This window comes from Podarcis raffonei, chromosome 7 (genome assembly GCF_027172205.1).
Source record: "Podarcis raffonei isolate rPodRaf1 chromosome 7, rPodRaf1.pri, whole genome shotgun sequence".
NCBI classification, from domain to species: Eukaryota; Metazoa; Chordata; class Lepidosauria; order Squamata; family Lacertidae; genus Podarcis; species Podarcis raffonei.
This window is the reverse complement of record NC_070608.1, coordinates 49047120-49335477: the sequence shown is the minus strand read 5'-3', so window position 1 is coordinate 49335477 and position 288358 is coordinate 49047120. Positions and strand designations below refer to the sequence as shown.

General features: G+C 39.9%; 7 protein-coding genes and 2 long non-coding RNA genes across 31 annotated transcripts; 3 read left to right on the top strand and 6 right to left on the bottom strand.

Moving 5' to 3' along the window:
* The first annotated feature begins 4406 nt into the window (after positions 1-4406).
* On the top strand, positions 4407-41194 carry APCDD1 (APC down-regulated 1). The gene is made up of 5 exons (XM_053396549.1): positions 4407-5223; positions 13720-13903; positions 16306-16837; positions 31939-32260; positions 36545-41194. The coding sequence occupies exons 1-5, from the start codon at positions 5166-5168 to the stop codon at positions 36994-36996; spliced, it is 1548 nt and encodes a 515-aa protein (XP_053252524.1). The 5' UTR covers positions 4407-5165; the 3' UTR covers positions 36997-41194.
* Positions 41195-47217: 6023 nt separating this feature from the next.
* Positions 47218-74953, bottom strand: VAPA (VAMP associated protein A). Of its 2 annotated transcripts, XM_053396547.1 has the most exons (7): positions 74630-74953; positions 60125-60277; positions 58611-58714; positions 57209-57289; positions 54421-54660; positions 51991-52167; positions 47218-48839 (listed from the first exon to the last, which is right to left on the bottom strand). In XM_053396547.1, exons 1-7 carry the CDS (start codon positions 74703-74705, stop codon positions 48684-48686), a joined length of 987 nt encoding a protein of 328 aa, XP_053252522.1. In that variant the 5' UTR covers positions 74706-74953; the 3' UTR covers positions 47218-48683. The 2 variants fall into 2 exon arrangements, with proteins under 2 accessions (XP_053252522.1, XP_053252523.1); XM_053396548.1 differs by lacking the exon at positions 54421-54660 and having other exon boundaries at positions 74630-74948.
* Positions 74954-85799: 10846 nt separating this feature from the next.
* RAB31 (RAB31, member RAS oncogene family) lies at positions 85800-122629 on the bottom strand. Of its 2 annotated transcripts, none has more exons than XM_053396546.1 (7): positions 122475-122629; positions 107871-107950; positions 106881-106962; positions 98473-98544; positions 93485-93591; positions 92011-92120; positions 85800-86103 (listed from the first exon to the last, which is right to left on the bottom strand). In XM_053396546.1, the coding sequence occupies exons 1-7, from the start codon at positions 122493-122495 to the stop codon at positions 86006-86008; spliced, it is 570 nt and encodes a 189-aa protein (XP_053252521.1). In that variant the 5' UTR covers positions 122496-122629; the 3' UTR covers positions 85800-86005. The 2 variants fall into 2 exon arrangements, with proteins under 2 accessions (XP_053252521.1, XP_053252520.1); XM_053396545.1 differs by having other exon boundaries at positions 122232-122593.
* Positions 122630-133295: 10666 nt separating this feature from the next.
* On the top strand, positions 133296-173553 carry PPP4R1 (protein phosphatase 4 regulatory subunit 1). Of its 14 annotated transcripts, none has more exons than XM_053396531.1 (21): positions 133296-133365; positions 136650-136702; positions 139325-139369; positions 147477-147612; positions 149461-149567; positions 150255-150397; positions 151487-151633; positions 152952-153059; positions 154828-154893; positions 155368-155526; positions 156669-156799; positions 157429-157940; positions 163534-163709; positions 163882-163980; positions 164807-164992; positions 166847-167008; positions 167330-167430; positions 168309-168429; positions 168524-168658; positions 169122-169263; positions 170644-171726. In XM_053396531.1, the coding sequence occupies exons 2-21, from the start codon at positions 136693-136695 to the stop codon at positions 170805-170807; spliced, it is 2850 nt and encodes a 949-aa protein (XP_053252506.1). In that variant the 5' UTR covers positions 133296-133365; positions 136650-136692; the 3' UTR covers positions 170808-171726. The 14 variants fall into 14 exon arrangements, with proteins under 14 accessions (XP_053252506.1, XP_053252510.1, XP_053252503.1 ...); XM_053396535.1 differs by lacking the exons at positions 133296-133365; positions 170644-171726 and adding exons at positions 135084-135157; positions 172981-173553; XM_053396528.1 differs by lacking the exon at positions 133296-133365 and adding an exon at positions 135084-135157 and having other exon boundaries at positions 147528-147612.
* On the bottom strand, positions 136233-138470 carry LOC128417617 (uncharacterized). 2 transcript variants are annotated; one of them, XR_008331506.1, is made up of 3 exons: positions 138381-138470; positions 137445-137584; positions 136233-136444 (listed from the first exon to the last, which is right to left on the bottom strand). It is a non-coding gene; the product is annotated as an uncharacterized LOC128417617 (long non-coding RNA). The 2 variants fall into 2 exon arrangements; XR_008331505.1 differs by having other exon boundaries at positions 138330-138444.
* RALBP1 (ralA binding protein 1) lies at positions 173537-201054 on the bottom strand. 2 transcript variants are annotated; one of them, XM_053396542.1, is made up of 10 exons: positions 200758-201054; positions 195112-195408; positions 189402-189860; positions 186321-186670; positions 182449-182610; positions 181704-181835; positions 180567-180674; positions 178956-179077; positions 178397-178517; positions 173537-176341 (listed from the first exon to the last, which is right to left on the bottom strand). In XM_053396542.1, exons 2-10 carry the CDS (start codon positions 195353-195355, stop codon positions 176048-176050), a joined length of 1992 nt encoding a protein of 663 aa, XP_053252517.1. In that variant the 5' UTR covers positions 195356-195408; positions 200758-201054; the 3' UTR covers positions 173537-176047. The 2 variants fall into 2 exon arrangements, with proteins under 2 accessions (XP_053252517.1, XP_053252518.1); XM_053396543.1 differs by having other exon boundaries at positions 200762-200774.
* A 9883-nt stretch (positions 201055-210937) lies between these two features.
* Positions 210938-261055, bottom strand: ANKRD12 (ankyrin repeat domain 12). Of its 5 annotated transcripts, none has more exons than XM_053396520.1 (14): positions 260956-261055; positions 242495-242589; positions 238922-239058; positions 234210-234357; positions 231801-231869; positions 228491-228637; positions 227601-227801; positions 226404-226546; positions 222671-222818; positions 217082-221679; positions 215950-216048; positions 215262-215405; positions 213715-213810; positions 210938-212373 (listed from the first exon to the last, which is right to left on the bottom strand). In XM_053396520.1, the coding sequence occupies exons 3-14, from the start codon at positions 239006-239008 to the stop codon at positions 212188-212190; spliced, it is 6066 nt and encodes a 2021-aa protein (XP_053252495.1). In that variant the 5' UTR covers positions 239009-239058; positions 242495-242589; positions 260956-261055; the 3' UTR covers positions 210938-212187. The 5 variants fall into 5 exon arrangements, with proteins under 5 accessions (XP_053252495.1, XP_053252494.1, XP_053252496.1 ...); XM_053396519.1 differs by lacking the exon at positions 260956-261055 and adding an exon at positions 260540-260683; XM_053396521.1 differs by lacking the exon at positions 260956-261055 and adding an exon at positions 260227-260463.
* Positions 261056-264943: 3888 nt separating this feature from the next.
* Positions 264944-279965, bottom strand: NDUFV2 (NADH:ubiquinone oxidoreductase core subunit V2). Of its 2 annotated transcripts, XM_053396525.1 has the most exons (8): positions 279800-279965; positions 276708-276773; positions 274159-274221; positions 273957-274073; positions 269830-269998; positions 268710-268819; positions 266273-266349; positions 264944-265179 (listed from the first exon to the last, which is right to left on the bottom strand). In XM_053396525.1, the coding sequence occupies exons 1-8, from the start codon at positions 279839-279841 to the stop codon at positions 265086-265088; spliced, it is 738 nt and encodes a 245-aa protein (XP_053252500.1). In that variant the 5' UTR covers positions 279842-279965; the 3' UTR covers positions 264944-265085. The 2 variants fall into 2 exon arrangements, with proteins under 2 accessions (XP_053252500.1, XP_053252501.1); XM_053396526.1 differs by lacking the exon at positions 276708-276773.
* LOC128417612 (uncharacterized) lies at positions 268397-270167 on the top strand. Its single transcript, XR_008331504.1, has 2 exons — positions 268397-268522; positions 269704-270167. It is a non-coding gene; the product is annotated as an uncharacterized LOC128417612 (long non-coding RNA).
* Positions 279966-288358: the final 8393 nt, after the last annotated feature.

Below are 288358 nucleotides of genomic sequence, written 5' to 3'. Positions count from 1 at the left end.
TTTAAACTAGAAATTATAGCTGTGATTTTCTCTTCCCAATCCTTATGACCATTGGTGGAAAAGCTAACAGTTAATATCTAGGGAGGTTTGTTGCACTCCCTGCCTCCCCAATTTCTCATAAGAAAGTAGTAAGCATATGGGACTATCATGTGAAGATTTCAAATCTACTATATATCAGTCAGCAAAGTTATATATCCTTAAGATTAAAAAACACACCAAATAATATAAAAAGCAAGGCATAGTCTGTGTTGGTTTTGGAATGTTATACAAAGTTTAAGCTCATTTATTGGGTTGTGATTGCATTACCACATTTGAAATGGCACTGATAGGAAATCATAAACAGAGCCTCATTTACGCAGCTGGCCACAGCAGTAATAAAGTCATTGTTTTCCTTTCTACACATGACAATACAGTGAGATATTGGTAATTCCAATTTTGCAGGACATAGTCCCCCAAGAATGAATGACAGGGATCCATGAAGCAGTACTGTAAAGTGAACTACTCAGATTTAAGACAAGAGTCACATTAAAGTTCAGAATATCTGGATTTAAATTAAAGGTAAAGGGACCCCTGACCATTAGGTCCAGTCGCGGACTCTGGGGTTGTGGTGCTCATCTCGCTTTATTGGCCAAGGGAGCCGGCATACAGCTTCCAGGTCATATGGCCAGCATGACTAAGCCGCTTCTGGCAAACCAAAGCACTGCACAGAAACACCATTTACCTTCCCGCCAGAGTGGTACCTATTTATCTACTTGCATTTTGATGTGCTTTCAAACTGCTAGGTTGGCAGAAGCAGGGACCAAGCAAACGGGAGCTCACCCCCTCGCAAGGATTCGAACTGCCGACCTTCTGATCGCCAAGCACCAGTTTAGTTCAACTAAATCCAAGTAGTCCAACTTGCTTGTGGACCAGGCTGCTTGTGTCTTTGTGGGATGAAACAGATTTAGGCTGTTGATTTATCTGCTCAGTCTTGTTTTGCACAGTTATGTCATTTGGTTTTAATTAAAAAGATTCCTTAGTGAGACTTTTATTAAATTTAATGGTTATTTGTTCCCAAGTCTATACATTAAGTTTCCAGACTGAATGCGCTCTTGAACTCTAAGATACAATTCTATGCTGGGTGAAACAAAGAATGCAATGCTGAACTTCAAAGTGGTCAGCAGTTTGGACTATTGGTGGCAGAGGCTTTCACTCACGTTGTGTTCCACTGCTTCCTATTTCTGTGGGAATTTTTCTCTAGACTGTGTAACCTGTTTGTTATCTATTATACATGGCTAAGTACCTAGGAGATAGATTCAGGTAGGTAGCTATGTTGATCTGATGCAGTCTAAAGAAATAAAAAAATAATAAAAATAGTCCAGTAGCACCTTAGAGACCAACTAAGTTTGTTCTAGTTATAAGCTTTCATGTGCATGCACACTTCTTCAGATACACTGAAAAAGAAGTCACTAGATCCTTATATATAGTGGGAGGGTGGGGTGGGGTTTTTCTCAGAAGGGTAGTAAGAGATGGGTGATTGACTCAATGGGTATGATAACCTGTTGATGAATGTTAACGACTGCAATTACTCCTACAGGAAAAAGCAAGGAATAGTATGCAGATGACCAAAAATAGCTTTAGCATATGTATCTCCCACAACCCTTATCTTTTTCCTGCTGCTGCATCACACTGTTGACTCATGTTAAGCTTATAGTATACCCTCAATCCTTTTCACATGTACTATTGAGAAACCAGGTGTCCCCCATCTTATAATTGGTTCTTCTTGCTTAACTTTAGAACCTTACTTTTGTTCCTATTGAAATTCAGTTTTGTTTAGTTTGGCCCCAATTCTCCCATCTGTTAAGGGCATCTTGAATTCCAATTTTGTCTTCTGCAGATTAGCTACCTCTCCCAGTTTGGTGTCATCTGAAAATTTGATGGAAACCCCATCAATTCCTTCATCCAAATCATTTATAAAGACACTGAACAACAATGCGCCCAGCATCCCACTTGTCACTTTTTTCTAGCATGAACCCTTTGAGTTCAGTCAGTCAACCAGCTATCCACCTAAGAGTTACCTTCTCCAGCCCAATTTTACCAGCTTCTCTGTAAGAATATCATGGTGGAGTTTGTCAAAAGCCTCACTAAAATCAAGATACATTATGTCTGCAGCATTTACATGTATAAATATTACTTGGGGGGATTTAAAATTGTCAGATGATAATATTATCCTACACCACATACCAACTATATGTGGTTTGATAGCGGGTCAACATAAATGGACAGTTCGCGCGCTTACTCCTGCAAAAAGACTGATATTGATACATCAATACCCTGGTACCCTTTGAACAATGGATAGAAGATATGACTACTCTTGCAACATACCAATGGATTGCTTTAAGTTGTAGGTTGTGTATGGACAAATATGATATTTAGAGTGCATTTATAAAAAGCATAATGACCTGTTGATAATTTTATACTCATTAGAATAATCATGCTACTTATATACCCACATATTGTACTGTACCAGTTTCAAGCACTTTTGTTTTGAATTCTACCTTTTCCAGTTTATTTTTCTACTGAAAACTTTCATATATATATATATAAAATATACAGTGGTACCTCAGGTTACATACTCTTCAGGTTATAGACTCCGCTAACCCAGAAATAATACCTTGAGTTAAGAACTTTGCTTCAGGATGAGAACAGAAATCGTGCGGCAGTGGCGCAGCAGCAGCGGGAGGCTCCATTAGCTAAAGTGGTGCTTCAGGTTAAGAACGGACCTCCGGAACAAATTAAGTACGTAACCAGAGGTACCACTGTATATGAATTCTCTAAGATTATAGTCAGAAGCTCTGAGATTACACCCGCAAGCTTCTTTACTACCCTTGGGCACAGGCCTTGGAGATTAGAATTAATTTAAAATAGCTAGGTGTTCCCTTACTATCTCTTTTCCTACCTTGGGTTGTAGCTCCCACCTTGCATCACTTATTCTGCTATCACCAGGTTGGGCACTGCTTCCTTTTGGGTGAAGACAGAGGCAAAGTAGGTGTTGAGCAGTTCCTCCTTCTGTCACCCAATAGCATTTCTGTCTTCTCCACACAGAGGACTTACTACTTGCTTGTCCTCTTCTTGCTTCAAACATTGCAGAAGAAACCTTTTCCTATTATTACCTCCGCACACTGCTATCTCTGTTCCGCTCAGTAGAGAGTCACCTACGACAAACACGTCTCTTCCTTCTCTGGGGAGTGGCAGAAATTGTTCTGTACACTGTGCCATCCACTGCCAAATCAGACTGTTTTGAGGTTTAGTTTACAACTACTGTCCTTACTCCTCTTGCTCCACCACCCTTCCCCACCACTGTTCCAGCACAGCCCACTGCTCTAGCAAGAAATTCCTCATCTTGTGGAGATACGCTGAGGGGAACGGGTGGCGCTGTGGTCTAAACCACTGACCCTCTTGGGCTTGCTGATCAGAAGGTTGGCGGTTCAAATCCCCTCGACGGGGTGAGCTCCCGTTGCTCTGTCCCAGCTTCTGCCAACCTAGCAGTTTGAAAGCAACACCAGTGCAAGCAGATAAATAGTTACCACTGCGGCTGGAAGGTAAACAGTGTTTCCATGCGCTCTGGCTTCCGTCACGGTGTTCAGTTGTGCCAGAAGCAGTTTAGTCATGCTGGCCACATGACCCAGAAAGCTGCCTGTGGACAAACGCTGGCTCCCTCGGCCTGAAGTAAGATGAGGGCAGCAACCCCATAGTCACCTTTGACTGGACTTAACCATCCAGGGGTCCGTCACTCTCTTTTTAACCTCTACTCACCCATGGGCTGCCCTGTCCTTCCCTAATGAGCAGGCCGGCCCTTGCTGCCAGAAACAGATTTTCAGAAATAACCAACAGTTTGTATTCTGAAGCATATCCAACGTAGCAGGTGGGGATAGCTGGTGTCTTATAGAGTCAACCCTGTGCTGGAATGAACACTGCTTGTATTATACAAATAAAAGCAAATAACTCCTTAATTGGTTGTGGTTACCTGTGGTAGGTACTGCATGCATCATTATGAGGGGAGCACACATGCACACACACACACGAGTTTTCCTTGGGTGAAGAGGCCTTAAGGATGCCCCGCCTTTTAAGGAACAGCCCCTTAAACCACAAATCATCTGTGCAACCCGACTGAGTGGGAAATCTCTAGAACCCAGGGATTGCTGTGCGTGGAGCACGGCAGGCTTCTCCACACTTCGGAGCAGCTCCTTCCCTGCCAAAAGAAGCCGACAACAGCGACTGACACAACCGCCGCTCTTTGGGATTTCCCGCTCTTTGATCTGCCCGGGCCGCCTCTGCTGAGGCGCCTGATAAACGAAGCTCTTTGATGAGTCCCGACATTTCCCCCCTCAGCCCGGGCCATCTGACTCGCTTGGTACCCATGACTGAGGGGAAGGGCAGAGGCGGGGACCGCGCCCTGGGCGGGAACGGCGCAATCCTCCCCCTCCGCATATCTCCCAGCCCTTTGTAGTCTCCTTTCAAGTCGAGGGTGTCCGATTTCGGGATCTGGAGGCGAGCAGCGCCCCTCCCCGACCCCTCCTCCTCCTCCTCTGCCCGCTGGAAGGGGAAATATGAAGGGGAGTTTCTGCAGCAGCAGCAGCTCAGTGAGGAGGAGAAAAAGCCGCGGAGGAGAAGCCGGCAGGGAAACAGGGACGGCCAGAGAGGTTGCAGAGGGCAAGGAAGGCGCCTGAGGAGCCCCAGACGCCTCTCTGCGCGCGCCCAGAGTCCTTCGGGGCGCCCGGCATGGGGCGCGCCGCCTTGTATTGAAAGCCCTCCGCGCAGGAGGGGGAGCGCGTGGAGTTCAGCCTCGGGCAGAAGCCGCCGCCGCCGCCGCGCGAGGAGCTGGAACTTGGCTGCCTCCTCCTGCTCGTGCCGCTGGCCCCGAAGAGAGAGCGGGGATTCTGATTCCGCCAGGTGGGTGCCCAGAAGAGGCTCTCCAGCCCGCCCCTTCATCTTCTTCCCGCACAAGGATTTTGTGTGCGTGTGTGGCGGGGGTTGGGGGATTATTGGCATTGCAAGGGAGGCACAAAGCTTCCCGGAGAAGAAAGTGTTGAGGGAGAGGAAGAAAGCGCCGGAGGATAAAAGGAAGAAAGAGGCGGAAGGAAAAGTGAGAGGCTTGGACGGGGGAAGCCGCTGGAGAGCTGGAAATGTCCTGTCTCTGCTGCAGCCTGGTGAGATACCTGTTCCTAGCCCTGCTCTTGCAAGGTGAGTACTGCAGATAAACGCATTTGCAGTGTTTCTGTTATACTATCGTTATATCTGCGAGAAATTTTTATTGCTTTTCCTCTTAGGCAACTTTAAAAACTTGGGAAGTTTTTGACGTTTGACGTTTTATTTTGTTTTTATATTTTGCTGGAAGCTGCCCAGAGTGGCTGGGGGAAACCTAGTCAGATGGGTGGGATATAAATAATAAATTTATTAGTAGTTATTGTTATTTAGGCGGATCTTTCTTCGAAGTGGCAACCTGAATATTTTATCGTAGTAATGAGCAGCCTCACACGTTGGTAGTGCTGCACTTGTGGATAATAATAATTATTCTTTATGTATAGTTTCCCCTTTCTCGTGTCACTTTAGGCTAAGGGCTATCCGCAGTGAAAAGCTGTATTTTACCTGTTTTAGTTTTAGATATAAACGTTGCCACAAACATCAGTGCCTGGAAGCAAGAGCTTTCGGTTCTCCAGAAAAGCTAACTAGTTTGAATAGGCAAAAATTGTGTGGTGTGTTTTCTAGAGTCAGAAAGTACCCCTTCCACATGCAGAAATGTCTTGTATATTACTTGTGGTCGGCTGGGTGATTTTTGATGGTTCTGAAAGACACAATATAAAAGCAGTCTGTAGTGAAAAAGTAGGTTTTTGCCTATAAAGCTTTGAACAGGATACATTTGATCTTTATTAGCTTGTCCCCATTTGGGGGCTATATGGAGTGATTTTTCCTCTGTCTCTGTTTTCTTAATTGTATCCATGGGCATAACTTGGATTCTGCATGCTTGATCACGTGGAAGGAGTTTCAGGCCACAGGCCCAAACTCTTTATTTCATTGATTTCAGTTACACTACTCGGACACAAGCGGATTCAGACCAAGGGACCATCTGATCTAGCATCTTGTTTCCAACAGTAGTCAGCTGGAAAGTCCACAAGAAGGGTAGAGAGCAATAACCTCTGCCCAGCAACCGCTTTTCAAGAGTTATTTCTTAACATGCAAGGTCCCCTTAGTCATTTATAGACATACCCTCCCTTAATCTGTTTCATTCTTTTTTAAAGCAGGCTAAGCCAACTGGTTATCATCACATCTTATGGCAATGAGTTCCTTAAGTTTATTATGAGGAAGTATTTTCCTTGGTGTGTCCTGAATTTGCTGTGAATTAATTTCATCAGCTGACCCTGCATTCTAGTATTGTGAGAGGAAGAAGAAGAAGAAAAAACTCTTTCTGCTTTCCTCACAGGGTCCATTATCTTAAAACGCTGTTGTGCTCATTTTTAGTTGCCTTGTTACCTAAACCAAAAAGCCCCAGCTCCTCATACAGAAGGTGTTTCAACACCCTTGATCATTTGCTTACCCTTTTATGCACCTGGCACACTTCTGCGTAAATCTGTATATTTTTTATCATATACAAGACTAAAGTTGTATAATAGATTCTAAATGCAACATCATCATACAATTATATAAAGTTATTATGACACTGGCAGTCTTGCTTTCTGTCCTAATAATTCTGCCTTTTTTCCGCTGATGCGGAATTTGTTAATGCTTTCATTGAACTATCTACCACAACCACATCATATCTTGCATAATCACAATGTTTCAAATCATATAAGGGTATATATAGTTGGGTTAAGGTTAAGTGTGCACCACTCTACACTTACTCTGTTGAAACCTGTTTGCCATTTTGCTGCCCTAATCCAATATGTGGAGAGCTCTCTGAATAATCCTTAGTAATCTGCCTTTGCATTTCCACAGTCTGAATAATTTGACATCATTTGCAAACTTAGAAAACTTGAAGCATATTCCTCCCTGATCATAATGAAATAGCCCCAATATAGATCTTTGGCAGGGGGGACTTCTTAGTTCCCTCCATTTTGAAAATTGCTCATTTATTGCTACCCTCTGCTTTCTGTTCTTCAGCCAGCTACTGATCTGTAAGAGGATAGCCCCCCCTTATCCCAGGACTTCTAAGTTTACTCAAGAGATTCTGGTAAAGATTTTGTTGAAAGCTCAACTATATAATATCTTCCAGATTACCCTGATCCATGTTTGTTGACAGCCCCCACATCCAATGAATTATAAAACACTGATGAGGCAAGACTTCCTTTTGTAGGAACCATGCTCTTTCCTAGAAAAACGTGTTCTTCCATAGACACAGTATTCAAGTTTTAATAATACCTAGTCCAGAGCTACTATAAAGTATGTAGCATTTCCTTCTAAGTGGTCTTTGAACACTTCAAAAATGTTTATTGGGATACTTACTCTTCACTGCTGGATAAACATCCAGTAGGAGATGAAGTGACAGTTAGGCAGATATGACCCCAGCACTGAACTCCATTGCTGAATTTTCAAACATGCTAAGCAATCATCAGTGGCAGCTGTGGAGAGTAAGCATATCTGAAAAGCAAACTCTGCATTATTTAGATACCTTACTAAGTTACATGCCTAATTTTATGCACTATTGATATCTAAAATCCCAAATGGTCATTGCTATAGTTTTTGGAACACAGGAATCACATCTTCCCCTTTATTCGGACAACACAAAGTACATAAATGCCACATAGTAAATAATAAAGATCATGAGCATTCTGTGTATCTTTTGCCTTTTATAGACAGAAGACTTGCTCATCAAAGGGTTTTTTATTCCTCCCCTTCAACTCAAACTACAAAATATATAGACTGTATAAATATGTCTGGTTGAGACAGACCTGCATGGACGCCAAGGTGCACTTTAAAATTCTGTGATCTGGGCGTCTAGAAGTCAAAACGGAAGGTTTGAAGTTAGAGGCTAAGTAAGGAGAGAAGGTATAATTATAGGGTTAGACTCTCAGGCTCATCTGCTTGGAATTACCCAGCTGTTTTAAACTTTGGCTGAAATGTGAAACAAATCAAGGCCAATAGTCAGATCAAACAAGCCGCTGCCAAGAGAAGTTGAAATGGGGAGCCTTGTCTGCATGCGCGCGCACACACACACACACACACACACACACTATAGTGTCATCAGATGGGAACATTAAAAAGAAAAAGGAGAGGAGAGAAAATTAACTTGTTCAGGCCATAGTCACTGATTAACAACACAGGGATGGAGAGCTGATGTGGAAAACCATATGGATAGACAGTTGGATGCAATACTTGGACTTGTAGCTTTTTTCAGTGCATCTTAACTCCTAAACATGCTTAATGAAAATGTTCTGTTCCTTTCAGGAACTTGTTCATGAATAAGAATCTGTAGGATTCAGCAACGATTATGATTGTGGTGCAGATTTGTGTAATACTTTATACTGGGGTTGTTGTTGTTTTGACATTATGACTACTACAGACTTTGTTGGATAGATGGGCTATAAATTAAACAAGCACAAGCACAACTTATTTAATTCTAGAACTCGTGGCTACCCAGTAAAATTTATTCAGGATAGTGAAGAGAAAGTACTTCACATGATGTATAAATTAACTTTTGGACTTCACTGCCATGGGATGTAGTGATGGCCACTGGCTTAAATGGCTTTCAAGACGATTAGATGAATTCAAGGAAGGTAGGTCTATCAATGGGCGTTAGCCACCTTGCTACATGGAACGTTTGTGCCCAAAGGCAATTCATCTTTGAATAACAGCTGCTTGCCAGCAAAAACACCAGGAAGAGTTATTGCTCTTCTACTCTGCATGTGAGATTTTTGATAGCATTAAGCTGGCTGCTATTAAAAATAAGTTAGTGGGCTAGATAGACCTATCTAGATAGTCTTATCTCAGTTCTAAGCATGTACCCCATTGCCCTTTCCTTTTATGACTTCTTTTGCATATTTCTTCCTCTGTTCTCTTCTGAATCATTGATGGCAGGGTAGGGAACCTGAAGCCCTCCAGGTGTTGCTGGAGCACATATCCCACCATACCTGTTTGTTGACCATGCTGGCTGGAGCTTGTGGGATTTGATGTCCAGTAACATCTGGAAGGCCACAGGTTTCCCACCCCTTTACATTTCATCAGCATCCATGAAAACCAGTGCTCAAAAACTGAATTGAATGTCCCAGACAGATTTAATATATCACTGATGCATAACGCTAATATTATTTTCCACTATTTGATATATTGCTTCCGAAATGGAATTGGCCTTTTGGGCCACACTGTTGTGTATTGACTCTTACTCAGTTTAACCACACTAACCCCTTAACCACCCCTTAACATTCATCAGCAGCTAGCCAAACAATAACTGAAAAGAAATGCTGCCAAAATATCACATAGCTGTGTCTCAGCCAGCTGGACAGCATCTGGCAATCCAGAGGTATATTAAATGTGTTTACATAAATAGGCAATAAAATTCTAACACACCTTTTTGAAGTCAAGTTTGGTTGCTTATCAAATGGAAATATAAAAGTAAAATGCAATTCAAGATTCAGATCCATGCTAATATTGCTTCATAAATGTATCTCAACAACACAGGAATAGCCTTTTTAAAAAATCCTTGTGTTCATTAATCAAAATAAAACCTGTTGAATGTCAAAAGAGGTTTGCAGCTGGAACTTGTCCATTATCGTGGTTTGCTCTGCTTATACAAAAAGCCACAAATGTTTCAGATGTCAAATGCTAAAATCATTCTGCTCCAGCAACTCTGATTAACAAGATGGGCAGTAAAGGTGGATTCAAAACAATTTAGCTAATTCAGTTTTAAAATGTTATTTTCCCACCTCAAATATCACAAATTATGTGAAGAGACATACCAGCCTTGCAGTATTTATATTTTTGTTGTTGTTGTTCGGTAAATTCACATTTGCTTACCTTTGGTTTAATTCTTCAAGGTAGTACTTGTTGCAGCCATATTGAGCTTTTCAAATACATAATGTAGAAAATGTGTACATAAAAATATATTACCCCTTATAATTTCTTGGAATGTGTTTGTGTGATAGTGTTCCTGTTTTACAATATGATTTTTTTAATATTTAGTTTACAGCATTTATAGGTTGCTCTATCACAAAAAGTTCTCTATGTGATTTAATTAGCAACAGGACTCCACTCCTTTCCCCAGTAGGTGAAAAATGTAGCCAATATTAAGAATTAGTACGTGGACCAATACTGTTCTACATTTATCACATGCATTTATTAAACTAGGGATCCCACTTGAACCGTGGTTTGATATTTTTTCTTTCCATCTGTTAATTTTGAAAATGGAAATCTGTGGTAGATTAAATTAAAAGGTAAATCAAAAACTATTCCCTTTGATGAGTTAAAATTCATTTTCTTTTCTTACATTTATCTGTTATGAAATATTCTAATTTCTCCTTGGCAATATGATACTTGAGTTATTATAAACCTGCCTCCTTATTAACTAAACAAATTTAACCCCCTCTTTCAGAATGTATGTTCTCATTAATTAAGTGCTGGGAGTGTGGGTCTTGAAAAAGTTTTGATACATACATTTATTTAAAACATTTCCATACACACTGTTTAAACCTTGGGAGGATATTTTTATTCCATTAAATATTTATGCCTAAGAATTTTTAGGATCTACTTCTGATTGCAAATTGTTTTAACTGATTTTAATATTATATTTTTATATTATAACTTGCCCTGGGGCCTTTTGGTTAAGGACAGGTAAGAAATCCAATAAATAAAGTTGATTAAATTCCCCCCATAAATTCTGTCAATTACTTTTGTAGCCTAGGTAGATCTAAATATAATTCTCACATTAATATTGCATGTGTGTATGCAGTACTGAATGCTGTTGACCAGCATGGGTCAAATCCAAAGTTGAGCACATCGCGATGCTGCATATCATTGGCAATGGATTTGTGGGTAATAAAAATTGCTTGCAGTGCTTCAAATAATGGGTATGTTCTCACCAGTATAAAAAGAATCAGTGATTTACAGCACCTTTGGGGAATCACATGCAAAAAGCACACATCTGGATGTGCATTTGTACCTGATCTTTGCCAACAATGAAGTACATGCTGTGTGCCTGGCTGCCAGTCCACCATCAAGAACCAGAAGTGCAGACTTGAATGGGAGCCATCTTTCTTTCATAAAAGTGAATGGCTCCTGCTGAAAGACACAGAAAAGTCAGAGACACAGTTAAAGGGACAAATCCTGCCATCTGATTCCTGGAGACCCCATTGTTAGGGGAAATGGCAAACTGTGCCCCAAGCTTAATTATCTTCTCTGTCACACTGAGTTTGCAGCAGTGTGCTACAGCACCCCAATGTGATCTATAGACACTGGTTGTACAAGCATATATAATCATTACCTTTTACAGTGCTGCCAGTATTCTGCTGAGGCCTAGACTTTCCTGCTTAATGAATTTGGCGATTTTTCAAGACCTTAATCCTTTTGATGTCCAGAGTGACTAAAGCAGAGCTACTAACAGAAACATCTGCTTGGCAGTGTTAGAAATAATAATCTCCAATGTAATCCTTTTTCTTTTTTTTTGCAGTGTATTAGGATCGGTAGTGGTGAGCTTATCTAGCTGTTTCCCACATCAATATATATCTATATATTTGTTTAGGGGAATTGATTAGATAAACAAAGGCTTCTCCTTTAAATAAATTGTGTTTTATTTGCTGGAAACTTTCAAAAGCTGATAAGTTTCACTTGAAACATTTGCTACACAAAATGAATTGTATTTATATTTTAATAACAGAGTTAATGTTTACAGGTTTCACAAGAACTCAGTTTATTGAGCCATTGTACCAAATGGAGCAAGTCTTAATTCACCCTGGTGGAAATATTAACTAACAGCCTTACAGAGGCACCCTATGCATGGTTACTCAGAAGTAAAGTCTAGAGCCCAGTGCAGATGTTATAGTTTAGTGTGATGTAAACAAGCCACAGCAATCATTGTGCTCATGTGCTCTCTGCAATCCTTCTCTGACACAGCTGGAAGGAGAAGTAAGGAAGTATTTGCTCCTGGCTTTGAACTGATAAGCTGGTTAACATTAACATTGTTTTGAACAAATCATGGTTAATGTTTATTAATGCTAATTTGGACAAAACAGCATATGGTTCTTTGGTGGTGCAGGAGAGGAAAGAAGCACGTGAACCCATGGCTCACTGATGTTATGCTAAGCTACGGTTTAGTGCAGTGTCTGAACATGACCAGTGTGTTCAGTGAGACCTATTCACTAGTGGGTGCATTCAGGATTGCAGCCTCAGTATATTTAATGCAGAAATTCACCTATATGCAAATACCATGTCTTTCTCTGATTCTTTCATGTATTAAAAACCATATGTATACATTAAATCTTGCATAATAAATTAGATTTCCAACAATTTTAAGATGGCAGTTCTGCAGCTTTAAAAATGACAGTTCAGATCTGGAAGTTGTTTTAATCATTACAGTACACTGGTGACTGAGCTGGAATTGGAATCCAAGTCTCAATCCTAATCTTTATTCACTGAATCACAGTGGCAAACTAGTTGTCCAACGCAACATCAGAATAAAGGAACTGGTGCATGCCAAGAATTATGTTTCTGCATGACTGCTATATGCATACAGCATCTAAGGAAAGTTTCAAGAACTGATGGATTCAATATTATTTTCACTTTTTAACATATCTTTCCATTCCACATAGCAGTCAACATATTGTACAGTTTGTCCAAATATACAAGTTATGATGTTGGTAAATAGCTTTTCTACTGCACAATTAAGAGTAGAATCCTAAATATATTTTGTTGTAAGCATCGTTAAGCTTAGTGGGACATACTTCTGAGTAAACTTACTTAGAAATGCACTACATGTATGTGTATATTTTCCAAATTTATTTATTTTCTAAAGTGAGCATTGTGTACATGCGCACATACACATGTGCACGACTGGTTGATGTTACCTCAGTCCTCATTTAACAGACTTAGCAGGTCTGTGGGGCACCAGAATAGCAGCTCATGACATGCAAATCTATGGGGCCATGTTAACTATTAGAACATGAAACAAATTCTGAAACTAAAGAAATGGTATAGAAAGATGTAGGGCCTGGCTGTTTCAGTAAATTTCTGGTCAATTGTGGTCAGTTGGGGACTTTGTTTAGTAAAGAAGTTTGAAGAGAAAGGGCAGGGGGAGTTTGACGCCTTCTGAAATGATAAACAGAATGCTGTTATTGATAATCCTAGAGTGTGTTTGTTGTTGTTGTTGTTTTAAAAAAATACAACTGTTAAAAAAATAAAGTAAGTATCTGTGGCAACAAATAAAGCATTTTCCCTTGCATGAAGTTGTCTCTTGGATATATGGTTGTATATATTCCACTGTGAGGAGGAAGCTATTCTACATGCTTTCAATTTCTATGCCCATTTTTATATAATAAAATACACTGATCCTCCTACTTGAGTGCTTATGCACAGGAACATAATGTGGGACTCTACCCTAAATACATCAAATGTACAAAGCCCATTCATGAAAGGAGTCTTTCACATCTGAAGATTACTAGCAAGCAAAGCTATTTATTATAGTCATTATATGCAAACAGTTTTAGTTCTCCAAATTCACCAGAATTTATTTCATTTGCCATCTCTGATTTCTCACAGGGCTGGGAGAAGGTTCTGCACTTCTTCATCCAGACAGCAGGTCACACCCTCGATCATTAGAGAAGAGCGCGTGGAGAACTTTCAAGGAGTCACAGTGTCCTCACATGTTGAAACATCTTCATAATGGAGCCCGAATTACTGTGCAAATGCCTCCTACTATCGAGGGACACTGGGTCTCCACCGGGTAAGACTGCCGACAAACATGATGATGATAATACTATATAGAAAACATGCTACAATGCTTTGGTAGACATTAATGTCAGGAGGCAAGTACTTTAGATACATAGAAAAGTAGGACACCATACTGTACAGATTTGTTACTAACTATATTTTGGTAGGCTATAATCCACTTAAACTCACAGCTAGTTTAATGTACACAGTGAGCTTTTGTCTTTTCTTTCTCTTTCAATATAGCAGCCTCCCTAAACTAAAAAATGCTTCTAAAGCAGTTTACATTGTGGGGGCGGGGTGGGGTGGGGTCTGCTATTGAGAGGAAAGCTGAAAACTTCTCCTATGGACACAGAAGCTTTTCTGGCCACAAAAGTGAGCCTTCAGAATTTTGTGGCTATTGTCCGTATATTAAACAGTAAGGCGTTTCAGTCTTCCTTACTTTGGAAACCACAGTGTTGTTGAAAATTGCCAGCCTATTCATAGGAAGTTCATATGTCATCTGCTTATTCAGACCGCTTGCAAGGGCGAGTGAATAAATCCTTGCCTTTATTGCTGTATCATGTGACATGTGTATAAAACAAAGTTCATTAACAAAATGAAATTATGAAGCTTTAGCTGACGAGCCCAAGCATGCACAAGTGCTTATCTGAGATCACAAACATTCAGTTAGGCAGAGGTATTTATTTTGTAGTCTCAGCTTGCAAATATACAGCTGTGTACTCGCAATTATTTTCTTAGGAAGGCTCCTTGGGATATAAGATTCCCTTCAAGCCGAGTCCTGCAGTCCTTACTCAGGCAAAGCCATCACTGAAGTTAATAAAAATAGTGTTTGAGTAAGCAGTAATCCTCACTCAAATCCACCACAGATATCACTGGAAAGTCAGGGAGAAGATGTTGGGCTCCCATCACTTAGGAGGGATCTGTTGTACTTGCAGAAAGCAAGCAGACTAGGAAGAGCTCAGCTTAAAAACCTTTTTTTTTTTTTTTTTTTTTGCAACTATAAGCCTTACACAAATATTTCAGATGTTCTAGTTTGGTTTTATTTTATAAACACATTAAAGCATGTTTATTACTTTGCTTGCCTGAAGCCAGGCAGGTGTGGTCATTCCTTTTCCTTGTTGATTTTATCACCATGGAAGTAGAAATATATTAAAAGTGTTGCCTATCTCTTAAGAAACATAACCACATTGTCACACAGAAATAAAACAGGAAGGGGCTCATTGAAAAGCTATTGAGCTTATGAGAATATTTATCTTCAGGGCTAGAGGCTTTGACAGAAGCTTATTCATGTTAGATATACATATTTAAGAAAAACTGAAGAAGGAAAAAAAGACGTTAAGTTGGATCCAGACATGTTCACGCTTAGGGTAGAGTCACTGAAGTCACCTGAAGTTCCATTGATTTGAATGGGTTTACTCTAAGCATGATAGGCAAAGCAATTCTAAACCCTGGCCAGGAGCATCAAAACAGCTGTCATATCTGAAGCACTGCCAGCTCATGCCAGCCATTATTTTCTGTTGTGGCAGCTCCAGGCTGGTGCATGTGGGGCGCCTGGAACAGCCTGGGGCTCAGCAGCTCCATGGCTAACCCTTCACTGCCTCACACCCATAATGCTCTATTTCAGGGCCTTACTCTGGCCACTGCCAGCAGTAGCATTTGATCCACCACTGCCTGCCTGGTGGCAAAAGTGAACAGATAATGGTATTGTAGGGGGAAATCTTTGTCTTCCTTGACAGCACTTGGAATAGAGTTGCCACAATTCTAAGTAGGGATGCAGGTAGCGCTGTGGTCTAAACCACAGAGCCTAGGGCTTGCCGATCAGTAGGTTGGCGGTTCGAATCCACAGCTGTTGCTCGATCCCTGCTCCTGCCAACCTAGCAGTTCAAAAGCACGTCAAAGTGCAAGTAGATAAATAGTTACCACTCCGGTGGGAAGGTAAGCGGCGTTTCCATGCGCTGCTCTGGTTCGCCAGAAGTGGCTTAGTCATGCTGGCCACATGACCCGGAAGCTGTACGCCGGCTCCCTCGGCCAGTAAAGCAAGATGAGCGCCACAACCCCAGAGTCGTCCGTGACTGGACCTAATGGTCAGGGGTCACTTTACCTTTACCTTTGCAATTCTAAGTACTTGGTGCACTAAATGTGGAGAAAAGAGGAAGTCAGCAATAAAATGAAAATAAAAGTATCAAATGCAGCATAGAACTAATATACCTTTTAAAACATCTTTTAAAAAATGAAACCAGAAACTTAGTGTTAAATAAAGGAAGATGAGAAAAATTACTATTTTGGTTCACTATTGCGAATATTGTGGTGTTAATTAAATGTGTTATTAGTGCTGTCATCTTCTCAGTGACTACTTTATATACTTCATGTCACACCTCACTAAGCTTATGCTTTTAATTTGCAATTTGGTTACAGTTGTGAAGTAAGGTCGGGCCCAGAATTCATCACTAGATCCTACAGATTCTACCACAATAATACATTCAAGGCCTATCAGTTTTACTACAGAGGTAACCGATGCACAAACCCAATCTATACCTTAGTTATCCGTGGCAAAATTCGCCTTCGCCAAGCATCCTGGATCATTCGAGGAGGGACTGAAGCAGATTACCAGCTGCACAACATACAGATAATCTGCCATAGTGAGGCAGTGGCTGAGAGACTAAGCCAGTTGGTGAACCGCACATGCCCTGGATTTGTACCAGAAGATAAAGCCTGGGAGCAGAATGTGAGCTACGATTTGTGGAGAGAAGAGAATGGCTACGAATGCACCAGAGCACTGAATTTTGCTATGCATGAGCTTCAACTAATCCGTGTAGAGAAACAGTACCTTCACCATAATTTAGATCACCTGGTTGAGGAGCTATTTCTTGGAGACATACACACTGATCCTGCTCAGAGGATGTATTATCGTCCATCTAGTTACCAACCCCCTCTTCAAAATGCTAAGGTATGTGAACATTTCGGTTTTCAGTTCCAAGGCACTTGCAAAGAGTATCCCTTTATTGCAGGAAATGCCCCAAATACCTAAGCCAAAAACTCTCATGCAAAGATCTTCATATGCCACAAGCATGAGTCTTATTTCCTCCACAGCTTTTGCCCAGTGCCCTCTCACATCCCTTATTACTGCTTCTTCTTTATGACTTGCATCCCAATTTTCTTTGAAAGCCGCAGCTTTACGTGACCTGCACCTGACATCATAAAATGTCATGTGAGTGACAGGTGGGCATGGCAAAACTGCCCAACAGGCTACATTAGCTTGCCTAGGGCTCAAGGGCCAGAGCTTCCCAACCCCTGTATTACGTCTTTTGTCTTTCTAAGCTGTACTTCCTCCTTTAACCAAACTATAGTTTTTTGTTGTTAACACTTCAATATGTTTCTAAGTAATGTTGTAATAAAGTTCCCATCTTTTCCCTTAGCCTGTGCCCTTCCAAGCTTCCATGCACTTTGAAATGTTCCTGATAATAATAGAATATATTCAATTTTTCTTGAATGTCTGGAAACTATTCCAGCCGACCAGCCAACCATCTCAGAGGCTATTTTGCTTTGCTTTTATGTTTTACTAGAAATCTTGTATATCTGCAGGTCAGGTAAAAGTAGCTTAAGGTCACAACACAGTTGTGTGGTCTACAGACGCTCATTAAAATCCTGATAAAAAGAAGCAAATAAAACTTTACCTAATTCATTGCTTTTGAGCACTTGCAGATTCAGTGTACACCCACTAAGATTTTTACTAATTTATATTCTTCATATTTTATGCTACCAAATTCATAGTGTATTATTTACCTGTTCATTTAAAATCCAGTAAACTGCTTCATTCAGAACTCTGGCAGCTTGTGGACCATCTTTAAGGATAGCCCCACCTGGAATGCATTACAATAATCTAATCAAGAGGTTACCAGGGCATGGATTATTGTGGCCAGTTTATTCCAATCTGCAAACAAGGGGGAACTGGAAGAAGGCACTCCATGCTACCTGAGCCTCAAATGACAAAACAGTATCCCTATGCTACATACCTTTCCTTCAGAGAGAGTGCAACCCTATCTAGAACACAATTCCTGGACACAATCACCCACCAACAGAATGTCCATCTTGCTGGGATTCATTCACCCCATTACAACTTTCAGGCATCTGTTAAACACCTGCGCAGTTTTACCTGATTCAGATGGTAAGGAGAAATAGACCTGGGAATCATCTGCATAGTGATGGCACCATGCCCCAAATTCCCCCAATGACCTCACTCATCAGCCTCATATGTTAAAAAGTATGAACCCTGTGAGACCCCGCAGCACAGACACATTGATAAGGGCCTGAGTAGGAATCCCCCAAATGCATATCTCTCAGAATAACCCTGCAGGTAAGCATGGAACCACCATACTGTTCAACTCCCAACCCATAGAGCTGTTCCACGATCAGTGGTATTTGAAGCTTCCAAGCGATCAAGGAGAAGCAACAGGTTCACGTTCCCCTATTTCCCAATAAAGATCAGCAACCAGGGCAACTAAAGGTGTTTTGGTGCCAAGGTGGGCCTGAAGCCAGAATGCATTGGGTCCAGATAATAAGATGAACTAGTGAGCAGTAGCTCTTTTTTTCATGGTTTTTGAGGTTGCAGCCATTGAGTGCATAATGGTTCACACTCTGATAAGCCTAACACTAGCACCTGGAACTTCCTTTTGTCATAAAGATGAAACTGGGTATAACAGAAGGACGTAAGAATTGTCTTTGGAATTGCTGATATGATAGTGGTCCTGGAGTGCCACTAAGGTCTAGCCTCCAATGTCCTGATCAAGATTGGAGGGAATAAAAATCAAGGAACGCAGACTCTGGATAATATTTCTATCTGTCCAAGTTTGCAAATGACTGTTTCATACTTCATGGTTTACATACATCACCTCTCTGCTAGTTGAATTCAAATAAGTCATTCCCTTTTGTCTTCCTTTTGTTGTTTGTTGCCTGAAGTACCTCTGTACCTCTAGAAGTAAGTTTTGATATGTGCCATGATATCTCTTGAAAACTGAAGCCAGAACAAAAGATTAATCACAATAACAATAATAATGTATTTATTTATTTATACCCCGCCCATCTGGCTGGGTTTCATCAGCCACTCTGGGTAGCTTCCAACAGAATATAAAAAACACAATAAAACTTCAAACATTAAAAACTTCCCTAAACAGAGTTGCCTTCAGATGCCTTCTAAAAGTCAGATACAGTAGTTGTTTATTTCCTTGACATCTGATGGGAGGGCATTCCACAGGGTGGGTACCACTACCGAGAAGGCCCTCTGCTTTGTTCCCTGTAACGTTGCAGTGAGGGAACTGCCAGAAGGCCCTCGGCGCTGGACCTCAGTGTCCGGGCTGAACAATGGGAGTGGAGAATTCTACTGAAGAAAGCAAATGTTGCTGAGAAGGTAGGCAAAGAAAGCATTGCTGGGAAATAGAATGGGGGTGATATAGCCACAATGAAAGAGCAGGGGTTATAGTTTAGAGCATTAGGAGAGAAACAAGTCATTAGCAAATCATGTGTAAATCCGAGGAATGGAGAGAGAGAAAGAGGGATTGAAGCAGAGTGCTGCAGTTTTGCAGTGGGGCTGTCTGCACATCTTTTCTGATGGCATCTCAAAGGAATGCCTATAGCAATTGGAACCACATTTGAGACTTTATAGCTGTCATCAATTAGTTCCAGAAGAAAAGTTTTGGGTCAATTCTAGCTTAAGAATTCTTCTTTATTTTTCAATTATTTTTTGCAGTAGTGACCGTGCTTGTAACCAGTTTCACATAATTACTTAATAAAGCGCCATTGAATGGACATGCAAAATATTTACGTATCTGTGGTGAAATAGATTTCTTCCGTCAGTTAGGAAAGAATGTCAGCAAGAGAAATGCAATCTATTTTTCAACAGAATACTTTTAAATACTGTTTTACATTTTGTATTCTTCTATTCAAAGTCACAATGGCTATGTTTTCATGAGAAACAAGCAGAAGAACCTCCTGGCTGGTCAGACCAGGTCCATCTTGACAAGTATTCTGTTTCCAGTAGGGCCTGATGCAGATACTGATTTTAATGCAGACATGAATATACATGACTATAATATTTTGGGTCAAAACTACATGTTTCCCCTGTGGGTTTTTTTGTGGGAGGAGCTTTCTTTAACCCAAAACCAAGTGGGGAGCATATTACTTCCACAGCAGTCTAATCTTCTCAAGCTTCAGCTGGTCCATTATGTAGCACCCAGATTACTGGCTGGAGTTCTGTTTAGAACTGATATCATGTTTAAACTCATATATGTTTAAAACAGCTGCATTAGTCACCAGTTAGTTTGGGGGCCTAAATACACTAGTATTTAGAGTGTTAAATGATGTAGGTTCTAAATATTTGAAAGACTGCTTCATTCCCTACAGAACATTTTGTATGTTCAGATCTGTGGGCGTGGGCCACCCTCATTTGGGGTGGGGGTGACCCAGCAGAGGGCATTCTCTGTGGCAGGTCCTAAATTTCAGAATTTCCTCCCTACAGAAGTGTGTCTGACACCTTCATTATATAGTTTCTGTTTTATGCTGAAGACATTAGTCTTTGCTGCCTGTGACATCTTTCTATTACCCACCCTAGTCATGTTACTGTAATTTATTTTTAAATTGTTGTAATAATAATAATTTGCCCCCAAGTGGTTTTTTTTTGGGGGGGGATGCAATGGATGAGAAGATATTTGCATTTGTATATTCCCCTCTTGGGTGTCAAAGAGCTTGCAGAGAACAATTTGGAAAGGAAAAATATCTACTATGGAAAGAGATGTCCTCCAATGCAAACTTCCACATCAGTTTACAGCTTCTCACAACTGCGTTGGGTAAAGCAACAACAACTCTCAAAGAAACATTTACACATCTGAACATCATGTGCAGTTTGACCCCTTGTGTAACTTAGCTATAGGTCGTAATGGCTTTCCTAAATATATGAAGGATGAAAGCATAGGATGCATTTTGAGACCACACAAAATATAGAGCTATGAGGTTATAACCTTTCTCCTTTGAACTTCTTTCCTTTTCTAATTGTCAGTCCACGGGGACTCAGCTGAAAATGAGCTTAAATGCTTAATTGAGTTCAAAACCACTAGTCTCAGACTCTTCTGGAAACTGGACACCGTGCATAAACAGAAACATTAAATCAACTTGTTTTTTTTAAGGCTTTTATGGTCACATAGTGTGCTGGGTGAGGAAATCACCTCTGAAGTGAATCAGGTGTATTGTACAGAATCTGTCTGGCAAGGCTTGTTTCATTTCCTCTTTATTATTATTTTAAAATATAAAAACACAGCTAAAATAATTAAGGCATCTATGAAAAATAAGAGAACCTTGAAGATTTTTAAGTTGATAAAGCTGCAGAATTGGATGTGGAAGCCACATTTATACTACTAATATGGTTGAACTGAGTGGTAATTAAAAGCAAATGATTCCTGGATATGTTAGGAATGCTAAAGCTGAACAGAATTGATCTTATTCCAAATTCTTTACAGCAGTTTAGCGGCAGGATGATAAATCAAAGACCCAAAGTGAAAACCAGACAGATCTAAGCCAAGCTGCTAATTTGAGCACGTTTCCAAAGACTCAAGAGTTTGTTCAAGCACACAGAATATAGCATACTTTCCCTGCTAAAATGTCTTCTTTGTGGTCCTTAAGTAAATAGCATTTATTCACAATTAAATATAAAGACTGTCTTTATTCATAAATTCATATAAACTTCATACCCTTCAACAATATGATCCCAAATGCATGTGTGGCAGGGGAAACTCAGCCAGATGGGTGGGGTATAAATTATTATTATTACTGTTATTAGTGTAGCTGCATTAGTTAAAGCAGCACTTCCTAGTGGGGTAATAGCAGCATTTTGATTGCTCTCATGCAAAACATTTATTTCCAAGTATCAGGTGGTTTTGTGAAGAAAAGAAATGAGTAAAGGTAAAGGGACCCTTCCCTGACCATTAGGTCCAGTCGTGGCCGACTCGGGGGTTGCAGTGCTCATCTCGCTTTATTGGCCGAGGGAGCTGGTGTACAGCTTCCGGGTCATGTGGTCAGCATGACTAAGCCGCTTCTGGCAAACCAGAGCAGCGCATGGAAACACCGTTTATCTTCCTGCCTGAGTGGTACCTATTTATCTACTTGCACTTTGAAGTGCTTTCGAACTGCTATGTTGGCAGGAGCAGGGACCGAGCAACGGGAGCTCAACCAGTCACAGGGATTCAAACCGCTGACCTTATGATTGGCAAGTCCTAGGCTCTGTGGTTTAACCCACAGCGCCACACGCTCTCATGCAAAACATTTACAGTGGTAATTAAGTTCTTAACCTGAGGTACCACTGTATTTCCAAATATCAGGTGGTTTTGTGAAGAAAAGATATTTGTACGGTAGGGTAAATGAGTATGCAGTATAGGCCACATGCAGTTGTAGCCTAGATAATTTATTTACTTTGGGCATGCCAGGGGTGGGTGGAAACGCCCCACAAACAGATCAGTTGGCAGTGCCTTCTGGTTGTTGCAGTCAGGCCCCTTCAGAAGTCTCTAGGGAGATCCAGGCCAATTCTAGCTGTTAAAGAAACACAAAAGACAAAATGAGCCAAAAAATAGTGGTATGTTTATATAATCAATTGATTTGAGGACACATTCCTCATGTTCTGCTCTTGTGCCACCAGAACCAATATATTTTATTAATATTTATGAATATGTTAAGCTATTTAATATGACAATCTACAGCAAATAACAAACAAATTATGCCTTTACCAAATCATATATCTTATTTGCTTCAATTTGCATTCTTTGTTGGAATTCACACAAATAACGGTAAATTAGATAGATCCTGGAGTGATTCAATAACAGGACACTTTGTTATTTGTGATTCGTTAACAGGACAGTTATTAAGAATATGCACTCTTAACACAGTTTAATTGTGAAGAGGTTCTGCGTGTGGTCTGTCTTTTTCTAGATTTCCAATAGCCAAGGCTACAATTACAAAGCATTATTTTACACACACTGGGGAATGCTGCACAATATTCAGTGACTCACAGCTGGCACATAGTTTTAGGGATCAAGGAGACTGATTTAGACAAATATAATTCAGAGTTCGGCTAGGGACGCCGGTGGCGCTGTGGGTAAAAGCCTCAGCGCCTAGGGCTTGCCGATCGAAAGGTCGGCGGTTCGAATCCCCGCGGCAGGGTGCGCTCCCGTTGCTCGGTCCCAGTGCCTGCCAACCTAGCAGTTCAAAAGCACCCCCGGGTGCAAGTAGATAAATAGGGACCGCTTACTGGCGGGAAGGTAAACGGCGTTTCCGTGTGCTGCGCTGGCTCGCCAGATGCAGCTTTGTCACGCTGGCCACGTGACCCGGAAGTGTCTCCGGACAGTGCTGGCCCCCAGCCTCTTGAGTGAGATGGGCGCACAACCCTAGAGTCTGTCAAGACTGGCCCGTATGGGCAGGGGTACCTTTACCTTTACCTTAATTCAGAGTAGATATTACAAACTTGACCGTGTTGACCAGGAAACTCCTAGATGTATGAGAAACAGCTATGTCTTACCATTTTTGGATCACTGTGTGTGTGTGTGTGAGAGAGAGAACTCTGCTTTTGCATACTGAAATAGTGTTTTCAAAATCAATTTATCCAGATAGAAATGACAAAAGAAAGTAGAATTACACATTATGACAGATGGAGCTGCTGTGTTGAATTCTCCCCTTATGTAACACACACGTTGCAGCTTGTGGCCAGCTACCTCCTGCAGTGACATCAGCCCTCTAATTCCACCCATCAAATGATAGGGAAAGAAATGGATCCTTACGCCCTGGAATATGATGGCTTCAGGCCCAATCATTCCAGATCCAGGCTGTTGCTGCAGCAGCAGCCTGTCTGCGCCTCACTTTGCACCCTACATGTGTGGCAGGAGCTGCAGAAGCAGTAATGACCCAGCCAAGTTCTGCAGGGCTGGAGTCTTGATTGCTTCTTCTGTTTCTGATCATTTAGAATAGTTCAAAGCAAGTTAAATGGTTGACTTGGAAAAGTGATCAATTAAATAAGGCCTTTCAGAAGCATAGGAGTAGGTAGGATGCAGTTGTTATCCTTCTCAGTAGTTGCTCCCAGACTTTGGAATTGCCTCCCTAGAGAAGTTAGACTGGCTTCCTCATTGTGGTCCTCCTGCCAGCAGGTGGAGACATTATGGCTCCAGCAGGCTTTTCGGAACTGGCTGCTTTAAATGAAAGGGCTGGTGCCGTGCTGTTTTTATTGTAATTATTTGTATGGTCTTAATATAATTTATGTATATAGTTTTAATTCTATCATTTTTTAATTGTTTTTAATCCCCCTCCCCGTTTTTAGCTGGTTTTTATGTATTTTTTAATATCTCTAAGCAGCCTTTTCAGGGGAAAAGTTTGGGGTGGGTGGGAAATAAATAAATAAATATAAACCTTTCTCGGAAATGTTTGCTGAAAGTATGAGAATGTATTCTTTTTACAGGCAAATTAGAATATGTTTTTTAAATACTGGCCTGAACGTTTTTTTAAAAAAACAACTCCCTTAAACTTGTAAAATGTACTCATGAATAAAACTGGCAAATACTATATTGATGCATATATGCAGACACTAAATATAAATATTTCCCTTTCTTTTTTGCTACCTGGCACTTGTGCTTAACAGAAATTCAGTGCCAGGATCTTGGAAATGTCTGCAGTCTGGGCCAGGAATTTCAAGCAGAGCTGATATGGAAGCTAGTGAAGACCAGGAAGTGTGAAATAGACTGAGGTTGAAACATGAATTCTATATCATTTCTGGGTTATAACATCAGCTCATTCTTTATGTTCAAATAATTTTTGTCCTACACAATTTGACAAATCAGAATGGTAATTTGATCCAAAGAAGGAAGGAAAATATGGAAATAGAAGATTAAAAATAAAAGATTAAAGAAGAGAGAACCTGCTTTAACTATTTAAGGCTTAAGAGAGAGATGAGGGAGAACAGCCTCTTAAGAACTGATTTCAGAGAATGAAAGGGAAGCATTCAGTCTAGATAAATAAGATGCCACAGATAGCACCAGAAACAGTTGATGAATCCTCTATCCACAGAAATGTGCGTTATATCCCACACACACATTCAAAGCCACTGCCAGTGGATGTTCTCAGATTATTTTAGTGTGATTTTATTTTTATTTTTGAAATAATGCTCCAATTTTGCCACATCCAGGCTCAATCCTCATGTCAGTATTTTCTATGGGATGTCAAGTTGCTTTCTTAAAATATGTCAGAACATCCAGAAAATGAATGTCTCGCTCCTGTAACTTTACAGCTGACTTCAGCCATTGGAAAATAAATTACAATCAAATGATAGCAAATGCACTACATTTAAAAAAAAATTCATAGAGTGCAAAAAATTGTAGACTTGAGGTACAGATGAGCAGGAAACAAAGCATTTAAGAAAGTCAAATCCAGTTGACACAACTATTTCAGAGAAGACCTAGAAGGCAATGGCAGGCAACCCAGGGACAATTAGCACTTTTATAGCATTTAGATCTGCTCCTTAAACAAAATATTTAAAGACCAAGTACAAGTTTGGATCATTTATGAAAGTCTTTCAACTGCACAAAGCAGTCATTCAGAACATGAGAAGGAGACAGGCTTTATCAGAGTCGGAGAGGATTGCAGCTATCTTTGATGTTAATGCTATTTCCTGAAACTGGCGTTTTCAGTTTCTATACAGTGACCAGAGAGAAATAGAGGAACAGTACACAATTTCACATAACACCTCCCCAGTTTCTCTCACTCTGTGTCTGTCTTATTATGCCTCCCCCCCCCCACAAAATACTCAGGGATGCAAATGTGTGTTCAGGGGCCTGGGGCTCTTAGAAATAAGAATGCTAATTAGATAGGGCATGTTTATTTTATAGTTCCTTGCTTACAGTTATGCAGACCAGTGTTCTTCCGTCCAGAATTCCCTTTGCCCCATTTCCTAAGGTGGACTATCTCATGCTTAGCTCAGAGCATTCTGAAATCCTGGTCTTGATCAAGGAATGGATTGGTCACAAACATTACATCTCTCCTTTCCCCCTAACTATCAAACCACAAATATAATTGAAAACACAGAACACTTGAAAACACTTCTACAACTGTGTTACAAAAACTACAGCTATAACAATATTATACAGCTAAAGCCACAGAACAAAACCAAATAATTGCTGTATGGTTCACAATGGAACACAATGGTTGGCCCTCGCTGGGTACCTTTGACCACACGGAAAGGAGTTGCTGGACTTGGTACAGCAGGAGTACGCTTTTTATGAAGTTGCCATCATGCCTATGAGTTCTGAGCGGTGCTGTGAAGTAGGTTAATGATAGAAACATTTCTTGTTAATTTTGGGGGACCCCTTGTGCCGTGACCATTGTGCCACGTGCTGTGATTTGATATGGCACAGAATAGAAGAGCACTGAGAGTATATCGCGTGGCTTGAGATTGTATTGAGAGTATATCGCGTGGCTTGAGATTGTATTGAGAGTATATTGTGTGGACACAAAGGGCATCCCACTTTGAATGGCGTTTCTGTAGCTCTCTTACTCTGCTTCGTTGCAATATATGCCGTATCTCATTGGTGCAAATTCTTGTTTTATATTGCTTCCATCTGCGGTAGCAATATATAGAACTTCTGAATGTCCCTATAAACCTCTCAACCTGCCCATTTGCTTGTGGCCAATAAAGTGCAATGTTTCAGTGTTTGAATCCAGTATAGTCTGAAAATTAAGCAAAATGATGGTCCGTTTTTTACTTTGAGGATATGTTAGCTGCTTCTTGTTGGAATGTTTCTGGAGCACATGCACAGTTTCAGTTTCTTTAGTGGGGCTCCCTTTCTCAATTTTCTGGAAATGTACAGTATTTCTGGCATTTCATTTGCCTGAGCAGTGTCTATAGTGTTTTAGCAAGAGTCATCTGGGATTCTCATAAAATTTGCCTGAACATTATGTTGGCAGTGCATATTCTAAAACAGCTGAATAGCAGAATAAATATGAGTTGTTATATTGAATTAGTAAATGAATTAATTAAATGAGGTAGCTTTCAAAAATTGGCTCTTACAGTTTTTGCATTTTGTGTTTTGGGGGCAAAATAGACTAGTGCTGTTCAACAGTATGTATGTATGTATGTATGTATGTATGTATGTATGTATGTATGTATGACTTCACATTTGTTAACTTGGCAAAGATACACTTACTTTGGTATTGTGTTCCACATACCCCTCAACTAATTAAGGCCTCTTCAGCATCTTGGATAAGCATTGTCTGAAGAGAACTTATCAGTCAATCACTTTGATATTAAAATGTGGTGGGGGGTTGTTGTGATGGCCTTTCCTTCACATTCTATCCCCTGCATCTTCTAAGAATTTGCAAAACTCTTTTCAAAAATATATACATTTGTCATTGCAAATTAGTATTGCTTCGGTAGAATAGGTGACAGATGCAAGACACTGTTTGCCTCGTTTCTCATATTTCACAAAAATGCTAATGTTTAAATTCAAAGGAAAATGAGCTAATTTTTTGCCTTCAAAGAGTTCTAAAATTGTATGGAAGCAGACAAGCCAGACAACTTCGGCATTTTACATTTATTGGTACAGAATGGTTTCAAAGGGTCACAAAGTGAGATGTAGTTGATTTCTTCCTAGTCTAGATACCTGAATTCTTGAGTGCTTTAAAAAAATGACTTTCCAGTATCATTCCCATATAATTATTTTGCAGTCTTAATAAACTCTGTGGACCATTTGTAAGCTTGAGTTATAATTGCATTTTTTCAGGCCCCCCCCCAATGAGTTGCCTTATCCGTGTTAGCCTCATCTGTGAGGTCATGGAAAGCCTGCTACTTATCACTTTGTGGGGGAGAGATGCTAGCCATTCAGAAATGTGTTCTCTTGGGACTGAGATAGCAGAGTTGTGGAACACTAGTGGGAAATTGTGCTAAATATCTATGAAAGTATTTTTACATGGCATAAGCTCCACGGCAACAGAGGGCAAAAAATCCCAGACTTTCCCATTTGTTTTAAGTTATTCTCAGATCCATTTTGGAATCAAACACCTCAAGAGTTTTCCCTTGGGCTCTTCATGGGAAATCTTACCCAGAAGACCTAGACACCGATTCAAGAGCCTTTAAAATACTGAGTATAATAATCCTGACCTAACATGCCCTTCTCTGCCATTAGTTGGCTGTGCCTGCAACTCAACAATTTTATGGGCTTAATGGCTTGCTGCTAAGTACATCTTTTAAGGCTAACCAAAGTCAGCTGAATGAAACGGTTCTCTTAGTCGACATGTCTAATAGGCTAAAACTGGTTGTTCTTAACTCTTTCCAATACTCTCAACTTTTAAAACAGTTCTTGGTCTACAAACATAGTATAAACATCTGGTATAAATCAACACAGTTCCTTTAAAGTTTTTGGATCGAAGGTTATTTACACCTGATGAGAATCTGGACGTTTTAGTTTGAATTGTGCCAGGCTGAAAAGAAAAAGAGGCAACAGGAAGAGAAATCCTGAAATAATTTTTACTTTAAACTTACAAAGTTCGTATTAAAAAATTATGGTGCATTAACCAGAGAAAAAAGAATGGTCTCAGATAAGTTAAGGAAGAGAACAGAAATGTGTGTGGTGTTTATATAATACATCCAAAGCATGCTAAAATGAAAGCTAGAAGTAATTGGTTCCCAGGCGCCAAGTGAGATATCACCCAAAAATGCAATCGTTCTGCATACCATTTGTGGGTTGATTTCTTTTTCTCTGTGGCATCACTAAAAGAGGAAGAAGTAGGATAAGGAAAGCTTCAAGGCCAGGATAAGAACAATCATTTGCTTTCCTTTTGCTCCCATTATGAAAAGCTCAATTGTTTCATCTTACTGCTTTTATCATTTGGGAAAGGATACATTTAGCACATTGCAGCTCCAGATAAAGGAGGCATCAAAGGTACATGCAACATATAAGGAAGAGAGAGGAACGTTTTTCCAAACTGTTCTCTATTTCCACTCATTAAGATTCAGGTTTTTAATGCTTGTTTTCACCTAAGGATTAATATGTCACTTTGAAATCTGTATACCTCATACATTTTTTGTATTTTTTATATTAAGTTATATTGAATTTGGGCAGGAGATTCTGGGAGTTAACATGGTATTTCATTAAAATGCATAGAAGGAAAAAGAATGTTTGAGCTTTGGGGTTGATTAAACACAAAGAAAAGAAGATCAGTCACCTGAAGTGAGTGTAGCATGAAGAATTTTATTATTTTCATCTGTGGGATGAGAACATGAAAGTGATTAATAAATATGAGGTTCAGTGACTGGAAAGTAATGTAGAGTATTCCAAGACATTCAAGATAGTTTGTTGGCTTTCATCCAAGGAAATATATTGCATGTCTATTTTGCTTAATAGGACTTTATAGCAAGGCAAATTGTCTCATGCATTCCTGGATTCCATCTCTCCTTGCCTGAAGCAAGCCAGTTATATTCACCTTAAAACTCAGGGTCTGGAACACACTGGCACTGGCTCTTACTGCCACAAGCTATATTGACTGGGCCACAAACTTCTGCCACTGTTTTAGAGATGGGTTTCCCTTGGGCATGCAATGAATTTGCAAGTCTTCTCCTGTCTTACAGCTGTACTGAGGCAGATTGGAGCGTGGTAACCAGTCAAAAAACAGTTCAATTTTACATGCTCTATCTCAATCAGATTTTATTGCAGCATTGCATAGTAAGGACAATTAACATTATCTTGCAAAAAAAGGTACCGGGGGCCAATTCATCTGTTGTTCTTTAAAAGGGCACTATATCTAGGACAAATATCTCTTGAGGAGTGGTGTCATTTTTCCTTGGTGGAAGTATGCATGTCTCATACAGTTGTCTATTTCCTGTGTTTATTCTGGAGGTAGGGCTGTTTCACGTTTTTTTCTACATGCACAGTGTCCATTCTGGGCATAGGAACCATTATTAATATATGGCCACCATGTATGGCTTGCCTAAGATTTTTTGCTACTCTTAACAACTCCACTTTAAAATCTGAAATTCCACTACAGAGAATGCTGAGGTACAACTCTTGGGTCATGTGGTGCTTCAGCCAAACTCCACAAAACTTGCCACCTCAAGCAACTGCTAGGTTTGGTTATGCTGTATTTCCAACCCTCTATAAGCCTTCTTAAACCACATATTCTGGAGGCAAGCCCATTCCCATAGAGTGATTGGAACTAGAATGGTCTTAACTCCCTCCAATAAAAGGAAGCTTTCGCATCTACCATCACGCTCCAGGATTAACCTGCAGTCTGGATTACAGCACTTGATAGAAGATGCAGCCTGCATTAACTCAGGAAAGAACAAGAAAAGCCGGACTTGCAAGGGAAGTTTCAGCAAAACTAAAACTGACCGGAGTTACACAGGGGCTTCTCGTCATCGTTTTTTTGTTTAGTCTTCAATGTTTTCATTGTTGCAGAGCCACAGTGGAGATCCCCACGAGGGGCTGAAGATTTTAATCAATAGTGTTGCTTAAATGCTTTGTGCTAAGATACAGTTTTAGGCACACTTCAGTACTTCAAATTCTTCTATTCCCTTTTAAGAAAGTTACTTATATTCTTCTAAAAATATAAATATTATGCAGATAGTGTGCATAATGATCCACATTCTCAACTACTCAGTCTTGCATTTCCCTCTTTTGTTCATTTCGCAATTAACATTTGGTATCTGGGAGGTGGAGACAACACATGGCAACTGCTTCCTGTTAAAATACCCAGAGCTCTTCTAAAGACTAAAAAAAATACATCAAAGGTATACTGAAATAGGCAGCTGCTTGCCTGGGACTGAACAGCAAGGCTTGGGTCACAAAAGAACAAGTGTGTGTTCAAATAGAAATGGCACGACATATTATACGGTTTGTTTTTCCAAGAACGCTGTAGGATAGTAAATCATTCACTGGAATAAATGAATATGGTTATACTGAAAAGCATTATTAGTGCAAAAGGTGAAAAAAGGTATGGAAATACATTACAAATCTGGCCATGTATCAAATGTGGTTGCAACTGTGTAGAACCTGCAACGAGAAGGAAAAGACTTCCATTTTGCACAGCACAGAAGCCCCAGAGTCTGCCTTGGTTGCCTTAGCAAACCTTGGAAGTAAATATTACAGCACAAGTCAGGGATGAGAACCTGTTGTGGGGGCTGATGAAATTTGGAATCCAACAGCCTCTGGAGGATCACAGACTCCTCATCAGTGGCATAAGGTCACACTTGCATCCCAAGGGCTATTACAATGGCTAAGGTTGCTTGCCAAATTTTGGTTCTGTAAAAGAATCTGCCTGTTAAACTTTTATGCAGTGTAAGTGGAACACACAGAAATTCTGCCATTATTGTTTTCCCGCATGCTATAGAACCAGTAAGAGAACATGCCTCTAGGAGCTTCTAGACTGGGGACTTTTTAGCACTACAGTGGTACCTCTGGATGCGAACGGGATCCGAATTTTAGAATTCTACAAATGTTAGCATGCATAAAAGCAGAAGCTAAAAAAAATTGTTAATTTATGAAATGGCATGAAAGAGCCCAAGATAACAAAAAGGGGGAACTTTAAATTCCGTGGCCATGATCAGTCAAGGGAAGGTGGTAACTCTTGCTGTTGACACATAAGGAAAAAAGTGTTTCACTTTCACCTACTCTTAAGTACTATCTGTAGGCTGGAATTCACCAAATTACTTATTTATTTACAAATTGCTTCCCATAAAACATCCCAAAGTGATGTAAATATGCTCAAGTGTTTGAATATGCCCAGTGCAATTAAGTGGGGGGGAGGGGGAGCTTCCCCTTCCATTTCATATTCCAAAATGATTATTTTTATTTATTTGTACCCTGCCCTTTCCCCTGCTTTTGAAAGTTTCCAGTTTCAAAAATATGCGTCTGATGGCCCACTCATCTCTTAGGCACTATAAGTACTGAACCTATAAGGAAATTTGATTTGCTAGCAATTGACTATGTGTCTTACAAAGTTTCTATCAGTTTTACAAGGTTTCTGTTGGTTTTGTTTCAGAACCATGACCATTCATGTATAGCATGCAGGATCATCTATCGGTCAGATGAACACCACCCACCAATTTTACCTCCGAAGGCTGATTTGACTATTGGATTACATGGGGAATGGGCGAGCCAGCGCTGCGAAGTGCGTCCTGAAGTGCTCTTTCTCACCAGGCACTTCATCTTCCATGACAACAACAATACCTGGGAAGGTCATTACTATCATTATTCTGACCCAATCTGCAAGCACCCCACTTTCACCATCTATGCCAAGGGTCGTTACAGCCGGGGAGTACATTCATCCAGAGTGATGGGCGGAACAGAATTCGTGTTTAAAGGTAAGATCATTAGTTTTCAACCAAAGCTCTTTCCAAAGTACAGCATAATTTTTATAGCACGTAGCAAAACAAATATGTGGAGGGATTAATATCATATCAAATTGCCCCACATGTTCTTGGATATCCATCTCACAGTAGACCAGCTCAGTTTCTTGTAGCCATGCAATGCTTTATTTAAGCTTCCTGCTGCCTTCAAGTAGGACTATATTCCCGTAGTTCTCATGATTCCTGCCTTGTGCTGCTGCACTAAGTTGAATGGCCCAGACTGGCCAGGGAAGGGGAATCAGTAAGCATTATCAGGTATTTTGACAGATAGGAGCCAGACTCTCAGATTTCTGTAATAGACCACCTCTTTCTGTGACGCTTGTATGATGCTTTTGGGTGGTCTTTGGAAGAGGGGTTGGGCAGTTTCTAAAGCCTTTAAAAGCTGTTACACGTCTTTGTTCTGGGTCCTCACCACCTTGCAGGGGTGGAAGCTCTGTTGCAAACGAAAATAAAGATCTCCCTTCCTTCTAAAGAAAGAAAGAAACTTGCTGCAAAGCAGCAAGGTCAAATAGTGTCAAATAAAGGGCAAGTACTTAAAGCTTGGAAGTAGTGTAAGACAGACTTGAACTAATTACCAAAAAATCAAGTTAAGATACCTGTTATGAAACAATGGAATTAAATTCAAAAGTGTTGTAATCACAGCCAACTGTGTTAAATAAATATAAAACGTGGATCAGTCACCTTAAAGAGACCTTAAAGTTCTCCTTGGCTTTTAAATAGAACCCCAGGGATAACTGAGCTACAAACAGTTCTTAAAAGAATCAAATGAAAAAGGCACATGGCAACTATAAAATGAAAGGTGGTTGTGCCTAAAGAGTAAGCCTGCGAGTTCTTTTTCCGAAATGGTGAGAGAACACACCAAACTCCTGCAGAGTTGAGAAACAAAAAGCCTTCACTCCTAACATCCATGACAAACTTGGAGACCTTGCCCATCACTTTTATAAAGGCATTCCTGGGTTTGTGATCAATTGGTGGGCATTCCAGTCTTAAGCATAGACCATAAAAGCTAACCTATGAAGTCAAAGGATGAAGTCAAACATAACAAATCTAAACAGGGCTGCTTCTGTGTTGAAATGACATGCAAGGGGGCCTGGATTTTTGTTAGGATTTGTTGAATTGTTCATATAAATTTATTAAAATATGCCACCCAAACTTGAAACTGGACCAACTTAAGTTTGTTTGGAATTCCCTTTCTTGAGGCCCTTTCAGTTCAGCTGGAACTCAAAACAAAATTGTTTAAATTACTTTTAAATTAAATCTAGTCAGTCTTTTCAGGATTAGGAGAACTTGGCTGATATAAATCAAGGTTGTTTTTTTAAAGCTCTGAAGTTTATAGATTATCCATTCCTCAAGATGTTGCACACATGAAGCTTTAAAAGTGTGGATAATATATGATGGTAATGGAGCTGACATTTTCTGAGGTTTTTGGTTTCCATTTGGAACTGGTTACTTCATTAGCTTTCTGACCAAGTATATGTTAAAAGACATAGCTTTATATCCTGGCTACAGAACAATTTTTAAATGAAATTTGAGTGCAGTTTTATAGCGTCCTCTCTCATGAAAACCAACTTGGTTTTATTTGTAGGCTTGCCTGGGGCAGCAGGGTTGTGAAATAGAAACTGTTTAATCTCTTGCCTTTCCTATCTAGACATCAGTCTTTTTTTTCTTTTCTTTTTTGGTGGAACTTGCTTTCCCCTCTCCTTGAAGACTTAATTATGTGAACCAATGTTAGTTCATTTGCTTAGCATGCCCACAACACAGAAGCTAAAAATGTTTGTGAAAATTGAACAAGTAACTGACCCAATTTATTGTCCCCAGCTCATTATATAAATACATTTGAGTTTTACACTTTGAAAAATAGGCGTATTAAAATGTTTGATGACATTTAGAGGCTTAAAAAGAAATCAAGAGCATCAAACTGGAAAAATGATTTATAATTAATTTCAAATAAATTTGCACCTTATTTTAAAAAGTGTATTAATTTTTGTGCTTACTTTAATGAAGCTTTATTGAGCAACTGGATAGCTGGGGGTATATGTGTATGGAAACAAATTTCTATGAATGTATGTTTAAAGCTTGGATTGAGAGCAAAGTACTGGATCAGCACCCTGTGGCTGTTTTCCCTGTAAAATAACTGTCAGAATTAAGCGTGCTTTTTTTTTTTAAAGAATGTTAAATGTAGCTTTATGTTATATTTAGATCAGAGATCAGAACCACTCTAGTAATCACATGATCTAATCTAATGAGTAAAGGTATAAAGTAATTGTTATTGTTCCTAAATCAAAGATTGCAACATGTCCTCACCTTTGATGCTAGCATGTGCATAAGGAAGTTAGGGCAATAATAGACAACCCCCCAATCCAGAGGCGGCTTACGGGTACAGGAACTCCATTTTAGCTCAGAACTCTCTTGCTTATAAACATGTGAGTGCATAAGCTTTGATTCAAGTCCTCCGTTGAAATGAATGTCAAAGAGATGTAAACACTGCTAACAAAATTAAATGCTTGCATTGGTCATGCTCATTAAAACAAGAAAAAATGAGGATATGTTCATGCCTTGCTGAAATATTTGTTCATGGCCAAGGGTCAGTAAATCAATCAAGATTGGCGGTTTGCCGTCTTCCTTGGTGTAGCCTTTCCACGCACATACGTGTTACACAGCAGTTGCATGATTTCATATTTTAAGGAAATTTAAACCTTAACATTGTCCAATAGCTGTAAAGCAGTCATGTGATAGTCCAGTGACAATGAGAAGTGAAGCATGCCAAGGAGGAATACATATACCATACAGACCAGCAATGGTTACTATAGAAGAGGAGGTGATGCAACCTGTTTTGTATATCATAAGGTAGAGTAGCATATTAAATCTAGGTCATGCCCAAGGACTAATTCCTTTGAACACTGTCAAGGCTGAGCTACAAGAAATGGCACTTTTTGCAAGTCTCCAAACAGCAACAGAAAGCAAACCAGCACCGCACTAGACAATTTTGTTACTCAGGGAGTGAGCAAAAAAGTGTTTGCTCATTGCGGGGCAGGGAGCATGGTTCTCTTGGCTGAGGTCACCTATCTCAACAGTTCAGGAAGCCCTGTCCTCACTCTCAGATCAGCTTTGTTTCCCATGATGTCACCACATTCACTACATTATCCCTGATTCAATAGGAAGAGAGGAGAAATGAACGGCAATGTACAGGCATACAAAGTGACCATAAAGATAAAATGGGTGATTTGCAAAAGCAAAATGGCTACCTTGAGAGCTTGTTTTCTGGCACCGCTCAAATTATTGAGCATTGTTACCACACTGAGAATTCAGCAGTGTCATTAAATCTATGTAGAGTCATATCTCGAAAGTCAAACGCCTTGCGAGTCTAACGTTTTGGCTCCCGAATGTCACAAACCTGGAAGTGAGTGTTCAGGTTTGCAAATGTTCTTTGGAACCCAAATGTCCGACGTGGGTTTCTGATTGGCTGCGGGAGTTTCTTGCATCCAACTGGAAGCTGCACCTTGGTTTCTGAACATTTTGGAAGTCAAACAGACTTCCGGAACGGATTCCGTTCAACTTCTGAGGTACAACTGTGTCTGATTTACATTTTGCTCACCCTTAAAATTGACTTATGATTATTTTCATCTAGTCAAAACAGAGAGCACTGCTGCAAGAAATTCCCACAATAAGCCAACCATGTACCTTACTAGTGTTCCACTACTAAATACTAGATCTGAGAGCATATTTATTCAACTCACTAACTTGTGGACATTGTTCTAAGAGCCACTAGCTTAGATAAATTGGGGATTGAGACACATTCAGAAGAGGATAGATCTGTTAATAGTGATTAGTTATGATTTACAGGAAGCTTACCTGTGAAAAAGCAGTTGCTGTGGGCAAATAACGGGAATGGTTGTTGCTTGTACTTTTCTTAAAAGTATCTGGCTGGGCACTGCTGGAACAGGATGCTGAACTAGAAGGGCCCAGGAACTAATGAGCAGGGCTCTTCTTATGACTTCACTTGCAACTCTTACTGGTTTTGGTTTTTAACCACTTTTTTTCTTTCTTTCCATACACTTGAGTTACTCTTCACATTTATAAAGGCTCAGTTCAGAAGCAAATGCTGTGTCTTTCAAGGTCAACGGGTTTAGAAACTTCTACAGAAGAGAATCAAGCTCTTCCTGAAATAGAAATCTGGCTGTTGACAAAATCATATTACCTCAAGGCACAATTAACAGTCCCTTCTTTGTTTTTTTGCAGTGAATCATATGAAGGTTACACCCATGGACATAGCTACTGCCTCTCTACTGAATGTCTTCAATGGAAATGAGTGTGGGGCAGAAGGATCATGGCAAGTTGGGGTGCAGCAAGATGTTACTCACACCAACGGCTGCATTGCTTTGGGAATTCGCCTGCCGCATACAGAGTACGAGATCTTCAAAATGGAGCAGGATGCCAGAGGGAGATACTTGTTGTATAATGGCCAGAGACCTAGTGATGGATCCAGTCCAGACAGACCAGAAAAGAGAGCCACCTCATACCAAATGCCCTTAATTCAATGTACTTCATCCGCACCAAGAGTAGATGAAACTTTAGAAGAAAACAAACTAGGATGGTACAGCAGTGGAGCACCAGCAAAAAATCCCTGTGCTTTTGTTTTGGTTATGATGCTGGCTGTTAGTACTGTGCCAACGTTGGGCATTTACAGCTAGAACTGCATTTTCAAATGACTCCTATCAGGGCAAGTGTAGGACTTAGGCTACATGGGGAGATGATGTCATAAAGCATCTTAACAGACAAAAAAAGAACATTTTCTTGATGCCTGAAGAACTGTTGTTCCTTTTATCCTCCTTGAAGAATCATGAATAGCACCAGTTTGCTTCTGCTTTGAACTCCATCCAATCTGATCCATGGCCTGAAATGACTGCACAACAGTAATTGCACTTTAAAACTGCAGTTCTTCACCCTTCACCCTGTCTTCAGTTTGTTCTTTGGAAGAAAAACTTATTGGGCTGAACTATCCTACACAACTTTTCATCTACCAACTGTGCTGTTGCAGTTGCTCCTACTCCCCAAATCAGTTTCATCTTTGAATTTGATTATCTAGAATTATGCTTTTATCGTATTGTGTCAATACTGATAAACTGCATTGTTCTTATGTTACAGTGTATATAATGTATATATGAAAAATCCAACTAAGGATGTATCTTAAATACACTTTTATAGAGTTTACATAAAATATTAAATGATCTTTAGGATCAAGAATGCTGATTGGAAAATCTCAAATTAAACCTGCACAGATAATTTAAATGATTGTATATATAGGTGGTGAATTTAAGAATAATCAGAGATTTAGAGTGACATATGGCGCCAATGTTCTTTAATAAGTTGCCCAACTTATCACAGTTCAAAGCAATTTCAGGGGTCCACCAACCACTTTCCATCAACTTTGAAAAAGCAAAGACAAAGGGAAGAAAGCAACAAGATCTCTCAAATATAGAAACCAAGGTGAATTGCACCATATCTTCATAAGAAATTCAGGATAGTGGACTGTTTGCCAAATGCAATGCACTTGACATTCATTTTATTAAACTGGGCAATTCAATAAAGCAAGCAAGGCTTAATCTTTATCTTTATATATTTATTTTTGCAAGACTTTTTTTTAAAGAATTCATAATAAGATGTGGCAAAAATGGAGTTTAACTAGGAGCGGGATGCTAGCCAAGTCTGTTTCCTTTTATTGGTGAAGTAGACAAACTGAATATTAAATGATTCCTTTTTTCACTGGGAATGGGACTTGTAAACTCCATTGCTTTAAATCAGGGACAGGGAAACCTATCGCTTTCACATTGTTGGACAGAACCCCAACCAGCATGGTCATTGATGATGGGAGTTTAGTCCAGCTACACCTGGAGGGACAATTTCCCCACCCCTGCTTTAAATTCTCAGGAGCCTCTTTACATAATGCCACAATGACAAGGCCAGGAAAACATCAAAAGATACTCTCCCTAAATACCATCTTATTTAAAACCAGCAGTTTGAAGAACAAATTATCTCTTCTCTTTCATGCATGTGTATTCACATATAATTTATTGACATGTACAAGGGGGACAAGTTTCAAATCCACTGGTGAAAAATAGCAATGGGTAAACCAAGCCACGGTGTTGGGTCCCTTAGTATAATAGGAAGTGTTCTGTCATAAAATGCAAACTTACAAATTGGGACGTATGATAAGAAGGAAAGGAGCAATAAGAAGCTGCAGAGGGAAGGTGGCATAAAGAAACTTTTCTCCCTTCTGTACATAGAAGCATAAGATCAGAGTCTTCTATCAACAAAGGGACACAACTATATACAACCTGTGGTAAGGCACAACAAACAGAAAGTGAAGGATGCAACTGAGTCTACAAAATATTGGAAAAGGGACCATTCTTACCAGCAGAATTATAGTTCTAATGTATAAACATTCACTGGAAGCTGCTGCCATGGGCTTCCTTTCTCCACTTATTTTTTATCATCTGCAGAAGTGAAAGGGGAACTCATTTATGCTGAAGTAAGCAGAGATACAATTCAGAGAGAGATCTTGTACTTTTGACAATGACAGTGAAAAGCACCATGTGCAACACCTGTATTTCCACATCTGCCATAACTAGATGTGAGAAACCTCTGCATATATTTGGTTCTGGGCTGCAGATTCTTTGACTGTTCTGCCACAGGGTAGATTATGATTCCTGAATTGGGAATCTGCTACAAAGCTTCACCTGTCCATCAGCCCTCCCTGCCACCTAGAATAATAGAATCTCAGAATTGTAGAATTCGAAGGGACCCCAAGGGTCATCTAGTTCAGGAATATCAACTAAATCATACATGGCATATGGCTGCCCAACATCTACTTTAAAACCTCCAATATCCTCCTTAAATTGTGGTCCTCAGAACGGGGCACAATACTCCAGGTGTGGCCTGACCAAGGCAGAATAGAGCAGTACTTACTTCCCTTGATTTGCTCCTGCATAGCACTGATGAGTCATGTTAAGCTTGGGGGTCCTTTCCACATGTACTATTGACAAACCAGATGTCCCCCATCTTATAATTGTGCAGTTGTTCATGCCTAAGTATAGAACCTTACAATTGTCCTTACTGAAATCCATTTTGGCCGTTTTCCAATCTTGTTAAGGTCATCTTGAATCCCGATTCCGATGCCCCTGAATACTTTCATCCAAGTCATTTATAAAGATGTTGAACAACAACAGGCCCAGGACAGAACCCTGTGGCATCCCATTTGTCACGTCTTTTCCAGGATGACAAGAAACCATTAGTGAGTACTCTTTTGGTTTGGGCAGTCAACAAGCTGCAAATACACCTAACAGTTACCTCTTCCAGTCCACATTTTGCCAGCTTCTCTGCAAGAATATGAGGGACTTTGTCAAAAGCCTTACTGAAATCAAGATACACTATGTCCACAGCATTCCCCTGATCTACCATGCTTGCAACTATTTTTTTAAAAAATGACTCTTCTGGCATGACTTGCTTTTGAGATACACATGCTGGGTCTTTGTAATCAAAGCATCTTTTAATTATCTGTTCTAGGGCATTTCCTGGTAAATGTTAAGCTGATTGGTCAATAGTAACCTGGGTCTTCTCACCACCCTTTTGAAGATGGGGACATTTGCCTGCCTGGAGAACAGGTGAAATATTTCTGCCTTCTGCAAAGACTTCATCTGTTCTCCAAGAATTCTCAAAGATTATAGACGCAGGCTCTGATATCAAATGTGCAAGCTCCTTTACTACTCTTGGGTGCAGCTCATCAGGCCCTGGAGATTTGAATTCCTTACCACCTGGTTTACTATGTTGAGCTGCAGCTCCCTCCCCTCCTTGCATTGTTTGTTATGCTTTCATCAGGTTAGGCACTGGCTTTCCTTTTGGGTGAAGGCAGAGGAAAATAGGTGTTGATCAGTTCCGCCTTCTGTCACCCAATAGCATTTATCTTCTCCACGCAAGAGATCTACTACTTGCTTGTTCTTCCTCTTGCTTCAAACACAACCAAAGAAACTTATTATTATTTTAAACCTCTCTTGCAAGCCTGAGTTCATTCTGAGCTTTGGCCTGCCTGACCTTCTCCCTGCAACTGTATACTCTTCCTTCCTGATTTCTCCTTCCTTCCATTTCTTATACATTCCCTTCTTACACCTCAGCTCATCTGTAAGCTCCTTATGCAGCCACACCCGTTTAGGTGCCTCCCACTTTTCTTGTTGCAAATTGTCTGCATTTGTGCCTTCAATATTTCACCTTTAAGAATCACATACTGGGCTCCCTTCTCTTCTGAGTATTTCTGACCACAGTAGTTCCTTAAGATTTTTGAAATCAGCCATCTTAAAGTCCAGAATGCATGTTGGACTACACTCGGTTTTCTCTTGCCTCTGAGGACATGATCAGTTTTTCCCAAGGTTCCCTGTACTTTCACTTTGTTGAACAGTTCCTCCCTATTGGTGAGTACCAGGTCCCCTTGCTGCTGCTTCCACTTTCTGGGAAGTGAGGGAATTGAGGAATTTGTTGGATGTTACCTTATTGGCAGAGTTTGAGTTCCAACAGATACTGAAATGGCTGGAAGTCTCCCGTGACTATACCACTTCTTTTCAATAGTTTGGTAAAGTGCTTTAGGAAGGCACCGTCCAGGTTTGAAGGCATGTTTGACTGGGAAGTTGGAACAGAGTAGAGCTGGGGGCAAGTTTGAGATTTTAAGGTGGTTGTATATTTGCATAAAACCAAGGGTGTGTTTTTTAAAAAAGATATTTTATTTTTGTAACATTAAAAAACTATATTTTCTTCCCAGTTTTCTTCTCTAGTTTAAAGTGCCAGGGAAGTTTCAGTACTTGTTGAAAATGTTGATTAAATAAAGAGTAAATGAAACCAAAATTCTTGGAAGTCTTCTCAGTAGTTTTTTCTGTATTCAATAGTTGTATCCACCAAGCTGAAGAATTTTAACTATAAGCTCTTCCTGTGTCCATGTGCACAAAGTTTATATTTTATATTGAGTAACTATTATCTACGGCTGCATATCAGGCCATATAAAGTTAAATATAAATCTTGTTTGATAGCAAGTAGCAATTTAATATGAGTTAAATGGTTCATACACCATTAAGCTTATATATTATAAACATATAGCTGGGGGGTAAGCATTCATTCTTTTTCTGAGAGATTTCCCCCCCCCCCCAAATCTCCAAACTGATCTTTAATTTCCCTTGGCATCAACAATCAAAGACAACAACACAATCCTGCCATGTAAGCTTTCATCCCTAACTAAATGGAGCCCAATACTTTTAAAAAAGCTTCCCTTCAACATCAGTAATCACAAGTATTCCACTTGGCTTCTGAAAATCTGAAGCCACATTAGTTATGGGTCACACAGTGCAGCAAGTTGTAGGCACACAAAGAAAAAGTTTTCCCGCATTTACTCCATTCAGCAACTACTGCGCAAACCCCTAAACTGTCCATAGTACAGACATACCTTGGGTAACAGACATTTCAGGTTGTGTTTTTTTGGAAGTACCTAAATCATGCTTTGCGCAGAAGCGCCAAATCGCAACCCGCACATGCGCAGACGCTTTGCGAACGCTGTGGGTTGCGAACGTGCATCCCGCACGGATCACGTTCACAACCCGAGCGCCCACTGTAATGAACATACTTACCCATTACTTAATGCTTACACATTTATTTGCATTTTTAAGTTAACCCTTCTCAAGTCATCAGGGCAGATAATAGAAGCAAATTTTAGAAATGCAAATATAGTATGCATTTGCCTAAAATAGTTGGGATGTGGGAGACAAGCATAAGTCCCTGTTAAGAATCCAAAACCGCTCACAAAAATTAATTCAGATTGGAGGTTGCTGAAAGGCCTGCAATAAACATGATGTATAATAAAACATTGCCACCTAGTGGTAACATCTTGTCTCAACTCTGAATAAGACTTCAAAAGTTAAGAGCTCTTTGCCCGCAAACACAAATGGAGAATTGTTATTTTTGGGGGATGGGGTATGAAACCCTGCTCCATGGAAAAAGTCAAGCAGGTTTTATGAGACTAAGGAACTACTATTTCAATATTAGTCTCTCAAACATTGTTATAAGCTAGCTAGTTCTGAGATGTTCTGTTTAAAACTGATTGCAAATAGAAAACTCTGCTGCTGTGGGGGGATCACATTTTGAAGAAATCAAGTGAATTAGGTATTCTCATGTTCTTTTCAAAACCTCATAATAAAAGTACATCTATTGTTTACCTTTGTACATGTTCTCTTTCTCATAAAAACTTTTAATTCAGGAATGCAATGCAACGCAAAGTGGGTTAAGATAAGAATGCTATGAACAATTAAATTACATCTGAAAATGTGGGATATACTTTAACGTTTCATGTAATCTACATCCTAGTCAAGCAGTATTAACTTTTAAAACTAGCCATTCTGGTACAGTGTAAAAGAGAATTAAAGTAACTTCTATCAACTCTTTCAAGCTGGCATACATATATACAAACTTCAGCAATTAGGAAAATTTCCAGATTTCGGAAAGAATAGCTAATCAACAGCACTTTTCAACTTTCAATTAAGGGAACCCAAAACAGTTCTTGGCAGTGTAGATGACTAACACAGACATTCTGACGTCTTCTCATCTGCACTGAAACTACTTTCAAAGCCAACACTTTCAGTGATTTAAACCAAAACAGAACACGCAATAAAAAGTTAAAAGTAATTCAATTGCCTAGCATTAAAATGTAATTCAGCTCTTCAGTGTATCAACAAGTCTTGAAAGCCAGAATACAGTTTCGTAATTGCTCCGTTGACTCCCATAAATGCTTTTCATAAGCCACTTTGCTACCAACACTTGAAAGGTTTGGAGCTTAATGTCAAGGCCAGCATGTTGGTGGTGCCCTGAACTATCAGACAAATGGTCTGCAAACCAATAGAATGCTTAAATAAAGTACTTTTTTCCATTACAGAGTAGAAACAGTCGGTTATATTCAGAACTTAATTACGGTGATGGAAAGCCAAGTCAAGAAGCAGTTGATAATTTTATTGATAATTTCACTGCTTCGGGTCGGGTGATTCACACAGCCAAATTTATCATATAATCCAGCTAATGAAGCTTTTTATGTATCACAAATAAAACTTATATTATGAAAAGAACTATTGTTGATAAGGATCCTTCCAACAGGGCCTCAATACCATGCAGAACTGCCTATATTTGTTCATTTCATTTAATCCAGTGATCCTAAGACAGTACAGTAGAAAGAAGAGCCAATTTCAGCAGCTGTCAGATCAAATATCAAATATAAAAAGCACTTTTCAGTGGAATGTAGTGTTGGCATATTCGTGGCTCTACCACCAAGCTTCTGCATTATCTTGTACAATTTTCTAAGTCGAAGCCTTAAATTTCAATACCTTTCCTCCTGTTTTCCCTATGTTCAAGGTGCGTTACAACACTTAGAAGAGTACGAGCCCATACTTTAAGAAAATGCTTAGTCTCAAGAGTGAGACTAGCAGATAGATTGTGTGGTCAAGGGAATGCGTGCACACAATTTGCAGTGCTGAAGTACCCAGCAGATAGCATTCCAGGGCAACTAGCAAACAGCAGGCAAAAGGAGCTGAATCTGGGATAACCACATTACGCTGGCTGTTGAAGACCACTTTTATTTGAAGTATAACAATTTCCTCCCTCAGCAATTTCATGGGTCAACTTCAAACAACCTACTTAGATACGCTGCAGTAAAAATCAAAACTATTATGAACAAGGGGCCTAAGAATATATAGAGCCATGAAAGGATCCAAAGTATATTTTAGTTTACAAATTGAAAGTTTAAAAATATGCAAATGAATATGAACCGAAAGTAAGCATTCTTCAGTTTACATTATTTGTCCTTATGGCAAGATTTCAATTTCCAAGCCTAACAAACAGCAGGTGGCAGCAAAGCAGACTAATAAGGTGGTAGAAGTGCAAGAGAGAAAATCCCAACTCAGGTCTCATCCCAAACTGAAAATCCAAAATATCTATCAAGGCATTTGTGCCTATTAACCTGGTTATCCTAACCTCTCCCTTTCCCCCTCCTTTGTTCCCTCAACTGTAGCAGCTGTGACAAAATATTAATATTCTCATTAATAACTACCTGGATTCGGTCTACAGAACCAAATCCACCATGAATATAGATTTTTCATATTACCGGTACCCAAGACACCTGATATATGTAACAATACTTGATGCATCTGAATTCCACCAAGTACAAAGAAATTACTTCCATTGTTTATGAACAAGTAGACATCCATATCTCAGGTAAGCAAACTGTTCAGTGTCCCAGTTTGACACTTAAGACAAACATCAACCACTAACGTCCATTTTCTCTCCATGGCTAAGATTTCTGAAGTTCAGCGTTTATGCTAACATAACCTTAAAGGTGAAATATTTTAAGAGAATGTTTACTAGTAAAAATACTTTTATGTGAGCATGTTGAATTTGTAATCATTATGTCCCTTCTAGAAAAAGTTTCACTGATTTAGGGATATTAACTCAATTGTCTGAAAACATTTTGTGATAACCATAAACTAAAATATAGTGATCAGGTTTTTCTCCTTGGAGGGGGGCGCAATCTATACACTATGATGGACGGCAACTTCCATCAAAGCCTTTCTTGTGTAAGAAATAAAGCTATTAGAAAACAAACATTCTTAAAAGACACCACCTATTCATCTTACACACTTACAATATTAAGTACCAGCCCAGAATTTTTGCAGCAAGGTATCATTTGATAACCACCTGAGAAATTAATTAATAATAATAATAATAAAATTTATTATTTATAGCCCGCCCACCTGGCTTGGTTTCCTCAGCCACTCTGGGCAGCTTCCAACAGAATATTAAACAGAATAAAACTTCAAACATTAAAAACTTCCCTAAACAGAGCTGCCTTCAGATGTCTTTGAAAAGTCAGATTGTTGTTTATTTCCTTGACATCTGATGGGAGGGCGTTCCACAGGGTGGGTGCTACTACCAAGAAGGCTCTCTGCTTAGTTCCCTGTAACTTGGCTTCTCGCAGCAAGGGAACTGCCAGAAGGCTCTCGGCGCTGGACCTCAGTGTCCAGGCTGAGCAATGGAGGTAGAGACACTCCTTCAGGTATATTGGGCTGAGGCCGTTTAGGGCTTTAAAGGTCAGTAATTCACCCTACAGGCAACGTTGTAGGAACAGTATGCATGCACATCCTCAACCACCCATTCCAAAATTACTTGAAACTTCCAGCCTTCTCCCAGCATGCTTAGAAACAAAAAAAAAACACCAAAAGAAAATGTGCAATGATTTCTCCATGCACAAATATAAAAACATTTCTCCAAACTAGATGTATTTGCTGAACATGCTAACAGATTTTAAAGAGTTGGCCTGATTCTTCAGACCATGTATTAATAGTCCAAAACAGCAACTATGAAGCTTTATCATAATCCTATTGTGCACAATAGCACCAGTCTTAAGGCTTAGTTGGAAAGACTTCAACACCTTTACAAATTTTCAAAATAATTCATTTTTTACAATTAAACTAATAGCACCCACTTAAAGTATTGAGCTGTGGTAGTATATCAGTCTACATGTAGACAGCAAAGATATGTGCATTGGGATGTACACCTCAGAACTTCATTTAATATTATGTTATCAGAGGCTTCCTTTTTAAACTGATTAAACAGCTTCAACAATGCTTCTCTGCCACATTATACTTATTGAGCAAAAGAAGGAATACATATTTTATTCTCTGTTCATTCATCTGCTTCTTTTAGGCGGTCTATATAATTTGAAATACACAATGTTTTCTATCATAATTTGTATTCGGCTGTAATGTACACTAAGACATGTTACAAAGGCATATGACTATCCAGGCTGCAGGATCAAGTAATTCACAACATACATGAAACTAATGTTAAGGGGACAGAAGGTTCTCACACACACAGTTTTCAGGCGCTTATTAGTAACAGGGACAGATTTTCCTCACATTTATGTACATAAGCAAGCAGGCAAAGTTCTAACCATTTCAGGAACAGACAATTTAATCCGTGTTACATAATTTCACTGAATACAGTTGATATCATCCAAAATCACTCCTGAGAGCAAAAAAATAGTTTAGCATTACATTTTATATACAATTATGAAAGGATTATTAGAAACCAGAAGCGCATCCATTTAAGGAGCACCGCACTTTACGTATACTGGACATGACGCCCAAATGCACCTTGACTTTTTCAATAATAGTTCTCTTTAAAACGTATAATTCAACTACATGGCCCAACAGGCTCTCACTACTTAATTTATCACTTATTCAATATTTATGATAATCAGATGGTAGTCTCTGTATCGTCATTATTTTCTGACATCAGGATACTTCTCAATATCAAGCTTCTAAGTTCAGTTTGTCTTTGATGAATTATTCTCTAATCTCTAACCCTAAAATGTATAGCTATTACTACAAACCTTTGTATGCACTCCTTTAACAGTAAATGTAACTTTTAAATTTTCTCCTTCCATATAGAAATATCCAAATGCATCCAGAAGTTACAGCCTGTACATTAGCGCCCCCCCCCCAGTAATCTTCCAATGGTCAAGTTCCTTTAAGGAATAAATGATTTCTTCTGACGTACCATTTATACACCACAGTATGGAGAGTCTTATGGTTTCAGAACTGATGAAATGAGAATCAGACTTGAGCATACTTTTTCCAGTCACCATGGTCAGAGAAGACTTGAATGCAGATACCAGAACACATAAAAAGGAAACGTCTGTATTTGCATGCTTTTAAAGTGAAACATCATGCAATGGTTTGTTCATCTTCTTCTTTGCAAATTGCATGTGTTATAAAAGTTTGCCAGAGACAGCAGTGACAGTACATGATGTATATTTTCCAATAAAAAAGCACTAGAAATCAAAGGCAACCAATAAGTATATTTTTGCTAGAACATTTCTCAGCTACATAAGATCGAACAGTTAGCTGCATCCATATCCAAGAATATACAAAATTCTGCCTACAGGAATAAGCCTTTCAAGAATGTCAGTTCCGAAATAACTCCCTATGGTGGCTAACAGTTAAAAATAGCTAAGTATTGTGCTTTCAAAATTATCTACTTAATGACATAGAGATCAGAAATGAAACAAGCCACGAGGTTAAGTGAGGAGAAGCAGTTCAGACCCAACAAAATAAACTTTCTAGAACATAGAAGGTATGCATAGCTAATGGGAAGTGTGCCAAGACATATTTGCTGGACAAAACTTTATTTTCCTTTCATAAAACTAAACGATAAAAGATTGCTCAGCTGGAATCATCCTAAGGTACTTAAGGAAAAATTATTTGGAAAGGTCATACAGAATGTATTTCCAGAAAACATCTGGACTAGTCAGCCTGAATGTAAAATTATGGATCATTAAAGGACTACTGGGGACTCCAGATAAGGGAGCATCAATGAATCAACAGAAATATACCTATTTGATACCTGCAAAGTCCACCACTATTTTAAAAGACAAGTTTAAAATACCTGGCTCTCGTAATTAGTCCCATGTCCCAAAACAGAACTAATTCTAACCTTTCATTTTGCTTAAAAAGCCAGAAACCTTTTCTGCCGCTGTTAAATAGTATGGAAACAGCTATGTTTCTTCCAAAGCTTCGCTGGCACCAGTTCAAGCAACAGCTAGTGAACTGAACATTCATCTGTGACAAGGTTATGTGTAAAACTTGAAGGAAAACTTTTCTCAAAGTGGAACTCACAGAAACAAGCTACCCAGCATAAAGTATGTTAACAGTTTTATTTTTTTTTATGTTAAATACCATGGGACAGGGCTGTAAGGATGAAAACTTTAACAACTGCCTCACAAGGGGTAAGAAATTCTGCCATAATATTAGCAAAGTAAGGTAAAGGATAAAATTTACACACTAAGAGGAATCATTTCCCCGCAGAATGCCTCGTCATATTCCTGAACAAGTGGGATTAACATTCTAATAATCATTTTCCAAGAGGCAAGAGCAACAGATAATTTTTTAAAGGATTATTAAAATAACATTTACAAGACTCTGAACAATTTTTGAACTCTTATTAAAACCACAGAAAGAAAGAACAATTCTTTATTTATGTATGACTTTTCATAAAGGACTGAATGTGCAACTGACACCTGCTATTGATGAATTAATATACAATTTGTCCAGCAGCCGACCAGTTTGTCTTTTTATTGTGTTGTCTAACCGTGCAAGATCATTAGAGGCAAAGCCTGTATGATGCTGTACACAATAATGGTCACTTGGGGCCATACTACCAATGAAGTGGTAGGTAAATACATTTTTTTCTGGCCAAGAAAAAAAGGAAGCTGCATTCTGCATGCTTCTCTCTCTTTTTCCCCTCTCTACAAGATGAATTTCCCTAAAAAGAATCCAATGAAAATGGCTGCAATTACAACAAGAAGTGAGGGAAGAGGATTGGAGACATTATCTCGGAGAGCCAAGCCTGATGTTCCAGGTTTATCCAAGTGTGCCACCTTTCTCAGCCTCAAACCTTCATCCTGAAAACACATGGGGGGAAATAATCAATCAAAAATTATCAAAGAGATTGTTTCAGATCTGAATTTAACCAAAACATTTTAAAACTTAAGACAGGTTTAGATGAGATACAAATTTATTTGTGTGTGTGCACACTATCTGACTTTAAAAGATGTCAAAATGTAGCACAAAATAAAGTGTAGCATGTTGTGTATAAATTAGTAACAAGAGCAAAATATATTAATCCTTCTACTGTTATTTACTATCAATAATAGCCTGTTTACAAAACCGGGGAAACAAAAGACCCAACTATTTAAACTGTTCCACTGATGATGGCAATTTATCCCAGAACACCACTATTAGCTCAGGATTGCAAATTGATTAAACAGCATAACACTGCACCTTCTAGATTTTCAGTGGCCACAAGATTTGTACGGCTTTGTGTAATGCTCAGAAATGAAACGTAAAGACAAGCAAAAACAAACAAACAAACAAACAAAAAACACCAAGGGAAAGCTTACACTGCCTTGGATGTAAGGAAGTGTAAAAGCTGAAAACTGGGGCAAATCCTATCTCTCCTTTACCCTCAACCCCCTGTTCAACAACTGACTTTATTTAGAACAGTCCCCTGATTCTCGGGAGAGGCCAAACCCCTTCTGTCAGTGGAAGCCACTGTCTATGATTATTAGTCAGGCTGTTATAGTATTATTTCAAGGGTGGGTTGGTTTTAAATCAAGGAGATTTTAAAATTACCAAGAAAAAAGGATCAATTTAAGTAACTGAAAACTGATCCCCTTTAGGAATATTAAGAATACACTCAAATATCTTATAACAAATAAAATACATGTTCACAACTAATTATTATTACAATGTACTTGTATCATGCCATCAGTACATGGTACTTTGCAGAATAGAATAAATCAGATAGGTCCCTGATCCCAAGGGGCTTCCCATTTAAGATGGGCAGTGGGTGGGGGAAGCTACAGGGACAGGCGGAAAATGCCAAGGGTAGGGAAGAAAGAATGTGGGCAAATATTTTATAGGCCATGTTGGAAGTGATGCATAAGGAGCAGCAAGGGAAAATAGTCAGTCATGTAACAGAGGAAGGGACCTTCAGTCAACTGTGATAAAAGCCAAGAGAACTGATGTCACGGGCAAGGACATAATGAGAAACAAGGACTAAAAGAGTGAGACAAGGCTGCAGACAAAGAGCTAGGAGCATAATCCAAAATTTTAAATCATGCATACCACATACATTTTACACTGTGCTTAATTATATATGCCTAAAGATAAGGGACAGGTTTCTGTTTGGCTGTTTGGCTCTCTGTACAGCTGCACTACTACATATATTTATCTAGAAATTAAGCACTACTGAATTTGGACTTACTTCTGATTAAAACGTCATATAAAAGGTAAAGGTAAAGGTACCCCTGCCCGTACGGGCCAGTCTTGACAGACTCTGGCGCCCATCTCACTTAAGAGGCCAGGGGCCAGCGCTGTCCGGAGACACTTCCGGGTCATGTGGCCAGCGTGACAAAGCTGCATCTGGCGAGCCAGCGCAGCACACGGAAACGCCATTTACCTTCCCGCCAGTAAGCGGTCCCTATTTATCTACTTGCACCTGGGGGTGCTTTCGAACTGCTAGGTTGGCAGGCGCGGCAGGCACCCCGCCGCGGGGATTCGAACTGCCGACCTTTCGATCGGCAAGCCCTAGGCGCTGAGGCTTTTACCCACAGTGCCACCCGCGTCCCACAAAACGCGCCACCCGCGTCCCACAAAACATCATATATCAGGCTGCAAATAAACTGAAACTTTCTAGGAGCAAATCTAATAGTTACTAGGCAAAGAAGACTGGAATCCCAGAGCTTTGTGCATGAGCAGAAAGAACTTCTACTTGCACATGGTATATAAGAGATTGGTGATTCCAGCTGCAGAACTGCAACTCTTGGATGGAAATCATACACTTTCAGGTACTTGGACCCTCTACAGTACCTTGGGGTGGGAGTGACTCTTTTGGGAAGGGGGAGTGAGAAATTTTCTACATGCACATGGAATACTGCAAATTGGATCCAAGTCAGTGTTGGTCCATGAGATGCAGAGTGTTATGTTCTTTTGTTTGTAGTCATAAATCTTCATGATTTAAAAGTGGGTGATCCTGCACTCCTGTTTTATACCCTCCATCTACCTCATCTCTGCAAAGTGTGTAGTTTTCACAAGCACTAGAATACAGGACATACTCTTGATGACAATTACAGGGTGACATCTCTTGGATTCGAACCAAGAGAACCTCACAGTAAACTCACATATAAAAGAAAATACTTTCATAGAAAAGAAAGTACTTCTTCACATAGCACAGTTAAACTATGGAACTTGCTCCCACACGATGGAATGCCAGTGATAGTCACAAACCTGGGTGGCTTTAAAAGAAGATTGAACAAATGCATGGGGCTATCAGTGGCTGCTAGCTAAGATACCTATATTCTGCCTCAGCAGTTGGAAGCAGTATGTTTTTGAATAAGAAGCTAGAAACTACAGGAGGGGAGAGTGCTCTTGTCCTTGAGTCCTGCTTGTCGGTTTCCCACAGGCATCTAGGTGACCCAGGCAGGATGTTAATTGAGTCGAAATCCTAGTTTAAAATGAACTAAGTTTTAAAAATAATTTTATTTTCATCAACAAATTTTAGCTATCCTGATTAGTCAGATTCTGGTTTGGAGGTAATGCTTAACAACAGGCACATGAATAAAGGAGGCTTGGTGCTAAGAGGACTATCAGTTAAGAAAAGTCGCTTAAGTTGAAACCAGCGTCAAATTATTTTACTGTGTGTTATTAAAAAATTAAATGTTATCTCTGACATCAAAAATTTGAAGAATTAAACATACTCTGGCAGGGAAATTTGCTGTAGGTTTGCTAAATCCTGTGGGTGACATCCTTTCCTCCCCCCTGCAGTTCCTTACGCTCCTCCAAAATCTGCTCAGGTGTGAGGTGGGTGGGGAGGAGAGCCCTGTGAAATCCCATCATGTCTGCTACTGTGATGTTGCCTATTGCCTACCAATTCTTTGTTCTTGGAAGAAAATTATATGGGATGTATAATAAGGGTACTACGATAAATACTTCCGTTTAAACAGGGTGGTTTTTTTAAAAACAACTTTCATGAATCTGCTCTTATGAACTTACTCTCAGATGTCTGTTTTCCTCTGATAGTTTCACCACATCCGCCTGAAGTCTTTTGCATTCTTCCACTAGCTTCCTTGTTTCGGTGTCATTAAGCGAAACACTGTGTGGTTTTGGCATTGGACCATCCTGCTTAGCTGTATTCAGTATTGGAGCAGATTTGCTTGCATCTATGTCATTCTGCAAATATTAAAAATGGTTTCAGAACAGGATTTTCTTTAATCAAAGCATTTTTTTATTTTAGTACCACTGGGGGGGGGGATACCAAGTTAGTTACAAAGATGACAAAGCTGAAAAAACAACCAGAGAATAAACATTGTGAAAGATGATTGATAAAGATATGTTTCAGGACCATTTCCCCATTTTATTTCATCTCTGAAATCATTTTGCTCACTTAGAGCTTTGCAGTCTGAAATCTGCGTATGAGCTTTATTAAATCTTTCCCAAAGAACAAATTGTTTTAAAATAGAAGTATACACAAGCCTGTGTTCTCTTACAGTTCCTAGCACAACTGAAAGGAACAAAATGTAAACAGATGAGGCATGAACAAAACACTAGGAGATAGTATAGTTATTACACTAAATCCTGGGTCAAGAAGAGACCCAGCATAGATACCTGAAAGCAGACACTGGCAGACATCTAATACAAAGAGCAATTAATCAGAAGACAATGAAGAAAGATGGTTATTATTTATAAAATTCATATACTGCCCCTTATCCAAAGATCACAGGACAGTTTACAGTATAAAAACAGAAAATAAGTAACATAATAACCAATAAGTGGGGGGGGGGGAATACACAGGCACACACCCTGTGGCTATGTGTATGAACATGAGAAAGTTGGGGTGGGCTAGTCAGAAGAGCCAAAGGATCTCCAGTGGTTTAAGAATAATGACAGTGTGCTGTAAGTGTGATTCTGTAATTGCTGTAATTGTCTGAAGTGGTAATTGCCTGTGTAGCTGAACGTGTATAAAAGATAATGCCCGAGAGGATCAAAGTTCAGCCAGCCTGATTTGCTGACTCTACATACATTTGTATTAATAAAGGCCTAATTTTTCACTTAAAGCTGTTGTCCACTAGCATATCTTGGGAAAACCCTTTACAAAAATTTCCAACATCAAATTTTTTTTTTAAATTCAAGTGGATTAAAAATAGAGAAACAATTCGTACCCACCTGATTCTAAAATGAGAACAACTCAACAGAAATAAACATCTTAGCCCTGGGTGTAAGACAGAGAGTAACTGAGTCCACACAATGTTCCTGATGACCCAATCATGGTTGGGAGATTAGGCATGTCCCTGGGCTTGCACATTCTCTATGCTCCCCTTTCTTAATGTGTTTGCCAACTGTGATTTTGAGCTAACCAGGATTAGCTTTAACATCACTGCAAAAGGTAATGCTGCCTTGCAATTAGTTGTTATAATGGAGAGGAATAAATTAGAGTATGGCAGAGAAAGAAGTTAGGACATCAAGAACTGAAAAACCATGTATTTCATGTGGCAGTCACTAAGCACAGTGGCCAATCTGCAATACGACTCAAGAAACTTCAAATATTTAGGAAACATTTTTACTGTATTTGATTATAATACAAACAGTATAGGCTTGAATAAATGATATGGCAATAGTCACAGACTTGCAAAGTACAGTAAGACGTCATTGTGTATGCTGTATGCATTTGACACATACAAGGCTGAATCAAGCACAAAATTTGGCTTCCTAAAATTATCATTTTTTCAAAGTTTTAATAGGAAACATTTATTATGCATAGTACCTAGGCCAGTACAATTAAAATAACTGTAACATTTCAGATAAGTATATTTTGGAAACTAATAACCCCCTTAATATCAACTGTTATCTCTGTCAAATATTACTGACACATATTTTTTTCAGCTACGGCAAAAAAATTCTACCCTATGCACATTCCTTTTTTGCAGGAAAAGTGCAAACCACGGTTTGCTGGTTCAGAAATAGTGACAAACTATGATTTGTGAAAACCAGAAAATAACCACATGTACAAGGGGAGGACAGAGTGAATGGGCTCTTTTGAGGCAGTTCTCAGAACCAAACCACGGCTTGGTGTAATATCAGAACAAATCCAAAGATTTGTTTCCAGTTGCCAAGAAGAATTTAGGCTCCTGCCCTAAGACTGTTTCAACTGCCTTACTGATCTTTTTTGGTCCCTTCCAGCTGAGACCTTTCACTTCTTCCTCTTGCCATATATCTCAATCATAGCAACAAAAATTAATAAAGCAAAATTTGAGAGCAGGATACACTACAAAAGTATATTTTAACCATTTCATTGTTGAGGTCTTTCTCAAATAATGCTCTCTTCCAATTTAAGCCTATTGATATTTTATTAGCTAACTACAATAAATTTAATTAACCACTGAGGCACTAGAAGAGTTTGAGTACTTTCAGCTCCCTAAAACAAACCTGATTCATCTTGTGTTTGACCTCACTGCCTTGCTCCATCATGTCAATCTTCTGGCTATAACTTGCAGGTATCTGAAGATTCTTGCTGTTGGATGGAGTTATGTGTACGGATCCTGATGAAGATAAAGTCTGAGGTGGAAGCTGAGACATGCCCTCAGCACTCAGCAGATCTCTCATTGCAAGACTTAGGGGAGTGACTAAACCAACAGCTAAAGGATTAGGCTCTGCAACCCCTCTCTGCTACTTAGAAAAACATAAATGTTATGCACAAGCAGTCAAGTAACAGCTTACAAGACAGGAATAGGCAAAAAAGCTAGCATCTTTTTTATTTTATTGACTAAGGGTGCTAATCTAATCACACTTAGTAGAGAGTAAGCCTCACTGAAAACAGCAGGACCTACTTCTGGCTAAATATGTATATGATTGTGCTATACACAATACAGTGGTACCTTGGTTCTCAAACTTAATCCATTCTGAGAGCCCATAAGACTCCCGAAACCATTCAAAAATCAAGGCGTGGCTTCCGATTGGCTGCAGGAGCTTCCTGCAGTCAAGCGGAAGCTGCGCCAGACATTCGGCTTCTGAAAAATGTTCACAAACCAGAACACTTACTTCTGGGTTTGCGGCGTTCGGGAGCCAATTTGTTCAGAAACTATGCTGTTCGGGAACCAAGGTTCCACTGTATACTGTAAACTATATACAGAACCATGTATAGAAGCTAAGGCTACTTTTGTTGGGGTTTCCACAGCACTTTCAACTGCTGACAAGAAATTTTAAAAGCAGTGTGGAAGCAGAACTTCAACGGCGAAACAGATTTTGGGCTGGATTATAGTATATCCTCCAGCTCAGTTAAGTTCACTGTTTCTTCTCTCCTATTTTCTGTAAAGCAGCACTTTCTATAAAAAAAAATAGCAGCACTACATAACTAGTTGTATCAAGGAAACATGCTTGAAATACAAAAACATCTGCAAATAATCTTCTGGTTTAATAAATGGAAAACTAAGCTAGCAAATATCAAACATCAGTGCATGGTGGACAAAGTGAATAATACTTCTGAAAAGCTTAAAATTGTCTTTCTTCTTAAGGTGGATGATATAGTATATAACTTTCTACCCCAACCCTAGAGATTAAAGCATGGTCTTCCCTGTCTCTATCAATTATGGACTGGTAAATTACCCCAACCTACTAGATTTAAAAGTTCTTACATCCTTGTCTGGATATAGGTTTTACTTTTCCCCACAACCCAACCATGTATAATCATGTGAGAGCTGGCCCTCAACTTTCCCACAGCAACCTCTTCCTTAGGTACACTGTTCAAAATGTTGCAAATGGAATTCAAGGCCATACATTTATTTACCTTTGTGACAATGACCACAATAACTAAGTGGCAATAGCTTGGGCTATTGATGCAGGGCAGGGGAAGAAGAGGAAAGCATAAAGGATATTGGAGGGCAACAGATTTGTAGAGGCAAAAGAACAAGGATTTAAGAACCACAGGCAGGAATTCTTAAGTTGTACCAAGGTTATCATCATGCCATTACTGTGGCTATCTGAAGTTTTTAAATATTTTGCAAAACAATGGCCCATTTAAGTCTCTCAATAACGAAAATTAGAAGACAGTTTTAAGAACATTACAGATCTCAGGGCCTTAGGATTTAGCAGCTTTTTCATTAAATCTAAGAGTTCTGTGCTTCATCTTGGCCATATCAATTTCTAGATACCCTGACTACAGTTACACCAGTGGCAAGGCTAGCCCTGCTTTAGGAAACACTATGAGATGGCATGCGGTAAGGGCAGGAATTGCTGTCTGAATGCTGCAGCAAGCGTTTTGAAAACTGTTGTCCCTGAACGGGAGAGGGCCCTGGAGCTCTATTTTAGGCAGCAAATGTCTTGGGTCAACACTGAGCAATGGTGCATCTTCATGCAGGAATCAACAAAAAGCACATCCTTGCAAATAGTATGACAACCATGTTCTGCTGCCCAGGACAATTTCCTACGTGCCTATACAGCATGTGCAACTTAACAACAGGTACCGGATAAGATGGTGCAGCCTAAATTGGCAAAGAAGGAATTGGATGCATACTGTCAGCTTCCTCTTCTCAGATCTCACACTTGTAGCTTTTAGCTACAGCACTGAAATAAAAAATATAGAAGTTCCTATGCTAATAACCCCTTTCGCTCATGCTTCCAACTTCTTTCATCCTCCTTAACAGGAGAGTATTATAGGATTGCCCGTAGCTCATTGTGTCATAAAAACATAGAGCTCTTAGAATATACTACCATACTGCTTTATCTTTCGAACTGCTACCCTTCTTCAAAGATTTTTATGTGATCATACATGGGAGTCTTGAAGTTTTGTTGCTCAGTTCCCAGTGACAAGGTCACTGCACCTCTTTGAAACACACCCCATCTTCCCAACTGACTAGCTTGCACTCACTGTGTAAGCAACACAGTTTTCAAGAGGTGGAACCAAGGCAGCTTTCACTTTGACAAAATGAGCTAGGGATATGCATGCACCATTTCATATGGCACACACTGATGGAGAATAGACTGATAGGGAGGTTACAGAAAATAATGCACTTATACTGTATGCTAAAAAGAAATGTAAAAATACAAAGCTTTTTGTGTGCTACTGAATCACTGGTTACACTGCCCCATATTTTAATTTATTTAATACAATTACATAAACTGTTCAGATACAAAACAACTACGAAGCACATTCTTAGCTTAAGATAGGTTGTTATAAAATCGATACTTGAAGTTGTTTTGTTTTTGTTTGTTTACTTACCAGCTTATCATTTTCATTAGGCATTTCAAATACACATCTCAATTTGGAGTCCATTAAGTCATCAGACTTTGCATCCTTCCACTAGGATAATGAAAATAAATTAAATTTTAGCTGCTTTTTAGTAAGTCATAATATGCAAACTTTGTCAAATACACAGTATTTTAAGACTGAATAGGCTTAGAAGTGGGAAATCATGGTTCAAATAATTACTTAGACATGAAGCTCTTAGGCAAACCAAGTCTGGGAAGATATTAAGCAAAAATATGTACAAGTCTTGTGTCTGAGCACACTGGGGTATGCCACTATAAGTTTTCCTGGTTTAATTAGCCATACACTCCCACTACACTCCCCAAATTGGGAGGCTATGGTTACCAGGATCTGAAACCATGGTTTGTTCCATTTCTGGCAAGCATAGGCTTCCAGTTTAGATGTACCGTAACAGAAAATATAACTTACACAGGTATGGGGCTTGTGCACCTCTCTGCTTAATAAACAAAGAAATGATACTATCTCTCAGCCTAATCTTCAGTGCTTTGGTAGATATCAAATGGGGGGGGGGACTAAAACATGTCATGTTCAAAGATAGTGGAAAAAAATATTTTATTTTATTTTTTGTTTGGATCAGGCTATCAGGAAGGAAATTTGATTGGCATATTCCCTGAAAGAAGAGATTCCCCCTACTTTCTAGAATTAGAAACTCCAAAGTTGTATTTGCCACAAAATTGATAAACACAAGACTCTTCAGATTATAGATCTTATCAGGGGAAGTGAAACAGCAATTCAATAAATTACCAGTAACAAGGAAAGATGTGCACCACTTTGCAACAGCATTTATGAAATTTAAAGGCAGAAAACAAAGATAATCCTTGTAGATACTACTTCCTGCGCTTAGTACTGTACAACCATCTTATATTCTACTGAAATTTTGTCAGAAAAGAAGCACACAGAACGTCCTTGTTACTTAAAACAGTATCATCTTTGAGATCCTGACTGAGAGTACAAGGCCATTTTTTCTTCAAAATAGAAGTGGTAACATTAAGCACACTTAAAAAAAAAAGTGTGACCAACATTAATGTCTAATGCATTAAAATGGCTAGTTTATGCAAGTAGTTCCAAGTAAGTATTGGTGTAACAACAACTGATGGCAAATACACTTTTTCCCCTGAAGATGAAGAAAGCAGCTCAAGGCTTAGTTCCTAAGTGGAATGTACATTTTGAGGTCTCTCGCAACAGTATTCTTCCAGCTTGTGCCAGCAAAGCAACAGAGGAGGAGAAGTTGGACAGACTCAAAATATATGTTGAACATAATACAAGAACCCTAATGGATAAAATATGGCAAAAGGCAAAAAGTAAGAATTCATCTTGTTAGCTTACAATACTGAAATTAAATCTATTTACTTACCACTGCTTCCATATCTGTAATGTTTGAGGGGGCAAAGATTGTCTGTACCATAAACTTATGTTTACTCTTCTCATTTGGATCATAGTCAAAAGGCTGTAACATCACTGTATAATAGACAAAGTATGAATTACTAGAGGCATGCAACCTACTTTTCCTGTCAATTTCAAAATTTTAAACTCAGCATGAAAGAACTGTGCAATCATTTGGAACAGATAATAAACAAGATCTCTTGCAAGAATCAAGTTCTATCATTTATTGCAAATTTGCCTTTTATAGTTATCTGTTCATGTCCCGATATTATGAAAAAAAGTTCACTTGCAAAATCAGGATTTTTATGTCCACATAACAACCTGAGCTTCCAAATTTGATGTAAGTATGTAATTAAGTTAAAGCAGGCAGAAGTTTGAAACATCTGAAAATGGTGGGAAGAATTTATTAAAGGGCCACCCATTACCATTGTGATGTATACAAAGAGTGGGTAAGAGATGCCCAGGACCTTGAATGTTAGCAAAGGAGGACAGAGGAGATCTGCCACACTCCTTCAAACAGGAATGATATGATCACCAGAGAGAGTTTGCAGAGAATCTTTCTTGCCCTAATATTCTGCATATATAATTTTGATCCAAAGATACACTCCTTGGATCCAAGCTCTAAAAGAGAAGAGAGTTGAGAGAGTTGACTTCTTCCAGTCTCATCGTCAGAGAGAAGGATAAGGATGGGAGAGAGACTGGAGGAAGTCAAGCATGGGAGCTTGGGAAGCCTACCACGGATGGCACTTTGATCATTTATAGATGATCAATAAATGATCTAGCTCAGTGCTCTTTTTCATATGTGTGTCTGCCTCCCAGACAGTATCTCTGTCACTCACAGGAGACAGAGGGATGCTGACCAAGAAACCGAGGTGCTTAATGGAAGACAGGCAGGCACACATACAGTCAAGGAGCCCTGCTGCAAAGCTGTTCATGGAGTAAGAGATTGTTCTCTGCATGGACATTTTGCTGTGTTTCCATGGTGCATGATGAGAAAGGGAGCTCCTTTCTTAGTATACAAAATGGAAGTCAAGAAAACTTTATGTATTAGTGTGGATGTGTGACTGGAGTCAGTGTATGCGTGCTTTGACCCTGTCCATTTTGGAATTTGCCCTGCTCACTGCTCATATGTGGACCCAGACAACTTCCATTAATAATAATAATAATAATTATTATTATTATTATTATTATTTTATTGTATCCTGCCCTCCCCGGCCAAGACCGGGCTCAGAGCAGCTAACATCAAATATAAACATTGATATAAAATCAAACAGTAATTAAATCACCTTTTAAAAAGAAGTCAGGATAAAATGAAAATCTGAATTAGATGGCTTTCTGCAGGATTTGGGTTGGGAACAGTAAATGCTCATCAGGCCCAACAGTGTACGCTGATCTTATATGGGCCCTCAAAGAAATGTGGCCCTTAGAGAGGAAAAAGGTTCCACACTGCTAATAAAAGAAAGAAAAACAACCAAACATTTTTACCTGATACAGTTACAGAAGAACCTGGGTCAATAATTCCACTGTTTGGCCTCACACAGTATCGACGAGGTGCTGTAGTCTTCACTTTAAAACATACTTTTCTGTCCGATGGATTTCGTAATTTAAGATTTGTAGTGACTACATCTGTGAAGGGACCTGAAATTGTTAAAGGTTTATGTTTAGTAATTAGTCTATTTGTTAGATGTGATCTCCAAAAACAGGCATCACAAGCAAACCAATGGTCTAAATCAAGACATATCCACAGACCATGTTTAAGAGTTTAAGTAGTCAATGGTGACCAGCAAGTTATTATTGTCTTCCATCCTTTCTCCCAATATCTTGCAGTTTAGAAAAGCCTACCAGCAAGTCCCTGCCTCAATTAATACTCTTTTTGTGCTCTGCTCTGCTCAGGCAATGTTTCTCTGGCTGGTTTTTGACAATTCCCTTTTCCTCCTATAGTCCCCATGACACAGCCCATACTATTCAAACCCTCTGGAAATACCTTTCAGAGGGCAGAGCGGAAAATAACTTGTAAGAGCAGCCTTCCATTCACGTAGCCATTGGTGCTATGGCAGTGAAAACACCAAAATAAAAATGGGAAATAATTAGAAAAAGGATCCTCTGTGCAATACTGTCCAAAACCTCTCCTGCCTTTGCCTAAACTACTCTGCTATCACAGGAATATGATGTCCAAGCTGATAGGGAAGGAAAAATATTGTTTAGGGAATCTGCAACATTTATTCTGGAAAACAACCTCATGGAAGAGAAAGACTGGAAAAGGAACATGCATCACACACACATACCAGAACGGTAGTGGTTTCTGTTCTTCAGAGACCTACTTCTGAACTGCTGAGAATGGTCTCTGAAAAGACAGCATAATTTTCCCCCACTGCAACACTGGGCTGTGAGGTTCATCTACTTCTAGCTCAGAACTCCAATGTGGAGGAAGAAGCCTTGTAAACCAATTTACAGAGATTGGTGGGCCTCATCTGGCCCATGGCTTAGCACCCTGCACTACGCCAACCTATTTTCATGACTGTCAATAAAAACCAGCAAGGATCCATGCATTTGAATGATTTTATTATTATTATTTTATTTTTTTGAGGATGGCATCTCACTAACAGCCACAAGGATAAGCCACAGCTGAAAAAGAATGAAAAAGAGAAGGCACGTAAACAGCCAGAGGCAAGCATGCCAATGAGGCAGCAGATAGAGGCAGAGGTCTCAAAGGACAAAAAGAAGGGAACAGTGGCCAAGAAAAGAAACAGTGGAGAAAAATCAGCTGTAAAAAGATGTGCCCTGCTATGACCATATTGCTACAAAAATTCCCATCATTTGGTGGGTATCCTATTAGCTGAAAACAGAACTATACATTTGTGTCTAAATCATTTGTGTCATTATGTCATTACATAGATCTATGGTGCACGTGCATTTGAATACTCTCTGCAGCTGGACGATCACTGAGTAGCTAATTACCAAAATAAGCCAAGCATCTTGCATACAGAGAAAGGTGGAAGAAATTAGAATATTTTAGTTCAGAAAATGGAAGCCAAGATGGAACATAATAAAGCTTGTAAAATCATGATGTGCAAGGAATGAAGAAAAGTATTTCCTCTCTCTGAGCTCTTAGGTTCTTGGGTAGTACAGTGAAATTAACAACTGGTCCAGGACCAATAAAATGAGATATGTATTCAACATATAAATGCCAGGAAATCTGGCCAGGAAATCTAAAAAAATGAATGACCTGGCAATAGGTTTAACCGTAAAAGCCAAAAATGGATCTTTCAACATGGAAGATCATGTTACCCTTGCACAAGCGTGTTGGAATTTCTCCTATGCAGCCCATTTGGAAAGAAATTATCATTTGACTTTAACCATTTTATCCCAAGAGCTCTCTAAATCCTCTTCAACTTAAAACAAATTAAAAAAACTGGATCCTCCATACTCAGAGACAACATCTATCTGATTACCAAATTCTAGGGAAAAATAGGCCCTCTCTTCTATCACTACCTGTGTGTTTTCCAGGATCATCTTACTGGCTGCTGTTGGTGACAGAGCGCTGGACTACACTGAACCCAAGTCTGATGTAGAAAAACAATTATGATGGAGAACAACTGTCAGATCAGGTGGCATCTTAGTAGCCCTTATGCTACATGCAACCATTATTCTTCTGTAAACAAAATATGAAAAGTAGAAAACAGCTCATGTTTATAACACATACATGCTAGACTGTCAACATGGTATCAAATTAATAGTATCAGTGTATTCCTGAACATATGTCAACTTATGCAAGAGAAATTCTTAGCACAGAATGCTTTCTAAAAGATGTTTTGCTCTTAAATGACAGTGAGAGATATTACTTCTATGGAGAAATTAAACAGTGTGAGTGCCTGCAGAATTTTATGGGAGCAACTTATATTTGGGTATTGTTCCCCCCCCCTTGAATATGGTATATAAATAAAACACGTCTTACAGGTGCCACCTGACTAAAAGAAGCTGCATCTGACTATACAACCAAAAATGATTGTTAACACCACTAGCCAAGATGGGTTTACATACAATCCCTTTCTAATGTTATTCATCTAGGAACCATTCAAAGCAATTAACAGGATTAGCACTGAACTTCCAGGGGTATCCCCCAGAAGTGAATAAAAGCAAATCACATGCTGAAAAGGCTCTGCTCCAAAAACAGAATTTGACTGTTATTAACTGTAGAACAAAAAAGAACTTAACGAAAACTGACAGATCTTTCCATGATGCAGTTATTTTCAAAGTAATTTTCTAAATTTCTATCATAGGGTAAAGTACAAAGAATTATTGTTAGCTGGCCATTGTTAATAATATAAACATTATGAAACTGAAGAAAATTATGCATGCAGCTAAATAATTAGGATACTTTTAAAAATAAAAGACTTTAGCTTCAATATAGCCAGAAACTGGTCAACGGACTTATTTCTGAATTCAACAAAATCTCATTACCACCAAGGGCCTTGGTGTGAATGCTTTTTAGAGCACTGCTTGTTGGGCTATGTTTGACTATACTGTAGAGAAACTAGCCTTCACCAGACTGGCTAGAAAATGCATTCAGTATGCTACACTTTTAAAATTAAAGAAGGGTCCTCCTGGTATCGTGCTACATATTGCCAGAGCTAAGGATGAAAGTACAGCACTACAATTTTCCTCTTAACATTTTCTCATAAAGAAATGAATATGTCACATTGCACTTAGTATTGAGACTGAGATCTGAAATTTTAGCTACTTTTTAAGCAGGTGTTCTTATGCAGCCCTAAACTCTGCTTATCGACTTTACATTTATGTATTACCTAACATTCATTGATCAGCTTTAAATTGAACCAGTATATGGATTTTGTACATTCTTTTCTTTCTTCTGTGCTTTTAATTGGTTTTAGTGTTGTTTTTAATAGGGTTACTTATTTAATTGTTAGTATTTATACCGATACTATGTTTCTAGTTGCGTTTGTTGAAATTCAAGCTCTGAGCCGCCTTGGATCCTGTCCCAAAAGAAAGGCAGGATATAACTTATATCAATCCAAAAAATATGAGGGATTGATGTTTTCTTAAACAAAACAAAACAAACAAACAAAAAAACCCACCTCATTGGCTTCCCAAACTACATGATTATTTGAGACTAACAACACAAGACTATGCATGTTTATTCAGAAGTAAATATCTCAGGTACATATGTACAGGATTCCACCCTGAGACTGCAATCAGAGTAAGTCTGAGTGAACCTTACTTCTAAGTAAACATGTACAAATTGGGTTGCAACTCAATTCTCCCGACCCCGTATTTAATGGCCACAGTGCTTTACAACGTGTAAGATTCTCATACCAAGGGCTTCCTTAAACCACCCCAGTTCACCCACCCATAGCAAAGCAAACTATGTCAGCTGTACAGCCTGTTTCCTGTTCTTGGCACAAATGTCTTCTAGGTAACTGAACTTTTCAATCATACTGTCTATGTTTCCGGTTGTACACTACAGTGCCAAACCAGGAGTGCCAGCAGCTGTTTATGAGGCTATTAATGCAACATGTGCCAATGATGTTCACTATGCTAGTATAAATGTTACACATATTTCTCCATTAAATGTAACAAAAAAGCACAGAATATATTCCATTACCAACAGGGGCTGCATATTACACCATTTTAAATGGCTTCTAAATTTTACGATATTGGCTTGGATAAAAAATGCCTTTCTGCTACCAGAAATTGGTTGTTTCTGACCTACTGGGAGAGCACTGCATTAGAAAAGTGATTCCCTATCCAAAAAAGTTATTCTACTTGTGCAAGCTCCAGCCCAAGATTTGGCACATGCTCTTTCAAAGACTTTATGACCCATAAATGTAGTTCATGCACTACTTATTCAACATGCTTCTCAAACTGCAATGCAAACCCTGATATACCTTAGTACTGTGCGGCAAGTAACCTTCCGCTAGTACTTGCACAAGAGTATAATGAATAGCATGTAAACATTTTCTTCTTTAGATAAATCCTAATAAAGTGATTTGGCATTCAGAACAACCCAAGCAATTTTTGCCCTACCTATAACTAAAGATTTTCTGTGTGGAGCTCCATGTGGGGCTGCCCTTCGGCCTGGTCCAAAAGATCCAGCTAGTGTATAATACAGTGGGCCTACTGCTTGTGGGAGGAGGGCTGACTGTATGTGACATCTCTGCTAAAGCATCTGCACTGGCTGCCCAAATGCTACTAGGCAGGTTCAAGGTTCATACAAAGCCCTGAACAACTAGGGCCCCGGATACCTTAAAGGCCACCTGAGTCCTTATACCCCAGTGAGAATATCCAGAGGAACACTGTTATTTGTTCCTGATGAGAAAACCTTTTCTCTGGCCTTCCCCTTTGAACACTTAGATCCTCTCACCTCTGTCCAGAACTATCCTGTCAAAATCATGCAGCTCTTCCTTCCTTCATGCGATATCATTTCCTCCATAAATACCTCCATTGTCCATGACCTTTAGTCATTCAACTACTATCATCCTCAGCCTGTCCAAAAGTCTTATACTCTTAGAGCAGGGGTATCCAACATAGTGCCCTCCAAATGCTGTTGACTACAGCTTCCAATAGCCTTAACCAGCATTGCCAATGGGCAAGAATGGTTGAGCAGTAATCTTAACCAATGTTAGAAACTGAAATATGAAAGCTAGGAGCTAAATGGCACCTTAAACCTAGCTTATGGGTGCAACAACGGAATGTCCAGGCACACTTTTTAATAACAAGAATACAAAGCTGTAAGTGAATGAATTGCTGCTAAAATCTAGTCTAGTCCTCATCTGAAGACTGCAAAAAAACAAAGCCATGCTTCCCCTGCTCACCTCCCTAATACAGTGGTACCTCGGGATAAGAACTTAATTTGTTCTGGAGGTCCATTCTTAACCTGAACCTGTTCTTAACCTGAGGTACCACTTCAGCTAATGGGGCCTCCCGCTGCCGCGGCGGCACAATTTCTGTTCTTATCCTAAAGCAAAGTTCTTAACCCAAGTTACTATTTCTGGGTTAGCGGAGTCTGTAACCTGAAGCGTCTGTAACCTGAAGCGTCTGTAACCCGAGGTACCACTGTATTCTTAAGCGAATCTCTTCTCCGGTCTTCAGAGAATGGTTGGAAGCGGGGAAGCAGAAAAAGGTCCTTCTTTCCTTCCGCTCTGCAGACAAGCCCTGGATTCTCCCTACACACCCTTTCCTTCAGATAAATGTATCTTTTTTGGGACCACAACTGACACATGTTAAAGGCCTATACAACTGATGGCAGAGACACCCACCTTGAGTGTCCAGTTCCCAAACCTAAGACTTGCCATATTTTTCCATGTATAAAATGACCCCTAGATCTATTGGAAGTCTAGTTGGGAGGAATTTCTCCTCCCACACCCTCAGCGACAGCAGTGCCAGTTTTAATCTGAAATCTTAGGAGTAGTACTGTACCCAGAGCTCAGAAACTGCTCACTTTTATGAAATTCCCTGTCGCTAAATGTGCCTAGAACAATGGTAGTTTCGAACGCTGATCTTAACATCTGGAAGGGCCCATGTTGGCCACCTCATCTAAGAATGATCCCACTTGCTCTCCCTTGCTGCCCCATTTAAGCCCAGAATACCCAAGTGGTGGCACCATTTTCCTTCAAGTTCCTCATTAACGATCACCTATTCCATGAAGCATCTGGCTTAACCCTTTTGTTTGTCTCCCATCCCTTGGTAAGTACCCAAATTTAAAGTTCTTCGGGATTTATCTTGATTATATTACTTAGTAAAGAATCACATGCATTATACATAATAATAATCTGCCAACATATTACCTCATACAAATGGAAACTGGATAACTAAATTTATTTTTGTTGTTGGTTTGCATGTTACATAGAACAGTAGCTCATATATTTAAAAGTCATACTTTCAAATAATAATACTACTACTTGTCCAGCTTTAAATCACTTTGTAAGCAAGGAAAAGATAAGAAGAGATAATAAACAGGTACAATAAAATGTTTTCTCCTATGTGAAGTTATTTAATCGCACTGTTCACAGACTCTTTAAAATTAAAATAATTTTTTTCCAAGGAATCTACAACATTCCTTTAAAGTCAACTTACCTTGTCTTCATTTTCAACACACTAAAAATCACATTAATAATTTAGAGCAGTATACCAACTGAGATAAGCAACTACAGGAAATGCAACATACTGATACTCTAGGATATGATGAACTAAGCAAATAATATTATGTAAGCCCCAGTGAATACACACCCAGCCAAGATCAAACCCATTATACACCTAATGTTTGCAACAAATATGTCAGGCCTTACTTCAACAACTAGCTTATCATTTTAGAAGACCAACAAAAATGAAGGTTCCAAAGCAAACACAGCACAAAAAAGTCAGCAGATGGATACTGCAATAAGTTGACTGACAGAAAAAGAACCACATGCATTGTAAGCCAAAATTATTCCTTCATCAGGAGAAGTTACTGATGAGCACATTATTCTTTGTTGTTATATAGTTAAAATATGGTATGCTGCTTCTAGATACACAGAATTCTCCTCATGAAAGGCTACCTTTGGTCTGAGAGAGGTTGGGCTCTTGTCTGCGTCCTATGGAGATTTTTTTATGCTGCATTCATTCATATTATCAAGGCTTTTGTGCAACAATATAATGCTATGATGTGCTGAGGCGCATTAGACAAATTATTCTGAAATAAAGTACCACCTAAGGTAGTAGAGTATCATGAATCCTTTTATTAGCCTAGATGGACTAAAATTTCACAATATGATCTAGTTGTTCATTAAAGGTAAAGGTAAAGGGACCCCTGACCATTAGGTCCAGTTGTGGCCGACTCTGGGGTTGTGGCGCTCATCTCGCTTTATTGGCCAAGGGAGCCAGCGTACAGCTTCCAGGTCATGTGGCCAGCATGACTAAGCCGCTTCTGGCGAACCAGAGCAGCACACGGAAACGCCGTTTACCTTACCGCTGGAGCGGTACCTATTTATCTACTTGCACTTTGACGTGCTTTCGAACTGCTAGGTTGGCAGGAGCAGGGACTGAGCAACGGGAGCTCACCCCATAGCGGGGATTCGAACCGCCGACCTTCTGATCGGCAAGTCCTAGGCTCTGTGGTTTAACCCACAGCGTTGTTCATTACAGCTCCTTAATTATCAATACATGACATACATGACCCTATATAGTTCATCCAAAAGAATTTCATCCAGTAGAAATCCTAATGACATTGCATTTATTAAACTGCAGTCTGGTGGACAAATATGAGCAACCATTATACAAAAACGAAGAGCATTAATTCCCACCTACCATTCCTTAACTATTCTAGACATTTACTACTTTCTGGTTAGAAGTTACACACAATACTGGAGTGATATCATGCTCAACTGATTCAAATCTACTAAAGACATTTCTGACAAACTCCTCTGCTCCCCAGCTTTAAGTAGCCCAAACAATTTGCTTTAACTTTGTATTCAACCACTGCCGCACAGGTGGCCACAGAGCTATAACAGGCAGAATTTTTATTCCCAGTTTTATACTTCTGTAACCATACTTCATACTACAACCTCCCTAGAACTTTCTAGCAGTGTTATTAACTGTATTGTCTATACTGTTGTGCTCTATATTGATTTGCAAAGATAAAATATAAATAAAGACTTCCAACTGCTATACAGGAAGCCATAAATTTGGTACAAAATTGTTTTAGTGCTATGATCATTCCATGAGCAGAAGAGTCCTTCCATGGGCAATATGATTCTGTCTGATATAATCCAGTACATTTTATGTGAAATACTGGTAAGATTTAAGCAATAATTTCTGGAAATATTAGACAATCATCTTAGATTACTAAAACAGTAATTACAGGAATGATGCCATGCATCTTTATTGAGAAGTCTCAGCAATTTCAATGGGACTTGTTTCCTATTAAGAGTGCATAGTATTACAGCCTAAATATCAGTAGCTTTGTTTATGCAAGAAGGCAACCTGCGAAATTAAAGGTGAAATCAATACCCACCTGCGCAACCGCAACTTTAAGAACTGAGTAGAATTTATGCCCAAGTAAACATGCATTAAGATTGCAGAACTAAAAAGCGTTTTGGACTTAGAATGAATGAAACCAAGTTTGTTTTGGCCAGTGATGTGGGACAGAACATTTTCCAGCACTTTATTTTTCCACTTCATAACTTAATTCACAACAATGCACAGATATAAATGGAAAATATATTAGGCGAACTTGGCAGTTTCAATGTTTTTAGCATTGCTTACTAAATACAAGTAAAATAAAGATGCTAAATTAGATCATTCTCTAGCACATAAAAAAAACTTCTCGTGCAAATTTCCATATGCAAACTAACCTGCATTGGATTTTTTTCTAAAAGACTCCCATCACTGTTTTCAGTCCTATAATTCTATTTCTGACCTAATATATTTTGCAGTATATTTCCACCTTAGAATAAGGTTGGTGCCATTCATCACAGCACCCCCCACAATTTGATGTTGCAAATACGTAATTAAAATGTACCAACACAGAAGTTTTTGCACCCAAGAAGCCAGTTTACTATCTCACTTAATGGACTTCTGAAACAGCAATGCAAATGTCTAATCAATATGAGGGCTGTTTCATATTACATGTATGCAGATCTATTTTAATACTCCACATTAGACATGCAGAAGCCAAATACCAATTTGCCCCTAACAGGTATCTTAAAAATTAATTGAAAGACGTGTGTATATGAAACTGTGACGCAAGAAACAGCTATTACATTAGCCAGATCATGAAAATTCTCACTTCTTTTCCTTCAGTGTCTTAAGTTTGAGAAAAACATAAACTAAGTTAAAAAAGACATACCAACATATGACAGATACATATTTAAAATGTTCCAACCCTGCCTACATGAAAGGCATACCAATGACCAATTTTGGCAACTGATCTTAAAGGCAGAGGGATGGGTTTAATGGTGAGCTATTTTTACTCTTAAGTGCAACCGTCTCAATTTGCAGTAAGTGTATATCCTTTGCAATACCAGCAGCTATGCAATGGTGAACTATACTTCTGTTATCAGATCAGTTTTAACAATTATCCACCAAGTCTCCAACATTCTGCAGTTTATAGTTAAGCCTAAAGTATTCTTCAGCCTCTGTGCTCTATTTGCAGAGATTTCAAAAAATGCTTAAACCTTTGGATGCACCAATACAATATTACAAAATATGTCATCATGACTTCACCATGGTGAAATTCCATCAGTAACTAAACTACCTGTACTTGAAATGTAATAACTAAGCATGAAATGTTGTTCTTTAATATGGGCAGTGTTAACAATGGCTAGTGTAAACTTGTAGCCAACAGAGAATAGTTATGTGTGGCACCTTAAATCCACTGGGTGAAATACAATTATTTAACCTGCTTGTGTAATGGAACTTCTGGTTTCTCTTTTCCAGTGTGAGAAACTCACAATATATAAGCTAATCGCCAAATGGCACCTTAAACCAAGGTTGTGGTCACCACAACGGAATGTCTAGACACCATTTTTTAACAATGAAATTTATTTTTATTATTATGATTTTTCATTTCATTTCTATACTGCTTTATGTTTTAAAGATATAATGTGTTTACAACACATTAAAACATCAAATAAAACAATCCAGAATGAAAACAAATGCAAGCTTAAAGGAAAATATTTCAGATTCTTCCGTAAGTGACATTTTGCTTTCCCCTGTTTATTTATTTGCCTATTTAATTTATATAGCTGCCCCACAGCTGAAGTAATCTAGGAAGCCAGTGTGGTGTAGTGGTTAGAGTATTAGACTAGGACCTGGGAGGCCAGGGTTCAAATCTCCACTCAGTCATGAAGTTCACTGGGTGACCTTGGGCCTGTCACCGCCTCTTAACCTACCTCACAGGGTCGCGCTGAGGTAGGGAGGGAGGAGGAAGGAAGTGAACCATGTACTCCTTGGAGAAAAAGATGGGATATAAATGCAGTAAACAAGCTCTTCTGCTTACCTGCTTAAGAAAGCTGGAGAAGCCAGCCAGATGGAGATCTGCATGTGGTCACAACCGGACTCAGGCCAGTAGCAAAACACAACTAATTTCTAACACTGCTCTTCTCTAACCTCCATCTGCCCCCCAAATTTGTTTCAAGGGGTCCCCTGGAAGGGGAAGCCCCATTACACGAGTGGACACCCATTCAACTACAATGGATCTCACCCTTAAGGATATAGCACATAGTTACAATAAGGTGTCTTCTATTGGGTCAAGCTATTGGCCACCTAGCCAAGTATTTCAGCTGGCAATTCCTTTCCAAGGCAGACATCTCTTTCAGCCCTACTATATGATAAAATTTAAATCGGATATCTGAGGGATTTAACATTGCTATTCATGATTGAGGCCCATCTATTTCAACTTTAACTTAATCACATGCAGTATGCACTAAACATCATTCATTGTTAGAATGGATGTAAGAATGTTTCATCATTACTGGATTTAAGAGACTTTTTATTAAGAAACACTTTTTTTTGCAAAGGAAACATTTTAAAATAAATTTTATGGCAATGCAATAAGCTATTAACTCGAAAGACAGCCTGGCACTGACTGCTCAACTGTAACTTTTAAGAACGTAAAATAGTAATTTTGAACTTATATTTGAAATACTTTTGTCTTGTTTACCACTTAAACACACTTGCATTATCAGCAACATACAAAGGCAATGAAAGTGACCCATTTGTTTGTACTACTCAAATGGTGAACTGCAGCAAAATCTTTTATTTTGAATTATGATGTAAAGAGTTCTAGCCCGTTTCTGCGTACTATTACAATTTTTAAAAAGTATTTATATTATAAGCTTTTCTGGGGTTTAAATATGGACCCAGTGTAACTACTACCCTTATTCTAAATATGTTAATGCCAGTGCATTGTCAGCAATGTCAAAACATTGTTGGAACTGTGTCATAAACTTTCAGTTATTTTGTATTATCACAATTCTTGATGTAACTTTAAACAATTGTTTACAAGCTGCAAGGTTATCATGTTGATTCCTGTAGCACTTACATCCTGATCTGAAACATTTGCACTGAATTGTCTGCCTGCAATATCAGCATAAGGTCACATTTGTGATATTGCACTGGCACAGCACTCCATATATTCTGTCCTAAGCCTTTATTTGCTAGGGAAACCTGTTTTAAGATTGTGGCAGAAATCCAGTTTATCAGAGCTCTGGATGAGAATGTGTCCAGATCCTTCTGTATTCTGAAACAAACTGAAATCCCATTACTTAATTGTTTCAATACATTTGGCAATGACAACCATTTTACTTATAAGGTAAAGGTAAAGGATCCCTGGATGGTTAAATCCAGTCAAAGGCGACTATGGGTTGCGGTGCTCATCTCACTTTCAGGCCAAGTTTTACAAATTTCAGGCATTTGTAAATATTTGTATATTTACTTATACAAATGTCTATATATGCCAGTGAGACTCAAGGGCAAGACTCAATAGGCCTACACTTGGTTTACATGCACTGTACATTACCACATTGTGGTTGCTACTCTAAGCAAACTTGCTTACAAGTTTTATTAGAGTAAACAGGCTTACAAGTATATTCATTTCAGATTTAAATTTAACTGAGGCAACAGTACTAAACACACTAACTTGAATTCAGGACAACTTACTTTTGAATAAACAGACTTAGGATAGTCCAGCATACCAAGGGTAAGGTGCCTCTATGTATTCTATCTAACTAAGGACTGTACACCTTCAGCTTTGCCATCCAAGTTGTTGTTTTTTAAGCTGAAAATGCCATTGACTGGGCTTTATACAAACAAAGCAAATGTTCTTATTTTAAGTTACTTTTGAGTTGTGTTCAGGTACTATAATGAAACCACTATCTGGTTTTATGCTATAGATTATTCTAAAAATGCAAACATGATATCAGGAATTTTAAAAAATTGATTTAAAAAGTAGCATGCCTCCCGACAGGTAGATGCTTCAAAAATTCCTCTGAAGTAAACCTTAACTGATTCAACTAGATGACTTCCCTAGGTAATGCAAGAACCAAAGCTGAAGGCCTGCTGCAGACCCATGTATACTTACCTGGGATTAAATCTAAAAAAGCTTACTGGGAATTACTTGTGAGTAAACGCACAAACTTTCAATGGCCAGAGTCTATAAGAATTCCACAGATGTTTCCACAACATTCTATCTTACCCTTCATCCCATCTCCACCACAAAAAAACCTCATAATGAGTAACTTTTATCAGTTAAGTCTAATTTTTTACATTTTCATATCTTCCTCCTGAACACATTATCTGTAAATTTCACAAAAAATTAGTGAGATTCCCAAGCAATGAGTTTAGCTTGAGGTTTTAAACTAAAACTGATTTATGATTGTCAAGTTGCAACAGAGCTTGAAGATTCTGAAATGCTATTTAAAATATAAAAAATAAAATAAAGAAATGAAATTATAAAATGCTACCTGAATTCACAACTTCCTTCTTTGAGCAACAAGATTACTTTAACACCCCAAGTGTCCAAAAAACTAACACCAATATGTCATTTTAACTGCCTGCTCCCCTAAACTCCCATTAATCAACCTTTGAATATTACAAACTTGCTCAAAATGATATATTTTTCAGTTAGAGTTACAATCTAGCTCAAGGTAGGTTATAGTATTACTATAGTCCTCCCTATACCTAACTCAGTAACTTAAGTAATATTAATTCCTCTAATAAGCAGACAACTGAGACCTAGATTGTGATGTTTCTAAAGGCATCCATTCAACCTAGTGCTAATCAGAGACAGAGTACAATTTTACGATTAACAGAGTATGTTTACTGTGTTTTGGCAATTACCCTCCAAGAATCTTGGCTCTTTTCCAAATGGCATTACAATTTCATCACCATCTATATCACTGCTATAATGGGGGATAACTAAAAAAAAATTAACATTCTGTATATATTGCATTAGAAACATTCTGCAAATAAGAACACACCGAATACCGAAGCAACAAATACTCAAAGCACAGAAACTTATCCTGTACTTTGTACACGATTCTTATATTCGATGCACGGTCTCAGGAAACACACCTGCGGGGCGGGGGGAGGAGAAGCTTTTATTTCTGCCAACAACAACAACAAAAACGTGTCGTTCACTAAAGCCAAGGTGTCCAATATCAAAAGTGTCGTTGCTATGGAAAACGCCCATTACCGAGCTCCTTACATGACACGTCAGAGGGCGTTGGTGCAAGATACCACCACTCGACTACAGGTATATCAGAATGGAAGAATCGAGGTGGCAACGAAATCGGGGGAAGGGAAGGCGCCGCCTGGAAATGTAGGAAACGTGCAGTTTCCCCCTCCCCCATCTTATACAAGGGCTGCCCAGCCGCATCTTGAGCCTCTCCTGGAAACACGGGTGGCGCGAAAGCCGTCCCCGCACTCCTCTGACAGCGGCGAGCGGGTGGCCGGCCAAGAGGAGATTTGGCCCAAGCAGGGCCTGGCCCGGGCTGCGCTGCGGAAGAGGAGCCCGGGGAGGGGCGGAGGAGCTGGCAGCGCCTAAGGCCGGCTCCGCAGACTCGCCAGGCCGGCTACTCTCTCTCGCCCTCCGCCGGCGAACGGAGCCGTAGCTGGGGCCGGCCAAGCCGGCTGCTCAGGATGACGCGGGGAGGTCGGGGAAGCGGGGGAGGGAAGAGAGGCTCCCGCCTCAGCACCGCACACCGACGGCGAACCGGGGCGGGAGAAGACAGGAGGAGAGAGCAAGATGGCGACGGCGACGCCTCGTCCCGTCCCTCCCGATTCAAACCTCCCACCCGAATCTCCGCGGAAGGAGGGCGGCTGGGCCAGGCCTTCTTGCCGCCCGCCCCACATCTCTCAGCCCCACCGCTAAACACGGCGCCGGGCGGGGGAGGAAAGAGTTGCCTTTGCCCGTCCACCCTTTTGGGTATCGCCGCCGCCGCCCTCCCCCACCCATTGGGAAGGATTCCTGCTCCTCCGCCCGCTCTCTCGCACCTTTGAATTTGAGGTCGGTGGGCGGATCGAGGACCAGGATCTGTTCGTGCTTGGAGAGAGCCCCGGCGGCCGCCATCGCTGCTCCCTCGCTCGCTCAGTCCGGGAGGAGGAGGCGGAGAGGGTGGGTGGGTAGGTAAAGGGAGGACACTCTGGTCGGGGAGGGAGGGAGGGAGGAAGGAGAGAAGGGAAGGGACGCCGACCGAGTAGTAGCAGTCGTAGCAGCAGCAGCGCCCGCCGCCTCCTCCTCCTTGCTCCCTCTAGAGGCGCGCGCGGACAGAGAGACGCGCGCGCCGCCTTCCTTCCTCCTCTCTCTCTCTCCGCCGCCGCCTCAGCTTTCTTCTTGCCCGCTTTCCTTCCCCCGTTAAGGACTTGGCTCGCTCTGTGAGGAACCCCCCGCGCGGCTGTCCAGCGCACTGCGTTCGACGCCGACGACGGCACGGGCGCGAGGGCAGCGGCCGCCTCAAGCTCTGGCACCCGCACGTCAGCCTATGGGGAGAAAGGCAGGCAGGCAGGCCCGTGCGCGCGCGCACGGCCACGCGCGAAGACACATAACACCAACGCCGCTTCGAGTCTCCGCCTGCTCGTCCCTCTCCCCCCGCCCCCTGGTCGCTTGACAGGTCTGGTCGCTAGACACGGGCCGCCTCCTCCTCTCACGTGGGCCGGGATGGGGGGGAGAGCTGTCACGCGAGCCCTGAAGGCGCCACAAGTTTGGGTTTTTAGCAGTCAAAAAGGAATTCTCCCCTCCGGAGGAGGTGGGTGGGGGGATACAGTGTGGTACTCGAGGCAAACCGGAAGGAGAAAATGACACCAAAGGGTTAAAGCATCGGGAGTCTCCAACAGCGGAAAAGGAGGCGGGCTGGGAACTGTTGGTTCCCAGCATGCATCGCTCTCTAGTTCTCTGGACGTTGCATGCTGGGAGTTGTAGTCGCCAAACAAAGGAGAAACGGAGTTGACTTGGGTTAGAAAGGTAGCCCGTCCGGGTCTCTGTTCCCTCCGTACATTGAGTGCTGGGGACATTTAATTGCCCCCGTGTGGCAGGAGTGGCCGGGTTAAATGCTTAATGTTAAATTCGAAACAGATAACATGTTTTGCGCTGAGGATCAGAAAGAAAGGAAAACTGGATTTATTTATTTTTCACTTGAGTTCTTTCAATAACGCTTGCTTTGTTATTTTTACCACCGTAAATATTGCTGGGCTGGCTATAAATTTACAAAGATCGCACAATCTGTTTAGCACAATAAGCCTGCTCACTATCTTTGCCCAGTTTCCCATGGCAAAGTGTGTTTTTTGCACCTTGAGACCTTGATCCTCTAATTGAGGTTGGCACAAGGGTGTGGGTGTGGAAATACTGATAACAGAATTATCTGAAAATATATAAAATTCCAAGCAATTCCACGTATTTTTATTGATAAGCAGCTATCACTTGGAATATATGGTGGGGAGCACATCAGAATTAAACTGCAGTGGTAATAAAAATATACTGTATGAGGAATAATAAAAGCATTGGCACACCCATTGCAGACATAGTAGAATTACAATCAATGTATCACATTTAAAATGAATATATGTTGTCACAATGAGAACAAAATATAGATGTTGACGTACCCAATTGTACAGGGAACCCTGGAAAAGAAGAGAGAAAAGAACAGATCTTAGGGCAGCCACTAAAATGTAGTAACTGACTAGAAATTGTTCAGTTGCAAGCATCTGAACTCAAAAGACAATTGTGCCAATATTTGTTTAGGTACAGGAATTATGAGTCTTGCTCAGGATGCATGACATGTTAACCACAGTCCTATGCTTGTTTACTTAAAAGAAAGTCTTGCTGTAGTGCTCAGTGGAAAGCTCCACTAGAATGTATACAGCAGAACAGGAAACATATCACCAAATCATAGAGAATGCTGGTGTGGTTAAGTGCAAACACAAGGCAGCTACCAGAGGCAAGGGTGTTTTCTTCAGGGGAAAAAATAGAGCAAAAAGGAACACAAATTTGCCTTTAAAGTGCAAACAGGCAATAAGGGATGCAGAAAAGGCCTTGCAGTGGGATTGAGTGAGATTTGGTTGCCCTGATGGATATTTATCAAGAACAGGAGAGGAATCCAGCAGGGCTCTTACTTTATTGATTTGAAGGTAAGGCATTGGCTTGCAGCCCAAATCTCCAACATAGCTCCCCTGAGTTAAAAAATAATAATAATAGGACTTTTGTTAGGGTTATTTTTTCTGAAATGTCAGTATGACTTTCATTGTTTTCATAATCCAAAAATTGGGAGGATACAAATTTTTAAAATACTACTGAATTTTTAATGTAATTAACCTACTTCTGTTCTTACTTTTAGTCAGCATTCAGTTTATTGCAAATATCTTATGTAATTACATGCAACTAGTTCCGTATCATGAAGTACTATTCTTGCATTTTTATCTGAGGTGATTTATAAAACATTTATTCCTTTTCAGTCAGCTTGTATAGTTTTATAGACGGAATCTTTGACAGCCTCCTGTTGAATTATTCATAGGGCCACGGTATGGGTGATACTAATGAGAACTTGCTAGATTGGAGCTTGCAACCGATACAATGTACATGTCTCTGTATTTTGTGTGTGAGAGGGAGAAAGAGGGGGAGAACCTTTTCCTACTCCTCCAGATCTTGTGTGACTTGTAATCATAGAATCATGATAAAGTAATATTAAGCTTTAATAGTAGACAAAGCTTACGAGTAGCTGTTTCTGCTGCTTTATGCATCTTGCCATGGTTAAATCCTTTGGGTTGCCATGTCCAGACACTGGTACCTTTAAGAGCTGCATAACATGAAACTTTCTGCCAATTGCAGCGCTTTTCCATTACAGTACTAATATTGTAATGAGGACAGCAGTATTAGGCCATATTATGGAATTCTTAAAGCTACAGAACCTCTCTCAGAGCCTTGACTCAGTACATCCGTTTTCTCATCTTCTGCAATCTGCACTGGTGTTCTTTCCTGAAAGTGCTCAATGATTTGTGCTGCTTCCCTTCCCCCAACACACCCCAAAGTTATAATTCATTGATGCATAGTAATAGATGTACAGCTAACTTGAAAATATAAATGGCAGGTAAGTGGTTTATCTTTGGAACAGTCTAGTTTTTACATGCAGTGGGCACCATGCAACTACCTCAAGCCTACCCATAATTACATAGATAGAGTGACTGAGCTGATATGTGAATAAGGAAGAAAAAGCTCTTGAAGCTGAGCTTGCTGCTTAATTTCAGGGAATCTATTTCACAACTCTGGTAGGTAACCTAAGTGCTTTAACAGACTTGAATGAGCAAGTGGAGGTTTGAAGTACATACAGTATTTTATCAGATATATTACCAGGAGTCGTAACAGGTCTTTGAGAAATCACAGGTGTATTTAAAGTGACACTCCTTGATAAAGCTCCACTTCGCTTTGGTATTTATTTTTTGAAGTATGAAATATCTGTTTACATACATACACACACACACCTCTAAGACCTTTTGAACTGAGAAAGAAAATTGTACCTTTTAATATAAAGAAACAAAAATAAGTTATTCTGCACTACCTTATTTGGCAGTGATCTTGCATTGATAGCAAAGTGGTTAACTTTTCAATGGGCAGTTCTGTTTCTGTCGCTCCATAGGAGAGAGATCCACACATGATGTGTCGCCATAGTATTTTGCAATCATATTTAGTCTCTTTTACAAGCTTGTGTCTACTAACTGATCTGAGATCAAACTACTGTTATTACATATCTGTTTCAAACTATATAATAGCACAAGCCAACTCATTCAGGAAAAACATATCTGTGTACCAGCCCCAAAAGGGTGGAGACTGCTTTTACAGATGAAAGCATTGGTTCAATATGATATAAAATTATCTGTCCTTATCTTTTACATCTATCAAGCTTCCCTTATACTTCCTACCAGACCAAAAAGCCCCGAGCACTACAACACTCCCATTGTTGGTCATTCAGTTTTAGCATTAATATTTCAGTTGTAAGACGGACTGTTAAACATTTGATATTTAATGCATGTAAATAATTTTGTGTTTTCTTTCTATACGCAGCCACGAGCCTACCATAGTATCTTTCTTTCTTCTATCTTTCTTGTATTATTTCTACTTATTGAGGCATTTTAATCAATAATCAAAGTATCTGAGATCCATTCCTGCCTTACAGCTGGGTTGGGAGTTATTATTCAGATTTGAAGATTCTGCATTCTTCAACTGTTATTGGGTACCAAGAACAGTGGAGGGAGCGCTCTTGGTAGTTCCTGCACCTTCAGAAGTTTAGAGGTGGCAACCCGGGAGAGAGGCCCACCTTATTTCTGTGACTTACGTTGTTGTAAACTGGTATTGATATTGTGTTGTGATGTAGCCCATCCAGGGAGTGTATGGTGAAGGGCAGTTAAGTGGTGGTGGTGGTGATGATGATGCCATAAACAACTTGAGACCCAGGACCCATACAAGAGCCTCATCTTCCCTACTGCCTGATGTGAGCCTTTCATTCATCTGATAAGGACTTCCTGGGGATGCTACAACTACTGGAGATTTGACTGGCAGTCACTGAGGGTAAGCCTTTTCTGTAGTGGCACTCCTTTTTTGCAGACCCACATCTTCTAAACTTAGGCAAGCACCATCCATGATGGTATCCCTGCACCTCCTTAAAATGTAGTTATTCGACCAAGCTTTTGCTAATGCATAATTCTGGTTTTAGCTGGCTTTTAAATTTCTGCCTGATTGCAGCTGCATTTTACGATGTACTTGTTTTTCTTTTTTTCGTGTTCACCACCTCAAGACCTTGGTGGCAGGTAGTATAGAAATGTTCTTAAAAAATATAATAAACAAACTACAGCAATGTCTTTCCAGGTGTATTTGTGATTTTATAACTCCCACCCAATAGCAGAGCTCAATATAAGTTAAAGCCTCCAGAAAAAAATAGTTTCGAGGATGTGTGAATAGCCAGAGGCATCTTAAATATGGCACCTGCTTACATTTATGGGAAAGTTAATCCCACTGAGTACAATGAGACTTATTCCCAAATAAGTCTACATAAGACTGCAGCTTCATATCTCACAAATTGCATTGGATGTGCAGCTGTTTTATTTAAAAGGTGTAGAAGGAATGGTCACAAAAATGATTTGCATAGTTAATTCTTAAAGTTATATTGTCAGATTACTTACAGACTGCTTACAAAAGTTTTCAATTGATTTTATGCAAAATGGTGGAAGAACCAAACTTTTGCATAGGCTTGTAAATGATTTTCTATAGAGAAAAGAATGTCCATCAGGAAATACAAGTGCTTTCTGTTCTGATCATCGTTCTCTTTTATTTTTGTCATCTAATCAAGGCAAAAAGGTGCAAAAATTAAGAATATTTATTAGTATCATTCATTATTGATTAAATAAAAAATGATTGTTTTAGACACAAATCTTGTTTCTGATCATACAATTACAATATAGACACAACAATATTAAAAGATTATAACATCTCATACATAACCACCAATGGGTCCAGCCCATTGAAAGCCCTTGCATAAACAACACAGAGTGATAGTACTGAGTACAAAGCATTACACTGGAATTGATTGCTTTTCTGGGTTTAAACAAATAAGATGGAATAAGAAAAAGCATATGTCTACACAGAAATAGTGCCATGAGCACAGAAGCACAATCACAATTGTGTGGATGGAATCAACTATATAAAATATTATTCACTTGTATTATATTCAAGCACACTAGATAAATCTGTTGCCATTTGAAGATTTGTTTCTTGTTCTGCAGCTTGCTGCCATTGGTCAACAGATACATGTGCACTATTATGCTATTTTAACACTTTACACTGGCAGATATCAATCAAAAATCCTGGGGGAAAATGGAGACTGGACTCAGGGAAGTGCACCATAAGAGCCCAATTCACCTCCCCTCACATTCCTTTTGCTAGAAATGGGGCAGCCCCTGTCATCTCTAAAAGAGTCCTAGTGGAGCGATTTGGCCTTTTGGGATGCATGCCATATCTTCAGTGCCCAATTCGTTCTCCGTTCATGATGTCTTTCTGAGGCAGTGGAATATAGGCCCCTGTGCCATTGAGATGATCTTTTCCAGAACACCATCAACCAGGATCAGCCAAAGTTGTTCCACCAAGCCAAGCAACTGTTTTCACTAAGAGGTAAATAAAATATGCCAACTTCTTGGTCAGCTAATATAGCTCTCTTGCTCCGGGTGGCATGAGGGATGCAGGAATGAAGTAAGTCCTACTGAGTTTAATGGGACCGTTTAAAAAATAAGTACGTTTCTGATTGTATACACTAGAAATGCAAACCAGAATTATCCAGTAGAAATAGCTACCAATATATATAGAATGATACATATGTTAATATACATATTGGCATTTTCTGCACAATGCTCTTGTCATAAGGAGACTTTTAAAAAGCGATCAACAAATGTTATATGGAATATGTTATCTATACAACTGTTCTTGGCTTACATCTGCTAATAAGGACCAGATATAAATCATAGCTACATTAACAATATGCTGCTGCCCCCATATCTGTCTGGAGGTGTTGATGCAATTGCTTTAAGAAGTCATATGTATGAGTTCCAACCATTAAGTCCAAATCTTAATATCTGAGGGATTATGAAGCAAACAAACACAAAGTCAACATATAAATAGACAATTCATGGTTTTCCTTTCCTTCAAAAAGCAGTTCATTCATGTGATTTCAGAAACTTGTATTCATTCCAACTAAAGAATGACTCTCTTGAGCTGGAAACTCATGATATACTGGATTTGCAGATTATGCTATAGCTATGTTAGCACTTGTTCCAGTTAAAGTATTCCAGAGACACATGTCGGGCTAGCTGGTCAAGACGGGCATTTTGTACTGTAATCAGATGACGTTACCTACAAATACAAATATTTTCCAGCGTTGCTCTCTGACCCAGCCAAGCACTTAGCCAAAGCTCTGGTCCACATCTGTATAATATTAACAGTGTGGCATGTGCTGGAGATTTTGCATTGCTTTTGAGCAACAGTAGGAAGCAATAGCCAGTAGTCCACCAAGCAATTATCTCCTTTAACCAACAGTCATGTAATGTGCCCTACTGCAGCCTGCATTGTGTCAACATTAGCAGTCATATTTCACCACCATCCTACATCCTAGAGGTTCTTACGTGCAGTTCAGTGGCATACTCCTTCCCAACATCAGTGACAATATCATCATGACACCAAAATCACCATCACATTAGTCATGGGATCAAGTCACTTTTTGTCAGATGTTTTGCGACTCTATGGCCTTGCTGCAGGCCAGATATATTTGGAAATGCCTTCTAATCACCAGTAACCATAGAAACATCAGGACTGCAAAGCCCGAAGTTCAAAATGTGGGGGTGGGGGAAACCATGCCACTCCCAATGTAACACCAGCTCTACTCCTATACCTGGTATAATCACCATGCCAACTAAGAGTGGTAGCTCCTGTTAAATTGGGACCTAGCATAATATCAATTACAATGGTCTATTTCAAATCCAAAGGAGGAAGGGGAGAATCTAAATACCAGTCATTGTGCAAGCTGCATGCTATCTTATGAGGGGGAAATGGGAGAGAGAAACCTTTTCAAACAGCAGCTTATCAATAGTTGCAGTGTTGAATATACTTGAATGTAATTGCCACAGAATAAACACTACAGAAAACTGAAAATGTGGCTGAAGTTCTGCATTCTGCTTGGTATATAAATCCCTTTTATTTTAATGGATTTGCGCATAGAACCACTTTTCAGAATAGGAACAGATATTAGTTGTGAAAAGGTAAAAGTCACTCCTGTGCATAGCTAAAGCCACATCCTGTATAGCAGTACAAGTGATGCCCTACTTTTCTCTCATTTGTGATTCTGACCTTTCATTCTGAAACAAATGACATTTTACATTTTGTCCAAATGATCAAACCTAAGAAAAGCCTGTTGAGACTGGTATTATGCTTCCACATACCTGCTTAATCTTGGAAGACCTTGTCAGTGTCCCCAGTTCTTCACACTTTCCTACCCCACTGAATTTGTTAAATACATGGAGATAACCTCTTTTCTCTGCTCTACAGACTGTTACTATACTCTGAAGCTCACATTTTATCAAATAGGTCTACAGGAGATAATAAAGCAATTTCATTCCACAGAAATGATATACTTGAGACCTGGTCATGAGACATGAGGGTTTTGTGTATCAGCTTCCAGGGCCTAAGTAGGGAATGCTCATGCAAAACCACCTAATTTCTCTTATTTAAGCTGTGCCTCTGGTTTGGGCTACTATATAGCTATTCTGGAGTATATCACTTCTGAGTATATCATTTTTGCTGGGTTCTGAAAGTTAGACTACTATGAAACAAATAATGGTGAGCTATGCACTGACAAACACACATTTTTATAGTTCTGTAAAGTAATGGAGTTTCAGTTCAGTTTGCATGACAAAACAGTTTTGCAATAAAACAGTTTATCCATAAAACACATAAATGCAGCTACTCTATAACTTATGATGGGTTATACTTGCTTCTCCCAATCAACAATATTACGCTCTCTTATTATAAATATATACATTATGCCATGTATATGCCATATACAGACGCGTAAAGTGACTTAAAGATTAAGGTAAAGGACCCCTGGACAGTTAAAGTCCAGTCAAAGGCGATTATGGGGTGTGGCACTCTTCCTGCATTCAGGCCTAGGGAGCTAGCGTTTGTCCACAGACAGCTTTCCCGGTCATGTGGCCAGCATGACTAAATGACTTCTGGCTCAATGGAACACTGTGATGGAAGCCAGAGTGCACAGAAATGCCATTTACCTTCCCACCACAGCGGTACCTATTTATCTGATTGCACTGGGATGCTTTCAAACTGAATAGCCATATACATTAATAGAAGACAGGTAAAGCAGCTTGTAATAATTTGGAATCATATCTGGAATGCTTTGCAGCATTTTTTCCCCTACTCCTTCTTTTATAATATTTCACGCAAAACTGGAAGACATAATTTCATTTCAACTGTCACCATTGTATACCACATTAAATTTTAAAAGTAATTAAATGTGAAGTCATTCACGGTCTGCACTGTATTAGTGATGGGTTTTGCTTTGTCTCTATTTGCAGTATCATGTATGGACCCATTCTATTGTTCGTAGAATTGATTTCACATTTTTACAGAATGAGATCTAAGCAATTTCATATTCATTTTTTGTTTTTGAAATACTATTCCCCTATGGGAAATGCTACTGTTCTCACAACTGATCTCTTCCATCATCTTGCAAGCAGAAGCAGAACTGAGGTGGCAGAAACTATTCCAATTGCGGAGGTGGGGGGGGGGATGGGGATTATATAGCTAACTTTGCACACACAAAAGGTCATTCAGGTTTATCATAGGAAAAGGCACATTACCCAGAACTTTATGATTTTGTAATTTGACAATTTTAGCTCCCAAAAGGGGCTTTCTTTAGCCACTGGTCATGTGGTTCACAACCTATTCAGGTAAGAATACCTATGTACGCGAGCAGAGAAGAAAAATATTACTTCTACTTATAAGCTGGAGATTTTCAGTTCCCCCATTTCTGTAGAAGCTCCAGAACATCACCAAAAAGCAAGAAGTACTCTGGAGTAGCATATCATGCAGCTCAATGGGCTTTTCATGGATTCCAAAATTGACTGGCTTCTCCCATGCCCACATGGAAGCATTTTCTTTGTGACTTCAGTACATAAAATATGAACAAGCAACTTAATAGCAGTGTATCAATTCAATAAACTTGCCCAAACATTGAATCAGTATTGTGCGTTATCTCTATATACAGTGTCTGAGGGCATGAAAATAACCTCTCCTAATGCTGTATTTGCAACCAAACTGCATTTATAAGCTGTTGTGGTACAATCTATATCAATTCACTGCACAGAAAGTTATTCTTCAGCCTTCAACAGCTTCAAGGTAAATGCTAGAATAATGCAACTACCCTTTCTCAATCAACCACGAAGGGTGCATGTTGCAAAACCTATAGATATTTAAGACAATCAGCTGCACACTTCTTTTTTCAAACAGCAAAACACTGGCTTTTGAGGCTTAGGTGGTAGTGTAGCCATGCCACATTTCCCATGATTGTGATCAACAAGGCCATGCACAGATTTTAGTAATGTATTTAGGTTGCTTTCTTCTCACAGATCAACATTATTTACGTCAGTGCTACTTACTCCACTACTTTCAACAACTTGAAACAAAGACAGTGGCAAGACTGAAATGAATATGCCAACACACACATAAAATATGTGCTACTGTTCTTACCGCTGTTTTTATGGACTGGAGTCCAGTGGTTGTTATTGATGCCACATAATTTGGCTACTTCCATCTGCTTATTTTCAGACATATCATTGGCATCAAATGCCAGTTCGGTATTTCTAAGGTGAAGTCCTTTAAAAGCTGATTTATACTTTCTTTGTGAAAAAGGGCAGATGTGAACAGAGCTGGGTTTGCTGCTGTCTTGTCTACCTTCAGTCCAGTAATTGAAACTGAAGGAGACAGAAGAAGGATTTAGTTCATTGTATCAAACTATGGAGCAGGGAAAGACACAACTACTGACAGATCTTCATAGCACTGCATCGCCGCCAGATGGGCTTTAAATGAATTCAAGTATCTGGAGGGGAAGGTATGTTATCCTATTCATTTTTGGCTTCTGGAGCAGCATCTACTAATCATTTTTTACTATGGTAATTGGATGTTAAATGCAAATATTTTGAGTTTACAGTGCTACACCCTCTCTCGACTCCTTTAAGACTTCCTGGTGTACTTAAAAGTGTCGAGTTTGCAATTACTGCTTTTACCTTTCAAGTATAGAAGAAACTACAGCTTTAAGCTAAAAATTACCAGAATTTAATTTTTTTAAAAAATTACTATTATTTTTATCTATTTATTGTTCAAAGATAACTACCTAATTGGCACCCTTTTAAATTATTGCTTTAGAAACAAAGTCACAGAAGCCAAATCTGGTTAGAAAAAAAAAATTAAGAAGTACATATCCTTCACGTAGTTAAAATACCATAGTATGTTTTTTCATAAAGGTCAAATCAGAATATTGTACTGAAAATGTAACATTTGCTCTTATCAACAAAAGGCTTATTTAAAATACCCATTGGTTTAAACAGATTATTCCAATAATCTGAGTCAATATTTTAAACAGTTTATTGCTAAAATGAATTGTCCATTTTAATTGTGCAGATCCAAGACCTTTCTCCTACAATTCCAATAAAAGCACTATTATTGCTTTTAGACAAGATGTTCTGTCATTGAGTTTCTGAAGTCTGTAGCTCAATAAATAAGCAAATGATTTCTTTTCTTTTTTCAAGTAATGCAAACCAGGTTGAGTTGGTTTAACAACACCGCTTAGTTGTTTGTGCAGTCTGCTTTCCAAGTTTTATCGTCCCACTGTTGCCATTTTCATGAGTTTCCAAGGGTGGAATCTGTCGACCTAGACATGTTGAAAAACAAAACACATGCAAGTGTTCAAAGCCTGGCATGTTCTTTTAGGACCAAATTGGATTCAACACAAGGGATCTGTGAACAGGAAATTCCACGGTGCTTTGAAGCCGAGATAATCAGCTAATCGTAAGGGCACAAACAGAATTGCTGCTTTGAAGCCCCAACAATTAGTTGTTCATCAGGGCTTCAAAGCCCTGCACATGGCCCTATGTAAGCAATAACAAACAGCTGATTACCAGTGCTTGCAAAGAGCCACTCAAGGTGCTATGCAAAGTGTTTTGCAATACTGCCAATCAGGTGACTGGTGGTGCATAGCAACCCCTTTTTTTGGGACAACTTAGTCTTTACCTGCTGAAAGCATACAATACCACATTTAGGGCAGGTACTGTAGGTGTGGCTTAGACAAAACAGGGAGGCCTGGTGGGCCTAATTAGGACCAAGGATGAGAGGTTCTCCATCATGGACAGAATGTTTTTACACAAAAATATGATTGAATATTACTTGTGCATTTTTAAAGAACTCAGGATAAATAATCTAAGTAACAATATATTGCCAGATTTTTTGCTTCATGTTCTAGGATTTTTTTAATGGTTTAATAGAAAAACTAAGGCAGTTGCCAATTCACTCATTCTCTGAAACATATGGCAATTTCAAGTTAAGGCACCCTTTGGAACGTCTGTATCATGTGAGATGCCCATCAAATTTGCAGATGACACCAAACTGGGAGGGGTAGCCCATGCTGCAGAAGACAGAATGAGGATTCAATATGATGTTAACACTTGGAGAACTGGGTCAAAACTAACAAAATAAACTTCAATATGGACAAATGTAAGATTCTACCCTTGCACAGGAAGGACCAGCTCCATGTGCAGAGGAGGGGGACCAAAATTATCAAGGGTCTAGAAGCCAAGCTTTATAAGGAATGGTTGAGGAAGTTTGGTATATTTAGCCTGGAAAAGATGAGACTCTGAGAGGAGATATGATAGCCATCTTCAACTATCTAAAGGGCTGTCATGTGGAAGATGGAATCTTGTTTTCTCCATCTCTGGAGGCTAGGACCCAAACGTTACAAGAAAGTAGAATCTGACTAATCAGGAAGAACTTTCAGACAGTAAGAGGACTCTCCTTCTTTGGAGGCTTTTAAGCAGAGGTTGGACAGCCATGTATGCTTTAGTTCAGATTCCTGCACTGCAGGAGGTTGGAATGGATGGTCCTTCGGGTCTCTTCCAACTCTACAATTCTATGGTTCTATGTAAGCAGTAAAGATCTTAAACAATCTCTAATATTGTGCTTAATAATAATAATAATTTATTTATACCCCACCCATCTGGCTGGGTTTCCCCAGACACTCTGGGCGGCTTCCAACAAAGATTTTAATGTATTTTTAAACATCACTCATTAAAAATTTCCCTAAACAGGGCTGCCTTCAGATGTCTCCCTGCACCCCCACTTTTTCTTGGTCTTTCAGTGGGAGGCAACACTGTGGTACGTTATACAGAATGTCATGGTCATAATTAACAATGCAACCCTGGGGCAATTATCTCTGAATGCGTGTATATTTAGACTTGAACCATAATCTTTGACGGCCAGGCAATTTTATTTTACATACATGCCACACTTCTTCTGAATTGCTCTGAGCAGGTTAGCATATGGTTCATAGGCGTTCTTTCATCCAAGCATCTTACAATACTAGACCTGCTTAGCTCTAGCAGTAGATCTGCATTATAGTCCTTGTTATACGTTCTGAGTTCCAATTAAAGAGAACTGCATGCATTAACTGCATATGCCAGCCAAGGCTTTTAAATCAGCACCTATCCTAGACGCTGATAATCTAAGTGGCCTAAATTAAGAAGGGCCACAGCTCAATATCAATGTGCATGTTTTGCATGTACAGGATCCCAGCTGCAATTTGTAGCACAGGGTGGGGAGCCTTTTTCAATCAGAGGGCAGCATTCCCTGCTGGGCAGCTTTCCCAAGGTCACATCCCATAAACTGGGATTTTGTTAGTTGCACTGTTCAATGTTCATCCAATTCAATTAGACTTACTTCTGAGTAGGCATGGTTAGGATTGCACTGTAAGTCACTAACAGAGATTTTGATAATGGGAGGCTCTTTCCCACTTAGAAATAAGTTCCTTTGGCAGTAGCTGAATTACATAAATTATTCTAATGTACCATTTATTGTACAGCAAGGATTTGTTCAACTTTGGTTCCTATTTTGTGGTACATTTCGTTGGTTTCAAAGAAGCATGCTGTTAACATAGACAATAGTTTTAGGCATACTGTATAATTTAGCAATCCTATACATATCTACTTAGTAATAAGATTTATGAGTTTGATAGGGCTATATACTAGGCAAAAGTATATAGAACTGCAGCATTTATTTATGCTATAAAGTAGATATAAGTATTCTAACTAAATTAGCTAATTTGTATTCACTCCCTTTTTGTTGATGCATCAGCATACTATGAACCCATGAAATGAAATAAATGTAGTTATTGACAAGTATGGGTCTGCATTCTTATGATTTATTAGATTTACACTGCTTTACTTAAGTATTTAGGCTGCTTAATGATTAAAGATTTGGAGAGGCTTATTTACTACCCAAACACAAGTTACACAGGCTGCTTGCTTCAAACCACTCATCTTCAAAAACCACTCAAATAGGTCATATTCTGCACTATCAAGGAGATTTGGGGATGAGTTTATCATAAGTGAAATTCAGGTCTAATTTTTCTATAATAAAGTACACTGCAAGCTGGCAGATCAAATGTACTATATTGCACTGAAATCATAGATGAAATTAGCTGTGGTAGCCTCTTGTTCCGGGGCGGGGGGCAGGCTAATATGTTCTTTTCATATATTATTGCCCTTACAAATCTGAGAGCTTTGATAGTCACATAGTGCTAAATTATCACATCTTCTCAGTTTTGCTTCTCTTTGTTTAAACTTCTATTGTTTGTGAAGTCCACTTTTTATATGTCACCCTTTGTTTATTATGGAAGCATGAACATGCAGCATATTGTCACAAACTTCTAAAGGAATTCTTCATAATCTGGGTAGAGGAGGTGGGCACATAATGGAAGGTATGCGAAGCAGCTGCTCTAATCAGTGCCAGAATTACTTTAGGATAAAATCCAAACAAAAACCACCTTCCCCTTAAGGAATTCTATTTAAAACTATATTTAAATGTATTTTATGGGAAGCTTTCCCAATGGGTAGCTGTTGCAGGGAGGGGAATACTGTACAGCAATGCTGCAGTCTTAAGACTGCAATTCCTATAATCAGGCCAATTTTTTTTTTTTAAAAAATTCCAACATACATTTATAATATCCAATCTAAATTTATCACATATTTTCTCTTTTAGACTTCCTTCAGCCTCTCTGACAATCATCCATTATTCAATTTTTTAATTACGCATTTCCTAATTTTTAAATTGCATTTTATATACCCTCTCCCTCTTATTTTTCTTCAATACAATATTCCTCAAACATTCACAGAGCTTCTTGAAATCCCACTAGTGTTATTTGCTCATCACAATAATCAGGCCAAATTTAATGAATCACAGAGAGTTGTAATGGATAAGCAGATGAAATTATATTTTACTATGCAAGTCAGCAGCCACTCTTTAGAGAAGATAAGATGGCTCTTTTCTAAGTCAGCTTCTGAATGAGCTATACCCACTGACATATATTGATTGATTGTGTCTTCTTGTCAGACTTGTCCAATTTCAGACATCGGCATCTGCCACTGATTCTGGTGCCCCCTAGGAGACTAGCCATATCCTTTTTCACATTCTTTGCCAGTCAGTATAAGTCTCCTGGATGTCAGAGGTGTTTTCAATAGCAAAGATCAGGCTTCTAACATTTATGTTAGTGGCAGAGTATTCATGTGACTCAGCCCTCAAAAACCCTACTCAAAGTTTTGAGTAGAAGGGTCAAAAAAGGCTAGCCTTACAACTGCTCTCCTTTGAGAAGGAATCACCCATGTACCAGGAAACAATGTGCCATAGTGAGAGTAGTGGTGCACCACATGAGAGCACAAGGACAGCAAATAGCTACAGGTAAAGAGGTGAAACTATGTGTTATGGAAGTGGAGAGGAAGGCTTCATCCCCTTAATATAACCATCCCAGGTTCCTTTGGTGGAAGGGCACAATATAAATTCAATTAACAAGAGCTAGCCCTGAGTTGCTCAGTCACACCACTGCTTGTATCTAACCTGCTAGAGCTTATGTCCTAAACTGGCCGAAGCTTCCAGAAGAATAAGCTCCTTTTTGTCCTCCTTCCAAAGTATAAATGAATAGGAAAAAAGGAGATAAAGGAGAACGAGAATTAGAAAAATCAATGTCATACCCGCTTGTGTGAGGGGTTGCTTATGCCTGGGAAATCAGGCTAACTGGCTATCAAATTCTACCTGTCAGAGCCTGCTGTGTTAAGACAGGCCAAGCTAGTCTATGCAAAAATGGAGCAATCACCACAGCAACTATACAAATGTTTATGATAAATTTAAATAAAGATAACATCCTAAGAAACAGCTAGCATGTTGCAATGGATTAAGAGTAGATGGGGAATCCAGCTTCAAATCCCTGCTCAGCATTAAACTCACTGGGTGGCCTTGGCCAAGCAACTCTTTCTCAGCCTGTCCTATCTCCTAGGATTACTGTGAAGGTCTTTGAAGGAAATAGGAGATATAAATGTATCAAATATAATAATAAATAAGTAGCATATACTTCAGCCAAAGAAAAATGTAGGCAGCTATTTTTGGTTGCTATATCAGTGTCATTAAGGATTACAGCCATAAGGCTCCTCACACATATTGAATTATCTCTTCTCAGCAGCAGACTAAAAATAATGTAATATTGGTGGATTTATTTAGTTAGTGGTGGCACAGTTAGACATAAAACAGCAGCAGCTGCAAATCCTTCACAAGTCCCTTAGGTCTTTATATCTGGAACGTCAGTTCTGTAATACTAAGGAAATATAGGGCTATAATATATATTCTCTTGACTATGCAGGTGTAGTTTTAATCAGGCAAATACTTTCAAAAATATTTCATATGTTACTAATGTCGATGGTAAATGTATATGATGCTTCTGTTACGAGTATAGTACATGCACTCATAAGTTCAAAGTTAAAAGTTCACTCATAAGTTCTGAACTTAAAAATGGAAAGTGTACTGCTGGTGGTCAACAAAAGAGGTTTAAAGACTCTCTCATGGCGAATGTAAAAAAAAAAAAAAGTAGTATAAACACTGACGACTGGGAAACACTGACCTGCAAGCACTCCAACTGGAGAACAGCCTTTACCAAAGGTGTCAAGGGCTTTGAAGAACTCAGGATGAAAGGGAAAAACAACTCCCGCCCAGAAACCTATGTCCCCACTGTGGATCCAGAATTGGCACCCACAGTCACTTACGGGCTCACTGTTAAAACCGTGTTCATGGAAGACAATCTTACTCGGCTACGAGTGATTGCCAAAGAAGAAGACATGCACTCATATTTTCCAAAAGTTATCTAAACCTATATTCTCTGAAATGTTTTTTTATTTCTAAACAGCTGCTAACACCTTTATTGTTATTCCATAAAAACAGAAATGAGAAATGCAATGTTTTTCACAAGGCCTCCAGCTACTCATGCTTACTTATGGATAGCCTTTGTCATGGATAGCTGAAGTCTTGACAATGCATTGAATGATTCAGTTATTTGACAGTGTCCCCACTCAACTTTTATTTTTATATGTTAATGATAGAAGTATGTAACATTCTACAGGTTTTGTTGAAAATGATTGGTTATTTTACTACAAATCAATAAAATATTCTATATGTAAAAAAAATAAAAATACTAAGCAACTTGAAGTTGTTGTTTTTTTACACACACAAATATTCTGACTTTACTTACTGATTCCTTGAAAGAGTTCTTCAATGTTAATTGCATGCTTGGCACTCGTTTCAACAACAATTGCACCTATAGACTCTCCATATTCTTTGGCATCTTTCATAGGTACCTCCCTAAAATTAAAATTTGAAATTAAACTGCTGTGCATCCAAAAACATAGAAAGTAACTGCTCGAGTTAAAGTGTTCCTTATCATAACCTGCATTACTCTAGGAAAGAAAAACAGTTTCTACTCAATGGAAAACACTTCTCCCCTCCTTGTGCTGCTTGTTGCAAGCTTCCCCACATTCCTCCTTTAAGCCTCGGACTTCAGGAGTTTAAAGGAGCAGCATGAGGCTCCAGCAAAGAGAGCTCCCTTGCACTTGCCCAAGTCAGCTGCTTAAGGGATTTTGACAGATGGGTGGGGTAACCCACTTGGCAATCATGTGATAACATAATGACAGATGGGCAGTCTCACCTACCTGTCACATCTGGTCCATGGTGCTAAGAAGGTTCCCCACCCCTAACTTACAGGGACGGGCATAGCTTCCACAGGACACTCGGGTTCATCCACGCTTTTGCTTGCCCTACCACTCCCCCTCCTCTTGGCAAACCACATCTTTACAGCTGAATTGGAGCAAACATCAATTGGGTTTTTTCTCTGAATTGATTCATTCCCTCCCATTTAGAGCAAGTTTTCCAAGGGAATGGTGGGGCAAAGACAAAAGTGCTTAGACCCATGTCTGGAAAGCACAACCACGGCTGGTTCTGGGGGTGGCATCCACCATCTCCCTGTGGGCCAGGGGAAGGGATGGTCACTCAGGCCCAGCCTCCTCTGGCATTGCCAGACCCACCATTTGGGGCAGGCCTTGTCCGCAAGGCCAACCAGGGCAGTGGCATGGGGGATGGGCCCTACCTGTCCCATCATACAGTACTTCGGGTTACATATGCTTCAGGTTACAGACTCCGCTAACCCAGAAATAGTACCTCGGGTTAAGAACTTTGCTTCTGGATGAGACCAGAAATCGTGCGGCGGCAGCACGAGGCCCCATTAGCTAAAGTGGTACCTCAGGTTAAGAACAGTTTCAGGTTAAGAACAGACCTCCAGAACTAATTAAGTTCTTAACCCGAGGTACCACTCTATTTAAGAGGACAATGATGTTTATTTTCAATAAACCATTACAATAAACTTGCACCAAACTTGCACTATTTATATCAGCCTTAACAAAATGGTATTTTCATCAAGTGAATAAACTGTGAAGAGGAATTCAATAGAATTTCTCTATGATACTGAGAAAAACCGTCTGATATCAAACACTTAGTATCTATCACCAAAAGGCTGATAAAAGGAAAACAGAAATCCAGATATTTATTGGCTTGATATGACTTTGTGCCAGTGCAATCAAGCATATATGCCACTCAATATCACAGGGATATTGTAGGGGGGCGGGGAAAGAGGCAAGAACAAGCAATTTGAAGACAAAAGGTCAATACTTTACCTAATATCAGAAAGATCACATTTGTTTCCAGCGATGGCCATTACAATGTTTTCAGGACCATGTTCCTTTAGTTCTTTTACCCATTTTTTCAGTGTATGAAATGAATCCTAAATTAAATACAAGAGCCTATCAACAGGAAGTTGCTAAATGCATCAATATACTGAACCCTGTAATGACATAAGGATACCAAAGTACTAGATAAGATATTATCAGTGCCCTTAACAAATATAAACTTTAACTTGCATCTGATGTTAACCTATAACTAACTAAACCAGCTTTTGAGAGAACAGTATGTCCAATTGTGGCTTCTCACACAAACTGCTCACACCTAATTACAGAAGTACCTATTTGTGGCAGCAGTTATAAAGGACACAAGCATGGTTAATTCAGTAATCTCCCTTTAAAGACACATGGAAACTGCATGTAGGGGAAAAAATTAAGTCCCTGCTTTGGTGAATTTTAAAGGACTGGTATCGCATCATTCAGAACTGTTGTGGCATTGGTATACAGTGGTTTTGTTGTTGTTGTTGTTGTTTAGTCGTTTAGTCGTGTCCGACTCTTCGTGACCCCATGGACCAGAGCACGCCAGGCACCTCTGTCTTTCACTGCCTCCCGCAGTTTGGACAGACTCATGTTTGTAGCTTCGAGAACACTGTCCAACCATCTCGTCCTCTGTCGCCCCCTTCTCCTTGTGCCCTCCATCTTTCCCAGCATCAGTGTCTTCTCCAGGGAGTCTTCTCTTCTCTCAGTGTCTTCTCCAGGGAGTCTTCTCTTCTCTCAGTGTCTTCTCCAGGGAGTCTTCTCTTCTCTCAGTGTCTTCTCCAGGGAGTCTTCTCTTCTCATACAGTGGTACCTCAGGTTAAGTACTTAATTCGTTCTGGAGGTCCGTTCTTAACCTGAAACCGTTCTTAACCTGAAGCACCACTTTAGCTAATGGGGCCTCCTGCTGCCACCGCGCCGCCGGAGCACGATTTCTGCTCTCTTCCTGAAGCAAAGTTCTTAACCTGAAGCACTATTTTTCGGTTAGTGGAGTCTGTAACCTGAAGCGTATGTAACCTGAAGCATATGTAACCCGAGGTACCACTGTATTTGATACTTAAGTACCAAGTGTTGTCTGAGGGGGAACTATTTATGGAATACAGTGGTCCCTTGGGTTACAGACGCTTCAGGTTACAGACTCTGCTAACCCAGAAATAGTACCTCGGGTTAAGAACTTTGCTTCAGGATGAGAACAGAAATCGTACGGTGGCAGCACAGCAGCAGCGGAAGGTCCCATTAGCTAAAGTGGTACCTCAGGTTAAGAACAGTTTCAGGTTAAGAATGGACCTCCAGAATGAATTAAGTTCTTAACCCGAGGTACCACTGTACAGAGTTTCCACCTCCTAATTCCACGTGCAAAATATAACCCACATCAGGCCAAATATGAATACAATGACAAGCAAATATAGGATATTTAAAATTAAATATCCAATAATTTAAACTTTAATTAAAAATTTTAAAAAAATTGGGTGCTCTTATATTTCTGTGCTGCACACAAATACTTGCTTCTTTGGCAATATCATTGTTTTCATTTTTTTCTCCTGAGAATTCCTTGCTATTAGTACCATTTAATCCTTCTTTATAAAAGGATTCATTTTAATTTTCAAACATAGTTTGATCATAGTCTACAGCTCTATGACTAATTCTGTTTGCCCAGGAGGCCTTTGGAAGCTTGGGAAGATGCAAAACCAGTCTGTGTCAAAATGACTCAAAACCATGTGGAATTGGGGGTTACGTATTTTAGTGGACGCATAAAGTTCTTGGCCTTTTAAACAACCTGATAAAGGTTCTGGGTATGCATGACTCTTCCCCCATGGAGAGAAATAAATTATCTACCATACAATTTATTTGAATGCAATATCTCTGGTGTCATGTTCTACCCTTTCCAAGGATGAAAGAGCAGAGCAATATATGAAGACACCTAAACATATTCCAAGACAATTATGCCCACTCATATCACAAAGAACTCATAACCCACCTACTCTTAGCAACCAGAAACATCATAACCAGACACTGGAGAGACCTGTCAAGAGTAAGCATGGACCAATGGTACCAAACAGTATGGGAAACAGCCCTACTAGAAAAATTAACCAATAAACTGAAACTGACACGGGGACAAATAGAAGACGATACCTTCACCCCGGTATGGTTCCCCTTCATCACATACACAGCCCAACAAGAAAAAGACAAGAACCCACCAACAGCATATGAAGCAATATGGCTAACCTGATTAAAAAACACCCACCCACCCCATTCACATACGAAAACAAAGTTCAACACAGCCAATCACAAACAAGCATCCGCACCCTAGGCCAACCACAATTTCTCTCACCCCCAAAGGAACACAAGCGCATAGCAAAGAGAACCTGCACAAACGATGCTGACACAAAAACCCACACATACATTAAGCAAAATAGAAATATCACTTCCAGACCCCACCCCCACCCACCATGGCCCCCTCCACCTCTTTCCCCCTTTTTTCTTCCTAATGTAACCCTAATGTCTCAACAAATGAAACTGACCTATGGAAAATGTAACTTGAAAAAAGGGACATTGAGCATACGTTTGTAAACCAAGAAAACTTTAATAAAATAACATAGAGAGAGAGAGAGAGAGAGAGAGAGAGAGAGAGACTCTGTTATTGAAAATCATGGTACCACCTGCATTAGATGTTACTTAGTCCTCAGAGTAAGAAAGTAGGAGAACAGCAAAACAAGAGAGCTTGGGATTTGTCATTTCTGGTAATAAATGTCTAACAAGTCAATTTATACACCCCTAAGGCACCATATTAGATTATGGCCTTTGTAATCACCGTTGTTTAGTTTAAAGGTAAATATCCATTTAGTATGAAATTAATGGGATTTTTTATTTGCATTGAGTGCATTATCTTTCCTCCATAGTTCCCCAACACTTCATTCAAGTTCACTACCACTACGCAGGAAGGTGTTAGCCCTTGATAAATAATTTTGCTAATATACCAATTAATTGTGCCAACACTTCTGAGCTAAAATCAAATATGTAATTCAATTTGCTAAATATGTAAACTGAAGGCAAGCTATTATATTCACTCATTAATGCCTTTCCTGTCACACAGCACTAGCAGATGGGTTTCTTACTAAAATACAAATACATAATTTGGCCTTGAAAATGTGCAGCTTTCCATTTGGATGTTGTAGCAGAGAACGTCCTGACCACACTGACTTCCCAATTTCAGTAATCTGTCAAAAACCAAAGACTTGTTGTTATGTAATTTTAATTTCAGCTATAAATATGGAGCCAGTTTTGTTATTACTTCATTTACTTAGCTGAACTGTTTTGGAACAGTTTAAAAATATCCGAGCAAATACAAATTGCACATAATAAAATGTATATATTTCTGTATTTTTAGAAAATATGCCGTATTTTTAGGTACTAATTTTCCTATACCAATGCAGGTATGGGAATGTCATGGTTGCTTAGTGTGAGGAGTAAGCCCCACTGAATACACCAGCCTTCTCTAGCCTGATGCCCTCCAGCTGTTTAGAGCTACATGTCTGCTTACCTTACTTGTGGATGTGGAGGTGTTGCGGGCCGGCCACCACTTCCCCCTACGCAATACAATGTGGCAGTGCTCTTAATGGAGGTTTCCTGACCGTGGTGGGGTTGGGGAGCCAAAATGGTCTTCCTCACCAGCTGGGAGGCCTGCCAGCCAATTTGGCCAATGGCTAGCAGGCCAAGAGACAGGCTTTCTCCAGAGGGCAGGCTCAACTGAGCCAGCAGGCTTCACTTGGGTCTGCTCCTGACTATTTAAAGAGATCCACACACAGTTCCTTGTTGGATCCCACGCCCACCCTTCCCTTGTTTTAGTCTACTGTTGTTTATCTACTTTACCTTGCTATGGACATTGTTGGTTGCCGTATTCAAGGTTGGGTGGGGATTTTCCTTGAAACAAATTGGCTCAGTCTGAAGGTTATGCCTACCTCATAGCCATTGTCACAACTTTGGTGGTTTGACATTGGGGTGGCCTTAGTCTTGGTTGGAGGGAAGGTTGTAGGCCTTGGCCTGCCTCTCCAAGAAAAGTGGGTATCCTGGTAAAGAGATCTGGTTCTGTCTATATGCTCAGGCAGGGGCAAGGGCGACAGCACCCCTTAAGATGGCAATCCCATGGGGACAATCCTATTTGATGTAAGTCATAGGTCCTCTCTGCCTCAGGGCTGACCCCTTTGGTAATACTGCCAGCACATGGGCTGGTAGTTATACCCAATACCTATGTCAAACCTCTTACATCTGTAATCTATAAAGTTGTGGCCTTATTTCACCCAGAAGTATTTTGTCTTGTTTGGTTCTTAATTATAAATTTGGGGTGTTGGAGGGCTGTAGAGCCTGGGCACACAAGTACCATTCCCGACCACTGGCAATGCTGGCTGAGGCTGATGGAAACTGTAGTTCAAAACATCTGGAAGTCACATCCAGAATGCAGGAATACATTGACTAACTAAGGCAGTGATGGCCAAACTTGGCCCTCTAGCTGTTTTGGGACTACAATTCCCATCATTCCTGGTTCTGTTAGCTAGGCATGATGGGAGTTGTAGTCCCAAAACAGCTGGAGGGCCAAGTTTGGCCATCACTGAACTAAGGAAAATACTACCAACTTGCAGGACTAAGCGAACACAGTATAATATTAGCAGAAGGCACAGGGAACACTCACACTATGACTACTTGAAAGTGAATTGATGAGTAACCTACATACCAGTGATGGAACCAGAGGCGGGTTTAGGGCAGCGCAACCAGTTCCGCTACACTGGGCGCTGAGCCCAGGAGGTGCCACAGGGTATCACAACTATGAGGTAGTGAATTGAGCAGAATGTAATGTGGGCGGGGGTGTGTGTGCCAAATTTTGGCCTCACACTACTGAAATCTGAAGGACCAAGGTCCGTCCCTGATGGAACAACTGAGATTTGAAAGCTTACCTGCTTGGTGATATCATATACTATAACAGCTGCTGCCGACCCACGGTAATACATTGGTGCCAATGAATGGAACTATTAAAAAATGAACACAGAAACAGAATAAAAAAGTAGTTAAAGTTCTTGCATTTGTGTAAGTCAACAAAAGACACTATGATTGCTCTAGCTTCTTTAATCAGTATGCCTTGTGACTCACTGTTGCATTAATGTGTTGTTATTAAAATCACATTAAAATACAGTGTTTTAAATCTACTAAGCTAGAATAATGAATGCACATACTCTGGTACAGGCCAACTAAAGTTAAAAAACTACAGGAACTTTCTGTACCAGGTCAACTCCAGTTTGCTCAAGGGGCAAGAAACAATAAGCCAGTGACTTGTTCCAGAAGCTAGGGAAGAGCATTCATGTTTGGATCCTGACAAGAACCAGCATAAATCAGTCAAATGAGTGGCCAGGTGGCACACCATCTTCTCCAGTCCATGACTGCTATCTATCAACCTGCAGCAGAGCCTGCTCCTGGTATCTTCATGACTATGAGACTGGGATGGGAAGGGTGAAGTGTATTGACTCTCTGGCCTGCAGAGTGAGCTGTTTTATATTGAAGGAGTTGTTTTACATCCTGTCTGTGTGGCCTTCTCTTCATAAAACATTTTGTCCCGTCCAGATTGTCTTCCTTCCTCTCCCATTAGCAGATACCTAGAACAACAGCACTAGAAGGGGCAACTGGATTCTTGCCCTGAAGCTCTAGCAGACACAGAATTAATTTTCAAGCTGTTTGGAGCAAGCTAAAGAATTCCATTCCAACATCATGGGCTCAGGTAGGCAAGGAACTGGAACAGGGCAGGAAGAATATTTGGAGCTTTGTTTTTCTATTCCTTTTCTTACTATGATGTCTGAGCAAACATTAAAATTAAGTCTTCCAACTTTGGGTGATTAGTTTCAAGTTTGCAAAAGAAATATAGCTAATTTTCTGGAATGCTAGGCATCTGAGATTTAATCCAGCAGGAATGCACATGATTTCATGTGACTTCTCATTAGAAACACTCCTTTGAAAGAAAAAAAATACTGTATTTCCTCACAATGGCTGTTTTATTAACACAGTAATATCTGGCACCCTGTGGATAATGAAAAATATGTATTAAGGCATGTGCTTTTCAAAAGCATGGCTGTTTTCACAGCATGCCTTTGAAGAACTATACACCCTATGAAAAAAGAATTCAGATTTTTGCTCTGTTAGCTTTACAATTATAAAAGAATATGGAAGATTGAATAAAAACGTTCCTCTTCTTTTTTAAATCCATGAAAACTGTGTATTACTTTTCTGTGAAACCCTTAGTCCAGTAGCATATAGGTACTGGAAATCTATAATACTTCCCTGTGCCCAGGACAAGTCTTATTACAGGCCTATTACAAACTCTGAGGATACACTAGTTGAAACCAAGTCAAGAATTCTGTTTTTCTCAAACAATAATAGAATAGCATTGGCTTCACTCAGGTATATTCCAAAGCAGCCAAAAATATTAATTCTTCAGTTGCGCAACAATGATGATGCAGCAGGTAATATCAAGTACAGGCCACTGAAATGGCCCATGACATCTGTCAGGGAACTGCCATCGGAGCCAGAGGCGGAGGGAAGGCTCCAGAGGGATGCTGGAGAGGGTCCCAGCAGGCAGAGAAGCAGCCCATCTGCTGGGGAAGGAAATCAGCGTAACACCAGTGGAGAAGGGGGGCAGATGGGGGAATCGGAGAGGAGGCTCCAGGACTCTTCACCGGAAACCAGCGGAGAGAGCACGGGTGCTCCGCTGCCCACACCCTCCCTGCGCAGAAGACTTCCGCGCACGGAGAGTAGGAGGAGACTTGGCGTCAAAGAACTTTGCTGGAAGAAGTTCAAGAAACACCCACTGACGGATTCTGCCAGCGACTGAAACAGCCACGAAGTGAAGGGCTGTCCAGACAGAAAGGGTTCAACCAGGTAACCTAGCCAGGAGTGGCGGCAACTTACGCACGAGCAACCTCTATAACCATTACAACATCCAAATAATATCAGTCTCCCAGTTGACAAAGGTCAGCTGCTAGCCTTTCACAAGGTCTACTGCGCAGTGATTAAAGTTCCTTCTGTTGTGCTGATCTATTTCTTCTGCGGTAGTTACAGGGTAAGATTTGCTCAAACCATCTGGTTAGACCATTAGGTCTGGAATAAGTCTTCCAATTCACCCATTTGTTCATGGTCAGCAAAGTTCTTTCTAGTCATCTCCGAAGCAATGGAATGCTGATCCAATATAGTATAAGGTTTCTCAAAGTTCTTGATCTCCATGATTAGCCATTTGGAATTAAATAAGGCATTTCTGGATGCCAGTGGTGAAGTGTGCATAGGATCTCTTTTTACTAGACCAGTCTTGAAACTTTCCTTCAGTTTCTCCCATGTTGTCAGTAGTACCATTCTGGCTACTACTCCATGACTGAGGCGATAATCCAGGTATAACGTAGCAAGGCATTCACCAGGGTGATTAACCTGTGGCTTTCCAGCTGTTGTTGGACTACAATGTCCATTGTATTGGCAATACTGGCTGGGTCTAATAGGAGCTGAGCATTTGAGGTGAAACAGGTTAGCCAATCCTGAAAAGCACAGTGAACACAAACTGCTCCTCTTTGTAGCTTGTTTGTGTGGCACAACATTCAATGGAGTGGAGGAGAGCCTCTGGTCTATGTGAAATGGTTTCTGCCTTATGCAGGTTTAGATAGGGGACTGTTATTGAATCCTTTACAGGTCTCCTCTGAAAGAAGTGTGACATCGGCTCCTCAAGCTACATTAAAATTAATGTTGTCTCACAAATAGTTAAGTTTATTCTCCAGGGAAGATCACCGTCTTTACAAAATGGGCAGCCTAAGAAAAATTGGTCTGCTTCTTGTTCCATCTGGGTATAAAATATGATAGCAAAAATGTACACTTCCTGCACTGTGCTCCTATAGCTGGATGAAATCCTCTAATGTTGTAAACTTTTCCACAGTCTGTAGTCTGAACTGGTAGGCTTTTTGCCGCAGAATGCTTTTCAAATGTCTGGACTGCTTGTTTCTTTTGTACACTTTTGGAAAGCATTTTTTAAAATGGCTGCAGCTGCTGCTGGCATAGTAAAGGTTGCCTCCTCCAAGTCACCCCAAAGTTTTCTTTGTTCCCTATTATGCATTTTGATCAACTTTGATTGCTTTGCCATCCCTTTTTATTTGAGAAGTAGAAAACCAGAGATTACTTGTCCAAATCTCTTACCATTCCATAAGCCTTACATCCCTATAGCTGCTCATGTGAAAAGCAGCTAGCTTTGATTGTTTTATAGTGTTGTTTTTATTAAATTATAATTTTACATGTTGTAAGCTGACTGGTGCTTTTACAGCGGAATAGCGGAATATAAATGTCTGGATAAATATAAAAAGAAATTAAACAAACAATTAGCCAAGGAGACAGGATCAGTAGCTAAAGCCAATCATAAAAACAAGATCTGCCACATACAACAAAGGCCTGCCAAAATAAAACAGTATTTAGTAACTGACAAAAAGATAGCAAGAGAAGAGACCAATCATACTTCATATACTTAGAATCCAGTTGTCTCTATCACACAACTATTCAAACAGGCATGGAAGGCTGGCTTGGCTTGAATGCCAACTTTCCCTTCATCTTATTGTGCCCTCCCTCCCACAAAGCAGAGAGGATCAGGTAAATGAAGGGTGTAGCAATGTCTTCCAAGCTGGAGGAAGGAGCTGTGCCTACTTTTGTTATTGCAGTTAACTCTCATACTACTCAACTGATATGCTTTTAGTTTATTATTGGTTTTGATTTTTTGAATGTTTTCATTGTTTCTTCTACTGATATTATTGTTTTATTCCTTTTGTAAACAGCTTTGGGGTTTTTTTTACAAAGGTAGTATATATGAAATAAACAAACTTGCTCCATAAATAGTCCTGAGGTACCTTAAACACTAGTGAGTTGTGTAGGTTGAGTTGAGTTTGAGAACCTGCAAAGATGCATAAAATGGATAGAAAAGATGTTGGATTTATGTGGGTCCCAGGGAAGCAAGAGAATCTGTTTTACGAAGTGTGATTAAAAAGAAATGGATCCTGAAAGCAGTAATGAATTAATATACCAAAATGAACAAGCTTCAGTTGTTAGGAACCAACAAGCCCATAGCTGTAGATGGGCCCAGGCACAGTGACCATTTCATACATTTCCATCAACCTACATACTGCACAAAGCAGAACTTGCCTATGCAGCAGGGATGTTCATTGGCTGTCTATGATTTTTTTTCTCACAAGGACTCTACTACTGGATTTGTGCATCAGAGGGAAGAACAAATCAATACAAATTTTACCATAGCTTTCAAGAGGATTGCTCTTAAAGGAACAGTGAATTATTTAAAAGCAGTTTACTTCCCACTACTTACCAGTCACATTTCAAGAACAGACCTCTATGAATAAGCCTTGAAAGTATTTCTGTCAATGTTTGAAACTCCCATTGTTCCAGGTGAATTTTGCAACAGGGAATTTCATTAGTGCGAGCAGTTTTTGAGCTCTGGGTGCAGTACTGTGCCTAAGATTTCAGATTAAAACTGCAGAGTGGAAGGAAAGGTGGACCTTTTGCTGCCTCCCCACTTCCAGCTACTCTCTGGAGAAGAGACCCTCTTAAGAATTAACAAAGGTCTATGGATGTAATCATGTAGATTCAGTGTTTATCAAGCTTCAAAGAAAAACAAGAGACATGTAGTAGGAAAAGTGCACAAAGATTTATTACAAGATAGAAAGGGACAAAATTACAAGTAAACAAAGGGTTACAATAGTCTGGGTATATAATACATTTGTAGTGCTCGGGTTTGTGTGGATGAATTTCAAAATATGAACTACAATTATTCTACTCTAAAGAGACATCAAAGAATTACTTGTGCAACTTTTTGTCTAGAGACCCCTCCTGTGGGCAATACTAGATTTTTTTTTATAAGGCATGGACTATGTAGATCCAAAAAGCCATGAGCAAAAGGAAAATAGCTGCAAGCAGTATTTCACAAACCACCTTTTAGCAATTTTTACGCTTTTACTTGTGCAAATTGAAGAACATATTTGGAATCTGCAGCACAATTCCACACATGTCTACTCAGAAGTAAATCCACAGAGATTCAGTGGGAGTTGCACCTAGGATTGAAGACTTAGTTCCATTTTATCTCACAACGCCCTAGCAGGAGATGTAAAGCACTCCTAATGCCAGCAATAAACACCTTCCATGTACAGAAAGGCACACTTGAATTCACATCTCTATGTTGGGAAAGCTAGAGGTTAGTAATGTAGCAGCAGCATGGAGAAGAATTGGTGTGTGCATTTAAAGTCTGTTTTCAAAAAACTAATAATGTCAAGCACATTATCATGAAAGAAAAGCTGCTTGGTTCATAAGAGAGGTGCGGGGGGAGGGTAGGAAATAGCTAACATTCCCAGCTGGTGAAAACTGTGTGGAAAATATTAATCCACACTTAAAAAAAACATATTAAATACATTCTTTCTATACAACAGTAACAGATAGGAACTTTAGTTCTAGAGAAACTTAGGAACTACAACTTTGTAGTCCTAGAAGTTCCATTGAATTCAGTGGGAGTTACTTCTGAGTAAAGAAGCAAATGGTTAGACTTATGAAACACTTACTTGGAAATAGGTTTTGTTAAAATAAGAGAGAGAGAGAGAGAGAGAGAGAGAGAGAGGAGGGAGAAGGAATACTTGACAATATACACCAGTCTCTTCAATACCATTTGATTTATCCATTCAACTTCCTTCGCATCTCCAAAGGAAAAAAGTTTATAAAACATAAAGACTAAAGTAAAGACTAACGTAATGTTAGCGTGATCCTCAGTGTATTTACTGATTTAGTTCAACTGAGTAGCTTAATCACAATAATAGTAATATATTGGCCTAAGTAAGTTCTGTATTTACCTGTTGCTCCCGACAGGAACATTTAGTTATCAGTATCAAGGAGTACCGTAATACAATTTTTAGGTGAAGCCCTACATCAGGAGTAGCCAACATGTTGCCATCCAGATGTTGTGAACTGCAACAGATTATGTGGCCAGCACCACCTTGGCTACCCCCGAGCACGATTCAAAGTGTTGGTGCTGACCTTTAAAGCCCTAAACGGCCTCGGTCCTGTATACCTGAAGGAGCGTCTCCACCCCCATCGTTCAGCCCGGACACTGAGATCCAGCGCCGAGGGCCTTCTGGCGGTTCCCTCATTGCGAGAAGTGAGGCTTCAGGGAACCAGACAGAGGGCCTTCTCGGTAGTGGCGCCCGCCCTGTGGAACGCCCTCCCATCAGATGTCAAAGAGATAAATAATTACCTGACATTCAGAAGACATCTTAAGGCAGCCCTGTTCAGGGAAGTTTTTAATATGTAACGCTGTACTGTTTTTAACAGATTGGGAGCCGCCCAGAGTGGCTGGGGAAACTTAGCCAGATGGGCGGGGTATAAATAATAAATTATTATTATTATTATTATTATTATTATTATTATTATTATATACAGCAAAATATACAAAAGCTGAATGGTGTTCAGCTCTTATAAAAATCATTTTTCATTCTTTATCTGTGATTTAATTTGGGGAATGACAAAAACACCCCTGAAGAAATCTGTGAAGAAAAGAAAGGAAGACAAATCTCTATAGAGCGCTGGTGGACCCAATCTATACCAACCAGACAGGGTCAGTCTGGGAAGAGAAGACTGGTTCCTTCCCCTGGAAAGGAGGGAAAAGACAGGACCCTGCCTATCACCACCAGTAGGAGGTGTCATCCCTATCAAAGGAATGTCCTCCATCAGGATCCAGTGAATACCAGGTCTCATTTTTTAAAAAAGAAAATGAGCTACGCAGACCCTAACCCTTATGGTGCAGTGATATTTACAATTGTAAGTCACCACATTTTACGGAGTAAGCAATAAAATTATAATAATGATGATAATATAAGATCAACGCTTGATGAAGTCAGAGGATGGGGCTAAATAGTGTTTTCCAGCAGCAGCAGCACTCAAGCAGCTGCCGTTTTAAGCAGCCCCTCTCCAGAGCCCTTTGGCGCACCGCTCATCGTCTCTCTGCCACCACCACCGCTAGCCCCTGCTGCTTGCAAGACACAGGTAAGTAGCCACCGGGGCTCGTGGTGCTCTTACATCATTTTTTCCCTCCAAAATATAGTCCAGCCCCCCAGAACGTCTGAGGGACAGTGGACCGGCCACCTGCTGAAAAAGTTTGCTGACCCCTGGTCTATACACATGGAAATGTATCTTACATGCATGTTCAAGAAATAATCACTTCAGTAATCTTTATTGGAGACAACCACATGCCACAGAATATTGCAAGGGACACAATTACTTTAGAAATGCAGTAATGTCCTCTTATGAGAATGAGCAAGAACCAACACAATTTACTGTGATTAAAGTCTTATTAACACAAAATGGCAGACAGAGTGAAACGGCTTTGCAACTTTAAGTGTTATTACACAAATAAAAGTAACAAGACAGTCAGGTGTAACAACATAGAAAAACATATATTATCTGGACCATAAACCTAAACTATTAGGCAAGCTGATTGCCTTTTATGGATTGAAGGTAGAACTAGGAAAACCAGGAAAAATGCAGTGAGGCCTAAACACACCAGGAGGAAAAGCTATTTAGAGAAAGAGAGATTTGGGGAAATGAGGATGATGAAAGTAGGAAGTAATAGTGAGACGCTAATAATTATTAGACCTGAGTAAAGATAAGCTGTCTCCTGAGTTTCACCATGACTTGCAGGGGTATGGTAGCCCCTGGGTCCAGGACATCTTGCAAAAACTAAGCACAAATTCTCTGATGGCTAGTCTACCCAGATGTCGTTGACAGCAACGTGTGAGTTGTCAGTAAACAACCAGAAAAATAATTCAGGTGGCTGAAGGTAGGCTAACCTTTGTAGGCCACCCTTGAGCTAAGTCAATTCACCACCCTGGGTTCCTCATAACCCTCCCAGTAAAGTTATTTAAAAAGAAAAAGTTTTCTTTTCAGATAATACTGCCTTGTGCTTCTCATAAGGGTCCTGACTAATTGGATAGAAAAACAACAAGCACAAACAGCTAAATGGCACATGAAACTGCTGCTTTTTTTGGTCTCTTGTTCATTGCAGTTATTGTGGCCTGGCCGTTACAGGTCTTTCTTGCTAACAACTGGAAGTTGCAAGGAGGTTAACCCCCCCCATTTTTAAAAAATGATTGACCCTGCCTCCATAGCACCTTAACTCTTTTGTGTGTGCTCCATACCTCACTGACATTGTAATTCTTAATTATATCTACTTCCCAATATTTTAGTGAAAATAAAGAGGCACAGCATGTAAATGCCTTCAGTTAAAAGATACTGGAATCATACTCACCCGTTCTTGCCCTGCTGTATCCCAGATCAGAAATTTATGAAGTTCATTCCCACAAGGCACAGTTTTAGTCATGAAAGAAGCACTAAAAGGTTGTAAGAAAAAGCAGTACAATACTTAAAATATAAGCTTCTTATATTATCAACAAATCATTTCTTAATACCTGGCCACTGTTAATACCTGGGCAGGTATGTACATATACTACAGATGAAAAACACTGCCACTAGATAATAAAAGTACCAGTGATGTTCAATCAAAGATTTACAGAAGTTGCTATATGAATGTTGCTAGTTCGAACTATATCCATGTAGCTTTTTCTCTGAATAAATGAAATGGGGAGGAAGAGTACCATATATCCCCCCTGAGGATACAAGGAAATGCAATATTTATGAACAAAGATGCCCTGGTTATTTCACATGTTCCCAGAACTGTAACTTGACTTATACTAAGTCCTGCCAAAGCATTTACTGACAATGGCTATGTTCCAACACAAATGAGCAGTAAATAACAAAATAAAGAGACAAAAATATACAAAAATATACATCTATTCAGTAAAGTAATTGTAATAAAATAGAGGTTTGAGAGAAGCTAGAAACAATATATTAATACTGAGATCTAATTGACTGCTAATTAATGTTTATACATCAAAACTCAATATAAAATAACTAAAAACCCCATAATTCCATCCTCCAGAAGCTAGACTAAAAAAACCCCCACCTAGTTGCATAACAAATAATAACCATTCAAGGTACATAATGGATAATAGTGTGGAACTGGCATTACCTAAAGAGAAAGTTAATAGGCTTACTCAATTAATAGTTCTCTACATTATACAACACTTCGAAAGAATGAACAATACCACTATTGTGTTGAGTATTGAGCTTTCCCATAAACTTGAAATATAAATGGATTATATCAATTCTGTTTATTTACTAAACTGAAACTGTAGTAACATATTATATATGTATGTAAGTATGTATGTATAGTACTTACCCAATAGTGGGGCTAATATTGTGGTCAAAATGATCCTGAACAAATCGACAAACTATACTAGATTTGCCAACTCCAGTATCCTGAAAATTAAGAAAGGAAGAATCAATTCAACATTACATTGAAATAAGGTGTGGGTTAAAAAGAACAATTGTCTAATCTGAGGAATGTTTACTTAACCACTTAATGGTCCATAATAAGTTTTTCCTCAGTACATGCCACTTATGCTGCAGTGTAGAAATCAATACAGTCCTGAGGCAGCTGTGATTAAAACCATTCAGGCAGATTCTAGTCAGTAACTGTGGCAGAATGGCGATATTGCTATTACGAAAAATTTACCTCGCCTACTGATTTCATTAGAGATGTTGCAATTCCAGGATTGCGAAGTGTTTTTTTTTAAGATTAGAAATTATTTGTAGGCAACTTCAGGCAATACCATTGTTATTCCTGATTTGAAGTGAATGTTTGAAAACAAACTGCATTTCCCCTTTTGTGGTTAAATGGTTTCCTGTTCAGCGTTTAAAATCTAATTTCTTCCAAACAACCCCAAACCACCTCTGGTTCATACACATCTTGGTAAATATCATGGTAGTTTAGCAGATCACAAATTAAAAGACCCTGGTTTTGCAAATACCTACCATGTATAAGCTGATTCAATGTTCTCATAGTCTATTGTTCATTGACCCTATTGGAATTAATTGCGTTAAAGTCTATGGAATTTGCCCTTAATTAATCTGACCCACTGTTTCTGTGATAAGACTTCTGCAGCTATGTTCTAATGCGTGCTTTTTTTGAGTTGGGGAAGCTTAATGATTCATTTTAACTTCCTTTTCCTCACCCACCTCAAGTAAGATAAAAATATTCAAGGAGGGTGTGAAGCCTGAGGGGGGGAGGGTGTGGCTGGTGTCCTGGCCCTCCTCAGCCAAGGAAGAAACATGCCTGATAGTTAACTCTTTATGAATTCATCTATGTCTCCTGGTCCTCCTCAGCCTCTGAGGTTCTCTTGAGAATAGTGTGAGCAAGGGGGGGGGGAACCTACCACTAATCATCATATCAGAAGTCAGGAAACAATATTGCCTAAAGCCAAGTGGCTTCCCGGCTTCCCCCCCCTCCCACTGCAGCAGCCGTAGCCCCCACTCCATATGCATATATCGTCACTTGCTTGCTCCTGGTGTTTTTATTTATTCAAAATCCTGGCCCCCGTTTCTTAAAAGATGTCCTGCTTTCAGTATGATTTTCCACTCATTTTGTACTCACTGTCTTGCTACAGTAGCACATTGTGAACTGCACAGACTGATTTGTGGGTCTCAATGGACAGCTGGGGCTGGAGAAGGTGACTTTTGCTCATTCCCTGCTAATTACATGCTTGAATAGGGACACCACTCCTCACTTATGGGGATGGGGGAAGGAGGACAATACATTTTAAACAAGAAAGAAACTTAAAGAATATTTAGCTAAATATTGTAATATAAGATAAAGAGAAATTTCTTGGAAGTAATAAATAGGCTTAGGGGTAGAATAAGAATACGTTGTTAATAAATAATAAGGATTAGAATATTAATAAAGGAGAAAAGGTTAGTAAATGAAAGAAGTTAAATACTATTAGAAATATGAATTTGGAGAACTGCTAAACAGGTGATATAACAAAATTCAATTAGAGGGGATTTGAGGAAGTCAGATATCAATGTAATGAAATTAGGAATTGGAAGTAATAATTCTTTTTTATGTCTTTTCTTTGTTTTTGTGTTATGTAATGTTTTTCTTTTTTCTTGTTTCTTTTTTATGTGATAAATGTGAAAACCAATAAAAAAATTGGGGGAAAAAATACATTTTAAACAAGAACTTACGTTACTGGGTGGCCAGATCAATATAATAAAATAAATTTAAAACAGAGAAATTGCCAGAGGGAAAGCACAATTTGCATTATAAATCATAATATAGGTTAATCTTTCCTCTAATAGTCCCCTTAGCAAAATAGGCTTGTTTCACTTGCACGTGGCTTGGTTTGTGTAAGCATTTTCTTACTGCAAGGAGGTAAAATGTTTAATATCCTAATCCTAAAAAACATTACTAAGAAGTAGGTCTAATAAAAACACACACATATATATCCAAGTAAGCAAAGGGTAGAGTAATTTGAGCTGTAAAGCTGTGGAAAACATAATTTGTGTATGCTTTTTTGACACTGCCACGGTTTCCATGCACATGAATGAACCTTGCTCCCTCAGTGCAGTCTCTCATCTTGCCACAAGAGGAAGACCTAGCCAGCATTTGTTACACCATATGTTCAGATAACACACGTGTTATTAAACAACGCTAATAAGTACCTAAATCCTTTTCATTTAAGAGCAACATCACGTTAATATGCATATAAGTAAGTAGCCTTCAGTAAAGTATTGAACTGCCATAATTTCACACATACATACACCCTACCTAAGGCTGCAGCATAAAGCTTGTAACCCTACTCTTAAAGTGCTCACACCATCCAACATCTATCTCTATTTCAGTACAAAATAAAACATATAATAATGTGTCCCTTTACACTATATAGTTTAAAGAAGGAGTTCTTAAACTGTGGTCTGTGGACTAATGTTGTCCCATGAAATCCATTCAAGTGATCTGTGGTAAAATTGCAAGGTGTCAAGAATATCTGTACACTCAGCCCTGCACTTTGCATGTTTTTTCTTCTGACAACAATGGAGACTGAGGCTGTGTCGATCAGGGCCAGATTATCAAACAAGCTTAAAAGACCCTAGTATGGGATCTATGATTTTCATAATATGACACTGGTTTTGATAATGATGGAGGTTTATTCAATAAGTAAAACCAATGCAAGTTTACCATGGTCTGTCCAGATCCCCAGCGGTTTTCAAGTGGTCTGTGGGGGAAATTGTTTGAGAACTGCTGGTCTAAAGGACTATATTCAACCACTGCAACTCTCTGGCTAGCCTGATGGAAAGGAAGCTATAAAAATATATCTATTTATAGTAAAGCAAACACAAAAGTCAGTTTTAAACGACTGCATGGAAAAAAAATGGCATTTTCTTACTGTTATGCAATATTAAAATTGCTTGTGTGATTTAAAGATTTTGTAAGCATTCTGTTTCTTATTTACATAAAGATTGGCAACATAGACAGACAAAACAGTAGTAAGCAAGCATGGTATTTTAAGTTTCAGGGGTGTTTATTAAATACACTGTCAAATTTCCAATTCCATAACTTCAACCAGATGCTACTAAAAAACAAAGCTTTGTTACAACTTGGCGTATTATCTTATATGTTAAATTTCCATTTGCACAAACTATAACTACTATATTATTGTAGTAATTTTTATTGGGGATATCCTTTATTCAGCACTTTGAGATGTAAAATTGCTTCAAGATGCTTTATAGGAAGCAATTTATAAATGAAATACTTAAATCATATTTTTGCCTGTTATTTTTATTATTTGTTTAAATGTGGAAAAAATAATTTTCCATACACAAAGTTGGCTTAAGATTTTGATTTTAAACATATCCATATTCCACCTAAACATTAGGAAGAACTTCCTGACAGTAAGAGCTGTTCGACAGTGGAATTTGCTGCCAAGGAGTGTGGTGGAGTCTCCTTCTTTGGAGGTCTTTAAGCAGAGGCTTGACAAACATATGTCAGGAGTGCTCTGACGGTGTTTCCTGCTTGGCAGGGGGTTGGACTCGATGGCCCTTGTGGTCTCTTCCAACTCTATAATTCTATGATTCTATGATATCCTATGGAGGATTACCTCCCTTTATTCTATCCCGCTTGCTAGGGTTGCCATGTGTCCTATTTTTCAAGGACACATCCTCTTTTTAAGGGGTAAAATCTGAGACAAATTGCATTTATTTGCTTTGAATAGCTGTCATAAAAGGTAAAGGTAAAGGTACCCCTGCCCGTACGGGTCAGTCGTGTCCGACTCTAGGGTTGTGCGCCCATCTCACTTAAGAGGCCGGGGGCCAGCGCTGTCCGGAGACACTTCCGGGTCACGTGGCCAGCGTGACGAAGCTGCTCTGGCGAGCCAGCACCAGCGCAGCACACCGAAACGCCATTTACCTTCCCGCTATAAAGCGGTACCTATTTATCTACTTGCACTTTGACATGCTTGCGAACTGCTAGGTGGGCAGGAGCTGGGACTGAAAGACGGGAGCTCACCCCGCCGCGGGGATTCGAACCGCCGACCATGCGATCGGCAAGACCTAGGCACTGAGGTTTTACCCACAGCGCCACCCACGTTGATCTGAGACAAATTGCATTTATTTGCTTTGAATAGCTGTCATAGCACCCTCTTTTTTGCTCTTCATAATATGGCAACCCTAACACCTCCACCAACCACACAGAATCTTACCAATCAGCCCTAAAAGAGGTCAGAGAAAGAGATGGCTGTGGGATGTGGCGAACATAGTTAATATCTGTGTGCAGATGGGTAAATGTGGATAAATATGATCAATTATTTGTAAATTTTAGGGAGCAACTTCTGAGGTAGAGGAAAATGCCTGGGAGAAACCATTTCCTGAAATTCAGTACAAGAGGAAGTTTTCCTCCCTTACTGCTGTTTCCCCAGCTGATCAGACAGTGACAGCTTTGCAACTTTTTCCATGTCTTACTAGTGCAGTCATGTTTCTAAAACCACATTTCAAAGATCTGCTCTGCTGCTTGGAGAGTATTTGAACCTGGCTGTCAATGAATACAAGTTGTATAATACTTTTGGGAGTGTTCTGAAGATTCTGGCTACACTTTTTGGAATTTTTTTTTTTAATTCAAGGGCTATTCCAAGGTGGCTCATATTGAAAAGAAAACCCAGTCCAGTTCCGTTCAAAACAACCTGGTTTTATTTTCTTGTGCTAAACGTTGAATCTTTTTCATGCTTCCCACAGGACTCCACATATGACTTGAGGGTGATGTGGTCAACCCACAGCCTGTGTAGTCCATAATCAACCAAGTGCAGATAATGAAAATACAAACAGTTGGCAAAATATACATAGTGAAAAGCAAGCCTTGGTTTTTAAACTGTTACCCATAGATAAAAGTGCAAAACTATAGACTAGTCTTAATGTCTCATCTGGAAAATAAGAACAGCCTATGTCTTTAGGGGCAGCAAGTGTATATCAGGGACTTCCGGGTTGGCGCCTCCGGCAATGGCGGAGCTCCTCCGATTGGGAGGAACTTGCTCCGTGAAAAGCAGGGTCTAACCGCCACGGCGAAGGCGGAGACCCATAGAAATCACAGGCAGGAGAAGCCTGTGAACTTGGGATTCAGCTGGCACCTTTTGCGCCTCCCCTACTCGCAGGGAAACCCTGTTTTGGGGATCCAGAGCGACGTGGGGTGAGTGGTGCGGTGCTTTGAATCGACTGCTTCTTTCACGGAGTGAAGCCGCATTGCTGCTGCCGGAGAGCGCTGACTTTTTCCTGTGGACAATTGGACCTTAAACAACTACCCGTGAGTAGACTGGAAAATTTGGATCTTCAAATATTTTAATTTGGCAACGAAGCGGGAAGGCTCTAAACAGGAAGTCCGCCTTCCACTTTTGTAAACAGACTGAAGCAAAGACGTTACAAACTAAAGTCTCTGAAAGTTTTTGACAAAGGTTTAAAATTCCATCGGTTAAAAATACAAAAACCCCTTGGAAGCAGGAGAAGAGGGGGGAAGTCGTGGACCTAGTGAGAACCTGCAGGAGAGAGTGAAAAGCAAACTACCACTGCTCTGAACCTGGGAACCGTCTGCCTGATGACGTTTGGGGAAGGTTCATTGACAGAACAGATTTGACAGTTACTTAAAATTAGAAAGATACTGTTTCCATTGATCTCTTCTGAGTTTATCAAAGGGAGGAAAAAAATAATTGAAAATCGAAACTGTTTCTGTGCTTGAAAGAATTGATACAAGTTGAGACTGTTTCCCTCTAGAGGGAGCATGTGAAACTGTTACAGGAGTGTAACAGGGTAAGTTCCAGCTGCAAGATAAAGTTTCTGAGAATCAGAGATTGACCTTGGACTATTCAAAATGCTGATAGGAGAAGTTATTGTGACTGTATTATATAAGATAAACCATTCACTTGAACAGCTGCATAAAAAGGCAGATGACATGATTTCCAAAATTGACAGCCGGGAACAGAAAGTGACCAATTTGAATCAAAAAGCAAGCAACAATACAGAAATAATTCAGGACTTGGTACAGGAATATACTTTGGTAGGACAAATGGTGGAGGAAAAGGAGAAAGATGCTGTTGCGAAACCTAAAGTAGTTAAAGCAGGATCCTCAGTTCTACAGAAGCAAATCGAGGATTATAAATTGAGGCCTTGCATGATTGATTCTAGCAAAAGCCAGATTTGGAGGATTGGACCCTGGCTTGGACTGAAGAACGAAAGTTGGAAAGATCCCTTTATTCAGGGACCAACTGACTTTTGGGACATGGGTTTGGGTTTGGAGGAGCTTAAAGCTTTGGGGGCCTACGGATTTGGAGGAATCCTGAATTACGTCCTGAAATACCCTATGGACCTTAGTTTCAATTATGGAAACTTGGCTGAGCTGTTCAGAATGAAGAAAAGTTTTGTTTGGTTGGAGTTTTCCCGAGATTTGCTCCTGAGCATTAAAGAAAATGAAGAGGATCCACAGAAGGGACTTGGAAAAGAATTAAGAGCCTCGGATATAAGATCTCCAGGTTGATGGACTATACGGATCTGACGGAAAGGACTGGCAGAATCCGAAACCAGGGAGAAGAGAGGGTGGAAGAAGATTGGGAAGTTAAAGTTCATATTTAGAAATTTTGTAAAATTAATGACTGTTAGAAAAATTGTGGAATGATATTATATGGATTTAGTAGAAATGTTAGAAGAAGTTAAGTATAGTTTAGTTTTAAAGGGAAATAAGGTTAAAAAATATGTTATTTACAAGATGATAAAAAACAGAGAAAGATGGAAAGGATTTGCTGAAACAATTAGAAGAACTGGAATACAAAAAGGGAGGTGTGAGGAAGTCGAGGAAACAAGGAAATGAAGGATAGAATATGGAAAAGGAGAGATGTATTTTAAACTGTTTTTGTTTTAATTTATGTGCTTAGTCTAATGGGTTTGGGTTGGGTTTTATATTATTTGTATACTGTATTGTATTGTGGTGTCTTTTTTACTTTTTTGTTCTTTTTTTCTCTCTTTCTTGTCTTTATTTTTCTTTTTCTGTAACCTTTAAAAGTAATAAATATTATTTTTAAAAAAGCAAGTGTATATTCAGGAGTTCCAGCATGATTTCCAGTTCTTTGCTTCCACAACGATGCAAGTGAAAGTGTTTCTAAGTAATCCTCCCCACAACAACGATATTACTTGACTAAAGACACCACCTCTCTCTGGCACCCATGACACCTCCCCCTTCCCCAAATCCCTACATTTGGAGCTGAAGGCAATATATGTACCTCCATAACTGCATCTGGTTGAAGCTATTCATTAACACACTTCACTGAGCCAGATTCAACTAATTCAACCAGATTCAATGAAACATTTGTGCTAGCAGAAGCCAGAACAAATCCCACTATTGCAACTGGGGCTTCCATCCTCCCGCCTGCTCCCCACTAAATCAGCTCTGGGAGTCAGGAGAACCCTAAGAAAAGCACACGGTGAGTGGGGAGGGGGCAGGTTATAGTACTCTGTCGGGCAAGCAGACGTTTGTGCTGACAGAACTATTCTAATAGTGCAATGTTTAATTCTACCCATTAATTTTATTTTCTATTTTAAAACAATCAACTCTGAAGAGTCTGCCTCCGATTCTCAGTCCCTCGTTGCGGAAAAGCGTGCCTTGCTGGCTGTGGAGAGGAGGAGGAAGAGGAGTGGCCACCGTTGGCCAATGCAATGCGGATGTGCGACGTCACATGCAGATGCTTGCAGTGTGTGACATCACATTCACTACATGCAGGCATGTGTGTGTGACGTCGCATGTCTGTGGCGAGAAACTCACAACCCTGAGGGAAAGATGGCAATCCTGTGACATACAAAGAGTTCAGTGGATTTATCTCATGAATCTGAAGACCCTTTGCAATGGATGACAAAAGACCATGAAGTTGCTCCAAAGTCCCAAACTTTATATCAGAAAATATGCTATAATTTTAAAAACTTGCCATTGTAACATGACTAAAGCACTTTACTACAAATACAGCAGATTTATTACAAATTCATTACCACCCAGAGGTTATCCTGTACACAGGCATTTTTACAAAGGTGGTACCTATTGAACTGAAAAGACATCCAAAGTATGTTCATGGACTACTAATTCCCCCTCTCTTGTAGTGGTTCTTCTTGTTAGTGCTGAGTAACTCACTATTTCACACTCTTTTGGCCTGGCATACAGCCCTCCCCCACCACCACTTGCCAGTGCAGACTGACTGAACCAACCCATTAAAAAAAATTCCAACCTAAATAAGCCTATTATCAGGAAGTTGTAATATGGGTTACACTTGCATATGACAACATTCTCATGACCTTAGGAGATGAGACAGTACAGGCTGTTTAATACATATTTGAATTATAACCTAGGTGTTATCAAATTCTTTACATTTTCTCTTGCCCGTTTAATCCCACACAGATAAGAGGCAGGAATTGTCTATTATATGCCTATAAAATGTGTTTACATGATATTTATTTTAAAGGCTCTACTTGTGTTGCAAATGTTCTTGTAAGAAAGAATGTCCAAGGTTTCAAATATATTACACAAGCAAAGTTGTATATTTGACTTCTGCAAATGAAAAAAAAAATCTATCTTTGGTAGTTAGTACAAATTAAAAACTAAGGTCAGCCACGGACTCCCAATGACATCAACAACATCCTGTTCTTTTGCTGAAGAGTTAAAAAAAAGCCTTGTAACAAATTTCTATCATACCTACAATTTATACCTTTAAAAAAACAAAACAAAACCACACATTCTACTTGTGGCTATGTTCTTTTTGCACAAGTACCCTTCTAAGTGATTTCGGTGAAATGAGGCAACCAGGATGCTCCCACCTTTCAGTGATTTTAGCCAATGAGTGAATTGGGAGCTGTGGTTGACAAGTGAGTTGTGTGGACACCAAGCAAAAGGGATTCATGGGATCCCAGAAGAGCTGCTGCTTTCCTCTTCCCTTTAGTGTACTTTTCCTGCTTCTTTCTCATTTTCTGGTCCTTGGAATCTCTGCAGTTTGCCTTTCTCTCCCCCCCCCCCAACAACTGTGGTTAGGTACTTTCTAGAAGTTGTTTTTTGCAAATATGATTACACAGTAAGTACAGTGGTACCTTGGGTTACAGACTCCACTAACCCAGAAATAGTACCTTGGGTTAAGAACTTTGCTTCAGGATGAGAACAGAAAATTGTGTGGCTGCGGTGTGGCAGCAGCAGGAGGCCCCATTAGCTAAAGTGGTGCTTCAGGTTAAGAACAGTTTCAGGTTAAGAACGGACCTCCGGAACGAATTAAGTTCTTAACCTGAGGTACCACTGTATGTTAAAGCATCCCCCTGCAACGGCCAAGGCAAATTATGAAAACTTTGCAAAGAGTCATGTCTGCTGCTGAAGAAGAGTCAAAGGCTAAACACTCATTAAGAATTCACTATTACATTATTATGCAGTATGATGGTACACATGTCTACTCAGAAGTTTGTGACTTTGTGCTTCATAGTGGTTACTCGCAGGAAAGTGGGTACAGGACTACATCCCAGACCTAGGTATACGGTTGGCCTTAGGAGAAAGCACACTTCTTGTGCCTTTAACAGAGCTGTGGAAGGTAGAACTACAAGTTAAGGTTTTTTCTAATACAGAAATATAATTGTGGGGAAAGCTTCACCTGCTCACATAGTTTCTGTCAAATACTTTCTGTGTATGGCCATTAAATTATTTTTAGACCCTCTACTACACCTTCAGAAGAGGACACAAATCTGCGTGTTCAGACCCAGAGACCTCCCTCCTAAATAAAGACACATTTTACTCAAATTTTAGTTTTGGTTTTTGGCAGAATTTAGGCCACAACTTTATTGATTACAGAAAAGTGAGTGGTTGCTAAGGCTCTGGTTTGACAAGCTCACTACACCCTTGTAGGTAGCGCTGACCCAGAGCTCTATCATAGGTCAGCCAAGGGTGAACACCTGAGGAAGGTGAAAAGCCTGGGAGCAGACTCTATTCACTCCCCAGATGCTCCACGGGACTCAGGCACAGGGTCAACCCTTTTCGGGGGCTGGCCAAACCAAGTTGAGTCTCTGGATTCCTTTAACAGAATACCCTTCCCATAGGGATGGCGGACCGTTCTCCCATCCCTATCATATGAACCAGTGCCTATGCACAACCTTACAAGTTGTGACGAATTGCTGCGCGGCAGGCGAAGCCCAAATTACAACAGCCAATCAGCCAAGTGGGAAAATTCCTGCCGTACCCGTCCCAAAGACAGACGACACACGACAGCATAGCAAGGTCAATCGCAAATGGCCCTAAAATTAGGGAGAGGTGGGCGGGTGTTCCGATGCACAAGCCAAAAGAGGAAGCTCTGGGTCATGTACATGGCTTTATATAGGTCCCTTGATCCGTTTAGACTGCAGCCCAATTTGCCAGATTGAAACCCAGCATCGAGTGACCTACCAATCGGGTGTTGTGGCTATCCAATGGACACACCCACAGTCTCCAGATCTCACCGCAACATGTGCCCTCTTTTAGGAAGGACACGATTTGCATGACACAAAGCATATGCAAATTTTATTCAAATCTGTGTCCTCTTTTGCAAGTGGGTTAGGGGGCCACTAATTAGACTTTATCTCAAATTATATCATCACTTGCATTTGCTCCTCTCCTAATCTAAATCCATATGTACCGTACTCCGCCCAAAACAGAATACAGTCAGATTGGATTCCTTCAATTCCCTTTCAAGGTCCATGTTTTTTGGTGTACAGTATATGCATTTCCACATAACACATTTCAGTGCATACAAAAACTACACTTTTTCGGTAACATGCAACTAAATAAACATGTTAATGGAAACAGGTCCTCTAATAGAGTTCCCATATTTGAAACAGTGAAAATGCGAGACAGAAGCCTTTTTTGGCCAAAGTTTATGAGCTTTTTTAGTTTTGCCCAAAGCTGTTGAGCGTTTGGGGGCAACCCACCCCCAAGAAAAACAATTTTTGTGCTATTTTTATAGGAATTCGGAAAAAATGACACTGTCAATATGGGCTGCCATACATCTGGATTTTCCTGGACATTTTGCCTATTTCCGCTGACTACTGACTGCAGCATTTCGGATATGTCCGGATATGTCCGGGAAATTCCATGAACACAATCCAAGCCACAGACTTCAGCATGGTAAGTATGGTTGCCCAGATTTTATAAAGCCTTATATGCATTTTTTATCACATTTTGCAGTGAAAGGGGAAGAAGGTCTGAACAGTGAAGATATTGTTATTTATACAGCAACACCTATAAAAATATAAATGAAACTTTACTGTTATAAGCACTGACCTGCCTTGTTCTAATAATCTGTATCTGACACAGGCCAGCTTGCTCTGCTACAGGAAGGATATTGCACTCTTGGAAAAACTGACCGTCAAGCCTTTATGAAAGGTGATGTAAGTAAATCACGATCAAAGCTGATGCTTTTGTAAGATATTGCATTTAAGTTCACAAAAGCCTCCTCCCAATGACTAGTAGTCTTGGCTGCTGTAACTAAAACTCTTCATGTCCTCTTTTTTCCTGTGTTTCTCTCTGACATTTGTTTACAAGCTGGAGAGTTGTGCAAGCCTAGTACATGCAGTACATCCACAGAGTCTTATTTAAAAAGCCTCTTGTAAATCTAACTTTAGCATTCACAGATTTCACAAGACAATGAGCTTTTCAAAATACTGACTCTAAAGGTACAATCCCATGCACTCATGTGAGTTAGGCCCTACTGAATTAAGAGAGGCTAACAGCACAATCCTATACAGGTCCACTCTACTGAAAGGTTCAACTGAATTCAACGTTACTTATTCCCAGATAGGTGGATACAGGACTGCAATTTAAGGAAATATTCATAGAACTGGCTACATGTTTTGCTTGCTCAAGAAAAAAAGCACGGCACATTTTCTAGAATAAAAGTTCAGTAATCATGCTGGAGACAGCTAACCTAAAAAAAATGAAAGGTCATATACCATAAGATAAACCATGCAAAACTTTATATGTTGAGCTATTAAATGTACAGAAGCAAGTACAGATCATAAAGGTATGTTACACTTTAACTTCCCTAGGAATACACAGTGGAAAATGCCCACAACAAACTTTTAAAAGTTTTGAATAGTTTTGTTTAACATTTATAAAAAGTCTGTATATTGCAGTTTAATTTATGTTACTTATGACAAAAGGAAAGGCAAAGAAGCTGCAAATATAAGTACTTCTCTTTTTCTTTAGATGCTGTAACACAGCTGGTTTGGATAGCAAATGGAAATAAGTTAAGCAGAATGAAACTTCTGCAATTAGTTCATTAGGTCACATACATCTTTTCCATCATTCCAGCAAAATCAGTGAAATAGGGTGGTACACAGAAAATACTTGTTTAAAGGTTTTAGAAAGAAGGACAAGAACATGTTGATTGAACTGAGTAACGTCCTAGTAGAAAAGCACCTCTGCACTATAGCTGCCACCCATTCTGCTGCAGCATGGGTGATTATATCCTGCGTGGGTGGCCATTGTACTCAAGGTTTAAAGCAGGAGAAGGATTCTAGGCCAAAACCTAGGCATAATATACAGCACAGCAAAATAAAGACTCCCCCGAGTGATTTGCACAACCTACTGTGGATCCATAGGACAATCATAGGCCAGCTTTCTGTAAAATAAGTTCTGTGGCGCTTACTCTCATGTACGTCTGCAAGAGAACAAGCCTTCGTGCTGGTAATGTCAACAGTTTATCTCCAAGAGTTTTGACCTAAATAATCTATGCAATGGTCTATGTAGCTGGCATTGTTTGGCACGTATTAATTTATTTACATTTATATCCCACTTTCCTTCCATCATGGAACACAATGTGGCATATGTAAGGTGGCTCCCAGGTGTTCTTTCATCCCAGAACTGACCAGACCCAGCCCAGGTTAGCTTCAGCAAAGCAATAGTCCTATGAGCCTGCAGATCCTATCTCCACACACTGGAGTACTTTTTTATTTAATCCATTCTAAGTGGCTCTTTACTTTTTTGGCAAATATTGCTGATTTTTAAACTTCCTTCTTCCTTATTTGTTGTACACACAATGCCATTCTCTTAAAACTAAAACTAGGTTTATTTGTTTTGCCCAAATAAAAGGGAGGCAAGTCTATGTAGTTAGTACAAGCCAAACATGGCTGTGCAAAACAGTGTGTCATTCCAACAAAAGGTTTGTCAAGAACACTGAAAGCAAAAAGAGAAACAACTCCCTGTGTTTGCCCGCCAAGTTTCAGCTGAGAGGAACTTAGCACAACTGATGCAAACTCTTCTAAAGACACAGGCACAGAAAGACAAAATTTTAGCTGAGCTGTGTCCGATGTTTAACTGCTTTGCATGCGGGAGTTTACTGTCCAACTACTGCCAAAATCAGTTGAAGTATGTAGCAATCTCTTTCCTCTCTCCAGCGCGAAACGTTACTTGCTAAAGATAAACCACAAAAGACCATGTTTGGATAAAACGTATTTTAGCTTGTGGAAGAAAGTTTAAGAGAGGGAGGAGGGATGGGCAAAATCCTTCTGTAGTTCAGCATATGAGAAGCACTAGTATTTTTTTTAAAGCCACCTTTCCCCCACCCCAAAATAAACAATTAACTAATTCGTACGGAGATGGTGAATCTGGGCCTGGACCACTGCAGGTGGGGGCTGGTATGAGGGGGAGAGTAAAGCTCTCCAGTTAGAAAACTGGACGTCAGGGGAAAGGATTCTAGGACGATCATTTTCTATCTGCATATATCTACAAACACAGGCTCGCCATCTCAGTGAGAACTATATCTCCCAGAAGATAAGACTCCATTTCCACCTGGTGGAACGAAGTGAGGTAGAGCAGGAATGGATTAAGCAGGGAAAGATCCCAGGCGCGATGGCGGAGGGTGAGGGGATGTCTGCCTAACATCCCTATCTAGCACAACTGCCAAACTTCCCAGAAAGCAACTCGAGGAAGCGAGAGCCAAACAAGCCTTTGCAGAGCAAACGCACATCTGGCCAAGTGGGGGCCGAAGGGAAGACAAAGGAAGCTCTTCTGGAAAGACCACGAAACTTTCCAAGGTGCCTCGGGGCGGGCATCCTCCCTCTCGCTCCTCAGTTTGCGCGTTGTTGTTTTATCCCCACGACACGGCTTCAGAACCCAGCGCCTCCTCCCCGCCATCTCTCCTTCAGCCCACACCCCAGCCCACTCCGCCTCTTGGTCGCTACTCACTCCAAGCAGACACACTTTCAGCTCTCGTATCGCCATCATCTGCTTGGGGCTTGGCGGCTTCGCATCCTTCGGAGAAGCCAATCTCCCTCGCGCTACCACTTGCACAGAGCAAGGAAAGCAGCTGCGGCTATTTCTGGGCAGCCCCAGCCCTCAGCCGCCACCGGTCACATGAGCGCAGCCCCGGAGGCTCCAGCTCCTCCTCGCGTCTTTTTGGTGCTTTCCTCACCCAAACCCAACACGTACAAAATATCTGCGCTTCAGCATATTTCAGGAGACGCGGTTTCCATTCTTGGGTCTGTGCTGCCGCTGTTGCTGCTGCTGCATTTCCAGACAGGCAAGTTTAAAGAGACAAACTCTTCTGCTGCTCACAATAGCAGTCTGGAGTTCCCGCCCATTTTTCTCCTCGCACTTTCTTCTGGGGAAATTGTTCGATACGTATTCCAAAGGGAACAGCAAGAGGCAATGCTCCAAAGGGAGGGGAGGGGGAGGAGGAGGTGGAGAACATAATCTTTTGGGGAAAACGTTTCAAGTAAAAAAATAAAAAATAAAATTTTAATTCCAAAAAAGTACAACTAAAAGGGCTTGACATATTCAATAAATGCTCATTTATCAGAATTCCACTCAGTCGTGTGTGGGTTAACAAACAAACTTTAAAAGTAATAATTTGTTTTTAAAAGCTTCGCTCCGAAAAAAAAGTGTAACCAGAAATGTCATTGATATATCACTCATGATATAACAGGATTTATTCACAGAAGAAACTGAAAATAATATCTTAGTTAGTCAGGACACTCAAACTGAGCAAGACCTGTCAAGCCCTACTGATTAACTGACATATAATATAATCTGTGCCATAGCCAGGAATGATAATAATAATAATAATCAAATTCTGCACTGGTAAACTAAAAAGGGAAACTGGATTCTTTGATGTGTACAAGTACTTATTTGCATAATATAGTCTACCACCCCTAGAGATGTCATTAGAAACCTAGCCCTGCCTCAAAGGAATGAGCAATGATTATGGGAAAAAATTCTATGCATACCAGATCTTTCCAGAATCACAGAGCACTTTCAGACTTGCTATTTTGCCTGTGGGATTTAATCACATATAGCAAATCCAGGTTGTGCAATTAAAATGGATTTGGCTCTTACACAACAAACTCACTTAAGAAAACAAAAATAAAATAGACTTTGCAGTAAGAAAAGTGACAGAAAAATGCATCGTGGCGTGTCATAATATAACCTCTACACAAACAGATTAGTAAACAACATGCATCCTATAATCCATACACACACTGTGTGCAAACAAATCAAGATGAATGCACAATAAAAAGGTCAGGAAGTGTCTACAGACATAGAAATTCAGACTAAATACAGTTGTTGTTTTTCAGTCCATATTCAGGTAGATATCAATTAGTACTGTATATATCACATAGTAATTTTAGAGTGTAGTAGCCTGGAGGGTGAGGAAGGCTTTAGATGGGCAAAGAGTCAGCCCAAGTATTTTACCACTGTAAAATTATGGTCATGTTCAGAATTTCATACCAGAAAAAAACTTGCCAGCCCAAGTGAGGACTCCTTGCAATAAAATGCAGTGATTGACATAGCCTGTAACTTTCTGTCACAGAAGTGAATTGGCTTAAAGTAAAGCCAAAATAGTAAAGCCAGTCCTTTACATCATGGATTTCAATGGGATCCGCTGAGTTCCGTGGGATAAAGCAAACAGGCTGCAAATGGGACGAACAGATCAAATAAACACCCCATAATATGCATGCAATGACCTAAAAGGCCACAACAATAAATTTCAGTGGAGACATAAATTTCTCCAGTGATGTGGTTCCATTTCCTGCCAAGGTAAATATAATAATAATAAATTAGTTTAGTTAGTCTAAAAGGGTTTCTGTTTGAAAGGCAGAAACTAACATTTGTCTGCATGTATTAAGGAATTGGACAGGAAAGAAAAAGATATGGAGATGGGTAAATCTGTAGATCAACGTCTTACACACTCCCTCAGTGTCCATGGACCTAAGGCAGATAATCAGTGAAAGTTGTTATAGATTTGTGGGGGAGGACCCAAACCCTAGAAATTAATAAATGGTAATATTTTAACTAATTGGGATATGAAAGGAGTAATATCCGCTGCAGAGGAATTTCTGGGCTAGCCTGTGCAAACAGACCTGGCCAAGCTAGGGCCTTTAAGAAGAAGAGTTTGGATTTGATATCCCACTTTATCACTACCCTAAGGAGTCTCAAAGCGGCTAACATTCTCCTTTCCCTTCCTCCCCCACAACAAACACTCTGTGAGGTGAGTGAGGCTGACAGACTTCAAAGAAATGTGACTAGCCCAAGGTCACCCAGCAGCTGCATATGGAAGAGCAGAGACGCGAACCCTGTTCACCAGATTACGAGACTACTGCTCTGAACTGCTACACCAAACAATACAGGGCCATTGAGAGCCATTGGCAATGCAAGAGAACTGTCCTTTTCCCCTACCATGAGGTGTGATTTGGAAAGTTGTCAGGGTAACTGGACGTGATGTCACAGGAAGAGTTTGGGGCCGTTGGCATAACTGAGAATAAGCTTTGGGATAGCTGAGAAAAAGGCCAGATCCATCTTGGGCAGGCTGGCTGAAGGCAGGCTAGGAGAAATGCCTCAGGCTCCACTGCTGCACTGCTGTGAGGAATAGGCTCCTCTTGAGATGCCTGTTCTGTAAGATCTGTACACCCTCCATCTACATGCAGGTAGAAATATATGAATCATAAATCTTAAAACTACGACAGCCTCCAACGTGCCTTCAATTCTCCAAAGGGGCAGAGACCCCAGTTGAGGGCCAAGGCTCCTGGAATCCCATGCATGGCTCAGCAGGGATAGGGGTGGCCTCTAACACTACTTACATCTCACTATAGTAGAAATATAAAATGGTTGGCACTTTGTTTTTCCAAGCCCATCTCCATGAGCTGTGCCAATCAGGAGTAGAGTTTCTAACTTGAACTTATAGGGCCTGAGTCAAGATAGTATTGTTATTGCCAGACAGGAGGACATAGCCCGTGTGAAACCTGGGTTGTTTCTGGGGGAGCAGTTGTACCGGGCTGCTCCAGCTCGCTACCTGGCGGGTATCCACTACGTGGAATACCACAGATTATTTACTGTGGCTAGGCTGAATGTTCTTGACTCGGCGGTTCTGAAGGGAAGATATGGAGGAGTCCCATATGACCAGAGATTATGCCACTGTGCATTGGGTGAGGTAGAATCCACAGAGCATATTTTACTGAGCTGTCCCATTTACAACGATTTAAGACAGTACCTTATAACTCCACACTTACCCCAGCTCAGTTCCCGACAAAGAGGAATGCAGACAGCATATCTGCTAAATAAGTCTTCTGGGAAAACAACTTTGTCAGTGGCTAAATTCCTTTTCCTGGCACTCAAGTATCGGAAACGTATAACTGAATGCTTTGATGTGGGTTATCTGTGAGAGGTCTAGTACTGTGGCCCTACCTTATTTATGTACCCCTATGATGTTATAGTTTATAATTATTGTGTAATGTTTTATTTCTGACTATCGGTCGAATAAAGGAAATTGATTGAGATAGTATTGTCACAAGATGTATTCTTGACTCAGCAAAGTGTTCACGATTATATTAGGCAGGGATTCAGGCTCAATTAAGTTGCACCTCTCATCCTCACGACTCACACACCTCCACTCCTATCAAGCCCCAATAGATACAATACACATAAAAGTAGCCTATAGTAAGCCAGCATGGGCTGCAGTAAGGTATAGAAAAAGCAAATATATATGCCAGGACAACACTGCACCAAATCTCATTGTACTTTCTTATAAATGCCTGACACAAAACAATAAATCTTCCTGTACAGTCATGACCCAGAACTTGTTCCTGAGTACTTTTCATCTTATTTAATTATTACCCTAAAATTGCTGGTTTGTGAACTGTAGTCTCATTCATGTAAAAGTAATAAGTTTACTAACCAGTTTTAAATAGGCTGAAATGTTTTAAGGACTAAAGCACTCATAAAGCACACTACAAATATTTTGTGCAAGATTCAATCTGTTAAACAAATGTGATTATCACGAAAGTCGAGGTCAAACAAGGTAAGGAGGAAATATAAGAACAATCTTCTCTGTTTATCTAACTCACACAAAGAAGAAAAAAATAGAGACATGTCCTTCAAGCTGCCTCTGACCCAATCTGTTCCAGGAAACACCATAATTGTTTGTCTGCATTCAAAGAGCTGTGGTCAGGGAAACATTTCTGGGGAATTTGTCATATTTTAGTATGTTTAAAACTGCAGAAAAACAACTTTGACAATCCTTGCCTTCTCTCCCTCCCCCTTTTGTAGCAGCTTGGTTGATCAGCAACTTTTGAGTTGTTGTTTTCCTTTTGTGATGTTGTGATTTTTTCCCTTCTATAAATAAATTAAGAGAAACTAAAAAAAAATAAGAATGGAGAAAGCACTGCTTAGTGGTAGAGTGCATGCCTTGTATGCGTGTAGAAGGTCCCAATTCAATCCATTGCACCTTCAGCCCAAAAGACCTGTGGTAGCAGTGGTCTGAAAGCAGGAGTCTGAGACACTCCAGTTACAGTGCATAATACTGGGCTAAACAAACCAAAGTTATGAGTGGTATGAAGAAAGGTAACAAATTAATTTTGTGCGTTCAGGTCCTGCTTCTGGACTTCCCACAGGCCTCTGACTGGCCACTGTGATAACAAGATTTTGGACTAGATTAATCTAGCAGGCCAGTCTTATGTTCTCATTAATTTATTTAACAAAAACCAGTTGTGCAGAATGACCCATGTCTATTCTTGTGCTGACTTCCATTAAAATTACTCTGCTCTTTCATCTGATCTGCTTCTTTTAACTAATCCCATTAGCTGTGCAACTGTTGCTAAGTATAAAGTGGTACCTCAGGTTACATACGCTTCAGGTTACATACGCTTCAGGTTACAGACTCCGCTAACCCAGAAATAGTGCTTCAGGTTAAGAACTTTGCTTCAGGTTGAGAACAGAAATCATGCTCCGGTGGCGCGGCAGCAGCAGGAGGCCCCCATTAGCTAAAGTGGTGCTTCAGGTTAATAACAGTTTCAGGTTAAGTACAGACCTCCGGAACAAATTAAGTACTTAACCCGAGGTACCACTGTAATTACTAAATGACTGTACCACCTCAGAATGCATACCAGGGATGGCATATTTAAAAGCATTACATATAAACAGGGTTGTTGGTTAGGCTGTGGACCATGGGACCTAAGCACCCAGTAATTTGCATTGGGCCCTGAAATATACTCAGAGTCGAGAGTGGATTTCATACTCTTTATTCTGCTCAAAGTGGTGAGGAAGAATGAAAATCCCCTCAAAGTATCTGCTTTATATACATTATTTACACAATGGGCTGCACGTGATTGGCTAATTCCGGAATTCTCCTGTAGGCAAATCAGGTTGTGGATTCACTTCCATCTGGAGCTGGATTGGGTGGCTCCTGCAGACCAATCATACTGCTGCATTGTTCTAGGACCAATCAGAGTGCTGCATTCTGAATCCTATTGTTCTGGGACCAATCAGACTGCTGCATTTTGGTTCCTATTCAACTCAGTATATAACAGGCCCCCAAACTCCTGTCCTGTCTTCTCCCCTTTTTGCCTTAAAACCCCCCAAAACTATGCTAACAGGGTGGCTGGTTGCAGCGTAAATGAGACCCCAGCCACCCATCATCTTAATCTGCCCAAAGACAAATTTCCTTGATGTTCCTTTCCCTCAAGTCTTTTAAGTACCTAGCAATGCCCCTGCACATAAATATCTCCATCAGTTGGCTCTACATTCAGTTCGAGTGCAAGCATGTTTGAGCTTGGCTTCTGACTTAAGTCTAATCTTACTGTTGTGTTACACAACACTCCAAACTCCACCAATTGAAAAATTGGCTGCACAAGATCCCAGGGGTTCCAGGCGCTCTTCAAGAAATATGGTTCATTGCACACATATTTACACCTGGGTCTACTTTGGAGAGAGTTCAGAGCATTACATCTAAAGAGGATATTTTTCTCTACAGCAGTGCAGCATTGGAGTTCAAGGCATCTGCATACCATCTCCATGCCTCTGTCCCAGCCTGCCAGGATGGTTCTGTCTAGTTGATGGTTTCAACTGATGGGTTAATGACTTGCTTCTAGCAGCTTTTGCCATTCTTAATGACTTCTATTCCAGGTGAGCCCCTGGCCTGGAAAAGAAGCTTCACCTGTGTTTTCCCCTAGTCTAACATCTGTCCTTCAATATTCCAAATATTATCTAAAGTCTATCATTTATTAATTTATAATATTCACTAATTCTAGCAGTTATGGATGCCCTTGCAGCCCCATACGCTGTTACTCCAGATCTGTAACAGTAAGTTGCTGAAGAGTCAGAATAGTATTGTAACGAAATAACTGTGTAAATTGGATGGGATGATTGGTTTGGGCACTGTAGCTTTCCAATACTTCTGTAGTTTAATTTGCCTTAATTGCTGATTTTACTCATTAGCCACTTTGTTTTCTTTTGAAGATCAAATAGAGTAGAGATTTGTAAAATAAATAAATAAAAATAATATTTGGGGTATGAAGTAGACTTTTTTTACAGTGAAAGAGGACATAGCTGTCAACTTTTCCCTTTTCTTGTGAGGAATCCTATTCGGAATAAGGGAATTTCCCTTTAAAAAAAGGGAAACGTTGACAGCTATGAAGAGGAATGGAAGGATACCTTTATGTGTTTGTATCAAAACTTAACAGCAAGTGTTATGCTATGTAGATTATACTAATACCAGTGTTTTTTGGGGTGTGTTTTATTGAAATACTGAAGATTTAACTCACCAGCACCAGAAATCTCTTAAAATCATTTTGTCAGGAGAGTATTTTAATGTGGCTTCAACAGTCGTGCATCAACAGTCTTATTTCTTGCACAGGAGACAGCTGGGGGGAAAAGCAGCCACAAGTCTTCCTTTCAGTCCCTTTACTTTACATTGCAAAGTATGAAAAGGGAATTAAATTAACTCCAAAGACTTATTGTCATGTAAACAGACTTGTATTGTGCCCAATGCCAAAGAGAGATAACAAGTTTCTTTTATAGACAGCCAGTTCATATACTGCCAAATCGGCATGAGCATGATGAGTACCGCCTGCCAACTAGAAATTCAGATTCAAACTGGCTTTAAAATGCTCAGTTTGTAGAAGTGTTTCGTAAGTGCATTTTGTAGAAGCAAATGGATGATAAATATTTCAATAATAATCTAAGAGCAATATTTCAAACAATGTTTAATGTACTTAAGTAAACCAAACTTCTTCCTTGGTCAATAAAATCATACTATTAATTACATTTGATCATTTTTGTCTGCCATATGTTGTCCCCCACAACAACAAAAAATACAATAACCAGAGGTTATCCATCAAAGTTCCATATTCACAGTGCAAATTCTATGAAATGAAGTTCTGAGTATAGATCAGAAGTATAGAGTATAGATCAGAGTTCAGGAAGAACACCAGAGATTTAAGACTGCAGACTCACGACATAATCCAGTACTACACATTATGTTACAGAATTTAACAGGCTATGTGCTTCAGTATATGCCTTTTATTGTGTGTCTAATATACAACTTCTATTCTATTTCCAGATTATATTATAGCAGAGTATTATCACAGACTGTAAGCATGCAAGCTGGCATCAGCAGCGGTTTCATGAGCAAAATGAACACTGCAAAATAACCACAGAAATATCCACAAGTAATGATAATATTTCAGTCTCACTGATGCAGAGATAGAGAAATCTCCATGTTTGCAAAATATTGCCCCAGTGCAACATGTGAAATGGACTCTCAGTTTGCTATTTCAGCTTAAGTATTCTATGCAGTACCTCCTGGCATCACCATCTGCTGTCATTAAAATTTCTCAGAGGAATTAAAAGGCTAGTGATTGCTAAATAATTTATCAACACACTTTTTATGTACCGAATGTCACTAACATTAGATGAAGCAAAATACTTTGGTCTTTCCTGGATCACTGTCTTGCAATTAATTTTGTGCAGCTTCATCAGTCATGGAAATGGAGTGAATTTTTCCCTCTTGTTTCAAACAAGGAGTTTAATTCAAAGAGACACACACATTCCCTCCCTCAAATATACTTTTTAATGAAGTTCAGTAGCAAAATATGGGACTATTATACCCACTAAAATCTTGGTAAAAATAATTTTGGATGTGATGTCGGAATGTAATGTTAGACCAATTCAGGCTGGATACATTTTGTACAGGTGATAGAAGGGCTAGATTACTCAAGTTTATTGATTTATACATGTTCTTGTGCATGGATTTGTTTCACTGCAACATCAGTTGGGAACCAGACTATTATGGATAAAACTGTCAGAAACTCCCACAGTGGCTGGATAAAGCAGCATTATAAACAATTTCTTTATAGGTTGCCCATGGTAAGAATCTTCTCCAGGCAAGCAGTCAGAAAGCTTTATCTAACTTTTGTGTGACGACGATGACACTTCCCTCATCTAACAGCAGTGGGCCCGTTTGTATAGTCCGGTCTTGTAGACTAATAGAAAATGTGTTCCTCAATGCTCTGTGTGTTTTCCAGTGGAGAAAAATGGTGATCCTGATGAATCCCTGATCTCAATATGGAATTACAAGATGAAACAGTCGCTCCTGAGCATCCTCTCCAGTGTTTTGGAGCCTGAGCAACTCCTCCTTGATCGTAATGATGATTCTCAGTATATAAATATGCAAGGCCCACTGATTATATAACCACATTTGCAGAACTGCCAGGGGTGGCAAATGCTAGGAAAATCAACACACACACACACATATATATATATAGAGAGAGAATTCACTACCTGCAGTGTATGTAGAGTGTCTGAGAACCCTTTTTTTTTAAGGAAACATAGGAATTAATCTTGTGCCTGCCTTTTCAAGGTTCTTCAGTCCGTCAGTGAGTCCACAGCCTTCACATTTTTGGGTATTTATTGACTGAGTGCTAGGTTTATTAATTTTATTGCCCTAAATGTTGTATTTTTATAATGCATATAATGAGATAACTGTTTTGGTTGACAATTTTCAACTGTTATACCTAAACGACTGTGGCAGTTTCAGTACTGTTCTTCTGTTATTCCCTGTATTTAGGGTTACCCCTTTCCCCCTAGCTCTATTTGACTATAACAATTATTTTATTCCATCTATTAATGCACTTATTCTAATTTTTAGCTTTCTGCTGAGCCTGAAAAGTTCTGATACCCTCTGACCTTGAATAGTTTTGTTGCAGCATTTCACCAATTCCAACTTTGTATGGGACATTTTGACAGACCTGAAACTTGGCAAATCTTTATCATCTGTCCTCACAAGACACCAGTTGTAAGGAAAAAAAGAGACTCCATTTTGAGGTAATCATGCACGGAACTCAAGCTTATGACAAGAAGAAGGAGCAATTAGCACATGCTCTGCCTATCAGACCAATGGGAAATATATGAGCTCAAGAAGGGAGTATAACAGCTTTTATTTTAGATGAGTGGTCTTTTATCTGTCTGCCCTTGAATAAGAACATTTGGCACTGGGGATTGCTTGCAGGGTTAATTGCCCCATTGCACTATTGAATAGGTATAAAGGTCTCCCCTGACTAACATTAGGGTCCAGCCTTTTTAGTTTTAATAGCTTTCTAGGTTGCTAGATGCTGCACCTTTCTGTACTTGAGTGGGAAATAAAATTATGCTTTGATTGCTCAATCCCGGTGTCTGTTTGGCCTCCCTTGTTGGTGCTGTTGAGTAAAATGGGACTCGGCTGACAGCGGACACTGGGTGGGTATTTTCCTCACAACACAGCCAACCCACAAAAGCTTCACGGCAGCTTCCTACCACTTGGTAAAGTGGTGAAGAAGGTAAAACAAAACTGTCAAACTAGTTTTTTCTCTCTACATAGAACTTGTGCAAACAACAATACAACTGAATGAACACATACATTTAGCAACTATACACTGCATGTTTACTGATTAGTCATTGTACATGTTTTGTATCAAAAGCCTCCCATAAATAGGGGCACATTCTTTTCTTGCTTGCTGAGACACACAGCATTAGAGATATCTAAAACAGCTGGCTACATGGTGAATTAAAAAATTGAGAATATTTTGGAAAATAAGATCATCTAAGTGTAATTTACAGCCAGAGTTTGGAAATAGCTGAAATTAAGCTTTTCACCTGATTAAGGAAACTAATCATATGAGTTGTGATTGCGATCAATCAAGTAAATCTGCACACATTTACATTTTGTTCACTAATTTTAAAAAACAGTATAAAAATTAAAAAATAAGCAATACGGTATAATAAAATCATTAAAAACTGTTCTTAGTGCTTGCTATGACATGCATGCATAATCTATCTTTTAAAAAGGCATTCCATTCCATTTCCTATCCAATTTTTAGTAAATGTATTTTTAAAAGCTACATTTAAGAAACACTGCTGCTACATATGCAGGAGGACCTTTTTAAATCAATCAACCACTTTAAAAATCAATTAATATAGCTGAATAATTAGTTGGCCTAGAAAAAGAGAATGAAGACAAATGGACAGCAATAGCCATTTATGATTTGGTGCAGTAGCTCAACCTGAAATTCTGCTGAAAATAGCTGGTAATCCCTGTAAAATAATTCAGCAATTAATGGCTAGCATGAGCTGTTACATTTATATTGCTTGGACATACCACTGAAGCCTATTCAGCCAGGGTCAGGGCCATACCAAACAATAAGTGCTTTAGGTTCAGGTGTACAGTGTACCTAATGTTTTAACAGTACCTCTTACAGGTACACTCATCAGGGGGCATTACTGCAACTATTAGTGTGTGGGAAATCAATATTTGCCTCAGGTAATATATAATGTGTGTTAAGTGAGAGAGGGAACCTAGGTATATCCATTGTGAGTGACTAGAGCCTTTGTTTTTAGTAATTCATTCTGCTTTTCTTATTGGTACCCAAGGAACAGCTCATTGTCATGGTGAGATTGTGACATCTCCTTGTACAGAGGCTAACAAGAGATATATAGCAGCCAATCATTTATCTTTGTCCTCCTACTCTACTCCGTGCTACTTTCCTTAACCTTCAAGTAAACAGAGCTATGAAAGGTAGGACTTCTTTTTATTTTCAACAGTCATTCTTTACCCTCATTTCCCCTTTTTTCCATTCCAAGTGTATAGAGCCCTCAAATGGCCGACATGTCTTAACATGCTTGAAATAAATATCCTAAAATGCAAGTCTTTCATCTGAGTCCTGATCATGCTTATGCCTTCAAAAATAATGGTTAAAGTTCAACACAAAGTTAAGCTGAATAAAATATATTGCAATAGATGGGCTTAAGCATGCTTAACTGTGTTGGGTTGTGAGCAGCATATTTTCAAACTCACTCATTTCAGAGGTTTCATTTTTAAAAATTGCTTGATACACACACATACTGTCCAACCAATTGCATAGTATGTCGACTGAAAATTGTACAATAAAAATCTATTTCCCCCTTTGGAAAAAAAAATCAGATTCCACAATGCAATTCCCAAAATTATTTCTGCCCCATTGAAGATGTTATAATTTATTAAAAGGCATTTAAAAAAATTATAAATAGTACTATCTATGAAAAGGGACGCGGGTGGCGCTGTGGGTAAAACCTCAGTGCCTAGGACTTGCTGATCGCAAGGTCGGCGGTTTGAATCCCCGCGGCAGGGTGAGCTCCCGTCTTTCGGTCCCAGCTCCTGCCCACCTAGCAGTTCGAAAGCACCTCTAAGTGCAAGTAGATAAATAGGTACCGCTTTATAGCGGGAAGGTAAACGGCGTTTCTGTGTGCGGCGCTGGTGCTGGCTCGCCAGATGCCGCTTAGTCACACTGGCCACGTGACCCGGAAGTGTCTTCGGACAACGCTGGCTCCCGGCCTCTTGAGCGAGATGAGCGCGCAACCCTAGAGTCGGACACGACTGGCCCGTACGGGCAGGGGTACCTTTACCTTTTTACTATCTATGAAAAAAGAGATAGGCGTTGCTATTAGACATACAGTTGAAAGTTTTTAAAAATTAATCTCAGACATTGATGTAGGATTGATACTTTTCAATTAAATTTTCATCTCCTGTCTCATAGAAATGCATTACTATTAGTAACACAATAAAACTTTATTTTCCCTAGGAAGCACATATCTCTTTATTTGCAGAGTTCTTCAGTCATGCTAAAATCAAGCTGTAATCCATACCCCCAACAATGTGTGCAGGGTTGGGGGGACAGATTGAGCAGAGGTGTCTCTCCATCCAGCCCTGCTGGCTTTCTGCCCATGGAGTGACACTAGCATTACTTGGCTAAAATACAAAGGTCCCTGTTCTGTAACAGCAGTGGCAGACCTTGGGGTCTCAAGATGTCCGTGGTGCCCTGTGCAACATCAAAATTCAGCACCTCCCTGTCTCTTGCCTTCCATTCTACGTAATAGTTGTGATGCTCCTAATGGTCTGCACCCCACCTGCCTCTGGCAACAGCACACACACACCCAGTCTGAAAACCAGGTGTTCTGGATCTGCTGAGCCAGCCCACTTGATGGCACTGGGGCTGATTGTTATTTCCCTGCCCTCTGCCTTCCACCCTGTGTGAGCAATAAGGCTAGAGATGCAGCTGTTGCTCTATTGTTCTCTCACATTGCACTGCTGCCCAGCTAGTGTTTGGATTGTCCTGCAAGCATGTTTTCAATACCTTAGTCCCTCCCCTCAAAATGTAATGTAAGGGAAATGTATGCTGCCAAGTAGTTATTTGTTTAGAACCTTTATAAACATTCCAATCAAAGTAACTTTGATTTTGTATGAATATAAAATAAAACCACACTGTTGCTGCAATGCTGCATGTGTCTACTCAGAAGTCAACTCTACTGAATTTGATGGGACTTTCTCCCAGGTAAGCATGCACAGAACCGTGCAACCCGAGTACATTTTATTTATTTATTTTTCTAACATATGTCCGTTCAATTACATTTGGAAAAAAGATACAGCATTTATACAACATGTGAAGAAGCTAATATGAGGTACATTTAGTAAAGAAAACTAAAAAAATACGTCATATATATGTGCTAAATCATATCTCCATTGATTTAGGACAGCAGAAATTTGTCCAGTAAAATGTTTATAGAAAACACTGTCATTGGTCACAAGAGAATGATTTGAATGTCATAAAGTTGGTGCTATCTTTGAAATCTTTATTAACAGCCTGTGCTACTGCACTGTATGCTTGACTATACATGTAATGGTTAAAGTTAATCCATACAGCTGCTAATCACATTTGACAGAAAATTTAATATGCCATAGTGCTTCATTCCTTAACACATCAAGCTTGTACACTGTTTTGCATATGAACAGAAACATGAACTCTACTAAACTCATAACTACTGAATCTTTGGCAGCTAGGTAATCACCCATTTTTCTCCAGCATTCTCCATCAACAACAATATAGCATCCAGATAGAAAAATGTTGCTTATTATCAGTATTTTATATGGGCTCAACCTCCTATACATGACATTCCTTCTAGTTCAATCACAAATGCCTGAGATCAGAAATTACTGCAGCTACAAAGGCCAACAAGTCACAATATTATGTGCCAGGCCTATGCAGGCCATTCAGATAATATATTTCCATAATAGCTAGTTGATTGTCTCTAATATTGAAATTTTAAATGTTTTTCCTTATTTATTATTAAAAACTTATTTGACTTTATGATATAACAGTATATAAATATTTTTCATAAATTATGCTACATCGCACTACAGTACTTGCATGGTATTGAAGAAGTGCAAGGGCTATGCCATCATTATATCTCAATGTCTGACTCTTAATCACTCAGAATTGTAAGCAGATCTTAGGTTTACTTATTTAATATTAAGGAAAACTGTGTGACGTTTACCAAGAACTCTCATATAGAAGTTATCAAGCAGAAACAAAAAACACAACCCATAGGAGGCACAAAATTAATTTTTGGGTTTTGCAAGATTCTTACCTTTTATGCCAAGTAAAAAGCCGAATGGCCAAAGCTACCGGAACAGAAAAACAATGAGTAATATAGGAGGTGCCCCGTGCTGTCTACTCTGACAGGAAGCAGTTCCCTGAAGCTTCAGGCAGATATATTTTGCCATCCTTGCCATCAAGAGATCCTTTAACTGGAAATGATGGGAACTGATCTTGGGGCCTTCTCTTAACAGCAGGCAGAAAGACAGACAAGGTTTGTCAGTGTACGTTTGTCTGTTACAGAGATCTCTTAGGAGTTCTGTTGATTACCATATGGTTTTGTAAAGTTGGTGTTTACACTGTTCAGACTACAAAATGGTGCAGTAAGGATAGTGTAAGTACACTATCTAGCGATGCTTAATCTAATTTCCGGCTTCTCCCTTTTCTCCAGGAAAGGAATTGCAGATCACCAGTCATCTCAATCAACACTGCAAATGGCCCATGGTAAGCTTATAATGTAGAAAACCCAATAGTATGGTATAGGCATCAGCTACTGAAATCACTGTGACAGTTGTGTTCATATTTCTTTGTACTAGAGAACCTTAACTAGTACAGCTGATATTGTAGAATTATGATCTTCATAACGACTGCAGGAAAGGCTGAGCACCTATCGAACCTTGTGGTTCTGCAATTAAACATATTTTTTATTTTGTGTTTTACTGACAGATGAAAGGGAGTCTAGTGGCAAGGGGAAACTATTACTAGCCTCAGAGGAAATATTATACTATATTTAGTATATTAAACAAGCAGAAATTTTAACTGATTTGGATATAAACATGCTTTATACCTTTTCAAGGCAATCCTGTGCATACCTACCCAGAAGTCCTATAGAATTAAATGAGACATTAAGGCAAGTGTGTCTAGAACAGCAGCCTTATCTACTGTGCTATGCCAACTACCTTTCCGTCAAAATATTAGATTTTCATTAAACCTCAGTACAGTTATATAAGCAGCTAAATGCTGATTTCTTATTAGGGTTGCCTGGCTCTTATTAAATCAGTCCAAGACTTATTTTAATGAAAGTAGGCAATGACCCAAAAACCCAGTTTCGGATAGCTGTCCCAAATGCTTTTGCAGAGAACATTTTAATTTTTGAATCCATATATACAAATGGCCACAAAACAAAGCATGTGTGCCTACAAATACAGTATAGGTTACATTGTGACACCAACCCTGGAATTATCACCTGAGGAAGGTGGTTCTTTATAGAATGACATCACAATGATTCAATCTACTTATTGCAGTGTGTCATATCTCAGAGCTCCATTTGGCATCCTCTAAACCAGTGTTCGGCCACCATTAAAATAGTGTGTTCAGCTTCATTCTCTATAGGAGGGCAATAAAAAGGGATGAAAAGCAGCAGCAGTATTCCTAAGTAAGTTTAAGAGGAGCAAGGTTAAATAACAGAAAAATACAGCCAGGGATGGGTGGCAGTGATATCAAGCAAAGGAAAAAGAATGAGAGGCAGAGCTAGGCCACAGTTTCAGGTAGCAGGTGATGTGCAGCCAGGTGCTAGAGGACAGAGCTGTTTATCCCACACTGGCTGCCCCTGTGCTCCCTAAACCAGCCTAACTGCCCTCAGGTGTGGGTATCGCCCCCTTGTCCCATCACTGCTGTTGAAAGCAGAGTCAGCAGCTGATCTAGGTGGCTTGTGTACACAGAACAGGAAGGGAGATGGAGCGTAATCTTCTTCGCCTCGGGCAGCGAAGTGTCCTAGGGCAGCAGCGCTGAAGGAGGGGCGGGAAGAATGCAATGGCCGAGCCCAGAAAGGGGAAACGAAAACCGGAGCCAAGTGGCACGGAAACAAGTGCAGTAGTAGAAAACCAGAACCAAACCTAGATGTGGGGGGAGATAACAGCGTCACAGCCAAGTTACGTAGGTCTGAGTTGTCCCGAGTAGTCGCCGTGCCCTGCAGCCGTGCCAGTGCCTAGCAGGGCGCGGAGAACGGAAACTGCCGTACCCTCTTAAACCAACTTTGGGAACGGCAATGCCATGTGGGGAAGGCAGTGCAGGGTCAGGGTCAAGGGAAAGCACTGCTAGGCGAGTGGGGAGAGAGAGAGAGGGCGCTCACAGACACCGGGGTGTTTTTTCCAAGTGTCCCAAGTAGTTCACTCTGCCTCACCGGTTCCGGCTGGGCCAGACCTGCCTAGCGGCCCCACCTGGCTGCGCCCGACGGAGGCGGCTTTTGAGTCTGGAGTGAGTCAGCCGGTGGAAAAAGAGGGCAAAAGCGCGGCAGCTCTTGCCTCGCATGTCAGGCAGCTCTCTCTCTTTTTCCCTCCCTGGCGGAGGCGGGGGCAGCCGTTTCTCTCTCTGTGTGTGTGTCCGGCTCAGACCCCTCCCTCTCCGGACTGATCGCTCTGTGTGAGACTCTCCCGGGGACGCCCGGAAACGCCGCCTGGGCCCAAAGGCCGCAACCGCCACCCCAACCGAGCCCCCTTCCCTCAGCCATCGCCTCCTGCGGCTGCCACGGCGGGCTAAATGTAGCCCCTGCAAATCGGGCGGGGAGGTTTGCAGAAACATGGCGGGTAGGTAGCACCTCCCTCCCTCCCCAACCCCCCTCCCACTCCCAGAAACTCCGTCCGGGCGCGAAAGAAACACCTCAGTCCGGGCCCCCCCCCCCCCCGCTTCAAGGAAAAAGCAAAGGGAAAGCGCCCTTTAGCGAGTCCTCCTTCACCTCAACTCATCGATTTGGGGGGTGGGGGGGTTGCCTCCTGCCTACCTACCTACTTCTCTGTGTGTGTTGGGGAAACTATGGCAGGAGCTTGCGAGGGGATTTATCTGAGAAATTAACGACCTTGTGTGGCAAGAAGGGCTTGTGGGATTTGTTGCCAGATGTAGGCGTCCCCCTTCTTTCTCTCGGCCCCGTGAGTGTGAGGAGGGGGCGCTTAGGGCAGGGTTGTGTGTGTGTGTTTTATAGCGTGGTAAAGAAGAGCGAGGCGCTCTCGTGGGGTGTGTATTACGGGTGTTTTACAAAGGGGAGTTGGTCTGGGGTGGGGAGGAACCCCCTCGGCTGGAGTTCACTTTGTCTTGTCTCTCTCCGCCTCCCCCCCCCACTCCCCCGTCTAGATCTGTCGCTGCTCCAGGAGGACCTGCAGGAGGAGATAGACGGATGTGAGTAGCCCCAGCTGCAACAGCTTCTTCTCCTCTTCCCCTCTTCCCCAGCGCACTCGGCGGCGCTGCCCGGGCCGCCCCTTCTTCCCAAGTCCGTCTTGGGTGTGGGGGCTGGGTCGGGGCGGTCCCACTTCACTCGCACCCGGAAACTCAGGGGATCCTGGGTCTGGAATGAAATGGGGAGAGGGAGTCTGTTCCCGTCTAACGAGGGTTTGTTCCTTATCTATATATATATGTATATATTCATAAAATACAACCGGGAACGGAGAGGGAGAGGGATGGATTGCGCGTGTGTGTCAAGCTCTCGTTTGCTTTTGCTTCCGCGAATAAATGGTTTTGAAAGCGTGGAGGAGGCCCAAGTTGCATTGTGGGAGGAAGCAGCCATGCTCAGCTGTCCTTGCCCGTTTCCCCCCATACAGGCATTTATGTGTATGGCTTGCAAACTTGCTCGTGTTTGTGCCTGTCTTGATTTTGTTGTTGTTGTTAGTTTGTTTTACTTTTCTGGAGACCACGAAGGGAAAATGGGAAAAGTTGTGAGTTGGATGGGTTGGTTGTGATTATAGCATTACTGCTGCTATTCTGATGAATGAGATTTAGGTCACGTTGTACTTGAAGCTTAACAGTGTCTTAATATTGAGATACAGTACTAGTAGAATTCGTCTTCCCTTAATAACACCTTATTAATTGCCATCAGAACTCATTGAATGTTCTCATATAGGAATTATGCTTGTGTGCTTTTTAAAATCAAGGTGTGTTCAGGTTTGATATATCCATTGAATATTTAAATTGTAAAAATTAAATTTACATTTTAAATGTCAAAAATTTTATAATACTAAAATTTAATACATTGATATTTAAAAGTTAGCATTTATGTTGAATTTTGGACAGCTAATGAGATTAAAAAATGCATTGTGATCCATAAAGGGTCAAGAAAGCAAAACCCAAGATTGGTAAAGTTTGATACGACAGTGACCTTGACTTTGTATGTTAGATAAATAGAATGATGCATATTCTTCTGAATTAATTTGTGGCTGGTTTGCAGGTCTGTTGTATGAGGTTCAGGTATTCTAATTAGATTTTGACCTGCTTTCTTTAGTTTTTAATCTTTTAAAATGTATTGTGTATATATCAGACTTTAGAGAACTGGTGCTACCACCTTTTTGAATCAATAGCATACACACGCACAGAGTAATGTGCATTTATGTTCTGAACAGAAGATAAACCTGGGTAACTCAAAATATTTTAGTAATGTATATGAATAGACACTTAATTTCTTTACAGCAGTAAATTCGTGATAGGTGACCAGTGCAGGCATCAGTGATTGTGTAGAACAGCCTTCTCCACCTTGGTGCTTTCCAGATGTTTTGGACTACAACTCCCATGGATGTTGTAGCCAAAATATGTGGAGGGCACCAGGCTGGAGAAGGCTGGTATAGAATATTGTGTGAACTAAATAATGAAGAAGGTACTGTGGAAAATAATAATGAAGTACCTGAATTAAATAAAATATAAGTATAGAAGAGAGTTTAGAAGATGTGTCCATATTAAAAATACATGCTCCAGAATAAGAATGTAAGAAGATTGAATAATAGAGTGTCCTTTCTAATTTCTGCTACTTTTACTTACCATCTCTTTCTTGGAGGCAGATTCTTTGGTATACATTTTGATGGTTAACTCTTGGATAGGAGCACTTAGTAAAACATAATTTCTCTTCCAAGGCGATATTAGAGGGTGGCATTAGATGAAAGCGAAGTCAATTGCTGCTGTAAGTAGTGTTGTAGTATTCACCACAGTGCAGCTGTATACAAATTAATATTCATTACGTTGTCTCCTTTTTATTGTCCATAGTAAGTGATGCTTGCCATATGAGTTGTCATGCCTTTGAGTTCTTGATTTTTAGGGTCTTAGTGTGAAGGTTTTATCTCAGTGGAGCACCTATCAATGAGTTCAGTGTTTGAATTCTGCATTAGCCTCCTTTTCTGTATTAGCATCATTTCCTGTAGAGGTCTGCTTGGTGCCAAAGTTCTTCAACTGAGAACACTTTATTTCTTCTTCTCACATGCTTCATCCTCAACTTTGTACCCTGTATGTTCTTGTAGCATTGCAGCTGTCTTGGCTCTTCATAGAGGGAAATGGGTCATCAAAAGACCTGATTTGTACTCATGCCTTTTCGGATTGAGATGGGACCTTAAGCAGCCCAGAACTGAGACACTGATGCCAGCAAATCTGATTCCTTTTAATAAGCTGATTTCTAAGGCGAGACTGGTGACTGCATATTTTATTTTTGTTCTCTGTTATTTTAGTGACAAACTACATATACAGTCAGTTATGGTAATCCACAAATCCTTGACAAAAACAAAGGCCATAAGCTGCTGAAATGCCCCCAGTAGCATTTGTATCTAACTAATGGTACAGTGGTGCCTCGCAAGACGAAATTAATTCGTTCTGCGAGTCTTTTCGTCTTGCGATGTTTTTCATCTTGCTATTCTGAGAGTTCTCCATACCCTCTGGAACAGATTGGGGGGGGCTCTGGAGATGCAAGGGAGGGAAGTTCTATTTAGCAGAAGCCCTTGCACTAACAGGGTGACTTAGATGAATACAACACATTGCTGTTTAGCATGGTCACTTTGACCAGTAGTAAGTAGGAGAATAGTAGAAAGATTTCTTGTTCTTTTGAAACCATCTGAGTATAGATGGAAAAACAGTATTTTCGTCTTGGATAGGTTTGTGAATTTCATTTACATAGCAGAATAAAATTGATGGTTGTCCACATTCCACAGTGAACATGAGTTTTGTTTGTATAATAAATGTCATTTCTGAATATAGACATGTAACTGAATTGCCTATAAACTACAGGCAGACAGGTGCCAAAGATCAGAAAAGGAGGTACTTTCAATAGACATTAGGAAAGCAATGTTATGTGGTTAGTAGCATAGGAGATTCCATAAGGGATGACTACACCGTTGAAATATGTTTAAATGAAAGAGTTCAAAATTATGCTTACAAAATGGAATGGTATTTGGTAACAGTGTGCAAATTTCCCTACCTTTTGTGGGCAAACATTGATTGCTGTATCCTTTAAAAAAATCCCAAAACTGTTGTACATTGTTAGGCAGTAGGTTTTTGAGTTTTAAGATTTCTTTGAATTCAGTGCATTTATCTAGGTTTTTGCTTCCTATTTAAGTTAATTCTTTTTGGAGGTTATTTTTTATGTTTACAATATTGTACAATTTTGAACACTTTCCTATGTTTCCATCATGTTAGAGCAGAGGGGATAGGAACCTGTAGCTCTCCAGATGATGCTGGACTACACCTCCATTCGTCCTTGATACTTGGTCATGCTGGCTGAAGCTGATGAACACTGAAGTCAAACAACATCTGGAGGTTCACATGCTTCCCATCTCCATGATACAACCAGATCTTGTGTTTACACTGAGATCATGGTGATGTTCCATAAACATTCTTCCCCCCCCCCCAAATATTGGCATATATTAAAAGTTATATAAAGTAGTAGAAATGTTCATCTCCTGTAGGTGTTGCTTATAAAGGGAAATATTTATGCATCGTCTTAATACATTTTATTAAACTAATAAACAGTGATGTTTTGGATGAATGGACATACAGTGGTACCTCGGGTTAAGTACTTAATTCGTTCCGGAGGTCTGTTCTTAACTTGAAACTGTTCTTAACCTGAAGCACCACTTTAGCTAATGGGGCCTCCTGCTGCCGCTGCGCCGCCGGAGCACAATTTCTGTTCATATCCTGAAGCAAAGTTCTTAACCTGAAGCACTATTTCTGGGTTAGCAGAGTCTGTAACCTGAAGCGTATGTAACCTGAAGCGTATGTAACCTGAAGCTTATGTAACCTGAGGTACCACTGTACTTCAAGGAGAATACTGACAACCTAGTTTCCAATAAGTTTCATTGTTGCAGGTGTAGCTGAAAATATAATGCTAAAGCAAGCAATCAGTACTTTGGTATGTGTTTTTAAGTCAGCTTCTTAATGTTAATGGACACACCTCTCTACATTATTATTACTATTTCCAAATATAAGTTCTGCATGGGCTACCTTGAGTTTTTCACATCTGAATATTGGCAAATAAGTGAAGCAACATATAGTGGTACCTCGGGTTACATACGCTTCAGGTTACAGACTCCGCTAACCCAGAAATATTACCTCGGGTTAAGAACTTTGCTTCAGGATGAGAACAGAAATCGTGCTCCAGCGCAGCAGCAACAGCGGGAGGCCCCATTAGCTAAAGTGGTGCTTCAGGTTACGAACAGTTTCAGGTTAAGAACGGACCTCCGGAACGAATTAAGTACTTAACCTGAGGTACCACTGTATCTGCCATTTCACACATGATATGAGACTTTGTGTCCACGTTTGGATCTGCCTTTCATTGCTGAAAACTTTGGTCAAATGAGATGGTTTCAATTCAGTTTTAAGTGAATAGCAATGGTACAGTATACAGCTGTGCTACATCATGTCTCTGAATACCAGTTGTTGAGAAGTGAGAGTGGGGAAGAGCACAGTTGGTCCTACTCTGGTCCTACTTGCAGACTTCCCCATGGCATCTGGTTGACCACTATGATAATAGAATGCTAGACTAGATATACCTTTGGCCTGATCCAGTAGGATTCTTCTTATGTTATATACGGAGGTACAGCTCAGACATCTTTTGATTTCATAATTTTGTTTTATATAAATAAATATATTGGAAGTTTTTCTTTTAGCCAAAGCCATTTATCTGAAATATTCCTACAGGAAAAAATAAATAAATGAAACAGACTTTCTAGTTTAAATGTGATAGTCACACAATTTCACAACTTTACTTGAAAAATATTTTTATTGGGATATACCGTATTTTTCGCTCTATAGGACGCACTTTTTCCCCTTCAAAAATGAAGGGGAAATGTGTGTGCGTCCTATGGAGCGAAGACGCCATAGCCCCACCGCGCTCTCCCGGCTGGAGAGGTAACGCGGGGCTATGGCAGGAGCCTCCATAGGCGCGCGTTACCTCTTCACCTGGGAGAGGGTCGCGGGCGGCTTCTTTAGCCCCCCGCGACCTTCTCCCGGCTGGAGAGGTGACGCGCGCCTATGGCAGGAGCCTCCATAGGTGCGCGTCACCTCTCCAAGCGGGAGAGCGCGGCGGGGCTAAAGAAGCCAACCCGCAACCCTCTCCCAGGTGACGCGCGCCTATGGCAGGAGCCTCCATAGGCGCGCGTCACCTCTCCAGCCGGGAGAGGGTCGCTGGGGGCTGCTTTAGCCCCGCCGCGCTCTCCCGGTTGGAGAGGTGACGCGCGCCTATGGAGGCTCCTGCCATAGGCGTGCGTCACCTCTCCAGCCGGGAGAGCGCGTGCGGGGCTAAAGAAGCCCCCCGCGACCCTCTCCCAGGTGACGCGCGCCTATGGCAGGAGCCTCCATAGGCGCGCGTCACCTCTCCAGCCGGGAGAGCGTGCGCGGGGCTAAAGAAGCCATAGCCCCGGGACCCTCTTCCAGCTGGAGAAGTGACGCATGACTATGGCAGCAGCCTCTCTGCTGCGCCTTTCCGCTGCTCCCTGACCTGCTCTTTGGGGCTGGTGGTGGGCTTCCCCCCGCCAGCCCCAAAGAGCAGGTCGAAAGGAACCTGAAGCCTGGAGAGCGAGAGGGGTCGGTGCGCACCGACCCCTCTCGCTCTCCAGGCTTCCAAGGTAGCCGCCTGAACGCACCTTAAACGCACCTTGTTTTAGAGCGGGAAAACAAGAGGGGGGAAATTCTCCCACTCTCTGTGCAGCGCCTCCTGCCGCTTCACTGAAGGGGCGCTGGGCAGAGAGCGGAAGAATTTTTTCCCCTTGTTCTCCCCCCTCTAAAACAAGGTGCGTCCTATTGTCCGGTGCGTCCTATGGTGCGAAAAATACGGTATGTATATATTTTAAAACCTGACAACTCAATAGCAAACAATCCCTACATTGCTTAAATGTTTAGAAAATCATGTCAAGACACTCAAAACTGTTAATACAGTGGTACCTCAGGTTAAGTACTTAATTCGTTCCGGAGGTCCGTTCTTAACCTGAAACTGTTCTTAACCTGAAGCACCATTTTAGCTAATGGGGCCTCCTGCTGCCGCTGTGCCTCTGGAGCTCGATTTCTGTTCTTATCCTGAAGCAAAGTTCTTAACCTGAAGCACTATTTCTGGGTTAGCGGAGTCTGTAACCTGAAGCGTATGTAACCTGAGGTACCACTGTATACTGTACCAATTTTAATATGCCTAAATAGCATGTTTAATTTGGGAAATGTAGTATTATGGTGCACATGTGCAAGAACTTTGAAAGAGTAGTCATGTGAGAAGCTAATTGCAATGCTGGACAGTTTCTGTTAGACTGATATTATATCCATGTATAATGATGGTAGTGGCTTAATTTTCTGTAGGAAAAATATAGCAGCTGAAAATTTACATCAATTGTTTTAATATGTGTGCTCCTGTTTGCTACAAGGAGGATTTGTCAAGGATATTGTGAATACAGTGCTACCTCGGGATGCGAACGAGATACGTTCCAGAGCCCCATTCGCATCCTGAATAGAACGTAAGACGCGTCTGCGCATGCGCGGGCCATGTTTCGCCGCTTCCGCGCATGTGCGTGACGTCATGCGCGAGCAGCGAAACCCGGGAGTAATGCGCTCTGTTACTTCCGGGTTGCTGCAGAGTGCAACCCGAAAATACTTATCCTGAAGCATATTTATCCCGAGGTATGACTGTACTTGGAGCAGTTGATTCATGGGCAGGGACTTGGGAGACTGTTAGCAATTTGTGATAGTGCCAGAGAGCCCTAATCATGCATCAAGGGTTCTATTGTTATGTGTATACCATAGGTAACAAGAGAGCATTATCCTCTACGCTGTAGAATAAGTGTAAAATAAGAAAGCATGAGACAACTGGAATATTCATCTGTATGAAAATAGATGGGGAATGGCCAATTCCTCTTCCCACTGTACTCCAAAAGGATAGAACAATGGAAAGTCTTCTATCTGACTTATTAAAAGCACTGCTCTTGTAACAAGACTGTTAATAAGCCAGTCAGCCAGTGAAAGCAAAATGGTAAATTGAGAGAGTAGTTAGAATGACAGCAGTGGATTCCATAGATGACCGATCCTTGAACAAGTGGGGATCATCCATGTTTTTTGGAGATAACTGGTATTCACAAGATTTTTATGTCTGTTGCTTTGACAATATGTAAGTGTTGGTAATTAAACTTGATCAGATTGCTGCTGACATGAATAGTGTTGCAATAAGTTGGAAGATAACATCATGAATCTAGGCTGACTTCTTCCCCCACCCCATCCTGAACTTAAAAGTAACTAACAGATTTGAAGAAATACAAAGTACAGCCCAGCAGCATCTAGATAATTGCGCTAGATGCCACAATCACAGGTACTTCGCTCTGCTGCTTCCAGGAGCGAAGCCTTGGATTTGCTTCAGCATTATGCCTGAACCTAGACTTGTGGTTTGCTTCCCTCCGAGCAATTAATTATAACCTAAGTTTGTTCTTGGCTTTACTGCCCATGGTTCCCATGTAATGCTAAGCAAAACTAGGGGAGCAGAGGAGGAGCAAAATTTTTAGCCCTGTGCACCAGCATGCTGAATGCTTATATTTAAACTATACTTAACCTTAACAGTGGTTTTAAGTCCTGATTTTGGTTTTAATTGCACTTCCTAACTACTTTCTTGGGTCTTCATCAATTTTGAGGTTCATATTCATTTATGTATACAAATTCGGCTACTAGAGATCTTTATCTGGTATGACAGGAGAGGTTTTAAAAAACAGTTACTTTACTGAAGGACTAGTAGAAAAAGCAGTCCGCTGCAGATGGTGTGTGGTTTACAAAATATTTGAGACTGAAGGAAATTGGAGAACAATTTTGTACAAAAAGTGGATATAGTTCAAGAAGAATGGCTGAATTGTACAAAAAGCATGCTTTGAAAGGGAAGAATGGTAAAGGCACACAAAGTTTTAAGACTAATCTGTGTTGAAAGCAGACTGCGGCATAGCCTAGCTTCTTCTCAGCATTAGGCATCTGTTTTAAAATATAGATTTGTGATTATAAGGAATGTTTCTGATGTCTCTGATAGTTGGTGTGGATGACTACAGCTCAGAGTCTGATGTGATTATTATACCTTCAGCCCTGGACTTTGTCTCACAAGATGAAATGTTGACTCCTCTGGGAAGATTGGACAAGTACGCTGCAAGCGAGAATATTTTTAACAGGTATGGTATTTTAGCCTAAATAATCTGTTTTATAAGGAGCTATCTTAAAATGTTTTGTGTGCAGGACAAAACTTAATCTCTTTTTTACAAGGAAATTCTATGAATTAAATTCACACACCTATCCACCTTTTTCATTTAATGGATTATCTGTCCTTATCAAGAGGTATTTGGTATATTACTTTGTAAGAAGATATGTATTTAAGATTTGTATTGTATTCACACTATAACACAGTAATGTTTGAAGAGACTACAGTTCATTTCCAAATGTAAGAATACCAGCTGTACACATGATTAAAGATGGTGGCCTAATGTAACATGTCTTCGTTTACAAGGATCTGTCTGCCATCTGATATCGGAATATACAATGCTGTAAAATTCACCTTAGTTTTTGTTGAGTTCTAAGGAAAGATTTTCCTCTTTTTGTATTCGGTATTCTTATACAGTGGTTTAATTTTAGTATTCTTTTCTGGGTAATAGTTCAAAATGATTTGTTTTGATTTTTTAATGTTAAGTATTCTGTTCTGAACAGTTTTTTATCCTGTGGGCTGTATTTGGTGTAGCAGACAAAAACTTGGACCAGGAAAGCTGGGTTCACATTGCCACACAGCTATGAAACTTTGTTTCGTTTTTTTTAAATGATATTCTTCCGATAGATTTATTGCTTTATTGTATGGCGCCCAGCCACGCTCCCCTGCGAGTCTCTGCAGCTTCTGTTTACGCAGTGTGGCTTTGGAGCGGTCGTAAAGCAATTAGCAGAATTACACAGCGTCTGTGTGTGAAAGGGCAGTAAAAAAAGTCCAGACGTTTCTTCTATCCTAATACCTCTTTATTGGAAAACAAAACAGCGTATTTACAATCCATAACAGCCATCAGAGTGTAGCTGCATTTTCTCTGCGTCCTTCTCTCTCAGCTTGCAGCTATGCAACAGAACTGCTTTCGCTTTCCACTCAGCTCCCAGCATTCCAAGCTGCTTTCGTCACATCCTGGCATACTTCCCTTGTACGCGCCTCCTCTCAGGCTCGAGGCACAGAAGGTTAACCCTTCACTACACCCAACAGATATTTTATTCAAATTTCAAAAAAAGATTACAAAAATAATAAGACAATAAAGAAAAGAAAGCAAATAATACAAAATACCGAAAAGAAAAAAGAAAAAACAATAAAAAATAAGTCCATCTTTCAATGTCTTGCCTTTCATTCACTTGTTTCCCTGACCACCTCACACCTCCCTTTTTTGTATTCCATTTCGAGTAGTTAATTCAGCAGTTAATTTAGCTCTTTATCTTAACATATTATAACCTTATATTTTCATCTATTAAGAAATCATTTTTACATACTCCTTTTTAACATTGTTGCTAAAACCGCTTCATTTCATTCCGACATCATTTTAACATTCATTAATTTTGCAGTGTTTCTGTAAATAGTCCTTAAATTTCTTCCAATCTTCCTCCACCGACTCTTCTCCCTGGTCTCGGATTCTGCCAGTCATTTCCGCCAATTCCATATAGTCCATCACTTTCATCTGCCATTCTTCCAGAGTGGGTAAATCTTGTGTCTTCCAATACTTTGCAATAAGTATTCTTGCTGCTGTTGTAGCGTACATAAAAAGAGTTCTATCCTTCTTTAACACCAATTGGCCGACCAAGCCATGAAACTTTGGGCAAGACACACACACTAAGGGTTGTTGTGGGCAAAATAGGGTAACCCATATATACTACCTTGAGTTTTCTGAAAGAAGGCTTGGATGCAAATGTGTTATATTAAGGTGGGATAGATAAATTATTTCTTGACATGTAAAAGCTATAAACTTAGTTCCACAATATTGCAATTTTATTCTCTCATGTTCTAGGCAAATGGTGGCTCGAAGTTTGTTGGACACTTTGAAAGAAGTGAGTGATGATGAGAGAGATTGTATTGCTGTACTGGAAAGAGTCAGCAGGCTAGCTGATGATTCAGGTATGTAGTATGAGCTATCTTAATGAGGTAATGAAGTAGATTAAATGTTGGGGTGGTTAATGTGAATAGTGGATAAACTAGATTATATTTCTTTTTTATTCCATGCTATTAGTATCCTCAGTAGTTCATTCAAAAAAGCAATTGTTGCTTTGCAGCTGCTGAAGAATCATGATTATAAAACCAAATTCATGTTATTGCTGGCAGCACTGTAAAGAATATTTAGAAAAGGATCAAAATAATACCTATTTCAAAATGGCTCCTAATAGCAAGGAGGCTTTTCAGGACAACAAGGAGACCATAAAATGAGAGAAAAATGGAGACTGGCATAAGGTATTAAAGGCAGATTAAAGGCAGAAAGTGGTAAGGAAGTGCAGTGGGATGGGGAAATTGGCAAAAATTGCCACCCTTCCTTTTCCACTTAGCAGATGCATCCTCTGGATTAAAAGGACTTTGGTGAGCACAGGGACATCAGTTGAATTCCACAATTAACACTACTTGCAAAACAAGAAGGATTAGTGACTCTCTTGAACTTTTAATTCATAAAGCAATAAATTTGAATCCAAAACGATTCCTTTATGACCAGTTAGAGAGAGTTTATTAGTACTGCATTATAGTAGGTATTTGACTTTCGATCAGGAGATCGATAACATATGATTTACTGGTTCATCTTGACATTTTTATCAATAGAGCCAACAGTACGAGCTGAATTGATGGAACAGGTGCCTCATATAGCTATGTTTTGTCAAGAAAACAGGCCTTCAATCCCGTACGCTTTTTCAAAATATTTATTGCCTATTGTGGTGAGATACCTTGCAGACCAGAACAACCAGGTAAGAATTCATTAAAGTTATTGAATAATTACACAGTTGTGTACAGATTTTACATGTTTGAAATAAACTGCATGCAGATCTTGCAATCCTCCCACTTGTTACCCAAAAATTCACTTACCTGAACATAAACAATTATTCCCAAACCTTACTACACGCACAGCTGATTCAGATATCCGAATAGCCACAATTTGTCCACTTCCGTGCTTGTTTATGTTTTGCTGGTTGGCGGCCGCCATTTTGGGGGGGGAGGATAATGGATTAGAAATGTTCCTGCAGGAAATAATGGAAATTGCCAGCTTGTTATGCAAATGCTCTTCTAATAAACAGTTTCCTGAGAATGCATTGTGTTTGGTAAGTGGGACCTGCGTTTAATAGTACCATGTTAATACTCATCCAAATAAATTGTTTACATAACAGCATCAGTGTGTATGGGACTTTGAAGTAGCAACATGACAGGTCCCTTCCCATAGGGGCTGACACCTGAACATTCACTACAGGGGAGGGAAAAACAATGCAGTTTAGTGGTTTTGAAATTTCACAATTATTTGGATCAGTTAATGTCCCAACAACTAAAATTAGATTAAAGAGTTTTGAAATAAATTTGTGTCACAGACTCCATAATTAAATTAAACAATTTATATTAGTCTTCCACAAACCGATGTCCTTATAGTTCAAAACATCTGGAGGGCATCATGCTGGGAAAGGCTAGTCTGTATGAATAACCTGTTTACTTCTGTGTTCTCTTTAGTGCCTTTTGCAGTGGTACTTGACCAGTGTTACATAGTAGCAGTAGTATAAATATTATCAAATTAAAGATTTACAATGGTATCATTCCATATGTTAAAGAATTCATGGAAATAAATACTAACAGTGTATGGCAATATCCCAGACAACATAATCCTGTGTAGATCCTATTCAGAAATAAGGCCCATTGAGTTCAGTGGGACATTCCTAGGTAAATATAGAGTGGAGCCTGAAAGCGATTCACAGGAGTTAGTTCTTGCTGTCTTATAAAATGTTTGTTATAAAGCTTTGTGGCACAGGTGAAAACATAATTCAAATCCCTTCCTCTCTTCTTTTTAAACATAGGTGAGAAAAACAAGCCAGGCAGCATTACTTGTTCTTTTAGAGCAAGAACTTATCGAACGATATGATGTGGAGGCCAAAGTATGCCCAGTTCTTGTAGAGCTGACGGCTCCAGACAGCAATGATGATGTGAAGACAGAGGCTGTGGCAGTAAGTTGGAGGATGACTTTGCATTGTCTATATTAATTAATTATCTGGATTTACTAAGCAGCAAACATGCTTGCTTTCCCACAGAGTATCCTTTGTCATGAATGAGATGTAAAATGGTGCTTTGCAGACTAAGATAATGGTGTAGTTATAGCGATAAGCATGTTTCAGAGATCATAAAACATTTTTTTGGACCAAGAACAGAGGAAATGGAAGAATGGTGATGCTTCAATCCTGCTCACAAGTTGTTAAACTCCTGGTTAACTTCCATGGAATAAAGCACCCAAACTATACAGGATTGCATCCACTGAACTTAATGTGGACCAAGAACTCAAATTAGAAAATAATTAGAAAAAAAATTTAATTGCCTTTGTTCTGTCTTATTGGGCCTTGCAAACAAGGAAAATTATTTCACCCATGATTTCTTTCTTTGTCAATGTCTGGTGGAGGGGGAAAAGGAGTGAAAGGGTTCACCTCATTCATTCAGCTGGCTGTAGCTCAACAGCCATTGAAAGCTAGCAGCAGGCATTTTCTTTGACACATACTTGGTCAGTGACAAATGTGGTCTGTGTCTGAGAAAGAGTGGGGGGAGGTATGTGTGATCTGTGTGAGAGACTTTCATTTATTAAAATTCTATCACATCCTTCCTCCCAAAGGAGTCTCAGGTACCAGTGTATGTATGTATGTATGTATGTATGTATGTATGTATGGTTGGTGTGTGTGAGTAGGGAGGGGAGTTGCAGGTAGGTCTGTGAGAGAGAGATGCACTTGGGCAGGCAGATGCATATGTGTCTGTGGTCTGTGTGTGGTGAACATGTGCATGTGTTATGCAAGACATAGTGTGGTGTAACCATTTTCTAGACTTTTCCCTGGTAGGAATTGGGGAGGTGGATCAACATTGTATAATCTCCACAATCAGGATTAAAAGGTCATAGCTAACTTCTCACATTACTCATAAGGGGTGGAGCATGAAACAGCAATGAGTGTGCTCTTATGTTGTGTCATGCCACCACCAGCCATTTTTTGACTGGTGCCCATGGTGCTTTCCTAAAATTCAAAATACTACTACTAGTCCATAAAGTTAGGCAACCCCTAGCTGAGACCAAGAGAAACATTTTTTTCATTGTATCTGCCTTCTGTTAATTTTAATTGGCAAGAGCATTTTGTTTCAATGTACAGAGAGGATGCAAGAGAAAATACTAATTAAGCATTTTGTAATACACATTTTCATAAAAATGCTATTGGATTACAAGCAGGAATTTTTGCATATCTAGGAATGCAGTGATACCAGATGCATAATCAATTTTCTTCTTGTAATTAGATAATGTGCAAAATGGCCTCTATGGTAGGAAAGGACATTACAGAGAGGCTCATTCTTCCCAGGTTTTGTGAGATGTGCTGTGACTGCAGAATGTTTCATGTTCGTAAGGTATGACCTTTTTCCTTTGTAAATCTCTTATTTCCCTTCTTTACCTTGCCAGAATTTTAGCCATGCTTTTTTTGGAAATAGAAAGCGTTTATTCTAAGTAGGAATCAAAACCTCCTTTGTGAATGCACTGACCTCTTAGCAGCTTTGTATATGCAGGTCTTTCCTGTTTATTGGAATGAATGAGGAAACTATAGGTAACGATTATGGCCATAAACAACCATTGTCTTAAGATGTCAGTGTGGCATCTAGAAAATATGACTTGGGACTCTGGAGACATGACTTTATGTCCCTCCTCTGCCAGGTAGCTCAGTGGGTAATTTTGAGTGAGTCATTAACTCAGTAGCTAACCATCACTGATGGTACTAAGAGGCTAAAAATGTGATAACTCCTTGTATGCCATCTTGCATTTCTTGGAGGAAGGGCGGGATTCACTGACTCCATTCACAGTAAGGCAGGACAGAAATGAAGGATTTTCAGGACATCACTGCAAATGAAGAAGCAAGTAAACGTCAGCTGTTGCTGATACTCTAGGGTTTGGCATTTGACTCGCCAGAGCATATACTTTGAATATTGTACAGTCAAACAGTTGTAAAAATTAAAGCATTAGAATGATAATATTTGACTGCTATCCTATCCTCACTTTATTCTGCAAAAATTATGGAATCCGGAAATTAAAATGCTAGTATCATAAAGCTGGGAAGGATTAGGAAGAACATAAAGATCAGCCCAGCTACTCTAAGGCAAGATCTTACATACATCAATATTTCCTCTTCAAATCATAAAATTGTAGAGTTGGAAGGGAGCCCAAGGGTCATCTAGTCCAACTCCCTGCAATGCAGGAATCTCAACTAAAGCATCCATGACAGATGACCAATACAACACAATTTGTTGGCCAAAGCAGAACAAAGTCCATAGTACTGAGGTACATCAGTGCAAGACAAGAGCAGATAACAAACAAATGAGCCATTGCTGCACTATGGGAAGGGCAAATTTCTCCACATTTGTTATTGGCATCATACCCACACCAAACATTTAAACCACTCTTCCACCACTTTAAGAGTCATGGCTTTTCCCAGAGAGTAATGGAAACCATATTTTGTGAAAGGTGCAGAGACCCTTGACAAACTACAGTTCCCAGGATACTTTAGGAGAAGCCATTACTCCTAAGGTGGAAGAAGGGTCCTTTAAATGTATGGTGTGGATGCAAGTAAAGTCTGAACTTTAGGGGGAAATTCTTTCTTGACTCAAAATCTGGTGATTGGTTAGCAGCTAAATGTGAAATGAGATCCACCCTCGTTCTCCCCAAAGGAAAACATAATTGCATTGAATGTTCACCTCATTCAGCATCAGCTCTGTAGTAAGGGGATGAACCAGAGGGAGTTGGGTAAACTCAACAACTTAGGAAAGAAGACTTTTCTGATTGCTCACACTGGCTCATAACTTAAGTTTCCAGAACCTTTTTAAAAAAATCTATATTTTATCCTACTTAATACTTAAACCAATTGTGCTCTTTACCAGTTTGTTCCTGCAACTTTTAGGGAAACAAGACTTCTTGTTCATATCAAGTTGTATCTCCTATTTTTAAATTAGCTACCTTTCAAGATTAGAACTGAAGTGAGTAGTAAACCTGTGAGTAGTAAACCTGTGGCCCAGTGCAATAGATTTACAGTTGATTGCAAAAATTGTAGTTTGAGAACCTCAGTCTTGCTTTTTTGAATAGTTTTTGTCTGCTCGGTGCCATATTATAATAAATGTATTGTTTTTTCAGGTTTGTGCAGCCAATTTTGGTGACATCTGTAGTGTAGTTGGACAGCAAGCCACTGAAGAAATGCTGGTAAATTCTGGAATAGTTAGTTATAATTCTTCCTATTAAAATCACTGGAACCAAAGTACACTGATTTATGCTAGATTTCATTTATGCCTTTCACCAAATTTAGTGCATCAGCTACGGCATTCCTGGACCTAGATATCATGGCCACAGTTACACATGAATTCTGTGTGGGGCTGTCCCAAAAGCTACAAGTTGTAGAGAATGCTGCTGAGTGGAGTAGCTTACTGGAGTAGCTTAAGCTCTTTGTGAGATGATGGGATGGTTTTCTAATACCAAAAGGAAAAGATATTGTAAAGCAATTCCAAACATAGGAAGCAAAAAAATGAATTCACTCTTGTCTTAATCTTGTCCATAGCACACTTAATAATTTTCCACTATAACATTTTACAAGTTTATGAGGAATTATTTCAAGATAAAAAGTCAAAACCTCATTTAAATTATTCATAGAAAATTTGTGTTATGCTTTGTATTTTTCAGCTTCCTAGATTTTTTCAGCTTTGTTCTGATAATGTTTGGGGTGTGCGGAAGGCTTGTGCTGAATGTTTTATGGCTGTTTCATGTGCCACATCACAGGAGGTCCGGCGAACAAAATTATCAACACTTTTTATTAACCTTATCAGTGACCCTTCACGATGGGTAAGATGTCAGTTGTTAAGCTCCCCTTCTCCTCTTGCAAGATTCTTGACAATTATTTTGAGAGAGTTTAATTAATGTTTAAAGTATTGATAATACCATTGACATGTGGAAGGGGGTAATGTATTATGCAAGGTATAGAAGCTCCATCCTCTGTAGTGTTTTGTAGACGTTGATTATGTTTTCAATAACTATTAGGGCTAGCATTTTAAGGCAACTCTATGTCCAGATACTTTTGTCGTTTTACTTATTTGTTAGATGCCACAACATATTTTACTACTTTGAAAAAGCGTAAGGAACAGTGCTGTTATTTGTCAGAACCAAAAGTAAAAGTATATGCCCCAAAATGAAATCTTCTATTATGAAAGTAAATATAACCATGTACAGTGAAAGTGTACAGAGGTTCTTAAGATGGTTTGACAAAGGAATAAACAATTGGGCAGGAAACAGGATGTGAAAATGCATATATATCTATTAAACACTTTACAATCTGGTTTGTATTTGTTACTTGGTTCTTTCTCTAGCTTTTAAAATATGTATTTGAAAATATTTTTGGATTTCCTGCTCACCCATTCTAATATCTGCTTTGACAAATTGTGATTTCTTCTGTTAAAGAGATGTGTACTTCTGTAAGTTCTGAATATGGATGGAAATGTAATGTAGGAATTTATAGTAAAATTGTGGTGAAATATATGTGACTAATGCAATATTTCTCTGGATTAGAATAAGGGGTAGCTAACCTGTGGTCCTCCAGACAGGAGCTGTAGTCCAAGAACATCATCCCTGACCATTGGTCATATTGACTGAGGTTTTTTGGAAGCTGGAGTCTGACAACATCTGCAGGGTTTGCAGATTCCCCACCCTTGCTCTAGAGTTTTTAAATATTCTTCTGCAGAAAGATATGTACTTTAATATGCGTATTCAGACACTGGTGTGACACTCAAGTATGTACCTGGTTGTAATGTAATATTCTTGAGGCAGCTAGCATAATGCATTCCCATGTCCCACTTGTTGGCCTTGTTTCAAGATGCAAGATTTCCTTGCAGCATACCTTGGGGAACTTAGGATGTTTCCACTTCTGACAGCTGGAGCACTCATTACAAGCAGCTATATTTAAAGGAACTCTCTGGAATCCATTACTCTAGGTCCGCCAAGCTGCCTTTCAATCCCTGGGGCCTTTTATATCAACATTCGCTAATCCATCCAGCAGTGGTCAATTTTTTAAAGAAGAAGAATGTAAAAACACTGAGGACCGGAACCTTGCAGAGGAACATAGGTATGGATTGGTTATTAATTTCATTTAAATTCATTGGCTCTTAGCATTTTTGGGGAATGCTTTCTCCCTCTGGGAAACTGGAATCTTCTAACTCTAACTCTTCCCTGACAATTTTTTTAACTAATACTTTGATTGTATGTTCTACCATTATGAAGGAAATTTCATGTCCCAAGTTCTGAGGTAGGATGGGTTTAAAAAAATCATTCTTTTAAACAACCCAACCATTCTGATTATTAGACATACACATTTTCTGGGTCTAGCAATGAAAAAATTGTGGATACAGAATATATGTGCCAAATGTTCATTCTTTTTGAAGGACCTTAATTTTGATGCTGCCTGTTTGTGAGCAACTAAGAAAGGCACAAGTGTCCTTATGTAGACCAGCAGTGACTTAACTATGCCAGAAGTTGAGGCCAGTTTATTTTGCACTACAATGCACATACAGCTCCTTGTGCTTTGGTGTAACACGTGTCTTTAATTTCGTGTTTGCTTGTTTGTCCCAGCATCCTTCCACCCTCCATTTTCCCCTTTGTGACCTCCATATTGCAGATTGCCCACCCATGTTGTAGCCAAATATGTCTTTATAACCACTGTGGTAGATAACACACACATTTATTTTCTTTGTCCAGCAATGAAAGAATTGTAGATACAGAAGATATCCCAACACATGATGTACAAAGCCAGACAGAGTTGCCTTTAGATGCTGATGAGAGTGATTTTGCAGAGACCCTTGAAAATGACAAGGAAGAGAGTAACTCCATGTTGGTTCATTCCCTGCCTGAGACAATGTTTCATTGCACTTCGTCTTCAGAATCATGTCAAGAAGCAGCAAATAAGAACGAACAAAGTTTTGATTGCTGTAGTATAGCAGTATTGCCAGCACCTGCACCGAGTTCCCAGGAAAAACCCCTTTCTGATCAGGAGCTATATAACTCATTCAATTTCTGGAGGACTCCACTTCCCAAGATAGATATTGATTTAGAACTTCAGGAAACTGCAGAAACACTTGATTCAGAAACTCAGGAAGGAGAGCAGGAAGTTGTTGCATCAGCTTCTTCAAACGTTACCATGGCTACAAGGAAGGAGTTGGAAGAAATGATAGAAAATTTGGAGCCTCATATAGATGATCCAGATGTTAAAGGTATTAATACATGTTAATACATTCCTAGTTCCAGGTGAGGTGTGAATTAGATGCCTAGAAAAGAAAGATTAAGGCCAATTGGTTGAAACTGAAATGAATCTTAGAATCCTGTAGGTAAATAGCCTTGATTTATGCAAATACACTATGCTTACTTATCAAGAAAATCAGGTCTCTGTTTTGCACCACTACTCCCCCCCTTCTGTCCTTCCATTTCCTTTTCTTGATTTCAAACAAAGATCTAAATTACAGAGTGGATAAATTGTTACAAGTTAGTTGGGCCAGTTTTCCCTGGCCATTTTACTCCCTGGTTTAAATGTTAAGCTGCCTGTTAAAAAGTGATTTGGGTATCAAATCCCAACTATATCAACATATTGCAGTACATTAGAAGTGAAGCTGCAAGCCCAAAGTCTCTACCATCACTATATAGATTAATTTCCAGGAACCTTGAGGGGCTGCAAACATTTTGCATTTCATTGAATATTTTGCTATCAGAAATGTCATGGAACATGCCTCTTGATCCCTGTTCCACTTCACTTTTAAATATGGTGTGGCATGTGAAGGTCTTTATGTGGTTGTATTTCATAATAATTTGCAGAAATCTGTGTCTCCACCTGAATACAGTTGCCCTCAGGACTGGTTTACAAACCTTCTTCTTGGCAGTTTTTTTCTGTAAAGTTACTGAATGTTCCTAGGTGCTGCTGAATCTACCATGTATTTTGGAAGATGGTCTCTTTAGCTCATCTCTCTGAATTTGGACACTTCTTAAGAAAGCTTGCATGATGGTTCCTGAGATCAAGGAGCAGGTTTTTGTCTATTGATATAATTGGACACCATTTTGAATCAAAATGGCGTACTGAACCTTTCAAAACTGTGCAAATTTTCATCACCAATTTCAAGACGGTACTCACTGTTTTGTTTCTTAGAATTCCCAAGCAGTGCTGGGTCTGAGACAGCTAGTGTAATGTAATTCAGCATCAGTTCCAGAAACCTCTATACTAGCTGAGAATCATGAGTGGAAGGGTGCTCATGTGTCCAGTTTGTTGACATTGCATAGGCATCTGATTGGCCACTGTGAGAACAGAATGCAGGATTAGGTAGGCCTTTTCCAGCAGGGCTCTTCTTATGTTCATATGAAAGATAAAAGTTCTGGTAGCAGGATCCATCACCATATTAGGGGTGTTGGTTGCAGTACACCTCTTTATGAACTATGGAAGAAACAGGTCAGCTGCCCTTACATCCAAAACAAAAACCAGTTTGTCCACTTCTTTACTACTACTTAGCCCTTCCAAGTATGTCTCTTGAATCTTGGATTACTCCCGTTGGTCATTGTGCTAATTTACTAATTTAATCCATAAATGGTTAATTGTAGAAAATGGGCTAGAAAATGAACTACTTGATCCATTAATGATGTCAGATGCCAAATAGTGACTCTGGACAGCTTATTATAGTCTCAACTCAGTTGGATTGGGTTTGAATACAGAATCTCAAAATACACTTTATTAGGAAGCTTCCCACCCTTGTGTTTTACAGCGGATTTGCTTAAATGAATTTTCACTTGCAGACAGCTTGCCAACATGAGTACTACTGAGTAGCTTCTTAAGTATTGTATCTATTAGATGACTTTCAATACTAGAAATGTTCCCTATGCGAATGCACCACAGGAAGCGTTTTAAAATTATGCTCCCCCGTGAAGTAATTACATAGCAACTTACTGTGTTGTGAAGTAGAAAGGAAGTAAGAAAGAGCACTTCAGGAAACAGAAGCTGCAGATGATAAAAAAACAGGAGGATGTTGTATTGCTGTGCAAGCATTGTATTTTAGCAACTACACACACAACTAAAATAATAAATAGAACTTACTAAATGAAGGAAATAAGAGGTAGTATAAATTAAATCAGGGCTTCCCAAACTTGAGTCTCCAACTGCTTTGATCTACAACTCCCATCATCCCTAGCTGGTAGGATAGGACCAGTTGTCAGGGATGATGGGAATTGTCGTCCAAAAACAGCTGGAGACCCACGTTTAGGAAACCCTGAATTCAACTAAACAGATCATTGCCCTGAAATTTCCCCAGATGACCTAATGTGATCTGACCAAGGCAAAATAGAGCGGTACTATGACTTCCCTTGATCAGGACACTAGACTTCTGTTGATGCATAAGCTTTTTTTGCTGTTTACTCATGTTAAGTTAGTAAGTACTAAGTACTAAGACCCCTAAATCCTTTTCACAAGGTACTACTGGTAAGCCAGGTTTCCCTCATTTATCCAGCTGGCTGTTCCTGCCTAAGTATAAAACCTTACATTTGTCCCTATTAAAATTAATTTTGTTCATTTGGACCCAGTTCTCCAGTCTATTAAGGTCAGTTTGAACTAGGTCTGAGCTCTAACTACCTACCTCATTTTATGCTTGTTTTAATAAGTAGATGAAAGTGCTTTCCATCACATTCTCAGATACTTGTACACATTTATATTCCTTTAAAGCCATAATTGTCTCTGCTGCTTTTCTTCCCTTGCCCTTACAGTCATCTGCCGTGTTCCCCGTGCTTCAAATCTTATTTAATCTTTAATCTTATTCCCTGTAGTGGCTAACATGTTGGTTTTTTAATGCCACAGTACTACATTGGATGTGATTACATAATAAATGTTAATAAAAATAACATGGGTTGTCACAGCCAATGTCATATAATGCACATGTTGCATTAGAGAGAACAGCATGACATGTCTTGTGTAATGGTTTGGTAGGCGCCAGGTTTTAGGTAGTCTGAGAGAGATACATTTTGATGTGAACCGGGGGAGTTGGGGAAGTTTCAACTGAATGGGAAAGGAGCCAAAAGCAATGTGTTTTGGTATTGATGCTAACCGAGGTATGATTCACATGAAGTTGCAGAGTCAGACAAGGATAAAAGCCAGTACCAATTAGTGGTGGTGCCCCCAAATTATTCTAAACCTGAATGACATTTATTTCCTTAAAGTTTCACAATAAATTCTTTCACTTTCAGGACCTAAAAAAATGGTCCTGAAATTGCAGTATCTAGTTCCTTTGAATAATTGAACCCTACCTCACAACTCATCACACAGTATTACCAGTCATTTTTTGAAATATTTTAAAATCCTTTGCAAAAGCATTAGTCCCTTAATCACATTCATACCTGAGAGGCTGCTTTCCAAACTGTCTTAAAATCAAATATCACCTCAACTGTGAGTTCACTTCACCAGGGTAGACAGACTTAAGGCTTGCAAAATATACTGTATTTTTTACTAAACCCCAAGATCTACTCAAAGCTGCCTAGTGCACGAGGCAGGCACATAAAATAATTTGGGGCCTAGGCATCCTGAATGGAGCTCACAATCTTTCACACAAAACTAATTTGGGTTACCCCAAGCTTTCTACATTTCAGCAGTATAATTTAGGGTGGCAGGGAGAGGTATCAGTTTGTTGCTATTATTCACACGCAATTGGGAATCAGAAGCCCCTGCCAATCTACTGCTAAGCATGTACAAGTAGATCTAGATCTAACTTCTGCCCACTGTGACGCTAGACAGCCTTTGGCAAGTTTCTCTATCTCTCCTTCCCCATTCCCCTCAAATTGGAGATAATAAAATTGGCATCTCTTTAAGGATGTCACAAGAATGAATAAAGTAGTGAATAGAGAAATAGTTAAGCATTCAGAGTATGTTATCATTACTATTATTATATGGATGCTTTTATTATTCATTATATGGCTACATGCATTTTATGTCACCAAAGCTTGCTTAGTTGTGCCTAGCAAATCCTAATTCAGTCACCAGTTAGTTCCCAGTGTCTCGGTTCTTATAGTTGCATATTTAACACTGAAGCTTTGTTTGGTTTCTTCAAAAGAAGATTCTGCTCTCCCCCCCCCCCCCCCGGAGTCTCTTGAAAAGCCTAAAAACCTAGGCAGAACATAACTAACACAGTGACCCCTGTCTCAAATGGCAAATGGCCAGAAACAATGGCTTCCCCAGGATGAATTGCTTCTTTCAGCTCTTTGCTGAATATAACAACCACTAATACAGCTGACTGTGTAGTAGGAGGAGAACCATACAGTCAACTTTGTCTGTTGGCCACTACTGATGCCTATAGTCTATGGTGGTCAATTTGTGCAGTTACAAGAACTGAAGAAAATATGTAATGAGATAAAGCTCCATAACTACTTTAAATACTCTGGATGTATAAATTAGCAGAATTTGCATATCATGAACATGCAGGTCTTTGAATCAGCTGTGAGTAGACAATACTATATATACCCCTACATTGTTACTATCAAAATATGCAAGATTTTAGAAAGCAAATGAAAAATGCTGATGCAAGGGGTCAGAGTGAGCCTATTTAAAGGACCTAACTTAGTCAGGTTCATTAATTTCATTGGCTCTGCTCTGAGTAAAATTTAGTTGAATACCAGGCAAAGACAATTGTAGCTTCTCAGTTTTACTTACATTTATGTTATAACTAAAATATAATAAACAATGTGAATGCAATAAACAAAATTAAATTAAATAGAACTGAGAAACATCAGTTCTCAGCACATTTTGAAGAAATAACCTTTCATATTTAAAGGCATTAGGTGGCTCCATAAGATGATGGATTTCTGAAATTATGAACTTAAAACAAGGAATAATGCCTTGAATTGTTTCCAAAGTGCAGGAAAAAAGAGAAGGTTACCAAGATGTGGGGAGTGTTAGGAAGGAAGAGAAATATCTAGCAATGTAAGAAGCCAGATAGTACTCCCTGGTTTTTTTAGGGGCCAAATAATGCTGTGAGAGTCCACATGGTTGCAGAAAGAAGTAAAGGGCTTCCTTGGTAGCCTCCAAATGTGTACTGCCTGTTCACCTATTTACTCTTATCTTTGAGTATGCATGCTTGGAAACCCTAATGGAACTGCATCTCGCACTGTCGTACAGCTTTCATTTAGAACAGGGGTCAGCAGCCTAAGGCCCATGGGCCAGAAGCGGCCCGTCAAGGTCGTTTGACCGGCCCATGGGCTGCCCCCAAACCAAGCTGCCCACTCGCATTTTGCGCTAAACTGGCGCAGCGCGGGGACTCACTTCCACGGCTCCAGAAATCACATATGCGCAGACGCCAGAAATTACGGGGGCATGCGCTCTGGCCCACGGAGGGATCTCCACGGGACCGATCCGGTGCAGGCAAGATAAACCTTGCTGACCCCTGATTTAGAGCATTGTTAGGATGTTTTTTTCATAAGCTCGGAACAGCTTACAAAGCAGATTACATGCCACCATCAGGGTAAAATACTAAAAGCAATAAAAATGCAGCATAAAACCAGAGTCTGCGTATTCCCAAAGTTTACCTAACAGATTTATTCCATCCTTAACCAGAAGTGTGTTGTAATTCTTTCTGAAACCATTTAAAGACTTTACACCTTAGCAGCAAGATCATTCCATAGCAACAGGGCATTTCTGTAAAGGCTCTGCTTCCATCAGTGGAGGTTCTCAACTGCTGTGTTAATGGATTATGAAGCAGGGTGTGGGGGAAGTACTACTACACCACTGAAATGTTTGTGTAATGGGTGTAGAACAAGTTTTTGACCTGCTTGCCCCCTTCCTTACATGCACAGCACAAGTGGAGGTGCTCTCTGCTGCCCTTCGAGCCTCAAGCCTGGACCCCCAGGAGGAAACGACATCAGGCATTGGCAAGTCAGTGGATTCTCAGAATGAGCTGAGCATCAAAGATCACCTGAGCTTTACATCCATTCAGGATGACCCAGTGCCTTTAATCAATGATACTGCTGAGGTAAATATTTGGCTGCTATGAATTTTATCACTTGAGCACCTGTCAGTTAATGTCAGAAAACAAGTAACTTCATTTTCATATGCTTTGGATTTACTTTTGAGTAAATATGCATTGGATAGTGCTGCAGAGTATGCCTGCATTGTAAGTTGTTGTTTTTAACTTTCCACCACAGGACATTGTAGAATCTGCTCTGCGTTATATTCACAATGATTCCGACTTTAGCACTAATAGTAGTTTCAGCCCTGAAGAAGAAAAAAAATCTAAAATTCAGGTATTTTTAAAGAGTTTTCTCCTTGTACAACTTAAAAGTAATTTTACATGTAATATATGATCCGACACCTGTAAGTATAATTTTTACTTTGCTTAAGTTGTGCACTGTGAGTTTCTCCCTCTTTTTTAAAGAATTCTGAACTTCGAAATTTAAAATTGAAACCTGAGCCTCCTCACTCAGACTACTGTTGTCCCCTTGAGAGCATCATCAGTTGCAAATCTGACCTGTACATGCAGTCAGCAAGAATTTCTATTACAGTAACAGCACACCGGTCTAGTGAGTGTGTGAGAGAGATGGCTTGTACTATGTACAAGCTTTTCTGTTTCCCTTTTGCCTTAATGGCTTCAGGCACCTGTAAGCAAAACAGAAACATCATAGCCCATATAGTCAGCAAGGTGGTAGCTAATCCCGTTGCCCTGAGTCACCGTTTCCCTTGTACTCTGTACTCTCAGGACCTAGGGCACATGTGGCAGCCTTGACCCATGGGGGCTGCACATGACTCCCATCCTCATTTTGTGGCTTCTCCCTCAACTGTCATCAGCAGGCGTCCTATTGGACTGCAGGAGAGGGAGGGAGATGGGACTGCAGGGCCCCTCCATCAGCTCTGTTGAAAGGTGAGCAACTTCGCTCTTGCTCTCCTTAAAAAGTTCCCATTTATACTTGTAACAAGTTGGTTATTAGAAGAATAATGTAACATAAGAAATAGTACTTGAATTTTCTTTTTCATTCTCTTTCCCTGCAGTCTTAACATTTTTAATTAATTATTTTTTATGGCGATGTAGTTTTTTCAGAATATACGCTTAAATTCATATGCTTTGTGTTTTAGGACGTTGTACCTCAGGCCTTGCTGGACCAGTATTTATCCATGACTGATCCCTCTCGAGCTCAGACTGTTGATACAGAGATTGCAAAGCACTGTGCCTACAGCCTTCCAGGTGTGGCACTTACCTTAGGTAGACAGAACTGGCACTGTCTGAAAGATACTTATGAGACGTTAGCCTCTGACATGCAGGTAATGTTATAGCTCTTTATAAGACCTGAAAGTACTTAGATACAATGTGCAATTTGAAATTGTATGCTTTGGCTTCTCTAGCCTTCCAGAAACGAGTCTGAGGTTCTTAATGTAATGGGAAAGCAGAAATGTTGGGCCGCTTCTCATTACTATAGCATTCTTGATGTTTTTCCTGAGAATAGGGATATCTGAGGGGAAGGGGTGGTAACTACTTGTGTCCTGGAAGGAGAATTTGCACATGTCTTTATCATATTTTTCTTTCCAGGGGAGGAATCCTATACATAGTAGGCTAGTGTAAAGCAAACCAGTGTAAATTAAGCTGGCATAAAATTACTCCAGATCCAAACTCCTTTCAGCAGCAAGGCTGTTGCTGGCTAAGTCAGCTTAAGGCTGACAAAGGGAAAGTAAGCCTTTAAAATAGTATTTGAGTTACACCATCCTGTTTACTGGCTTAATTTACACCGGGTTGCCAGATTACATGATCAGGCTTAGGATCCAGCCCCTGTCACACCCCTTTTCCAGGGCTTATGCTGGTTTAAGATCTACTAGGCTTGGCTCAGCCAACTGGGCTCCATCTGGGCTAGAATGGGGAATACAATCTGGCAGATCTCTGGCTGAGGTGAAGAGGAAGGAGTTAAGCAGTGAAGTCTGGCTGTACTGGGAACCTCCCAGTTCAGTCAGAGATCTGCTGAATCCTAACCTACTCATTCCGACAGATCTTGCTGTAAGATTGCTCTGTAAACCATAAGTAACCTGTTGGATTTCTTTTCTCCATTTACACTGATCAACTAATAGATTTGCTGTAGGAACAGCTTGCTCTAATATAATTTCTGAAACCCCCCAGCATTTTTCCTTTTTGATTTCAGTGCAATGAATCTGCTAAACTCATAAAATAATTCAAAGGATTAGAAAAGAACTTTGCTCTGTGCCAACATTTATCCCAAGAGTTTGCGATAGCATTCATACAAGGCCAGAGTTTACCAGCTGTATGGGAGTAATCTTATTATGTCTAAAATTCCAGGCAAATCAGTAAAATAGAATTATGAGCACAATTGTGTGTTGTTTCGCAGTGGTGAAGAGAGCCTAGGATTGCACTTCAGACACCTATGCAAGGGATGCCTGATCCGTTGGCTGTGGTGTTAGAATTTTGAAAAGGTTCCTCCTCTGCTGGGTTTGCAGGAACACAAAAGGTCTTCTGGGGAACTGGTAGAGGAAGTTAGGACATCTTTTGTTTTCTCCTGTTACCCCCCAAAAAGTTATAATAAGGGATTGAATGGAATGAGAACATGCTTAACATATTTTTTGTTTAGGAAAGCTGATCCAAATAATTTCTATTTTGTATAAACTGCTTAGAGCTGTGGTTTTTTTGATTAAGTGGTATATAAATCTATATATATTATCACTCAAATAAAAAGTTCGTCTCCAGCCCCTTTCTCAGCAGTAAATAGTAACTGCATTAATATGTTAACTGATTGTAAGTTAACTGATTAATTGTAACATGGTAGCAGAAGCAGATATGAGAGATGCTTGGCTTTTTGCTGAAAACAGCCCCACATCTCCTCTGTTTCCAGTAATATCCAATAAATAAAAATGCATAATGTGATTTAATTGCATTGAAAATTTTGTTAGGCCAGGGTAGACTTGCCAGTGCACCATGATGTCCAACATGGGTTTTATGTTACTAGACTTCACCAGAGGAAAGAAGAGATGCATGGAAGCAACCACGTCTCCTTTTTGTCTTGTTCCAGCCTTCAAATCAAGCTGTACTCTTGGCTGTGCAACAAATCTAACCCTAACATTGAATAAGTTGTATGATTTGCTAACAAGTTGGCCTTGTGCATTGTTTCCTCTTAGTGGAAAGTTCGAAGAACGTTGGCATTTTCTATACATGAACTTGCAGTCATTCTTGGAGACCAGCTTACAGCTGGTGATCTGGTTCCAGTCTTCAATGGCTTCTTAAAGGACCTTGATGAAGTCAGAATTGGTGTGCTTAAGCATCTGCATGATTTTCTGAAGGTACATACTCCTTTTATGCATACAAAACAATCATCCCTTTTACTCCTCCCTGTATGCATACTTCTGTGGTGACAGATAATTAAATTTATAAACTTTTAGTATTTAGTAAAACTTGATGGATATCATGTGATGAAACCAAAGATGTGTTTAATTTCTGCCATCATTCGCATTGTATATTGCATTACTGTCTTGTTCCAGGATATTTCATAGAAATTCTGGAATAGCCTCATTTTTTGATAGACTATATTCAACTATAATTTGATAAACTACAATCAACTATAATTTGTATGGTTCTGAAAACATTCATCTTTATTTTTCCAGCTTCTTCACCCTGATAAAAGGCGGGAATATCTGTACCAGCTTCAGGAATTCTTAGTCACCGATAACAGCAGGAACTGGCGTTTCCGAGCAGAACTTGCTGAGTAAGTTTTAGTAGTAAACTATGCTGTCTAAATGCTAGACCTGATTATTATTAATATAGAATTACAATACCACTTCTGTTTGGGCACAGTTTAGCTTCTGAGGAGACCCACTAGTGGAAAGACGCACTAGCTGCTTGTTTTTCATTCCACTTGCCAGATGAGAGGCTGAAACTTAGGGTCTATGTATAGTTAAGTAAAAAGTAATTTTTGTGTGTTCAGTGGGACTTAGTCCCAAGAAAATTCAACTCATTGGAATTTATTGCTGAATAAGCATGCTTGGAATTGTAGTGTGTGGATCTTTTAGATCTAAGAAAGAGCAGAACCAAACCTCTCCACCCCATCAGCAGCACAAGGGCATGCTCCATTTCAGCTCCAGAAAGAGGCTGCTGAGGTGCCTTATAATGAATGAACACTCCAGCAGCAATTGGTGGCCATTAGAGCAGGTGGTAAGATACCGGGAGTTCCTCCTGCACTGTAGCTTTTCTTCAGAGAGACTACTCAATCAGGCTGGAACCCACATCTCTGCACTTCTATGCCAGTGTGGTGTGTAGAGCCAGTGTGGTGTAGTGGTTAAGAGCAGTGGACTCGTAATCTGGTGAACTGGGTTCGATTCCCCGCTCCTCCACGTGCAGCTGCTGGGTGACCTTGGGCTAGTCACACTTCTCTCTGAAGTGTCTCAGCCTCACTCCCCTCACAGAGTGTGGTGTTGTAGGGGAGGAGGGGAAGGGAGATTAGCTGCTTTCAGACTCCTTAGGGTAGTGATAAAGCGGGGTCTTCTTCTTCTTCTTCTTGGAATATTCACCTTTGCTTGCAGCACATAGCTTCATTTTCATGATTGGTTAGCAATTTTAAGTCCTTTGTTTATTTTATTTTTGTAGGCAGCTGATCTTGCTTCTAGATCTGTATAGTGCCAGAGACATATATGATTACCTACGACCTATTGCTCTCAGTCTTTGTGCAGACAAGGTTTCCTCTGTTCGTTGGATTTCCTTCAAACTGGTATGAACTATAATGTAAACGTTAAAAATGGAATTTGACTTAGTAACCATTTTAGCAGGTAATCCATGTATTGGGTTCTTTGCGTATTTTCTAGGTTAGTGAAATGGTAAAGAAGCTGTATAGTGCTCCACCGCCAACATTTGTGGTCGATCTCATGAATGAACTGGTTGAAACGTTCTGCAGGTGCCAAAAGTGGTCTGGCAGGCAAACGTTCGCCTTTATTTGCCAGGTAAGAGATTCATGAATTTTTCTTATTTTCTTGACATGTAAGCCACTGCTACAAAGTTACAAGTTTTTCCATTTTCAACACTGAATTATTTCTGGATTCCAGAGTTTGATCATGGGTACAATAGGAAGTTAGTAAGAGTAGCTAACTGGATAGTATTTGTGAACTCCGCTCCTTACAAAAAGATAAAGAGCTTTTGGAGGTTGAGCCTAACGATGGTTATCATTCTCTTGTCCTAATTTAATGTGTGTTATCCAAAAATATGTCTCCTTGAAGCTTTCCATGCGGATGGCTAGCTGTGTGTATCAGTGGAGAAGGGGGATGGGTGGGGAGCAGCCCCAAATCCAAGAAAGCAAAAAGAAGAGAGCTTCAAAATGACCCTATAGAATATATTTTATTGCTATTTTAGAGGCTTTGCTCCTGCTTTTCGGGGAAGTCTAAAACAGTTACTTTATCTTCTTTTCAGACTATCATAGAAGATGACTGCCTGCCAATGGATCAGTTTGCTGAGCATCTATTGCCCCATTTACTGCTCTTGGCCTCAGATAGAGTTCCAAACGTTCGAGTCCTACTTGCAAAAACATTAAGGCAAACGCTTCTAGAGAAAGGTTTGTGGACTCAAGTACTCTTGCTGCATTTCCTGCTCTGTAGAAATTACACATTTCCTGTGTGCATTAGCTAGTAAATGTACTCTCATGCCATTGTTTTTTCCTCAAGCGCATCTTTTGTTCTGGACTGGTTCCTGATGTTTGAAATACTTGTAACAAGGGATGAAAAAAAGTTAACATCTAGGAGGTTGTGGGAATTTCCTAGGTACCAGACTGGAAGCAGAAATGGAAATTCTAACACAGGAAGCCTCCAAGAAAGGTTGCTCCTCACATGGAAAAACTCTTTAAGATTCTGTGCATCTTCTAGAGCAGGAGTGGCTAACTTTTTTGGCCTAAGAGTTGCATTCAGCCTTGGCCAGTACTTCAGGGTCTACATTAGCTGAGAACAGGGGTTATGGCCGCCTCGCTGCATGATTTGCATTCCTATCAGGGTGCTGGGCTTTGTTCACTTCAGCACAGTCTCTTTTCTCCCCTTCCTTTTTGCCACTGACACCAAAACTGATGCAATCCTAGAGGACCAGAAAAGTTGCTGGGGCAGGCCAGGTCAGCTACCCATAGAGGAATCATATCCAATTGGCAGGAGTTTTCACTTGAGACATGGCTGAAAAACGTAAAGAGGTGCTGGTAGTATTATTTATTCTGCTTGCATTCTACACCTTTGCAGCCATTTATGCACCATAGTTAAAACGTATAAAAACTACAAAACCAAAACAACAGCACGAGACAACAAACACATTGGTAACACTGCTAGGTCCAGGGTATTGAAGCTTGGGTGAAGAAGTATGGCGTTAGCAGCACAGGGGACAACTGCCATTCCCCAGGGAAAGAATTCCACCATTGGGGCATTGCCCTGTGTTGTGCCACATTATCAAGGACGATGCCCATTGGTGGGATCAAGAGCAGGGTCTCCCCTCCTGATCTCAAAACAAAGGTCAGTAGGTAAGGGACAGGCATTCCTTTAAGTACTTGGGTCCTAAGCTGTACACAGTAGGTCACAGGCATCCAGTACAGTGCTTTAAGGATCAGTGACTTTTCCCTGCTCAACCTTATGCAGCACAGATGATTTCTCAGTGAATGTTGATTATAACTAACACCTTAAAATTGAGCCAGAAGAATGTGGGAGCCTGTGCTGTATACTTTCTGCAACCCAGTCATGATAAGCATGGTTCCTTTGTTTGTTTGTTTATGCCAAATTATAATATATATAAATGATTTAAAATGTTAGTCTTTGTATGCATTTTGTATAAATGTTCTGTACTGGCAGCAAAAAAAAATAGCATTGACTTTGCATCCTAATTTGGGGTTTTATAAGAAGCATATCTTTTGTGATGCTACCTTTTCCTTTATAAAAAAAGATTCTCTTGCTTTTTCTCCATACAGAATATTTTTTAACATGTGTCAGTGCTCACCAAGAAGCAGTGGAGCAGACAATTGTGGCCCTCCAAATGGATAATGATAATGACGTAAAATACTTTGCAAGCATCCACCCTGCCAGTACCAAAATTGCAGATGATGCCATGAGCACAGCCTCTTCAACTTACTAAAAGTAGCCCCTGAATGTTGCTATAATTTTAATTAAAAAACAAACCAAAAACATTACAAAATCGCAGGGCAATCCTCAAGTGCTCCTAAAATGGATGACTGAAACTTTTTTTCCCATGGAGGAAGGAATTTCTTGCCAGACTTTTAACTTCAGTTGGATGTTATCTAAACCTGAGACCAAGGATTTTAAGAGTCAAGGAAAAATAAAAATAAACATTACCTGTTGAATCTTGACTTTAGAACAACTTTGCTCAGAGGATTGTATTTGCCACCAGAGCCTTAAATCTTCTGTCTTCCTGAATATGTGAAACTTGAATTGGCTGAGCATTTTCAGTGTAGAAGGGATGTGACCGGCATTTGTTTTCTCCTGAGGAGTTAATGTAACAAGCTTTCCCCCTCTTAGGAACTGATAGCTGAAATTCTCATTCCCTATAAAGGCAGATTTGTACCAAGAAGCAAGAGACACCTCCAGTATTAGCTATTAAAAGTTTTTATCCTTGAAAAGACTTAATTTGTATGCAGCTGGGCACCTCCTTAAGTGTGAATAGTTTTGATGTGTGTAAAAGAGGGAAAAGTAGAGATTTGGTGTTTGTTTTCTCCCCTTAAGGGCTCAGTGCTAACACTAACAACAATTTGATTGTAAACCTTTAAACACAGCATATTGCTGTACTCATTAGCAGAAAACTCCACTGAGTACCTGTGTCCTAATGTGTTTTTCATGCTGGTCATGACCTGAAGGAAACCTGTTAGCACATGTACTTCACATCAGGTATTTTTAACTAGATCATGATCAGCTCTTCATATACTGTACATATCTGTGACCACTCTTGGGAGGGCTGCAGTCTTTAATCATGCTATTTCAAACTGTTGTGATAAAATGTTCTCTCCTTGTCCAAATAAAAAGAAAATTTATTAATAAGAGTGAATGAAATCTCCTTCTCTTAATACCGTATAAAAGCTTGCAAATAGGGAATGCTTTTATCAAGTCTCTCCTTTTCCTGTTCTGATGGTGGTATGTGGGTCTAAAATTGTGTGTTTAACTTCTCATGGCGATTGTGTGTGTGTGTGTGTGTGTGTGTGTGGTTACCCAAGGACAGGTGGATGTCCTACTCTGAAGAAATGTGTGTAGCTGGTATTGTGTATGTATGTCCCCAGGCTGAAAGCTTGGTTCAAGAGTCATAATGGGGGGGACGGGGGACTGACAAATGCTGCACATGTTCATGGTGGCTAGTTATCGATGGGCAAAGTGGCTGTTAAAATCATGGGGTTAGAAATGCATAACGAATGCTGGTTCTGCCTTATTTCTTTTCATGTAGTAGCAGCTCCCTACTACGATATACTATGTTTAGTGATATCGGTTCTTTCACATATATATGTGTCTGTCTATGTATACATGAACTTATATGCATACGCTACTACCTCAACTTGTGATGTTCAGATAAAACCATGGTGTTAGTTATTTGGAAGCTCTGAGAAGCTGCGCTTTCAAAGAAATGTGTTGAACTTGTTTGAACTAAAACATGCTTTGTAAATCTGTAGAGACCAAGTATTCATGGCCAGATCCTGGCCTGATAATCAGTATTAGAAAACTAGGCTGCCTGAAAGTAGTATGGCACACTAATGCTCTGATGGAGTAGGAAGGCTGGGTTGTAACCATGTGGCATGGGGTGTTCCAGTTCAGACAGTGTCCTAAATCTCATGCAGTCTCCTGGAGAATGTTCACAGTGAGCCATGATGCTGCCCCTATGACCTTCCTTTGACTTGTTTTTGTATTGTTTTTTTCAGTGTGTCTAATGCTGGTATGTTTCTGTATTGAAGTGCTCTTTTTATCTTTTTTAGAACTATAGGCTCCTTTATTCCTTGAGCTACATTTTGGGCTTTTTTTTAATGGTTGTATTCATGCCCTGCTTTTTACAGTTTCAGTGGTTTCTCATCCAAGGGTCTATAGCTGCTTAACTTAACAATGTTGCAGCATCTGACCACTTGGTGCACCCCATATTGTCTATTAGAAAGCACCACAATCTGGAAAAAGCATACCCATTTCTGAGTTCATGCAGCCTTTTTAAAAAATGTTTAAACCTGCACTTGCTTTCATAAAAGTGTTAGAATAAATGTACAGTGATTAATTCAACCAGTTCTTCATATTCATGTGGTTGACTAATCTTTTTCTTTCAGCTTGTTCTTTCCCATCACCTGCCGTCTAGTGGAAAAACATACTCGTTTTGATCATAACATGTCAAACTTGCCAGATTTTTTTTGTACTGTGTTACCACACAGACAGCTGCTTAATATTTACTTTAGCTATCATGAAGCAGCAACAATGCTGACTGCAAATTAACGGTGCAAATGTATGCACATGTATTCAAAAGCAAGCCTTATTGACTTTGCTCCCATCTCAAGAGACTGCAAATGCTGTCTGTGGGTGTTCCCAGTTGCAGAGTCTCTATTACACAACACTTCCCCATTTCCCCAAAAGCCTTACATGTGCCTGTACAAGTCACATTTGGACAGCAACAAGTGCTTGAGATAGTTACAGCTTGCAGTGGATATCAACGTAGAAGCTGCCTTGCATGGAATCAGATCACTGAACTGTTGAGCTCAGTACTGTCTGCGCTACTTGGTAACACCACTCCAGGCTTTCAGATGGGATGTTCCCAGCTCTTTCTGGAGCTGGTAGGTATTGAACCTGTCCAAGTTACTTGTTTCCTGTAGTTAAATAAAACCACTTGCAGATGGCTGTAGAATTTATTTACTTGATTAACATGGTATTGACAAAATAGAAGTTAACCAGCAGCAAGATATTTGCTTGATGAACATTGATTATATAAAGGTTTGACAATTTAATAGAAATTAGTGAGAATTTAAACAAAAAAAAAGTTTAAATATTGCCAGAAAATATAAAATGTATGTAACAGGCAAAGGAAAATGCTTTATGCACACATAACCGTCATCTGACCAGTCCCCATAAATTCTTTTCTTCAAGGTTTAAAAAAATAAGCTGTTCTCTGTAACATATATCAAGGCGTTATTTGTACAAAATAAAATCATGGCCAATGATTCATAAGCAGTGCAATAGGCAAAGAAAACCATACCAAACAAAATAAATAATGCAGACTAGAAACTACGGTAAATAAGCTATAAAGCACCCTGTGGAATCTGTTCTACATTACTGAGATGACCAATTCAATTAAACTGCACTTTTAAAAATGGGTGCTGCTGAAATACAAACGTTACCAAAATAATTTGTTGCTGGCAACAGAAAATGATCAAGCAAAAGGAAGCAGCTCTCCATCAGGAATTGTTGGAGGACATCTGAATAGCTTGAACTTCTCTACAAAGAGAGGTGTATATTACCTGATTAAGTAAGCCACATTGTCCAACAGCTTTAATTAGAAGTTCACAAATATGCTCACCATGGCTAGTGTCCCATTGTCCTTTGGAAAGAACGATGAGCCACAGTCCGCCTCCTGAGCTTGGAGTTAAGGATTTGTCTCAGTAGTCACACTATACTTCAGAGTAGCTTAGGGTGCCCCCAAATCACTGTATGACTCTCAAGGATGATCAACCATTCCCTTCCTAGCCTCAGTCCTTAGAAGGGGGCAGTTGCTTGTGTCATGCTGTCTCCTAGGCATTCCACATGCACCAGAAGCACAGTGCAACTTCTGTAACAATCCTGGAGACATTCCCATGCTTCTCAGGGGCACAGTACAATGGCACCGGTGATATCCCACCACCTTCCTAGCTCCAGGAGGAGGTCAGAGTTCTTTGTGTTGCACTGTACTTGAAAATACTCTGCATCTCAGAAGAACAGTACATCAAAAATAAACTCCAGCCCCTTTCCAAGCTTGGCAACCACAAATTGGGGGCTGGTTATTAAGTGAAAATGTGTGGGTCCCTGTTAAATTATCAAAGCATTATCCACAAACATAGGAATAAACTTTAAAAAGAAATGAACAGAGTCTGCATTATGAGGTGCTGGCTATTTACTTATACGGTGCTTGTATTCTCACCTGTAAGGAACATACATTTCCTAGTTAATTAGTCCTATACTTAAGTGCATTGCCAAGGTTTAACAGATCTTTGTGGGTAACTTTCATTTATGGGGCTGTGCTCATCAATCTTTGCATCTCAGCTTTACGTATAGTTCCATACAGCTTTAAAAATGTCAAATGAGAATGAGAACATGCTGAATAACACTAATGTTTTGCCCTTGGAGACCTTCCATCCACTCAGGACAAATCTACTTTGTAAAGCTCCACTGCTCATAATCTGTACCAAAAGCACAAGCAAGAGTGAGTAAAAAGATAGAAATTACAATGGAGAGCAAAGAAATTCACAAAGCAAGTAAATGTATGGTTATGGGTTGGAACTGATTCTGACCCAAGAGCCACTTCACACATTATCTTTCACCAGCACAGTGGAAAAAATGTGAACACTATTATGGATGATAGTTGCATTTATCTATTTTGTTGCTGCCAACTGTGGCTTCCCAACGTGTGTGTGTGTGTGTGTGTGTGTGTGTGTGTGTGTACAGCAAAATAGAAACAAGCATGATCTGCACATGACACATACATAGACATATGCAGCCTTTTAAATAAGCCCATACAACTTATTAGCAGGCTAGTTTTTTTAAAAAATCCAGGCTACAAAGCTAGTTGCTTACATTTCCAAGTTGGCTGCAGAGGAAAGGAAGATCCCTTCTCTAGAGTCAGTACTAAAAAAAAAGGCCTTCTGTCAAGTGGTATGGTGAAAAAGGAACAGAGCAATCCATCCCTCTCCCACCAGCCTATACAACTGGTGGGAAATTCTGCTGCCTATGGCTACCAGGAAGAGTGGCCAATTACAAGGCTGGGTATGTAGGCTTTCCCCCTACACTAAGTGGAGTGAAATGATACGCATGAAGTAGCCCTTAGGAAGAAAACACATGAGAGAATTTCCAAGACTGCTCCAGACCCAACTGTTTGAAAATGAAACTTCCCAGCGAGTCATTTATTGTCACCTGATGCCAGTATCTGACGTCGCAAAGTAACAGCTGTGCTGCACCCTCTTCCCCATCTCAAATTGCTTTGTCCTTCCAAATAACCTGAGCCTGATAGGCAGAAGCCACAGGTAGGGAGGAGACAAAATGTCTCCAGGGTGTAAAAGACAACCTATTTACAGAATATACATGCCTCAGATTTACAGTAAGTTGCACAGTCCTGGCTTTGCCCCAGGTGGTCTCCTGAATACCTTAGGAATCCAATTAAATTGGTGTTTCCTTTCGCTCCTTGCTTGGCGATGGCTTCACTGGCTCCTTGATTGCCTTTGGCTGCTCTTTCGCTGCTTTTGTCTCCGGGACAGTCTCTCTTGGCGGCTGGGGCTGCTGAGGCTGCTGCTGCTGCTGGGATGCGCCTGCCCGTTTCTCAAGCTCTTCTTCTTCCTGCACCTGCTGCTCCGATTTTGCTCGCTGCATCTGCAAGAGCCGGAGCTGCACTCGCAATTCAATGATGGCCTCTCGCTCTTCATGAATCGCTTGGTTCAGATGGTTGTTCTTAATCTTTATCCAGCACAAGAGGGAGGGAGGGGGGAGGGTCACTTCAGCTACAAACAGCTACTTATGCAGCTAATGAATCGTTAATAGAGCATCACACAATGTAACTTTTCCTTGGAAGGGGCACAAGTATGTTCATGGGAGAAGGGTTAGAAATGAGGCGCGTGGAAAATCCAGCCCAGGAGGAACTGGGTATTTATAACCACAGGAGATTAAACAGCGACACAAGATGCTGCTAACTCCCTCTCCACTAGAGAAGGTTCTTGCAGTAATCACAAGTTTAAAATTGTGGGTCTTTCCTCCCTAGCATTCACTGGGAAATTACATTTGTTTATACAGTTTGCATTTTCACTTTACTCTGAACTTCTGTGTGCCCACAAGTATTACAAAAATGAAGGTAACATGGTGGCTTTGAATGTGAGGTGCAAATCCTTAGTTCAGATTGTACTAGAAGTGAAATCCCAGGTTCAGTGGGACTTACTCTCAGGATAGTTAGTGCAGGGTTGACTTAGTTGAGTCACTGTCTCTTAGCCTCACTCTTCCACCTGCAATATGGAGGCAACAGTGACCTACCTTAGAGGTTGCTGAATGGATTACAGAGATAATACGGTGGAACCTTGGTTCTCGAACTTAATCCGTTCCAGGAGTCCATTTGACTCCTGAAACTGTTCAAAAACCAAGCAGAAGCTGTGTCAGACGTTTGGCTTCTGAAAAACGTTCACAAACCGGAACACTCACAATTTGGGAGCCGATTTGTTTAGGAGCCAAGCCATTTGAAAACCAAGGTATGACTGTATGTAGCAAGGTATGAAGCACTCAGAGTACTCTAAATCGTTTTTATTTTAAAACGTCAGTAGTTAATAACATTAAGACCTTTTATATTGTAACATGTAGGGAGCAAAAACCCTATTTAGGAAATTCTGCAGGTTACGTTATTTTGGATGCTTTACATCAGGTAGTTGATTCATATTTGTAATTTTGTATTGTTCAACTAAGTTAATTGTTTAATTAATTTGTTAGCATTCAAATTTTCCACAAGGAAGCATGCTTTGGAAGAAATGCATAGGAAGCCAGAGGATTATTTGCAGCTTCCAAGCTTGAAAAATTCCTAATTTCTGCATTGGTTTTGAGGTAGTAACAAAGCAAGATATAATCCAGAGACCTCATCAACAACTCAAAAAAAATTCCCATCTAAGATTGAGCTTCAGAGAAGAATTTTGTATTTCCAGTTCATTCAGTGATTCTTTGGCAACAGTCTCTCTCACGTGTTTTTATGTCGTTTTTGTGATTTCACATATCTATGTATTATTGTTACTATATAAAGTAACTAAAATAAATGCATATAATACAATCGTTTCCATTAGTAATGGAGATTATGTAACTTGTGCAATTTCCTTGCCAGTGCTGGGAAGACCAGCAGGGAAGGTGTATTAAAGATTACAAAAGCAACACTAGGAAGGGCAAGAGTCATAATTTGCAATATAAATGTGGCAATAGTACAATATAATTTAATCTTTTAAGTGTCCACCCTTCCACATTTTTAATTATAATTTTAATATTTATTAAGTTACATAAGATAGTCAAGTTATTGTAAAATATAATAAAGCAATTAAGAATGTTTTTAGATCTGAAGACACACCCAGTATTTGAAAATGTCTATTCTATACTTGTCAAACCAGTAAGGCAGCAATTCAGTTGAAATGTATCACTAGTCCTAACAACATACTGTATATGTAGCTCCAATATTGTTTTTCTATTTCCCAAGCTAAAGCAATGGAAACTAGTAAAAAGGAGTTAACAACTATTATCTGCCCACCCCCCTGAAAATTGCCAGCACTATAGCAGAACTACATATATTCAAGACATTTTCAATGAAAACAACCTCATGCCTGCCAAAAACAGGTTGTGATTCATTAGGTGACAGAATGAGGCATATCAGAGGCTGTGTTTTCAGATGACATACACAGACCTGCCATAAATATTCTGATCCTTCTCCTGATTAAACCTCTCAGCTCTACAAAAAGTTCAATGAATAAATATTTTGCAGTAGTGCAGTCTCACCTCCAGTTCTTCATTCTGCCTCTGCAAGTCTTCCAAGATTATTTGTAGCTCTTCTTCATCTTCGCTCTCACTCTCACTTTCAGAAGAATATTCTTCGGTTTCGCTTCGACCATGCTGCCGACTAAAACAGATGAGCACGTTTGATTTTTTTTAAAGCTTACTTCACTATTTGCCTAGATTGCGATACAGCATTAATCAATTGCCACATAATGGACATGATCTGGAGCACAAATAGATGTTTACTGTATGGTATACTGTATATGGAGAAGTGTCACTAAACATAAACGTTCAAATATTACACTTAGAACACTTTTGAAAAAGCTACTTACAGAACCACCAAAACATAGAACCACTTCTGTTAATAGGGTAAAATTCAACAGCCTATTAAGTTTACTGGATTTTACTAAGATTCAAACCAAAGTGTAGTGTTAGGATGATGTAGTCAAAAATAGCCAAAGGGTGCAATGTAATTATCCTTCCATCACAGTCCAGTACGAGCTTATTGCTTTAAAAATATTATTTTAGAATTCAGAAACCTTGATTCCAGAGAGGTTGTTACCTTTGAATTTCCGCTATTTCTGCTTGGAGGCGATCTATTTCCTCTTTTTCGGTGGCAATTTGTCTGCGCAAAAACTGCTCCATTGCCAGCAGCTCTTCTTGTTCTGTCAAAATCTCGTTCTCCTGCAAAAGATTAGATTACTTAAGCCTTTGGTTTATGGATCAGGGATATTACACTGCAATTGCTACCCTTCCTTTCTCGACTAAACACATGAACTATAGCTTCTAAAGCTGCTGGGCAGGGGGGTGGAGAAGGGAAGAGATGGTTAGGATGCTGACTGGGAAAGAAAGCATAAAACTCGCCATGCCAAGACATCTCCCCATATAATTTTCCAGACCAAGGCATTTATCTCACCAACTGCACAACTTTATGGGAGGAAGTTCAATATACTGTTTGTTCTTTAGTGTACAAAACCACCATTTAGGCAGCTCTACTTCCTCTTCTGATTCCTAACCACTTGAATGCTCTCAGCTCCAGTGGAAAACTGAAGCACTACATTCCACACAAATCCTGAATAAGCAAATGAGGGGCAGCCTGATGGAGTTTGGGCTGTACTGCATGATTTAAGCTTGACTTACCATAGTTACAGTATTTTGATAACCTTGCCCTGGACCACATTTTTCTCTTTTTATGAAGAGAAGATTGGGACATAGGAAGAATAAATGGGGAGGTGGGTGTTACTTGGGCACCTAAGGGACTGTTTTGGGGTGCATGACCAGAAATTATAAAAGAACCAAGGATGGTAAAGAATGGGCATGGGATTCCTACAGGTAGCTGAGGAACAAGCAGCATTAGTAGGGATGACCAGTGGAGTGCCAGAAATTGCAGGGACTGCTGGAAGGCAGCAATTCATTAAATTAACCCATACAGCAACTATTGAAAGGGCATCCTGTTATCTTGAATTAACAACATTTCTGTAACAACTTTGTTAACTCAATAGCCAGTGGTTGAAATCACTGTCTTCCCCCTCCACTCCCAAATAGTGAGGATGCCAGGGGTCTGAGCTAAGAAGGGTCCATTTTGGGATGAACAAGCAGTTCTACCAGCCTCATCAGATGCTCATCAAGGTCACCAGAAACAAAATGACCATCTGGAACTAAGCATGACATCTTTCTAGCCATCCCTGCCCCACCTTTCAGATGCTCAATAAGATTAATTAGAATGCACCTACAGTGAGGGGGGAAAGTATTTGATCCCCTGCTAAATTTGCCCGTTTGCCCTCCGACAAAGAAATGACCAGTCCACAATTTTAATGGTAGGTTGATTGTAGCTGTGAGAGACAGAATAACAACAGGAAAACCCCCAGAAACCCAGAAGACAAAAGTCAGAGATTGATGTGCATTATAATGAGTGAAATAAGCATTTGATTCTTTGGCAAATGGGCAAATTTAGCAGGGGATCAAATACTTTCCCCCCTCACTGTATAAATTATAGTTTCATTAAAGTAACAAAGAATTCTTAAAGTATCAAAGAATTCTTTCAAATATGAATGTCCATTTCTCTCCAAGTCAGTTTGGCAACAGTTTAATGTTACCTTAATGAATAGTGAAAAGGGGAAGAAGAAGAAGAGGAAGAAAAATAAAAAATAGTGCATTCAACATCAGAAATTACCTGAGCGAGCAGAATATTAATAACTTCTTCATTCTCATTCATTTCCTCTTTGGAAACATCCTCCTTTGAAAGGCTGGCAATCTCTCGTGCAATCTTTGTTTCACACTCCTGCATTGAAAAAATCTTGATTAATGGCCACTGCCAAACATAGCCATATGGTTAAATGAAATTGTATCTAAACAGGAGCTCACAGAGGTTTTTGTGCTGTTATTATACTGAGAAAATATCTGAAGTTTTTCAAACTTCCTAAAGTAGCATTAGTGGGTCAGGTTAATCACTTGCTTTCCCTTCTAGGACAGATGGCGGTTAAATCTGTGCAGCTGCTTTTGATTCTCTGTGAACAAGCAGACTGTGGGTTCCCCCAGCAGGCAGATCAGCTGATTTATGCACTGTGGCAAGCAGACATTTTCACATACCGTGATTAACCACACAAAAGGCATTAGCCAATAAAGCCCAAGGCAATTACAACAAAAGTCTGAAAGGTAACCTTGTCAGAAGCTCAAACACCAAACTGTGAAACTGAAAGCCAGAAACTATAAGCATCCCAAGAGAAGAGCAGTCATCTAGTGCAACATTTCTATCCCATGCCTTTGCAACAGAAACTCAGCATGGTTTAGAAGTGAAATATCAGGAATACACACAATTTTATCATTATCAGATACCATGCTGGTACACCAGGCCATTCATTATTACAGGATAGGCTACCAAGGATCCCAATAATGAGATCCTGGAATTCAACCACTGTTGATGTGCAGCAGTGCCCAGTGTTTAAGGAACTTGAATCCCTGCCTCTGATGCTCTGATGCCTCTTATGCTGTGTGGACAACTATGCTGGACAGCAATGGTCAAAGGGAGCCTCTTATTTAAGGATGGGGAAAAGAACTAATATGCTGTGAGACATTTTGATCCATCAGAACTATGAACTATAAACAATTCCGCACTAGACTAGTTAAAAGCCTCCACAGCAGAAAGGAAGAAGAGCTCTGTCCCCCCTGTCAGGAATAGCATGGTATTTTGATTAAGACAATGTTAGCTACTATTTCTATCACCAAAGCAAAAAACCAAATGAGGCAGCTTAGAAATTATGAGAGTACTCTTCCTGTCCAATTCGCGTGGGTTACATGCAAAGAAACTCACTTGTCTTTTAGCTTCTCTTAGCTTCCTTTTGAGAGCAGTCAAAATTCTTTGCACCTCCCATAATCTCTCCTCTTTGGATAAATCTTTGATCCCCGCCTGTAGGTCTCGGTGTAAACAATTCAACAGGAATTCCTAGTAAAACACACACCATTCAGCAATATTATTCACTTTCTAAGCTTAAAAAACCTTTTAAGAACATAAGAAGAGCCTGCTGGATCAGGCCAGCAGCCCATCCAGCATCCTGATATCACAATGGCGAACCAGATGTCTATGGGAAGCCCAAAACCAGGATCTGAATGCAATAGTAGTCTACCCACTTGTGAGTCTCAGAATAGCATTCAGATGCATAGAACATTCAGAGGCAGAACATAGCCACGGTGAGTAGTAGCTGTTGATAGCTGGTGTAAACCTGCCATGTTATTCCCCTGCCCCCCAACACACAATTGTCTACAATGGGAGGGGAAGCTTGAGGCTCCTTCATTTTTAGTTCTTATTTTCCAGTCAAATTATGACCTCAAATTCTGGAGCCTTCTTCACCACCTCTTTTTTTAAAGAAGTAGGAGAAGCAACTCTGTAGTTGAGATGTATCACGTCCTATGTTAAAACCCAAACTTATTTGTTATAAAATGAAGATAATTTCTCCTGTATTTGTCTGGTCAGTATGAAATTTGCCCTGTTTTAGTGCTGCCCCCAATCTGTATAATAATTCAACTGAAAGAGCCAAGAAAAGTACAAGTGCACCAACCTGTCTTCTAATTTCTTCTTTGATGCTTTCCTGTGTTTCAGGCAATGCTGGCATTGTTGCCATGTTAGACCAGCGTAGAGGCTTTGTCACCCGTTTCAGAATCACATTTCCAAAGAACTCTTGAACATGTGTGAAAAACACATACAAGACACGGTTGCTGATCTGAAAAGACGTAACAGTCAAATTACTACTTTTGACCTTCCTCTCTAATCACTTGGTCTGCAAACATCCACAGCATAGATAATTCTAACAGACCTAAGATATTCCTTCCTGTAACTTCCTGAACAGGCTAAAGACGCAGAGATCATGTTTAAAAATAATTAGCTGTTGAAATGTAATCATGTTAAAATCTAATGTAATCATGTTAAAATTGCGTAGTTTCCCCTAAAAAAAAAATCACACAATTATCTGGGCGGAAATGTAATGGCCGACTCTTTGATCCTAAACAAGTTACTCATTTATGTCAATTGTAACCATCAGCAAATAAGAATTAAGTTCCAAATTGGCTTTAATAACAACTCCAGGCTGCTGCTACTGTTTGTTTACTCCAAAACTGTAAAGGCTCCAAAGGAATCTGGTAAATGAGTATTTTGTTTAAACGTTGGGGTCTGACCATTTGCAACCTTCATGCAAGGAGAAATTTTTATCCAGGAAAGGCTGAGTAAATGATCTTACAGTTTTATTTTGTTTTACTTTTTCCTTTAAACTTTTGGCATGACCTGCCTTTAAGAGTAATGTGGAGTGTTCTGTTCTGCAATAGCAGTACATTTTCTTCCAGTGGAACATGATCTGAAATCAATATTTGAGTTTATCTCCACTAGCCTGATATGGGAGGGGTTCTGAGAAGAGGCCAAGGATGGACTAAATGACAGGTAGTTCTAGAACAGTAGAAGAATCCACAAAGGGAAGTTGCAAAAACCTTTCTGACAATATTTCCTTTGTTCTTTTCACCATGATTTGGCTTTACGATAAAACGGCACCATTGGACTTCTCTTATTTAGGCAATACCAACTGCATTATAACACCAGTTGCTCTAGTGCTACAAAACAAAAGGGAAGAAGACTCTGGCCTCTACCAATGAGAGGCTGCACCCCCTGCCTCCCAGGAAGAACACCATGGAAAACAGAAGATTAATTCATTGATCAGAGAAGGAACAGCTGCTCCAATGCTTGCTTACTTCTCCCTTTCCCATTCCTTTTATGAGATGTATATGAGATGTTGTGTCTGCAGGCAGAGACTGCCTTATCTTTAATACACATATAGGCTTAGAAAATCTTAGGCGCTTTAGAAGTGTAAAATAACAGCAATACTATTATTCAACATTTTAATATAAATGGATTATGAAGGTGATGTGTCAAACGTGCACTTCTGACAGCCTAATCCTAATGCCCCAGTTTGATGCTCTTACATAACAGTAAACCAGAGACATCCATCCAGTCTGTTCCCACAAACTTCCTAAAATTGACTAGGCAAGAGCAGGTTTATTTTAATAAAGACTCTGTGCTGTTAGCCTTCTTTGTTAGTCTAAGCACTGGGAAATGGATCCCAGGCGAAGTGTTAACTGTATATCTTGCAATCCCAAAATGTCAGAACGCTTAGAAAGCAAAATATTAGCTAAAATTTTATACTGTCAATTCCAGAATCTCCAGCTGGGTTAAAGCATTGATATAATGAGATCCTTTCTATGAAGTCTTTAGGTAGTACTTTGAATACCTGCAACATTTTTAAAAAATGCCTTTTTAACTCTCCACCTATAATAAGAATATTCAACGCATAAAATATTTTTTATCACTTGTCAGTCATTTTAAAAAACACAAGGAAGTATACACTGAGAAGAGATACTACTGTTCGTGGTCTTGAAAACTGATTTGTTTTGGAATCTAGCTGTCACATTAGTTTCCAGAAAAAATCTGGAGTCTAGAAATATATGACTTTAATTGAACTTAATCCTACATATATAACAAGATATGACAGGGTAATACCATGTTGCATTCATTTTACGTTGGCTGCTAAGAAGGGAGATGGAGCAAAGACAAGACATCAAAGAACATTGCCTAATCCACATGCCAAAAAAGCTTCACTCTCTCATTGGATTACATAAAAATGGCAGTGAGATTAAAAAACAAATATTACCTAGACTTCAATTCTCAACTGGGAATAATTTAAATTCAAAGATATAATGGAATAAATTTAAACAACAAAAAGTATAACACTATCAAATGATTTGATTTTTGTCTTGACTTTAGTTGACACATTGCACAAAAGGAGTTTCAACCAGAATATCTTGTTTAGCACTTGAACAACTGGTTTGACAGCATCATTATTCAATAATAAAATTAAAATGAGATTACTGTGATTACTCATTCTGGAAGGAGATCAACATATGTGATCTAAATTTGGAGATGTGAAGGTAGCAGGTGGTTAAGCTCTCAGTACCTAGCAAAAGTCCAGGTTCTAGTGCTTTTATACTGATACATGTAACTATGACTAACAGTGTAGCCCTTGTGTACTCAAAAGTTAGTTCACTGTGTTCAATGGGACTTAATACCTAGAAAGTATATTTTCTGCAACCCTTTGTCATGCCTCCATGGCCAAAGGCTTAAAAATGCCAACCATTTGGGATGCCAAAGACAGTGGCCTCTGATTTCAAAATGATCCAAGATTGTAAAGATATTACTAAATATATCAAAGAAAGGATGGCTGTTTTAAGCTTCAAAATCTCAGAAGTTGCTGCTGCTTGGTAAAGCTGGGTTTCGTTTGCATAATTTTCTTTCCCTGCAATGCTAATTGAGAGAACAGAAGTAATGAATGAGAGCCATTAAAACATTGCAGGAAGAATGGTAAATTATGTATAACTTTAGGATATGTCAAATAAACCCTCAACCCAAACAAAGATCCATTCTGTTCTAGACCTTGGGAGGCTGGGGAGGAGAACACAAAGAGAACTAACACAGTCCCAGTTTAGGAGTGTCTAACGTGGCTCCCTTGCCTGAACACCATCTGGAACTGTGTGCTTTGCAGGTACCATTTTACTGTGTGTGTGGAGCCAGTGTGGTGTAGTGGTTAAGAGCGGCAGACTCATAGTCTGGTGAACCAGGTTCGCGTCTCCGCTCCTCCACATGCAGCTGCTGGGTGACCTTGGCCTAGTCACACTTCTTTGAAGTCTCTCATCCCCACTCACCTCACAGAGTGTTTGTTGTGGGGGAGGAAGGGAAAGGAGAATGTTAGCCACTTTGAGACTCCTTCGGGTAGTGATAAAGTGGGATATCAAATCCAAACTCCTCCTCCTCCTCCTGTACACCTGCTCTCTGATAGTTGCACACTGGTCTGGATTATGTAAGAGGGTGACTGGGTACTACCAGAAGGTCATTAAGTTTGATTTGTTGGTCCCAACCAACTGTAAATGATAGCTTGGTTCACAATTAATTACAATTACATCCCCTCTTCCTCTGAAGAGTCAAAACAGCTTCTATATGCGTCCTACACAGATCCCAACTCTGCTTACCTTCAGCAACATATGGATGTAGGCAGGGATATAGAGAGTGCAGTGGTTCTCAAAGAGTGTGGCATGCCACGTTGGTGTGGCAGGAAAGGATAGCAAGTGTGGCGGGAAGATTCAAGGACAATCAAATAAACACCTAAACATTCCAGTGTAGTATAGTATAGCATCAGAGATCTTTTCAAAATGAAGCACTGCTAGTTGTTGCTTCTTTTTGTGTCCCAATGTATTTCTTATCAATTAAAAATTCAGTGTGGCAAGAGCAAATTATTATTCTGAAATTGGCCCAGAGAAATAAGTCTGAACACCACTGATATATATATATAGAGAGAGAGAGAGAGAAGTAGGGAAAGAGAGAGTCTATTATGCATACCTGAACAGTTGGGCTGAGTACTATGGAAATGTTCTGTATATTCATTTTTGTTTCTAGTTCCTTTGCAATTACATGGTCCATGTGCACAATCAGCCAAGAAATTAGGAGATAGTTACACTCTGGTAGTTCTTTCAGGAGACGCTGGCACTCCTGCAATTTCTCAACCTCCAGGCTCTTCCCACAAGCATCTTCAAAGCGAGGCATGAGCTCTTTGGTAAGCAAGTTCTCAGGAAGTTCACGCAGATACTGCTTCAACAAGCTGGCTACAGTGTTAGGCTCATACTCCTCCAGGTTGGGGGATTCTTCTCGGTCGTATGCTGCTTTTAGCTCATCCACCTTTGATTTAATTCCTTAAAAAAATAATAAAAAAATTAGAATGATTTCACAAAATAATTCCAAAAACATACAAAAATAGAGCAATCACACATGTAAAGCACTATCTTCATTTTGCAAAGTCACAAAACACTGGGGAATGTACTCAAGTAAGTTTTATTCAGAGCAGACCCATTCAAATGAATGGATCTACCTTAGTTGCGTTCATTAATTTCAATAGGTCTGCTCTCAGGAAAACTTTGTTGAATACCACCCTGGGCTCTTAACTCAAGAAATAACACTACAGCATGCTGACTGTAGATAAGGGTGTGGTGTACAATGGAAGAAGGAAGGAAGGTGCAGTAGGCTGTGTCTGCATGGTTTAGCATGGCGTGGATGAGCCAGAACAAGCCCAAGCAGAACAAACCCACAGTCTGACACCAGCTTGTTATGAAACTTGCCAGTTTGTTTTAAATTAGAATCCATGTTTCAAATGTAGTAACGATCCAGGATTCTGTGAAACTAAACTCTGCCAAAATGTACCTCAAGACCTGACGGAAGAGAACGATGCATGCAAGCCTGACAAGTCACTCAGGCTCACCCTTGGGTGTTAAACCATAGTTTTGTGTATTTTGTGGGTGCATCCAGGGTCTCCAATTTACAGCAAAAGCAGGTAGAGGAGAAACAGCAGAGATAGTGGTTGGATGGTGACTTTTTGATTTGGAATTTCGACCATCTCTTTAATTTGTTTAATAATAATAAACCACACCCATGTTCTGATGTGTTGTACACTATCCACTTTCAATCCTTATTTCTAAGAACACACCTGGTCATCAAAGGCCACTAAAATTCCATGCAGGCAAGTGCATGGAATTCTATGCTGATGAATGAGCACACTGGTGAAGGAGAGACAAACTGCTCTGCTGTCCTCTGCCAGTGTGTTCGGTTTCCATGCTAGCCACAGAGGAAGGACAGGTACAGAAATGCAGAAGGCTTAAACACCCATCCACACCACTAGTCTGCTAAGAGGAGGGGCTTTCCCTCCTCCCTGGCCAGCTTAGAAACTAGCAGGTTAGTAAAAAATAAAATAAAGCAAGGTTGCAGGATACTAACTTTTATGGACTTATTTACAAGTCAGTTATAATCAGAGTACTTCACTTCTCTGCATTGTTCAGACTTGCCCGAACACTTTCCAATGCTTGCACAAATTCCCTTTCAAGCTTAAATTCCAAGCAGTATCCATATCTACTACCCAGAGGAGGACACTTTACACTGTCATGGTCATACTGTAGCACGGCCTGGCATAGTAAAGGATATAAACCTATGAACCTCAAAGATCAGAAAATAATATTTCTGCAAGAAATAGTGACATAGTGTCAATAAAAGTGTGGCTATGCTTTCATATTTATGTTTCACTAATGTGCAATGTTTGCACTAAACATCTCTTCAAAATATTTACTTCCTGTGCAGTTTTGTCTTTAAATTCCGCCTTGGAATTTGCATTTCAGTTCCTGTCAAAACAGCTCGTGCACTGCATTTCGATCACGGGCATGATGCCTCTCACAGGTGGCATTCACAATTCAAAATACAGCTGTATAATTAAATAAATGACTCGAATCATTGTTACTTTTATGTGGATCAAGGGTTACACAACTACTGTGGCTGCTAATTATCTTGGCATTACCACCGGGGTGTTTTCTTCAAATCCAAGCTAAATCCTCAACTGCTATTGCAACATTTCCCCTGTTTTTTCAAGATACCAGCTAATGAGGACTTTGTGTATAAATTCCATTTGGAAGAAAGTCAAAATGAAAGTGTAGGAGGGAAAAACAGCTGAAGAATATGTTCTCTCCCCACCATATGCCACTTGACAAATCACTATTTTACTTGCTAGCCCTGAATCTTTTATACAACATAATTAAAAATATATAGCAAACAACTGCGAGGTTCTTAACATCTCTGATTAGGTTATATTCTCACAGTCCTCAAGCTACTTACACCACTCTATACCATTATACATACTGAAGTCACTACTCCAGAGCGAGCGTTGTGAGGAATGCAGTTGGGAAGTGCCACATGCCAATTTTCTCTTTCTATCACAAAGACTGAACCATGTTGTTGTTTTTTTCAGTTGCTCTACTCAGCAAGCAGGTTGTGGCAGATGGCTGAGGAAACCGCTTGGAAATCAGAGCCACTCTAGGGAAGCATGACTTTAATGGATCTGATAAGACACTGTGCCCTCAAACGCAAAAGACTAGGTTTGCTAACTTACGGCATAATCTTATGTGTTCATTGAAAAGGAAATCCAGTCAAATTCAAAGGGCTTACTTCTAGAAAACTGGGCATAAAATTTGCAGTCTTAATTGCAGTGGTAATATATGTAACTTGTTTAAAAAAAACACCCACAATCAAGCAATTTATAAATTTTATGAACTAAATAGATAAATAAAATGCACATTAACCCAGGAGCAAGCACCACTGAACACAAATGGTAGATGCATATAGAATTGTGTCTTGAACTTTAATATGTATAAGCAGGGTAAAACATTTTTCAATTATACCTGCTTATCAGCAATCCTTCCAGCCTTAAATTTAGAGCTAACCTAAATTCAACAGCAGCTAAACACATTTGGTTTTAGGAAGCTGCAGGCATTTACAAAGTCACATGAAGTTTTGGGCAATGTGAAGGTGGAGAGCCCCATTATGCCCTTTGGGTCAAAAGACAGGAGGCAAAGCAGACGAAAGCTACCTTCAGTTGGGCCACTATACCTGAAACTCTGTAGATGCCTTCGCATTTCATGCCATATTTCTCTACGTAATCTATACATTCCCGGAAAACTGCTGGCAGGCGGATGCCATCATACAACATGGTCCTTTCTGCTGCATCTGCCAAAGGGATACCAAACACAGGGCGAGGCCTGGGAATATCCACCTGCGGTATCTCTGCCTCTTGAGCTGGTTTCTTCTTCTTCTTCTTCTCTTTCCATTGTTTCACAACATCCGCTGCTGTCAAGTCTTTAGATTTTTTCTCTTTATGTTTTTCCTCCTTGTGCTTGTCCTCTTTATGTTTTTCATCTTTGGGTTTTTCTTTTATCTTAAAATCTTTTTCCTTCTTTTTGGAGAAACTTGGCTTCTTGAAAACGTGGATCCCTTTGGAGCGCTTTAACTTGGAGGGGCTTTCAGCTTCATCCCCAGAGCTGTCTTCCTGGAAGGCTGCATAGCCTTCCGCTGTTAAGAGAAAAAGGAAAACATGAAGGAGGGAAAATATCAAATGCATAATCTACCTAGAAAAGCCAAAAGGCAGAAAAAATGCTCAGCAATAATGTGCTACATACACAGATTTGCAGAATTATGCAGGACTTGGATACAATTCTGATGTATTTACTTCCCCTGAAGAGTGTATATGAATTTTAAAAAACATTACTCTGGTATGAAAGCTTCATACACATTTTTCAGGAGAGATACACAAGCAGAATCACATGATTACCTGCTGACAAAAATAGGCTAAAATGTACAGTTTGAAGTTCAACTTGCAATGCAAGCCTAAGCCAAGGCTTGAATATCCCATTGTCTTCAGTGGAGTTATTCCCTGGTAAGTAAACTTAGTACTGGCACCTTCATGTTTTTCATCGTTTCCTCCTAAAGTAAAATGTAACATCAAAATCAATACAGAACTGATGCTGTAAAGTGATATGAATGGCACATATCTGCTTATCTTAAATCTTTAGCAATATTCCAGGATCTGCTGTAGACTCTTGTAAAAAAACAGACTGTGCAGAGAATCTTGAAGTTTGTATATGATTCAGGTCTATGTGATTTTTCTTGGGTAGACACTAGCATCCTGTTGCATGAATTTTCCAGTTTGGTTACCATTTTCTAAGATGGCCAACAGGCAAACAGGGATATGTGATAATTTATGAATGAGTGCATATATAAAGCTCATTATGGTGGCAAAAGAGTTTGTTAAACAAGATGAGTAGAAGAGCTATTGCTAGTCTCTATTACCACTTAGGAGGGTCTCATGGATAAGAAGCAGAATATGAGCAGGAAGACTCAGATTCAAATCCCTGCTAAGCTTTGGAAATTTAATGGATGCCATTTGGCTGGTAACCATATCTTAGCAAACCTACCTCAACAAAGTTATTATAAGGATTAGTGTGTGTCTGTGTGTAGGTGGGGCATGTACACTGTCCTGCCCTGGGTTCCTTGGAAGAAGAGTTGTATGAAAGTGAAGTTAATAAAATTATTTAATAACCATTGCAATCAGAAACAATATTCAAACAACACACATTTTTCACTAATAAATGGAAATAATTTTTGTTATTTAAGAAGCATTATAACACAGTTGTTCATACTTGCAAAAAGCATAGAAAATTTGTTAGAACTTCTTGAATTTGCACATTTGTTATTTTCATCATAAATATTAATTATAAGAATCATTATTATTAAAATTAGAAGGTCAAAAATATATGTATTCTTGCAGTGAATATAACACAGTGTCGTGGCATCAGTTAAACATCTTTACAAGCACATCTGAAAATCAACCTGCAAAAAATACAAATAATACAATCCTGCTGCATTAAAATGAGTGAGAGCTTTGCTACTGACTTCAATGAGAAGTGGATTGTGTTGCAAAAACCACTAAGTTAACTGCTTGGAATAAAAAGGCTAGACCAGATATTCTAGGCAAACCAGATATTCCACAATGTAAAAAATGAATGTACAATCTCTAAAAAGAAATAACTTACTTTTCAATTCCATGGGCAAAGTCGTCCCAATCATCCTGACAAATCTCTAACTACATGTGCCCATTTGGATTATGTAAACTGCACAAGAGAGTTCAATTCCACAGCCATAAGACAAACAAAGCTTTTGCTGAAAATTATCAGGTGCTTTACTTTGCTGCCTCTGAAATAAATGCACACGAGTCCAATAAGCTACACCTCTTCTGCAACTAGCCCTGCCTACCCTGTAGGGAAGAACAAGAAAATAAATATCTAAAACACACCCATCACTTATTGCAGCACATATGCTAAGACAGAGGAGGAAATGGCGAAAAAAACCCTGAACTAAATTTGATGGAGAACCTGCTAGAGCATTGGTTCCCAATTAGCTAAGTACTGTGGACCCCCTGTTTTTCAAAAACCAAGCCGTGGACCCTACTTTTGAAAATTTTGATATACCGTATTTTTCGCTCTATAACACGCACCAGACCATAACACGCACATAGTTTTTAGAGGAGGAAAACAAGAAAAAAAATATTCTAAACAAAATAGTGATATATGATTTTTGTGGTTCATGCTGTGGCCACAGACATGTGATCTGACAGTGAGTTTGGAGTAGCCCAATGCAAAAATCCTGAGGATCCATGTGGATCCATGCTTTGTAACCACGGAGGAGGGAAGGAAGGGGAACCATGGATCCTCTGCTCACGACTGCAGCAGATCCCCCCCGCCAGCCGCAGGCATTCGCTCCATAACACGCACAGACATTTCCCCTTACTTTCTAGGAGGAAAAAAGTGAGTGTTATGGTGCAAAAAATACGGTATTTATGGTAGTTTTTATGTGAATGGTGCCCTGGGTGAGTTACGCAGACCCACTGTGCTAGAGAAGTGATATTCCACCATGAATGTCTGGCCATCAAAGTGGGGGTAAGAACTCTGTATCCACAGATGTAGACCAACTTGGAACTAGAATATATGGTACATAAATAGACTGCCATGGTACAGCCTTTTAAAAACATGCTCAATGAAGAAGAAAATCATGTTTTTCCGGCCTTTGGGTTTTTTTTTTAAAAAATGATTTAACAAACCCCAAATTCTGACTTTTAACTTCTCTGTTATGAGAAGACCCTACCATTGTCCGCTAAAGATGGGATTTGGGAACTGCCTCAGTACAGTAAAGACCTGACCCAACATCCCAGGATTAAAAGATTCCCGACTGGACCAATGGCCCTTGTTTCCAGCAAGAATTCCACTATATCACATCTCTATTTAACCCATTCCTTTAGCTCAACTGTATGTCCCAAATCCTTTCTACAAATCAGTTTTCTTTATCTCTTGCCTTCTGCTATGCCCTAGGACTGAGAGTAACCAAGCCTTGACCCAACAGCTGCAGCCCTGCACTAAAAATCAAATCCAAAATGACCTAGGGATGCACACTTACTTTGGAGTAAGCGCCACTGAACATGGTGGGATTTATTTCCAAGCAAACATTCATAGCCTTCTGCTCTAAGAAATTCTAATTCTTCACATTACTTCAAAAACCAGCAGGCAAACAATGCTGCCACTTTTAAAAGAAGGAAAAACACACAGTTGAAGTCTGAAATTCTGGGCTCTCATATTTGTTTAAAATATTTAATAAATAAACAGCTACTGAAATATTAGATCCATAATTTGAAGCTAAGCACCTTGAGTTTTTCTGAATGCCTACTGATACTTCTGTATACACAAAAATATAACAGCATCACAGTACAGAACAGAATGTTCACCACAGATCAAGGCACCAAGATAAAATGTAACTTTTCAAAGAATTCAAACTTTGATTAACCAATGTGTCTTGAAATCAAAGATACCCCAAAATACAAAAAATGGTGGACTAGAAATCCCTAAAAAATGTATTATCAAGCAGCCATTCTGACAGCTATGGTACTTGCAGAAGGAGAACAGATGTAGTAGAATTAGCACTGAAACAGTGGGTGTGGATAAAAATGCCAAAAGCCGTAACTCCCAATACAATTAGAGAAGCAATTTCAGAACTTTTTGACAAGGCTTAGAAAACAGTTGTCTTTGGAGATTTTACTGCTAATGCCATTTTTTTTGCAATAAATTTATTTTCAGATAGCTAGACAATACATGAATCTGTCCCAATGGAGACCAAAGGGAGCAATTAACGTCAACAATTTTAAATGAACAGAAGATCTATTCACAAGCCTTTAGTTATCTACACATTAAACACAGGTTGCATGGCAGTAGTGGCCACAGTATGCACAGGGCTGGTAAAAGGCATTGCAGTTATCTCCCCCCTTGCAATCAAATATTTAATCATTTGCACCTGCAAATGCCAAGGAAAAATGTCCATTTGCAAGCAAGGTTTCATACCAAACTGCACCTGTAAATGAACAACTTATTTTAGAACCAATAAGCTGATCTGCCCCAACCACCTTAAAAAGAGGCCCGTGGAGGGGTGGCCCAATTTCTGATCCAGCCCTTGGGCTGAAAATGGTTCCCCACCTGTTTTAAAGTGACGGCATTAAGCTTTAGACTGTAATTTCTTTAGCTTAAGAAGCCAAGATATGAATGAGTATCGTACACTTGCAGAGAGCTGTTTTGCTCCTCCCTATGCATGAGCAAGAAAGTAAGTCAACAAGTTTCTATTAACAAGGGTTTCCCATTGTTTCCAAACCAGGAAACTACACTCAATGCTTACAAACATGCATGGAATACTAAGGCACTGTTTAAAGATGGTTTAATATCCTAATTTGTTTGGAATTTGTTAACCATAGTTTCCCAGTACAAACCTATCAGGAAACTATAGGTTAACTGAGAATTCCAAGCTTACTTCCTGGATCATAGGGAAGGACTGAGGTGGCTCCATGAGGCTTGTTCATACCTCAGTTAGTTATGAGGTATGATAGTCGATGCACAGTCATGATGTCACTGCTGCAATATGGAAATATTTTTATAGTCCTCATTTAGATGTCATGAAAGCCTTAGCAGATTTACAAATAATCTTAAGACTCTGATGGATACGAAGGCATCACATACCAAAACATTTGATTAGAATTAGCACATATTTTATAGCACCTTATGCCTTAGAAAACATTTACATACAAAAAAAACCTGTAACACTTATGAAATACATTTACACTTGTGGTGCCACACACATTGATAACTAAATGAATAAATTATATAAAGGGCTACAGTATAATCACATCTTGCACAGGGTTACACTCTGGAGATGGCGTATATACTCAGGTCACCCCTTGAAACTGTCACTGTGCAACCATACTTACCTTCTCGAGTCAATGTGCCAAGTGGACCTTATACCCAAGGAAAGCAGAGAGCTTTTGAGCTCTTTGCCTTGCTTAGCGGGCAAGTCATGCTCAGCTTGTGGTCTCTGGGATGCTCTCGCGAGATCTCGTGGGGGCATCCACATTCCCACAAGATCATGCAAGAGCATCCCAGAGCTCGCGCACTGAGCAGGACTTGCCTGGTAAGCAAGATGGAGAGCTCAAAAGCTCTTTCCGAACTGGGAAAACCCAGCGCAAAAGGAGCTTTTAAGTGTGAATTCGCGCAATTTCAACTGGCCTGCTTTCAACTGCGCAAGACTGAAATCACACTCGTTAACTGTGCACAAGATGTGATCGTGCTGTACATTAAAACACATGCACACAAGTACTGAGTCATGAAAAGCAAACCGTAAATACTAAAAAGCACACTAGTAGCACACAGATTGGAAGAGGAGAAGGACTACCTACTTCTTTTCTCCTTCTTTTTAAATTTTCCTTTCTTCTTCCCATGTTCTTTCTCATCATCAGACACAATATCTGGAGGCTCATGCAGGCTGTCATGAGGTGGTGATGGCTCGCCAGTTCGATATAAGCCAGGGAATTTTGTTGGGCTGATTTCTTCAGAGCTCGGGGTCCGAGCAAGACTCCCACCATGCTCTACTCTGCGGTGCTCACTGGGGCTACTGGTGGGAGGCAGGAAGCACTCCGTCATTCTTACTCTCTGGCACCACAGCAGAACAATATCCTGTTACCTATCCATTATGCCTGCAATAAAAAGAACACATAGTATTTTTGTCGCTGCAAAATACTATTATAGTGAAAGAAACTGCTTTCAATACAGCTTTATATGTATTACACTCAATATGTATTACACTCAATTTCACTCAAGAATTCATCACATGATATAAACAGGACTACTCATGATATCACATACATTGAGGTTCAAGTTTAAAAATCTGAAATTCAACTGCAACCATGAAGTACAATTTCAATTTTCAGAATTTGTTAAGAGTAGCTTCCTTTACACTCCACATTCTGGTTCATCACAAATCATATATTCATACATCCAGGACTGTGTCTTCTACGAGATTGTATCAAGTCAAGTTCAGTCCAGTATTTTGTTTATTTTGGATATGATTGGTATGTGGCACTATGTTGGTTACAACTTGTCCCCAAACAGATACAGAGAGAAATTCAATGCAATGTTACCTCAGTGGGAACTTTCTACTAAAAGAGTAGGCGTATAATCTGTGGTGGCCCAAAGCTTATTTTGAAGTGTACACCCCAAAGTCTCTGCTTCTCGTCTACATATTTTGGTTATTACTGGCATTGTATATGTTAAATAACAGAGCAGAAGCTATTGTGGAAACATTTTAAAGCTTACAGTTTGGCATAATTTTATGGATGTAGATGCCATGGTTCATGAGATAGGAGGAGGAGAATGACAATGGCTATTTTGGAAAACGACGTCCGCAACCTAGGGTTTTTCCATTCCAAATTATATCTTCTATGTCATCCAAGTAGAAACTTCAATCAGTAATGGACTTTCCTGTAGAAGTCTATTACAGCAAAGGGACTATGGATCAGATGGAGAAATCTGACATCCACTTTCGACCTGAAGCAAACTGGGCTATTTTTAAGTTTGACTACTCTATCCTGTTAGCCCTGTTATGTATTTAATTTTTTTAATTGTGTGCTGCCTTCCACAAGCCTGGAAGGGCAGAGTACAAGTACTTTAAAGAAAGCAATACAAACAATACAATACAATGTTATCCCAGCACAGCATGGTTAATGTGATGTTGGAATGATGTACATCAGACAGAAAATTCATCAGTCATCTCAGCCTTGCAAGTGCACTTTTTTTTGCAAGCGGTGAAGTATTATAGGATTTATAAAGTCAGAACTTTAAACAAAGGGACCTGAAGTTCAAAATTCAATGCAGAAGAGGGAACCCTTCAATATCCAGAGGTACCTTTCAATTTCAATAAATCTTAGCAATTTGAAGATCCCCCACCCCACCTACTCTTCATACATCCTTTTCTCGCTGGACCCTAGTTCTTGCCCTACACTCCTCTTAGCTCATAATCTCTCCCCCTTTATGTCAATTCTTAGAGAAGAATTCTATATCTTGGAACAGGAGGTGAACCTAAAACAAGAAGTATAAGAGTACATTAGTTAAAGTATGTCTGTGCCAATTTCCTGCATGCACATTGTTTATTTCCATCACAGAATCTGGGGATTGTCTTAGGGCAAAACTATAAGCCTTGTTTGAATCTCTTGCCTTAGCTATCCTTGCTGTCAGACTGACTTGCAGTTATGTAAAGAACACTCTGTTCTCTCTCAGCGCTAAAGTTTATCATGTGTAGACTATACACTGGTAGAACATGTTGTTATTTCAAAACCAGAATCATAGAATAAAAATTATCAGGACAACTCGTAACTCCCATGTGAATCACTCTCTTGCCTACTATTGCTTATGAAAGTCTTACGAAGGTCCTCCAATTAAGTTGCACAGCCAAGAGCAAGTGCCAAACCACCAGTGAAGCAACACCTTGGAGATTTAGATAAGGAGTATGAAGCCATGGAGTTTTTATCTCTCGCTCCTTCCACACAACTGTTCCAACAAAAATTGAATCCCCTTAAAATTACTTCAAAATAAAAAATAAAAATGGGAGATCCCACCATAGATGCCATGTCTCTCATGCAGTTTTGGCCCTGAATCAAACAGCTACTGCTACCTAATCAGAAGATGACTCATTCTGAAAACATAGCCTAGCATTTCAGAATTGAAGTTTTCTCAGCTAACCCTGCAATCCTAGCATAACTGAACAGAATTAGACTTAGCCCTCAGTAAATATGCACTGAATTGAGCTTCATGAGTCAAAACTTAAACCACTTTGCCCTGAGTAGCCCCACTGACCTTGAACGACTAAAAGCTAGAAAAGTGTCCATATGGTGCCTTTAACTGTAAGTGGGTCAAAGGGAAGGAATACAAAGAATCTATGTATCATAAACAAACCTGATTTGACCCCATGTCAGGTTCCTATTTTGTTAACAGCACAGCTGCAACTCTTCAAGTCCATACACAATTTGCTTTTTAAGCAGTTTATTAGCAAACATTCAGACACAGTATAACCTTTATCATAAGTTCATTTCAAAGTCATGGTACAACAAATAACAAACACTGAACAGTTCCGCTCTCTCTGGTATTGAAATGTTCTGGGAAACGCTTTCTTATTCCAGATTCCTCATTTGCTGAGCCACAGCTAATATCATGTGTCCACACATGCTCAAATCTGGCAGCATGTTTGCCTCAATAAAAAAAGGAAAAAAGCTTATCTAGATGAACAATTCAATTAAATTCAGAGAGAGAACTAACCACATGTGTATCTCCCACTGAAGTCAGTGGGATCTAAAACTGAATTGTGACTAAAATGGGCTGGGTTACATCAAAAAATATGAATGGGGAGAACACTGCTTTCCACAGCTTTGAGGAGGCATTTGACTTTGTGACATCTGTGCAGAGGTCCATATTTTTTGGCTGGCCTTGGCTGCAAAGCCAAGAATTATGGTCACAAGGTTCCTGCCCCTTCCCTGCCATCTTCACCAAAGCTCATCAGAGGAGACCTATTATGGAGAAGCAGCCAGAGAAGCTCCCTGCCAACCTTTCCGAAAGGAAAGAGAGGAGGTGGGAAGAACAGTAGTTTTTGCCTGATGCTTAGCAAAGGTTTTCTGAGCACAAGAAAAATTTAAAAATTATACTTCCCCATCTCTTTTCCTTGAAAGTCAGGGCATGAAATCTGTTTTGATCTCAGTGGTCGGTATACTAGCACAGAGCAAGCAATGTAGATATGGGACACAAAACAGAACATGGGACTTCCAAATCAGTCACCGATTGGAAGAAGAAAAGCTTTCACTGTGAACCAGGAAGGCAAACTTGAAATTGCTTTAGTGTGCTTTAACAATCTTCAGGATGGGGTTACTTGCACTATGCAAGCTGTATTTACATATACACAGCTTGATTTAAACACTCCTGCTGCTGCACTGATCTTCCTCTGTTACTCAAATATTACCAGAACTGTGGAAGATCCAGCCATGGAGCAGCTGCAACCATGTAGCTTGGGTAAATATATAACCAGCTACAGTTTGAAGCACTTCCAAAACCTTTAGGGAAACTGTAGCCACCTATACAGAGATCATTCTGTGTGGCTAAAACAATTCCTTGTGTTAACAAATGCACCCAACAGGACACATACAAAAAGAAACCTTTCTTAGAGAGTTCTTTGTGGTGCTGAAGGATATAAGCAGCTGCCTTTTCCCAAGCCAGACCAATTGTGCCTGAATGAGGACAGTCCTGTCTGACAGTAGCTCTCCAGGATTTCAGAGAGAGGTATTTTAAAACTTTTTTTCTTTTACAAGGTGCGCTGGTATCTTTAGTATTTGCTCTGTTGCTAATAACAAGCATTCTGTGTGACCAATACAATTACGAGCATAGACAAATCTACAAATCTTTTAAAATAGGTATATCACAGTATTTGTTTCTTCAACTAATCCTGGTATGTTATGGTTTTCATTAAATACAGAAACTAAAGTATGTTATAAACGTACACAAAGGAGGCAGTAGTGCTCCTAAAGAAGCCCTCCTTGGATCTTGAGGTGTTTGACAACCACCACCCTATCACAAATATCCCCTTTTGGGGGTAAGGTGCTTGAGAGTGGGCTGGCAGACACTCTTAGAGGAAGCTGATGATATTGACCCATTTTAGTCTGGGTTTGAGCCTTGTTTGGGAATAATAATAATAATAATAATTTATTATTTGTGCCCCGCCCATCTGGCTGGGTTTTCCCAGCCACTCTGGGCGGCTTCCACAAAGACCAAAAATACACTAATATGTCATACATTAAAAACTTCCCTGCACAGGGCTGCCTTAAGATATCTTCTGAATGTCAGGTAGTTGTTTATCTTGGGTGTCCTGATACATGATGATCTTCAGAAGCAGGACAGACCTTGTTGCTCTTGCTTGGGCCCTCAGAAGCTTTTGATACCTTTGACTATGGCCATTTCTGTGTTGTGAGTTGGTGGCACTGTGTTGAAGTGATTCTGCTCATACCTAAGGAGTTGGATTTGGTAAATAGCATTAGGGGATTAGGTTTTTCCCCTTTGGCAGTTGTACCGTAGGGTGCCACCGGGTGCTTTTTATCCCCAATTCTGTTTGATTTCCATTTGGCTGCTGACACATATATGAGCTTCTGTAATCCTTTTCAAAAAAAAATTAAATCCCCATTTCTTTTTGCACATCTAAGTAACTAAGAAAGAGTACATGGAAGACTGCAACAGTTACTCCCCCAAAAATAAAAACCATTACATAAATGCATCCTGAATCACAATAGTTGCCACTGTGTTCCCATTTCATAAGTTTGTTTGATCCTACAACCAGGATGCTTGCAAATGGGGACTGGCTGGCTGCAGTTTAACATCATTAATTAGTTATCTTTTAACCATCCTGCCATAGTCTCAAAGGGGCATGTTTATGCATTAAGAGAGTCCACATAAGCAGTCACCAGGAGCCTTAAGCAGGCAAAAGTGGGTGGGGGAATGATGGTGAGTGGAAGATACTCAGACAACACACGTTTATTCAGAGGTTAACCCCACTACATGCAAAGGGCTTTTTTAACATGTTAAGTGTGCATAGGATTGCAACCTGAACCACTTGTTGCAGAGAATTTATTTATATCATAAAATTTATACACCGCTTGAGTGCAACCCCCCCAAAAAAACCCTCAAAGCGGTTGATAATGTCGACGTTGCTTGCATCCCACCCACAGGGTGTGCCAATATGCCAACACCCCACTCAGCAATCCTGAGGAGAAAAAGGGAGTGGCAGCCTAAGACCCAACCGGGCCTCAGTCACAAGGCGCCACGAGGCGCTAGGGGGCGCTGCACAGGCATACTAGCGCATGCGCGCCGCAGAGAGCGCTTCAGTTAATGCCCTTCTCCCGCAGCCTCGGCCACATTTCCCTCCCTCACCCCCTTCTCGGAGGCAACGGAGCTGATGTGAGGGAGAACCCGGGTCGGGTGGGGAGTCCTCACGCGCATGAGCATGGCCCCGGCACTGACCTGAGCGGGTGGGGAGCCCGTCGCTGGCAGGACGGCTGTGCTGAGCTGGGCTCCTCTTCGGCCTCATCCGGGCCCCGCTCCGCGCCCCATCCCCTCGCCGCCCGTTTACAAGGTCGGGTATAGGGAACAGAAGGAGGCAGTTGGGAGGCGCATGCGCGAACGCCCTTCTCTCCTCCTCCCCCCCGCTTCTCCGGCCTGTTTCTTGCAGCCCTTTGGCTACCGAGGGCAGAGGCCGGAATTAGGCGGCGCACGCGCATGACGCACAGGGAGGGGCCGTCGTAGTAGCTGAGGGAGCAAGCTACCCAAGAGGAGCGGAGAAGGGAGTCTGCGCCTGCGCACTTGTTCTCCCTATTTTTATATAACGGGTAGAAAGTCCCGCCTGCCCTTTTTTTGGTTTGATGCATTTTGGGAGATGTAGTCTTATGGGGGGGGGTGGAAGCGAAGGGACGGTTTGAGCCAGGAGCACGCCTGCGCATTGCATAGGCGTCCGAATTAACGTTAAATTTACGCCCAAGCGGTGTCCGTTCCTCTGTGGTATAATTCGCTTTAACAAAATTAGAATTTGCTCTGCCTGTCACTGGATTTGGCTCTACCTATTGTTGGTCTCCCTTCCACCCTTCAAATTTCAATGGGCACCAGTAACTAGAGATTCCAAATGTAAGGTATTCCAGAATTCACCTTAAACAAAAGAACAAGGACAAGCAGGGTAGAGATGAACAAAGTAAGTGAAAAAATGTAATATGTCTAAGAAAGACTATAGCTCACAACTCATTTGGGCATTTACTAGCATTTCAAGGAGAAATAACTTCTCAGGATCCATCTGGGCATGAATGTAAATAATAGGCTGGTCCACAAGATGAAGTTTATGTGCAGTGCAGTCCTATTCATGCTTGCTGAAAAGTAATTTCCAGTTCTGTCAATGTGCCTTATTCCTAAGTAATTGTGCACAGAAAAGACAGTAGTCTCTTTGGCCAACAGGTACACAATAACACACCTCTCATTTCCGATCTTAGCAAATGGACAAGAACATGTTAAGCTACATAGGTTTCTTATGTAATTCAGTATGGTGAGATCTCTGTCCCTTTCAGCTACACTGTAATCTGGATCTAGTTATTTCAGGAACAGCCTCCCTCCCTGCTTCTTATAATTAGTAAGCTCATACAACATTCAACCAGTCTCCTGTTGTACAGTACAGCTCCCAGCCAGTTTTATAAATTAATGAAGAGAATAAAGGTTGAAAGAAAGGGTATGAAAGTTGAAGAGACCTGCCATTTAATGGATTTGGTCATGATTCATTCATAGTCATAAGTATTTCAATCCTTTCTGTATAGGACAGTGGTTCCAAAATTAGCATTGAGATGCAATCCTTATTCAGGACTCACCTTTGTTAATCCGATTATATGAAAGTCATTTAATTTCTGCCTCAATATTTACAATTAATTAATTAATTACAAATTAAATTTACAAATTACAGGTAGAAATTGTTTACCACCATAACTTTTATCTAACATAAAAGCTATTAATGGGGATTATCCATCAGTGTTAGCATGGACTAAAATTCCCACTTCACTCATAAGCATATAATGGATGAGTGGAACAGAAATTTGCCGCCTTCTCATGGGTTTTCTACAAGAGAGTGGTTAAAACATGGTCAATAAGTAGCCTGTAACATTAAGCGACATCAAGTATGTGGATTTTTAGAGATAATATGGCACAGCATGAAGTGCCAACTGCAAGACTAAGACCCAGGTGATTAGCCCCTGCAACACCATTAAACTCCAAGAAGTCCCATTTTATCCATAACCATACTTTTAAAGAGGGAGCAAAACCAATGCTTTCTCACACATTATCTTACTTCATTTGTGGCTGGTTAAAGCATGTTAAGAGGCAATCAACCTTTGTAGTATTTCCTCATTTTCAGTGGGGCTTACTCCCAAATGTTCACAGGATTGAAGTCCTAGTGGGTCAAACAGATTCACTGGGAAAAAACATTTTGGCTTTCTATTTAAGAAAGACTACAAAAGGAAAATAAGAGGGGGGAAATTCTTCATGGAACTTTGAAGTGTCAGGCATAGCTCTAATGGCTTTAGCCCAAACGTAGCAGAGTTTTCCTGCACAGCGAAGAAGCTAGTTGAGGTGGAAATGACTAGTCAGCTAGACTCAGAATAACTATTTACAGGATTTATTAAAAGGAAAAATAAAACCAGCAGAGTTTCTGCATACAAAACAAAGCAAAATAAATCCTTTCTTTCTCTCTCTCTCTCTTAACCACACACAGCACTCCTACTCCTAACACACCTCACATCACACTGTGCTAGCAATCCCTAGATAACAGAGTTGAGTGCTGGTCGTTAACCAATCAGAGTAAGTAGTTTCTAGGTCAAGCTGACCTTGGCTTTCTGCCAAGAGTAAATTGACACTGCCTTGAGTTAATTGTGTGAAGCCAGAATCTGTAAGTTTCCCATGAGAACCAATTAACAGAAACTCAACACCCCCTCACAGATTCTGCTGGACAATTAACATCAAATACACCTATGTAGGAGATTATTTTTCCAGCAAACCTAAACCCTTGCACATTCGTTTGTTCTTTACCTTTGCCAATGGTTTAGTTAACACATCTGCTACATTTTCTTCACTTGATACATAAGTACAGGTGATTACATTGTCTTGTACACAGCAACGTACATTTTGGTATTTTACAGAGATATGTTTGGAACGTGATTTGAAACCCTCTGTTTTACTTAAGGTTATACAAGCTTGATTATCAATGTAAACTTGTACTGGTTCTCCACAATTTACATTTAAATCTGTTAACAAATGCTTGAAATAAATCACCTCGTTGCACAATTCACTCAACGCGGCGTACTCTGATTCCGTTGATGACACACTTACAACGTCTTGCTTGCGTGACCGCCAGCTGATTAGAGCTCCACCGACCATTATGACCAGTCCTGTGACAGATTTTCTATCCGGCAAATTTCCCCAGTCACTATCACAGTAGCAACTCAACATTTCATCCTCTGAAGAATTTAATTGTAACATATAGCCAATTGTCTGTTTGAGGTATCTCAGAACTTGTTTTACCCCTTTCCAGGCATTTAGTGTGGGTTTTGAGACCAATCTACTTAATATGCCTACTGCATAGCTAATATCAGGTCTGGACCACTGTGCTAGATACAATAAACTTCCAATTACAGAATGATATACATCAGGATGTTCAAATTCAGGACTCTCATCTATATGAAGTGTTTTTATGAAACCTGGATCCATAGGCACCACTGCCCCTTTGCAATCCTGCATCCTGTATGTAGTCAGTAGTTGTTTGACTTTGTTCTGCTGACTAATTAGGCAGCTGCCATCTTGGGCCCAGCACACTTCCAACCCTAGATATGTCCTAACCGGGCCTAAGTCTTTCACTTTGAACTTACTGGACAATTGCTTGGCAAACCTTTTAGTTTGTTTATCTGTTTTGCAAGCATACAATACATCATCTACATAAATCAGACAAAACTCTTGATCACTGCCTGTACCACGTACATAAACACAATTGTCAGCTGTACTCTGCTTGAAACCAAATGACACTAAGGCCTCATGGAAACATTTGTTCCAAGATCTTGCAGCCTGTTTAAGACCATATAGAGCTTTGTTTAATTTCAACACTCTATTGGAACCTGTCTCATAACCAGGCGGTTCGGCTAGATACAGGTCTTCTGATATTGATGCATGTAAATATGCAGTCTGGATATCAAAATGGTTTAACAGGAGTTTTCTCTTTGCTCCAAGCGTTAAAATCAGCCTTACACTGTCCCCCTTAGCAGTAGGGGAAAAAGTCTCGTCATAATCTTTTCCAGGCCTCTGAGAGTATCCTTGAGCCACTAAACGAGCTTTGTATTTGTACTCTCCTGTCACCAGAGGTTTAAGTTTGTACACCCACCTGCAGCCTACAATCTTTGCCCCCTCAGGCGCTGCTACTGGTGTAAAAACCTTGTGCTCATTCAGAGAGGACATCTCTTCCTCCATTGCCTGCTTCCAGAGCTCTGCCTCCTCTTTTGGTAACTTTAACACCTCCTGAAAACTCTTGGGTTCTGCAATCACACTAAACACATTTGCAGTATCTGGAGAAAAACGCACTGGAGGCACTCCTTTGTTTTGTCTTTTAGATCTTCTGGGAGAAGATTTTTCTTCTGACCCACTTTCCTCCTCAGAACTATGACCTCTCTTTTGTTGCTTAGCAACTGGTCTTTGGGCAACTCCACTTTCTTGAGAGCTCTTATCTGAACTTTCCTCCCCCTCAGACTCTGATTCTCTATGTTTACTTTCAGAGTCATGAAGCTCCTGGGAAGGTTCAAACCAAACCTCAGTATTGGCATGTAGTCTCTCCCAGCCACTATGTTCACAAAAACTGGCATTCCTGGAGATCACAATGCCATTTGTCCCTTCAGCAAAGCGGAAACCTTTTCCCAGCTCCTGGTAACCCACAAACACTAACTGTTTGGTCTTAGGATCTCCCTTCTTTCTCATTTGTTTTGGAATTAACACCCAGGCTTTTGATCCAAACACATGCAAATGGTCAATTTTGGGTTTTTTCTGAAACAATTTAAAGTATGGAGTTGTACCTATTGTTTGATGAAAGAGCCTATTTTGGAGATAACACGCGGTGAGCATGCTCTCCCCCCAATAAGACATGGGCAAATCAGCATCATCAAGCATGGCAAACATCATGTCTTGTAAAGATCTGTTTTTTCGCTCTGCAACGCCGTTCTCCTCTGGGGAAAAAGCGTTCGTTTTTCTATGCCCAATGCCACGCTTTTGTAACCAATCTCTAAAAGCATTTGACATAAATTCGCCACCTCTGTCCGTCTGAATCCTTTTGAGTTTAGTGGACAGAAATCTTTCCACAGATGCCACCCAGCCTTTAAACTTAGTGAACACGTCACCCTTATTCTTCATGGGAAAAACCCAAGAATAACGCGTGGCGTCATCCACAATTGTTAGTGAAAAACGCGATCCACCCCTGCTTACAGCAAATGGACCAATTACGTCCATGTGAACCAGCTGTAGCGGTGACTCACTAACTCTGTCACTTCTGGGGTAAGAGACTCTGTGGGTTTTAACCTTTTTACAAACATTGCAATCAAGGTACTTGTTACAACTCTTTAAATTACCCCCATCAGCCAATTCAGACATTTTTAGTACACTTTTCCAGCAAGCATGCCCCATTTTCCTATGCAACAAGTGCACACAGTTGTCATGTATAGCTTTGTTATTCACTGCAGGCTGAGATTTACTGACTACTGCTGCAACTTGAGATCCTGCTTTAAGCCAAAACAAGCCTCCCTCTGACTTAGCAGTGCCTAAAATCTCACCAGCCTTCTTAATAATGCAACTGTCTCCTTCAAAATACACTTTAAACCCAGCTTTTAGCAAACAATCTACAGACATCAGATTGCTCCTTAATGAAGGCACACAAAGTACATTTTGCAGGCATTCACGAAGACAAGGAACAAAAACTGTACCCCCCGAAATCACTTCGGAAGTACTTCCGTCTGCTAGAGCCACCTGGCTGCGCTGTGCTGAGTTCTTGGAAACAAACAATTCATCTGAATTTACGATGTGCCGAGACGCTCCCGAATCGACCACCCAGACAGCTTGTTTCTCATCAGCAATCTTGACCTCGGCGGTCACCAGTTGAGCCGACTGTTTTCGTTTGAAGAATTTCTTTTTACGCTGCTGCTGCTGCTGATCTCGTCTCTGCTCCTGCACCGGCCACTGAGACTTGACCAACTCCGGACATTGTCGTTTTAGATGCGCTGAAGACCCACATCGAAAACAACGCCTAACAGCAAACGCAGACTCCTCACCGGCACGCTGCTCTTGCTTCACCCCTGGCACGGCATGAGAACTCCTTCCAAACCGCCCGCCTGTAGAAGCCTCTGCAGCAAACGACCTTTCTTGCCTCTTCTGCCATTCTTCAATCAAACGCCCAGTAACGTAACTGATTGATAAATCACGCTCCTGTATGCCTTCTAGAGACAAAACTAAATTATCCCAGCTTTCCGGGAGAGAACTCAAAATAATAGCCACCTTCTCCTGCTGGTCTAACGCACAGTCTCTTTCCTGTAGCGCAGCAAACTTTAACTGTAAACTGTGTAGGTGTTCCTGCATTGTAACCCCAGGCTGTAACATTGCCTTGTACAATGCCTTGCGAATGAACAGCTTGGAAACCGCTGTCTCACGCACATGGAGTTCTTTAAGTGCTTGCCACACACCTCTAGCTGTCTTGATTCCCCTCACATACGGCAACTGGGAATCTTCCAGCCCCAAGACAATTGTGGCCCTTGCTCTTTGGTCTTTATCGAGATCTTCATCATCAGGCTTCGCAGGAAACTTACTCACCACTTGCCAGAGACGATCCCTCTGCAGCACTGCCTGCATGCGTTCCGACCACAGCAAGTAATTGGAGTCATTCAGACGCTCAAAAGCCATCTGAACTGGTTGTGAGGCCATCTTGAGAGCGATGTCCCTGGAACCCGGAACCAGCTACTCACGACCACCGAGAGAGAAAACAGGAACCACAGCACCCAGCACTCACACGCTGCAGCTGTTGTCCTTGTGTCCGCTGCGTCACCAGCTCACCACAGTCAGGAACCAGCCAGTGTCCATCTGCTGCACCAACAGGAACAACAACTTCTGGAACTACTGGAACCAACGCCGTTGATGCTGACACCACCACAACTCAGGCTGGCAGCACAATGCCCATAACCTCATGGAACTTTGAAGTGTCAGGCATAGCTCTAATGGCTTTAGCCCAAACGTAGCAGAGTTTTCCTGCACAGCGAAGAAGCTAGTTGAGGTGGAAATGACTAGTCAGCTAGACTCAGAATAACTATTTACAGGATTTATTAAAAGGAAAAATAAAACCAGCAGAGTTTCTGCATACAAAACAAAGCAAAATAAATCCTTTCTTTCTCTCTCTCTCTCTTAACCACACACAGCACTCCTACTCCTAACACACCTCACATCACACTGTGCTAGCAATCCCTAGATAACAGAGTTGAGTGCTGGTCGTTAACCAATCAGAGTAAGTAGTTTCTAGGTCAAGCTGACCTTGGCTTTCTGCCAAGAGTAAATTGACACTGCCTTGAGTTAATTGTGTGAAGCCAGAATCTGTAAGTTTCCCATGAGAACCAATTAACAGAAACTCAACAATTCTTCCCTCTGCAAATGAGAGGAAGAGCATCCCATGAGTCATACTGAGGGTGCATGAAAATAAATGTGCCCTGGGAGGTGGGTAGATTATTTAATCCCATCTGGGACAGGTAAGAAAGTGTCAGAAGTATGAAGGAAAAGGAACCCTAGAACACAACTTGAAATGAAGATGAGGTTACCACCATTTCCCCCCACCACAGTATATTTCCTATGTATATAGCAGCTGTAAAATTCTGTAGATGTTTCTTCCAACATGAAAATAAGTGAAAGCTTCATTTGTTGAATCATGACAAGAAATGGTGATAATCCAATTCACATTCCTATTAATATTTACACATACACAATGCAGCGTATGTACAGAGAAGTTTCATATACGTAAATGGGAACAGACCAACCCCCTCCCATCCAATGCTCAGGTTGCATATATGTGTAAATAAAACCATATCCTAAAGACAAAATAAAAATAAATGGGAACAGGCCGACAATATTTGCTCCCTAGATGTAAAATAATTGTCTCTATTAGAGCTCAGTGCATCTAACACCAGTGAGTAATTTGTACAATGATAAATAAGTGGGCGCTAGGCCTTTCTTTTAACATGGGAGGCAAAAATTCAGCAAGTGAAGCTGCTGAATTCTGCCTGCCGTAAAGGTATTAAACACACAGGTGTCTATGGGGAGAGATAAAAAGAAAAAGAATACCTGGTTTGCTAGCTTTGAACAAGTTTGCCACACAGTCCTTTGTAGCAGTATCCTTATCGTCTGCTGGCTAGGTTTTCTCCATTATTGAGACTGGGCAGCTTCTACTATAGCTTTCACCAGCTGCTACTAAAGCCTTGTCCACCCAACAACCTCTTCTTATCAAATGCTGCTTTACTTGCTTGTGTGACTGAAGAGGAGAGGCGGGGCAGTGTCTATTATTTTCTTGTGGATTCCAAGCTCCACATGTGCATTTTAAGCATGGTGGCACAACTGCACTAAACTCCTTCCCTCCCAATTTACATTCCTTACTTTAGAGCGATGTCCCAAGGAACTATGTAGAATATTATATGGTGCTTAACCAGAGAGCTAGCAGTGTGCAATTATTGGCCCATCATACTCTCTAAACAGCAACAACATCCTTTTCAAACCTGAACGTCAAGAACATCCGCATGGTGAATAAACATGTAGTACTATGTGAACATCCTTTAAGTGCAAGGATTTCTGCTTGTGCCACAGAATGTTTTCTCCCTCTCCTACCTTCATTTCACTCCCAATTTGTTCTAGGAGTCCCCCCAACTCTATGGAGCAGATATAGGGAAGGTTCAGGGAAAGTGTGGGGAGAAGGTGGAAAGTCCTGTTGTGGAAGCAGGAATTCTTGTGCTGATAGGACATGATAGTTGAATACTGTCCATGGGAAACAGAAGTTCCTAGCGAAATTCCAGCTTAGTGTTCTGCCTGTGGCGTGTATACTCCAAACACCATTTCTCTGGGAGCAAACAATGTGCCAAAACACAAAAACCCGCTGGGAAACTTTGTGCCACTTTGCTGCTTCTGTGCTTATCCCATTTTAATCAGCAATAGGAAAATGAAGAATCTGTGTGCCTATTCTGCTGGGTTAGCTTCTGAATTAATACAAGCATCCTGTGTCTGAATTAATACAAGCATCACACACTTCCTGTGTGAATATTCCACATACATGAATTTTGACATGTTTATACACTTGGATGCTACAACCAGATCCCCTCTACATGCAGCAAAAATGCACAATGACCACATTAGTTTAGTTATGCTCCATCTACAATTTCTACACTGCTTAGAAAGTATTTTGATTAAATAGTTTAAAACAAAAATAGCAAGAAATAGTAGTTCATCACATAGCTATCAACAGCAATCAGCATAGCAGCCAAATTGAAGTCCTTGTTTGGAGTTATTCTACTTTTGGAATAGACAGTGCCAGAGACAAAGAATAAGGAAGGCTTCACAGAGGGATCTGGTTGGCCATACTTGAAAACAGGACACTGTGTGAGATGGATCTCAATCTAGTTCAACAAGGCTCTTTTTATGTTCTTAATCCATCTATCTAACGATTTCCAACATTCTCTGTGTCACACTCTTGAAACATTAGTCACACTTTTGGCATGACTAAGGGACATATTTCTGTAGATGAAAGAGTCTATGCAGACAGGGATGGACTCAGTTTTCATGAGCTTCCCTTGAGTAGATGGCATAGAGCCTCCAATTTGGGAGACATATCAGAGACAGCAAAAATTGCCCCTCTTCACCTCCTCCCACCCAAAAGCACTAGGGTTTCTCAATGTTCTTGTTAACCTTACAAAGGAAGGTTAATTTTGTGTTTGTTATTCATTCACACTAGGGAAAATAAAACACTAAACTTTTTGACAAATTTAGCATGAGCAAACTCCCTTATAGTGGAGTGGTCTGACCATCACCAACAGGGATAGGACACAGAGGGCAATGTATTTTAATACTCTTCTGGGTTAAAGCGTTAAAATCGAGATGTGGAAAATATGGAAACAACGAGGAGAAGCAGGATTGAGATTTGGATATATGCTTCAAGGTCCAGGCTATGGGAAGTCCCAAAAAATTAATAATTATAATTTGGATGATAATTTGGTCTTTTTATTTTAGTTTTTTATTTTAATTGGATTATAATTTGATATGATAATTGGATGTTTTTTTATTGGAAAATTAATTAAAATGATTTAACAAAATAATAATAATAATACTCTTCTGGGACAACTTAACAGAGTTCCCCCCAGGAGCTCAGATAGGCTTAAGCTGAGACATAGTGACTGAGGATTTGGATCCAAGTCTCCCTAGGCACATCCAGAATCCCTCCCTCCACATAACGTATACCCAATCATAATGGCAGTCATTCTAATAGTACAATAAGAACATTATATTATTAGTCAGTTCTTCACAAAAAATGGAGAATTGGTCAGAATATAAAACTACAATCTTATCATGGAACTTTCAAAGATTTATTTTTGTCAAAGTGTATAAAACTTTAAGAATGAAAATTTCACCATCACAAGGATTCAACCATCTGTTAGCATGACCAATAGAATTTATTAAACATTGTATTTACAACTATTTACATATGCTTTAATAGGTAAATATTAAAATAGACAATGTACAACTTTTCATTGAGAGGCATTTGTAAGGGAGAAGCAGGACACTAAAAGGCTTGTTTTGAGACCACAATGTAAGAGCAGATTTATAATCTTTTAAGATTTTAAACATAATACTCTTCATAGTAAGTCATAGGCATGGCATTACAGCAGCATAGCAAAAGACAAATGGCTCTAGGAAGTCAAAGTGTAATCCATTAAGCACTGCTGCAACCACACTGAAAGGGACACTCATGCAAATTCCTCTGAATGAATGGATGCTGTACAGAAGCAGTGCTTGGTGGATTGGCACCGTATGTTGCAATCATTTAGGTACCACACAGTAGGAAAAAACCTGAACTGAGCTAGCATGCAATACCACTCAGTCTCAAATCTTAACAGTTATGGTGATGGAACAAGTAGCTAAATCAAATGCATGCCTTTTAAAAGAAAATTGCCTATACACTACACATAAGAAACAACAACTTTGGTCCAATAAAACATTAGACAAAACAGTTTTACAATTAAAATATCTATTTTTATACAGGGTTGAACGTTAAATACAAGATTATTTACAATTGCGCAATATGTATAAAATAAGTTATTTTAAAAAATGAAAACAATATTACATCTTTTCCAAAAAGAAAACTGTACAGTTAACCTATAAATTATATAAGATGAATAGACCCTCACTCCCCACATTCCCACAAGCGTGTAATATTTCCCACAGCTTGATGTTTTGTTTTTTGTAGGAATTCAAGTTTAATAAAAATCATTAAAGTGAACATAAAATAGCAAGTGCTTTTCAGCAGATTTTTTTGTAACAGCTGCCAGCGCTGTTAAAACTTCAGTGAAAGATTTTTTTGTGTGTGTACATAAATAGCTCTGTTGGGAAGATGCTTTTTGGACCTAGGATCTAAAATAAATACCATTTGTAATAAATGGTATGCACATTTACAACATTGAATAAGATTTTGTGAAGCATTTTGATGTTATATATGGAAGATTGAAAAAGGCTGTATTCCACATTAGTGCTATATTTTTAAACGAATTACATATATATTTCACAACGATAAGCTGTAACAGACAGCAAAGAGATGCTAGCAGTCATATAGGCGTCAATTCAAAGTCATCATTAACATCCACAAGAGGAACATAGAATTCCTGAATTTCATAAATGCTGATGGATTTATAAGTTGCAGGATCAAGTTCTTGTAGTTTAAGCTGCCATTCCAGTCTCTGAACAGCGTTTAAAGCTGCTGCTTCATGTTGTTGCCTCATCAAGAGACATGTCTATTTCAAAATAAACAGATGAATAGTCAATTATTCCAAGTACACCTTAATGTGAACCGCATACTGAATTCTCCAAGACAGGGACGGCCAATTTGACAGTCCACAGGCCAATCAAACCCCTGAGACGATTTGATCTTATACTTGTGAGCCTATTCATGTTTTGAATAGGGTTTTTATTTTTTGTAATTCTAGAGGCAATTAAATATTCCATAAAACAATGCTAGCACTTTTAATAAATCAACCCTAGAACAATTAGATGCTAAAGCGTCAGCTCCTTTTACCTAAAGCTTTAAAATGCTGGCTATTCCTGCTTTAAGGGCGTCTTTAGAAAAAGATATTCATTCTGCACCATTTTCTTTTCTCAACTCTGTACATATGCAGTTCACTCTGAATTAGATCCAGAATTAAGCATGTGTAATTAAAAAGGCAACGTCCATGAACAGGACATCTGCTCATGAAAATAATCCCCACCCAATTTTCAGGCATCCTCCCTTTACCCTCATATCTCTGTGTCACAGCCCATCCCATTTAGCAGAGTCCCCTGAAAGATTTCTAGGTATTTTGGGAGAACTGCTGTGGAGAGGAGGTGGGGTGGGGAAGTCAGCTACTGCCAACCTTGTTACATGCACTTAATTCTGGGTCCAAGACCTCTAGACATACACCATATACTCCATAGATGCCAATGACATGATTTCAAAAGAATTCTTAAGGTGAATGGAAATGCTTCCATGTGCACTTTAGGGCTTCTCTATATTTTGTTCCCCATCCCACCCTTTTGCAACTCCTGGAATGACACTAGAAGAAAAACACTCAAATTTCATTTGAATTGCGCAAATAGCTTGGTGTGCGCAAGACAGAGAAAGCTGCTTTAGGATTCCCTCAACAAGGGCGGTCTTTTTGCTATTGTGGATCCTTAAATTCAGAGGAAAACAAAACATGCTTCCATTTCGCTGAGAGCACTACGATTAAGTGTATGTAAATTGCTCTGGATTGTGCGCTGGATACACTAAGAATATCCTCCTGACACCTTGATATACATGAAGTCTACCCACTGAGTACTGGCTTCCTCATTCAGTGCAATAGTAAGGCAGTTCCACAAATAAAATTGACACGTTTGTGATCCCTGCAAATTCCCTGAACTGAGAAACCCATGGAGGCAGGAACTCAGGTGTTGTTCTATTCCATACATGTGAGCAACTTAATGAATTAAGACATGTATTATCTATTTTCACCTGAATTTGCTATGACACAAAGAATGTGAAGGAGACCACATGCTAGATGGTTTATTGCAGCTTTCTAGTGAAAGATCTTTTTTGGAAAAGGTCCAATAAAAGCACATACCTTTAATTTGTCGAATTTATCATCCACGTCCTGTAACCATGACATAAACTGTCGTGCATTAAATCGATCTCTAACTGATGTTTTGCTGTCATCGGTCTGGAAATCAAATGTATTAGAAATTACAGACAATGTTAATTATATAGTAATTTATTCCCGTGCTAAAAATGGTAGACCCATATTTTTAAAATGTTAAGAATGATGAAAAATAGTAGTTTGGATCCAAATGTGACCTTGTCTCCTTTAGGTGCAGAGATGGGGAACCTGTGGCCCACCAGATGTTGAAACTACAACTCCCTCCATCTCTGACCATTGGACATACTGGCTGAGGCTGATGGGAGTTAGCTACACCTGGAGGTCCACAGGTTTGCTGTTTTTGCACTAGCAGAAGGCCTCTTCCAGCCAGGCTGTTACTGACCTAGTGGGGAGAGTGAAAAAAGTGATTCTCCCATGAGCCGGATTAAATCTGTTTACATAAGACTTTACACAAACTCTTTCAACATTTTTAAAACGTTAAAAGTGAACAACTTTCTTCTCTGCAAACCATGCTAATTTGTCTTCAGCATCCAGCATCCAGTTCTTCTATATAAGAATTCTAGCCTAATGTTTCCCACTAATTTAACTAGGCATGACATTAGCCAAATAGAGTAATTTCTCCTCAGCAGATTCCTTTTTAATTGGTTTTACAATGGGTACCTTCCAAATGTCCAGCAAGGAAGATAATTTTAGGAACAAGTTGCTAGAAGTTCAGACAATTCAACGAACAATTTCATATGTGAATTCTTAAAGAACTCTAGTAGTATGCTGTCTGAATCAGCAACTTTTAAAATTAGAATTAAATTTAAATACCGTATTGGCCCAAATATATGCTGCACCCACATATAAACCACACCCTTAAAATTCAAGGCTTATTTGCAGGTGTGGCCACCAAGCCAGTGCTGACGCTTGGTGCCCCACTCCCCAAGCCGGTGCCAGCCGCCCCCGTTCAGGGCGGTAATGCCAGTAGGCGGGCACACAGCACACTCAGAGCCGAGCGCTGGCACCGGCTTGGGGAGCTGGGTGCCCACCTACCAGCTGGTTGGTGGTGCGTGCACTCCCTAGCTGTGTGTGGGGGGAGTGGTGCGCCCGCCTCCCAGCTTGTTGGCAGTGCATGCGTTCCCTAGCTGGCTGACCTGCGCACGCTCCCCCCCCAACCAGCTGGGAGGCAGGCGTGCCAATCCCCCCCCACCAGCTGGGAGGCGGGCATGCCGCTTCCCCCCACTGCCAACCAAGCTGGGAGGCGGATGCTGCTCCCCCCACTCCCGCTGTCAAGCAGCTAAGGAGCGCATGTGCTTCCCAGCCACTTTCAGCAGCATATGGTAAAAAGTCACGAATATAAGCCTCACTTTAACCTTTCAGGGTCTGAAATTGGGGAAAAGTGCAGCTTATATTCGGGCCAATATAGTAAAACTTTTTCATGTTAACTTTATTAGACTTAGTTTGAAAAAGTAACTTCAGCTATGGGTTTATTTCCAAACCAAACCCTAAAAGCAGTCTTTTTAAAAATTTACCTGGCTGTCCATAGGCACATTATACACTTCAGCATCCAGCAGTACTGTGCATGCACTGAATGGTAAAGTCTGATTAGCTAAAGTTCTTGCTGCTCGATAATGGACACGCAATACTTCTTGCTCATTGGAAACAATAAGCTTTTCCTAGTTAAACAAGAAAATAATAATCAGAGTATTAAAACACAAAATTTCATTAAAAAACTATTTGATCATTGTTTTTCCTTTTCTGAAGTACACTTTCAAGATTTTTGAAATGCAATATTTCTATTAATTTTCTCTATTAATTCATACCAATAAACATGCACATTTACAGAGATTTCATACAGAAAATTCTATGAGACTTGGCTTAGAAATCTAAGTAAAACTTTCAAAACTTCCCGGTAAGAGTGGCTTCTTATATGAATTTCTTAGCATACAAATTTGCACACAATGTAAACTCTCCTTTTCTTTAAGGGAATTCCCAGGTATATATAGGTTCTGACTGGAGATGCAAGTTTTTAACAACTTCCTAACAATCTACATATTGTGCTTAAATCTTAATATGTAACAGTTTTTCTTCATTCTAATCCTTTCTCTTTAAAACGATAAAACTTTTAAAAGACTTGCCCATCTTTATACAGTCATCAGTCTACTGGGTGAAAATAAATGAATAAATAAACACTATCAGCCAAGATTTTATGGCACTTACCCTCTCAATACTGTGCTGCAAACGAAGTTTCATCCTTACAACTTCTTGTTGTCTAAACAGTTCTTTAAGTGGATCTGACAGTGAAGGAGGTGGTGTGATCTGTGAAAAAATTGTTCATGCAATATCATTTATATACAATACTGTATACATAAGCAAGAGCCATAACATAGTCAACTGTAGGAAAAAATTATGGTGCTTAAAATGTCACTGAATGCACATATTTGTATCACAAATACAGAATTAAATATATGAAGTTTACTGTGTTAACATGAAACATTGTTTGAAGAATCTTCATATATATGAAAGCAGCACATCAAGCAGATGCCAAGTCAATGGACTGCATTCATATGTAACGCTAAAGCATGGCATAGGACAAGTCTGTGTGAGCCTTGTCTATTTTTCCCTGGCACAGCTTGCAAGGAATTTGAAAGCTTGTTTCTCTTTCAGATTGACTTCTGAACCAGACAAACTGCAGTTAGTTTTAACAACTGTTTACAAAAACAAAGCCAATTTCAAATTGTAGTTTAAGAAGCTGGCTTACTTGAGTAAACCGTGGTTCATAATAACAGTTAATCTACAGTTTAAGGCTCAGATGTAATGTTTAAACAGAAGTGGAAGCTTCCAAACTCCTTCAGCTTCTGACAGCATTATCTGTCTTCTCCAAAAATCTGGCTAACAAGTCCTCCTAGCAACTTTCCAGTTGCATAAACACTGGAGCTAAAAGGGCAATGTAAAGTTATCTTGTAAAAAATGTGGAATGCAAACTATGCTACTCATGAGTATTTTCTTGGCCCTTTTGGCATCAGCTGGTTGCATCAAAAATACTTATTTGTTTTGCATTTAATAAGAAGGTAGAAAACAGCAGCATAGCTATTCTCCTTACGCAAAAACATCCCCTTTCTCATTTAGTTTATGCAGAAAGTAAAATATACTATTGTTATGGGATGGGGACAGGGGGTGGCAAGGAGCATGCAGAACTATCAAGCAAAAAGTAACATGGTTGCAGCATGCTCCTACTATGCAGAATAGAAATCTGGTTCCATTAGCTTACACTGGAATGAACTGAACAGTTTAAGAGATTGCTGAGAGTATATAATTCACTCTATTAAAACTTAAATACCCAGTTACTTACAGTTGGAATGCATATCTTGCTCAAAGGGTTGCCATCTAAGAGGTATGATCCATTGAAGGTCACATATTCATCGTAATACTGAGGCGCTTGAGGAATAACACTACACAGCAATTTACGCTTTTCTTCTATTTTCTTTCTTATGTGCAAATATTCGAAGTATGGATTTGCTCTCTCTGAACTGTATGGCTGGATCTCTTCTAGTTTGAGAGAGTCTACAATAGCTGCCAGAGACTGGTGAATTTTTTCTTTAGCTTGCATTAATGAGGGATTCGCTTGCACAGGCTGAGGAACACGTGACAGCTTTCTTTTCCGAGGATGATGCGCCTGAGCATCATCTTCCTCAGTCAGTCTTATCCTTCCTTTTATAGAGGAAGATGATTCAGAATCTCTTTCTGATATCTGAGGACAACCAGTAAGATTTTGCTTACTTTGATTAGCAAGCATATTTGCTCTGTTCCTTGTGATTCTTTGAGGAACTTCATACTGTTCTCCTTTATGGTCTTCTATTGCTTCTTCCAATTCTGACTTAACACTCGCACTGTACTTATGCACTTCATGTCCAGTTAATTGTGAATGGCTTTCCAAACAAGGTGAAAGGCACTGTTGCAAGTTTTCTTCCACTGAACTGTTTTCCATGCTGTCTATATTAAAAAGTTTTCTGTTATATTCATTAGCAATTCCTTTCAGCGCTCTGCCATTTAGATCCTGTAGATCTATTTCATTTTTATTACTTGTCATATGGGATGAATACAGGTAATCAGAATGGTCTTTTTCACCTGCAATCTGAATATCAATCATGCTGCTATCTAGCTCATCGACTTGTGATGTCTTATAAATGAGCTTACTGACTACAGAACTTGCATTAGGGTGTAAACGAGGATCATTTGCAATAAAATCCTTTTCAAAATGTTGTGAAATCTCTTTAGTGAAGCTTTCAGGATACACAGTGATTAGCACATCCGACTTTTTATTGTTTGATGGAAAGAAAGTTTTTTCTATCTTCTTTTTACTGTTTGTATCTACATCTAAGATTGAATTGGTAGCTTGAATGGCACTTTGTTGGTGTTTAACAACCAGAGACTCTTGGCTGCTAATATCTGGTATAGAATGCTTTGACATATAGACTGCATCTGTGATTGGCTGAGACGAACAAGAAGACTGGGGAGAGAAAACAGCTGCAGATTCCGGTGATGTAAAATTTGCTATGTTTTCAGCATGATGAAGAAAAGGTTCAGAATTTTTCTGTTCTTTCAAGATTTTATTTTCAGAATTGTGTATGGCTGGGACAGTTGCTGCATCTTGCTCAAAGCCAGGAAAATTTGAACAGATGCACTCACTGCTCAATGAGTTCAATCTATCCAAAGGTACATCCCATGGTTTACTTGATGGAGTCGTATTATTCTGGCTGCAATGCTCCAAAGGTGTATGACTTTCTCCTGATGGGTTTGTCAGAGTAGCATTTTTAACGGCATCTGATGTAATATGCTTGTTGCTAGCAGATCTAGTTGGAGATGATGCAGAACTGGAATGCATGCTTGACATACCATTTTGGGAATCCTTCTCCAGCAAATTACAGCATAGTGATTCATGTTTAGGAGAAGGGCAACTATGACTCTGAACTGAAAGCAACGCACTGTGATTATTTTCTTCTGACACTCGGGGCTGCTTTGCATTTTCACAAACAACAGATGGCATACTACACCTTCGAACTTCTACAACCGGCCTGCACTCATTTATAATAAGTTTAACATCCTCAACAGATGCTGATCTCACATAAGCTGGTGGAAACCTGTTTGGAAAAGGTGCTTTATTGCGCTCCGGCAACTCTGATAAACTATCAGTCTCATGATGAGCAGGTGATTTGGCACTAGGTAAAAATGGTGAATGTGAAAAAGACATTTGAGAATCAGATCCTTCAAGCATGAAGTCTGAATCATATTCAGTTATTGGTCTTGGAGGAGTCACTGTTGTATGGCAAGAATCCTCCGAACTAGCCACTGAAAGCATGGACACTGATCTGGATGTTAGCCCTGTCTTTTCACTTTCTGATCTGGGAGATCTACTTAAGCTGTTGTCCTGTAGCAGTGACAGTTTCCCACCAGCTGCTAAATTCTTTATGTCAACAGACTGCGATCTACAACTTGTAGCATCTTTCGGCTGCTTATCCTTCACACAAGTATCTGACAACTCAGAGCTTTTTGAACGAATCAGCTCTTTAGTTTTTGATTCAGTAAGCGGATGTTTTGTTTTGTCCTTATCTTTTATTTTGTTAAGTTCTGAACAGGATCGATTCTTCAATCTTTCTTTTTCTTTCTGTTTTATTTTTTCTTTGTGTTTTCTATGCCATTGTTCAATTTCCAGATCTTTAAGACTAAGCATTCTTTCAAAGCTTGTCTGCATCAAATCATCATTCAATAATCTCTTTTCTTTAGGCCGACTGTCTTTAGGTGCTGATGTTGGTTTTGACTTAAGCTTTTCAGTTTCAGGTTTTAGCTTAAGTACGCTGTTTGGCTGTATTTTATCTTTATGTTTGTCACGCTCTTTATATCTATCTATATCTTTATCTTTTTTATCTTTCTCTCTTCCATCTGGAGTTTTCAGTAATTCATCTTTTGGTTTCTCTTTCAAGGACAAGGTTTTTTCAATGCTACATTTCTTCTCTTCTGGAACATGCTTTATAGTTGCAACTGTTGAACTATCCCGATCTCTCGGTTTTTCTTTTTTCTCAGCTTCCTTTTCTTTTTTACCCTTTTCAATTTTTGAATAGTCAGCTTCCTTTTCAGAAACCTTGGATTTTCTCTCAATTCCAGGCTTTTCTTTGCATTCTGACAAGTATCTATCACTTTTTTCTTTGTCATGCTTTTTATCAAGTTTTTCTTTGATTTTTTCTCTGTCATCAAGCTTTTTAATAGTATTTATGCTTTTTAATTTGTCATTTTCTTTATGAGATTTTTCTGTTTGCTGAAAATATGATTTTTCTTTTTCTTTTGTCTTTTCTACATTTTCAATGGGGTCTGATCTTTCTTTTTCTGACTTATGTTCACATTTTATTTTTTTCTCTCTGTCTAAATGTTTTCTTTCTACTTTTTCAGTAGCAGAATTCCGCTTCTCCAGCTTTTCTCTATGTTCCTTTGTGGGTTTTTCCTGTTTCTCAAGGTCTGTTTCTTTCTCTACCAAAGATACATTAGTAGCTAAATCCCTACCACCTAAACAAAACAATTCTGTTTCTTTATCAATGAACATGTCTTTTTCTTCCTTTGTATCTCTTGCTTTTTCCTCCTTGTCACTTTCTTTTTTATTTTTCTCTCTCTCCTTTTCCTCTCTAAAATTTCTATCTTTTTGAAAGTTTTTCTCTTTCACATATTTGTCTTCTTTCATCAGAACTTTTTCCAGCTTAGATTTTCTCTCAGAGGTTTGAGATTCATGGTCCAAACTTGATATATCCTCTGCTTCATCACTTTTAAAAAAGTTCTCTTTCCAAAACTCTCTATCAAACTCAATATTCCTTTGGGCCTCCTTAGAACTCTCTCGATGCTTGTTCTTTTCCTTTTCTCCATCCGGCTCCTTTTTGTGCTTATCCTTTTCTTTATGTTTCAGTTTATGCTTCTTAAGTGCTTTCCCCTCCTTATCTACTTTTTTCAAGGTACATTCAGAAATTTCAAAGGATGAGCTATTGTGTTGTTCCTCCTTAAGTTTAGGAGTGGATTTTTCACCAAATTCAGAAATAAATTCTTTCTGATGTTTACTTTTGTCTTTGTGCTTGTAGGATTTGCCACTGGAGCTTTCCAGTACAAACTCAGAGTCTGTATTATGATCATACTGCACTAATTCAGATTGTGATGTTACATCAGACCCTCCTGGAGATAAACATGTTTTAACATTTTCTTGTTTAAGTGGAGTTGACTGCTTTTCAATTAATCCACATGGGTGCTTGGGGGATCTGCCTGCAGTAATATGGAGTAAGGGCAAAGAAGAATCCTCTTTTGAGTTAAAAGATTTTCGAAAATTCTCTTCTTCTCTGCTTTTGTCTAAAGATTCTAATACAGAAGCACCCAGGTTTAGCACTCTGGAATTCTCTTTTTCAAGTTTTAATTGTTGGTTCTCTTTATTTTTGCTTTGATTTTTTAGTTTTCTTTTAACTTTTCCTTTCTGTTTATATTCACTAAAAGCATATTCTTTTTTAATCTTTGCATCAGAATTTGAAGTTTCTGTGACAGAACACGGAGAAGAGATTATCTTTTTGTCCTGAAGAATGTCTTCATCTGAACTTTCAGAACTTGAATATAAGACTCTGGAAGGCTTCTGTTTCTTATTTTTAAATGATTTTGGAAATGTTACCTTTTCCTGTTTAAGAAATAGGTTACTCTGTTCTATTTCAGATTCATCCTCTTTTCTCAGATCTTTCCTAGGTATATGTCTGTCATCAATCATTTTCTTAACTTCATCTTCATCATCATCTTTAAACTCATATTCATCAAGAGCAGATGAAAATGATGCCTTATTGGGAATGTGCTTGCTGTCTAGAGACTCTTTCTCTGTCTCAGAATCCATAGTCCCATCTATACTGGAAGGATTTACAGACGGTGTCTCTTCAAGATCTAGAAAAGAAAATGAAAAGAGTCAACAAATATATTCATTTATTTACTATTCATGACAGTGAATATTACTTTTAAAATGACCTGTATGTTACATGTGTTTTATCTCTTTTTAACCATCTTTTAAATGTTTTCTGGCACTGGATCCCACAGTTTAACTACATACTGTGTGAAGAAGTGCAAAAAAGTTCATTACAAGTAAAGGCTTTGGGGTGGGTGTTCAGGTGTTGCTGTTGTCTCTTGGGGTTTCTTGTCAAGCTGTGTAGATAGCAGTTGAAATATATATAGGAAATCACACACTTTTACAGAGTGGACAGATCACCTCTACAATAGCTCATTTTATTTGACATGTAAAATAACTTTTCCAAAGAGCAGCGATTTTATACATACATATATATATATATATATATATATATATATATATATAATTAGTCTATATATAAAATATATAATTTTATATATTATATATATATATAATTAGTCTTCTATGAAACTCTATTTTTAAAACCTGGAAAACTACAAAAAACTTGCTGGTTAAATCCCAAAGGGCTTGGCAAGTTTTTAGTTTGTGTCTACCTGGCCCATGTGAAGGACATCCAAATGTTAATTGGAAGTGTGCAGGGAAGGAATAAATATGCTTTATTCGAAAACACACCCAGCTATTGTTATGGGGGGCCCATAAGAGATGAACAGTGTAATCCTGTGCATATCTAATCAGATGTAAGCCCCATTTAGTGCAATGTGAGGATCAATCAGCAAAATGATTCATCAAAACTAAGCTGATGACAAAGTTGTAGGAGATAATTTCACAGAACCATGTCTCTGCAAATTACTTTGTCCCGTAAAATTCAGTGGGAGGTCACTGAGAGGTATAACTGTACTTATCTGCAAGGATCCTGTTTTCTGTATATGCACACCAATATGAAAGTCTGTGTATTATCTATACACACTTATGTATAACTATAAAAGTACAATTAAAAGGGTTTTTTCTGACCTGAACAACCATCGTCATCATCAGAAATAGGAACTTCTCTTTTCAGTAACCGCCCTAGTTCTTCTGTATCTGCTACATCAACAGGCCTTTCTCCTTGTTTATTAGCCTGAAATGGATTTCCGCCATGTCGGAGCAGCAATTTCACAATCTGAAACATTAGGTATTTAAGTTTATTAGACATTAATTAACATTAAAAACAGGCCTTGGGAGGTGATTAGATTGTAAACAGACACCTGTTTTTTTAAAGCATCTCACTCTGTAAAATGCTATATACATGGATGACATTATATACCAGTAAGTAAATCAGGGTAGGACAGCAGTGCTGAAATCCACACATAACACACTCCAGAACAGTACACTGATTTATTTTGACTGCTCTAAATCTGTGGATTGGTGCTAAAGATAAAAAAATTAAGCAACACAGGAGATTAAACTCTTGTAACATATTTTACAAAGCAATCTTTTCCTTAAGTTCTGTTGACTGAGAGGCTATAGTATTTGGCAGAAATCAAGATATGACACTGGCATGCCAGTGCTGCTGGCAGAATACCCAAATATGCTGAATGAACAGCTCTGCCAACAAAGATATGCTGATGGAATGGCCAGAACAGGATGGAGTCATGAACAGGACAGAGGTGGATCAAGGGTAGAGGACATTTACACCATGTTCCTTACCATCCCTGTACCTAACTATCTGCTTGGTAGCCATAGGTCACCAGGAATTCTATGGAGAAAAGTTAATGGGCTGGTGGAGAAGGGATGGATTTCAACATTCTTCCTCTGCCAGTCTGCTTTGTTTCTGCTTTTCAGTGCAGGGAAACCCATCCCTCAGCAATATCACTTCTTTGTTAGATACTTAAAAAATAAAAACAGGCCTGCTGAGAAGCTGGTATCCTGAATTTTCATGATGGCCATAGAGATGGGAATTTTCCCATCTCTTGTGACCAGCATGGAAATGCAGACTACAACTGTCGTCACAGGCTGGTAAAAAATGGCAGGCTAAATAACTTGGGCATATTTACACATTGTTCTGTAGTCCTCCAGACTGCTGCCATGTTCATGTTGATACTGGAACTTTATACCAGCCCTAGACCTGGTGCAAAAAATTGCTGTCTCACTGAGGAGTTGTGTGTGTTCTTTAAGCCACCCTTTTATCAATGACTGCCCCTGCCAATCTCACCATGGCAGAACATTGTACTTCAGAACCCAATAACTGTACACCACTGCCAATATATAACACCCACAGAGAGTGGCTACAACTGAAACAGAGTGCATGATATGGGGCAGTATCTCAGAGCTCATGCATAAGTCTTCTTTAAGTCTCTCTATATAAAATGTAAGTAGATCCTGCTGGATTAGGCCAATGGCCCATCTAGTCTAGCATCCTGTTCTCACAGTGGCTGGCCAGCTGCCTGTGGGAAACCCTCATGCAGGATCTGAGCACAAAAGAACTCTCCCCTTTTGTGGTTCCCAGCAACTGGTATTCAAAAGTATTACTGCCTCCAGATATGAAAGCAGAGCATCATAGCATAGGCAGGAGATTGGCTGGTCAAGAGGAGGAGGAGAGTAACTGTCAACAGCCTGTGTTTCTTGGTTTGGGGCACAAGAGGGCAGCATAACCCACTATGCCATAGATCACCACTACTGGAAGAAAAAGAGAACATCATACCAAACTGCTTGTCTCCAGAACACCAATATGAACTTTAGAGATGTGTTACCACTATGCAAACTATGCACACTGCACATTACAAGTGCTTCAGATTCCAGATACAAAACACCCAATATTCTACTCCAACAACTGGGTCTGCCAGGACAAAGCAGCCCATCCAGAAATGCAAGAGAAGGTGGCAGCCATGCTATGAAGTGTAACTGTTATAACTGTCACCCATGTCTTCCTCCCACTTTGTTATATGTGAATAGCATTTCTTGTCTGAATTGTTTTGCTTTAGTACCTCTTACACCTCCCTCCTCAACAGCAGGAAGCAGTGTCTTCCACACACAGAGAAAGCACTCGTCCCTCCCACATGCAGATGATGATGATGAAGAAGAGGAGTTTGGATTTGATATCCTGCTCCATCACTACCCTAAGGAGTCTCAAAGCAGTTAACAATCTCCTTTCCCTTCCTCCCCCACAACAAACACTCTGTGAGGTGAGTGAAGCGGAGAGACTTCAAAGAAGTGTGACTGGCCCAAGGTCACCCAGCAGCTGCATGTGGAGGAGCGGGGAATCGAACCTGGTTCACCAGATTACGAGTCCACTGCTCTTAACCACCACACTACAGATGAGCTCTCTGTTGATGAAGGCCAGGCACTCTGCCCCAAACATTGCCATTACTGGCCAAACATTCATAAGCGTAACATCCCTTGCAAACAGAGTTCTAGTGAAACCCCCCAAAGGGCAAGTATATGCAGTCTCCCCCACTCCTGCTGAGGCATTTACGCTGGCAGAACACTCAAGTGGCATCATTTACTCTTCTCTGTCACTTACAAACACCTATTATGCAACCAGGTTCAGGGTCTATGCTTTCCAGCAGCTACCCACTGCCTCTATGTCCCCACTCCCCAATTTTCTGCTGCTTGCTCCTGGACAGGTGCAGGATCTACCCCACACTCTGTTCTATGGAAACCATGAAGGAGGCCCACCACCTAAGAATGCTCCCTGCTATTTCTCTACAGGGGCTGATAATCTACCAGTTCCAGGCAGGCTTCTGCACCTGGGCAAGCTTCATGATAGACAGTGATGCTACAGGTGCTCCTAACAAAAAGTTAATGCCACAGGAAACACTTCAACTGCTACCATGTTGTCAAGCAGTTGCTGTCAAGCAGAGGCCCCCTTTCTCTCTGCTCACTCAGGTTCCCTTGTTTTGTCAGGCACAGGGATAACTGCTGACACCAGGATGAATGAAGCACTCAGTTGCAGAAATGGAGAGCGGGGTAATGAGGGCTGCTGGGATGCTAAATGAGGAAGAGGGTAGATTGATCATATGAGTTGCAGGGGGTGTGGTGAGCTGGTTGGCTCACCCATGCAGGAGCCAGGCTCTGGGTCCATGCACCACTCTTCCCAATTGGATTGGGTGTTCCCTACCTTTCTTATGGTCAGGATGAGTATTATCTACACTAGCCTGGCAGTGACTATCAAAGGCTTCAGAACAGGGAGCATTCCCAGTTCCATCTGGAGACGCTGGACACTGAACCTGGGACATTCTGCATGCAAAACAGATGCTCTACTCTCCTTCCCTTAAACATAACCCATTTCAACCAGTTAGGACTCCCCCTGTAGCACTGGTGCTACTGGAATCTATAAACTGGTGCTAAATTTGGGGGCAGCGAAGAGACAAATGCACCATGATGTGTCTGATTTCTGTCTGGTGCTGTACGCATTGTGCTGGGATGCAAAGATATGTGTTCAGGGTGTGCCCACATTATTGTGAGTTCACTGGCTCCCTCAGCACATTTCTGGCATACTGGTGTTGTTGCCAGCATAACTTGTTTGAGGGTCTTTCTAGGGTCACTGGGGCACTACGTGTTTTCCCTGCTGTTTTTGAATGTTTTGAGGTCACCCTTTTTCCTTTTGCTCCTAGGCTGAACCAGTATAGGATGCAGTGGCAGTTCCACTGGTGTGCTGGAAGTCCCCCAAGTTAGTGTTTAGAAATCCTCTGTAGATTTTGTTTAGTTAGTTTGGACCACTGTATCTATATGGGGATTGCTTATTTACTGCATGAATGGTACATACTTTTCTATGTCCGCTACTTGCAGAATCATGAAGTGGAGTATCATCATCTAGTCCTTGAGTATTCACATCTGCCCCTGCTGCTATTAAGACCTTAGCAACATCATAATAGCCAGCATTGCAAGCTTCATGGAGAGGTGTCCAACCTATTACAAAAGAAGTCCAAATATGAAGGATGTATGTGTGTATAATTCAAAGATAATGCAGTTTGATTTGTTTTGCAAAGACTGATACACACTTTTAAAATTTTAATAGGAAATCATTCTTTTATTCCTGCAGGTACAACCATTTAAAATGTAGTGTTTTGCTATGTGGTTTGTTAGGTTAATTAAAATTCAAACAACAATGTTTTCAGTTTTGTGAAATATTGGAGTTGACATGTACTAGCTCCAGTCACTGCCCAGTCACTGGCTTTTTTCTTCTCCTCAAGTGAGCAGAATAAACTAGGAAAGTCTTGGTTTCCCTTGAAATCCCAATCAGGGATTTGGCTTTGTCACCTTCTAAGAAGCCAATCTTCAGTTGTGCCTTGTTATTCGTTTGCTGATCTTTTTTGTGAAGGTGCAACAAACCACAATTCCTTGTTTGGACATAAGGGGAAGCCAAGGATTCCAGGTTCAGTTATCCTGCTTGCACCAGGGTAAAAGCAAAGCTGAGCGATCAGGAATTGCCTGCTAACACACTGCTCATTTACAGTAAACCATAATAAGCCAGAAAGTCTGTCTTATTACATGTTAACTTAGCCACTTCCTTTGAAAGTAGAAGTGCCATTTTTAGCTATTGTGGCAAACTGACATTGACAAACCTATCTTCTGAAGTACCGGCACACTAAAAAAATAATATAGTTTACCATCATGAATCAGGAAAACTCACAAGCAAATTTGTAAAGAAGGTGTCCAGAAGCTATAGAAAAAAATCCTCAAATCTCACACTAGAGTAAACATTTCACACTTTGAAATTATACATGATGCTCTTCAAAGGGAATATTAAAATTTGCATGCCACACCGATTACCATGTAAAGAAGCATGTGCCTGTCACTGAACATAAAACAGTAATGCCAAAACCTTCAACTCCTCAGTACAGGCTGTTTGTTCTATAGACCAATAACAAACAGCAAGTTATTCAAGAGTCATTATTTCATATATCCTAATTGTAAGAGAGACCAGAGCGTCTTATATAAACTGATTACTCGTCAAACTTACCTGCAAAATCTTTTACATTCACATTTGCACCTTGACTGATTAACTCTTTAACTTGTTTAATGTCGCCTCTAATGGCTGCAGTATGTAAGGGGGTTTCCCCTCGTTCATTTCTTTTGTTAACTTTGTCTTTTTGTCGTGATGAAGAGCTTGGTGTTTTCTTTTGTGTTGGTGTTGTCTGCAGAGGATGATTTAGACTGGGATCTACAAATTAAAATTCAAGACAAAAAATACTGTAAAAATTTCTGCCATAGTGAATAAAATTTGCTTGACTGAAGTCCTCTTACAATCTCATTTTTTTTCTTGTGGGTGGCAGGCTGTGTGTGTCATGTCATCTGTTAATAATCTATTCAAATGGTGAGGGAAAATCCATTGAAGAAAGGACTAACTGGATCCCAGCATCAGCTCCAAAAGACAGCTAGCAAACTGATTAATTTCCCAGTTAACAAAAACTCTGGACTAGGTGGTTCCCTAGGCCATGATATGTTGCAATAGCTTCATGAAACCTGGAGGTTTTGGTCTTTGATACAACACTTGCATCACAAAAGGGTTGTTCCCACCATCTCCTTATTATCTTGCAGCCGTAACAGGACCTGAAGCCATGTCAATCGGGCTATACATGTATACTGTATCCAGGGAATTATGTAATGTATGTCTACTTTCCCCTATGCCACTGAGCCAATAAACTCCTCCTCCCACAACAAGCTGCTATTAAGTCCTGGGAGAAAAGCTCTTATTGGTTCCCCCCTGGGGCCAATGGCAACTTGGGGGTGGAGTTTTCACAGAGCCTGTGGGAGAGGAGGAAAATGTTAGACCCCCTTTCCCCATGGTCCTGATACAGGGCCCCTGCATCTGTATCTATACACACAGAGGAAGTGCCTGCTTGGTAGTACCTGGACTGTTGTCTCTGGCAGTCATCTGCATAAGAAGGGCCATCTGCTTGCGTTCTGATAGTGGGTAACCAAACAGAATACTAACAGGTGCTGCTTTCTTATTTCCAGTTTCCTTTTTCATTTTCTTCTTCTCTGGGACTTCTTTCTCTGGAAATATCAGTAGATCTCAGTAAGAACAAAATACTGTCAATTATAGCACATTCAAGAGAAAGCACAGATATACAGACTGGAGAAGTATATCATTTTACACACTCCCTCTGAAGTTACTAAATTGCTTTCCTCTGCAAATGGAAAGAATATATTAGCAAATCTTCTCTTGAAAATATTTAGTCAATAAGTTGAGTCAGTGTGAGGTAGTGGCTAAGGTTGGCTTTGTGGAGGAGTTGGGTTGAGCAATTAAGTTCTCTGTGTGGCACTGGACAAGCCAATGACCCAATATGCATGTTAATGCTAAGCCAAACTGGCTAAATGTGATCATGTAGGTGTATAGGTACTCACGGTAGGGAAAAAAATATCACAGCTAACAGCACACATTGAACAAATCTTGGCTACAATTTGTGATTTGTCTAGAGTAAGATAAACCACAACACTAAGTTTGGACATGATACTAAGCCAAGCCTTTGTTTAGCTTCAGATAGCATGTCAGCAGTAGGACTGGGAGAGAAGGGAGCCATGACTTTTACTATGAGTATCTACACACTGTGTTTGGCTTAGTGTTACATGAGAACTGAGCCAATACTTCACAGAACTGTTGTGAGGCCACTCTAACAAACAAACTAGATATGATTTTGGCATGACCTCTATGTCAGACTTAAGTCAACACTCAACTCGTACAAGTTGGGATAGGTAAAATAAAAGGGGGAAGATCCCTTGAATGGTAAAGTCCAGTTTAAAGGAGACTATGGGGATGCCGCGCCCATCTTGCTTTCAGGCGGCGTTTGTCCACAGGTAAGGCAATCTTATCTTAAGGCAACCATAGTTGGGATAAGGCAATCTAAAGTGCACATGGTACATGGAAGTTGCAGAACTGCTTTCAAGTATGTGCTTCTTTCTTAAAATCGTTCCCCCCTAGCTTTTTCTTCAGGTAAGCCTCCAAAACTAGAAGTAACTTGATCAGGAAAGAAACAGCTGGGGAGAATTGTTTTCAGAAAAGACAGCAGTAAAGGGCTATCTCCTCCATTCCCCATGCAATAAAATAGCACTTTATAAGTATTTTACATTACTTGTGTCGAGTCAGCCATTGTTACATATAGTTTAACCCTAAGCTCCTTAAAGGAAGTGATATAAACCTAAAATCAAACAGAATACTTTAGAAAACACATGCAGTCTAAAACTCACCTTTATGTTCCTAATACTGAATAAGCATATACTTACAGTAACCTCAATTCACAACCACAGTAAACCATATCTTCTCTCTGCTAACACATAGGGAAAACAAACCACAATCCTTGGGCTTGGTGTCATATGTGAACCAGGGACCATGGTTTGTTTCACTTCCAAACTATAATCTGTAGCAAAGTTTTCTTACTGGATTAACGATTGGAGTTTAAGAAAGGGATCATGGGTTTGTTTCCTCTGAGTACTAGCAAAGACACGTGGATTGGGCCATAGGATATTCAGATTAAAAAATCTCATACTAGCAGACATCCCTGTACTCTTACTGTGGGGGTGTCTTGATATATGAATAGAATTTAGAATTCAATGGTCAAAAAATGGAACCCCTACTTTATTTTTACTTCTGAGGTAAGATTTGTTAGAATGACAGAAGTATAAATGCTGCATATTAACATACTCTCCCATTTCAAAATGTCTACATATTTCAGACAAAGTATTTGATTATATTTAAAGAAACACTAAGAAAAGTTTAAAAATTTTTAATGCCCCATATATTTGAGAAATTTAGGCTCTGACCACAGCATTCTCCTTTCTAAACATTTTCACTCAGAGGTCAGTGGTTTTTCCCCCCAAATTGATGTGTCTACAGTAACAGCTGCAGCTATAGGTCACACATGTAATAAAAACTATTGCTGCAACCCTGTATAATGTAATAGGAAATGGGCTAGAATATGTCTCAGACTATACAGGTAATTGTATTTTTTCTAAAGAGTTTATACTGCAAGTTAATTAAAATTGTTAACCATCTTAGCATTAATTTTCTCAACCTCTCATTTTGTTTTTTTACTCAGTAGCAGATGGGACATTGGGGCTGTGTTGCTTACCTGACCTCCGCCAGCTGCATCGCTGTTTACTGGGATGGAGTGAAGGGACTAGTCAAAGGTGAGGTGCAAACATGCCTGCAGAAATGCTGGATTGCCTCTGCCAGCACGCTGAACTTCCTTCCGCTTTGCATCTTCCGCTGCCAGTATACAGCAACAATAGCAGCAGCTGGATAGAGGTCAGGTGAGCAGGGCAACCCCATTCAAGTACCACCCAAGCTACTGTCTTCACTTATCCTTCTTTATTAAGAAACCAAAATGAATATCCACATCATACCCTTATAAGCCTCTACTTTTATATGTAAAGTGTATTAATTTGAGATTCACTGTGCAGAAAAAAATGGATTTACCATGTTTAAAATTACTGAATGCCTTGTATGCACTGATTTTGTAATTTTAGAAAAAGGAAGTGTTCATACTTGTTTGGCATGATTTGTTGATTGTTTTATAGGAAAAACATTTGCCACACAGATTTAACTCTCAGTTTACAATGGATTCTAAATACCTATATCATCTGTTATAACAACTAAAAATATATCTAATACAATAATTGCAAATATTTTGAAAATTATCTTAGGGTGACAATCAACCAAGTCATACTTAGAGTAGGCATAATAAAATCAATTTACTTAAGGGTCTACTCTGGATATGACTTGGCTGGATATCATTCATTCACATTCACACACACACATTCTCTCTCTCTCTCTCTCTCTCTCTCTCACACACACACACACACACACACACACATTTACTTGTTGTGCATTACTTTTTCCATTTGTCTTTTAATATAATAATTATTCAGCATAAAACATTTTCTTCCTAAAGAAGTTACTGTGGTTACCACATGGTAGCTGCCATCTTCCAACACAGATGTGAAGGGATTTTATTAACAGCAAATAATATTCCTGTACATGCTTAAGTTTGATGGTCATTTTAGATTCTCCACTGAAAAGTAACACAAGCTAAGCCTATATTAACACATAAAGTATTTGCAAGGAGATTTATAGGCACAAAAAACAACTAATGAAAACTACTGTAAATATGTGAATAGGGAAAAGTGCAGCTATTTTAAGTATACCTGATAATGCATTTACCTGAATATGTCCTGTAAGTAGATATTAATCTCTCCCCCCAGTTTTCATTTGTATGTCCTGGATCTGAATCTACAGAGTGAAGAAGACATGGGAGAAAAGGGGTGGAGGAGAGCAAGGAAGTGTGGCATACAATATAGATATATGGACATGCCACTTTTTTGTTATTCCTACAGAATCCTTATGCTAGCTTTACAGTGCTGCTAAATAAATGCCTAGAAAATTAAGAATTCACACCATTGCTAAACAGTCTAAAGCAGTAACAAATTGTGATTTTACAGGGAAATATTGCAGAACACTTGTAGAGAACATACTGTACTTCACCATAGAAGTTCTTCAGTACATGATGGACAAACATCAGAATGAAACAACTATGTAAGAGGAGTCTGAGATTCACAACATTTTAAGAATTCCAGAGCATATGTTTTACAGCATGTTTCAACAGAATATTTTTTGTTATTGTGGAATATAATCCAGAGATGGATGGAACTATTAAAGTTTGCCCGTCCCAGGTCTCAGAGGAGGTAGACCTCAGGCTGTGTATGCACAACATTTTATTCTAAAAGCAATGGAGACTGAGTATTTGTTTTTTTCTGTGTAGTCCATACAGAATCTAGATCTATTGCATATTTTTGGCCCCTGAAAAGTGCTTCTTGAGAAACTGGTTTCATTCAGAAAATAAAAGCTCATTGTGAATTGATTCTGCATTACCCTGCCGCTAGTGTATAAATAATAAAACAGATGAAAACAAATGTAGACAGTTCTGGCAACTGGAAGTGTTTCTATATCTGCACATTGTGGCTGGGCACATACAAATATCACAATAACCACTTCCTTTTTTTCATTTCTATGGGGCATGTTTAGGGAGAAAAGGTGTGGATAAGGTAATCAAGGAGAGGGTTTTCCAAAATTTTTATCAAGAAATCAATCTAGATTGAAAGCAGCATGCTGAGGAAGAGCAACTCTTCTCCAAAATATTCCAGGGCATATCTTATAAGGTAGAAAACTTTAAATGGCTGTGGTGTAAAGCTCTGCTGGCATTGCAATGCAAACAGAGGGCATTATCCTGTCAGTTCAAAGGTTTCCATTTCTGTAATGAGACCCCCCCCTCTCCTCCCTCACTCTTCCCAAATCTGCTCCAGATATTGAGAAAACCCTTAGAACAGGTTTAGAGGGCACACAGGGGAAGGGTGGGAGTTCTGTTGCATATGCAGAAATCCTTGCATTGACAGGGCATTCATGCGGTCCTACACTGGACACAATCCAAAGCTTCCAACAATTCATAAGGCACTTCAAAAGCATGTGTTTAACAAATAGCAAATCATGCCAAACCTAAGACTTAATTACTACTTTTGGAAGTATAAAAGAACCAAATCTAATAAACGCCAGGTTTAAACATTAGGAAGAACTTTCTGACAGTAAGAGCCGTTCGACAGTGGAATGGACTCCCTCAAAATGTGGTGGACTCTCCATTGGAGGTTTTTAAGCAGAGGTTGGATGGCCATCTGTCATGGATGCTGTATCTGAGATTCCTGCATTGTAGGGGGTTGGACTAGATGACCCTTGGGGTCTCATCCAACTCTACCATTCTATGATAAAGTTTATACCAGCTAACAGAGCATTAAGTTATCTGTATTAATGTCTAAAATCATTAGTGAAATACATTGCTATAACTAAAACGGGGAAGTCCCAAACATTTTGCAGATCTCATTCCAAGAGCAAGCTGATATCAGTTTCTTTGGGAAGTTTTAGTTTAGATTCAGGTTTGGTTAAGGTTAAGGAGACAGTTCTGGTCACCTCACATCAAAATGGATATTGTAGAGGTGCAAAAGGTTTACAAAAGGGCAAGCCAAAAGGGGAGTAAGGGGGGCATAATAGAGATGAATAATATTATGCATGGTGTGGAGAAAGTTGATAGGAAACCGTTTTCCACCCTCTCTCATAATACTAGAATCTGGGGCCATCCAGTGAGTGCTGTTGCACTCTGGCCCTGCTTGTGCGATTTTCACAGACATCTGCTTGGCCACTGTGAGAACAAAATACTGGACTAGATGGGCCTTTCATCTGATTCAGCAGGACTCATTTTATGTTCTTATCTATTCTGAATGAACTGAAGCTTCTAAACTGTCTTATGCACCATCCCAAGTAGAACACATTATGGTAAGGGAAGCTGAAAGCAGTAAGATTTGAATAATCAGGCCAGGCCTGGTTTTTCCAGGAACATCAACATATATTAACAGGCAGACTGCTCATTTAATAGGTGCACTAGGAAAAAAGGTAAGAAAAACTGTGCAGCTAGATTAATGATTGACAAGTGGGATATAAGCAAGCACTTTACTATTACTTTTTAATCTTTTGTGAAGGTTTATTATAGCAAATTTTTTCAAGAGGAAAAAATAAAGCTGGCACTACCTGTGTCTGAATTTCGATCTTCATTTCTGGATGGACTAACATTAAACTGAAGTTTACGTTTCATGGAAGACTTTTCTTTCATCTCCTTTCCCACATCACTCCTATCCACTTTGGCAGTTTTGGTGTAGGAGGCAATCTTGTCCTTGCTCTGATATAAACAGAGTTACAAGTACAATGTTTACATAAAACTATTAACAGCGTATTTAAAAAAAAATAAAAATAAACACATTCTATGAAAAACCAGATAACCAATAGAAGAATTACACCTCTAATCTGTTCCTCAGATTACAACAATCTAGGATTATTAGACTTTACTACAGATTTACTACAGCAAATACAGAACAGAATAGTAATGGAATGCTAAAGAATCTTGCATCATCTTATGCTTTCTGTCATAAGTAATAAAGAAAATAAAGCATGTTAAAAATACATAAAAAGTATAAACAAAAAACAAAATAAAGTTTAAAAAGGAGAGTAAAACTGTTATTGTGAAAAATTGAGACAGAATAAAGACTAGTGAAGCTGAAAGCTAAATGCCTTGTTATGTCACAGAAAAACACTAGGAACAAAACAGCTAATGCAGTCAACACATGTGTAAAAATATTTCACTGAACTCAGAAGTACAATTTGATAGACGTTTGTGATTCAGTTCCTACAACTATAATTGTAGCCAGTTGACTGTATAAAGTTTGCTTTCTTAACAATATAAATTACAAGTGTATCTACCTAAGAAGACAACATTAGTTTTCTAAATATACACTGAAAAAAATACAACAGCAGGTTGGATAAATGCTTAGCTCTTATTCTTTTCTCAGACTCAGTCCTTTTCTCAATAAAGGGTGGATTGGGCAAACAGTAGACAAACATACTTGACACAATAATATATTTCAGGGATAGTTTAAGTTACGTAATCTGGCTGCCACTAGCTTTTCTGACTCCACCCCTGCCTCTTTTTCTGTATTTCCCACTGCACTCTGTTTTAGGGTGGAAATAACTGACCTAAAAAGTTGGCACCTGGCATGGTGCTTAACAGTGCTAGTGGCATCACTTCCAACTGAGGGAGCTCCTGTGAAAAGTGAGACAGCTTGAGAAGTCTCTGCATTATCACAGAACTCTGGGGCACCCAAGCCTCACTTTTTGCTGGAGTTAAGTTCTGTTTAACAGCATGCCAAGTGTTGCTGCCCACCTGGCAGGCTTCACATGTCACTTCATGTGCAGCACCTGTCAGACACAGAAGTGCTTCCAATTTGGCAAGTGTTCCCTTTAGTAATAGAATATAATCTTCATTACCCTGGGGATGCACATCCATTATGGATGGACTGGATCTACTAGGGATAGTCAAATCTGTTGCCATTGGTTTCCCATATTTTCCATTATTATGTTCCGTTTGCCACATTTCTACATCAGTTTGATTTTTTTTTAAAGTGAAAATCCAACATTTTTGTATGCAGTTCTCATAATATAAACAAGCAATTTCTGCAATTTCTGTACTCCTTTTTTGGTTGAAGAACTGTATCATAAAATTTGGAGCTATGTGAATATCAAATATTGTTTTGGTTCACAGATTGTTTCCAGAAATGCAAATTAGGTAGATTAGCATTAAAATGTGAATGACATCCAATTTCTTCCCCATCCACGGAGTCCAGCTCTAGGGGATAATCCGATTTCTCCATGTTGAAAAAAGTTGGCCAGCCCCCATCTATTAAAATGTTTACTATGCTGAATATTGAGGAACTAGTAGGTAGAAAACAGAGCAGATGTGAAACAGCATTTACTGTAAGTTTTTTAAAAAAAACTTAGCTTTCTTATGTCATGAAAATTACTGCTATGAAGCAGACAATATTAATTAATGAAATCAAAATCCTTTAAAATGCTCACATAAAATATATGTAGTAAGTACAATTCTAAATTTCAATCCGACTTAGCATCTTAAACAGAGCAGTTAATATTTTTAATGGATTTTCAAAAGAGCAAACAAACCAATCATTTCCCATGGCTTGTTCATTCAGAATTTAAGTTATATTTTTCAAACTAAAGTTGTTTGCTCATCTAATAATACTGAACAAATGTAGGCAAGCAGATTACACTACGTTACGCTCAATGTAGCTATGATTATGTCTGTTAGACAAACTGCTTTTTCATGAATCGTCACTAATAGCCAGGCAGCAATACATGGAATATGTTTTACTTGCCACAATCTTGCTATCTTAAATTTCCACCATATTTTCAGAGCAATACAACAATCCACTGTAATAATTCATAACTTATTTTCTTTTAAATATCTTGAATACCACCAATTATGAAACTATCCATTTCATTCAGTTAAAGGCAAATTACAAAGCTGATACTTAAACTGTTAATTATCAATATTTCTCTGCAGCTCATTGGAGACATAGGCCTGGAGGTCACAGCAGGAGTTGCAACATCATTAGGCAATGCTATGTGACTGCTGTTGATCTCATTCCACAAGACAGCTAAGATTATAGCTGTAAAGGATGCTACAATCAAAGACCAGAGCCCCAAGGATATATGGACTGTAGTAGCTCTGGATATATAAAACTAACTTTAAAAGTACATGGATGATGGAGGAACCATTTTGTGCCCTAGCTGTTAGGATTGTGAACTGGAAATTAAAGGGCCGTTATACCATCCTGGCTAGTTACTGCCCACATTTTGGCTTAGCAAGGCAACAAGTTGCCTGTGTCAAATAAAAAATTCCCCCAAGAAGCTTGATGTAACTAATATTGCCATCATTCTGGGTTGGCACTGCTAAAAGAACTCAAATATGCAGTTGATATAGTGCTGCTCTATATTTTTACAAGTTGATTTAATGACCTCTCAAGGTCATTTCCATCCTATTCTCAATAATATCTATCAAAGGAGTGGAATGTACAAGGTGGCATCACTGTTTTCTCAAAAAAGGGATCAAAACCAGCTTACTCAAACACAAGTCAAAGACACAAAAAGACACACAGTCAAAGACACAAAAAACACAGATTCACAGGACTCCTGACATGTTTCCAACAGCTTTGGTGTGTTAAAGCATAAATATTTTTCTCAGCAGTTGTTACTAGAAAGTATAAACACATTTTTTTCCCTTGCTAGAGAAACATTTTTCAATAATGGGCGCTGCCATCTTTTTGATTTTTAAGGATATGAAAAATCCCTAAGTATATGGCCTTGATCATTGTATCCTCCTGAACTAGCTCTGTGGGATGGAAACTGGGGGCACTGTTTTTGGTTGGTTTCAGAGAGCAGCATTTTGTGCTGCCTGGTGCTGTAGGGTACCATTACTTAACATCTATATGAATCTGTTGGGAGCAGGCATTAGGGGTACTTGGATGAGGTGCCATCAGGACACTGATTATACCCATCTCTGTTTTTCTGTAACATTTGAATTGGGAGAGTCCTTGCAAGCCCAGGACCAGAGCCTGGACTCAGTGCTGTGCCAATTAAGGACCAATAAATTGACTCCTGGCAAGACAAAGCTCTGCACTATGGGAGGGCTGTGCTTGAATTCCCATTATTTTTTATTGTGAATGTGCTTTGCAATAAGAGGAGGAACAAATAATTGAAGGAAGCAATTAATTTCATTCTCCCTGGAGAGAGAACAGGGAACAGATGCGAGACAATAATCTGTTCCCCACCCCCATCCCCACTGTTAATCTAAGCCAGAAGCAACAAAATAGGCTAAATTTGTGAACGGGAAGCTTTCAAGTAGTTGCACAATAGCCCTAAAAACCTAAATGGCACATGTTCACAATGTCCAATTATTATCAAATGTTTACCAGAAATCAGGTTTGAAATAACATGGGATGACAACATAGAATGCATTAATTTGGTAATGAAGTTGTATGGACTCTAAAAAATTGAGAGAGAAAACACCAGCAATTCCCTCTTCCCACCAGTGTGGAAGCAACCTTAATGACAACTATAATTAGCTGAGCCATAGATTCTAAAATTCTAAGTTACCGCACTTCCTTCAGCTTTTTTAACACTTCTCATATTGGTATTTTGGTAATATACATATTTATTTAAACTTAAAATAAAATTTATTGATTAAATGCAATGATTAAACCAGGCTTTCCAAACTTGGTGCCCTCCAGATAGTGACTGACTACAACTCTCATCATACCTGACCATTCACCATGCTAGATGAAATGGAGCACAGCTGGAGTTCTCCAATACCTGGATGTCACCAGGTTGGAAAAGGTTGGATTAAGTCAGATAAAATGATCAGATCAGCTAACAGGCCTACTTTAAGCCCTATTGAAAGAAGGAATTAATTTTGGAATACTATTAGGTAGGCAACAGTCTTTTCATAGTAATCTTAATATGATACATACTGAATTCTACTCAAAAGAAAATATCAAAAGTTCACAACATAACACCTCACAAATACTTTAAAATGAATGTTGTGAATGTTTCTTTAAAAATCAGAGGGATACTTCAAGTTTGTGTTTTATCAACTTTAAAACACCTTAAATGTAAGTAATGTCATCAGCTATGAAAGAATGCATGAAAAAGTTTCAGGGCACACAGTGAAAGAGGAGATTATGGTGGGTTTTAGCTCATTACACCACAGGCAGAGTTATTTTAGCAACTTTGTTTAGTTGCACATAACGCTATCTCTTCTGACTCATACATGTTCTTTGCTTTTATGGATTTGCCTAGCTGCAATGTAATCTTCTTAATCAATTTTCTTTTTATACCTTTCTTCCAGTTGGTTTCTCCACCATGGTGCTATCGCTGTCAGAATTTTGAATCTGAACTGCCTTTGCTGACCCAAATCTGGGCATTTTATAGTTGTTCACTGACTTTATCTTGCATCAGAGTGCTCATTATGCATCTGCCAGGGAAAAGACAAGAAAGATGGGGAAAGAAAGAAAAAATAAATATCAGCATACTTGAAGTAATCTACAAGTATTGGGTAACATTTCAGTGTATCTAGAGTCATCAGTTTCAGGGTTTCACAAATATATTTATTTATTAAATTTGTATACCGCCGTTCATCTACAGATCTCAGGGCGATTTACAGCATAAAAATACAAGATAAAAACAAGAACAAAACAAACAAACAAAGCAGCAACCACCCCCTCCCACAAACACATTAAAAAGAATATATGATGATACTCAGCCAAAGGCCTGGTTGACCTGGCACCTAAAGGTGTATAATGAAGGTGCTGGGCAAACCTCCCTGTGGAGAGCATTTCACAAACGGGGAGACAATGCAAAAAAGGCCCATTCTCATATTGCCACCCTCCAGACCTCTTGTGAAGGAGGCACACAAAGAAAGGCCTCACATGATGATCACAGAGTCTGGGTTGGTTTATATGGGGAGAGGCAGTCCTTGAGGTATTGAGCTGTTAAGGCTTTGCAGGTCAAAACCAGTACTTTGAATTGGGCCCGGAAACTAATTGGCAGCCAGGACAGAATCAGTGTAATATTTTCAAATCATCTTGCGCTGGTGAGCAACTTGGCTGCCGAATTCTGCACCAGCTGATGTTTCTGAACTGTCTTCAGGGGCAGTCCTATGTATAATGTGTTGCAGTAATCTAACCTAGAGGTTACCAGAGCATAGACAAAAGTAGTTAGGCTATCCCTATCCAGATAAAGGTGCAGCTGGGCCACCAGCCAAAGCTGATGGAAGGCACTCCATGCCACTGAGGACACCTGAGCCTCAAGCGACAGCAAAAGATCCAGAAGTACCCCCAAGCTACGTACCTGCTCCTTCAGAGGGAGTGTAACCCCATCAAGAGCAGGCAACCTCCCATCCATCTGGTCTAGAGAACCGCCCACTAACAGTGCCTCAGTCTTATCTGGATTGAGCTTCAGTTTGTTGGCTCTCATCCAGTCCATTACCGAGGCAAGACAAGGGTCCAGCACATCCACTGCCATACCTGCAGATGTAAAGGAGAAGTAGAGCTGTGTGTCATCAGCATATTGCTGACAACGTACTCCAAAACTCCAGATTACCCCAGTCAGCAATTTCAAGTAGATGTTAAACAGCATAGGGAATAAAATCAAAGCCTGAGGAAACCCACACTGAGGGCTCCACAGGGCTGAAGAACTCTGGAAGCATCAGCCTTTGGAAACATCCATCCAAGCAGGACCGGAACCAGCGCAAAGCGGTGCCACCCAACCCTAACTCAGACAGCCACTCCAGAAGGATACCATAGCACACTTAGAATTGTGATGTTCCCGTTCATTTGATTAGATACTGTCATGAAGAAGAAGTATTCGCTGATAGGAAGAAAATCAGTGACTGACAACAAATTTAGGAAACTCATATATACTTTCATCAAGATAAGTATTTCTATTCACATTGGCTTGAATCTAAAGTGGCTCCTCCATTCAAATTGGGAGGGGGCATTTTGACCACCTCTCCTTTCTACAGCCTCCACACCATATCCCACTCCATTCTGTATGATCCCAGAAAACCCAGAAGTAGATTTTCAGGGAGCTGCAAAACAAAGGAGAAGGCAAGAAAGGCCTGCTCCATGAACTCTGCCCAGTTCAAAGGAGGTAAGTTAGGATCTTAGCCATTATCCCCAAGTAACTATAAACCAGATTGCTACGGCTTCTGGAGAACCAAACGCATAGATGACTACAACCACATAGAAAGGCCTATTTATGCAGTAAGCCTAGCATTTCTGCAATCTGCTGGATGAAGCAGATGATAATATTGGGCTTGCTACAGCCACTACACAGTGCATGGTTAACAATTCTGTATATAGGCCAAGAAAAGTTTTCTTGTCCTCATGGTTGTAAGTGAATCTTCCCCAAACCATATCTTCTATAGTATATTTACTCTTGTCATTACCATTATTATAATTGTGAAAAACTAAATGTTTTGTTAGAAAAATACAACAATATGAAGCGGGGATGAAACGGTAATGAAATCCACTTTGGGGTTTTCCCCAACATAAATCACAGGGGTCTAACTCTATATTCATGGATACTGAACACAGGGGAACATTGAGTGATAACAGTGGTGCAGCGACATTAACTACTGTTCCAAAGTTCCAGAGGAGATATTACGGTGGCCTGTTTCTACAATAAAAAAGTTGCCACACAGCATAAAAGGAATCTGGCTTTGTTTGCCTTGAATCAGATAAGTGTTGATGGGTTAGTAACTAGTTGAGGGGTTAGTTTTTGAGCCAGAACAATATACTACAATTTCTATACCAACAACCTAAGTTGAAACGAGCTGGGTTTTTCCCGCACTGTGACACCGTGGCAGATTGCGTACTGCCACAATAATAATAAAAATAGCAATTTATTAAATAAATTTGTCTCCCACAAGCATGAACAATAATACTAATTTGGGGCATATGAATATAACAATTACATACTTTTTTGTTAGTCTATGTCAGACAGCTTATTGCTAATAAGTGATTACACTAGAAATGTTTATTATATTTGATTGATAATAACCGATACGTTTTAATGATTGATAGTTTATTTTCTAGTAATTTAAAATGTTATAAAGTTTATATTATCAAAAATTATTACTTGGATTGTCATATTAAGTTTTGAAATTATCTAGTAATTGAGTGTTATTGTTATGATGTACTGATTTGCATTTTTGTTGTGTTGTGAGTTACTTTGGGCATAATTAATTAGCAAAGCAGAATTGAAATAATAAAAATAAAATAGTAATATATCTTGTCCAGCATTTTCCCCTCATTTCTCCTATAACCATATTCCAAAAATGGTCGTCTTCATTCCCACCCTAAATGGAAGCATATCCCTCTTTGTATACAAGCCGCCAGTAACAGACTGTGCATTATATACATCACTATAACCAAAGTTTAGGACCATCCATCCAAGCAACAGTTTTATAGAGTATTCTGTCATATACACTGAAATTGACCTAAAAGGGTTCCTTGCCAAGTTGCATTCCAGGAGTGACCTTCCATTTCTCCTTTTAAGCTTTGCTCCCACAATTTTTGAGCCCCAAATTAGCACCTGTAGAACTTTCAATTAAAATGTGTATTTTGGAGACTAAGCTTCTGTAGACATCCTTAGCTTTACCACTAGTTTTTTAAATGGCATCAAATTCTAAGAGGCTTTTACTTAATTGTGGGTTTAGAAATGAAATATTTTATCTGATCTGATGGATTGTACCTCCAAATCCTGAAATGTTGCTTCAATCTGCACAAACATTCCTTTTTTAATTTCAGAAAGTAAAAGGTTCACAATAAGAAGTCATGGATTTCCATTTTTCAAAAAAAAAAAAAAATGCCAAGCTGTGACAAGTGAGATAACAAACAAAAGATTACCTAAAGTGGAATCACAGTTGTTAGTTCCAGACTGCCAGCACTATTCAAACTTGACGTCAGCTTACTGTAGTTAGTATGAAATATCCAAAGCAGATCTAAATAGAAATTATTACAATTACTAAAGTAAATAAGATAATTAAGAATTGTATCCATCCATTTTCTCAAAATACAAATATGGTAAACAAATGCTCTAATAAATCTTAACTTTATTTCCTAAATACTTCTAGCTATATTACTGTGTAATTGAAAATAAAATATTGCTTAACACACACTCTCAGTGTGGTTCTACTCAGAAAGCAGCAATGATAATGTTAGTGCCATGCTATTTTTCAATTAACATTTTTCATATGTTACATATTCAATGCCTGATGACTTGCATATGAATGTATAAAATACTGCATTGGAAAAAACTGTGGAGCGATGATGTGAGATAATATGAAACTTCTATTCATACACTTTGATTTGTGATGGCTCATTCATACATATAGTCACTACTGCTTGCTGCAGTAATTAGATGAGGAATATGCATTTGTGAACCAGTCAATAAACCACACAGAATCTCTTAGTATGCATATCTTGGAGCCTAGTTCCATTATGCTACGGTCCTTGATACCAGTTACAGTAGGATTACATCAGCATAACTTGGTGGAATCCTATGAACTCACGACAGAAGAGAAAAAAGCAAAGTAATAGCAGTACAAACAAGAAATAATAGCAATACCAACATTCTCACTGCATTCTTGCACCCACCCGCCTCATCAACGGTACATAGAGAATGAGCCCAAATTATTAATGCACAGGACGCCAACATACTCAACACATGGCAATGAAAGAACAAACCCATTATTTTATCTGCAGCAAGTCACAAACAGTAAAAAGCTTAAAATAATGTGCTTTATAATTCAATTTTAACTTTAAAGGAAACATGTATTGAAAATGAACTTATGATTGCTTTATGAAAAGCAGCTTGTTTAGGGAAATAATTATGCAAATAACATGTTCAGTGGTCATCATATAGCACAATGTGTATTGTCTTATTTTCTGGCTTGATACTGAGCTCAGGGACTAGCAAGTCACCACAGGTATCATCTACTAATCCAGTCAACTCCAGCTTGGTATCCTCCAAGTGTTTGGACAACTCCCACCATCCCTGACTTTTGGCTATATTAGATGGGGTTTATGGAGGTTGTATTCTAAATATTTAGAAAGGACTGGATTGGCAAAACCCCAGAACAGATTTAGCGGGTGGGGAGAGGGAGGGGAATGTCCGCTGCACACATGAAAGTCCTTGTGTGGACAAAGCAACATCACTGGATATAACCCTGAGTTCTTATATTCACTCTCTACAGATGCACACCACCACTGCAACTTCAGCAGAAGAGAGTCAATAATAATTTCAAGCTGCCTACAGTGAAGGCTTGAGAGCAGGCAGATAATTGTAATGATTCTGTGAACCCAATTACAATTTTGCAATAACTGAAAACTTTATGTCTGTGATGTGGTTCTAGTCAGAATTCTATCGAGACAGGGAGATTTGGCTTGGGATAAAACTAATTTTTTTTTTAAGTAGGCATGCTAGAGAACTATGTTCGAGTTAAATATCTACAAACACTTTCTCAGGTTCAATTTTTCTAAAAGCACTTGTATTATCTTACACTTAACATTCTAGCATATACCTATAATTCACATAGCATTCTTTAATGCAATGTAGTAATTAATAACCCCATCATTCTAGCACATCAAACACTCAGGCATGATTTGCTTAAGTGCAATGACAATTAATACACCTTTTCCAACACCTGCTCATACATGCTGAATGTTCTGTAATCGAACACATTAACTCATACCTCACAACAAAGAGCCAGTACAGGGCGTACAGCATTGCTACTCAAAGTGGTAGTTCACAGACCGGGGCCAGTCCCTGAGTCATCAGCTGCTGGTCCATGGCAACGCCATCACAGCCTAGGTTGGATGGCATGCTTCAGGGAATATGGTACCAGTTCCTAACACATTGCGGGGGAAATGCTAGCCCACCACTTTACATGAGAAACACTAGTCTGGAGTGCTTGTATGAACTGTAGCACCAGCCAGAACATAAAAAGTAACTCTAGATAATCAAAGGCCTCTAGGCACCCAAAAATACAATTGTTATGGGTTTCTTACTAATTTTGCAATGGTGTATATCTTTCTGCTATTTATTGAATTATACGGGGTTGTCCGGTGCTGCTGATTTGCAGCTAGTAAATAACTAAGTGTCTACTCAGAAGAAAGCAGCACTGAGTTCAGTGGGCCTTACTCCCAGGCAAGGGTGTGTGGGGCTATAGTGTTTTATCTAGGCAGCCAGGGCTCCTCCACATGACAAGATCTTTTTGCCCCAGGTCAGTGAGGACAAATTGCTTTTAAAAATTCTCCCATATATACAGAACACCCTGTGTGGCTTTTGGACTGTATCTGTAGTTCCCCCTTGTGTCCAATAACTGGGGTCAAATAAGTATTCTTTACTTTTTCAAATGCATGGAAGAAGGTTCTCCTTTGCAAGGTTCTGGACTCTCCTTTCTTGGAGGTTTCTAAGCAGAGGCTGGATGGCCAACTGTCATGGATGCTTCAGCGGAGTTTCCTACATTGCAGGGGGTTGCACTAGAAAGATGACCCTTGGGCTTCCTTCCAGCTCCATGATTCTATGTTTATCTGCTTCAACAATATTTCATTATGTTCCTATCATTTTATGTAATGGTATTTTTAAATAAATTATAAAACAATAAATAAAACATGTTCTTACAAACAAAACTTTTAAATAGCTACCTTTCTACAGGTAGGACGGGGAGGGCATGGGCGTAGCCAGGATTTTTGTTGGGGGCAGGCTTTTGTTAGGGGGGCAGAACATATTGTATTTATTTGCATTGATTTTTACTTATGGGGAGCAGCTACCCCCTGCCCCATGCCCATGGGGGGGGGGCACAGGGAGGAAACAAGGTCGAAAGGAGGCCACGGTTGGAAAAAGTTTGGGAAACTCTGGTCTACAGTATATGATTCCACCAAATTTGCTTTCCTTGCTTCAGAAGATATGTCACCATCACTGTGGACAAATAACTTGAATGTTTTCTTGTAATTGCAGTGTACATGGGTTTTTAGGTTTTCATACATAGGTCCTGCTGGAAAATCACTTCTGTGTTATTAAATTTCTTTCCTTTTCTGTTCTATACTTACTGTTTCAAAGCATAACTTGTAAAGCATATTATCACATCATAACTCTAAGTGCCGTCAGTGTTTGGTGCACTGTGTCAATGTCTGACTCTTTCAGCTGTGTGTGAAGCAAGTGTATTCTATCAGGTGACTAAACATTGGTCATTTTATTCTCTTCCATGCCCTCCTTCAAGTCTTCAGGGTCCTGAAACTTGAAGTACAGTATATATCTTTTTCTGCTTTTTCATGTCTTTTATTTTCTCTTTCTTCTTAAAGCTCAAATTCAGTGCTTTGCCTGTCTTTCCTGTCACTGACTCCACTTGTGCTGAAATAAATTCTACCTTTTCTCCCCAGGGTTGCATCACTGCTTTCCGACCCTCTATCAATGCACTCTTCATACACCGTGTATGCTTATCTAATATTTGCTGTAGCTCGGCTTCAAATCTATCGCCTTCATGAGCTGTCACTTTCCTTCCTTCTGCCATGTCAGTTTCACTTACATGCAGATTTGCTGAGCATCCTGAAGCCTCACCGAGAGGTATCGCTTTGAAGCATTTTAAACCATATTTTTCTTTAGCAGTCAGAACCTTGAGACATCTTTCAAAGCTTACTTCTATTTTTAGCTGTGTTTTATCACTTTTTATGCTTCATATTGGGTAATTTGGGTACTAGAATAAGGAACTCTCAAATTAAGCAGCTACCTTGGTCCAGCAAGCCCTAGACTTTCCATACTAATAACTTTCATGAGCTGAAATGTATTCACTGGTGGTCTGCTGATGCATTTAAAATAAGTATTTCCAAACAAATTTTAGCTTCTTGGGTCCTGAGATTCTTAATTTGCCCCAGTGGGTATCACCCATGGCTCTGCCTCATCTGGACAAGACTGTGAAGATTTGAAGCACCTTTGGATACTATTTCTCATTTAATTAATGGCCCATTATGCTGCTTACAATTGCAGAAGAATTACAGCTGAATGCAAGCGCCACATAGGGGAACCCAGCACATAAAAGTGGAAAAGTGATGAGATATAGGTAACTAGAATGGCTCCACCAAAACAGAGGAAGATGAACGGTCACTACATGATTGGACAGCTGGGCCAACCAGACCCAGGGACTGGGAGAGGGAGATACTAGAGGAAAGAAACTGACATTCTGAAGGGGTCACAATTGGAAAGGTTTAATTACTGCTATCAAAAGAAACTGATTCCTTGCTGCCATCTACAGGAAGAAGGGGAGACAGTGATTAAACTGCAGTTGCAGTTATTTGCCAAGTTTTCTAGATAGTCCATGAACCAGGACTGAAATTCTTACCATACATGATGCAGTGGGGAAACTAGGCTTTTTTTTACCCATTTTGCCCCCCCCCCCGCTGCACACGCATTTGCGTACACATACACACAGCCTTAGTGGGATGCGGGTGGCGCTGTGGGTAAAACCTCAACGCCTAGGACTTGCCGATCGCATGGTCAGCGGTTCGAATCCCCGCGGCGGGGTGCGCTCCCGTCGTTAGGTCCCAGGGCCTGCCAACCTAACAGTTCGAAAGCACCCCCGGGTGCAAGTAGATAAATAGGGACCGCTTACCAGCGGGAAGGTAAACTGCGTTCCGTGTGCTGCGCTGGCTCGCCAGATGCAGCTTGTCACGCTGGCCACGTGACCCAGAAGTGTCTGCGGACAGCGCTGGCTCCTGGCCTCTATAGTGAGATGAGCGCACAACCCTAGAGTCTGTCAAGACTGGCCCGTACGGGCAGGGGTACCTTTACCTTTACCTTACACACAGCCTGGGAGCCTCAATGGTGCCCCTCTGGCCAGTCCCCCCGAACAGCTATGCCACCCAAGAGATAGAATATAGGTGGTAGTGCTGCAGCAATCATGTAGTTTTGTGTGCAACAACAACTTATATAAATCTAACCCAGGGCCCCCTTAGTGGTTATACCCAACGTACGCACATATGAAAAAGAAATTGTGTGTTTATGTACCCAAACTAAGCTTCCAGCAACCTCAAAACATACACCCTTACCTCAAGGAAGAGAATCCTGTATGAAACACTGGTCCAATGCTTCATTTGGGTGCCACACTTGGCTAGTAATATTCAATGTACATGGAAATGAACAAGGAACTGGGAGTGTGCACCCCAAAATAAGCTTTGGGCCACCTGAAATCATACATCCATATACCATATACTGGATGGTCTGCCAACACCCAAAGCCATGCTTTACCTACAAGTGTACAATTGCACCAAGTCATCTGAACTGCCCAGACATGCTTGCTTGGCAAATGGGCTCACATGCACAAACATGTTCAAACTCCAACAGTGTTGAAACTGGGTATTAAGTCCAGAGAATGGTGAACATATAGCTGAGGAAGAATTGGATGGTTATTCTAATGCTTAATTTTCAGATGAGCACATCAGATCAGATGGTGCAGGACAAGAAAAGTGAAACAAAATAAAGCCTGAAATGTAGGCTTCTGAAATTGCTATAACTGCTGTTAATATGTGCTGGTAAGAGATACTGATTGGGATGCTAAGAACAAGTATATTAAAGCATTCATAGATCATTTTATTGGTGTCTAATTCATGTTTGAATTAGACACCAATAAAATGGCGTGCTCTGGTCCATGGGGTCTGGCCATACCTGGCGTGCTCTCGTCCATGGGGTCATGAAGAGTCGGACACGACTAAACAAAAACAATTCATGTTTGATGAGCAGGACAATGTTGAACAGCATACACCCACATTTTGAAGAGATCAAGAGTTCAGGCAGTAACTGGGAATTCCTTAGTTCTTATTATACTTAGTAAGGATTAAAGGCATGTTTTATCCTGTCTATAGATAAGTGTGTGTGTTTTTTAATGTAGTCAACGCTGCACACCTGGTCACCTTTTGACAAAAATTCCCAATTACCAGGGTGGCCTGGCTATTCCAGCAATTGAATCCCATCATTTTTCTTATATAAAAAAGTCCAATATTTTGGGGGAGTGAGTTTGCTGCACAAGAGCTCCAAATTAATTTAAAGTAGGTGATCTGAATTTGCTAGCATATGATTGTTAATTATGTTGCTTTGAATGCATACTTGACTTTCTTCAGTAATGTTCTATTCTGGATTGTTTTATTTGACTTTTAATATAGGTTGTAAACCGCTGCGATATTTTTTAATTAAGAATATAAAGCAGTATAAAAATGAAATTAATAATAAAGTATTTTTTAGGATTTCTCATACGGAAATTATGACAAAAATGAAGGGTGCTATTGTTAAAATTGTGATTACACACAAAGCAGTATGATTGCTGTAAGTCTGCTACCCATTTTCCAACATTTGATTTACAGACTTTTCCAAAAACCATGTTCAGAATCATTTAGCACATATGGTAAGAATTCACCGTCTGTGGCAGTATGGTTCTAAGAACCAGAAGAAAAAGAGCGAAACACACTAATTTGCCTAAAAGTGTGAGGTTTCTGTCTATAGGACCTTGCCTATGCTATTGCAATCATTCTTGCCACTTTGGGCTTAGTGCTCCAATGCTATTCTGGTGCTTGGGGAAAAACAACAGCATGGGTGCTTCAATATACTCCTCCTGCTGCCCTGCTTAAGACAGGGATAACCAACTTCTGAATCCTTGAAGGCCACTCCTTCCCAGACACTGCTCTGGGGCTCAGAACTAGACAACCCATGATGACTACATGATGATACAAAATTTTGTATCACTTAGCAACAAGGGCTTTCATACAGATATAGGCACAAATATTATCTTAGTACAAGATCATTTTATCAGGCCAGGGTAGGGGGAAGAGAATGACTGAACAATGAATGCATTCCTTAAAATATCTAAAGAGGCACATTAAAAACATAAGAAGAACCTGCTGGATCAGGCCAATGGCCCTTCTAGTCTAACATCCTGTTCTTACAGTGCCTAAGCAGATATCTCTAGGAAGTCTGCAAGCAGAATCCAAGTACAAGAACACTATTCTTCTCTGGTTACCAGAAACTGGTAATAAATACTCATGGCATCTAGTCTGGTTTACAGAAATTGGGAAAGAATTGCCTTTCAAAGTATCTGTTATATTATACACATCTTTAAGTTTCCTAGGTGGGGAATCATGGTTTTTTCCAGCACTGAAGGTACCTCGCACATGAACTCAATGCGTTTGATCTAGCCCTCACCACAACCTCGAAGCAGGGGAACATGAGACAGAACCATGCTGTAGCAAACTGATAGCAAATTTATAATGGATTTCAGATCACTCAGTTCAATTTTCTTCTTTAAAACCACATAAAATGGCAAGATACTAAGCACTATTGAAAATCCCTTTGTAAGAGTTAGTTTTACATAGAGGCGTCTGTTTGTATTACATATCCACTTCAAGGGTAATATTTAATTGTGGCGTTCAATTTGCACAACTGGCTTCCACTTGTGAAAATGGGACTTCCTCTCCCCTCCTTCCCCAACAATCTTTTATACTGGAGTGGGGAACACTCAGGAGCAGATTGGAGGCTGCAGGGGGAAGGGTTAAAGAGGAATCCCATTGCATACCCCCAAGACTCCTGTAGTAGAACCACTTTCAGGAATTTATGGGAGACCAGAGTTCCTCATCATTTGATACATTTGTCATGTATAGTTGAGATCTGTACCCTGTCAGTCCTACAAGTTATACACCATAGCTACATCCATGAAGTGGAGTCCCAGTATTTTAAACACCAGCTGATAGAAAGTTTTCCAAATGTACAGTGAAACTTTTAATCAGTTAAAGATCGTTCTAATCAACTAAATGATATGCCTGATTAACTATGCAACACATTTTGATCAAATATGTATAAAAACTGCAGATGGCAGCCACCATTTTAGCAGAGAGATATTCCTTTTACTCTCAAAAAGCTTTTCTTATAAACTGGTGCATTTAGCAATACATAGGCACACTATCTAAAAGAAACAAATTATACTATTCCCTTGAAAATGAACTTTTACATGTAAGTTTATGTGTATTAATTGATTACCACATCTGATGATTAGCTAAGATTTCTTAAACAAGATGAAAGCTCTAATTTAAATAATTTAGGATGCAGCAGTTCGTAGCTCCATCTCTAATACTAGTTATACTTTTAATTTTAATATACTAAAGAGTACAATGTGAAAAGTTAAGCATTTTATCTGTCACCTTTCTCCACTTAGTTTCTAAGGCAACTTACAAACAAAATTAAACATTACAAACAGAATAAAACAATTAACAGATTTTAAAAATTACATCTAAAATTAAATTGAAAACTAGCAGCAACAGCAATAAAACCAGAAGACTGAAATTAAATACTGCTAAAAGTTTAGTAATAGAAACATTTTCAACTGGTGTCCAGAAGATAATAGAATAGACACTAGATCTATGTCTAATCAGGGCTCCATAACAAACATAAGAGGAGCTTGCTGGGTCAGGTCCATGGCCCATCTCTAGTTCGGCATCATGTTCTCACAGTGGTCAATCAGATGCCTGTGGGAAACCTGAAAGCAGGTACCAAGCACAAGAGAACCCTCCCCTTCTGGGCACTGGACTAGGGGGTCTAGGCTAATCCCCTAAAGGTTCTCCTGGCGCCTCCTTCCCAAAGCCCAGGAAGCTTCTGCCTGGCTTAGGGGAGGAGGAACAATGCTCCAATGGGTCCAAGAGCCCTCCCACAATTTTGGGCTTTGGGAAGGAGGCAGGAGGGCTCCAGCATCCTGTCAGAGGCCTGGCCTCCGTCCCAAAGTGCAAGAGACTTCTGCCCAGCTGAGAGAGAGAAGTGCAATGCTCACATGTGAAATGTTTGGATGTCTTGATGTCATGTGCACTTTATCAACCTCGCAAACTGGCACCTCTGGCCCCAACTGTTCCCCTATGAAAAATTTCACCATACTCCACTGTCCCTGGGATTGCCAGCAACTGATGAACAGAGATGCAGCCTAACTTCAAAGGACCTCCAGAGCAGGACATCAGATGATCATATCCATGCATGAGCAGATTTATACAACAGAGAGCAACTTTTATTCCTTCAGATACCCTTGCATATGTTGGTAAGGGCTTTATGGGTCAAAAATAACATAATGAATTGCATCCAGAAACATGAAACAAATTTGAAAGTGAAGGTTTATCAATATTGTTACAACGTTCCACATGACAAGTCCTGATTAATAATTCAGTCCCCATATTCTGTACCAGTTCTATTTTCTGAACATTTTTCACTCATAGTACACTGCATTAACTAACACGGACTAATGGGCAACCATGGCAAGCCTCTGGTTGTCCATTAAAGGCCACAAATAGTGTAATCAAACAAAGTGGTTATCAATCATACCACAGACAGCATTTGAGCAACAATAGCATTTCCAAGCTGCATTCTTCTCTGTGTGTGATTGGTACATAAGTACCTGCACACCCTCATTTTTAAGTCATTATATTCATTACTATTCTGCTGCTTGCTGTCCACACCAGTGGACAGAGCTTGATGAAGTAGTGCTTCTTTGCTCTTTCCCCTAATCATTCCTCCCAAGCTCTCCTGTTACAGTACCTTTTCCTATGCATAAGAGCAAACATTACTTGCTTTACTTGTCATGTTTCACATTGGAGAAAAAGGAGGCATGGGAAACAACCAATAAAACAATACAAAAATGTTAAAAACAACTCTAATACCCTCATAATAATTTCAAAGTTGCCAGAAACAATCTGTCAACCACCAAATGCCTGAGTAAACAGAAATGGACTTAAATTCCACCTAAACATTAATAATAAGGGGACAGTTACACCTAATCAGGAAGAACAATCTGTAAATGGGAGCCCACTAACCGAAAGGCCCTGTCATAGATCAATACCAGTCAGGGAGCATCCAACAGCTATACTATCAACAAATCCTCCCCTTCCAACTTTATGGCCTGAGACAGTTGATGTCCTTATGGTCAACTGAGTCAGAAAACAGTAACATGAATTTTGAGTTGCAATCTTACACATACTTCCTTGAGGTAGTCCCTATTGAACAAAGTGCTCCTTTTAAAAAAGTTAACATGCTTAAAGATTGAACTGTACAACATACAGCAGCTAACTGGTCAGCTAATAGCCTGAGAGTTCACATTAGTATGAAACACTGTTGAGGAAAGGTGCAGATTTTTTTAAATTTTAAGTCAGCATTCATATTTTCTTTATATTCATTCTCGCCTTCCTAAATGGGAACTATTCAGTTGGGAGCCACCCAGAGTGGCCAGCGAAACCGAACCAGATGGGTGGGGTATAAATAATAAATTATATCATTATTAACCATTATTTGATTGACATTTTTATTTTACCCTAAACATGGTCACAAAATTATATAGTTGTGCTTATGCTTCTTGGGTTTAAAACAAATGCTTTAAAATTTGTTCATGCATTTTAGATTATAAAATGTTTTTAAAACATGATTTTAAATTATTTGGAAATAAAAAAGCTTGATTTTATTATAACACTAGTTTCTATATACTATTAATTTAGGATTTTAGTTATATTTAATAATATTTTTGGCAGATGCATATCAATACTGCCACACTGAAAAATGCCAGAATGTTTTACAACAGATTGTTCATGCAGCAAATATGGGTGGTAACATAAGTGTTGTCTCTCTGAATACTAAACAAGGGAAAACAGTTTAGTGCAAAATTACCTGATTTTGGTCGCTGTTTATTAAACACTTGCAAAAGCTTAGTTACATAGTTCCCACCACCAATCCCAAAATCAGGCCAAATACTTCATACACCTGATTCTCAGTATGTTTTTCATTCCAGTGCATTAAATTGTTTTGCGCCACTTCTTCCCTCACCCCACCGAAGTTAGGGCAATCTTTACAGCATTATAAAGCTTACTCTGGAACAGAGTACCAAATTTTTATACTACCTTCATAATCTGCATCTGTCACCATTATCCAGATTGTAAAAGCATTCACACTGTAGTGCCTTTACATTTTAACCTGTGCTGGAACAGTTTTAATTGCTGCTCTTTATGCTGCTCTTTGGGACGCGGGTGGCGCTGTGGGTTAAAGCCTCAGTGCCTAGGACTTGCCGATCGAAAGGTCGGCGGTTCGAATCCCCGCGGCGGGGTGCGCTCTCGTCGCTCGGTCCCAGCACCTGCCAACCTAGCAGTTCGAAAGCACCCTCAGGTGCGAGTAGATAAATAGGGACCGCTTACTAGCGGGAAGGTAAACGGCGTTCCGTGTGCTGCGCTGGCTCACCAGATGCAGCTTGTCACGCTGGCCACATGACCAGGAAGTGTCTGCGGACAGTGCTGGCTCCCGGCCTCTAGAGTGAGATGAGCGCACAACCCTAGAGTCTGTCAAGACTGGCCCGTACGGGCAGGGGTACCTTTACCTTTTACCTTATGCTGCTCTTTATTTACTATTGGGTTTTTTTAATTGAAATATTTTCCATTCATTGTCTCTGTTTTTAAGTCTTAGCAACATGTTAATTTAAACCAAAATAGAAAGTACATATAATTTTAAATATTTTTCTCATTTTAGAGGATGAAATGGTATTTTGCTTATTTAATAACTGCATTTGCTCATTATACATGTAGAGCTGAAGTACAGTATATTATGAACAAAGAAATGGGACTTATACTGTACTGACACAGTGACTATCATTCTGTATGCTACTTGTGGATAATTCTCTACCTCCAGAAGCTGAATTCTAGTGCCTATGTCAGACCCTGGCAAGTTGACATAATTTTTGACTTAGAAAAAGATATGCTTCTTTACTTATATGTGAATGCAACCTTCAACCTGACAGATTACCATCAGGTCACCCTGATGAAAGTTATTAGGATTTGGGGGGCATGGTATCATTAGTACACCGATAACACTTGCCTCTCTTTCTCCATACAATCTGAATCAGGAGAGGCCATGTGGTCCAGTGCCTGGACACAGTAGTGGGATGAAGAAAAGTGAGCTGAACATGAATCCTAGTAAGATGAAGGCACCATGGATGAGTTGTTCCTGTGTCTAAGAATTTGGTAAATTGCCTTTGCTAGATGGAGTTCTGCTCCTCCTGAAGGAGCGGGAATGCAGTCTGTGGATGCTACTGGATCCAGTTTTGTAAACAAAGGATCAGGTAGCCTTAGTGGCAAGAAATGCCTTTTACCACTTGACTGATTGATTTCTATACCGCTTAATATATTAAAAATATCTCTAAACAGTGTACAAAAAAAATGAAGCAACTACAGATAACTTTAACAAAATATTACAGAAATACAGTTACATATAAAAAGTTACATTAATACAAATATATTCATTTTCCTTTTGGCACACCCTCCCTCCCAGCCTCTGGGTTCTCACTCAGGGTCCAACAACTCTCAGCTCACCCACAAAAGTCTCACAGTGAGACAAGATCCTGGAAACAGTGGACATCACTTTAGACATCATCTCTAGACTTGCATTTTAAGGGCAGGCCCAAGGTGGATTGTACTTCCTCAAGGTACCCACAGCTGTGTCCCATTCAACTGCACTCTCCACACCCAGGTGCGGCAGGTTTGCTGAGTTTCCCAAATAGGAAAATGGCCCTCCTCCACTAGCAGCTCTTTCTTCACCCACTGTCCTCTCCTACTCCAGCTGCTTGTGGCTAGTAACATCCATTTCTGAGCAGGGAGAACTTGACCATGGTAGTTCAGGCACTAGCGACTTCAAGACTGGATTACTGTACTGTAACACACTCTACATAAAGTTCCCCTTGTGCATGATTTGGAAACTGCAATTAGTGTTCAGAATGCTGCAGCAAGGTTGTTGAAGGGAATGAGGCCTTGACAACTTACAAGAGCTCTAGTCTGAAGTCTGCTGATTTGTCAGCTGGTCAAGTTCAAAGTGTTACTATTAGTAATTAAAGCTGTTAACAGCTTGAGACCAGTTTACTTGTGAAAGTGCCTTACCCCATATACAGTGGTACCTCGGGTTACATACGCTTCAGGTTACATACGCTTCAGGTTACAGACTCCGCTAACCCAGAAATAGTGTTTCAGATTAAGAACTTTGCTTCAGGATGAGAACAGAAATTGTGCTCCGGCGGCGTGGCAGCAGCGGGAGGCCCCATTAGCTAAAGTGGTGCTTCAGGTTAAGAACAGTTTCAGGTTAAGAACGGACCTTCGGAGCGAATTAAGTACTTAACCTGAGGTACCACTGTATAGCCACTCAACCACTTTGATCTGTGGAACTGACAGTTACCAGTACTTAACACTCATTATACACTTGTAAGAAATCAGTATTTTAGGGTGGCGGAATATACCGTACATTCTGGAACTCCCTATTTACTTGTACTTCTTTTTGGCGCCTGCTTAGTTTAGGCAAACCTATCCAGACATATAGAAAGCTGATATGTGTTTTAATAGTTTTGTTCAATTATTTTTCTTCTGCCTGGCCTTTGGCTTGGAATCAATTTGATTCCCTTCCCCTCTTTCTTTTTTTCTTTATCCTCCTGTGATGGAACTCCTATTTAGGGACTTCCCTGGCTTTTTTCTGGCACATGTAGGACCAGTCTGGATAGTTAGCCTTGGTGAAGACTTGACGTTTTCATCCCCAAAAAAACGTTTTTGATTTTTGTTTCCATTGAAATGAGGCTGCATTTTAATGTTTTAATGCTGTATTTTACTCTTGTTTTTTAAGTTGTATTTCAATCAATTTGTTTTTATATCGGTTGTTAGCCACCCTGAGCCCAGTCTTGGCTGGGGAGGGCAGGGTACAAATAATAATAATAATAATAATAATAATAATAATAATAATAATAATAATGTTTCTAAATAACCGTTTTAAAACTGTCATTTGTTGATAGTTTTGTTTATTTCTGTAAACCACTTAAAGGTTTAGCAATATAAAAAGGCTGTGAAATAAAACAAATAAAATTAACTCCATTTTTTAAAAGAGTCATATATTCAGGTTAAAGAAAATTATAGGAAGCACAGTGGGTGGGTGGTTTCAGTGTCTGGGAGAATGGTCATTTGCCTGCCCTGGATGGAGTAACTCTGTCTGGGAAAAATGGGTGCACAGTCTGGGAGTTCTCCTAGATCCATCTTTGTCACTCAGGGCTCAGGCAGCACTGGCTCTTATGAGTGCCTTTCACCAGCTGCATCTGGTACACCAACTATGACCATTATTGGACAAGGATAGCCTGGCTGTAGTGATTCATGCATTGGCAAGCTTAAGACTAGACTACTGCAACGTGTTCAATGTGGGGCTAGACTTGCACCTGGTATGGAAGCTTTTATTTATGAGGCAATAAAAGAAAATTTGATAAAGATGTTTTACAGATGGTATCTAACACCAACCAAAATATGTTAAATGTATACATAATTTGTTTTTATGTACACCACTTAGAAATATTAATGATTAAGCAGTATATAAATAACTTAAATAAATAAATAAATAAATAAATTGAGCAGTATCATTTTTAACAATAAGTTTTTTGTCCATCCTGAAAAAGTGAACAATCTGGCTTAATATCCTTGTAGGCATAAAGAGAGAACCATACAGGAATCTAAATATTTTCTTTACACAGTGCACATGAATTGCTTGATCAGAAGTTGCAGATTATATACCCCTAGAATGTCAGAGATCTGATTATCACAGCAACAAGTTACAGGCATGGAGAAAATATCTAAATTTCTGAAGGGGGGATTTTATTTAAATGAAAGATTGAATAATACTTTTTCTTGATGATTTATATCACACTGGGGATGAGGAAGCTGGTGTAGCTATACAGAATTCCAAGATAATGGAATTTCTAGATCCAGATATAGAAGTTCATTCCAAAAACTGGCCCAGTCTTTTGACTGATCCAGAAAATCATTAGGCACCAAAACAATGGAACTGGAAAAAGTGGGCGTGCAATCATTTCCATCTCTCTCTCTCTCTCTCTCTCTCTCTCTCTCTCTCTCACACACACACACACACACACAAACAAACGCCTTTAACTGAATATAAAATTACACAAATAATATTTAAATGTTATGACTATTCAAGATAATGATTTTTTTAAATGGCCAAGTTATTTTTTAAAAATACAAAAAAAGTTTTTGTCACAGTATAATTCTCCTCAGACTTATTTTTTTATTTGCTTACTTTAAGAATTTATAAACCACTTCCCAACAAATGTTTCTTAAGCACTCTACAATAAAGGTATAAAAAAGAACATATAGTACACACAGCAATGTAAAAACAAATCTTAAAAACATCAAATTGCACAAATTCAGTATACATTATAAAATGGCTGAGTCACACTTTGGGGGGGGGATGCCCTATTAAATATAGACATTTTCAGTAGCTGGCTAAAAGCAAGAAAATGAAACACTTGTCTAATTTTAATTGGAAGCCAATTCTAGAACTTAAATTTCTACTTTTCACATGCTAGCCTCTATAGGTTTCTTTAATCATCCAGAATATGAAATTCTCAAAAGGTTCAAAGAAAAAAGTCAATAAGTGAACAAGGCTTCAGATGAGCAACAGATACAGTGCATCCATAAACAAAGGACATTAAATGACTGGACATATTACACGTGTAGGTCTTTGTTTTTAGGAAGAACTACAGAGTATTAATGCCACATTATATGGTGTCAGGGAGCCATAATTTTGAACTATATTCAACTTTGGTCAATCATTCAGGGGAAGGCTTATTTGAACAGGTTCAAATAAGAGCAAGAGCACAGCACATCACAGGACAGGCAAACATGTTAGAAAGGTTAAGAGAGCTGGGTCAGATAGAAACAAGGTGTCTTGAGAAGGAATTTGAATATTTTCTGTAGCTAGATTCAATAAGGCTAGTAAAACACGCGGGGAAATTTAAGTAAATTCTAACTATGGAGGCAACTAACATTTATAATGTTTTCAATGATGAGTTCAGAATGGTGACCAGAAGGTGAAGAAAGTAATGGTCTGTATATTTTTAAATAGACTTTGAGCCAAGACTTTATATCTGGGCAGCTCTGCCTCCTTTATGATCACCAGAGGTTACCATAATTGGTGGTTCTAAGTGACATAGATCTACATACAAGGAACCCCCCTTCTCTGTCCCCCAGAGAAGTGAGTGTATTTTGCTTCATGCTCAGGAACTACCTGCTTGCTGCATCTGACTACAGAAAAAATATTGTCCAAGCTTGGAAAGCTAGGAAACATGGGAGGCTACCGAGGGTAGCTCCCCCCTTGTAGCAATTGTCCTGGTTCACTTGCATGAGGCCTATGCTTTTTAAAAAAATACTAAATTGCTGTTTAAATTATGAAACATTTGGTGCACACACCTACACCTATTTTCTGTATCCAGTAATAATTGTATGTGTGGTATAAAGTAGCATGTGGACAGGAAGAAGCTGGACCAGACACTCATCCTTAGTACTGTACCTACTAGGGTAAGAGATTGTCCAAGGCCACACAGCACCCAAGTCAAACTCTTCAAGCTCTCAATACAATATACACTTACTAATACTACTGTGGCTTTTATGCTCTTCACTTTCAAACCCTGAAGCAGGAATAGCAGTGTCAAAAGTTAACAAAGACACAGCACTAAAAATCTTCAGCACAGGAGGCTGTATCTTAGGCTTCAAGCATAAAGTTCAATGATCCCAGGGAATTACACACGTGTTGCACTAGCATAACCTTTTTTTTAAAAAAAAATCTGTCATCTGCTCTACGAATTTTAAACATGAGCCATCAGAATGATACTGGCAATAGCATTTCCTTTACGCTCCAGAAGCACCATTTTTTTGAAAAAGAAATTACTTACTGCACGTTCGTTGTTGCTTTCTCTCCCCCTAGCAGCCTGTCGAAACATACGCAAACGCTGGCGCGCGCTAACACACACACACACACACGCTCAACACTGCCTCTTCCCTTTAGAAAGGGCTGACAATGCTGCAGACCAAAAGAACTCAGTCCTATCAGCATTATTATTATTATAATTACTGAACGCGATTATCCTGCCCTCACTCACAAAAATATAAGCCTCAGCGCGGGGCGGGGAATACGAGAGAAACCACGTATCAGAGAAACAGCCCCACAAGGAGGGAGAAGCAGTGACAGCAGCGGCAGCCATGGCTCCAGCTGCAGCAACAACAGTGACAGGCTGGGATCGAGGGAGCCAAAGGGCTGCCGGATGGAAAGAGCCCTTTCTTCGGGCTGACAGTCCTCGTGCACAGTATTAGAAGCGGGTGGGGGGGGAGCGGCGAGGGAGGAAGGAAGGCACGACGACGCACCGAAGGAAGGTGTGTCAGGAGATCTCCTCAGAAAGGGCTCATGCGTGTTCCATGTAGGCAAAGAGGTTGCAGTACCTCCATTACGAGGAAAGGCAGCGCAAGAAAGGGGGAGTGTTCTCGCTCTCTCTCTCTGCTTTTTAAATGTACACCCAAAGCAAGCAGGGCAGGAACAGGCAGCAGCAAAAAGGAGCCCACTTCTGTACGAACCGCGGCTCCCTCCCGCCTCACGGGAGGTTCAGGGGGTGCTACAGACTAGGGTGGGCTGCCTCGCGCTCGTGCGCGCCCGCGCGCGCGCACACCCACCCACCCACACCCACTGAAAGGGGCATATATATATTCTATACACTCACCTCCGCCACAGAATAGGCTGCATAAAGGGAGCCCCATTTGCAGAAAGGAGGGAGTTTTGACAGACACGCACGTACATATGACACCAGGAAAGGAAGAGGGGGGATTTCAGAGCGGCGTCAAGCCGTTTCTAGAGCAGTTGTTTTCTTCTTTAGTGTCTCCTTGCCACCCTCACCTGTAAAGGGGGTGACCTACAAGGGGGGGTGTCCTACAAAGGGGGTGTCACTCGCGTAACTGCCGTTGCTCCTTCCCTCCCCGCCTCCCCCCCCCCCCGCGGAGTCTGCGGTGGAGATACTGGTGGTTTCCTCTCCTTACCTTCTCTTAGCGGAAGGGAGGCGGCTCTTTACAAGAAGCGCCGTCCTTTAAAGAAGATCCGAATTCCGCAGCCACCCCCTGCCGGTCAGGGGCGCCTGGAGTCTCAACCCCGCTCCGAAAGCCACGGCAAGAGTCAGGTTTTGACGACACCCCTTCTCTCCTCTCGCCCCCTCCCCTCAGCTCAGTCGCTCCCCTTTCCCTTGCCCCTCTCGCTCGCTCTCCCCCCACCCCCTCCGCTTTTCAAGCCCGTCAGAATGTCGGTTTGTGACTTTCCACGCGGATTGGCTGAAGCGCCCATCACGTGACCTGCAGAAGGGCACCAGAAACGGGTAGGCACGCGCCGCCGCCGTGAGCGTTAAAGAGGAAGGGGGGAGGATTTTAGAGGGCACGAGAGTAAGAGCCAACGTCATAATCACCCTCTTGTCAGAATTCCTCGGCGTTCCACATAAGAAATGCTGCTTTCTCCCTAGTGTACCACGCAGATGTAAGGGAGAAAATAAAAGGAATAACGGGCCCTGACACGGTTAGAGGGCGGAGACAGAAAGCGAGTGCCTGGTGCGCGTGCGCGCCCGTCGTCTAGTTTTTCCTTCTCGGGTGGCGCTGCTGGAATTTTCTGGAAATACTAGCGGCGGTGGTCCGAAGAGGCAGGCTACGGGTAAGGAAAGGAACGCGCGGGCTAGGCTTCCTCGCTTGGGCCGAATGCGAACGGAGGCATCTTCGCCCCGGAGCCACTCCTACAGGTCACTCCCTTCCCCAGGGAAGGGCTTTCCGGCGGCGGTGGCGCAGTGAGTTTTCATAAACACCGAACGCGCATGCGCGCCTGGTGTGTGTGCGGCTCCGCCGCATCCTAATAAAAGCGCGGAGGTTGCGGGGGGGGGGCAGCAGTACGCAGGGCTTTGCTCCCCTGTGAGGACGACAGTCTCACGGGGCTAACGCGTGGGGAACAAGGGCTTCTGCAAAGACAACCGAGCACCGGTTCACGTTGCACGAGGACTGAATTAGCCTCCCCACCACTGCAGAGCGTGCAGCCGCTGTGACCGTTTTTTGTGGTGTGTGGTCTCAGTAAGCGATATGACGAGGTAGCTCCGCGTTTGAAACGAAAACCGGTTGAGAGTAGATAGTTGGCATTAGCCTAGCATAGCAGGGTAGCGCGTAGTACTATTCACGTCACTGGTTCTGACTAGGAAAAATAGCTGGGAACGTGAACTAGTGGTACAATTATACCCATTTGAGTCACAAACTTGATAAAATACTAGATCAACTTTAAATGTGATATATAGCGTTCTGGAGTAGTCCCCTTCACGTCCTATATGCAGACAGACACCTAGAAACTCGTGTGACAAGAGCCTGATCTCGTCAAGATGTCTTCTCCTCAGAACTACTGCCAAGCAGCTGGACGAATGAATTTTATTTCTTTAGAAAGTGGCTTTTCATAAGAGTTTGTAGCTCATGGCTTGTTATAATGATGTAAGGTTATATCATTAACTATCAAAAGCTGTCACGCATAGTACTAGACTTTGTGTTCTATGTAGTAGACTCACTGGGGTTTGTTAGCTTTAGCTCAGCACCCTGATGGGAGTTAACAGATAAATTCATGGGTGATGAAGCTATCAAGGACTAGGTTCAATGGCTATGTACTACCTCCACTGTCAAAAGGCAGCATGCCTTTTAATAGGCATTTGCTGGGACTTGCAGGTGAGGAGAAAGCTGTAGCACTCAGGTTATGCTTGTGGGCTTCGTGAACATCTGCTCAACAATATGTGAACACAGAGCTGGACTACATGGGACTTTAGCCTGATGCAACAGTCTTATATTCTTATTATTTTAAAAAATAGATTTTGCAATATTTACAAAGCAGAGTGGGTGTGGTTAATTGACCATAAGAATTGGATTTAGTTTTTTGAGACTCTATGCTTTGATTTAACATTCATATATTCAAGTTCATTTTGAACCAGGCTAAGAGATTTCCCATAAGAAGTTTTATAAAACAAACTGGATACTGTGTATTGTTGTCAGGATACTAGAAGGCTACTGTTCACAAACATACAGATGTCTTAAGCACAGGCCCGGTTTCACAGACCTTTGATACTGCATAAACCCATAAAAGGCACCAACATTAAGGCACATGTCCAGAAGCATAAAATTCTGGGATCGACATTCTGCAGTTTATAGTAGGTGCAATTTACAATTTCCATTTGATTTGTGAAAATCAGAAATTAAAACATATTAAAGTTCTAAATTAAAAGTTTATTAAAGGTGATACTTTGTTAGAAAGGCAATTAACTGGTTATAGCTTTTTCATCCACGCATGCCAAATACGTATCAGTTTTAAGTCCTGGACTTTCCCCCCATCAAGTTAGTGACAGCCACTGCTAAAACATCATTAAATACAGTTGCTGTAAGGAACAGAAACATCTGTCTAACCTCATAAGACCAGCTTTTAGATGCTTTAAAAATAAATTTTGGGAGGATTGTGCAGAAGCAATCATGAATCTAAAGATAATCTCCTAACTTCTCTCTGTAGATTGCAATTCTAGTTCAAGAGTACACTGTTATCTAGTAATTTAAGTAGGTTTAGCTGCATAACATACACATTTAAAGTTAAAACTTACTTTTTTGTTTTTTTCACCACATGTAAGTGAATGAAGTTTGGAGAGGAAAGGCGGAATGGTAATGTAGTCATTTCAAAATATTTTACTTTGAGGAGCATACATTAAAATCTGCTTCAGATTACGCAGTGTCAGATTACCCTATCTGAGTTCTGGTTTCTTACATTAAACATCCCCCGTTGACAGCCCGATAACTCACAGCTCACTGTTCTGAAGTATAGGTAAAGGTAAAGGTACCCCTGACTGTAAGGTCCAGTTGCGGATGACTTGGGTTGCGCGCTCACCTCGCTCTATAGGCCGATGGAGCTGGCGTTTGTCTGTAGACAGCTTCCGGGTCATGTGGCTAGTATGACTAAGCCACTTCTCGTGAACCAGAGCAGCGCACAGAAACGCTGTTTACTTTCCCGCTGGAGCAGTACCTATTTATCTACTTGCACATGACGTCCTTTCGAACTACTAGGTGGGCAGGAGCTGGGACTGAACAACGGGAGCTCACCCCATCGCGGCGATTCAAACCGCCAACCTTCCGATTGGCGAGCCCTAGGCTCTGGTTTAGACCACAGCGCCACCCGTGTCCCTTAGTTCTTAGCAAAACACTTTTAATATAATCAAAGACCAGGATGTAACAATAAAATCTATCTTCTACGCTGAGACGGAGTGGTCTGCACATCATGTTAAGCCATCTAATTAGTGTACCACAAGTAGAGATTATGAATACCTAAACAATAGACCCTGAACAGATTCAAGTAACTTAAAGTGAAGACTGGCAAGGAATCTAAGGAGTCTAATCTACAGGAATTAGAAAGATTCCCAATTTGTATACTATAAAAGTGAAAATATGCAAACTCTGGCTCAGGGCTTAGGGCTTAGTTCTGTCTTTATGGAGTTTAAGAATTTGTAAGTACTTATATCAAACTTAAGTTTTTTGTTAGGTCAGCAACACAAAACCAATATTCAATGCTTATTCAATAGAATAAACTGCATTTACATTGGTATCTTGCTAAATTGGACATACTGAATTATATGAATGCTAGTGCTGTCAAACACATTAGTTACGAGAATATCCCAAAATTACAGTTTGCAATAAATAGAAACTAGGTTTAATCGTGCCCTTGTTTCATTACAATTTGCATTCAGATTATTTTAGGACATTGTAAAGCACACACCTTAAACACAGTATTCTGTGTTAAATTCACAGGTCTTTGCATTAGTAGCCCTGAGATTAATTATATGGCATTGAAAACATCTGTCCCCTCAGTGTACCCAGTGGACAAGTCATATCTTCAAAATCACCTACACTGTGTGGGTACCTGAAACTTCTATCTGGTGCAACTATCTTTGACTATTCAGGCCAGGGATGGGTAATTGTGGCCCTCTGGATGCTGCTGGGTTACAACTTGTATTATCCCTGAAACTGGCTTTTGCTGGCTGTGGATGATGAGAGTAGAAGTTCAACAATACCTGGAGGGCCACAGGTTAGCTATGTATACATTCCACTTGCACAGCAGTTTGGTCTCTGTTAATATAATATTTTTCCAACCCCCCTTTCTAATCAATTTTTTTTGACTACTTGTTATATATATATAATTTATGTACCTAATATATATATATATATATATATATATATTATATATATATATATAAAAGCTTTTTAAAGAGACTTTATTTTGTTCTTATTTTAATTTCAAATTTATGTAAAATTGATATAAAGTGTTGTGTTAGAATAGCCCTGGTTTGGGGATGACTCTTGCATTTTCCATTTGCCTATAACAAAATTAATAAATATAAACAATAATAAAACTTGAATTTTAATCTCAGGTAACTATATTAAAGTAAAATTATTATACCAGACTGTAAGCAACTGAAATCATGTTTTCATCTGTATGCAGTTCAGATTTTATTTTCTGAAGTAGTTCCTTACAGCTAGAACAATGGTCTTAAAGGTCTGGCCTAACTCCAAAACCAGGTCCCTTGGGTGGTTCTGTCAGAGAAGTGAGACCACCAGCTGGCTCACAAGAGAAGCGCCCACTCCTGCAAAAAGAGAGAGCAATTAACTTATGCATTACTTCCATTGCACTATTCATCTTCAAGGGTAAACAGAAGTCACTCATTTTCTTCAAACCTCTTTAGTTCTGGATATTTGTGAAAACATGAACCTAGTCGCAAGTTTAAAAACAAGTTCAAAAGCCAATGTATGCATGCTACTTTCTAAGCACAGTTGTAGTTCTTGCATGTTCAACTTTATAGCTCCACTGAAGTAACTTGGGCTTACATCTGAGTATAGGATCAGGCTGTGTCTTGTAAACCAAAGACGTAGGTTGAATTTTACAAGCTGAATGTTAGGGGGAAAACCCTCAGTTGTTAAATTACTGTGTGTTTATTACATTTTTATCCTGCCCTTTTTCTGAGGACCCCCATATTATTCTCACAGCAACCCACTGAAATAGGTTAAGCATATATGGCACCAGCCCAGTCTTCCTGTGAGCGACATGGCTGAGCAGAGATTTGAATCTGGTTCTCTCTGGTCTTAGTCTAGCACTGTACCTCACTGGCATAACATTCTTCCTCTGTAGCAAGCATACAATCAAATTACAAAAGAAAGTGATGCAGCAAATACTGTTTCTCAAAAATAAAAATTAATAATTTCGTGTCTGAGAGCATCACAGTTTGACTATAACTTGCAAAATGATTGCCACAAATCAGTGAATCTGATTTATTTAGAGTGCTGTATAGCCACTGAAGGCACTTGATCTGAAATCTATGCAGTGTAAAACTAGCTTGAGCCTCCTGACTGTAAAGAAGTGAAGATGTAAGCCTGTCAAATAAACACTGGAATAAACACACAATTAAATTTAGAAGCAATCCCATCTCTCTGAAGTTTGGTCAAGACTCAATACTGCTGTGAATTCAGCTATTTCAATGAAATATTTTGGCAACTAGGACACAGACCCTTAAAGTTTATAAACTTGAAGCATCATTGGAATAAAGGTTTATATTTGGTTTCCCATATCTATAGATATGTTTGCAACTTGCTGTGGAAAGAAAATGTAATGCTAATTACATACGATGTTACTGTTCCCAATTTTCCTTAGTATTTATTATATGGTACAAATGAATAAAATACCTTGGTCCAGGTTTTGGAACTTTTCCAGCTTTTAGTTCATCAATTATGTCTTCTATGTCTTTTGTTGTCAGATCTTCCTGAAATGTGAAATAAGGAAAATGTAAACATTTCCTGACATTTAAAAAAGTATGATAGCATTTTTTGGGGGACTAAAAGTATCACTCTGTGGTAATTCTATTAACCCTTGAAAAAATGTAGGCATAATTAGAGCTTTTAAGTGGGGCAGGTTTCCTGCTGTCTAGTAGATCCTACAATTTGTCAATATGGTTATGGGAACAAATGCTCACAGCAATACGCTACTGTCACACAGCAAACACGGAATACAAACTGGTTCAAATCTAGCTCATTTGCAATAAAAAAAATTAACAATCCACTTAATTATTTATGTGAGGAAACAACTTTTAGTACTCTTAAAATAAAGAAAAAACAGGATAAGTTAAACTGGATAAACATAGTTTGATTACATTGGGTTATATTTGGTTACTCTGAATAGTAAACTCAGATGGTAAGCACCAAGAGGTATTGCAGAAGTACACTTTAAAGGAGGGGTACAGGACAACCCCTCTTCTAACAGCTCATTGAGGACTGAGCACACTCAGTATCTGGTCGGGAAACAAAAGTGTGTGTTTGGGGGAGGGAGGGGGAATGAAATGAGTTAACCTGCTAGCATTGTCCTCTTCCAGGATATCAGAACAGGAGCTCCCTAGTTATTTTAATGCAAATATTTTGTTACAATTTTGGGGGCTATTTTGCCGTGCGAATTCCAAAGCAAACCTAGTTAAGTGTCCCAGTAGTACAGGACAGAATAAGTTGTGGCTAAGAGAGAGGGGCTTATGACAACCCTGCAATAAAGTCATACTGTATGCCGCAAATCAAGCTCAAGTGGTTATTACACTTCAGCGTTGTTCAGAGATACTACACCCTAGTGCAGGTTTGAGGATTGGGATGAAGCAAATAGCGTGTGCAAATCTGCAGTGATACCCATTTCTCTCATTGCAGATTGAGCTGATAAAAGATTTTACAACAACCCTGCAGGGTTGTTGCAGGTTGGGGGCTGTGCTGAGAGAGAGAGATAGAGAAGCTTATGACAGCTCTGCCATATACAACTATTAATATTGCAGGTCAGAGGTGGGGCTGAAGTTGATTCATATTAAAAAGGTAAAGGTAAAGGTACCCCTGCCTGTGTTGGGATACTGCCAGGGAGATAAAGTCCATCTGAGCCCCCAAGCCGGCTGCCGGACGATCCATCGATCTCCCATAGACACACAGTATCAGCAATTAGCGACATGAAGCCTCAGAAACAGTATTCCACATTCTTAGGCTGGTGCACACTCTGTCAGCAGGATTCACACAGCGAGAGATGCACAGCAGGAGAGCATATTTACAGTTTATTCAGCGTTGGTCAGAACAAAGAAAAACATGACCGCCTGCATCGGTATGCTCTGGCAACAACAAGGAAACGAAAAGCAAAGACACAACAGAAACATCCTGTGAGACAGGAAATACGCAGGTTCTGTGACTCACAGCCTGCTCCCTTTTAAGGTGGAACGGAAATATCCTAACAGCCTGTACGGGCCAGTCGTGACCGACTCTGGGGTTGCGTGCTCATCTCGCTTAAGAGGCCGGGAGCCAGCGCTGTCCGCAGACACTTCCGGGTCACGTGGCCAGCGTGACGAAGCTGCTCTGGTGAGCCAGCACCAGCGCAGCACACGGAAACGCCACTTACCTTCCCGCTATAAAGCGGTACCTATTTATCTACTTGCACTTAGGGGTGCTTTCGAACTGCTAGGTGGGCAGGAGCTGGGACCAAACGACGGGAGCTCACCCCGCCGCGGGGATTCGAACCGCCGACCATACGATCGGCAAGTCCTAGAAGAGTTTGGATTTGATATCCCACCTTTCACTCCCTTTAAGGAGTCTCAAAGCGGCTAACATTCTCCTTTCCCTTCCTCCCCCACAACAAACACTCTGTGAGGTGAGTGGGGCTGAGAGAAGTGTGACTGGCCCAAGGTCACCCAGCAGCTGCATGTGGAGGAGCGGAGACACAAACCCGGTTCCCCAGATTACTAGACTACCGCTCTTAACCACTACACCATACTGGCTCTCCTAGGCACTGAGGTTTTACCCACAGCGCCACCTGCGTCCCTTGTTTCATATTACCAGTCAAAAATTCTCCATACTTCTGAGGAGGAAGAAAAGGCCACTCTGCATGAACTGCTACTTCAGACCACCTTGCAGAGAGGAAGGTTTGTGTTCTATTAACTTGCATGCAGACCAGCTGCACTTTATATTAAGGTTGGAGTCAAGTCAAGGAAGAGACTACTTTTTTGATGCTAGTGTTTGTGTATTCCTCTCCCCTAAAGCCACAGGATCAGACAACAAATGCACCCCATGGATACACTGCAACATTTTGATGGAGGGACCCACTTGTACTTACATAATAGTTATCATTTATTTGTACCATTGGTGCATTTACGCAAGCCCCCAAACATTCCACTTCAATCAGAGTGAAGAGTTTATCAGGTGTTGTTTCTCCAACTTTTATACCTAGGGGCATAAGCAAAAACAAAGCAGCATTAGAACCTTGCAGGCCTTTTCCCACTTGCCCTGGGAGACCGGGGCCCTGACTGACTCCAGCTACAAAAGCTGAGGCTGCTGAACACTCTTGGGCTGGGGTATTGTTTAGCGGGAGGTTGTTGCTGTTATTTATATTTTTTAAAAAATATCTTTGTTTTAGATCTTATTAGGATTTATGTGGAAATTGTTTAATTTTGTTAAAATTATAGCTGTTTTAGACCTTATAAAACTGAAAGCAGTTGGCTGCATTATATGAATGCCTGTGTGGCAGTGGCATCCTGCCAGGATGACAGCTACACCCCCACCACTGTAATATATTTAGCAAAGTGTCAGGATGTGAAAACTTAATGTTTCTCTCCGTTGTTGAACAGATCCATAAAGGTTGTACTTGTCTCATAACATTCAAAAGGTTACTGACCAAGGTGTGGTAGAGTGAGAGATGATGTCTGGTCAGACCTGGACAAAGATCCAAGCTATAGAAACTATAGCATTAAAACAGCCACAGCCATTTTTAAGCAAATTAGGAGAGGGGATATGGAAAACATTAGGCTCCCTTAATTTTTATGTTTACCTCCTTTTTCGAGCATTTCCTGAAACTTCAAGTTGTATATACTGTATAACCTGTTATTCAGAACAGATTGCAGTCCCCAGAAGAGAAGGGCATACAATTTCTAGTTGTAATGTGGGCCTACAGTTTTGCAGATAATTATCACTGCTGTTAAGCAGGCCTGCTCCTATGCTCTCATTTAAAGTGTGTTCAGTATCAGTTTAAAACACTGTTATTTGAAGTGATGAGGTTTTCACATTTTAGTTTGATTCCAAACACTTTCTTTACTTTCATTTCCAGGAAGAAGAAGGTGTAGTAGCAGAGAAAATGACTATATATTAAAAATGTTCTGGAGCCTTAGCAAATCCTCTGTAAAAGGTAGTACAATGTAAATGAAGAACCCCACATAAGAGAAGTAAGCTATATATCCTACCAAGCTTCTTCTGAATGGCTTCTAATATGCTATCCGAGTCACACAGCATGCAAGGCGTAGTGGTGCAGATCTGAATATGGTATTTCCCAACGGGTTTACGATTATACATTGTATAAAAGGTTGCTACTTCATAAACTCTCATGGGAGGTATGTCTAGAATCTCAGCAACCTGTAACAATAAAAGACTGTTTTATTTTTTCAGGACATAAAATGAGCAGTTTCAACTAACACCAACATTTTGAAAAGCAATTATAATGCCAGCGATGATATGAATCCTTGTATTTCTTAACCAACAATTCCCTCCCCAAAAAAATGTGATAGTAAATGTGCATTTTTTTCAAGCATTTGTTCTTCCAAGATTGATTATTAACAAGGTTTATTGTTAATAATTATTAACAAGGTGTTATTGTTAATATAGTCCATGACCCAGACTACAGTTACCATCAGCCCCAGCTAGGAGAGCCTTTGGGGTACGAATGATGGTATATGAGTCCAACAACAATAGTAGATCCACAGGCCATGATTTAATCCCATGAACTCACTGGTAGAAATTATCAATAAATATTTTAAAGTGCTAGATTTGAGACTATTCAAAACCATTTACAGACTATCAAAACTATTTACAGACTAGAAAATGTTCTACCACATAATTCAAAGCAGCACCAAAAAACCCACATCCCTGTTGTCCTATGCTATATTTTAGTATACCTATGAGTGCACTACCCCTGACCTGCATATAGTACATCAGCAACGTAGTCGGATAGGAACAGTCAGTGCACTTTTATTGAGCTACAGAAGTCTTTTAGAAGATTTCTTCATGATACAACTTTATTAAAAAACCATACTATAGACAGTAAAGCTTTTAATAACTACTACTACTTACACTGGTATAGCTTCTTTCACATAATGTGCTTTACATTTTGTACAAGACTAACCAACTATTATAAACAGCATTATTATCCATGCTTCATATGCAAAAATACACAATAATGATTACATACATACATACATACATACATACATACATACATCTGATCAAATAAACAACAGGGACATTCCAAAGGGCCTTAAGAAATCATGTACAATATTCCTTAACTCAAGACCAATAATCACATAAGCAAATGATTAAACAGATCAATTCTCATGCTCAAACTACTGTAAACTCAAAATTAGGTCTCACACTCAAAACATTTTTAAACCCTTAACTAATATGCACAAAAACCCTGCTTTAGTGAAATATTGAATATAGGCAAGCTATATAAGCAAAAAGTTGGCCTGTCTGATATTCTGTTCTCTTAATCTAAGTACAATGAGGGGGGAAAGTATTTGATCCCCTGCTAAATTTGCCTGTTTGCCCTCTGATGAAGAAATGACCAGTCCATAATTTTAATGGTAGGTTTATTGTAGCTGTGAGAGACAGAATAACAACAGGAAAACCCCCAGAAACCCAGAAGACAAAAGTCAGAGATTAATGTGCATTATAATGAGTGAAATAAGTATTTGATCCCCTATCAACCAGCCAGATGTCAGGCTACCTGGTATCTTCACTGTATGTAATGAGCTGAGATTAGAAGCACCTGCTGTGAGAGGTCTTACCTGTAACCCCAGCTCGTTACAGTACCTGTACAAAGGACACCTGTCGACAGAAGAAATCAATCCAGCAGATTCCAAAGTAGCCACCATGACCAAGACCAAAGAGCTGTCCAAGGATGTCAGGGACAAGACTGTAGACTTGCACAAGGCTGGACTGGGCTATAAGACTATTGCCAAGCAGCTTGGTGAGAAGGTGCCAACAGTTGGTGCAATAATTCGCAAATGAAAGAAACACAAAATAACTGTCAACCTCCCTCGGTCTGGGGATCCATGCAAGATCTCATCTCGTGGAGTTGCAATGATCAGGAGAACGGTGATGAAGCAGCCCAGAACTACATGGAGGGGAATTTGTCAATGATCTCAGGGCAGCTGGGACCATAGTCACCATGAAAACAGTTGGTAACACACTACACCGTGAAGGACTAAGATCTTGCAGAGCCTGCAAGGTCCCCTTGCTCAAGACAGCACATGTACAGGCCCATCTGCAGTTTGCCAGTGCACATCTGAATGACCTAGAGGAGAACTGGGTGAAAGTGTTGTGGTCAGATGAGACCAAAATCGAGCTCTTTGGCATCCACTCAACTCACCGTGTTTGGAGGAGGAGGAATGCTGCATACGACCCCAAGAACACCATCCCCACCGTCAAACATGGAGGGGGACATATTATGCTTTGGGGGGGGGGGATGTTTCTGCTAAGGGGACAGGACACCTTCACTGCATGGAAGGGACCATGTATCGTCAAATCTTGAGTGAGGACCTCCTTCCCTCAGCCCGGGCATTGAAAATAGGTCGAGGATGGGCATTCCAGCATGACAATGACCCAAAACACACGGCCAAGTCAACAAAGGAGTGGCTAAAGAAGCACCTGAAGGTCCTGGAGTGGCCTAGCCAGTCTCCAGACCTCAATCCCATCGAAAATCTGTGGAGGGAGCTGAAGGTTTAAGTAGCAACACATCAGCCTTGAAATCTTACTGATTTGGAGAGAATCTGCAAAGAGGAGTGGGACAAAATACCTCCTGAGATGTGTGCAAACCTGATGGCCACCTACAAGAAACATCTGACCTCTATAATTGCCAACAAGGGTTTTGCCACCAAGTACTAAGTCATCTTTTGCAAAGGGATCAAATACTTATTTCACTCATTATAATGCACATCAATCTCTGACTTTTGTCTTCTGGGTTTCTGGGGTTTTCCTGTTGTTATTCTGTCTCTCACAGCTACAATAAACCTACCACTAAAATTATGAACTGGCCATTTCTTCGTCAGAGGGCAAACGGGCAAGTTTAGCAGGGGATCAAATACATTTTCCCCTTACTGTAAATACAATAGCTTAGCTACCAGTATATATTCCCCAACATCTGTTATACCACTCTGCGATGGACTGGATGTTGATGGAGCTCCAGTTCCCTTCGTAGAGGATTCTGGATGCAGCTAATAAGCACCCATTTCCAAATGTCAAGTTTTACTGACACATCCAAGTAATTCAACAACGACAACAATGTGTAACTGAACTCTGTATACCAGAAACCTATTCTTTTGGTCTTTAATCATTCTCAAACTTTTTTTTGCCCAGTCGCATTTCTACCAAAGATGATAAAACCACCCTCCTCTTTTTGGTATTTGCAGGTGTCTGGGTAATTACTGTTTTATGTAGTTTTGCAAGAGTAATAGACCATTGGGGCCATGCATATACAGTGGTACCTCAGGATGCGAACGGGATCCATTCCGGAGCCCCGTTCGCATCCCAATCAGAATGTAAGACGTGACAGCGCGTCTGTGCGTGCCGCGTTTTGCCGCCTCCGCACATGCGCGTGACGTCATTCTGACTGTCTGCACATGCGTGAGCGGCGAAACCCAGAAGTAATGCACTCCGTTACTTCCGGGTCGCCGCGGAGTGCAACCTGAAAGCGCTCAACCTGAAGCGTATTTATCCTGAGGTATGACTGTAAAACGGTTCTTGCTTGTTCCCATATTTAACAAAAACTTACACACCAATAGCCAAAGGTTTTCCTACACTTTCATCAGAACATTGATAATGTATTCCTTAACCTGTTCCTCCTCTGTATCATAATTTAACAATAATTGATGAACTTCAATATAAGCTTCTCAAACTCTGCCATATCTTTTTGTTGATTATTATACAGTGGTACCTCGGGTTACAAACGCTTCAGGCTACAGACGCTTCAGGTTACAGACTCTGCTAACCCAGAATTAGTACCTCGGGTTAAGAACTTTGCTTCAGGATGAGAACAGAAATTGTGCGGCGGCAGCAGGAGGCCCCATTAGCTAAAGTGGTACCTCAAGTTAAGAACAGTTTCAGGTTAAGAACGGACCTCCGGAATGAATTAAGTTCTTTCTTTTTTTAAAAGTAATTTTAATTAAATTTTCCTTTTCAACAATCCAATTTAATGTGATTTGATTGGATTGTTAAAATGGAACAAATTAAGTTCTTAACCCGAGCTACCACTGTATCTAAGAATGTGTTTGAAAATATCTAAACCATGGAGGGTCTGCCTCCTGAAATAATGAAATACCTTATTCATTGCTGATATAGGTAGCCATCCATGCTGTCTTTGGGCTAGATCCAGGACTGACATCACTGCTCCAGATTTGTGTCCCTCTGGATAGTTGCTTACTATTGCCTCTATTCTCTGTTAAAGAAAATAAGCATTACAATAGCAAAAAAAAAAAATCAGCTTTCTGTAAAGGTACAGCCTATCAAGTATCATGACATACCTTATAGTTTTCAGGTGTGAAATCAAATTGAGTATTTGGGTTGTTTTCAGGAGTATCTCTGTGCTGTACAAACAAAATAATGAAACAATTACACATATTTAGAACACATATGTCAGATGCAGCAAAAACAAGACTATTCTACCTTAATAGTTATGTAGAAGATGGTATTTTGTACAAACACAGCTTCTCATGCAAGTATGAAAAGATGCATCTGCAAAAAAAAAATTATTCTATTCAACAGATACAGGAGCCGCTTTCTCCTATACATCTGGTCATCCTATTTCAAACAGACTGAAATAAAATATTGTTCCCTGCAGTTTAATCATAGACTCAACACAATATGAAAAAAGCTTTTTTAAAAGACTAACACTTTAGGGAATTAGAGCTTCAACCCTGCTATAGGTAAATTCCACCAGTATCAACATTGGTGTATTTGCTGTAAGGATTGCAAAAATAAAAACGCAAGGCAAACTGTAGGGATTGTACACCAGTCAGTTGATTAGTCAAAATTTAACTATCACTTTACTATTTCATAGTCCCCATTTTCTAGTTAAATCCAAGTTAATACCAAACGGCACAGCCAGAATATCTCCTAGCATGAAACATAGTATGAATTACAGGCAGGTTGAAACTGCTACAGTGCACCTTTTCCTGAAAAAACATCCCTTGATCCACTCTCCAACTACCTACCACCTTCCATCTTTGAACTCCTGGAGCAGGCCGCTTATTCCTGTTATGTTGCCTTTTGCTTTCCTACTCAACTCCCTCCACAGCCCTTCTTCTTTGTCCGCTTGGCAAAGACTCTGGTTCATACCCTAATCATATCTTACATAGAATAGCGCAATCTTCTCCTTGCTGGTCTTCTCGATTTTGCCTTCTCATTTCTTTCCAGCATTCTCCTGCCAAAGTTGTTCGCTTCTGTTGCTGCTCTGATTGTGAGACACTCCTCCCTAAATCCCCTCACTGGTTTTTATTTAGTTCCCACATTCAGAACATACACCTTGCTCTTACCTTCAAATGTCTTTCCCCTTCTCATCTCTCCACTATATCCAATATATCCCTGCTCATGACCTTTGCCCCTCCAGCTTCACCATTCTGTGTGTTTACTGCTGCCTTCTTTTCCCTCCCCATCGTCTTCGTTTTCCCTGTACAGAAGTTTAGTTAAGCTCCTCAGAGACAGGGACCAGTACTTTTGTGCTCTGTAAAGTGTCATGCACACTGATAGCATTATATACTTAATTAAAATTACATCTCAAGTAAAGAAAAAAAGCACTAAATACGTTCAAGTAGCTAAGTGTCTGATAAAAATTAAAAGCAATAATTTCTGCTTGAGAATACAAAAGAGCTACAGAGGGTATAATTATGTATTGCAATATAGGTACACATAGAGGAGTCATGTATCATAAAGAATGGTTCATGTTATTTTTCTAAGCATATATATGGCCCCCTATTGTGTAATTCCCCCCACTGCACATTTTGTCTTTATATCAGCAGGTCATCTATATTAGGGGAGATGCCTTTTATTCAATCAAACTGTCTCAGTATTGTCTATGCTGAGTGGCAGTAGCTCTCAAAGGTTTCAGCAAGGAGTCTTTCCTGATCCTACCTGTAAATGTCAGGGGGGTTGAACCTGGGACATTTTTGCATACAAAGCATGTGCTCCACTATTTAGCTAGACAGCAGGACTTAACATCAGAAGTGTTGTAAAGACATACAACAGGGGCAAAATTTATCAAGCCTTACCAACATTTCATCATACCCTACTGAGTGGGGTTAATGTTGTGATATCTCTTTTGCTGCCTTCATGCCAAATTTCTCTTTGTCTATTTACAGGTTCCGGTTACAGTGGAACTTCTACTCATGACCACAATCTGTTCCGGAGGCCCGTCCTTATGGTGAAACAGGTCGCTGGGAGAGGTGCCATTGTGCGCAGGTGCGGGCGGTGATCACCCACTCCTGCGCATGCACAAATGGCAATGCCGCTTCTGTGCAAGCGGCGATTGCCGCTCCTTTGCATGCACGAACGGCGGCAAACCCACCGGTTATTTCCAGGTTTCCCGTGGTCGCAACTTGGAATGTCTGCGAGTGGAGGCAGTTGTAAGTAGAGGTTCTACTGTACAGTTAAGTGAAAATGTAGATACGAGTCTTTGAAATAAAGCCAAATAGAAGCACCAGTTTGTACAATCTATAAAGCAACAATGGTATCAAAGTTACAATTATGACCCACGAAAACTTCCTGCTGAAACAGGTTAACTTCCAGGTTAACAGTACCACCATTACTACAGAACAGATGCATTATTCCTACACCCAAATAAACATAAATAATTAAAGCTTTTGAATTCATATGGAGTTACTCAAATACATTCTTTCTCAATACAATCTCATCTTCATTAAATTAAAAGGGGAGATATTATCAATGTAGTCTTACATTTGTTGAGAAAAATGGGTTGTGTTATTACTGTGGAGGACAAGTGATAAAAAAGATAATAAAAACCACATTTCTAAATTTTCAGTTACATCTGCTTTAGTTGTACATACAAATTGCTTACCACAAACAAAGCTCCACCACCACCATTGCGTACAGCTGTTGCATGAAGAGAGCGAATCTGTGCAACCTACAAAGCACATTTTATAGAAGGTAAGCATCCGTTTTAAAGTTACATCTTACATATACAGTACCACATAAAAGAAAAAAGCAGAGAATATCAGAGAAACCAATATTTAACCCACCTGAAAAAAGTTTTGTGTCTGCCCATCCCTTCTGCTCCTAAACAACTTATATAATTCATGATAGCGGTACCAACTGGAAGCTCAGAGTAAAAGATGATGATGATGGGCATGATTTTAGCCTGCCTGTGCCCCTCCTATGAGAACCGCCTCAAATACTTTTCCACAGGAACTACAAAACCACAGTAAAGTTTGCTTGTGCATCAATTTTCAAAGCTTTATCACCCTCAGCCATTATATTAATCCACTGTCTCACACCTATATGCTTGATTGGAATCCTCCAGTAACAGCATGCTTATCTAACAACTAAGTGGTCTGCTTCATAGAAAACTAACAAAGTGTGCTGCAGCACTAAAGAAGGCACATTACTTGAATCACTGAAATTGCTATAAACAGTACCCAAATAAAGTGCAGTAGTAGGAAAACATTGCAAATCAATGTGCTAAGAGGTCATAGAGAAGGAAACAGGAAAAGAAGTACAGTATATGCTTGGGCATGGCTTGAGCAAGAGGCAGTTTTACCACGCAAAGATAATGAAGCAAGTGTACAATAAAAATATGAACAAACAGATTATCAATGCCCATTACTGTGTAGCTATTGCCAAAACATACAACTTAATGAGAAGCTATCTACATGCTTCTGGCTAAGCAACCAAAATGAACCTGAATTTATCTTGGAATACCTATTTGCCACTATATACTCTCTCCTAGTGGTTGTCTTGAGAAATAGTCTGGTAGCACACTGCTGCAAGAATTCAGGTGTGTGTTGATATAGCTTTTCAAGTTTACAAAAGAGAAGGAACAGCAGTTGTATGCATTTGAACAGCATGGTGCATCGCTGAGATAACATCAGAACACTTCCCTAAACTGCTGCCTAACTTTAGAGAAGGGATGATAAACATGGACTAAAAATAGCCACATCCGTATTCCAACCCTGCCTCCCACAAACTTTAGTTGCAGGAGGTAAAAAACCACAAGTGTTTAGAAACAAATAGGCAATCCAATTTTTTTCTGCAGGGGCACCAGAATCTGTTGCTCATCTAAAAACTACTGTTTGTGCAGAGATTAATTCTTCAAGCAGCACATAGTTCAAACTATGGTATTCACTACCACATGATGTAGTGACATGTTAACTCCAATTTAATTACTTTAAAAGGGAATTAGACAAATGATTGAGATAAGACTATCAATGGCTACTAGTTATGATGGCTATATGCCAAGTTCAGAGACAATATGCCTCTGAATACCACTTGTTAGGGAGGGCTATTGCCTTGGTGACCTGCTTTCCATTGGCATTTGGCTGTCCATTGTGGGGAAAAGGATGCTGAACTAGACAAGACTTTGATCTGATCCATCAGGGCTCTTATGTGATTGGTGCCAAAAACAAATTTTCATTTTAAATTAAATGGAATGTTTTCTTATTAAAGTAGAATCCTAGAATCATAGAATTGTAGTGTTGGAAGGGGCCACAGGGATCAACCTGCAATGCAAGAATCTTTCGCCGAACGTGGGGCTCAAACTCACAACCCTGGGATTAAGAGTTTCATGCTCTACTGAGTGACCTATATTATTTATTTATATACAGAAATTTGTATGCACATACAAATATTAATATGCTTCATGAAAACAGCTCAATAAAGTTGTAGGCAAACTCTACTATTTAAAGTAACTCTTTAAAAAGAAACGAGACTGTTCCTTTGATAAAAAAATATATTCAAAATGCACTGGAAATTCATCAATCTTGCAACTGTCTCAATGCTCTTGTGGTTATTTCTATAACTGTTTTCGATCCCTTTTTGCCTGCAATTAGGGAACTCCTTTTCCATGCTCAGAAATACACATTGTACTCTTCTCTCATTACCCACCTGTCAAAAACATGTATTTACTTAAAAACCAAAGTGACACAACAGTCCAAGTTATCTTAGATTTTATGCTGTTCATCTCAGCAGTAGCCCCTGCTATGGAATACCAATTCCAGTCATTGTGCTTTCTATTCACTAGCTATCTCTTAGGTATAACACAGGACTCCTGCCATCATTTGGTTCACCCAGGGCTTGTGTTGCTGGTCTGTTTGGCAGCCTTTGTCTGTGGTCAGAGGGAAAAAGCAACAACGATAAAGCAGCGCAGCACAAGGTCTGGGCAAGTAAACAGACAACAAAGGAGGGGTATGACAGATACAGACCTACATGTTTAAATGGGGCCTGCCAGGGAATCTATCTAAAGCCGGAATCGATTTAAAGTGTTTCCTAGGACCCCACCACTTGTGAGGCTCCAAAACCAGATGCAAAGACCCAGCAGAAGAAAGAGTTCATATGCTCACCCAACATGCGCTTCCAATTCTCTATCCACAACTTTATCAAGATTTGACAGCGTTAGGAGTTTGGTCTAACGCTGTCACGTGAAGTTTGAACGTTCCCAAGACCTAACTTCACGTTACACGCGAAAAATGCGTAACGCAACCCTTACGGTCTCTCCTGCTTGCAGAACAGCCATTCCAAAAAAAGAGGGTGGCATTCAGGAGGTGAAGAAGACGACGGCGCCATTTGTCCTTTCCCATTACCTGCCTCCCCCCGGTCCGCAGCCCATTCCCTCTCCTCGTATGGTTTATTTTTCTTTTATAAGACTTATTTCCAGGAAAGCATGCACCGTAAAGCAACCCCGCTCCCGACTAAAACCTCCGCCCAGCCCTTGTCCACCCCTCCCGCCATCTCCGCTTCTCCGCCGCAGAGGCTGCTAGGCTCGTCGGGAGCGGGGCGGAAACCGAGTCAAGCTCCTCCCTTTCCCCTTCCACCTGAGGAAGGCGAGGGCCGCCTCCATGCCCTTGCCCGCTACTGCCCTCCACCGACATTGCCGGGGACGCCCGACCAGCGCGCTGCAGGAAGCGGCGTTTCCCTCAGCCCCACCGCCCTCCTTACCGAACGCGCGAAGGCGGCCCGAAAAGGAGCGGACAGCAACATGGCGGCTCTCAGCCGCGGCTCCTCGCCGCCGCCGCTGCCGGCAGACAAATGGAAAACTTCTCCTTCTTGAGGAGACGCGGCTGCTGCTGCTTACGCGCTCGGCGCCGCGCGCGCAGTCGCAGTGCGAGCCGCAGGCTGATCTGCGCATGCGCGCGCGCCTCCGCCGCCTGCCGAAGAATGTGGACGCGCGTACAGAAGAGGAGGAGAAGGAGAATAGATAGGCGATGGGTTTCGAAAAGCAGCCCGATCGCGTTATGGAATGCTAATGCCAAAACTTTTTTTTTTTAAGCCAGAATGTGCGAAACTTCAAAACTAGCTATATTTAGACCACGGGTGTAAATGTATTTATTTGTCCAGGTCTTTCCAACCCGATGGTTCTTAGTTTTCATGATAGATGTCATCATGTCAGATTTTATTCCGTTTTATTTTATGTTACTGTATGCTGTGCCTCCAAGGAGCGCATCACAGCTGTTGGTGTCACTGTGGCAGCAGCAGAAAGCAGGTGATGCATTCCTTGGAGGACCGATCTGCTGCTCCTGTGGATCTGATCCTGCCACCTGAGGCGGTCGCCTCACCTTGCTTCATGGGTGGGCCAGCCCTAAAATTAATAATGGCTTGCCTTCAAAGTAGTGCCCATTAAATGAAATTTTGGAGGGGGGAAAGCGCCAGAGTCGTGGAAGGAAGCCTACATTACACTTATACGGAAAACGGAGTCTGAAAAGACACAACTTAAGAACTACTGCCCCTTATCCCTGCTCAATGTGGATTACAAAATTTTTGCTGATATTTTGGCTAATAGATTAAAAAAAGTATTAGTGGAAGAGATACATAAGGACAAAGCTGGCTTTCTCCCAGGTAGACACTTGTCTGACAACACGAGGAATATAATTAACATTTTGGAGAAGTTGCAAGTGAACATTAATACCAAAGCAGTTTCAATTTTTATAGATGCGGAGAAAGCCTTTGACAATATTTCTTGGAATTTTATGAAGAAAAATCTTCAGGGAATGGGGGTGGGTCAAGGGTTTGAAAATGGTGTAAGTGCAATTTACTCAGAACAAAAAGCTAAGTTAATAGTCAATAATGTGATGACAGAGGAATTTAAGATAGAGAAAGGGACACGACAAGGCTGCCCAATTTCCCCATTGCTTTTTATTTCGATCATGGAGGTTTTGTTAAATATGATTAGAAGGGACCGTTTGATTAAAGGTATCCAGGTCGGAGCCAAACAATACAAATTGAAAGCTTTTGCAGATGACCTAGTTTTGACGTTACAGGAGCCAGAATCTAGTACGAAAAGAGTATTAGAATTGATTCAAGAATTTGGTCATGTGGCAGGATTTAAGTTGAACAAGTCAAAAACTAAAGTTCTTGAGAAAAAATTTACACCGATTGAGAAAGAGAGGTTTCAGAAGGAGACAGGTTTAACATTAGTTAAGAAAGTAAAATATCTGGGGGTTAATATGACTGCTAAGAACTTAAACTTATTTAAAGATAACTATGAGAAATGTTGGACAGAAGTGAAAAAAGACCTAGAAATATGGTCAAATTTGAAGCTTTCCTTGTTGGGTCGAATTGCAGCTATAAAGATGAATGTATTGCCAAAAATGTTATTTCTGTTTCAATCATTGCAAATTTTGGACAAGATGGACTGTTTCAAGAAGTGGCAGAGAGACATTTCTAGATTTGTCTGGCAGGGCAAGAAGCCCAGAATAAAATTTAAAATATTAACTGACGCAAAGGAAAGAGGCGGATTTGCCCTGCCAGACCTTAAACTTTACTATGAATCAGCAGCATTCTGCTGATTGAAAGACTGGCTGCTTCTCGAGAACACAGACATTTTGGACCTAGGAGGTTTTAACAACGTTTTTGAGTGGCATGCATGTTAGGTTAAAGCACATAAAGCATTTAAAAACCATATTGTCAGGAAAGCATTGTTTAATGTCTGGATAAGGTACAAAGACTTACTGGAAAATAAAACCCCAAGGTGGTTGTCACCAATGGAAGCGAAGGCTCAGAAAAAGCTCAATATGGAGGCCAAATGGCCGAAATATTGGGAAATATTGGAACAAGGAGGAGAGAAATTGAAATTGCAGAGTTTTGAGAAATTAAAAGATAAAGTGCGAGACTGGCTTCATTATTATCAAATAAGAGAGGCCTATAATTTGGACAAAAAAATTGGCTTCCAGGTGGAAAAATCAAAATTGGAAACAGAACTGTTAGATCCCAAAACTAAGATACTTTCAAGAATGTATAACTTGCTGTTAAAATGGAATACACAGGATGAAACGGTTAAATCTGCAATGATTAAACGGGCACAAGATATTGGTCATAACATTATGTTTGCTGACTGGGAACAGTTGTGGACCACCGGTATGAAATTTACGGCATGTAATGCCTTAAGAGAGAATATTATGAAAATGATTTATAGGTGGTACATGACACCAGTCAAGCTTGCAAAAATATATCACTTGCCTGATAACAAATGTTGGAAATGTAAAGAAAATGAAGGTACATTCTTTCACCTTTGGTGGATGTGCCCAAGGATTAAGGCTTTCTGGGAGATGATCTATAATGAAATGAAAAAGGTATTTAAATATACCTTCCTGAAGAAACCAGAGGCCTTTCTTCTGGGCATAGTCGGCCAATTGGTGTCAAAGAAGGATAGAACTTGCTTTATGTATGCAACAACAGCAGCAGGAATACTTATTGCAAAGTATCGGAAGACACAAGATTTACCCACCCTGGAAGAGTGGCAGATGAAGGTGATGGACTATATGGAATTGGCGGAAATGACTGGCAGAATCCGAGACCAGGGAGAAGAGTTGGTGGAAGAAGATTGGAAGAAATTTAAAGACTATCTCCAGAAACACTGTAAAATTAATGAATGTTAAAATGATGTTGGATTGAAAATAAGTGGCATTAGCAACAAAGTTAATAAGAATATGCAAAAATGAATTGATAATCGATGAAAATATAGAGTTATAATATGTTAAGATATAGAGTTAAGATAAACGAAAGAGGGTAAGGATTTGCTGATTTGATTATTTAAATGGGATTACAAAAAGGGGAGGTGTGAGGAGGTCAAGGAAACAAGCTTATGAGTTTAAAGTTACAAAAAATGGATTTGTTTTTAATTCTTTTTTATCTACTTGGTTTTTTTGTATTTTGTATTTTTCTTTTTCTTTTTTATGTATTTTTGTATGCTTTCTTTTTTTATCTTTTTCTTTTTATATGTCTTTTTTGTATTCTGTAAACTTATGTTTTTGTAAAATCTCAATAAATATTTTATTAAAAAAACAAACAAAGTAGTGCCCATTAAAAAGAATATGTACTGTACTATATTGCTGAAAAAGTCATAGTATCTCTGCCCTCTCCAAGATAAGGTTGACTCAGTTCTAGGTCTCACCTAGAGCTGTTGTGAGTTTTGTCACATACTTAGGGTGTGGTAATGAATAGGAGTTCTGTCTTTGTTTTCATCTGGTCATCCAACATGCAGTATATCTCCTGTGCCTATTCCATAATTCCCACATCATGCTCTGGCACCACCATTTTTTAATGGGTGCTACTATGCAGCATCTGGCCATGGGTGGCTGTTACTTGTAGCGAAGATCCATCTCATCATATGCCATGTATAAAATGTGGTGCTTACCACCATTATCAGTTAGTACTGTTAAAAGCTGCTTGTATACATATCCCCTGTTTCTGGAATTTAAATCCATTGCTATTCATCCTGTTTTTTCTCTGTTTCCTCTGAAAACCACATGAATTCCAAAAAACTTTGCAGCAGTTACAGGGGCCTTGTCACTCAGCTGGCACCAGCAGGGTGTACTTTGACTCGTCGGGCATGGATATATGCTTCTACTTTTTAATTTAGAAAAAGTGTAGCCTACAGAGACCAGAATTTAGACAACAACAACAACAACTTATTTATACCCCGCCCATCTGGCTGGGTTTCCCCAGCCACTCTGGGCGGCTTCCAACAGAATATGAAAATACAATAACCTATTAAACATTAAAAGCTTCCCTAAACAAGGCTGCCTTCAGATGTCTTCTAAAAGTCTGGTAGTTGTTTTTCTCTTTGACATCTGGTGGGAGGGCGTTCCACAGGCCGGGTGCCACTACCGAAAAGGCCCTCTGCCTGGTTCCCTGTAACTTGGCTTCTCGCAGCAAGGGAACTGCCAGAAGGCCCTCGGCACTGGACCTCAGTGTCCGGGCAGAACAATGGGGGTGGAGACGCTCCTTCAGGTATACAGGACCGAGGCCGTTTAGGGCTTTAAAGGTCAGCACCAACACTTTGAATTGTGCTCGGAAACGTACTGGGAGCCTGTGTAGGTCTTTCAAGACCGGTGTTATATGGTCTCGGAGGCTGCTCCCAGTCTAGCTGCCACATTCTGGATTAGTTGTAGTTTCCGGATCACCTTCAAAGGTAGCCCCACATAGAGTGCATTGCAGTAGTCCAAGCGAGAGATAACTAGAGCATGCACCACTCTGGCGAGACAGTCCGAGGGCAGTTAGGGTCTCAGCCTGCATACCAGATGGAGCTGATAAACAGCTGCCCTGGACACAGAATTGACCTGCACCTCCATGGACAGCTGTGAGGCCAGAATGACTCCAAGGAATACCCAGCCCAAACCATATAGATCACATGATTTCCCCATTGCTGAAAGAGACAGTGACATTGGAGTGACAGAGGCAAAGGCATTAAGAGGTGTGAAACACAGGTTGTAGATCCACTTACAAGAATAACAAACAAAGCTCCTCTGTGACCCAAGTAACTGATCAAGTTACTTGGGTCAAGTAGATCAGCTTTTTTTGTGGGAATTAACTAAAACTGAGTTTCCCACTGTCCCTTCATGAATAGATAAGAAAAATTCCAGCAGCATCATGTATCCCCTAATAGAAGATTAAAATGGTTTTCTATTTTCTGATGGAAGAGGAGTGCTTTGTTCTAGGGCCGGAAAACATCTAAAATAGTGCTGTTACTTGCTGCCACCTCCTGGATATAGAAAAGATTCTCTTACTCTCTTACAGCATACATGATTAATTCTCCATACAGTCCTGTGCATAGAGTTCTGACAATAAACCCTTGAGCATCAGAGATTCAAATACTCACTCATATATTTGTATAGATTTTGATCACATATTTTAGTATATGTGCTGCTGAAGCGAGCACGATTTTGATCACATATTCAGATATTTGTTTAAATTTGTGTGCACAGACCATGGAGGGTAGTGTCCTAAAAACTAGATGGTAATCACAAATTAGGGAGAGATAAAATGCACAAATCTTTAATAAAAACCGTCCCCTAATAGTGTAACACCTAGCTGCTAAGGGATGTCCCATTACAGAAGAGTCTCAGTGCAAATATTTTGGTACTGTCTAAGGGGAAAGGGATTATATTTTAGGGGCAGGCACAGGGAATGCCTCTCTACATTCAAAAAGACTATAGAGACGCCATTATTAAGAACTTTAAGAAGGTGCTCTTTAAGAGGCTTTCGCCTATTTTTAACATGCTAAATGCAAAGCATTCTTTTCTCTACTAATATGCCAATGAACTCATTGACATCCATAGGGAAGATCCAATACCTGGCAAGATAGTGGAGGACATTTTGAGTGACTTCTTAAAGACACGCGAAATATCTTTTCACTATCTTGCCAGGTATGAGCAAAATGGATCCGCAGTTGCTTTTACCTATGCCTGTGACCAACAGTGCTCAACACTGTTCAAATTTCTAATAATAGTATCAAATGGGTGCAATTTTCTTTTCCATCTCCCTGCACAAGTCATCACCAGGGCTACAAGCAAAGTCTGTATATCACAAAGGAGTGTTGAGTTCTTTAAGATGTACTGGAAGAAAACACAGGTTGCACTTATAAAGGCCAACATTGTTCATCTGGAATAGCTATAAGAAGCAGAGTGAAGACATTTCAAATGATTGTATGGATCTTCCCAATGTTCACTGACCTTTAAATGCTTACAAGGCGGACATGACAGCCTAGCAGGAGGGATTTAGCAAGCTTATTTTTGATGTGTGCACCCTTTCATTATCAGTTAAAGTTCATTCTAGCTGTGTATTGTTAAGCCCTTTACCTACTGGTATATGTTGTATGTTGCAAAAAATCTGTTTTAAACCATGTTAGAATTTGGCTTAAGTTGGGAAGAAGAATCCTGCTAAGCTGAACATTAACACCCAACTACTGTATGCCTATTTTATATTTGTTTTTATTAAGAAGCAATCATATTCCATTTTTACACGTTTTGTTCCAACAGCTCTCCCAAGTTAAAATAGACATGCAACTAAATATTTTTGAAAGTAGATGACCAGTATGCTTCATCCCAAGTGAACAGGTTTTATCATCAGGTTTAAAACCCATGTGATACTAGGTTATTTCTTTTGAATCCTGCACTAAGGCATAACACTAGCGTCTCTGAGTACAAAAGGGAGGTACACACTTTATTTCCGTTAACTTCATATATTGCGTGAAAATAATATGAACCAACCAAGACAAGGTGATCATGATGAGACCCTTCTTTGTGTAGCCTTCCCCTGGAGGGGGGCAGCACAAGAATGGGCCTTTTTTGCAGTGACTCCCCACTTGTGGAATGCTTTCCCCTGGGAAGTTTGTCTGGTGCCTTAATTACGTATCTTTAAGTGCCAGGCAAAAACGTTTTTCTATAACCAGGCCTTTGACTGATTAACATTCTATGGCTTTCTAAATGTGTTTGTGGGTTTTTTTTGTTTATTGTGTATTTTGTATTCTCATTTTGTATTTTTGTGTTGTGAACTGCCCTGCGATCTTTATAGGTCAAAACCAGCACTTTGAATTGGGTCCAGAAGCATGCAGACAGCCAATGTAGTTGTAACAGAATTGGTGTCCTAATCTGTTCACCTGAAACTTGCCAACAGTTGGGCGTGGCATTCCGCACTCACTGAAGCTTCTGAACCATTTTCAAGATGGGAGTAAGAAAATGGAACGGAAAATTCTGGACATGACAATTCTAAATTAAATGTTTGAACTGCAAGATGCTTTATTGTCGATGATTGAGGAATATGGCTCAATAAATACTAAATGATGCTCAATAAACTAATAGAGCCCTGTAAATTTCTCTATGAAAAAAGTGGAGGAAAGTAAAACAGTCAATGAGCCATGATTTCCCCCAGCACTTCTGAACTGGAACCCTTGCCTTCCCATCTGGTTATGTTCCTGCTAGAAAGGCAGTTGCTGTTGGGAAAGAGACTGCAATCATCATGGATAATGTTGAAGAAATGAAAACTGAACCTGCAGACTCTGCTGATTCACCGTCTTCTTTTGACTTGAGTTCATCTTGCCCTTCACTGCTTATTGCCTTTACCACAAAATTGACTTCTAAATCCCCCTCCTACTACTTCATCAATTCTTTGTGCCGCACATCCTGGCTTGACTTGTTTTTCATGCTTCTTTGGCTTGTTTGTTTATTATGTAGTGTAATGATGTCGATCATTTTATTATTTCAAGTAATGCAGTGGAATTTTCCCAGTAGAGATGGAAATTGTGTTACAAATTCACACACACACACTCTCTCACTCACTGTCTTTCACACAACACAACATAATTTTAATATTATTTGTCATATTTTCTATATATATATTTAACTTCGGGAAATGTTTTTTTCCGGGTAAATATATTGCAAAGTAGCATTAAGATAATGTTTAGGGTTTTTTTAAACAACAACAACAGTTGGGGTGAGCATGTTCTGATTCAGGAATACACCGGAAGTTTTCCCCACAATAATTGTTCAGAATGTTATATGAACACTTGGCTTACAAACTGTTTTTCAGTAAAGGATTAGGCTCATATAACAGCACCTGGGTGCATAGGATTGTGATATAAATCATCTATACCAGGGGCACACATGGCTGTGTGCAGTGTATACACACAGTGAAAAAGGCAGGCATCTCACACATTACATCACCATTCTTCAGAACTCTGTTCATGTTTCACTGCATTCTAGTCAGTACCAGTAGGTGGCAGTGTTGTAGCCACTTGCTAAATAAACCTAAGAACAGTGGTACCTCGGGTTAAGTATTTAATTCGTTCCAGAGGTCCGTACTTAACCTGAAGCTGTTCTTAACCTGAAGCACCACTTTAGCTAATGGGGCCTCCTGCTGCTGCCGCACCACCGGAGCACGATTTCTGTTCTCATCCTGAAGCAAAGTTCTTAACCTGAAGCACTATTTCTGGGTTAGCGGAGTCTGTAACCTGAAGCGTATGTAACCTGAAGCATATGTAACCTGAGGTACCACTGTATAATCTTTACCCTTCAACCTTCCCTGCAGTCAGAAGAGGGTTTATGAAAGTTGCCTAATATGAAAGCAATATTTTCTTGAAACGTGTACTAGGCAAACACATCCCTTGGTGATGAGGAATCACAACTGCTGTTAAGTGCATCAATAAATATGAATGTGCAGGCTTGTGGGCTGTGCCCTAAATTAGTTGGTCTGTGCTTGTAAATTTGCGTTGGTTTACTTCAA

Coding starts and splice junctions, on each gene's coding strand:
- APCDD1 (XM_053396549.1), top strand. CDS start 5,166: ATGTCCTGTCTCTGCTGCAGCCTGGTGAGATACCTGTTCCTAGCCCTG. Junction 13,904..16,305: donor GGACACTGGGTCTCCACCGG/GTAAGACTGCCG, acceptor ATTTGGTTACAG/TTGTGAAGTAAGGTCGGGCC. Junction 32,261..36,544: donor AACAGAATTCGTGTTTAAAG/GTAAGATCATTA, acceptor GTTTTTTTGCAG/TGAATCATATGAAGGTTACA.
- RAB31 (XM_053396545.1), bottom strand. CDS start 122,270: ATGATGGCGATACGAGAGCTGAAAGTGTGTCTGCTTGGA. Junction 106,963..107,870: donor AATATTAGCCCCACTATTGG/GTAAGTACTATA, acceptor ACAACCTTTTAG/TGCTTCTTTCATGACTAAAA. Junction 92,121..93,484: donor TGTGATCTTTCTGATATTAG/GTAAAGTATTGA, acceptor TTTTAATTTTAG/GGAGGTACCTATGAAAGATG.
- NDUFV2 (XM_053396525.1), bottom strand. CDS start 279,841: ATGTTGCTGTCCGCTCCTTTTCGGGCCGCCTTCGCGCGTTCG. Junction 276,774..279,799: donor GGGCCGCCTTCGCGCGTTCG/GTAAGGAGGGCG, acceptor TGTGCTTTGTAG/GTTGCACAGATTCGCTCTCT. Junction 269,999..273,956: donor CTATATCAGCAATGAATAAG/GTATTTCATTAT, acceptor TTATTGTTACAG/GTTGCTGAGATTCTAGACAT.
- RALBP1 (XM_053396542.1), bottom strand. CDS start 195,355: ATGACGGAGTGCTTCCTGCCTCCCACCAGTAGCCCCAGTGAGCACCGC. Junction 189,861..195,111: donor TAAAAAGAAGGAGAAAAGAA/GTAGGTAGTCCT, acceptor TTCTCTTAACAG/CGGAAGGCTATGCAGCCTTC. Junction 181,836..182,448: donor AAGAAGAAATTAGAAGACAG/GTTGGTGCACTT, acceptor GTGTTTTACTAG/GAATTCCTGTTGAATTGTTT.
- ANKRD12 (XM_053396520.1), bottom strand. CDS start 239,008: ATGCCCAGATTTGGGTCAGCAAAGGCAGTTCAGATTCAAAATTCTGAC. Junction 227,802..228,490: donor TGCCAGAGACAACAGTCCAG/GTACTACCAAGC, acceptor TTTAATTTGTAG/ATCCCAGTCTAAATCATCCT. Junction 216,049..217,081: donor GCAAGATATGCATTCCAACT/GTAAGTAACTGG, acceptor ATTTTTTCACAG/ATCACACCACCTCCTTCACT.
- VAPA (XM_053396547.1), bottom strand. CDS start 74,705: ATGGCGGCCGCCGGGGCTCTCTCCAAGCACGAACAGATCCTGGTCCTC. Junction 58,715..60,124: donor TTCTTCTGTAACTGTATCAG/GTAAAAATGTTT, acceptor TCTATTATACAG/TGATGTTACAGCCTTTTGAC. Junction 57,290..58,610: donor TTACAGATATGGAAGCAGTG/GTAAGTAAATAG, acceptor TCATTATCCTAG/TGGAAGGATGCAAAGTCTGA.
- PPP4R1 (XM_053396527.1), top strand. CDS start 135,099: ATGCTGCATGTGTCTACTCAGAAGTCAACTCTACTGAATTTGATGGGA. Junction 163,710..163,881: donor TAATCAATGATACTGCTGAG/GTAAATATTTGG, acceptor TTTCCACCACAG/GACATTGTAGAATCTGCTCT. Junction 168,659..169,121: donor CGTTCGCCTTTATTTGCCAG/GTAAGAGATTCA, acceptor TCTTCTTTTCAG/ACTATCATAGAAGATGACTG.